This window comes from Barbatula barbatula (assembly GCF_947034865.1).
Source record: "Barbatula barbatula genome assembly, chromosome: 3".
Lineage (NCBI taxonomy): Eukaryota > Metazoa > Chordata > Actinopteri > Cypriniformes > Nemacheilidae > Barbatula > Barbatula barbatula.
In genome coordinates, this window is record NC_136764.1 from 23,581,466 (window position 1) to 23,869,258 (window position 287,793).

At 38.8% G+C, this 287,793-nt stretch overlaps 18 protein-coding genes and 1 long non-coding RNA gene across 69 annotated transcripts; 8 read left to right on the forward strand and 11 right to left on the reverse strand.

Annotated features, from left to right (window-relative positions):
- Window positions 1–4,326: 4,326 nt before the first annotated feature.
- On the reverse strand, window positions 4,327–9,543 carry faim2a (Fas apoptotic inhibitory molecule 2a). The gene is made up of 12 exons (XM_079452512.1): window positions 9,440–9,543; window positions 8,817–8,979; window positions 8,562–8,695; window positions 7,714–7,778; window positions 7,521–7,574; window positions 7,377–7,427; window positions 7,018–7,057; window positions 6,859–6,896; window positions 6,468–6,555; window positions 6,285–6,380; window positions 6,124–6,177; window positions 4,327–6,021 (listed from the first exon to the last, which is right to left on the reverse strand). Exons 2-12 carry the CDS (start codon window positions 8,971–8,973, stop codon window positions 5,875–5,877), a joined length of 924 nt encoding a protein of 307 aa, XP_079308638.1. The 5' UTR covers window positions 8,974–8,979; window positions 9,440–9,543; the 3' UTR covers window positions 4,327–5,874.
- A 5,690-nt stretch (window positions 9,544–15,233) lies between these two features.
- abcf2a (ATP-binding cassette, sub-family F (GCN20), member 2a) lies at window positions 15,234–22,895 on the reverse strand. Its single transcript, XM_079452505.1, has 15 exons — window positions 22,776–22,895; window positions 21,792–21,980; window positions 21,504–21,716; window positions 21,200–21,382; window positions 20,642–20,813; window positions 20,336–20,431; window positions 19,935–20,037; window positions 18,084–18,179; window positions 17,861–17,980; window positions 17,686–17,775; window positions 17,183–17,293; window positions 16,999–17,061; window positions 16,573–16,701; window positions 16,280–16,483; window positions 15,234–16,116 (listed from the first exon to the last, which is right to left on the reverse strand). The coding sequence occupies exons 2-15, from the start codon at window positions 21,940–21,942 to the stop codon at window positions 16,003–16,005; spliced, it is 1,845 nt and encodes a 614-aa protein (XP_079308631.1). The 5' UTR covers window positions 21,943–21,980; window positions 22,776–22,895; the 3' UTR covers window positions 15,234–16,002.
- A 1,875-nt stretch (window positions 22,896–24,770) lies between these two features.
- Window positions 24,771–32,375, reverse strand: LOC306891543 (GTPase IMAP family member 8-like). The gene is made up of 6 exons (XM_079451903.1): window positions 32,335–32,375; window positions 32,048–32,083; window positions 30,879–30,911; window positions 29,624–30,274; window positions 28,862–29,548; window positions 24,771–26,849 (listed from the first exon to the last, which is right to left on the reverse strand). The coding sequence occupies exons 1-6, from the start codon at window positions 32,348–32,350 to the stop codon at window positions 24,913–24,915; spliced, it is 3,360 nt and encodes a 1,119-aa protein (XP_079308029.1). The 5' UTR covers window positions 32,351–32,375; the 3' UTR covers window positions 24,771–24,912.
- A 691-nt stretch (window positions 32,376–33,066) lies between these two features.
- smarcd3a (SWI/SNF related BAF chromatin remodeling complex subunit D3a) lies at window positions 33,067–50,179 on the reverse strand. 4 transcript variants are annotated; one of them, XM_079452117.1, is made up of 14 exons: window positions 49,927–50,132; window positions 43,123–43,310; window positions 42,050–42,139; window positions 39,951–39,993; window positions 38,665–38,787; window positions 38,371–38,493; window positions 37,541–37,636; window positions 35,841–35,942; window positions 35,203–35,364; window positions 35,022–35,119; window positions 34,774–34,909; window positions 34,558–34,680; window positions 34,201–34,302; window positions 33,068–34,040 (listed from the first exon to the last, which is right to left on the reverse strand). In XM_079452117.1, exons 1-14 carry the CDS (start codon window positions 49,936–49,938, stop codon window positions 33,987–33,989), a joined length of 1,452 nt encoding a protein of 483 aa, XP_079308243.1. In that variant the 5' UTR covers window positions 49,939–50,132; the 3' UTR covers window positions 33,068–33,986. The 4 variants fall into 4 exon arrangements, with proteins under 4 accessions (XP_079308244.1, XP_079308243.1, XP_079308242.1 ...); XM_079452116.1 differs by lacking the exon at window positions 49,927–50,132 and adding an exon at window positions 47,309–47,518; XM_079452118.1 differs by lacking the exons at window positions 42,050–42,139; window positions 49,927–50,132 and adding an exon at window positions 47,309–47,513 and having other exon boundaries at window positions 33,067–34,040.
- A 3-nt stretch (window positions 50,180–50,182) lies between these two features.
- Window positions 50,183–56,626, reverse strand: tmub1 (transmembrane and ubiquitin-like domain containing 1). The gene is made up of 3 exons (XM_079452120.1): window positions 56,529–56,626; window positions 55,270–55,838; window positions 50,183–51,384 (listed from the first exon to the last, which is right to left on the reverse strand). Exons 2-3 carry the CDS (start codon window positions 55,791–55,793, stop codon window positions 51,033–51,035), a joined length of 876 nt encoding a protein of 291 aa, XP_079308246.1. The 5' UTR covers window positions 55,794–55,838; window positions 56,529–56,626; the 3' UTR covers window positions 50,183–51,032.
- Window positions 56,627–57,484: 858 nt separating this feature from the next.
- fastk (Fas-activated serine/threonine kinase) lies at window positions 57,485–67,727 on the reverse strand. Its single transcript, XM_079452121.1, has 10 exons — window positions 67,119–67,727; window positions 64,776–65,577; window positions 63,842–64,315; window positions 63,590–63,738; window positions 63,272–63,488; window positions 61,741–61,900; window positions 60,968–61,059; window positions 60,198–60,867; window positions 59,836–59,950; window positions 57,485–59,053 (listed from the first exon to the last, which is right to left on the reverse strand). Exons 2-10 carry the CDS (start codon window positions 65,533–65,535, stop codon window positions 58,967–58,969), a joined length of 2,724 nt encoding a protein of 907 aa, XP_079308247.1. The 5' UTR covers window positions 65,536–65,577; window positions 67,119–67,727; the 3' UTR covers window positions 57,485–58,966.
- A 4,260-nt stretch (window positions 67,728–71,987) lies between these two features.
- Window positions 71,988–73,794, reverse strand: LOC306891558. Its single transcript, XR_013786369.1, has 4 exons — window positions 73,402–73,794; window positions 73,112–73,210; window positions 72,934–72,999; window positions 71,988–72,846 (listed from the first exon to the last, which is right to left on the reverse strand). It is a non-coding gene; the product is annotated as an uncharacterized lncRNA (long non-coding RNA).
- Window positions 73,795–74,757: 963 nt separating this feature from the next.
- Window positions 74,758–88,061, reverse strand: puf60a (poly-U binding splicing factor a). 35 transcript variants are annotated; one of them, XM_079451821.1, is made up of 14 exons: window positions 87,824–87,878; window positions 86,884–86,970; window positions 86,007–86,115; window positions 85,398–85,493; window positions 84,850–84,939; window positions 84,382–84,432; window positions 83,935–84,096; window positions 83,753–83,845; window positions 83,451–83,664; window positions 82,951–83,141; window positions 82,599–82,655; window positions 78,259–78,370; window positions 76,829–77,088; window positions 74,758–76,729 (listed from the first exon to the last, which is right to left on the reverse strand). In XM_079451821.1, exons 4-14 carry the CDS (start codon window positions 85,476–85,478, stop codon window positions 76,430–76,432), a joined length of 1,611 nt encoding a protein of 536 aa, XP_079307947.1. In that variant the 5' UTR covers window positions 85,479–85,493; window positions 86,007–86,115; window positions 86,884–86,970; window positions 87,824–87,878; the 3' UTR covers window positions 74,758–76,429. The 35 variants fall into 35 exon arrangements, with proteins under 35 accessions (XP_079307947.1, XP_079307941.1, XP_079307967.1 ...); XM_079451815.1 differs by having other exon boundaries at window positions 84,382–84,450; XM_079451841.1 differs by having other exon boundaries at window positions 82,599–82,688; window positions 84,382–84,450; window positions 87,824–87,872.
- Window positions 88,062–91,631: 3,570 nt separating this feature from the next.
- Window positions 91,632–118,390, reverse strand: nrbp2a (nuclear receptor binding protein 2a). The gene is made up of 18 exons (XM_079451569.1): window positions 117,805–118,390; window positions 97,286–97,408; window positions 96,280–96,381; window positions 96,099–96,188; window positions 95,938–95,978; window positions 95,560–95,654; window positions 95,417–95,440; window positions 94,996–95,079; window positions 94,554–94,609; window positions 94,353–94,448; window positions 94,144–94,276; window positions 93,902–94,004; window positions 93,772–93,822; window positions 93,551–93,686; window positions 93,140–93,193; window positions 93,000–93,063; window positions 92,743–92,798; window positions 91,632–92,587 (listed from the first exon to the last, which is right to left on the reverse strand). Exons 1-18 carry the CDS (start codon window positions 117,922–117,924, stop codon window positions 92,489–92,491), a joined length of 1,527 nt encoding a protein of 508 aa, XP_079307695.1. The 5' UTR covers window positions 117,925–118,390; the 3' UTR covers window positions 91,632–92,488.
- A 1,342-nt stretch (window positions 118,391–119,732) lies between these two features.
- On the forward strand, window positions 119,733–126,904 carry klhl18 (kelch-like family member 18). The gene is made up of 10 exons (XM_079451694.1): window positions 119,733–120,839; window positions 122,567–122,697; window positions 122,786–122,926; window positions 123,019–123,217; window positions 123,307–123,467; window positions 123,594–123,730; window positions 123,806–124,028; window positions 124,144–124,248; window positions 124,891–125,002; window positions 126,383–126,904. Exons 1-10 carry the CDS (start codon window positions 120,705–120,707, stop codon window positions 126,767–126,769), a joined length of 1,731 nt encoding a protein of 576 aa, XP_079307820.1. The 5' UTR covers window positions 119,733–120,704; the 3' UTR covers window positions 126,770–126,904.
- A 2,758-nt stretch (window positions 126,905–129,662) lies between these two features.
- bfsp2 (beaded filament structural protein 2, phakinin) lies at window positions 129,663–134,156 on the reverse strand. Of its 6 annotated transcripts, none has more exons than XM_079451593.1 (9): window positions 133,506–134,095; window positions 132,807–132,891; window positions 132,334–132,358; window positions 132,082–132,238; window positions 131,836–131,997; window positions 131,558–131,683; window positions 131,215–131,450; window positions 130,912–130,997; window positions 129,699–129,879 (listed from the first exon to the last, which is right to left on the reverse strand). In XM_079451593.1, the coding sequence occupies exons 1-9, from the start codon at window positions 133,929–133,931 to the stop codon at window positions 129,833–129,835; spliced, it is 1,350 nt and encodes a 449-aa protein (XP_079307719.1). In that variant the 5' UTR covers window positions 133,932–134,095; the 3' UTR covers window positions 129,699–129,832. The 6 variants fall into 6 exon arrangements, with proteins under 6 accessions (XP_079307721.1, XP_079307719.1, XP_079307722.1 ...); XM_079451594.1 differs by having other exon boundaries at window positions 129,706–129,876; window positions 133,506–134,065; XM_079451595.1 differs by lacking the exon at window positions 132,334–132,358 and having other exon boundaries at window positions 129,663–129,879; window positions 132,809–132,891; window positions 133,506–134,156.
- A 3,356-nt stretch (window positions 134,157–137,512) lies between these two features.
- On the forward strand, window positions 137,513–142,748 carry LOC306892199 (thread biopolymer filament subunit gamma). 2 transcript variants are annotated; one of them, XM_079453101.1, is made up of 9 exons: window positions 137,513–138,240; window positions 138,418–138,478; window positions 138,752–138,847; window positions 138,943–139,122; window positions 139,199–139,324; window positions 139,796–140,016; window positions 140,896–140,933; window positions 142,127–142,159; window positions 142,260–142,748. In XM_079453101.1, the coding sequence occupies exons 1-9, from the start codon at window positions 137,573–137,575 to the stop codon at window positions 142,301–142,303; spliced, it is 1,467 nt and encodes a 488-aa protein (XP_079309227.1). In that variant the 5' UTR covers window positions 137,513–137,572; the 3' UTR covers window positions 142,304–142,748. The 2 variants fall into 2 exon arrangements, 1 of the variants encoding a protein (XP_079309227.1); XR_013786439.1 differs by having other exon boundaries at window positions 137,516–138,240; window positions 141,863–142,159; window positions 142,260–142,404.
- Window positions 142,749–147,026: 4,278 nt separating this feature from the next.
- On the forward strand, window positions 147,027–149,311 carry ccr9a (chemokine (C-C motif) receptor 9a). Its single transcript, XM_079453102.1, has 3 exons — window positions 147,027–147,122; window positions 147,277–147,339; window positions 147,492–149,311. The coding sequence occupies exons 2-3, from the start codon at window positions 147,289–147,291 to the stop codon at window positions 148,563–148,565; spliced, it is 1,125 nt and encodes a 374-aa protein (XP_079309228.1). The 5' UTR covers window positions 147,027–147,122; window positions 147,277–147,288; the 3' UTR covers window positions 148,566–149,311.
- An 8,443-nt stretch (window positions 149,312–157,754) lies between these two features.
- LOC306892571 (uncharacterized protein) lies at window positions 157,755–162,691 on the forward strand. The gene is made up of 6 exons (XM_079453708.1): window positions 157,755–157,966; window positions 159,746–159,807; window positions 159,887–159,915; window positions 160,061–160,132; window positions 160,897–160,976; window positions 161,381–162,691. The coding sequence occupies exons 2-6, from the start codon at window positions 159,771–159,773 to the stop codon at window positions 162,396–162,398; spliced, it is 1,236 nt and encodes a 411-aa protein (XP_079309834.1). The 5' UTR covers window positions 157,755–157,966; window positions 159,746–159,770; the 3' UTR covers window positions 162,399–162,691.
- An 85-nt stretch (window positions 162,692–162,776) lies between these two features.
- prpf4ba (pre-mRNA processing factor 4Ba) lies at window positions 162,777–173,773 on the reverse strand. Of its 8 annotated transcripts, none has more exons than XM_079453184.1 (19): window positions 173,669–173,756; window positions 171,940–173,130; window positions 171,629–171,769; window positions 170,421–170,573; window positions 170,140–170,221; window positions 169,848–170,055; window positions 169,697–169,770; window positions 169,271–169,361; window positions 169,004–169,151; window positions 167,615–167,752; window positions 166,909–167,062; window positions 166,705–166,819; window positions 166,432–166,583; window positions 166,270–166,356; window positions 165,856–166,116; window positions 165,338–165,463; window positions 164,424–164,829; window positions 164,031–164,081; window positions 162,777–163,031 (listed from the first exon to the last, which is right to left on the reverse strand). In XM_079453184.1, exons 1-15 carry the CDS (start codon window positions 173,713–173,715, stop codon window positions 165,913–165,915), a joined length of 2,985 nt encoding a protein of 994 aa, XP_079309310.1. In that variant the 5' UTR covers window positions 173,716–173,756; the 3' UTR covers window positions 162,777–163,031; window positions 164,031–164,081; window positions 164,424–164,829; window positions 165,338–165,463; window positions 165,856–165,912. The 8 variants fall into 8 exon arrangements, with proteins under 8 accessions (XP_079309310.1, XP_079309313.1, XP_079309311.1 ...); XM_079453185.1 differs by having other exon boundaries at window positions 162,779–163,031; window positions 164,437–164,520; window positions 164,788–164,829; window positions 165,338–166,116; XM_079453183.1 differs by having other exon boundaries at window positions 162,783–163,031; window positions 164,424–164,520; window positions 164,788–164,829; window positions 165,338–166,116; window positions 173,669–173,773.
- Window positions 173,774–174,005: 232 nt separating this feature from the next.
- LOC306892568 (uncharacterized protein) lies at window positions 174,006–178,587 on the forward strand. Its single transcript, XM_079453706.1, has 8 exons — window positions 174,006–174,291; window positions 174,675–175,198; window positions 175,272–175,965; window positions 176,426–176,513; window positions 176,608–176,841; window positions 177,555–177,688; window positions 178,020–178,143; window positions 178,228–178,587. The coding sequence occupies exons 2-8, from the start codon at window positions 174,683–174,685 to the stop codon at window positions 178,442–178,444; spliced, it is 2,007 nt and encodes a 668-aa protein (XP_079309832.1). The 5' UTR covers window positions 174,006–174,291; window positions 174,675–174,682; the 3' UTR covers window positions 178,445–178,587.
- A 372-nt stretch (window positions 178,588–178,959) lies between these two features.
- pxdc1a (PX domain containing 1a) lies at window positions 178,960–181,194 on the forward strand. The gene is made up of 5 exons (XM_079451906.1): window positions 178,960–179,598; window positions 179,681–179,763; window positions 179,845–179,959; window positions 180,032–180,143; window positions 180,245–181,194. The coding sequence occupies exons 1-5, from the start codon at window positions 179,358–179,360 to the stop codon at window positions 180,408–180,410; spliced, it is 717 nt and encodes a 238-aa protein (XP_079308032.1). The 5' UTR covers window positions 178,960–179,357; the 3' UTR covers window positions 180,411–181,194.
- A 1,052-nt stretch (window positions 181,195–182,246) lies between these two features.
- Window positions 182,247–184,202, forward strand: opn4.1 (opsin 4.1). The gene has a single exon (XM_079453737.1). The coding sequence runs from the start codon at window positions 182,359–182,361 to the stop codon at window positions 183,874–183,876; it is 1,518 nt and encodes a 505-aa protein (XP_079309863.1). The 5' UTR covers window positions 182,247–182,358; the 3' UTR covers window positions 183,877–184,202.
- Window positions 184,203–184,558: 356 nt separating this feature from the next.
- tmem53 (transmembrane protein 53) lies at window positions 184,559–189,026 on the forward strand. Its single transcript, XM_079451902.1, has 3 exons — window positions 184,559–184,840; window positions 185,071–185,174; window positions 188,045–189,026. Exons 1-3 carry the CDS (start codon window positions 184,786–184,788, stop codon window positions 188,741–188,743), a joined length of 858 nt encoding a protein of 285 aa, XP_079308028.1. The 5' UTR covers window positions 184,559–184,785; the 3' UTR covers window positions 188,744–189,026.
- The last annotated feature ends 98,767 nt before the right edge of the window (window positions 189,027–287,793 follow it).

Below are 287,793 nucleotides of genomic sequence, written 5' to 3' on the forward strand. Positions count from 1 at the left end.
TCAACAGGTAATGGTATTTATGTTCCAAAAAAGTTCTTTTAAAAGGTAGTGCAACATTCAAAGTATGTGAATTGAAAACATTGTTAAAACATTCCATTCCATACTGTTCTTTAAAAAATGTCTTTAGGTTGTTTTATTTTTAAATCTATTTTTATTCCCCGAACGTTATCTTTTAAGGTAGGGTAACATTATTTTCTAAATGTTTAGTGACAACATAATTCACTAACATTATTTTAATATTTTCAACAGCTAGTTCTATTTATGTTCCCAGGGTGTTATTTTAAAAGGTAGAGCAACATTCAAAGTATGTGAAGTGAAAGGATGGGTTAACATTTAATAAAAACATAAAAAATATTTAGTGAAAACTAGTTTGACCGTTATTATTTGTAACCTTTTATCTTTTGGGTAACATCGCATGCCCTCCAGACTTTTTTTTAAATGTACATGCTTTAATAACGTACACAAATATGTTTACACAAATAATGCTTTAATAACAGAAATGTATTCACTTCAACAGAACAATGAGGTAATCTCAAATTATAAAAGCCATTTTTTTCTTTTTGTGAAAATTATTATATTGAACATTTTTATTGGTAAACTGTAGGAATAAAACAATACAAAAATAAAATAAAACAGCATAGAAAAACTATGAAAAAGTATTAACTATTATAAACAACATTCTGGAGGGATTCCTCGGAGGCAGCCGGTTCAAACATGGCACTCTCCTCTGGTGCATCTTCATTATCCTCTGGTGCACCTTCAATGTTCACCTGCACAGACAATAATATAATTTAAAATCGGAATTATTTGTATTAATGCTCTGTGGTCGAATTTTTAAAAAATGCAAGAAGGGTGGTGTGGTATAATGTGAGTGTATTATAATTTGTTTAAGTTAACCGGACTTTACTCATTTGGTATCGGGCAGATACCAATACTGGTACGATGCATTCCTAATATATATATATATATATATATATATATATATATATATATATACACACACATTACATACCAAAGAAGAATAATTTTCTCAAGTCTTCCCTTGTTTCATAAATTCTGGATACTGCCTTTATCTAAATAAGGAAAATCTATTTGTGGCAGTCTTTGTTAATATGAACTAACAAATTAATTAATGCAGTGGTTCCCAACCCTGGTCCTCGCCCAAATCCCAACGCATCATACTTTAGTTGCTGAGCAAGTATGACGAGTTGCATCAGGTGTTCTAAATAGGCGGACATCTAAAACATTCTGTCAGGGGGGCCAAAGACCATGGTTGGAAAACACTGAATTAATGTATAGAAAACACCTCATGAAAACAGTAGTTATACACTGTCAAATCTCTGTCAAGGTTAAGAAAGTGAGAAATGTGGAGTTTACTTGGGTGAGTTGTACTTGCACAACTTATGTCAGTTTTAAATGGAGCTAGATGAGTTAGAAATGTTTTAGCAAACATATATTATTGTACATATGGCTGAAAGATGACCAGCACTTAATAAGAAACACAAGCTGTGACGTGTTGAAATATAAGATTAATCCTGTAAAGGTGTTATAAAACTTGAGTTGATGGACAGGACCTAGATTATGTCAGATAAAGTGGCAAGGAAGGTGTGGTGTGAGCCAGTCAACCAGTCAACCAGCCACACTCTTTTCTGACACTTGTTCTAAAAACATTGTTCTTGGAACGTTTTCTCTTAATATTATGAAAACCTTCATCAAGTGAAAAAAAAACATCCAATCAATGTTACAAGAACGTTGTAGTAAGAACGTTTTACTGTAACATTACCAGAACATTTATCAACTACAAATGACATCAAAACAACGTTCTGAAAACATTGTTCTTGGAACGTTTTCTCTTAATATTATGAAAACGTTCATCAAGTGCAAAAAAACATCAAAACAATGTTAGAAGAACGTTGTTCTAAGAACATTTTCCTTTAACATTACAAGAACATTCGTTGAGTAAAAATAGCATAAATAGAACGTTTCTAGAATGTTGTTCAAAGGACGTTTTTCTTAACATTAAAGGAACGTTAATCATACTTTGAAAACCTTATAAAAACGTCCCATAAAGATTATTTTAAGAATGTTTTCCCCTAACCTTTAAATACCTTCAAAACAACGTTAGTGAAAGTTGTGGGAACGTTCCCTGTTAGCTGGGTAATAACTATGCCTTTCAACCTGTTTTGCCCAAAAACATGCCGCATGAAGAGCAGCAAATACACAACAGTAAACAAAATGCAGAGAATATTAAAGCATTTGTATGCGTCACTCTGTTTACTGTTTGCTACATGTCTCCAACCTTTTAATCAGATTAGTGATATTTTATTAACCATAACGTTTTTATCTACGTTAAGTAGTAGCATTATTAGTCATTTTGTAAACATATGTGATCCTGTGAAAACCCAGGCTAACATCTCATAATCGAAATTGATTAATATAACAAGCATCAAATATTAAGATTTTGATATTATTCAGTCAGTATTGAAAATATTGTTATATTTTCACAGAATATTCCACTGGATTACTTGCTGGATTTTCACAAGCAGGTTCACATTTTGTAATGAACAACGTTTTAATTGTGGAAACTATTTAAAAATATAAGGTATGAAAGTGAAAAGGTGACAACAGCATGGAAAGGCTAATTTAGTCAGTAACTCTGTTTTCTGTTCATGATTTTTATTGTTGTATAGCGTTTTAATTGTTATATTACATTTGCTGTTTGCATGTTGTCAGTAGTTTTTTTTTATTAAAAAATCAGACCTCTATTAAGGGGGCATTCCCCTAAAACCCCAGCCTATACATATATCAAAATATAAATAAATGGCTTGATAAAAGATCATATCTTTTATACAGTATATCCAACTGTGATACATTTATTAAATATTTATTTACTTTCAAAAATACATATTGTCCAGACTTGCGTTTGGAAGAAAAACTAAAGACTACCTCTTGTAACTTGAAAGGGGGGGGCAGCCCTGGTACCTTTGGAGGGAAATTGATAGAGCTTGGGAAAGAAACAGAGGGTAAGAGAGTGATGAGTGAGCTGTTACTGAAAGCAGAGGCAACCCCACGGTTCCACTCAGAAAAGACCTCGCCATGGTCGACCAAAGAAGTTGAGTGCCCATGATCCGTGTCATATCCAGAGGTTGCCTATACACAAAGTCAGGGTGATCAGCGGTTTGAGCCCTGCTCTGAGCAGATTTGAGTTCAATGGCTGCACGCCTGACCTAATTGTTTATTACCTTTATCACTTCATTTCTGCATTTATGTCTGTATTTATTAATTTCTCTATTAATGCACTTTATTTAAACACTTAATAATTTCTTATGCTCTGATGTAATACATGCACAATGGCTGATGTTATTAATGTAATGATGGACGATATTTTTTATGCATCTAATTCTCTGTAAAGAAAAATTGTGGACAAAATTCCACTTGGATCCAATATTGCTCTCCTGAAATCAAAGTACTTCCCGATGAATTAAACCAGGAGTCCTAGAGCTCTTTTAAAGAAACGGCACTTCTGTTTTCTTGACAAACTAAAAAGATGTAAAGCTGTTAAATTGAATATGTATACATTCAGAATGGATATAAAATCCACTGCATGTTGCCTGCTTGCTTTGATCAAAAACTTGATGCATGTTAGTCTACATGTCGTAATAATAATGAACGATTCTTCTTACCACAGCTCTAGACCTGTAGTTCCAAATACGCAAATTTACGATGCTGTTTGCGATTGATCGCTGGTACAATGATGAAACATTTAAATCGTTGAACTATGCTGGAACGACGTATCTTGCGATCACAGTTGGTTAACTATGCTTTTGGGAAATCGCACCCCAGGTTAGGTTTACAGAGAAAGTTACTATGGTTACTGACTCTGAGTATAAGTTACCTCTCTTCATAAACGGGCTTGAGTTACCCAGCTTTTTTCGGGGTTTGACATATATCACATTCTGAAACGAAAAACCTAGCGTTTCCCTCTTTCAGTGTTCAAATACTCAGTTTTCCTTAACCTCCTTCCTGAAACGGCCCCTGAGCTATCATCCCTTGCTCAGCCAACCAGCCAGTGTTCAGAAATTATCAGTTGCCTACTGTACAACATATAATCTCTTTCAAGGAGACGTTGAGAAAGCGAATATATCCAACATCTGCTTTTGATAAATGAATTAATCAAACAAATATCAGTTATTGATTCACTCTTCCATTTATTAATTGTTAAGCACTGATGAGGTTTCAAAACACAGCATCCTGTTGTTATCCACTATCAGTTTTTTACAGGAATCTTACCACACAGTCAGTGACATTACAATAAGAATCTCTGTATCACAGATCATGCAGTGTTTATTGGTTAGACACATAAGTGCACACAGAGAGAGAAAAGGCAAAGGGTGGTCCACATACAGAATAAAAACACTTACACTAAATATGCACATTATCAACACAAACATAGATCAGCTAATGTAAAATCAAAGTCCTCTGCCTAAAAGGTTATTAAAATCAAACTTTACTGACAGAACTGAACTTTTTGAACTTAAGGTAAACCTGTGCACATTTAATACCAAAAATTCACATTCAATTCCCAAACCGCCACTTCTGTTTTGTTGACGCTAAACCAAGAGATGAAGTGTTTTGGTATGTTTTACTATTTCGGGAATAAATGATCTACCCAGAAGAATGGTTATCTTACAGATGCATTACAAAAACACAAGCAGAAAGGAATGTCAATAGAGGTAAACATTACAGACAAAACAATCATTCTATATACCTGTAAGTTCTTAAGAGACAAAATATTTGTTTTATCTTAAAGCCAATGGAAATTTAGCCCTGTGTGCATTGGAGAACATAATCCCATGTAATAAAGTATGCCCATCTTCTTTCTTCTCCTTCTAAATAAATCAGCACCAACTATTTCTGTATTTAAAACATTTAACTCAAATGTGGAAATTAAGTCTTGAAAATGAGCATAAACACCCAAGCATCACACAACTCAGGCAATCCAGATACATACAGTATATTGCAGACCTCACCACTGACCTGTTGGACAATGTGCCACAATTAAAAACTCTGTCCTCATCACGTGACGGGGTTACATTTGGCACACAGCATATTTTTTTATAGATTAGGCTGCACATGTAAAGCAACCCTAAAACTGTGCATACGACAATACCTCATTATTAACCAGCATTCAAAGGAGGCACAAAATACAGACGGCAACAACTTTCTGTAGGTACAGCTGCTGTCCTCCAGTAAAGAGCAGGTTATTACACAAGGAAGAGAAATGTTCACAAATGGACCTGGCTTGGCTATTCACCAACATATTTTACTTGTTGACGAAACTGATTAAAAGCCTATGACTGTTATAAATTCAATAATCATCAGCAAAGAGCTGCCTGTCCGGAGTAAGATTAATTTCAACTATACAACGTGCAAACGAAGATTTAATACCATTGACGAATACTGTCACTTTATTCCCCACTGAATCACACACATTACTTTTTGACTGTACTGGAATTCTAACCACGATTTTAGGCTGATGCATTTCAAATCACGTCAACTGAGGACAGAAAAGTTATGTTTCATTGATCGCCTTCCTCACTGGTCGTTTGCAGGTGATTGTCTATCCTAAACAGCATGTGTTTGTCTGATTGGTAGTGTCGTTTTCTTGCAACCAGGGTGCATTACAGGTCTGCAAAGAGCCGCCTGACCACGACCAAGACAAAAAAACAATATCACACATCTAAATGCCACACAGAATGAAGGAAGACTGCTCGCTCCTCACCAAACCTTGGAGTAACTGAGAAGGGGGGGTGTGTGAAAGTATGTTTAATAGGGGATATGGCTGATCTCCAGCCTGGGTGCCGCATGGACACCTCACTCACGGCTTCCAAAAAGCTGAAGGAAAAAGAGGAATATGTAGATGACGTCCATGTAGAGGCAGATTGCTCCGAACACGTGCTCCTCTGGATTCAGAGAGTACCGCCTGTTCCCAATCAACAGCTGCATGTCAAACGCCAAAAACTAAAGAGAAATAAAATCAGATCTCCTTCTAAGAACATAAACATGACAATCTATCACAATCCACTGTAGTTTTGTCGTGCGCTTATCATTACAAATACTAACCAGGGTGAACACCAAAGCACCAAATCCCGCATAAGCAGTGTGCAGCCAAGGTATCTGGAAAGGCGGCAGATTTTTGAGTTAGTCAGAGCATGACACAGCTTTAAAGTAATGATCCCAAGTCCACATAAATAATATCTATTCGAGGTTTGCATGTAGCTTACATATCCGAACGGAGCTGTGAAGAAAAGCAGAAGGCCAGTTATCATTAGCACCATCATGAGGGAGAAGAGTAATCCATGACAGGTGGTGAAGTCGACCTAGATGACAGAACACAAGGCTAGAGTAAACAGACTACAGATGTCTCATTTGGAAGAAGCAGTTTATTAACTACGAAGTGAGCTCACCCTGGACTGAAAACAGAAGAGCGTAATAGCCAGACACACCAGGGCTGTGATGCCCACACACATCATCACCACTTTGGTATTATGATAGCTGAAAATAGAAAGTGTGAGTTATAGATTGATGTAAGGACTTAAAGGGATCGTTCAAACAAAAATTCTGTCATTGTTTACTAATCCTCATGATTTCAAATCTTGTAATCTGTATGACTTCTGCAGAACATAAAAGACGATATTTAGAAGAATGATGGTAACCGGACAATGGCCATAACCATTGACTTGCATTGGTTTTGTGTCCATACAAAAGAAGTGAATGGGTACCGCCCTGTGTTTATCTCCCCATGAAATTGATGTCCGTGTATTTTTTTTCTGCATAAATGTGAGTAAAACATCTTACCTCGCAAGCATGCCGGCCATATAGGACATTGCCAAAGTCTGCAAATAAGGAAAAAAAATTATAGATATAAAACACACACTTAAGATGAATAAAACAGTAAACCTTTCTTTTTTAAACCCAAAAAAATATTTTTTTATGACTAAAAGAAGCAATACTTACAAAAATGCCAAGGAGACACATGTTGGTAGGGTATCTGCGCCTGTACATAGGAAACACACACATTCAAACATGCAAAATAACACTACACCCTTTTATTTGGTGTTTTAAAACACAAGATTGCACTTATTTGGTGTTTGTTCTTTAGTTTGATCAATGAATCCCACTCAAAATACGAGTCTAGGGAGGCAGAGAGAGAGTTTGTGACCTCTTTTTTTAAACAGGTGCTAAATTATTGTAAAGTAAACACAATATAGATAATCGTGGTTTTTAATATCAAAGTTGCTGTCAACAAAGATATACTGTGACACCCCTAATATGCTCCTATGAATGCTGTGAGACAGACTTTAATATCTGGTTACCGTGCATTTGTGCTGCATACAAGCATCAGGTAGGTTCCCATGAAAGTCATGCTGTTCAAAAAAATACATTAACAGATTAAGAGACATATCTGACCAGAAGCAGTCATGAATTATTTTAAGTACAGTAGTATAGACATCTCTTACTATGAGGTCAGATAAAACACCCGATTGAACTGGACAAACTTCCGGACTGGCTCACTGGGATTTAAAGTAATACAGCAATGAATGACAGTACACTTCTTATAGGAACTTAAGAATAAATGGCCTAAAGCATGAATCCTAAGGTTGAATGAAAGTCTATTGTCATCTGTTGTGATGTAGCCTATGCATTACCAACCAAAATGTGAAGAGTGACACCACACCAAATGTGACCATCAGCTGAACCATGAGGATACAGAAGACCTGACAACAGAAATACATTTTGACATTTTTATTTAGCTATGGTACACGTGGGCAATTCCATGCAAATGTCAACCTCAAAGCCACCATATGTATATTTGGACCGCTAGACGGTGCACTTTCCAAACAACAAAAAAAGGCGAAACAAAATGATGTTATGTAGGAGAGTGGAATTATGGGAAATGTCGTTTTCACCAACTAGAGGCATATGGAGATAGCCTGTCATGTTCACAGACGAGGGAATGAATTAATTAATTTTATTTTATGTCAACGTAATGAGTTCACTTGCCAGAAACGTTTAGTGTAATGCCACGTTAGTCCGTCGTAATGCTACACAGTTTTACGTGTTTAAAACATTCATAGTTTAGAAAGGTAACTAGGTTTACGCTTTTTGTGGTTTACTCGCCCAAGAGTAAACGTGATCCATAATAACATAACAACAGCTGCTGCATCACAGATGCTGTATAACCACTTCTGCATTTGTGTGTTGCAGTAGTTTCTACAACCAGAAACTTAGGGCATTGCGGAGCACCGGATATTAAGTCACTGGTATGCGAGAAATACAAGGGAGACAAGGGATCGGCCATTATTTTATTTGGGATAATGTAAGTGTATGTAAATCAACTTCAAAATATTATTCCATATTGTGGCTTTAAGATGAGCAAGTGAAATGTCACATCAAAAGAAGCGTTTCCAAACTTATATCAGTACACTATATTAACAATGCTTAAATGGCAGACCTTTGAGACAGAAAACACGGAAAAAACAGCATCAACACATTTTCACCTTTCTGATGAACATGCGACGGATATTCTTGTCCTCCCAGTTGCTCCCATTCAAGCCATCAAAGCTACTGCTGGAGCTGGGATCAGAGAAGGGCGAGGACATGTCCGTAGCGTAAGGATTTGAATATCCCGGACCTCGAAGAGTACACAGAGAGAGAAGAACAACTCACTTGCGACTCATATCTCTAAAATAAACACGCTGCACTTGAAAGAACCGTTTGCATCTGTATACAAACTGCAGTATAATGTGACTTACTGGGGCCAGGATGCACATAAGCCCAGCTGGGATGCATGGGCATGGACAGAGGGGGCAATGGGGGCGGCTGACTGGCATAATTTAGGTTTGCAGTTCCGTGTTCTTTATCTCCTGCCGTGGCTTCGGCATAGCTGGGTGGTGCAGCTGGCAGACTCATGGTCCTCTGTAAAAGTAAAACGGTAAGATAAACAGTCCGACACGTTATTATGGAAGACGGCTGGAGCTATGCTCCGAGTACAATGATGTATTGACAAACACGGATGAAACCCCTAAAGCATTCCATTCTGGGTTTGAATGTAAGATAGTGTGAGAAGTGTTGTGAAGTAAGTTAGTAAACAGCGAACATCGCTTTAGGTCTGTGCAACTGACTGGAGAGCTGTCAAATGCACAGAACACGGTGTCACTATGACATAAACACGTGTTACGCTGACGTAAACCTGTCACACTTGAATCAACATCAGCATTATTCATACAGCAGCGCTATACATGCTGACAGCGCTTAGCTTAGCTAGCTCGTCGATTATACTTTCAACGCGCATTCTAGCGTGTATTTGTTCACACAAGAATTCACATTAAAACTCGACCAAGAATAAACTTTGAGACCGATCTCTGATACAATTCACCTTCCTGTTAAAGTAACGGATAAAAGCCGGATTAGCGCTCTCAAGGAATAAACATTGAACTCCGCCGCGTACTGACGTACATCCGGTGTTTCCGGAAACGACGACGCCGAATCATAAAAATGGAAATTAAACAATAAATGAAGAAAAAACATTTCTGTAACATTAATCATATAAAATAACCAATGTGCTTAGATATTTAATATATCATGTCAAGTAGTTTAATTCAACAAGTTTTTCGTTCGCTTTTCTTCTCCAGAAAGAAGCGTTTGGTCTCTTGTGGGGAAGGGAACCTTGAAACTATAGTTAATTTAAGCTAAAAAAATTAATGTACAAAACGCAGAACGTTTTCTGTGAATGTTAGGTTTAGGGAATACAACATGTTCGTACAGTATAAAAGTAATTATTTTAATTTAAACCTGAGCGGGTGTGTGTGTGGACTACAGTAGGCCTACACGTGTAAATGAACAGTAAAAGATCTATGCGTTATATTAGACAGCAAACTGTCATTTCAAAGTCACAAAAACAGATTTTTCCACCTTAGAAATGTTGTCAAATTACGAAATATTATATTTGTTGCTGATGCAGAGAAGCTTATTCGTGCATTTGTGACCTATGGTAATGTGATAAACAACTTCCCAGCTAGAATTATTTTGTTCTAAAAACGTTCTGAGAATATTACCAAGCAATGTTGCATTACTGTTTTCAGCAGGTAGTTTTATTTTAGTTCCCAGAACGTTCACTTGAATGATAGGAAAACGTTTTTAAAAAACATTGTAAACATGTTTAGTGTTAACATTGTTGGAACATTATACTTTAACATTCTTACAACGTTTTCAGCGGGTAGTTTTATTTTAGTTCCCAGAACATTCTCTTTTTAAGTAGGTTAACATTCTCTAAAAACATTACAAAAATGTTTAGTGACAACATTGTTATAATATACTTTGCTAACGTTATTTTAATGTTTTCAACAGGTAATGGTATTTATGTTCCAAAAAAGTTCTTTTAAAAGGTAGTGCAACATTCAAAGTATGTGAATTGAAAACATTGTTAAAACATTCCATTATCTTTTAAGGTAGGGTAATTTTTTTTCTAAATGTTTAGTGACAACATAATTCACTAACATTATTTTAATATTTTCAACAGCTAGTTCTATTTATGTTCCCAGGGTGTTATTTTAAAAGGTAGAGCAACATTCAAAGTATGTGAAGTGAAAGGATGGGTTAACATTTAATAAAAACATAAAAAATATTTAGTGAAAACTAGTTTGACCGTTATTATTTGTAACCTTTTATCTTTTGGGTAACATTGCATGCCCTCCAGACTTTTTTTTAAATGTACATGCTTTAATAACGTACACAAATATGTTTACACAAATAATGCTTTAACAACAGAAATGTATTCACTTCAACAGAACAATGAGGTAATCTCAAATTATAAAAGCCATTTTTTTCTTTTTGTGAAAATTATTAGCTTTAATAACAGAAATGTATTCACTTCAACAGAACAATGAGGTAATCTCAAATTATAAAAGCCATTTTTTTCTTTTTGTGAAAATTATTAGCTTTAATAACAGAAATGTATTCACTTCAACAGAACAATGAGGTAATCTCAAATTATAAAAGCCATTTTTTTTCTTTTTGTGAAAATGATTATATTGAACATTTTTATTGGTAAACTGTAGGAATAAAACAATACAACAATAAAATAAAACAGCATAGAAAAACTATGAAAAAGTATTAACTATTATAAACAACATTCTGGAGGGATTCATCGGAGGCAGCCGGTTCAAACATGGCACTCTCCTCTGGTGCATCTTCATTATCCTGACACATGGCAAGACATGTGACTTCATTGTTCACCTGCACAGACAATAATATAATTTAAAATCGGAATTAATTGAGTTAAGATGTATTTGTTTTGGGAAGTTATTTATTCCTTCATGTCCTCAAATTATTACATTTATTTTGATTCTGAAGGTTAGGTATTTTATAAACATAAAAAAAGACAAATAATTGGGCAAAATAACCGATGCCTATATAATGTTCAATTATGTACATTTTCTTTTTTTGCTGGTGTTTTTAGGTCTACTTAAATTGAAGTACTATTTTTTATTATGTTCTATTTTTTTATGATAAGTAGCACAATTTTACTAGCACATTTACTTCAGTTTACTAAAGTAAAAAATATGCTCTGTGGTCGAATTTTTAAAAAATGCAAGAAGGGTGGTGTGGTATAATGTGAGTGTATTATAATTTGTTTAAGTTAACCGCACTTTAGTCATTTGGTATCGGGCAGATACCAATACTGGTATGATGCATTCCTAATATATATATACACACACATTACATACCAAAGAAGAAGAATTTTCTCAAGTCTTCCCTTGTTTCATAAATTCTGGATACTGCCTTTTTAAATAAGGAAAATCTATTTGTGGCAGTCTTTGTTAATATGAATTAACAAATTAATTAATGCAGTGGTTCCCAACCCTGGTCCTCGCCCAAATCCCAACGCATCATACTTTAGTTGCTGAGCAAGTATGACGAGTTGCATCAGGTGTTCTAAATAGGCGGACATCTAAAACATTCTGTCAGGGGGGCCAAAGACCATGGTTGGAAAACACTGAATTAATGTATAGAAAACACCTCATGAAAACAGTAGTTATACACTGTCAAATCTCTGTCAAGGTTAAGAAAGTGAGAAATGTGGAGTTTACTTGGGTGAGTTGTACTTGCACAACTTATGTCAGTTTTAAATGGAGCTAGATGAGTTAAAAATGTTTTAGCAAACATATATTATTGTACATATGGCTGAAAGATGACCAGCACTTAATAAGAAACACAAGCTGTGACGTGTTGAAATATAAGATTAATCCTGTAAAGGTGTTATAAAACTTGAGTTGAGGGACAGGACCTAGATTATGTCAGATAAAGTGGCAAGGAAGGTGTGGTGTGAGCCACGTAACCAGTCAACCAGCCAACCAGCCACACTCTTTTCTGACACTTGTTCAATTCAGCATCCATTATCGAGGAACATGCTTGTACATTGTATAATCTATACCTAAACAACATTCTAAACATCCTTAAATGTTGAAGGCAGAATGTTCTATCCTTGTTATAGGTCAAATAAAAATAAATCAAAATTTCCATCACCTCAGTCATATAACGTTTTCCTAATATGAATGTCATAGTATTCTTTTTTGTTTGTTTTATTACAACAGTGTGCCAATGAGAACAGTGCTATAAAAACAACTGTCAAATTTATTTTCTAAAGTTCACAGGACAACTGTGTAGTGTCCAATACAATGGAGGAAAAAATGCTTTACAAAATTCCAAAAAAAACAACATAACAATTAACTCAGAGTCCATCCACATGGAAAGTCCAACACTATGTTCAGTTTGTACATCCATTGAACTCAATAGCATGAGTAGGGCAACAGATGGGTCACACACACACTCAAACCCCAAGCACAAAACAAAGGAAACAGAGAGCTTAAATACACTCTGCATAAACAGGACACAGTTGAAACTGATGCCATTAATGACACCAGTGAAGGGCAAAAGAAAACACACAATGGGACCCCTAGTGGCCAATAAGAGAACACCGGGTAAACCCTGACAACAACATTTACAAAACATGTGCTTCACAAGTAATTTTCTAGCTTGTTAATACATCACATCACAACAATATTTTATGAAAACATTAAATCAACTCAAACCTAAACGATGTTCTTATAATGTTTATTTAATGTTGCTGTTAAAATGTTCTACCTTTGATATCTAGAAACATTTTGGAAATGTTTTATGGAGATCATTATATAATCTGCTTCATCAACAACATCCACAAAACATTCTAAAAATATTGCACATAAAATGTTCTAGCTTTGTAAATACAGCACATTACAAGAACATTAACTTACATTTTAAACATTCTTAAAACATTATTTAAACATTCGATTTAAAAGTTTCCTATAAAACATTAATAAACTTTAAGGGAATGTTAGCCAAAGTTCTGAGAACATTCCCTGCTAACTGGGTGGTTCCTGGTGGAACATTTTTCCTAACTCGGTCGACCGCATCTCTCACAACTTCAAAACACTATTTAAAACACATCTCTTCTCTGAATAATTGTCAAATGTCTATCTTCTCTCAACAGGTAGTGGTCTAGCTTTTGTTGAAACTAGTACGTTTGTGTTAGCACCTACAGGTGCTGGTCATATAATTAGAATATCATCAAAAAGTTGATTTATTTCACTAATTCCATTCAAAAAGTAAAACTTGTATATTATATTCATTCATTACATACAGACTGATATACTTCAAATGTTTATTTCTTTTCATTTTGATGATTATAACTGACAATTAAGGAAAATCCCAAATTCAGTATCTCAGAAAATTACAATATTACTTAAGACCAATACAAAGAAAGGATTTTGAGAAATCTTGGCCAACTGAAAGTATGAACATTAAAAGTATGAGCATGTACAGCACTCAATACTTAGTTGGGGCTCCTTTTGCCTGAATTACTGCAGCAATGCGGCGTGGCATGGAGTCGATCAGTCACTGCTCAGGTGTTATGAGAGCTCAGGTTGCTTTGATAGTGGCCTTCAGCTCTCCTGCATTGTTGGGTCTGGCATATAGCATCTTCCTCTTCACAATACTTGTGAACACAAGGAATGCGACAGCTGAAACCCATGTCTTGCAAACGTCTGTGCGTAGTGGTTCTTGAAGCACTGACTCCACAGCTGCAGTCCACTCTTTGTGAATCTCCCCCACATTTTTGAATGGGTTTTGTTTCACATCTTTTCCTTCCCTTTGCCTCTCTATTCATGTGCTTGGACACAGAGCTCTGTGAACAGCCATCCTCTTTTGAAATGACCTTTTGTGTCTTGCCCTCCTTGTGCAAGGTGTCAATAGTCATCTTTTGGACAACTGTCAAGTCAGCAGTCTTCTCCATGATTGTGTAGCCTACAGAACTAGACTGATAGACCATTTAAAGACCTTTGCAGGTTTTTTTAGTTAAATAGCTGATTAGAGTGTGGGACAATGTGTTTTCAATATTTAACCTTTTCACAATATTCTAATATTCTGAGATACTTATTTTGGGATTTTCCTTAGTTGTCAGTTATAATCATCAAAATTGAAAGAAATAAACATTTGAAATATTTCATTCTATGTGTAATGAATGAATATAATATACAAGTTTCACTTTTTGATGATATTCACATTATATGACTAGCACATGTATATTGTATTATTGCTCTTTTATGACATATCGCTTATTGCTCCATGTACTCTTTGTAAGTCGCTTTGGATAAAAGCGTCTGCTAAATGACTAAATGTAAATGTGGTGGTTGTCCTGCATCATCAATAAACAAACTACAGTTAGTTCAGAATGCAGCTGCCAGAGTTCTAACCAGGACCAGAAAACACCATCACATAACCCCAATGTTATCAACCCTTCACTGGCTACCCATAAAGTATCGTATTGACTTTAAAGAGCTTCTATCACAATACAAACCATCATGCTCTCCAAGATCTCAAAACTCAGGACTTTTGATAACACCTAGAATAACTAAATCCACCAAAGGGGTCGAGCTTTCTCATACGTAGCACCTAAACTTTGGAATTGCCTTCCCGACGCTATTCGAGGATCGGACACACTCGCCCAGTTTAAATCTAGATTAAAGACACGCGTTTTCAGCCAAGCATTCACTTAATGCAAAATATGCTAAATAAACCACCAATTTGACCTTATTCTGTTTTTCTTATTTTCTCAGGTAAAGCTGCTTTGAAACAACACATTGTAAATTTAAATCAGATAAATATGTTTATGATTAAAACAGTTATCCATAGGCAAAAATGCTTTATATTATTGTGAACTCCACTCATGAACTTTGGACCCCAATGTCTTCCAGTGGATGGGCACAAAACATCTCAATATATTTTGTGTTTGATGGAAGAAAGTCACATACAAGTTTAGAACTTATTAATTAAATAAAATAGTATTCAACTTATTAATGACTAAATGATTGTTTAAATATTTATAATTACGAATACATTACTTTTAATACAGAATATACACTAAACCATACATTCGACGTGCTGCAAAAAAGCTAATGTTGAAGGCAGAGAAAAATGCATATACCTTGTCAACAATGTACCTTTTAATCAGACATCATTGCAAATACAGCTTTAAACAATATTTGATTAAATAAAATTCATCAAGAGTCCTTGATGTTTACTTTCATATTTTATCCTCTGTCCAACATATGCCCCATCTCAAAACAGGGTTCTAATAAAAAATATGAAGTGCACAAACCATGATTTGAATAGGTTCCTCAAAAGAATAGTCCAAATACTGTAATGCATATTGACATATAAAGAAAACAAGACAGCTACCTCCCCTGGAAACCCCGATAATCGAGACGAGTGTAAAAGATGACACTCTGAAAGGTGGTGCATTGACTGCAGTCTAACTAGCATGCTTGTTTTTACTTGTACATCGATATTCTGCCTAGCGGGGAGGGGGGGGTTGGAACTGCCCTTTTATCAGACTATCAGATATTACTCATGCATCTGTTTGTCAATTTTAGATTTCAGATGTTCCTTGTAGGCTAGAATGTCCCGTTTCCACTTAGTGATGGTCTGGTTTTCACAAACCCAGATCTCCTGAGCCACCTAAAATAAAACAAACCAGTCATGAATAAAACAATCATGGTCAACTGCATTCATTTTCGATTGATTCAGCTGATATTAAGGAACTTAAAAACATCATGCATGATTTTCCTGAATGTTCTACACAAATGAGAAGTACAGGTGCGGAGTATAAACTACACATTACCTGCTGAATGAGCCTAAAGTCGTGGCTGACCAGCATCATTCCACCCTCAAAGTCATTGATCGCGTCAGCCAGAGCGTCAATGGTTTCAATGTCAAGATGATTGGTCGGCTCGTCAAGAAAGAGCATGTGCGGATTTTGCCAGGCCAGCCAGGCAAAGCAGACTCTGCACTTCTGCCCATCAGACAGATTCCTAATGGGGCTCACCTGGTATAAGCAAACAAGTGAGCATAATATTGTACTTAAGTCTTTAGTTAAATCTATTTTATGACATACAATGAACAACAATAACAAACCTGCTGTTTGCCCGTGAGCCCATAACGGCCAATGATCTTCCTCATTTCCTCCTTCTCCTTAATCTCAGGGTAACACTTCATCATGTACTCCATAGGTGAAAGGTCAAACTCCAATTGCTCTGTCAGATGCTATGGGGGGAAAAAACGAAATAAAGATACAAAATACAAAAAAGAAATAATCGTAATATGGTCACCCCATTCCATTGTGTGCCACTCAATCTCATGGTTTCTTATGCCCCATTTTATAGATTTTGCCACAACTAATGATGAGACACCAATAATATTAGATATATCACCCTATTTAAATGCAGGATTAACACTTTTGGGTGTTACTTAATGTTGTGTTACTTTGGAAAAATTACATTTATTAGCAAAAAACCCATCAAACCCAAATAAAATAATATTCAAGCAGCAAGGTCAACACACCTGATGATATCTGCCAATCTTGACATGGGAGTTTTTTCTAATCATACCATCCGAAGGCAGGAGCTGAAAGAAGATCATTCCATAAATTATGAAAATGTAAACGATGGCAAAACACCTAAGTTTAACATGAACGACACTTGGCTCTTGAAGTTTTCTAGTTCACGTTTTATGTAGAGTGCATTACCTCTCCCGTAAGAAGCTTGAGCAAAGTAGACTTTCCAGCGCCATTGGGCCCCACAAGGGCCACCCGTGTATCCAAGTCAATTCCAAACTCCAGGTTCTTATAAATAAATGGCTATGAAAATAAAGGAGAAAATAAATAGCTGAAAGTAACCAGTATGTTGAAGTCACCAGTTAAATAATGCACCCCAATATACCTGGAATGATAAACTGGATAAGTGCATAAACATTAAAAAGCAAAATGGGTTGTGTTGATGGATCAGCTAAACGCTTCGGTCTAGTTTTTGTCAATGCTCTATCCGTACTGAGACGGAAGAACTACAATTCGGCCTTTTGTTAACATCATGTCATCAGCAGCAACCCACAATAAACATTGTGTTCACAAACAGGCGTTGTGCTAAAAATAAAAACTGAAAACAAAAGTCATGAACATCTGACAATGTAAATTCAGAAAAGGATGCCTCCAAATATGCATAAAAGAGGTACAGGAGTGGAGATGGTTCATACCGTATCTTCTGAATATCTGAAGCTGACATTCTGAACCATAATGACAGGGGGGGGGATCTTCCCACAGGGATGAAAATAAAATGACAGGGTCTGAAAGAAATACAATTAAGGCAAGGTTTGAGATTTTCTTTTTTTTTAAATCAAGCATTGATTAATCTATTGCATTCTTCCTTACTTTGTCATTCACAACACGCTCAGTCAGACCTGAGGCGACCATTTTCTGTAGAGTCTTTTCTTTGCTCTGGGCCTGTCTGGCTAGCTTAGCAGAGCCATGACCAAACCGAGCAATGTAGTTCTGAGGATGAACAAGCCAAGGTTAAATGACCACACGATGTCACTTGGTGAGAAATTTGGACAATGCACATAAGAATATTGTGTAATGCTTAGAAAAGACTTGCCTTCATATGCGTGATCTGGTCCTGCTCCCAATTAAACCGTTTCATCTGGTTCTCTTCTAGTTCTTCTCTAGTCTTCACATATTGGTCATAATTACCCTTCATAAGAAAACAAGATATACAAAATTAAAACTAGGGAGGCTCCGATTTTTATACCGGTATCCGTGTCGATAGTGAATAAAATTCTAGATCGGTATTGGTGACAACTGGCCGATCTGATATCAAATTTCTGCTAGGCGATGTTAATGTTTACGGAGATTCTAGATCGTAAAACTCTTTTGCGCAGCAATGCTACGCTGTGTGTGACATTACACGCTAGCAACGGGCTCTGTATGCAGGTGAACAAGCTAACATATGGAGCATAGAGCAGCGAACAGCATGGAGCCAGCAACAACATCTGCAATTTAGAGGTATTTTACAACAGCTATGCCAACAAGTTCCACTGTTGTTTGCAATATATGTCGAGTAAATTTTCCGAGGGGTGGTGATAAAACTTAATTATACTAGATATTTAACTGTGATTTCATCCCAAAGATCACGTTATAAACTAAACCGTTATAAAGAGATTTTGTTTCAATTTATTTCAGGGATGTGCAAGACTAGTCGTTTAAATGGTACAGCTCCTAGTACACACTGAAATCAACAATCGATTACATGAAATAAATTACACAAAATGTTATAATTCAAATGACATTCATTTTACTGTTTTGTTTTAAAAGATTTTAAACATACTAAAACACTGTTTGAACAAATACAATTATAAAAACAATTAATAATGCTGAGGAATTAAATATTTTAATTTTATGCCAGATCTAGCATGTGTTTCCTTTGTGCCAATTGCAGCGTGCTCAGAAATGACATCTTGAAAGACAAGTTGTGGGATGTTTTGAATGAGGAAAATGTTAGGTTTTACGCAAACGGTCACATCAAAGTGGTATAATAATAATAATAATTCACTGGAGCAATGCTTAACTATACAGCATTGGTTTCTTATTGCCGCAATGTGGAAAATACAGACGGAAGTGCAGAAGGCAGCTATAAAATGCAAAGGTAGATAATGATCTAAAGCTACATACAGTAATGTTAACCATTACTTCATCTTGATGCTGTAATTTCTTTGATTATAATGTTCATCACAAAAAACGCTTTGATAAACGTGATCACTTAGCATGTTATCTGTGTGTCCTTGCAGAGCTGGCACAGATTCCTCAGATGGATTTATTGTTTACAAATATTGAACAGACTTTCCTAAGAGCGTAATGCATGCATTTCCTCAACAAAAACATGTGAAATAATCGTAACATCATAATCACAGGAGTGTTCATCCTGTGTAGGTTCTATAAATAGCTAATGTGGGCAGTCTGCTTTATTAGCGGCTTGTTTATTCGCTCTGCGCAAGATCAAATGCATTCTTCAGTAGCCTACTCGTTCTGTAATACTTTGTCCATTGCTTTCTATTTCGCTTTTCCAAACGCTATTCATGCTTCCACACATATCTTTGCTTTATAAATAAAAAAACATGCATGATGAATGCTTATCTTTTTTGTTGATAGGCTATAATAATAACTTACTGCTTTTTTAAATTGTCGCAATTTAAGAACTTTTTTCGTTCAACATCATTTAATTAAACAAATAACGTGTTATTTCTTTTACAAGGTTAGGAAATTATTCACCAAGTAAACGTTACGCTATTTTACCTCAGTATCGGATCGGTACTCTGTATCAGCCAATACTAAATCTCAGGTAGCGGAAGCAAAAATGGTGGATCGGAACATCCCTTAATAAAACTCAAATTTGTGGCGAAAGATAACATCAAAAAGCACAGCGTAACTGTAAAAGTTTTGGTGTCCATACCGTGTAATATTTCAGCTTGCGTTGGTGCAGATTAATAATGTTGGTACAAACGCCGTTGAGGAAGTCCTGGGAGTGGGATATCAAAACCAGAATTCTTTTGAACCTAAGAAAATGAAAAGAAACAGCAGAAAGCGACCGGTACATTAAAGTCACTTTAGTAAAACACAGCATTCCAAAATACCTGGAATGATAAACTGAATAAGTGCATAAACATTTAAAAAGCAAAATGGGTTGTGTTGATGGATCAGCTAAACGCTTCGGTCTAGTTTTTGTCAATGCTCTATCCGTACTGAGACAGAAGAGCTACAATTCGGCCTTTTGTTTACATCATGTCATCAGCAGCAACCCACAATAAACATTCGGTGTTCACAAACAGGCGTTGTGCTAAAAATAAAACTTACTCTCGGAGTTCCTCTTCAAGCCACACACAAGCATCCAAGTCCAGGTGGTTAGTTGGCTCATCCAATAGCAACATGAAAGGTTTGAGAAACAGTGCACTGATAGACAAACAAAAACAAGTGATGAAACGCAAACCTCTTCATTAACAAACACAAAAAATACACAGACACAAAGTTTTAAGAGGGATCAGAAAAACGCTTCGGACAGTTTTTGTCATTGCACAGTTAGCACAAGGCAACTGTGCTTCATTCGGCCTTTTGTTACATCATCTCCCTGAATCTAAAAAAAAATGCTACGTTTCTGTTTACCGAGCGAGAGCGACGCGCATCCTCCAGCCACCGCTGAAGTCTTTGAGTTTCTTATGCTGCATGGCGGTCGTGAAGCCCAAGCCGTTGAGGATCCGTGCGGCCCTCATCTGAGCTTTATCAGCATCCAGCTCCTCCAAACGCTCATACAGCTCCATCAGCTTCTCGCAATTGGCTAAAAAGAGAGTGGATGCTAACTTATGAGCTGTACGTTTTTCTATCATCAAACTAATTAAAAACGTGTACGTTATTTGTGCCTTAGTCCAGAGATTCCTTAAACTGTACAGAATTAAGGAGCCTTATCAAGCTAAGATGCTTCATGTACCACGCCTAGGAAAGGAAGCTGTTACAAAAGCAGTTCCTATGAAAACGTGGAAAGTTTCAAGTAGACCTGACAATTACAATTCTATTTTTACCCATGTTCCTCCCGACCTGAATATTACTGGAAAATTTGGAACATGTTGTTCATACAGGTAAACTATGAAATGTCATTGTAAAAAAATGACCGCATGCTTAAATGTATTACAGAAAGAAATTGGCATCAACATAGCTGAAACTCACAATCTTCATGAGCAAGTCTCTCAGCCTCTCTCTCCAGCCTAATCCTCTCCTCGTCGACCTCCATCACACACTGCAGCGCAGTCTTTTCACTGGGTGCCATCTCACGGGTAAGGTGGTAAATATCAATGTGCTCTGGAATGGGCACCTCTCTGTGGCCAATCGCCGACAACAGCATTGACTTTCCTGCACAAAAATGAAAGTTTGTTGCAAGTCAGCATCAACCAATAGAAAACCCTGCCATGCAGCATTACCCTGCAACAACCATAAATCAAATCCTTAATACGGCCATCCAAAAGCACATTACCAGTTCCGTTGAGCCCGATAAGACCATAGCGACGACCAGAGTTGAGCTCCAAACTAGTGTCCGTGAGCAGCTCCTGTCCGTGAAATGTGAGAGACAAACTGTTGATGTGCACATCTGTGCTGTTGGGATGAGATGCCAGCACACCGGTCACTGCCCTTGCCTCCACTTTCTTCAGCTCAAACTCATCCAACTCCCTTGTCAAACTGGCAACCCCTGTAAATCAGAAAAAGATTCGTGAGATAATTTCAAGTATCAAACAATAGATCAAGAGTGACCTGAATATCTTACCGTTGAAGTCGGCTGCTCCATTCTGCTGAACTTCAGGTTTTCCCCCATCCCCGTCAACTTCATCTCCTTTCTTTGCGCCGGGCTTTTGTTGGCGGGCTTTGGCTGCTTCTTTCTTCTTTGCTGCCTTCTTTTTCGCTAGATCTGACGGCATTTCTGAACGGATCCCAGGAACACCACGCTTACGAAAATCTAAAGCACAAACAGATTGGAGTTAGGCAGTTGGTTAGAATTACTCATTCACCTTATAGTTTACAGGACAGTTAGTTCAACGATCGTGTGTAACGTTACTTGCGTTTATTCACGTGCACAACTAAGTGCATGCCGTTTATGACTATTATTAAGTAGGTTTATGGGATGCGTTATGATCCATCCATCTTTAGGCAGCAGAGGGCAGTGGAACGGCTCACGTGGAGTTCTGTACTTTTCCTTGACGCATTTAGTAATATCAGCAACGATGGCGGTGGCACACAAACATCCTTCAACTATTTTTTATCAATATCGCTATTAAAGGGAACACGTGAAAAGCAGATTGTTTAGTTATAAAGAAAAAGCGATACTGCTGCTATTCGTGAAATAATTCGCGTCGGTGTTTGAGGCCCCGACCGATGTGCCGGTTAACCAATGCTAACGCTAACCATCCTCACCACACTAACGGGTCGCAGATCTCAAGTAAATCTTGTTATTTTGGCACACAATGACCGTGTCTAACAGACAAACTGCTATCGAGTAATCGCGTTCAAACTCAAACTGCTAAACGAGGAACAACGTAGTTAACGCTATTAAGCGGGCGCGGGGTTCATTGTGTTCCCACGAGCTAGCTCACAAGCTAACGACCGGCAAAACTAGACTCCATCCAAAAAAGATGTCCGAAAAACACGACTAAACGTGTAAACTAAGAAAGCATTTTTTACCGACATCGATATTCACTGAATAGTACAAAGTAAAGTAAACCACGAAGTTTGTGAGATGAGGTCATTGTCTTACCTTGTTTCTCTTCCTGGTGATGGCTGGAAGGCTAGCAGCGGAGAACCAAGCTCATGGCTGACGCTACAAGCGGCACTGAGCGCGTGTCGCCAATACCGGTTCCCCAGCCAATCAGATGGCGAGACGCAATGACGCCCCGCCTATTTATGTTAATGCGGCGTGTTGAACGGGTTTCTCATCAGGACGTGTTTTATTTCTCGTTTTAGTCCATCTATGTCCGAACTAACATATCTGACACCGACCGCGCAGTAAGGCTGATACAGGGGCTATGTTGTCGTTTAATATTTCTATATTTCACAATTGATTTATTTTCATACGTATTAATACGTATTTACCTGTAGCATTAATTAACTAGAAGAAAAAATCATTGTTTTGTTAGCAGGCAATACTCTTTTTGTTCTGAAGTGAACCAGAATTGGATGGATCATTATATAATGCAAGCAGCCTTTTTAGGAATCATTTTGATGCAACAGAAGTAACGATGAGGCCTATGAATTGGACTTATTTCTTATACTTGTGTGAAGGTGTTTTAAATGTAGGCCTATATATTTTTAATATCTCTAGCAAACACACCTTCATTTCCAGCTTTGTTTAAATAAAATACATAAAAACAGAATGAGCAGTTGAGTGCGGCAGAGATGACGTAACGTTATTTATCTAGTCTCTGTGCGATCACACTCCCGCGGTCCAGAGCGTCAAAGTGACCGGAAGTCATTCGTTTTCGGAGTTCAAATCAGGGGCCGGTTGCATAAACTGCTTAGACTAGTCTTAGTAATTAGTCTTCTTATGTTTTTCTTTAAGACTGGTCATAACTTCTTTAAATCAGTTACATGATAATGTGACCAGTGCTTCGTTTTTAAAACGGAAATGGTGGCGCACCCTGTTTTGATGACGCAAGAGTTGAACTATGGCAGCTTAGAAGGCCATTCTTTGTGTACTTTTTGAAGAATGTTTTGAGCCTTATGAAATCTGTATAAATACGCGTTGAACGCTGCAAAACACATCTCTTCTAATATATTCAATTGTTGCGTAAAGCGAGAGGCAGCGGACACATTCAAACGACTTTACTTGGACCCGTTGTGCGAGCTGTTTTTAATACCGCGTGGGTTATATACATGTTGCTGCTGATTGGCTGACATTGTTGACACACCCGAAAAATAAGAAAAACCGTATCTCAAACCGTTTCCAGGAAAACGTTTCAAATTGCTCACCGGTATGAGCTTAATCTGAGAAAGACTGCGCATGTAAACGCACTTAATGTTCCAGCTCTTCATTGAATTGAACCGTGTCGCTTTTTTAAAGCATCAAAGTACAGCGAGAGCGATTTGAGAAATTATAAACGTTTGCTTTCATGATGCATCAAGTCGAACAAGCCTGGCAAAAAAACTGCGCGTGGCCCACGATAAAATACATGTATGATTTATTAATTAAGTTAACAAGTTCTTGCACTAAATTGTTTTCTCTCTCTCTCTTTCTCTGCCTATATTTATTCAGAATATCAACTCTGTTGTGAGTCAACATCTCAGATCAACCTTGAGGCAGATGCAGAGATGAGCGAAGCATATTCAACAAGTATTATTATACCAACATAGACAGTGGAAAATGACGACAATTTCTCTCATGACGTTAACCTTGAGAATAAGACCACCGATAATCACATCTGCTTGTGAAGACAATAGAAATACAGCATCCAACATAAGATTAAACAAACAGAATTTCATAATTTCTCAGAAAACTCACATCCCTATCAAACATTTCTGAGGACATTCAAACAAAGACACTGGATTGGAATCGTCACACGAAAAAATGATGATTTAAGACAAAACTGGAGTGATCCCTTCTAATCAACTGAATCTTTTATTGTTTGTTTGACTTTTTATTCCCGTCATCTCTTTTTGGTCAGCAAGTTCTTCGGGAATCTTTAAGTAACAGCCTCCATTTTCCTCCACCATCTTCTCGACTCTCTCCAGAAGTTTTCACACCTGTGACTTGTTTCCTCTTCTCTTTGTGATGCTGTGGTCACGTACAGGTGTGACACAGAGACTCTACTTCCACTTCATCACCATCTGTTGAGTCTATAACAATCACAAAAGAAGCATTCAAAGAATTCTTAGAAATCTTTTAAGCTTTCACATAATCACATAACGACACATCTTGACTTGTTTCTCAGTTTTTCAACTTGCGTTCGTAGCTCCTTAATTTTTTCTCCTTTCTGTTGTTTTAAGTGTTCATATAGCTTTTCCAGTAATTCATGCTGTTTTTGACGTTCTTCCAGTATTTGTTTGAGCTCTTGAACATGTTGCTCATTTTTCTCTCTGAACTCATTTAATTCTTCCGCTTGTTTTCTGGCTTCATCTTCATGTTTCTTCTTCATCTCTTTTATCCTCAGCTCATGTTCCTGCTTTATTTTTTGTCTCTCTTTCTCTTCTCCTTTTTTTCTTTCTCTCTCCTGGGTTTCTCTTCCCTTGATCTCTTCTTCTTGCTGTCTTTTAAGGTCATCAATCATTATCTCCATCTCTTCTTTTCTTCTCTCATCATATTCTCGACATTTTGTCTCCCACAACGCTTTTCTCTCTCGTTCCAGCTGCTCATAACATTTGATTATGTCATTTTTCTTCTCTTCATACTCTCTCTTTTTCTCTTCTTTCTCTTGCCTCTGTTTCTGTCTCTCGTCTTCTCTCTGTTGTCTCTCTTCTTCTCTCTCTCTCTCAAATGTCTGTCTCATTTTCTCCAGTTCTTCTTGTTTTTCCCCCAGTTGCTCCTCATGTCTATCTTTTCTCTTTCTCTCATCTTCCTCACGTTCTCTCATCTGTTGTTTCATTTTCTCTTCCCATTCTCTCTGTTGTCGTTTAATTTCTTCTTGAATGTCTCTTCTGTCGTTTTCAGCTTCACTTATTTTTCTGGTCCATTCTTCTCTTTCTTTCTCTTCTTGTACACGCCTCTTTTTCTCCTCGGATTCTCTCATTTTAATCTCGTTCTCTTGTTTCATCTGTAAGTGTTTGATGAGACTTCCTTTATATTTCATTTTTTCTAGGTCAAGTCTGAATTTATCTTCTCTCTCTCTATACACATCTTCTCTCGCTCTTTTCTGTTGTTCATACAGTGATCTCTGACGTTCGATCTCTCTCTTCATCTCTTCTATCTTCTGATGATATTCAGCTTTTTGTTGTTTTTCTTCCTCAAATTGGTTCTGCTTTTCTTTCTCTCGTTTCAGCCATTCTGATTTCTCTTTCTCCTCAAACTCTTTTCTCAGAGTTTCCTTCTGTTCCCTGAACTTTCTTTCCATTTTCATTCTTTCCTCTTCTGTTCTTCTTTTCTCTTCGTTTAGTCTCTTATTCATGTTTTCAATTTCAATCTCATGTTTGGCTTTTAATTCCTCATGTTGAGCCTGAATTTCTCTCTCTCTCTCCTTCAGTATTTTCTCCATTTTGTTTTTGATGCTGATCTCTGCTTCTTCAAACATGCTGTTCGTAAAATATCGACCCCGATTAGTTGTTTTCATCTCTTCTATGGTGTTTAACAGTTGATTCACTTGAGATCTGTCTCCTGTATCATTGTTATTAAATGCCAGGAATCTGTTTCCACATTCCCGCAGAAGCTTTTGGAGGTCTTTATTGTTACTTCTCTTCACAAAATCCTCTATGGATTCATTACGAAGTTTATCTCCATTAGTAAACAAAACAATGCTGAACTGTGCAACTTTAGGACCAAAGAATGTTCTTATCAGTTCTACAGTGTCCGACTCCTCCCGAGTGAATCTTCCAACACATAACACAATGATGAAGACATGAGGTCCAGGTGCTGACAGGGACACACATTTCACTATTTCCTCCATTATTTTTTCACTTGTCATTGTTGTGTCAAACACTCCTGGAGTGTCAACAATAGCAACTGATCGACCATCAACCTCACCAACTCTCTTCTCACAAACAGTCGTCACCGAGTCTGTACTCGCAAGGCTTTTAAAATAATCTTCCCCCAGAATTGTGTTTCCTGTTGCACTTTTTCCATTTCCTGTCTTCCCAATCAACACAATTCTCAAATGCTTCAGATCCTCCTGTTTATCTTCAGCACCTGAAAGTCAAGTTGAGAAGTCACACATTTAAGTTACTAATACACGTGTCTGTATTTAAAAAGACAATTTACCCAAAAATGAAAATTCTGTCATTAATAATTCATCCAAAAGTAGTGCCACATCTATCCATCCATTGAACACAAATAAAGATATTTAAAGAGTGTTAGCAACTGAGATTTCTGGGAAAGTCAAAAGCGGTGCCACAGAACTGTTTGTTTTCCATAATTCCTCAAAATATCTTTGTAACAAAGTTAAAAGGGAAAGAACATTGTTAACATTTAACAAAACTTTAATTAAATAAACAAACAAGGAAGGAAGTAAAAGACCGGCAGCCACCACACGGTAGACGGGCCCGGCCCTCTCTCACTGACGGTCCGGTCGCTCGTCCTCTTATGCTCCTCAATCTCCTCTGTGATACAAGACCGGTGCGCGTACAGCTGCGCAGAGGCCTCGAATCCCGGCTCTCGTCCCGCCTACCTCACTATTATCTTCTTTTGAACAGAAAAATATACAGTACAGTTCTTTCTACTATGGTAGTCAATGGTGCCACAGAAATCTGAGTTGCTAACTTTCAACAGAACAAAGAAATGTATAAAGATTTGGAACAACTTGATGGTGAGTAAATGAAGGCAGAATTTACATTTTTGGGTGAACTCTCCCTTTAATAGCAAAGCACATTTCAATAAGCCACAAAACGATTGCTCAAGATCACGGTTATCTCTACATTTGTAACCTTCCAGGTAATCCGTTTTGAAATGTGTGACCAATTTGTGATCCCGGATCACAAAAGCAGTCTTAAGTAGCACAGGAACAATTTTAGTAAAAGGCAAAAATAGGTGGTATGGTTCAAAATAATCGATCTTTCTTTTATGCCAAAAATTATTGGGATATAATAATCATGTTCCATGGAGATATTTAGTAAATTCCCTACCCTATATAAAAACGTTCTTCTTGTGAGTGGATGGCCTGCTACAGTGCCTCTGATTAACAATGATTTTCTCAATATTTCAATTTCAGTTTTAAACGGTTGTATCTCCGCCTCATATTGTCCTATCCTAACAACCCAAGTTGAACAGCGATGTATGTAGATAGAACTAGCTCATTTTAAGGAAAATAAAAACACAACCTATCCTCCAACCCATATGACTGTGCCGTTTGTCCCTTCCTCAAATATGACAAACACGAGCGTTTACTTTTGCAGCGATAGTATGTGTTGTGAAATGTTGTGATAATTGTATTTACATTTCACATACACATTTATTAATTCAATAACATGAAACACACGATACGGATACCAAACTGTTAAAATATTTATGTACCTGTCACAGTTGTAGTCTGTTTTTGGTTTTGTATTGTGTGTCCCATATGAGTTCATGAATTCCAAGCCTTTCTGTTCAGCCTAATATGTTCTTCATGTATTTAAACCCCACGTTTTTCTCAGTTCCCTGTCGGTTATTGTTTATGTGCTTCTGTTTCTTGGTTCTTATTGATTTATTAAAAGATACCCTTTGGAATATACTCCTTGTCGTGCGCCTTTTAAATTATTGCCAACACGTTACAGTACTGAGGTCAAACAATCCATTTGTATGAGGAACAGACACGAACGCGATCTCCATCTACTGTCTTCCAGTTTCTGCTTTGTTTCCGGACGTTCAAATCTGGCGCCACGTTACGTCAGCCTTAATAGTGAAATATCACATTTATTTTGTCAGTCTTGTGACACACAGTATCATTACGTCAGCATTGAATGAGAAATCCTTTTTTCTCTCGTTACCGATTACGTCATGCTAATGTTTTGGTTTGTTTGAAGATGTGTTGATGGAGTTCCTCGTATAAAGTTATAGCCAAGCTAAATGCACAAATGAACTTTTGAGTTGTTTTAGAGGACAAGCTCAAACATAACACTTCATTATGTAAGGTCTTTATACACCTCTGAACACATAGTTCTGTATATAATATTTGATTTCTGTCAATAGAGAGGCCAGAAGTTACCGTTTCAAATAACACTCACCATATGAGCTGATCTTTAGCTGTAACTCTTCGATTTTATTCTTCATTTCACTCAGTTGGACTTCATATTCCTCCTCAGTTTCATGTCTCGCTCTCTTCTCTTGAGACCTCACATACACCTGAAGAGAATATGGTTCAGACTTCATATTATTTATATAATCCAGCAGCTCTAATGATATTGGTTTCAACTCTTCACGTTCTTTTAACCCCATCACTCTGTATCGTCCTCCACAAAGACTGATGAATCTCTGACATTCGGCATATGATTCCACAAAATTTGTCACATTTCTGTCAACATCGACATCAGTTGTGAAAATCATCATGAAATGTTCACTGGAGTAAAATGTCTTCTGGATCTTCTCCATTTCTCCTTTGTCTTCATCAGTCAATGGACCGACAGGAACAATGATGAGGAACACATGGACTCCAGGATAACAGAGAGACAAACAGTTGAAAGTTTCTTGTATCAACTCCTCATCTGAGAGTCGAGTGAGAGCAGGTAGCTCCACAACCGAAACGTGATGTCCACGTACTTTCTCTTCTTTCTTCACACACACCGAGGAGCTGATTACTTTCTGACTCAAAGGTTTTTTCATTTTTCCTCGTAGAAGTTTGGATAGGGTGACCTTCAGTGTTGCATCAGTTCCACACAACACCAAATTCAGCTTAGATTGCACAACTTCTGATGCTGAAAAACACATTTTAAGTATGAAAACAATGAAATTGTAACGACATTCATAAGAACACAATCTTAAATACTTACAATATGAACTTTTAACATTTCCTTCATCTCGTCCCTTTTTATGGCTCTCTGTACGTTTTCCATCGTCTGATCTTCCCACCGGCTCTGGATCAACAGATGTTCCTGATACCTTACATTTAAGATATTCATCAGGTTCTTTCTTCAGTATCCCATCTATCCTTCTTAACATCATCTGAAAGAGCCATGCTGGTTGTTCTTCATCAAACTGAAGATGTCCTCCTCCACACTCTTCTCTTAAATCAGTAATCCGTTCATTCTTTAGCACAGATGTACTCATGTAGCTTTGTGTTTCTTCATCAGTAGTCAGCACTATTGTGCGATTTACCGCCTGATCGCTGAATTCTTTCAACACACTCTTGACTCTGTGTTTGTCCTCTTCGCTGAAGTCATAATGCTGCAGTATGAGAAGGATGACATGAGGTCCTGGAGCACACATACTGATACATTCTTTCACTCCTTCCGTGATCTGAGAGTACAAGAGGTTGGGATAGAGTAAATGAGGACAGTTGATGAGCGTCATGCCTTTTCCTCTGACTCTCTCACTGTGATGATCGTCTGGAAGAGATTGCCTCTCAAACGCTGATCTTCCGAACATTAAGTTTCCCACTCGACTGTTTGCTGACCCATCTTTACCCAGCAGAACAATCCTCACTGCAAGGGATGTAACAATATTATTCGATAATGTGATAGTAAAATTGTCTCAATGTTATCGTGGTCACATGACTGTGTGAAACGATGGTTCTTCAGGGCCTAACATAGAGAATGTTAGAAAAATAATAGAAGTAACCTTTGGCAAGGTCCATCTGGTGCAATGGCTTTATTTCATTTGACAGATCCCATACTATAACTCATACGTCTATGCAACAGTTATGATTAGAGGATAATGAAAAGAGAATGCTTATGGCAGTATCATTTAAAATATTGCAATAAATACCGTACTGCAGACTTTACACCGAGGTATTTCCATAGTGTGATTCCATATGGTTATTGTTACATCCCTTATATTTACGCATCATTACACAAACACACATTACCTGTGAACTGTAAATGAGTTGTCCAGTTTGACAGTTATGCGATGATAACTATTATAAAATAATGTTTTGCTGTTGTTTGCAACAATATTGAATTTTTGTAAGGGCATCACAACATATGTATTGCTTTATATTTGGTAAATATTTTTTATGAATACACTTGCAGAATCATATATTCAACATATGTGACGTCATATTTTAGAAAGTTTGTAAAATGGACATACGAGTGGGAGGTAGGAACAGACTGTGTCTGCGCCCTGCAAAACACAGAAACACAAACTGTTAGTGGAAGAAGATAACTTGTGCATGAGCTTCAGATACAGCTACATAACGATAAACTTATTAAAAAATAACTTCTCTAATTTAAATATAAAAACAACACGGACCCTAAAAAGACTTAGGTTAGTGAAGTGCAGGTTAATGAATACACATAAATAAATCATCTATCTTTCTTGTTATAGAATGAGCAAATATCAGAGAGTATGCTGAAAAAACTCAAATATCAGTGTTAACATAACATAACATTTACATAAAGAAAACAGCTTGTAAACAATGTGTCTAACACACTGTAACGTTTCATTTACTGTTACTTTAAATATCTGGGACTCTTTGGTCATTTAAAAAGAATCGTAGCTTCATCAGAATGAGATGACACTTGAATACCTCTGTCACATTAGCTCTTTGAACACACACAAATTATGGACGTGATTTGAATGTTAAAGGGTCGGAGAAAAGGGTAAAAATAATCACACTTGACTCCTTCGAGGTAAAAAATGACCAACGTGAGACATGAAAGGGGAAATATAAAAAATATGAAAACTCAGAAAATCTTTGGGTGGTACAAACTACAAATATATAAGAATATGTTAAATAAAATCAATAAATGAAATAAAAATACAAAAGAGTCTCACACCTGCTGTTCCTGTGACACGAACCGAACCAGAACATTTTTATTTTATTTGAGAAGTATGACACGTATGTAGATTAAAACAATAACCACTCTTAGAAATGTAAAACACAATAATGTACTAATAATGTTAATGAACAACGTCATGTTGTATACTATTAAAACACTGACAGGGACCATTTTTGCTCATTACATACTTTTATTTTTAGTTTCATGCTGACAAATCCATCGCCTTTGAAGCAGCCTTCAAATCGGGAGAGCGTTACGCAATCGGTGTTAAAATGCAGCCTTCAAAGGACGCAGCCCCCGAATTGGGACACAAGAGAAAAATACGTGTTTGCTTATAGTTTTATACTCTTATCTTATAGAAAACCTATTATTATAGCATATACTTATAGAGCGGCCTTATATAACTTATAGAACACCATTAAGAAATAACAGATCTGAAAATGAAAAGAGAAAAGACATGACTATTGGGAAACTTACGTGGCTTATTCAAGGTTGAAATGTTTTGTGTTGAATCTGAAAAAGACAAAAAAAAACTGAAAATAAATAATCGATACCAACAGATGAGTGGTGAGTCTTATTATTTATATTTAGGGTGTGTCATAAATGTAGCACCCTAAACACACGCTGAGTGTTACAAAAACGTGCACGGACTTTTCAACACGTATAACTTCATAGAAATACACTAAACGTATTAAGCGACACGACCAGTTGCCTTTAGTATTAGATCCTGATCAATGAAGAAAGTTTAAACACACCACACTTACCCGAACTCTGCGCCATGTCGATTATAAAGTCAGCTGTCCTGAAAACTGAAACCTGTGACTCACCTGCGCCACCCCGTGGACGTTTAAGAAACATTCCCGATGTATAATAAAGGCCCATTCAACAACATTTGTATTGTGACTTAATGCATTCATCAGTCAGTGGTTCTTATTTCTAAGCGTTCTTATGTATATGTGTTATGAATAATCACATTTTAATATCAATTTATCCTCCATCAATACACCTGTCAGTCTCTTGCTCTTTTACAAAACCTAGTAGGCTGCCTCACGCTCTACTGTCTACATATTTACTTTTAGTCATTTAGCAGACGCTTTTATCCAAAGCGATTTACAGAGAGTTCAGGGAGCAGTACGCGATATTTCATAAAAGAGCAATAGTAGGCTACAATAGATGCTAATACAAAGTTACTAGTATCAACAAAAGCTAGACCCCTACCTGTTGAGAGAAGATAGAGGGTTTGTCTACTTTTTTCTCTTTTCTTTTTCATTTGTCTGTCAAGTATTCACAGAAGAGATGGGTTTTAAGTCGTTTTTTTGAAGGTTGTACATATGAAGCTCACTTTAAGACATTCATAAAACATTACGTCTTTGTAATGTACTGGTCAAAGGACAAATATTCCTAAATGTAAATGATACCACCCGACATATGTCTACCCATCAAGCACACCTCAGGGCAAGTATATGCAAATGTGATCAACGGATGAAATGAAAAATTAATTTAAACAAAGTCATTTATTTGCATTCAAAAAGCAACTGTATTTCACCTTTGGTTAATTCTTCCTCGGCATCCTCAGTGATTTCTTTGTTAAGGCAACAAAGTTTAAAACATGCTGAAAACTTTATAAAAACACAAGTTAAAAACAGAATAATTATCGTGCAACATGCGTTATTGTCTGTCACAGACAGATTTTTTCAGCACACCGTATATTTAGATCACATTTCGTTTTACTTAGCAGAAGAATGTCTAAAAAAGACACCTTCAAAGCTCATTTATAGCGTTCAGAATGTATCAAAATGATGACAATAGATGTCATTTATATTGCAAATAAAGGTATTCTGACAGATTTGACTCCAGTGGATTTCTGGGCGACCTTTTTTTCACAGTGTAAGTTCACAAGCAAAACACACGAAATAAATCTTTAAGCAAAACGTCACGTAATATTAAAATGTAGAAAAACAACATGTTATCCACAAATACATATTAACATTTATCAGGTCAAGTCCAAGTCATAAAAAGGTTCAGTTATTACCTTTCCGAGAGTTTAATAATCATTGAATGGGAATCAGTAGCATGATGCCCTTTGTGTGCATCAAATCAGATCATAAAACAATTACATCGGCTGCTGTATCTGTGTACATATTTTAAGACAAAACTCCATAAGATTCTTTTAAAGCCACATTCTTAAGTTCATTGTATTGTGACAATATATACATTCAAATGTACATTACACATACATTTAAAAAAGAATAATGACAACTTTCATTGTCTCACAACCAGTCCATAGTTCAGAATAAAGGAGGGCTGCTCTAATACTTTCATGTCCGAGTAGAATAGTCCAGCAGCATAAGATAAATATTGCCCAAATCACATGATGGAATTCAATTGTCAATCCATTCTTGAAACTGTGAAGTGTTTAAGTGGTTCGCATCGCCAAAGCTTGTTCAAGCTCTTGTCTTCGTTGTTGAATCTACATAAAAAAAACACAAGTAAAAATCTCCCTTCAATTTGTTCTGTACATTTTATACATTTATGCGTTTTCTGATAATCCAACTCCCGGCCTTTGCATTGCCAGTGCCATGCCTTTGACTTCAAGTAGAAAAAGAGGAACATTTATGTTTATATCTCACCTTGCTATAAAAGTAGCGACTGACAGCTTCCTGAGACCAGGACTGGTTAAAAAACTCTGATCTCCTCTCTTCCTCTGGATTCCCAGCTGTATCCGTCATCACCTGTACCCACAGAATAAAAATAAACCAATCATAGCAATAAAAAAGATGGCATTTTCATTTAAGAACCTTTAATGGCAATAGTAGTTCCAGTATTTGACTTTTCCAAACCTATTTTGGCCGATATTATGGCTTGATGCCAGCGACCAAATGCAATATATAATAACGTATCGTGAGTTAAAAAAAACTTTAAAGATTTGGTCAAGATTATACATGACTGTTTATGACTATGACTTAAAACGGTATGATTAAAGGCACCTTAAGATCTCGGTTTTGGGAACAGATCCAGTCTTGGATGTAGCCCTTAGGATCCCTGGAGAAGCTGAGCATGAAGTCTCTTTGAATCTTTAGCTGGTTGATGGACTCAATGGTTTCATGGATCTAAAGAATAAGATCAGTGCGTGTGGTTTATATGTGGTTGGTTAAAACAAGAAGCTCTCTTTCACAGATGAATGATGATGCTGCGTATCTGACCTTGTTGTCAAGAGATGCGATCTCTTGCTGATTGGCTGTGGACAGGAGGAATCCACTCATTTGACTCTTGAGAGGATCATCGACTTCAACATCAATGTCGTAGCAGGCGGTCTTCTTCTGGTCATTTGGATCAACACTGATCAATTAGAAAAAGTAAGAATTCAAAGAAAGAAAAAGCTGACGTAAAATGTTAAAGAATATTCCCATGTTTGGAGCCCGCTGTCCATTATGAATTGATGACTTAATACCTGATAATATGATTGATCACAATAGGATCAGGCGGCAGGAGCAGGTTGGTCAGTCGCTGGGGAATCTCAGAGAACTTCAGTCGAGGACAGTCAAAGATCTGGTACAGGAAAGTAACTTACAGTACATTTGCTATAAAGTGACACATGAAATTAAAGTATTTAACAGGACAGATGCCAGTACCTGCTGGAAATATTTATCACAGTTGATGTACTCCTTCTCGTGAGAGTCCTGCAGCTTGTTGGTCTTGACGTACTGCCATAATGCTTGGATGATGCACGAGCGGGTCTGAGTGTGGATGCCCAGGAGACGAGCAAGGCGTGGGTCCAATTTAAACTGAGGAGGCTAATGATATGCATATGCAATTCATATAAAATAAAAATAAACACACAAAATAAAACAAACACATCCAAGCATAACTGTAATGTCTGTCCCATTATTTGTAAAGATAAATATTGCCACATGTACATATTCAGTGCATGCACCTAATACGTCGTATTTTTGGTATAACAAAGATGATCTCATCTCTCAATATTTTTTTTCACATGTTCCTTGTAGTCTTTCAGTAAATAAGACCAGAACCCGAGCTGGTAATACTTATAGATTTGTGAAAAAAAAGTTAAAATCACGTCACATGGCACGGCACAGATAAACCATTTCAGTACAAACTAGTACACAATTTCAGACTATTTGTGAGAAGCTTTTTTTGCATTATTATAATTTATAAAGATTTTCGCCAGTACTAACAATTCATTATACAAACAATGTAAGTGAAGTCGAATACCAGAAACCTGACGATAATACAGAAAATTCGCACACACCTGATAATCCAGCATGAGCAGCAGAGTACAGCGCACATTCACATCACCAGGCCTCTTCACCTGAAAGCCATCTGTCTCCTGGGTCGTCTGTGTGCGGTGCCACTGTAAGGACAAAACCAAACTCATTCAAAATGAAGAACGTATAATATACAGCCGCAGAAGAAAACGAGAGAGCATTTCACAGGAATGGCCACTGGAATGACCACAATACAGTACATCTAAAAATGTTGATTTGTAATGAAAATTTGGAGTGGTCTCTTCATTTTTTCCGCGTCTGTATATAATGTCTAATACACCATTTCAAATTTGCCATGTTTGTCTTTACTCTGCGTTTCTAGATGTAATATGTTTATCCCAATCCAGTGTCTGTTGAATCTCAACAAAATCAAACCTCAGTGACATAAAGTCATCCAACAGCAATGTGAAAGACTGACGGCATTACAAGACACATGAAAACATACAAGTATAACGTGAATATGACATTGTTTTCTTTGCAGTATTTGAGGTCGAAACACATTCAATATTTGTTATTATTTTCTTAAAATAACTACAAATAATATACAATAATATATGTATTTAATAACAATATTTTAATTTGGAAGAAATGCTGTCGGTAGTATACAAAATAAAACAAAAATTATGCTTCTAACTAAGCAAACTATATAATCTTTAAATGGTTAATTCAGAAAAAACTTTATAAGCTGCCAAGATACTTTATAACTCAACAAAAAGACGTTTTAACCGGGCTGCTTATGTGCTTTTTATGCAGTGCAAAATCATTTAAGTGGGAGACTGAATAAATAGAGGATCTCTTTAAATGCTTTCCCAAACCGCCGCATGTTTCTGAGTGGTCACACCACTACTTCAAAGAAACAACATAATGGCAATGACTCACAGCTCAACTCAATTAGCTTTCCTTGACACTGGAGGCTTTTATCAATGCTGTTTTTCCACACAGGTAAATCATTCTTTTATCACATGCTACAATCTGGTGTGCCGTGCTGAAAACCCACAGCCACCAAGGACGGTTTAAAGAGCTGGCGAATGAATAAACCCGAGTGTGCTGCGCACGCTGCCTCGTGCCCATTCCGTGCCAGGAGGACAACGGGCGTCTAATGAATGGGACGAAGACACGAGGGTCCCTCCTTGAGATTCGAGGGCAGCTGCGGTCAATCTGCCTTCTCTAGACATGAACGTCCCAAACAAAGCCCATAAATATTAAGTGTGAGAGACAGCTGGAAAGGTTCCCTTGTGTATTGTAAATGCCTGAGTATGTGTGAATAGCACATGTGCACAAAAGCTTCTTCACGAAAACAGAGAGCACAGAACCGAGAGTCTTTGTACTCGGAGAGTGCATTTTACTCTAAGAGGTGTACGCTTAGTGTTTGTCTTCATCAATGCATTTCTTTTCTCTTGCAATCCTGCAATGTCATCATCATTCCACAGTGTCATGGGCAACGTCCTTTTGCAGCACATTGCTATGGCGACCATAAAGACACATTGGACATGTAGTGTGATTATCCAAACTTTTCACTTTGACATTGACTTTTGCATTTCACTGCCGTTGGACTACACTTGTCTCTTACCGACACGGCTGGAAGTGTGTCGCATCTTTCAAAATAGCATGTTAAACGCTTTCAGCTTTTCTGTACGGCAAATATCAACCATTTTCTTTTAATCGCTGCTTTAATAATTCTCACCTCCACTAAGTGGTTGTCGGGGCCGTACAGATCCTTGTCCAGCTCAATAACCAGGCTCTTGAAGAACGAAGAAAACTTCCTCTTTTGTTTCCCAGGCTAAATGTACACAGTGAGTAACAGACAAAGCATAAAAATGATCTTAATATACATACATGCAGCACAGACCTGTGTGGTAGAGGATAGCATAATAGAATATAGTATGTACACTCAATTGTAGTATAGTACACTCAGAAAAAAACATGAATTATACATGAATACATGAATTAAATTAAGGCAAATGTTTAGTCTTTTCATGAAAAAAAGTTTGAATGGATTTGTACAAGAAGCAAAAAAAAAGAAAATAACTCGAACTTCGGTCACACACACACACACACACACACACACACACATCCACTATGATGTCGCTCAAAATTGAAATAATTTTTGTTTTGACTGTCCCTTTAACACAGTATTAAATATGTTACTACTGATAACATGTTATGTATTATGTGTGTGTGCGCGTGTGGCCTTGTTTTTATATCCCGGTGGGGAATGCATGCCGACTCATTAAAATTGAGGTCCTGATGGGCAAAACAGCTCATAAATCGTACGGAACAATATATTTTCTAAATATATAATATTCTAAGTGTTTTCTATGATCTTTAGGTTAAGGGGTAGGGTTAGGGGATACAATGTTCAGTTTGTACAGTATAAAAATCATTACGCCTATGGATTGTCCCGGCGGAGATAATAAACCAGACAATAAAACAATAATACTAATCACAGCACATGAAAATAAGACTGAATAAAAGAACAGATGGTAAGATTATGAATGCAAACTCAATGCTTACATCATCCAACAATTTGCCCTCTACACGCAACTCCCAGGATGCAATGCTGCCCTCTGAGTCCTCTGCTTCAGGTTTGGCAGGATTGAATGTGTTTGAAATGTACAACCGTAGTTTGCGCTTTTGCTAGAACAAAAGACATAATTTTCTCTTTTCTCTTTGACTGTCAATAACGTACTATCATTTGACTGAACAAGTTACCATTTCCTGACAACAGGCTACAAGTAAAAAAAATGAAAAGTCAGTTTTTTAATACTCTGACAGCATGCATGTATAGCCATAAACACAGACACATACCTTCATTGGTCTTTTGAGGGCTTCCTGTATATCCACTCTCTTCCTCATGATGGTTTGATCAAGCTTGCGTTCAAACGCCAGGAGGTCCATGTACGCCTGCGACTCTGGCACCAATTCACGGATCTAATAAAAGAGTATTGTACACTGTGAACTTGAAGACATATTTTTTTAGTAGGAGTCGATGTTTTATTTTCTATGTACTGAATAACATTAGTCCTTAACATGACCCTCACAAAAAAGTGCTTTCACCACAAACTTTAATGTTATTAAAATTTATATTTTAATAACACAAATGAAGTGACACACAATAAGACATTGCTAAAATGACTTTATTCATGTATTTTGCACACCACTTCATTTAAATTCACCATACCTTTTCTGCTTATAATATAATGTTACATTGGAATGATATGGTTCTATCTGACACTTTTGTCAAAACTAAGTTATTTACTTATTCTGTGCCAATTTATTGACATTATGTGATGTTTTTCTTCAAATTGTGTTCATTTTGGGATTATTTTTCAGAAAACCAAAAGGTTTTCTAGTCAAATGGAATGCAAAAACTTTGAAGCCCAGTATCGCAGATAGAACCTTATACTTTCAATGTGGCGAAATGTAAAATCTAAATTCAGATCCCTTACAGATTTCATAGACGTCTGGGTCACTTGAAAGACGCTGTTCTTATGTTAATGACTCTTTAACATTATGCTTTGTGTTTATGACTTGTTACTGAAACAAATCATGTTTGTCCTTGTGTGACGCACAGAAAAACTGTATCCTGACATGCTGCTGATTTTCACTGTATTGCATCATTCTCTATTTCCCATGTGACTTTCAGCATTAACAAACCTCATTTACAAACCCCATCGCAATAAATGAACATTTTCCCTTTCGCCTGTTAAAAATACACTGGGAGGATATTGGCCATGTGTGTTGTATCCTTGGTATTCTAGAAACCACTATCAGATACACACACCAATTCCGGTCTGTAATTTCTCTGTGCATGGCGTATAACTCTGTGTCACATCCCGACGGAGGCGCATTACCAAATCAGTCAACTCACGTCTCTCTTCTCCATGCAACCACACGGCAATACACGCCCTTGGAATCAACCTCTTTTACAACCACAAATACATGAGATCTTTCTGACTGCCCTGCTGATCGCCCTTTCACTTTCTGCCCCCACCTTCTAGCATAATTACCTGCACCATGCAATCATACATAAAATAAACACATGCAAGAACAAACCGAGACAAACAGATAAAAGACTTAGTGATGGACCTCACCCTTTGAGGGAGAATCTTGTCTGCCATTTTTCTTCTCTTGGCACTACGAATAGATAAAGAAAGAAAAGAGAGAGAGAGAGAGAGAGAGAGAGAAGGAAGGCATGTTACTATGGTGACTGATAGCAGAGTCCACAGGCCATCTGCTGCATAACTGGGATCCATCCAGACGTTTTTCCAGCTGTGTGTGTGTGTGTGTGTGTGTGCGTGCGATAAAAGAGAGGGAGTTTAAAGGGGTCATATGTCGTGAATACGTGTTTTTCTGTGTCTTTGGTGTGTTATAAGTTGCCCATGCACGTATTAGACCTATAAAATTCCAATATTAAAGTGTCGGAACGAAAGATGCATTCTATCTAATAGCGAATGCTCACCCAGACCTGCCTGAAACGCCTCGTGTAACCACACCCCCACAAATCTACGTCAGTTCGTGGTATGATTTGACTATGATCATCCATATGTATACGCATGTACAATTGCTTTGGTGTGGTAAGAGGCGTTACATTTACGTCACACGCCAAGGCCCGCCCAAGAGACCATATGACTGACAGGTCATGAGTCATGTTTAGAGGTGTTTAAATGTCCCGGCAGTAGCAAACCGGTGTACATTCACGTACGAGTCAAAAATTTACAGCATCAACATTATTATAAGTTTATAACATGAACCTCGCATGCTTTTAATAATTAAGCATTTAGCAGTCGATCGTGATCGTTAAATTCCCAAAATGTGCAAAATGTAATTTCCACAACATGAATGAATCACAATACATAAATCAAGATGTAACAGAAATGACAAACAAGTAGAAATGTTTATGATGTTTTCGAAAAACGAAACCTTTTTTAAATTAAAATAGCAAAATAAACACTTTTTACAACTATGTTCTTAGTGTGTTTGGCTGTGTGTGGTGTCCTGCTGTTAAAACATCTGGCTGTCTCATTTATTGTTCCATGTCTCATTGTGACAACCAGATCCATGCGGTGCAAATTTCTCAAAAAACACCTTAATATTTAAATACAAAACTTTGTGACCATGGAACATCCTAACCAGCATCAAAATGAGCTCTCACACAAATGCTTTTCTGTTTCAAAAAGTTGTTTAAACCCATTCCTCCTGCCCCAAAGCATGATGCATGTAATTCATTAGTAAAGAAAATTTTTCCAATCCAAACCAGAACTGAAGAACCCATGAGCCCATCGGAACAGGAAATGTCTGTCCGCGTTCACATCCACACCCCCTCTGGAGTATAAACTTTCTCATGATCCGACTCGTACACCCCAAGCCACACTGTTCCTCGGGGAGAGGTTAAGAGGAACAGACAGAGATGTGGTGGTGGGTATTAGGTTGAAACAGAGAGCAGGCACTCTTCTGTGAACATTTATTGAATTTAGGTGGTAGTTTACAGAGAAAACACATTTTGTGTGAACACACGGGGTGGATCTGGATCCGAAGTCCGAAGTAGATGGATCTATCGACATCTGATGCTCTGTCAGTATAGGGTCATGCAACCTTCACACATCTCTCTGTCTGCAACTCCATGTTGTCTCACATGCACAACACCACACTGATTCAGGTCATGTTGACTTCTACACTGCAAGAAATTACTTTCTTACTTAGTATGTTTGTCTGGAATTCCAGTTCAAATGTCAAAACATTCTTGAAAATTGAAAATAAGATTTGTTTTTAGACAAAAAATATGAAATTTCAGTGAATATTTGCTTGAACAAATAAAAATTCTGCCAATGGGGTAAAACAAATAAGATTTTCTTTTGCTTGTTTTAAGTACAAATTCAATGAAATATCATATTTTTTGTCTTAAAACAAGACTTATTTCTTAGGTCATTTCAGACATCAAGAAAATGCTTCTTGATTAAATCATTTTTAGACATTTGTACTAGAAAACAAGACAAACATACTAAGTTAGAAAGTCATTTTTGCAGTGTACTACCATTCCAGTGAATGTTGGTTTTAATTGTTTATTCTGTTACATTAAGTGCACACATGCATGGGTAAAAAAGGGACCAGTGAGGTTTTATTCTCAAACAGGAACAGGCCAATCAGGCATCGCACACTATCAAGCTAACATGCAGCAGAACAAAGCGCCTACTTGAATGCTACTGGATGATCTGACTGGGCTTCTCTCATGTCCATCTGTCTGGCAGATATCTCATTTGTTGCTGGAAATCCAAGTGGTTTCCTATAGGTTGGTGGGATTTGGGGTATCTCTAGTTAGTCAATCATACAGATGAAACTCTGACCCAGAATGCATTGGAATTAATGATGTACAGTCATAAGCAAAGCCAAAGTACTTTTTACAACAAAGCCTAATGATTTAAATGTTTTAGGATTATCTTTTGGATACAGTGATCTGCCCTCAGTGGTTACAAATGAAACATATGCAGATAAAACAAGATATCATGTGGTGTTACAACAATTGACTACATAAAACTTGAACAATTGTCAGTGACATACAGTATAGCCTCGTATAGGCCAGTGTTACTCACTCCTGCTCCTGGAGTGCCATTTTCCCTAGTGTAGTTCTAACCATGTGCCCAAGGTCCAAACAACATACACTCTAAACAAGTTAGGTTATTTAACCCATCATTGGATCAGAACGGATAAACCCAATTGTCGGGTTAAATTATCCAATAAAAAATGATATTTGACCCAACAATAGGTTAAAACAACCCAACATTTTTCAGAGTGTAGTCAGTTGATTCAGAGTAAGTAAGAGTAAGTCGCAATAGGGGGCACCAAACATATGAGACAGTAAAGATTATTCCCTTCAAATTCTCTGAACTCCACTTCTTACATTTGAAGAGAATTTGCTCTTATGGAAAGTTTAAAGAGGTTTACTAAATGAAAGGGACCTATTTCAGGTACCCAATTACTGGTGAGTGGCACTATTAATATCTACTAAAGAGCAATTTTGGCATTTTATAGAAATCAAATGAATCCAATTATGCCAAACATAAACTATTCCAGTCAATGGAGGGTGCTATATATAGAGTTTCAACCTTGGTACAGGTTTTAGAAAACGCAGAAGAACTTAAATATCAATAGTTAAAGCTCTTGGAAACTAAAATGCAGTATGTACTTTATTTTCTATTGCATATCTTTATTTCATTGCATATACAGCATGTTGTGTGCATTGGATCTAAAGTAACAATCTAAACTCACTTTCTGGGACGGTTCTGGATGGGAGGAGGTTGCACAGGCTGGGTCGGGGCAGGCCGTTTTCGGTTGGGGTCCAAAGCTGGGTTAGGCATCCCTGGGCGAATCGGTGGTGTTCCTCCATACGGAGGTCCAGGAGGCCCCATGGGAGCTCCATGATGGGGCATTCGTGCCCCTGAAGTCATCCCTGGACGCTGTGGGCACAAGAGAAATGTCACAGTGGGCTGAAGGTCAGATTCTTTGTTGAACCCATTTATTATAGAAGGTATACCTCGTAAATATCTCTTACACCATATATAGGATTGCAAAATAATAGTTTTGCATCATTACACATTAAACATAGATCATCAAAGGGTCATTGTATCGCCAAATTCATCAGTCCGTACCGCGTTACCAAGGTACTTAACCCAGTAACGGTTCGCCACAAAGTGCCCCCTCTACTCAATCGCATCCACCCGTTTTTTCGCTCCGCTCCCCTCTCCAACCCCAGCTCCTACACCTCCCAGCCTCATTGAGGGGTCGACCACCTACACGGTATGCCGACTCCTTGATGTCAGAAGACGGGGTAGGGGTCATCAGCATTTGGTAGACTGGGAGGGCTACGGTCCAGAAGAGAGATGCTGGGTTTCAGCTTGCGACATACTGGACTGCGCTCTCATAACCCATTTCGACCATACCCGTGGGGATTCCCTCGGAGATGCCAAGAGGCATCCTTAAGGGAGCAGATACTGTCACATTCTCTGACTTTTTACACTTATTGTTTTGTTTTCTTTCTTCACTTTGTTTTGGCCATTAGCCCTCCCTGCTGCGCAACCAGCCTTATTTGCGGCGCTGCATGTCTCATCTGCCCACACCGGCTACCTATTTCCCCCTTTTTTTAATCCTGTTCCCGGCCTTCGTTCTGTGTGGGTTCGTATTGTGTTTGTGTATACCTTCCGCCTATGTTCCTGTCTTTTTAACTTTCTGTAACTCTGTCCAGGATTCGCAGGCAGGAATTTAGCAATTGCTGCCAGGATTATAGCTAGCTCGGGTCCGGAGAGTGTGGCTAGACATATAGCGCTGTCCTTTCTCAACCCCTCGTCCCACTGCCAACACAGCCGACTGCATTCTTTTCGGACTTCCACTGACTTTTTGGCTCAGCCGTGTTTTTGGTTTATTTTGCTTTACTTCTAATGATTTGTTTGTTAATAAACCCTTTTGATTCACTACCCCTGCATTTGAGTCCTTTTGTCTCCTGACATTAGAAGTCTTTTCATGCTTGTCTCCTTCAGTATGTGAAGCTGAACCGGGCCATGCAGGGCTTCTCACACCTGTGCCTGTCACTTCAGAACTGACAGCTGCTTTTCCCTTTACTCAAACATAGACGTGCTGGACAAGACAAATGCAAGATGACAGCTCTGATTCCAACTGTGATGTTAAACCGTCTTTTAGTCCACCAATAACACCATGCTTTTACCACTGACTTACAGAAAAGTCTCAAATCTATTCTTTATAAAATCACTAAATTGGACTATAATGATAGATTACAATGGAAATCAGAAAGGAATGAATCAAGGAAGGAATCATTCCACCTAGATAGGGATATATATATACAGTATAATATATAAATGTAATGGATGTTAGATAGTAGAAAAGGAAGCCATAAACAAAAAGGACATTTTTTCCTCCACATTTGCAAGGGGTATTTTTCCCAGATCTTGATTTCTTGCTCAATACCGCTATATTCCTCAAAGCGTAAAATGTTTCTGATTTTGAAATGTATCTATTAATAGACATGTGTTTACCTAAAATGATAAATTTTGTTCCTTTCTGTGAAATAAAAAAAAAATTCCCCCAAATTTAAAATAGTGTTTGTGTTCAAATCTGTTTGTTTTGACATCCCTGGTCTAGAGTTACATTATGTAATCATGCTCTCATTCTTATTAAACCACCTTTGATTTGAAACAGTTGCCTTGACACGCTCAATGAAGATTGTCTAGCATTTTCTTAAGCACAGACTTCAAAGTGTAAAGTAAAATCGTAAATGAATGCAAAGAGTTGTGAAAATGGGAGTGCGGTGACAGTCAGATCTGCGTACAGAGACAGCTCTTAAAGGGGCCACGTTCTTAAACACGCTGCTGTGACTCCTGTCACTAATGTTAATCAAAGAACAAAATAAAAGAAGAAATCAATGTGATTTTGTAGCTTTAACTAGAATTCTTCGACATTTAATTTAGAATTTAGCATTAAAGACTGTTAAGTGTTTGAGAACTTCCTTAAATTTCTGTACATCAATTACAAGTACTAATATCAGAATGTTTGCTGTCATTGATAAAATGACACTTTAAGAAATATGTTATTTCTACATCAATTCGAAGATTAAATGTAAAATTATTCAAATGTAAAAGTATATTTTAAAATATGATTATGTGTGATTAATCGTGATTAATCACATAAAAAATGTGTGATCCATCCGATATTTTTTTTTAATCGATTGAAAGCACTATTATTAATATAAACATGTTAACAGTTACCGCTGATTCTCATACTGTTCCAGACACGAAAGGAGAAATAATGTTGAAGCAGAGGTTTTTACCAAACTAAAAGGTGAACGTGAACTAAATCTAATTCATCATATTATTTTTTCAGTTATTATTTCGCAGGTAGTTCAGAGGAAATTTGAGGTCTGTCGTCCGTGACTCATAATGACAGTCACAAAGTCACTGTGACTCTTTGGATGTTCACTGAATTTCCAGAATCTGAGCCAAGGTCCCCAGCTCCATTCCTACCTGCAGTGTGAGCACATCACACCTCTGCCAGAGATGCTCCCGTATTGTTCTCTGACCCTCATGACCCTATCATCACTTCTCAAAGTAGGCCAGGCTCCAGGGGTGTCCGGAGCCGGTCCAATCTCACAACATCTAAGCTTTGAGGCAGTGGGGCAGGAACATGTAGACGCAGCTGGACATGGGAAGCAGTGTATATACTGTATGTCTTTGTAAGCCTCTGCCAATCCCTGGCTCTCAAGGTCACATTGGATGCTTTAGGGTTTGGGGGAGGTCTGTTTGGGGATGCTGCACTGCACATCATAGAGGACAAGTTATAGAAAAAGCACTTTTGTAGCATTTGCGTTGAGGTGTGTTTTGAAACTGATTGTCTACCAGGTTAGCTAAAGACCACTTGAAAGCAGCTACCTACAAAGAAATATATTTTTCAGCAAGGTTATTTGAAAAATACTTTCTTCTTTTGCAAAACAATGTAAGTATTTTATAAGAAATAGCCCAATATTTATGTCATTACTTTTGATAAATAAACTTCCCCTCCAGTGAGCTGTAAACTCAAAACGGTTTCTCAAACTACAGCCCTACATTTTATTTCAAATTTCAGAAGCCGTTTCAATTGGATATACATTTCCGTTTGATGCTGACTTTTAACCCAAACTAAACCCAACAGAAGGCTCAGAACATATTTACGTTAACATTATTTGAAATGTATTTATTTAGTATTTGTTATTCTGACATTCAAGGAATGACGTCAGACTGGACGCCCCTAAAAGTTCTCAAAAATTTACATACGTTTATATTTAACAGATTAATCTCAATGTTTTATTAAAAATGTTGTATTATTGTATTATATATGTAACTGTGCGAGTTTCTAGATTTTTTAAATATAATGTCTTAATTTCTGTACAGCACTTTGGTCAGCTTTGGCTGTGTAAAGCGCTCAATCAAATAAAGTTGGATTGGATACAGTAAATGTCTTGATACATACTGTGTACCACATAAGCAACTACAGCCAAGCATTGGTCCACAGCATGCTCACTCGTGAATAAAATAACTGCTACATTTTAATGTGCGATGCACCCTCAGGGTGCTCCTCACACACTTCTGCAACACACCCTCCTTTGCCTGCAAACACACAAACCAAAAGCATCTTCTAGCAGTTCTCCACCTCTCTCCCACCATAGTCCTCTCATACCTTCACAAGGTGACGATCCACCACCGACTGTCCTGTTTCATGTTATCCTTCTTAATACAAAAATAACCCAATAACCTCTCAACACTTCACTCCTTCACATACTCAGTCATTCTCCTTCAAAGCTGCTGCTATTCTTTATAAAACTGAAATGAAAATCAGCACCCGCTACATCCAGCTTTGCCTTGTGGACACAACCGCACGCTTCCACATGCACACACAAACTTAACTCACTCACCACTCCATGGACGAGAAACTCAAACAGTTTACTCTTGGTGGCTTTGCGAGCTCCTCCGGCAGAATCCTCCATGTCCATTTATGAAACAACCTTTTCCAAATCTCTCTCTGATGGCTTTATTCCAGCAGCCAATAGCTCTCTCTATGCTACTTTCCCTCTCCTCACCAAAAGAGAGTGCTCCCTCCCTCCTTCTCGGCACTCTGGCATTCCCTTTCTCCACTCTCTCTCTTTTTGTCAGCGTTTGGCCAGAGAGTCAAATCTCTCTCTCTCTCTCTCTCTCTCTCTCTCTCTCTCTCTCGTGGCGTTTTCTCTTGCAGAGTCTGGGTTGGGAAGGATGGGGGTCTATGAAGGCGGCTGTCGCTGGACCAACAGTGTGTAGTGGAATTCCACTGGAAGTCGAATGGAATAGCGCAAATATGCAGAATTATCTTGGTTATTAAAAATGATATTACAGTGAAGGTTAAATTATTAAATTATTAAAATGGTTGTTCAACTCTTACCGTCACAATGAACCCACCTTCACAAAATATGCGGGCCGCAAAATAAATGAATTATTATATTGGATTCCACTGAATGGAATGTCAATGACGGCTGCACACAACATGTGAAGTATTTATAAATTATATTCATATTCTTAGCAAAACAAAATATAGAACAGAAGGAGTCATTTCGGATCTAATTTCTGTTGTAGAAAACCCCCTTTAAGGACCCCCATAAAGGCTAATACTGGAGGGTGACAAATGTCTCATTCAATCAGAGTAAAAGGGTGCTGGGGGGGAACACAGGTTTCGGTGTTTCAGTTATCCCTGTGAAAAAGCAAAAGAGTCACCAGGTCTTCAAATCTAATAAGCTATTTTTCAGAAATACTCAAATAAACATGTTTTATAACAAATGTTAGTAATTAATTTCAATTTACATGTTGAAATTTTTTTCGTTATGTAAAATACACAATGGAAGAAACTTTATATAACGCAATTATTCAAAGCCGTATGTTGAGGATTTACAAGGCTGGTTTCCCCAAACCTTCACATCACTCGTTCTTAAGAATATATTATAGGTATATATAAAGGTATAACTTCATCGCGTGTCTGTGTGTGTTGGTTCGTGTAAGTGTGTCTGCGTGTTGTGTGTAAGTGTGTGTCTGCGTGCGAGTTTGTGTGTGTTGGTTCGTGTAAGTGTGTCTGCGTGTGTTAGTGCGTGTTGTGTGTAAGTGTGTGTCTGCGTGCGAGTTTGTGTGTGTGTGTGTTGGTGCGTGTAAGTGTGTGTTAGCATGCAAGTTTGTATGGGTGTCTGTGTGTGTTGGTGCGTGTGTAAGTGTGTGTCTGCATGCGCGTTTGTGTGTGTGTGAGTGTTGTGTGGATTGTGTGCGCGTTTGTTTGTGTGCGTGAGTGTTGTGTGTGAGTGAGTGTTGTGTGGATTGTGTGTGTGTGTGTCTGCATGTCTCTCTATGTGCATGTCAGTGTTGTGTGTGTGTGTGTTTCTGTGTGTGAGTGAGAGTTGTGTGGATTGTGTTTGTGTCTGCATGTCTGTCTATGTGTGAGTGAGTGTTGTGTGTGTGTGTGTGTGTGTGTGTGTGTGTGTGTGTGTGTGTGTGTGAGAGAGTGAGTGAGTGTTGTGTGGATTGTGTGTGTGTGTGTCTGTCTGCATGTCTGTCTATGTGCGTTTGTATGTGTGTGTGAGTGTTGTGTGCGTGTGTCTGCGTGTCTGCGTGTCTGTCTATGTGCGTTTGTATGTGTGTGTGGGTGTTGTGTGCGCGTGCGCGTGTGTCTGCGTGTCTGTATGTCTGTCTGCATGCGTTTGTATGTGTGTGTGAGTGTGTGTCTGCGTGTCTGTATGTCTGTCTATGTGCGTTTGTATGTGTGTGTGAGTGTTGTGTGTGTGTTGGTGCGTGTTAGTGTTGTGTGGAGGGTGTAAGTGTGTAAGTGTGGAGGGTGTAAGTGTGTGTGTGCGTGTGCGTGTGCGTAAAAATGTTAAAAAGCGCTATATAAATAAAGTTGACATGACTTAAGAAACACGCAGCGCTAAGAAGGTTTTGGGAGACCAAACCCAGGTTTGTAAACGGGCAAAATGACATGCACACATTGTCTCATGTGGATGGGCCTCCACTGGAATGACAAACTTCAGTATTACAAACAACACGATCTGTCCAGTGCCACACTGTCTGCAGCACAAATAGACAGAATGCAGAACAGATATGGTGTTAAACAGGGATGCTCATCACCAGTTGCACGTGGACTCATAAAGGATAAGAAATTCATTAGCAAAGCGGTATTCACCATAACATTGTATTTCTGAACGGAAGCACACAGACGACTATGAATAATACGAGAAGTAGACAATCGGAGGTGTTTTCCTCTCAAAATAACACTGGAGTATAGGTGCATTTGACAGGTGTCAATCAAAAGCAGCGTTGTTTGCGGTCACGTTAGAACATTAGTAACATTGTATAAAAATGGCCAAACTATACGAGTCGTTGAATATGGCGTTTGCGGCAAGCCTGTTTCCGTTATAACAACAGTGTTTAGACAGAAATCCATTGAAATGTTATTTCGCTGGAAACGCGTTTGCTAGATGGGAAGCGGATAACGAGCGATGCGATGCAGGCGTTGCTCTCCTACCTTTCTTTCCATCGCTGCAAGTTTGCCGCTCACAGTTCAGTTTACGAGGTAAAACAACACCGGAATTATTGGCGCACAGTGTCCACCAACTTCTCCGTTGTTGCAGACAGATTCTCGGATACTCCCCCCTCCCCGGGTGCAGGAGCTGGATGGAGGGATGCTGGCGAGGAAGGCCCGTGTCGGGCTCGAGCTGCGGAGAGTGCGGCAGACACACCGGCGCACGCGCGGGTTGTCAATGAGGACTTAAGGGAATATCGTCAAACTACATCTGGAGATGCCCTTTTCAATTTTTTTACCACGAAATAAGACATTTTGTGTATTTATTTAATGGAATAAAACGCCCACTGCAGCTGCTTTCCTTGACAAAATTGGTTGAAGTCTCAAATATAAGGGCAACACGAAGCTGAAACGATACTGGACTAACCATTTATTTACTCGTATATACATTTGGCAAAACACATATGTACATCATTTATGTGGCGTTTTTTACATTTTGTTTTACAAAAACGTATAGTCCAATTATTGAAAACACATGATCAGTAACAACAGAGACCAGTAAATAAAAGAATGATTTAATAGATTATTTCTCTGTTTCAAAAGCCATATTGTACACAAATTATTGTAAATGTCCAAACATATAAGAGCAGTTGTGCCTGCCTTGCTTTACTACAGTTGAAGTCCGACAGACACTCAGAGGAGCCCCTGCTTGAAACTTGGACAGCCACAACACTATTTCACACACCCTCTTATAGGCAAGCCCCAGTTTCACACTGGCAGCATGCACATGAAAACAAATAAGCAAACAAGGACAGGCATATTAAGCAAATCTATTTAAAAATAAAAAATATAGCACATTTCTATCTGTGACAAGCTTGGTGCAGCTGAAAATGGCAAAGTGATGAACAAAACAATAAGACAAAACCTCAATCAAACAAACACAAATCTCAGAGATGCATCTCTGAAATCACAGCCTTCAGCAAACCTGCAGAGTTCAGAAATCCCAGAAGATTTGCCACTGGCACTGGTGAGCAAGTGCAAAGAATGTGTGTCTGTGTGTGTGCAAACATGTACAGTATGTGCTGAAAGTGAGTGAACAGAATCGGCCATCAACGGCGGTACACCCCAAATGCAACAAAACTAAAAAAGATGGTAATGCCCACGAGTGAGGCCGTGGCAGGTGCGGTGAAGAACTGCCGGTACTGAATTTGAAAATACCAAAGCACAGAGAGCATAAAAACAAACAGAGGCACCATGAGGCTGCCAACGTTAAGTGCCACATGCACCTGATCGGCAGCACGTGCCCCTGCGGGCATCGCTCGTGTGGCATGCTGCGAGATGTGGCAGTGCAGAACACTGTTGTCAGCCAGGTTAAGAGCCGCCAGCGTCAGCGCATCGTCCTGAAGGAGCTGGCCCTGGTAAATCAGACGTACCTGGTGCTCCTGTCCAGCAAAATAAGTCCTGAAATGCAATCAGACGCATGTTTGGAATATAAACATACACACAGATTGATCTGCCACCATCTGTTAACCCTGTTAACTCACATAGCCTCTACATGGGCTCTGTTTAGGTCTCACCATAACAAAATGCAAGACATACATATAAAATGGCTGTATGGGTAAATTTGCTTTTACCTCCCTGGGCAAACATAACATTTGTGGGAAATCAAGAATTGTTTCCTTGCCCTGAAAGGACTTTCTTGCAAACAGTCCTTCAAAATACAAAAGCGTCAGAAACATCTGAGATATTTTTAAAAATGAAAAGCTTACGACAAATCATTGAATAGTTTGTGCAATATTTTGACTCAAACAAACGAAAAGCCGTCTTCCCATTGCATTTTTTTCAAAGATTGAAACTTTTCCGTGACCTTTTTCTGTACGCAAAGCTGCATTCATTGACACCCACATAAACACATCATATTTCCAGCAGATGTCAGAGAACCCTTTTTCCATTATTTTCTCTGATTCTCTAGAATGGTTTACTAGGGATGGGGATTTTGTTGTTTTTTTGTAATCCCTTTCATGAGCGATAAATCAACTACAATGATTGCAGACACCGAAGTGTGTATTGTAAATAATGACAAGAAATTTAAATATATTTTAATTATATATATTTTATTTTTTATGATAAATATCCTAACACAATTCAAATTCAAACATTTCACCCGCTCTAGTTTGAGTCTAATAATAAATAGCAATGCATAATAAAGTGCAGCAGGGCATTAAATTATAAAAAATTAGGGGCCATATTTGATGCTTTGGGTGGATTTGTCCACCTAGAGTACTGCAGGGATGACGTATTTCTGTAGGAGAACCTGCGGGGCCTCATTTATCAACAGTGCGTACGAACAAATGTGTGGGTAGTGAGTGTGTAAGAACTTTTTCACGCAAAGTGTGGGATCTACCAACTTGTACTTATACGTAGAATTGTGTGTAAATATGAGCAGACCTCGGAGCATGCTTAAACAGAACATTTAGTGGTAGAACAGTGATACTACAAAAGAAAGTGCCACCGTGTCCTTTATTTGAAAATAGTCAATTAGTAAATTCATAGTTCAAGCTACACATTTGTATAATCGGTTTATGAAGCTACAAACGACATATGGGAAATAATTTGAAACTTAGTTATAGTGTCATGGCTGATCTCCCTTTGCCGGATGATTTGGCACCGTCTTTTATTGAATGCACAATGTAAAGACACGCTAAATATATGAAAAAATTAAGAAAAGAAAAAAAAACACTACAAACAAACTGAAAAACAACAAATAGAGGTTTGTTTATTAATCATTATTACTAAAAAATATAAAAACATTTTAACATCTTATTGTTTTTCTATTACTATATCGCTTAAGAAAATCATAATAACATTGAAATTACACCAAAAAAGAACTGCAAATTCCGTTTCTTTTCTGAACACTTTCATTTATGCAAAACATAATCCTATAAATAATTAAGAAATTAACAATTAAAACCAAATTGAGCAAAACATGCATTGCGCAAAGAATGCGTTTTCAAAGACCGCTGTGATCTGTTTAGTGAGAGCTAAAGAGATTTATAAAGTCACCAAATATGGTTCACTGGGGGATTTCCAAATGCAAATCACCATGAACGGTGCTTAAAGCGCCAAGAAAAACTATTTTATTTAACACTACATTTATTTAGATTGTTTTCTATGATGTGCAACACAACCATGTTAGCAACTGTAAGTTATAACAGTGGATAAAACGAGTTAATTTTGAGCCATTTTGCCCAATTATTTCCTTCCGGGTTTAAAATTCTCATCTGGCCAACGTCAAAGGATGTGATGGCGATGTACGATAGTACATTGATGACGAATCGGTGTCTCATAATTATTCATGAGACTATGTTGCCTTGACCAATGAGAAGACTTTTCTCCTAATTATTCAGGACAGCTTCCAAATGCAAAAACCATATGTAGAATCAGCTCATGTTTTATTTATAAAGAAATTATTTAAGGAAAAGCCCACACTTGTGAATAAAACAGCTTTTGAAGCAACTGTCCAATTACTTTTGGTCCCTTGAAAAAGGGGGGAGCTTCATATTAAAGAGCTGTAATTCCTAAATCCTTCAACGAATCTGGATGTGAATACACTCTAAATAAAGCTGAGTGTGTGAACTTTAAGACAATACCCATTATAAAACGAACTCAAATACAATTTGATACACAGCTAAAATAACAAAGAATGTGCTTTTCTGTGCAAATATGTATGGACCTAAATATTTGTGGGGGAAAGGCTTCTCCACTGAAAGTGATAAATACATGACAGTTGTTGAAATTGTGGCGCACAGAAACAGGCGCGGATGGCCATTTGAATTTCTTGGTGGGCCGTAGCTCATGTGGACCAGTACAGCTCAATGTGTCACATTTGGAACTCAAACCTGACCAGGCAAACAAACGGTAGGTAACACTGACAAATGCTAGTTACCTATTTAGAGCGCCAGTCTCACATGCCGAACTGATCACTGCTGTGAAGTCCGCTTGTCATGAATGCATGTAAGGCCAGAACAGTAGCAACCTGTTTTTAATCGGAAATGTTTTTAGACAAAAAGTGGACTTTTAGACTCGCTCATGAAGGCAGTCTGTGTCAGGGATGCGGTACCCTGACCTGAGGACTTTTCCATCAAATGGGGTAGTAACCGTCATATGGTGGTTTCTGTAATAGCTTTAAAGTATGATTCGTGTAATGTCCATAGACTGTATAAAACAGGTAATGACTAATATATTTTAAGATATGGAATCTTGCCCCGCCCACTTCTCAGTGTTCACGCCCATTTTAGTTGCATTTTCAAAACGACAGTGAGGTAGATTGTAGCTGAAAAGGAGGGGGGGTTCATGACCCTTCAAGAACATGTGGGATTTATCAACAATGATTACTTACTGGTGTGCGTAAGAACTGTGTACGCACGTTTGATAAATACAGATTTTTTGCACTTAGACACATTCTGAAGTTAATTTGTAGGACAAATTATAGAACCTTTTCTACGCACTGTTGATAAATGTGGCCCCTGGAAGTTAGTGGCGCAATAAATGAGGCTATAAACAGACTACACCACAGTTGCTTGATATCAATGTCATAACCACCAAGTCTCAAACAACTCTTTCAAACTTTATTAAAAACATGTTTCCTGGTAAGTAACTGCTTTGTGAATAAATCTTGTTAGCAACCATCATTTAAAGAAAAGCCCTTTAAAAAGATCACGAGTGGTAATACGAGTTATGTCTGAATTGGAACCCAATAAAATAGGTTTTTGTTAAACACAGACCTCATTTCGGGGCGATAATCAAAAGCTTATTTTCTATTTTTGTTAGGGTCTTGCATATAAAAATACATAATTCCTGCACTCTATAGTGGTCATCATGGCCCTGTGGCAAACTACCCAATGAACTGCAAAATAGCAAGAAGTTCCTGTACTAGTGTATATGGATGTTTTCATAATCGATCTTTGTTGTTACCTCAGAGTATCATTGTACTCGGTTTCACCTTTGTGATTGAAAAAATAGTGGCACGCATTGCATCAGAGGAAGAATTGAAGTAGGAACAAAAGGTCTCTGGATGGCAACAGTGTGTGGGCTGCTGTTACAGACATTTTCTTTGCACTAGCTTTTTTTATTGATTGACAAAAATGTGTATGTTGCCTAGTGACATTTAATTCACCAAGGATGAATATACCCATATACATATATCATATAAAATGTCTTTTTAAGACAGAAGCTGTTTTCCTTGACCAATTCTCGGACATAATTTTCTTTTTATTTACCAACATTTAACCATTTAAAAGAAACATTTGTCATGAAAATGTTAACACTTAGTTTTAAACAGCTTACCGTTTAATGTAACCGATTGTGTCTTGAGGATTCACTTCCGCCGTCCTCTCCGTGTCATTCAAGAACTTCAGCCTGAGCACCATGTTTCTTTGGGTGTCGTTCGTTGCCTCTTCGGCCGAAGGCTGCGCGGCACTTGAGGTGCCGGCTGGAGTCAAAAAAGAGGGTCCCGCTGCCTCTCGATGTCTCAACCCATCCCTCCCAATCTGCGCTTCCTCCAGAAGCTCTCCCTCGCCTCCTCCTGCCGTACTGCCATCTGGGCTCTGCCCCTGCGCTCCCGCTTCAGTTCCAGGCTCACTTTTATCGTTTTCCCTGACATGGCCGGGCGACGTGTCCGTGTTCCCCGGGGGGAGTGGCTCCTGGCTGTCGGTCTCTGTGGAGGGGGCGGTCCCCGGGCTAGTTGAGAGCAGGTGCTCAGGGGGTTCGACAGTGTGAGTGGAGGCCCAGGCCAGAACCAGGATGAGCACCAGGAACACCACTCCAAAGAGCAGGGTGACCTCATCACCCACCCCCTCTATTAGAGCCATCCTGGTCTGCTGTGTCCTGGACTAAGGCAACTTCAAACTAGGCACCTATAGCACATGTTCACAATTACTGGTTTTATCGTAGAGAAGATCATATGTCGCGTAAAACACAAATACCGTGAATGTAAACACACATTAACTGCGTAAGCAAAACGAGTTTCGGTGTAATCCTCTACACGGTTACGTGCATAAGCTGCAACCTTTGAACGCGAACGCGCGCCCGTGCACGCACACACAGTGAGGTGGTCTCACAGACACTTTCCCCAGTTCAAGTGTCAGCATGTTTCGAGCCATATGACAACTACTTTAAAGGAGAAGCCCAAAATACACTTCCTCTGCAACGACTTTACACAGTTTTAATGGGACACACCAACAACAGGTGAATTTAATCGCGAAAATCATAAAACATGATGTAAAGATCCAAGCAACAGCAGGAAGCGAAAAAACAAGTTACAGCCACGTACACAGTATGTATAGAAAAGTTATAATCGACAAAAGTACATTCACTTAAATAGCTAAACAACCCTTAACTTTAGCACGTTGTGTAATAAGTGTGTGTTGACGAACATCAAGTGTTGTTTGCAGATTATTATGTGTGTGTGTGGTTGTAAAGCGCATTGCTCACTGCTACATCTCGAGCGCAGCTAACACGAGCTAAGCATCTTTCTATCTCAACACGTCTACGAGGTAAACACGTTAAGACTCTATAAGAGCTGTGAGGGGTCAAAATCGACTTACCGTTGACATATCACATCGTATGATGGTCCATGATTTGCACCGTTTTACGTCTGCGCTTCCTGATCTCTGGCAGAACCGAGCGACGCAAAAAAGGCCACTTCCGGTTAAATATGAGACGTGAAAATAAAAGTCCATTGTCCTAAATTCGCGGACACATAATAACCTATCTATGGAGCACGTTTTGAAGTGAACTAGTCATACTAATGACTGGATTTAAATACGTTCTCCCTGAAATAGTAATTACGCTTCGAGTATATGCATTACATAGGCTATATGCTTTCAACCAGTCTTTATGAAACCACATACAACTATAATAAATAAAGAATAGGTTAGAAATGTGTTCATTTTGTTTGTAGAGCTTTCTCTTTGCTGTGTCAAAATATTGTATTATTAAGGCTTATGGAGACGGAAGTTATTGATAAGGCATTTTATTAATTGCATGCATTTTTGTTTTAAGAAATCTTTTAATAACTCGATGTTTAATTTGGTAAAATTAATAAAGAGTTTCACTTCTATTGTCTGCATGGTCATGGTTGAAAAGACTAAGTAACGTTTAATAATAATAAATAATACATTTCATCCACAATGAAATTACTGAGTAATTTAAATATATTGCCCAATACATTACTCATGACTTCTTTAAAGTACAGCTCTGGAGTGTCTCAATGGTGCCTCTATATTATTTTGCTACTAGACCTCATCTTAATGGTCTTTTGTGTCTGTCCTTCACATACAGATGTCTAGTTTTGCCGGACGCAAAAAAGTCAGAGCTGCCACTAGCACCTGTTCAGACTCTGTTAGACAGAAGACCGAATGAAGGTCTCCTATTGTGAGTGACCAGACAGCATTACTAATACTCTTCTAATCAGAGCTCAATGAGTTCTCACAGCCTCAATAAAGTTGCTCTTCTAAAGTGATGAGGAAAAACTGAAGACAAACAAGTTATATTTGCTTTTGAATTTTTAATAATCTTTTTTATATAGATATTTTAATATGTATATATAAACAGACACAGACATTCACTCACACAATCCACTTACACTCACTTCCCATAATAAATGATGTTCCCCTCTAAAGAAAGAGCAAAGCAAATGCACACAGAGAAAGTGGCATATGAATGACTCACACAAAATAAGTATTTCATATGAATAAAATCTCGTATTACTAGATCTTTTTGCTTTTCATACTTGGATTAAAGCAAGGCCTGAAGAAATTGAATAAACCATCACTGTTTTAGTTGAAAACAACTATGCATGTTTTGTAAACTTTAATATCTGGATAGACGGTTGGTTGCCTTTCATAGTCACTAAAACAAAAATAACACATTATTGTCAGCCCAGACAAACCCAATGGATTAAGGCCTTTCGACGAATGAAATTACCATTGTTTTAAAACTGAAGTTAAATCCGACTTGTTTTATAACACAACAATTGAATTGACGATTACAATGACAGCAACTCCGTAATCTAAAGGCACAGTCTAAAAATTCAACATTCTCCATCACAGGAGAGATGAAATGATTTAATAATTATCCTTCAGTCAACTGGGTGCATTGCTTTTCTCTCATGACACCAACTTTCTGAGAAAATAAAATGCATTACTATAACCCTTCCCTCCATATAAGAATTTCTGTACATTCCTTTTTCCATTCTGTAACTTTAGATAGTTCACATCCAATAGAATCATAAGACTTAACGGTCCCAACTATTTTTAATATACATCCATAGTTCTTTCAGGTCTTAAATCTTTATGGCTGCATCTGAAATAAAGGAATACAAACAGCTCATCACCAGACCACCCCACACTTGCAAGTGCACTTGCACAAAATATATTATATTCCATACTTCCCCCAAAAGACACTCCCAAACCTGCAGATGAACACTCCAAAAAAAAGTGTGGACCTAGAGATGTGCGAATACAAAAGAAACCGCTGGGGAACATATAATAATGAACAACAAACCGCTCTCATCCCTTAGTGATCATACCAATGACCAAATCTACCAAAACACTCGCTCTGGACAAAACAAAGCATTTCAGAAGTGCTACTGTATTTTTTTGATATAAGTATATTGAGAAGGCTAAATATTTCCCTCAAAGTGACAGAAATGGCGCTTCATAATTGGCTGCGGGAAGTATAGTATGCTTGATGATGAAAGTCATCCTGGCACATACTACATAATATGATATACCTTTGAAATTTGCCCAGCGATCTCACTCTATAGTTAAATAACTAATATAACACCCACCCAGATTCCTCGTGTCCACAGATGTTGTCCTGAAAACAAGGACTGTTCACATCCCGTGCGTAACAAACACGCATACAGACTCTAACATACACACACGTACACAAAAGTCTTTCTGAAAGCAACAAAACCTCTTGAAACTGTTGCACATGCTCTCTGAATGAACACAAACGCACTCTCTCTCCGTTGATGATGTCATAAAGGAACTTCCAGCAGCTTTTTGTGTAGGTACTGCTTTACTTCCTCTATCCCATTCAGCTTCTCCAGCTCCAGATAGGGCAGCTGCACAGAACAGCACAATAACATAAGAAACAGACAAAAAAAAATTTAACCTCTCTGACAAACATTACCATGTTACTACACAGATTTTAGTAGCAATATTATGTTATTTTTGTCTTTGAATCCCATGTAAAAACAAACAAATACAGCCGTTGAAAAATTAAAAGACAACTCTAAATGTTCATGTAATCATAGTTTATATGTGTATTTAGTCCATACCAGTCCAGTGTCTGTTGAATTTCAACAAAATCAAACCGCAGGAGTGACAAAGTCATCCAACAGCATTGTGAAAGACTGACAGCATGACAAGACGCATGAAAACTGTCATAAAATCAAGGTTGTCACATGAATTGTTTTTTTGAACTTTTCCTAAATACATGTACAAATATGTTTGTTGTTTTCTTTATAGTATTTAAGGCCTGAAAAAATACAGAGCATCTTTTCTGTTATTTTAAACAGTCGCTCCAGTTTAAATTTTCTGCAAATAAATGCAAATAGAAACAATATTGTTACTTGAATATTGTTGGTAGTTCAGAGAATGAAACCTGTAAATAGTGAAATAACTTGAAATGGTCTCTTATTTTTTTTCAGCGACTGTAAATATATTCATATCTTATACTATTACGGTACCACAACATATGTACTTTAATATGCTTGTCATCTTCTACATAAATCAAAAGTCAGAAATATAGATCTTTATAGAAAACCTTTTGGAGTACAAATGAGCGGTTTCCTTTGTATATCATGAAAGAGTGCCTATGAAACTTATGAATATTTGTGTTCACCTGCAGTATCACGTAGCCCAGTAACTGCAGGTGTCGGTCTCTCATTGCCCTGGATCCCACCAGCACATCAGAATTATGGCAATAATGCCATTTATCATTCACAGACATTATAACCCTGCACATGAGAAAGGGCAGAAAATATGTTCAAGACAAAAAGCAAACAACTAACCACTTTCATTCCTTAATATTCCTCAAACCTGTATGACTTTATTTCTTTTGCAGAACACAAAGGAAGATATTTTGAAGAACGCTGGCAACCAAACAAGATTTGTATGGCCACAAAACCAGAGACATTTCTTCAAATATCTTCTTTTCTGTTCTTCTTTTGTGCGACACAGTCATACACATATACACAGACTTACCTCTTCACTTGTTCTCCTGTAGTCCGCTCAGCTTCTGGGCTGTCTGCGTTGTGAAGCTGCAGTGGAGAACTGGCCACTATGTCGCTCTCACCATCCTTCGGGTACGCCACACCATCATAAAACGTTGTGATCTCACGGTCCATCCCTGGGTTTGATCCTGTCGTGATGGCAGCACCCCCCTCATCCTCCAGGATTTTTCCAATGGAGAACTGAAAGAGGGAGTCTTGCGGAGCGACCGTCCCTGGAACAGAAGGTCCTGCTTGGGTCAGGCAGTCTGATGGGCTACTAAGAGTAGAGCTGTCCTGGCTCTCTAGAGAGTGCTCCTTGGCCAGGTTAGAGTAATAATCAGAAGTTGTGTAATATGGGTTGTAGTCGAGCTCTACTGTTCCATTAGGGCCGACCTTTGGAGCGCCAGCTGTTGCCGCCGATGGCCGTATGTGAGCCGAGAGGAAGACGGGCTCCTCACCCGCTTGTTTGTCTCCACCTTCCTCGAATGACGGAGCGAAGGGAGAAAACTTCTGGAAGTCAGTAGTGAGAGAAGAGACAGAGGCAGAACCTTCAGGAGATTTGAGGTTCAGCACTACACACGGGGTTGAACCTGCAGTTAGCGATGCTGCCGGTGTTCTGATGGAAAGAACGCGACCCGTGCTATCAATCCACAGCAGGAAGTCTGGAGTAGATAAGAAAGTAAATGACTTTTAGATGCATGCATAGATCTTGACGATAGACATTTTTTTATGTGTGGCGGCACATTATAAAAAGAAAATAACCTGTGTAATATCCTGGTGCGAGAACCTCATCTTGTTTGTAGCCGTGCTCGCCGACAAGCTGCCGGAGCGCCTCTGCAACCAGACCTTTATAACTGAAATACAAACATAACGCTCTCAGCTCTTTTCCAATACATTTTATAAATACAAGTCATTTTTTACACTTTAAATACTTAAATGTGTGGAATATTTCATACAAATGTCACTTGAGCAAAAGAAAGAAAATACAAGATTTTAAGGTAATAAAACACCTCAAATTAATGGTGTGGAGTGTGATGTATGATTTATAATGTAGTGAAGTAAAATGTTCCATAGTAAAAACTAGAGATGCACCGGTACACAAGCTATATATTGGTAAACTTTTATTCAGAGTGATATCTGCCGATTCTGAAGATTTCTTAACTTTCTGAATGTTATTAATTAATATAATGACTATTGAACATATCGAACATCAAACTGGTGATGTTTCTTAACCTTTCCTATACACAGAGCACAAATTGATTGCATTTTCCTGTCCTCTTTTGATTGACAGGATACATCAGTCCTGCTCACTGTTTTTAAACTATCGCCCGATATTCAATAGTGCGAATATTTGCTTTTATCAACGAATAACAATTATTGGCCAATAAATCTGTTAATTTCTTGTAAAAACACTTGAAAAGACCTTGAAAAATTAGAAGAGAAGATTTAAAAAGTACTTTGTCTACAACAAGCTTACAAATGACCTGAATGCTGTATTTCTGACCGAGAGAGGATGGATGTATACAGTTTCTCACCTGTATTTGCGGTTCACCTCATCTGCAGTTAATGCATGGTCAAACATGAGCACTTTATGGGTGTCCTGAAGGCGAGGTCCAGTGTAGTCCCTGTACTCTAACTCTACAGCTGCATCCAGCAGTGAAAGATAGCGACGTACAATCAGGGCATAAGGGCTGTCTACACAGCAACACAAAACACAAATTGAATCAGAAATTTTAAAAACTTTTACCAATGATGTTTGTACTGTATTAAAAACAGTACAAAAACGGTACATAACATACTGTTATGCCCATGCTTCATTTACATTTATTCATTTGGCAGACGCTTTTATCCAAAGCGACTTACAAGTAGTTTTTATACAGTGGCACATTACTGCAGAGCAATCAGGGGTAAGGTGTCTTGCTCAAGAGCACTTCAGTCATGACCTGCTGGCACTGAGATTCCAACCGGCAACCTTCTGATCACAAGCCCAACGCTCTAACCATTAGGCCACAGCTGACCCCCTATGCGGTAAGCTACGCTTCAAAATGCGGTATACTATGGACAGTAAGAAACTTATATAATGCAGTGTTTTCCAAACTGTGAGGTGCACCCGGTGGCCTTTAGTGTCAGGGCAGGGTGCCATGGCTCAGGGTAAACCAAAATGTTCAAATCTAGACTTGTGAACTGTCAGACATAAACACACATGTCCACATAATCTAATGTGGACTTAAAATGTGTGTGTTTAAAAGGAATGTTAACATACTCTTATGTTACTTTCACCAGATTTATTTTTACAGATTTTTTGGTAGTGGAATAATTCACAAAAAAAAACTTTATGGCAAACTGGTAATAAATGTTGATCATTTTCTGCAATGAGAAAACTTACTGTGGGTAGTTGACATTTATCCAATGGTGGGACATAGCAATAACTTGGAAAATAAACTGTTATTATATTATTTGATGTAATACATTTTTATTTTCATTTTTTTGCTGAAGCACCAAAGAACACATTTATGGTTCATTTATCCGAATTCTTTTCATATTTTTTAATACAACTCTGAAGTTTGGGAAGCTCTGATACAATGTAATGCCGAGTTCAGATTGCCCGATTTTCAAAGTGGTTGCATCACTGTTCTTTTCACAATGCATGACTATCTGGGGTAGTATTCAGTTGCTGCAGAATTAACCTTGAACGATGGATCGTTGATAGGAGATTACACACTGCATGACGAGAAGTGATACGCGATATCATAGTTCTGGCACTACATGGGAGGGTTTGACTGCTCTGCATAAAATAAATAAATCAGCCAACAGAGGTCACTGTTGCTCTCGCTTTCTGATGATGTGCTTGCATGAGATCCTGCAAGACCATGGAAGTTTCACTGTTTACTTATGGGTAACAAGGACATTATACTGTAAATAAAGCTCAGTAAACATTGAAACTGTGAACTATGAACCATCTGGAGACATTTTAGGGCATAAATATTCAAAGAGATAAGCACTCACAAGCGTCCCACAAATGCACCTGTAATATAGTTTGTATTGAAAACAGGTATTAAGACTCACTAGTGACGTTGCTGATGAATGATGGAGAGAAGACGCGGTGCAGTACGAGTCCGGGAAAATGACCTAGCTGGAACAGGGACATGAGGATGTTAACGGTAGCCAGCGGAGAGCTCAAAGCTTTTAACTCCAGAACCATCTCCAGCTTGGAGAAAAACTGAGCCTCGTTGGCAGGCCGATAACTCATACGACTGAATGGGAAAACAAGCTTTTGGATCACCTGGAGAGAGAAACAGATGCTGAATACAATACACTGCACATGTGATATGTGTAAAATGCCCCCAAAAGTATAAAATGGTCTAATAGCACATCATGTCTAACCTTGCTATCCAGGTATTCACCCTTCTTGACTAAAAAGTCAGCGATGGTGTCCAGGAGGCGTGTCTCCCGGAGACGGTGGCGAGCGATGTATTTGGCTATGAGGGCCATGGTGTAAGGTGTTATACTATCAGCCTTTTTAGGCAACTCCTCTGAAAAAAATATATAGTTTAGCTCCAGGAGACTTGGAACAGAGACACATGGAATACCACCATTAATAATGACTAAAATTGAAGATTGTTTTCATCAACTTACCTGCAAGGCTGCTCACAAACTTCTCCTGTCTGTTCTGGTAGAAGAGGTGAGAGCTGAAGATAAGCTCAAGGCTCTTGTTGCTGGCCTCTCTGGCACATGCTGACAGCATCTCATCCAGCAGAGCCATCTCATGGTCCCTCACGCTGCTGACGCTGGCCAGCGTGTGCTTAACCAACCGCAGGATCTTCCGGTTCACCACCAGCTGCTCCGGAGAGGCTCCGTCAGCCACCCGCAGCGCTCTCCATTTGGTGCGGTAAAAGGAGAGCAGGAGGAAGAGAGTCTGGGGATGACGCTCCCGCTCAATGTTCTTTTCCAACCCAGCTAGACAAGACTCGATCAAAGGGTGCTGGCTGGACGGATGAAGCTTCATACTGCTGCTGAATACCATGGAAATGTCCTTTTGGTTAAACTGAGACAGGCGGCCTTGGGACTCTTCCTCCAGAACCTGCACGATCTGAGAGTCACTGGGCAGCCCTGAGCAACACAAAGGATTTAAGAAGAAAGAGAAGAAAGTTTGATGATTCAGAAAATTACAGTAACTATGTAGTTGATGTTGCATGGTAACAGCATTGTCCTGCCTTGCGACATGCTTAAAGGATGCTCAAAGTTCACAGAAAAGAAAGATATTCTCGTTTTAAAGACTACGATAAATGGCTCGTTGGGACTAAAACAAACTTTTTGTTGGGTTACTGTCATCATGAATCCCAAAATTCACATTAAGCCTGAAATAATTTTTGGATCAATCCTTTAAAATTATATTGAATAAGATTACATAGCAAAGTGGCAACCTCCTTTACTTCTGGGTTTAAATGACATTATAAAAATATTTTGTGGTACAAACTACACTGTGTATATTTTAATCACAATTATAATCTCAATTAAAAAATTATCTCAATATTATCCTCAGGTGCTGATCGAAACCTCAAGTACTCACCAAGGGCAGCTACAGCATAAAGGCAGTTTACAATGCTGAAGTTATCAAACTTGGAGCAGTCATTGACGATAGCATCACACAGTGTCTGAAAATCCTGATTGTCCAGAATCTGTCGTATGGCGTTCTCCCCTGAGCCTCCACCAGAAGATGCTGGCATAGCTCCTTTACCTGCTCCACTCCCAGCCACCTGACCGCCAGACTGCTGCAGAACCAGAAGCTGACCTATCTTCTGCAGAGCGATGGGGTAATGATTGTGCGAGATCTTCCCTGGATTCTGCGTGACCCAGCGAAGAACTTCATCCACGGTGCGTGAGCGATCGATCAGCCGCTTCATGGTGAAGAAGGTGTCGTAGCTCATCTTCTCGTGGATGAAGTTCCACGTCTTCTTCTTGCTGGGGTGCAAATGCGCATGGGGTTGATAATGGGGAGGAGGGAGGTGGGCGACCTGCGGGTGCGTGTGGTAATGTTGGTGGGTCTGGTAATGTGCCCGGTGGGCATCTAGACGGGCTTGATAAACAGGTGGGTAATTTGGAGGCTGATGGACATGAGGATGATGGGGAGGGATGGGATGAGGGTTCTCCAGCATGGGCGGCCCGCCTATCAGGCCGATGCGGCGGGCTGGTTTGCCTCCTCCACCACTGTACATGCGTGCGGTGTACATATTAGCGAGGGCAACTGGAATCAGTAGGCGTGAAGGATTGTGGAGCAAGGAGAATCTCCTGCAGGTTAAGACGCCGAAGCTAACTGGCAGCCCCAGCATGATATATGGGGTGGTCCGACTGTGAAGCTCAAGAGAACACTCCTACAAAAAGAAACATTTTCTTTGTTAATAACACCAAATTGCTGACTGTTTTTCAATTTATTGTCTACCGTATATATCAACTGTGGCTTTAGGTGTTTAACTGTTGAGATGCAACACTTAAGCCCTTAAAGAAACTCATCTCCACACTAATGAATCAGGCAAGAGGTGCTCTAGAAATAGACGGTAACTTGAGAATTGTCAGGCTGATGTGCCCTTTCCATCACGAGCTGTGATGAAGGTTTTCCTAACCTCACATCTGAATCAGACCTCATTTCTGAATTAAAGGGATACTTCAGGCTTGAATAAAAATTTGCCCATGTTTTACTCAAGCCATCCTAGGTGGATGTGACTTTCTTCTTGGCAGTCGGAGTTATAATACCACAAATACTTTTACTGAATAAGGGGGAGCACCAAAAAGTGCATCATTTGACTAAAGAACTGCTCGACACGGCTCCGTGGTCTTAACAAAGGTCTTCTGAAACCAATCTATGCGTTTGTTTAAGATAAATATCCATATTTACAACGCTTTTAATGATAATGTCTAACATCTGCTGCAGCCGAACGAGTGGCTTGTTTTTCCAGCAGATGACGTTCCTTTGACAAACACAGCATTTTTCATTTTCAGCCAATAGAAACAACGCCTCATCTGGGAGGGTGCTTTCGTCAGGAACATTTAGCAGCCTTTAGACCTAAGACCATGGAGCCGTGTCAAGCCGTTCTTAGATCGATGGATGCACTTTTTGGAGCTTCGAAAAATTGCCCCCCATTCACTCCCATTCTACCACCTGGAAGTAAAAGTATACGTGGTATTATAACTCTGACTGCATTATTCTTCAAGACGAAAGTCACATTCACTTATATCTGCCTTGAGGGCGAATAAAACATGGGAACATTTTTACTCAAGCCTAAGCACTTCTCATTACACATCAACATATAGTCCGATTCTTCAGACTTTTTATAACACAGGGACTCGTACAAGTGCATCTGCTGCCGGTAGCGAGTCAATGGCTGGACTCATCACTATGGAAACACCGTAACACTTTCATTATCTAATCACCATTTCCAAAGCAAAATGTAAAAATGACAAGTCTGTGATTTCATATCATTTATTCACCCTCATGATGTTGCGTCCCCTGAATAACCCGAAACCATTTATTTAAAGCACCATGTCAAGGCTGTTATTTTCCATAGATTGAAAGTCAAAGATACAATACTGTATGACTTCTGAAATAAGAGAATAAAGAGCACAAGTTTGATCAGTTCTTTCAGTGTATAGAAGAGAGAAGCTCTGAAATGTTGGCATACAATACTACGCGTTATGATGTTGCATGAAAGCAAACAGTCAGACAGGTTTGGAGCAATGATGACGGATTGAACAATATGGTATGAGCCTTCCCTTTAAATGTAAGACTTGAACAATGACAACTAGGACCTTAACTTTGAGGAGCAGATGTAACAGACACTCCAAACACAGCAAATGCATAGTAAACATTGCATACCACTGCCGTATTCATCTTATATAGAATATTATGCAGGCTTACATGTTTATCTCAGAAGATGACGCATGGATGCATGTGCAGGGTCAGGAGGATGAATTCAGTGGCATTGGATCTATTATATATCGATTCGGAAAGTTGTGCTGAACAGGGGTGTTGAATTAAAAAGTCGTCTTTATTAAGGCTTTTACGAAGTGTGACATGTCACGAAAGAATTAAGAGAGCATCCAGTGAGGCCCCGGAAGAAGAGCTTTAGCTAACAAGCTACAGCACCGATGACTTTACAGTAAGTTTCGTGTCTGCTGAAGCCGCCTCTCTGTCACAAAACTGTCAACGTAATACAATCCAGCTAATATCTTCCGTGAAAAATGTGCGATCCGTACAGAAGCCAGCACGACATGGTTTGATCGACACGTAACACGTTACGTCTCTTTCCCCAGCTTGCTAAAGTCAGACAGCGCTTAGCAACGTTTCTCAAGCTGGCTGATCGGAACTATATCAGTCTACGGTCGGGATACAGATTCATTCATGACACTCGTCTTCTGTCAAACGTCTGTCATGGCCTGTAACCTCTGTCCGCACTACACTCCCCTCACATTCCGCCAGTGGTCGTCCGCCGCCCCGGTGTCCACCATGTTCCCGGAAGTCAACAGAAGCAGACCGGAAACACGTGTTGAATTCTTGGCAGTTAAAGGCGCAGTTTTTGATTTACAGCGGCCACTAGCGCTGTATTATAGATTTGCAACCAACGTCTCACGACGGTGGCCAACACAGTACAAAAATATGTCGTCGGCTGCGACACAGCCTGTGTTTTCATGTTGACGCAGGGAAGAGATCATGCGGGTATTAGAAAGACTGTAGAAAGAGCGATGTTTTATTTTTTACATCAGATAAAAGGTCTGTGGATTTTAAGTATGAAAAGAAGGATAAAAGTCAGGCGGCGCTAGGACCTGCGTTAATAATTTAAAGACTTTCCAGTGGAGAGACGTCTAAAAATGCTTTGATTCGGATCAGAATGTGAGTAACATTGGTTCCCTTTCGAGAAAGAGGTCTCTCGACATTGCGTGAAACGCTAGGGGACTCCCCTTCTCTAAACCTTACTGAAACCTTATTGAATAACTCCAGTAGAAATGAAAATGTAACCGGCCAATGTGGTCAAGACTCGGGCGTGGTAGCCATCCCCTATATATTACACCATCTGGACCACATTACCTCAGAATCTTTCTTCTTCACTTACCTTCGCAAAAACTAGGATCCTTCTACTTGTGTGTTTCAGCATGCCCGTGTGTGTTATGTTCCGGGCCCATCAACCAACTGGACACGCATGCTCACTGCCTACTCTGCCAGGGTCTGGCCAATGCGGAGATCTGAGATTTTGTTAGACAGCATCCCACCGCCGCCAGCTGGCCGCTGTCGGAACTGCCGCCCCTCCCCCGGGGAAATGGAGTGCTTCTTCGCTGATTAGTGTCCTGTTTGGCGCGTCAGGTCTGAGTCCGAGAGGGAGCGAGCAGAGTGGGATGCCCCCATGCGCTTCACGTAGAGCTCTTCTGTCTCACCTAGGCTTTACGAGACCTCGGCTTCGAGAGACTCCCCCGAGGAGTCGGCTGGCCACCTGGATTCTGCAGCAGCCATGTTGCCCTAAAGAAACGCGTGCCCTTTTCTTGATGTTCATGAGGAGGTCGTAACGTGCTTCAGGATCGGCCATATACGCCTTGGTGGGTGGGGCGGAAGCCCACAGCTATGCACGCATTCCTCCCGTCGAGCAGGCGATCTGCACCTGTGCCGTCCTCGTCGAGCTAGCCGTGCTGGTTTCTGCCCTTAGCGCTGTGGCTGAGCGGCTTCAACCGTTTCCCACATACAGGCTTACCCCTTGTTAATGGCGTCTGCCTTGTTCAAGCGGTCGCGTTGTGTTACTACTAGACAGTTGTCTCTGTCTTCTTTGTGTGCCCTTATCATGTGCGCCATTATAGCACTGGTCGAGTGCCGTTTGCTTGATTTTGAGCTCCCTGTGATGTCGATTGGCCCATTAGTGTAATGTGCTAAGCAGCCCCAAGTGTAGCGTCTTGCTGTGGGAAGCATAAAGCATGTTTGTTTACAAGGGTGTAAAAATATGATCACGCTCTTCAGACTCAGTCTCGGTTCGAGCTCATCTGTGAAGGTTCACAAGGGCTACTGAGGTCTGCTCGCGACGGAGGAGATTGCAAGGCCACCTGTATGGGATGTGCTAATAGTACTCTAGCCGAGCGCCAGCTAGCCATTTTCCGGTTATACAAAATGGTTCCCTCTATTGGAGCCGTTCCTATCGAGTCGACAGATTCGATTGAACACCCCAACTCTGAGTTGTACACTGGCATATGTGGATAGTGTGTGGGAACAAGGACTGGTCGCATTTTATAGTGCGGGGCCTCAACCAGGGGTGCACAGAAGAGGTGGAGTCCACCAAGGGGAGGTCACAGGTTCGCCGACACAATGGAGCATTATCCCCCTCTAGGAGATGTTTTCATGCTCTTAATTTGTGCTCTTGAGTTCGTGTATGGTACTTTATGAATGGCTACGACCCGGTGCACTGTCCCGTGTCGGACATTTAACGTTAGACCTTATGACTGCGGTGGCGAGAGGGCTGAAGCATACCGTTTCCAATATGGATGCTGTCGTGACTATCGCTGCTATTTTTATGTTCAGTAAGAACATAGTGATCTGGGATTCAGATCTGTGAGGGTATCAGAACGGCAGAGACCCTTCGCCCTCTGTTCTCTTCTCCGGCCTAAGATTTAGCTTTGAGAGTACTGGCTCTTCCTATGGTCGATCATATGCACGCGATCTGTTGACGAGGCTTTCGTGTAAAAACCCTGCCTGTTTTTGTGAATTTTTTTATTTACAGCGCTCTCCGTGCAGGAGGTTGAATGTATTAGTATGTCACACATGATTATGTTCCCATCACTTTAAATGCCATTTTGTGCACAAATGGTCTTTACTGCTTGGGGATGCAAACATACCAGGTTGCGCCCGGTGTTACTTATTCTATATCGCTGGCTGCACACCAGTACTTAATATACAGGGTTTGTTTGTCTGATTTTATACTTGGTATTCTTCTTTGTGTATTGCTACCCTGCTCAGTGTAGTGGCATAGTATTCCTGCAAACTATGGTGGTATGGTATCCCCAGAGTTCTGAGTGTTTTGATTGGATCCCGTAGCAGAATGTGGCATCCAATTGTGTTAGAGCCTGAGTAAGGTGTGCCTTGTCAGTGGGAGTTGTGCTGTGTGCTACTGCCAAGGGTTATGTAGTGCACATTATGTAATAGCTCCGCTAAAGTCGGGCTGTTTTTCGCTGTCCTCATGGTGTGATTGAACACATTGCCCACTGCGTCACCGGAAATAATGGATTTTGCCTGAACATAGAACCATTTCTGATGGTTCCCGGTTGCAATGGGGTTAATGGTCGTGGTTGCAGCTACGCTGATTGGCTGAGGGGGGTTTCCCTGAAACTTGCCTTGTGATTATGTTGGGAGAGCGATGGATTCCGCTCTTTCCTCTAGAGTTTCACGCAATCTTGAGAGACTTCTCTTGAACGTCTCCGGTTACTGTCGTAACCTCGGTTCTCTGAGAGGAGGGAACGAGACATTGCGCAAACTGCCGTGTTTGCATGCTCAGATCGTCGCACTGTAATGTTCAGTCGTAAGATTCTGAGGTAATGTGGTCCAGACGGTGTAATATATAGGGGAGGCTACCACGCCCCTAAGCGCCGTCTTAGACCACATTGGCTCTGTAGGACATTCTAAATGTGTCCCTGCGTGTTCAAAATTGGAGGGAGGCCAGTCAAAGTAAATCTTGAAGTTTATTGATCAGAAGATTCAAAAAATACAACAGCTGTTGAGTCAGTTGCCTCAGAACAAAGGCTCAACCAACGCCCAGTTTTACAATTCTGGATATATTTATATTATTTGTCGCCGGTCTCTCTTCGTGCCTTTGAGTGACGTGTTGTCTGGTATTCGTCCAATCAGCTCTTAGTCCGTTGTTCTCTTGAGTTTCTGCAAAACATCAAATGACAACCCACACACCCCAATTCTACCCAGCAACAACATAGTTTAAAAGGTCAGACAATCCAATATGTGTGTGTGTACATTTTCTCCTTTTTTGGCGTTTCAGTTGCATGCATATATTCTGAGACCTCAGCAGTCTCCTGCCACTTCCTCTTATCTTTTGCATGCTCTTGACACCCACGCCCCACTTCCTCTTTCTTGGTTAACTTCAACACATTATTTGAGGTTAAGGGTTATTGTACGCAAGTGATAGAATAATAAAATACTTCTAAAAGTAATAATGCATATGGAATAATACTGCATAGGAAGCATATGAATGAATAAAAGTAATAATGCATATGAAACATATTAAATGTAATAGCACTTCTAAAACACATTAAAATCCCCACACCAGTTACATTTTCATTTCTACTGGTGTTATTCAATAAGGTTTCAGCTCACATCAGTTTCCCCAGTGTAATTGTGCAAATGACTAAATAAATTCCACTTTTTTATTTTTGGCCTTATATCAGACAACCTCTAAATTAGCTTAACTTCTATTAGATTTATTTAAGTGAAGAATAAGATATCCTTATAGGTGGTATTAACCATACTTATTTAATTACCAAAAAAACAAGAAATGGTTGGTTCAGTGTTTACACATTTTCTCATATTCTCTCTTTTAAACAAGCTATTTCAATAATAGGACTATGATTGCTTGATCAAAGATTTAAAGAGACCAAACTCTAGTTTGTACTTCTCAACTTTTGCAAGAAAAAGCATGAGTTAAAAATGCAAGATGTGATAAATGATAATAAAAACAATACTGCCATGTTCTATTTATAAAGGTGCTCCATAAAAAGTCTTTAAACAATGCACAAAAGAAAAGCCACAAATGATCGGTAACGTTTATTTATCATGCCTAAGCTATGGTTTTAATGCAAAGAACATACATTAAGATTGAACCCCAAAACATATTTGTTTGATTCTTCAAAAAGAAGCATTGACATAAACAAATATTAATCATACATTGAAATTACATTACATAAAGATATATATTTGTTTACCCATTGGAATGTTTGGTATGGTATTTCTGAGATTAAAAATCATGTATGACATATATCGGAAACAGGCTCCTGTGACAAATGATATTAGGGCTGCTCGATTATGACAAAAAACATAATCGTGATGATTTTGGCCAATATTGAGATCCCGATTATTTAACACGATTAACCCTTAAAACAACATAGAAGATAGAAAAAAAGGCTTTTAAACTCTGAATTTAACTGAAATGCAAAGAAATAGCACCGCTGAAACACTGTTAAGGTGTGCGCTGAGGATTTATACTACAAGAAAAAAGAGGATACTTGCAAAATGGAATGCGGCACAATTATCGTTTGCCTCGATTATTTTGTTTTTGTAATTGATGAAGGCCAAAACTGACGTTTACAATTAATTTTCTATTAATTGCAAAGCCCAAACAGATATTGCATTACATTTGAACTAACTTCAGATATAAGAAAGCCTTTCCTATTATTGTTCTTAGCTGTTTAAACACAACACAAAATTGTAGAAACTTTTATTTGCAAATGCTTCCGCCTCTGTTAACAAGTTAGAAATATCCATTTACTTCTCAGATGCATCCAAGACATCCAAATTCTTGCTCAATGGATCTTGTTTGGGCAAGGATATTGTGTTCTCCATGAAGAAAAGAACGTTGTCGAGCTGTACAATCATCTTTAATTTGAATCATCTGCAACGAGATTAGTTACAACACTTTAGTACAGAAATACCTGATGAATTTATGTACCTGTAGAAGGGTTAGTAAATAATGACATACCTTGTTTAACTCTTTGAACAGCTTACATGTCATGACTTCACCGCAAGCAACGCAGGAAACCCAAGGCTGTGATAAACATAAAGAAAGCTGTGTGAAACTGTACGCTTCAAGAAGATTTTACAAAGATTTCCGAAGGCATTTGGACTAGAACAATCTTGCAAAGAGAACCAGTCCTTACGATCCCTCTTGAAACTTCACAATCCTTCCGATGGCCACTGCTTGTCTTGTCACATGTGGTGGATTTTAATAACACATGGATCATCTTCTTCGTGTTATCCTGTCACATATGTAAAGCGGTAAGCAATGTTATTTAGCATGTCATGTGGGTAAATATGATATTTAAATATACATGCAACGGCTGTTTAAATACTCTTGTGCAACAGTACAGAATACAAATAGTAATCATACAAATAAACTGACACAAAGTTACATGGCAAATGTTTCTCTTGAGTAGAAAGATATGCTCACTTCATCCAAGATTGAATAAAAATCAATGTGCGTCTTTCCATATTTCTTGTTGGCTTCCACTATTGCATCGTTTATAATTGTTCTCGTATGTTCATGCAGTTTTTCATATATCATGCGATCCCCATGTCTTCCATCTGTTGACCCCAGCAGCAATACTGCACTGAGAAACCACAGTAAACCTCTCATCTTGCCCAGACAAACTTTCATAAAAGTCGCTGAGAAAAGCGGGAGTTAAGGTCCAGAAGCAGACTCGAAGGAACTGAACTAATCGGTCAGGCTTAAGTGGGTTTCATAAAACGCAGCTTAAGTTCACGCGATCCTGCTCGTTCGAACGAGGCTCAGTAAGTAGACTCAAGAGAACAGCGCGCGCACGATATTATTCAGCAGCCCTACAAGTCAAGCGTTGATCAAATCGATCGGCTATGATGCGATGATATTACTGATGTAATATTGTATCGCTTTATTCAACTTTATAAAACATAATTTAAAGAAATCAATTAAATTAATTGTGGACCACAATAATAAAGGAATGCACTGTGTGTTGACATACATCTGTGTTAGATTGTATCAAATAGATACAAATGTTTCAATTTGAATTAAAAAATAAATTGATAACAGCGATAAACGGAACAATTTTACTGGCCAAAAAGATCTAGTATGTAAATCCACATCATTTATTATGATCTACAGTTTCCAAAAATGTCAAGGTAAAATGGGATGCCTTTTTTGTGTTGTGTCTGCCAGATGGTTGTAGAGAAGGACTGACGGGGCAACAAAGTGATTTCTGATGACAGGCATTATTTTTTGAAGCTTTAATTTGGTCACTTTTCCTTCAGTTTAATACAATTATTTTATTTTAGGTTGATGCTGCTTACTGGGAGAGAAAGCATTCTACTAAAAAGTGTGTTGAATAGGGTTTAAATCAAAAATATATATGACACATGTTTTTCATATGTGTTTGCTTGAACATCCAATACTATACATGTATATGTGTCTATGCACGCTTTTACATATGTATTCATAAGCGCAGTTTGATTTAAACCCTATACTGCGCCTCATATCATACTTTATCACGTACTTCGGCGTTTGTGTCTTGCTTCATTTTCAGCTTTATTCTTTTTTCTTCACTTTTATATTGCATGTCTACATTCCGAGCATCCCTTTGTGTAAGAAGGTAGAGCTTGTGCACAGTCATTGTCTTCTTGGCATTATTCTGTAGAAGCATAAATAATTATTTGATGGGATGCTCTTGGTATTTTGTTGTCATGACTTAATATTACTTTTTTCACAGTTTAAGAGGTGCTGTTAGGTGTCCTGATGACTATAATAATTAGAAAATACACAACGTGAGCACCTCACAACACAAGTGGGCCTTTAATCTAATATGAACAAAGCGATAACTGTACCGTACAACTCTGTGAACATATATACAGACATAAACCTAAATTCGAACTCTGTTTATTGACAATAAATCAGAGCTTTGAACTCTTATACCCACAGGGTTTCTGGTTGTTTTTTGAGGCAAATAACATTATATATGCACATTATACCATTGCTGAAATCTAATGGTAACCTAAGACAATGACACAGCACTGTTTTGTAATACATTTTATAAAAAATAAGTAATGTAGCTTTAACATTTTTGTACAAGATATTTTAATAACCCCTTTCCAAGACCAGGCTAGTTTCTCAGCAAAAGTTGCCATAGTAAAGGAGTTCAATCTATTTTAAATTAGCTTTATGAAACCAAATCGACAAAAAATTAATCTGATTTACCAAAATAAGACTGGCTTATTTCGTAATGTTGTTTGATGAAATTGCCCTCTGATCCCGTCTGCTTATTGACCCTAGTGAGATCTGAGACCATGTTGATCCCATCCCACATGAATTGATCATTAAATCAATGGTCTGGCAAGTATTCACATAAGGAATATATTTGATCTTTTACTTAAAAATAAAACAGATTTTCACATAACCATAATATTTGCACTACAAATTTAAAACGTCCAAAAAAAACATGTTAATGTTTTGCGATTTAGTGTCACAATTGTAGATATCCCAAGAATTCATTTGGCCTCAAATGTAAATTTGCCACAAAATAGAGAACAAGATATAATCTCACCACCAGACAACTGAATAATTATATTTAGAGCACTCTCTTGCTGAACCTGCTGAAGACACTTTCCCTAGTAGGGCCAGACTTGTTTGGTTACCAACTTTCTTCATAATATATGTTAAATTCTCTAAAGGAAAGTCACACAAGAAGAAGTAACATGAAGGTGAGTGAACCGAAAACAAGCATGAACTAGCATCATGCGTGATAAATCTTTGCTGCGTGTTTTTTTTCAGGCTCAAAGGTACAAATAAAATAAAGTTTGACCTGAACAAACATTGACACACCAAGGTTACCCCTGGCTTTTTATTGGTTGCATATGCTTTCACTGCCTGCACTTTCCTTGTAAAAAAATACAGCTACTTAATATGCTTTCAACCTTTCAGTATGTTTACAGAGATCTCTTGACACCAGTCGTCAGTGAATATTTTCATTGTTTCAATGCATTTCAATAAAATGAATCCACAGACAATCACTTGAATCTGGGATTTCTTAAAAATAAAAGTGCACAGGACACAAATGTCATACTTTAATTTATTGTTCTGGCTTCTGAAACCAAAAGCATCATATCAGGCTGTGAGAATACTTTGAGGGATAAAAGGGCAAAAGATAAAGCAACTGAACTTTATCTGATGGGAGGGAGCTGCTTTGGAGAGGTTGAACCAATAACCAAAAAGGGAGGGGAATCCAGTCATTCACATTGAGGAACAGCAACAATAAAAAAAATATTCATGAGCGTTTTCTTGCCTCGGTCCCAGGAAGGGATCATTAATAACATTAATATCAACATCAATAAAAAATAATTACAAGTTATAAAGAGAAGCCAATGCCACAGGGATTGGCAGCTGTGTCTGTATAAGTGAGAGAGAGACGTGGAGAGAAAGGTGACGACGGGCAGGATGCACTGTTGACAGTTTATGCAGAGAGGTCACTGTTGTCGAATCGCTCCTGATCATACACCTCGGCGATAACCTTCCGACCTCCGAACCAGCGATTGTTAAGGGCCTGAATGCCCTTGTTCATCTCTGATACCACTGAAAACTCCACAAAGATCTTGACGATGACTTCAGCATCCTCCTCCTCACCCTGCTTCTCTTGGTAGATAATCACTCTATTAACAACGCCAAACTTCCCGCATTCCTCCGTGACTTCTCCTTCCAGATCATCATCTATGTCCTCAGGGCCCACCATGTTCCTGAGCACCATAACCGTAGACTGTGGAAAGAAAGCGCAGCGTTATTTTAACCAAATTATTTTAACGCTCTAACACCAAATACAAGTTCTATACACACACTTTTATGCTACATAACTAACCTCTTGTTTTCTCAGCAGTTTCTGCATGACCATATGCCTTGCACTGCTCCCCGAGATGCTCATGTGCTCCTGTTCACTAAGCATCTCCTGTCCCATGCCGTCTTGGGCAGATTCCTCCTCTTCCTTCTCCTTCTCCTTCTTGGCCTCTTGAGCCGCAGCCGCAGCCACAGCAGCTGAGAGTGACGGCGGAGAGGCTAGCACCGGGTTCACTAGACCCACCTGGGGCACAACAGGCAGAGCCGGCCGGGCTGGTGTCACCCCTGCACAAAAACACAGAGGTCATTATATCCTCTGTGGTCTCTGATGCAAGGAGCCCTACTAAACCCTCAAAAAAAACCTACTATGAAAGTGAGACGGACGTTTGATCATACAGAACCGTTTAATGTTTCCCAAAACAACATCCAACTCAACTTAAATCAGACACTGTTCTTTAACTGTTATGTAAATGATTCCTTAAGTAAAAAGGGAAAGGAACAGGAAAGGGGAAACAATGGAAAGTTACATGAAAAAAGCCAGACTGATTAAACATTTGTCCAACCTTCTCTGTAAGTGTTTGTTACTTGCCTCTGTGATCACAATGCTGAGGATTTACTGAAACTACATAGCAGAAAAATGTTAATATATTGGGGCCACCCCATCCTCCCTTATCTCGACTTCCTCAGCCCCCTCGCGCACATTAAGATGAATTCCACAAAAATCTGAGACTCACTGGCCAATAGGTATGAGAGATATGTTTATGAGGGGAGGGGCTAGAAACAATCCTCTTCAAACTTGGTTGATCAGTGTGCAGCAAAGGGGAAGGGTTATGAGGCCACGGTCAGGGCGAATGTGGAGAATCAAGACAGGGAGGGGAAGAGAAGAGAGAGAAAAGAGAGAGACAAGGAGAGAAGAGAAAATAAAAGAGAAATCTATTAGTGGACAGAATCCCACGACAGGCCATGTTAAACTGAGAACTGTGTAGGAGACAACAGAAACCTGAGGAAGAGAAACTGTACATATAACAGCTAACCCTGAGACATTGAAACTGGAGATAAGCAGAATGAGAAAAAACAAAACCTGTTCGGAGCACAAGCACTTAAACCTGTACTCCCGAGCAATGTGTTCTGGGTATTAAAGTAAACATAATGGCTGTGTGTTGCGTGTATTGTATGGATGGTCATTCGTGAAAATAAGCAAGTTCTGCATGTAGCTAGTGCATAAGTCATCTTTGAATCACAGATCTGTATTCATATACATTACAACCAATGGAATAATTGCCACCCATTTACGACACACAACCATGTCAACCACATGCCGAACAAACACTACATACATACAGCATGTCAGGGATTCAAAAGCATAAAAACTGTTTGTAGGGGGGCATAATACTAATAGGAAATAAACAATACTGCTAGCATGAACCTCCAAGAAGCACATCTGCGTGCACCTACCTGTAATGACCCCTGGGGCCTGAGCTGCCATGACGGCCTGAGGGAGCTGGGGCATGTTCAAGCCCGTCCCCGCGGACATCGCTCCCAGGATCGATGCTCCTGCCACTGCTTCCTGGAAGAACAGAGTGGGATATATAGGAACACCGCCTGGACAGCGCCCGTTAAAAGCACAAACAACACTAACACAAGTGGACAAACACGAGACGGACAGACAACACAAGACCAACACAAACCTTCACACACGGACAAGCCTTGGGCCAGCTGCATAAAAATGGGCGGTCTGAGTTTATGGGCTTTTGAAAATCGACTTTGTGTGCACTAATATGTATGTACAAGAATGTATATTTAGCAAAGGATTAGGAAAACATCATCAAGAAAATATCAAATTCAAATATGGCACACATCGAGAACTCTGAATCTCATAGATTAATGTGCGTCATGTGATGAGACCCCCAACAACTGGACTCTGGGACCATTGAGATTTGAAGATATTGACTATGGGCATTGCTGAATTTACTGCACTGATCCACGCGTTTCCATGGATACTTAAGGTCATTTAATAAACTCAACATATTTTATTATTTTAAGATGTAAACCCACCAGAGTCGTCTGGATTAAAATAACTCTTTCCCGCCATAGACGAGTCATTTAAAAAATCAACCATTCCTGCCAAAGACGAGTTATTACAGCAGTCGTTTTTTGTACAGTTGTACAGCAGGTGGCGCTGTTACATACCTTTGGAAAGAGTGCAGAATCTCTGGTATATATTGTATCGGAGTCTAATCTGGGCGGAGTATTTGGAAAAGAATTATAATAATCTGTTTAATCAATGTGATACATTTTTGAAGAAACCTACCCAGATCTAAGGGTGATAAAAAAAACAAATGAAGATAGAATAATAAGGTTTCTTTTGATTAAAAGCAGAGACTCTGTATTTTAATTTGATATATTATTTGTCCATATATTCATTACAAAAAATTTACTGTGAGCAATTACATTTTAGAAAAAAATCCCGATCTCAATTCATACATAAATGCAGGGCTGTACAATGCAACATATGTCCCACATGCTACGAAAAAAAAAAACCTCTGTCTGTGCCAAGAGTAAATTTGTCAGTGTACCATGCGTGCGATACGGTTTTACACGTGATTTAGAGATGCTTATTTGTGTGAGGTGTGTTTTCTGCGGTTTTAGTTGTTTTTGCATTTGAAACGCACAGAGTCCATATTTAGAGCCCTTCGATTTCCGTGATGTGGAAACAGGCAAGTAATAGCGGAGGTGCTATCCGTCTCTTTAAATATGTAATCTGCTTGTTTTGCATGAATGTATGACTACAGCCGTGTGAGGCTTGTGCATTTGTCTGTGTCGCTGTATGAGTGACTTAATCTCCAGAGCTGCTCTTGAGAAAAAAGTCTGGTTGACTTGAACATCCAGATTAAAAACACTGTATTGTATATATTATAATATCTACTATAGTAAATTGTAGTATTCTAGCAGTAAATTGATATATTTACTCAACTAATATTTAATATAAATATATCTGCAAAAGGAGGAACTTTACTGCAGTTTACCATAGTAAACAGTATAATACAGTATGTGGACAAATATATAATTATTGTATAGTGAAAATGGAAAACACAGAACTAAATAATATTAAAGCTGCAAGCAGCATTTAGCGGGTTTCGAGGTTTCCAAATATAACACAGACTGTCACAGTCGGGATGTACACCCCCAAAAATGCATTTACCCGACAATGTACTAGGCTAGCCAGCCATGCACAGCCAAATCATCAGAAGTTCTGCAGGTATTGTGAACAGGGTTGGGTGATGTAATTGGCATCGGACGATGTCTACAATAAAACCTTGCGATTGACGATGACATTGTTGTCGTCTTTAAACAAGCTGCGATGTCATGAAGTGAGGCGCATCTAGGTGCGAGCTGCACAGACACACATCTTTTTACAGCACGAGCTGGGCAGTTATCAAGTCAAGCATGTCTCACGTGTACAGTGCAAGCTTCTCAGTTATAAACTCATGCACCTCTTCTTTAAACAGCACGAACTGCAATTATAAAGTCAGACACATCTTATCTGTATCATTAAAGTTTATATGTTTATATTTGTTTACGATGCCGCACAGAGCATTTACTTCATTTCATCATTTACTTACCCTGAGATTGTTTGAAACCTACATTTATTTGTTCTGTTGAACACAAGGAAATGACATATTTTGAAGAATTTAGGAAAACAAAAAGTTCTGGGACACCTTCAACTACCATTTAATTTTTCCTAACTATGGTAGTCAATGATTTCACAGAACTGAAAAATGCTAACATTCTTCCAAATATCTTTGTTTTCAACAGAACAATAATTATACAGGTATGAAATTACAGCAGGGTGAGTAAAATGTCATTTGTGGGTGAACTATATCACTTTAAGCATCTTTATTTCTACGAGTGCAGACCCTTCCTCAGACTAATTAAATATATATTGTACTATTCAGGTTAAAAAGCTAACAGGTGAGAGAAACAGAAAGCTGCTAGACATTGTTTAACAGAATTCAATGTAATAAAAGTATATGTTTAAAGTTTCATGCAACTGGGCCCAAGACCAGAAAATACAGCTCAAGAACATGTAACAAACAAATTGATCATGACAAAAAATAGTCTGTGAATTGATTTAACAACTTCATTTTTAAGACAATGCTGCATAAGTTATGCATTTATCATTTTACTGTTAAATTATCTACGAATGACAAGCATGAGACAACATATGACAATAACATAACTAAACAGGTGGCAGTAATTCTATAAGGTTAAAGATTGCAATCTACAACTTATGAATACTATGCAGTAGCATAGATTTGTAAAATTTCAATTAAGTAGAGATAATCCACAATTAAAAAGGAAAAGTTTGTCTAGAATTACATCACACCTTTTAATAAAGTACAGGAAATGTCCACTTAAATACAACATTATATAGGCCAATGCAACAGAAGCATAATGTAGAAATAATATTGAAAGGTGCTACTTAAAGTGAAAATGAAACATCCAGTCAAGTTAACTTTATTTACTAAAGGGGTATCCACTCAAATCAAAAATGTAATAATAAACCAGATCAATGTTACCATTTAAACGCCCTGTTACTTTACAGTTTCCTGCATTATTTGTCCTCCACTGTCCTGTATTTAAAAGTGTCTCTACGAGTAAAGTCAAATATTGGTTACTTAATTTATTTATAAATGAAGAAAATGTATAATTAAAAAATGTTGTCATTGTCTGTTTTAAGGCTGACAATATAACTGGTAATTATTCACAATTATTTAATAGACAATTCATCGGCAGCCAAATTTCATAATACTTGCCACAAAACTTTCAAGGCACCATTTTTCTTTTAAATGGTAACATTAATCAGATTTATTATATCATTATTGATTTGAGTGGAAAACCCTTTGGCAAATAAAGTTGATTTGACTGGATAATTAATTTCCACTTCAAAGCCACCTGAAAATAAGAGTACGTTTACACGATGAAAAACGGAAAAGTTTCACGTACACACGACAGCGTTATCAAAACGATCTGCATTTACATGGATGTGGGAAAACGCTTAATGCTGTAATATGCATGCCAGGCCAGTGGATGGCGCAGTTGCGCTTAAAAGAAACCCTATGTGTCTGCACATATACGCATACACTTTTTAAGCTACAAGCCCTGAACTACAGTTTGTCAGTGTGTATGGGCGTTTATAGTTTGTGCATATAAATACTATGTCTCGCTGGTTGTAGTGGTGCAGTAAAAAAATCTAAAGGTGGTGCAGTAAGTAAATCTACTTTTTGCTAGATAAATGATAATGTGTAAGTCACTCAGCACAACCGAGCAGCATGGAGGCTGCCATTATTGTTTGCAGAAAAAAAAAAATCACGCATGCCCACAGACTAAACGCGGAATAAGCATGTGTATGACGTCGTCATTTTTGGAAAACGCAGCCTTCACTTTTTTGAAAACGACGGCATTATCGTTTTAGTGTAAACTCTGTACTTTGAGACCCGTTTTCAAAAGTTTGCGCTTTCAGTTCCCCAAAACGCCATTGTCGTGTAAATGAACAGCCATAACGCACAAAACGTTTTCCGTTTTTAGTAGAAAACGGTCTCGTGTAAACGGCCTCTAAGAATGCAATCATCATTCAGGTGTAATGTTCCTGTCCAATAAACATTCTCTGCCTAACACACAAGAGCATCACTGTTACTGGGAGGTCCCGAAGACAAGACTCTCCCCACACTCATATTCTACACAAAACAAAAAGGCACCAGCGTGCTTTAAACAGAATTTCCTGAATTATTTACCAGACAGTTGAGGAATTCTTCTGTCCGATTCTCCGGCTGGGACAGATTCCATGCCATCTGTTTTTGGAGTTTACACGCTATGTTATCTTTCTGCATGTAAAAGCTCTGTCTCAAAGAAGTAATGCTGTATCATAACTAGAGTCTTCATGCCAGTCAAAGCCTAAGCTGAGTCAAATCAAGCCCTCACATACAGCACCAAGTGTCTGCACTAGCCTTGCTAAGCCAATTAAATCACTCTGGCATTAAATTCCTTCTATTGTAAAGTATGGCAAAGGAAGTAAGGCAACCGCTCACACGCACTCGCACACACTCCCTGACTAACAATCATTGGTAAAAGTGTGAATGTGCTCACCTGAGCAGTGATTTTGGCTGTGGCGGCCGCTGCCGCTACGGCTGCGGCGGGAGGAAGGCCGCCTGGCGTCGTTGGCGTCAGAAGGGGCATTGGAGGCGTGACAGCTTTGCCCACTCGCAGGTACTGGCCCCCAAGGTCGAAGAGGTTCATGGAGGACACGGCATCCTGCGAGGACTGGGCCTTGTCATATTCTAAATAGGAAACAGGAAAGACTAAGACTCAACAGCTTCCAAGAAGACTCAGCATAAATCTACCAGAGCTCTGAGACAGTTACTGTGTAATTACCAGCGGGCACTTATGGCACAAATGTCCGTAACAGAGCCTAAGAAAACAACGACAACAGAAATAAAAAACTTACTATGAAAGCATGTGAGGAACCTGCCCCCACCCTTTTGCTATCCCCTGTGAGACATGTAGAGAACAGCATTCTGCCATGACTGACCGCTCTCAGTCAGATACATTTATATTCAACCGATGTGCTGAAGTAACCGTCTGCTCACCTATAAAACCATAGCCTTTGTGTTTTCCCGTGGTGGGATCCCGTGCCAGCATACAGGACTTGATTCTTCCGAAGGCTTCGAACACGCTCTTTATGTCATCGTCTGACAGGTCTGGATGCACCGACGCCACGTAAATCCGGTTGAAGGCGCGTGCTTCCTCGGCTAACTGGTCTATGATTGGTTGAGCCTGACCGATGTTTGATGGTCGCCCCACCTACAACATACAAAAGAAGCTGACTTTTATTCCTGAATACATCTGCAGGCATATGGAATGCCAAGGAATTATAGTTTCCATCACTCACTTTTATGTTTCTACCGCCCAGCATGACAGAGTTCATCTGTTCTAATGCAAGCTGTGCTGCTTCTGGTATTTCATACTCTACAAAGGCGAAACCCTGCAAAGAAATCAAATAAGATGCATTAACAACAAAAACTTAATTTACCATAACAATCATCTTAAAATAGTCAAGAAAATTATTCTGACCTTGTGCTTTAATGTAACAGAGTCCCAAGACATGTCAATGCTTTTGATGGGACCAAATGGAGCAAAGGCCTGTCTTATCGTGTCTTCTCCTAGCTCGTAATAGATAGATCCGACATAAACCCGGCACATTATGGCTAATGCCCGTTGCCTCTGGGCTGCTACCTGTGACGGACAATATAATGCGTCAGATAGGTTCCTACAACACACACCTAACCAAATTTAACCAGTCATACAATTGTCCCAACGATTGAGGATAGAACCAGCAGACAATGAACATGCTGGCACCGAAGACATTACACTGGATTCTATTTACCTCCGTACATTACACACATGAGTACCGAACAACTACATGTATGCCAAGAAATGGAGGGAGCATCTAATTTTGACTAATAATGTTTACAATTAGTACAGCAATTAAAGTTACTGAGAACAATGAGTTGCACTTACAGACTGTAGTGGTGAGAGGGGGTCTCCAAAACCCATGGTTAATGAGGCCATCTGAAGGGAATTAGGGAGCTGTCAGGAAAAGCATCATCGTGGTAAGCCTATCACTGTCATTCAAGATGCTAAGTAGTAAAGCAGAACACTACTATGTACATTTAACACTATAAATCACAGATGTGCTGCTACAGACCAAGAACTGATGCATTGAAACAAACTGTGTTTCAAAAGGGATAAGGTACATTAGATCACTTACAAAAGTGGGTTTGAGTGACATCTGTGTAACAATACTGCAATGTATATGCAGTAGGCAACATTTGAAGTGGATCAAAAAGGTTCAAAGGCTTCCTAAGATGAGAACAATACCGATTCTTGCCTTAGGACAACTTTGATTGACTTTTTTGATCAACTTCAAATGTTGACTACTGCATATATACATATATTGTAATGTATATAACTTTTGAGCAGTTTCACCTGTAGGTTAGTGAGTTGTTGCTGTTGATGAGCGAGCGTCTGCTTGACCAGAACGCTCTTGATGCTTTGTTCCATGGCATACTTCTTAGCCTGAAACCCAGAACAGAACACGTTAACCTAAGATCCCTATAGTGACATAACATTATTTCAAGCCCAGGAGATTCAAAATAAACAACAGAAATGTTTTTCAGCTTCCAACTTTTAAGACTAAAGATCCCATTTAACAAATCGGAATAGCTTGTATACCAGATAATTCACAACAATTGCATGCAATGCACTGAGAATGATCTTCCACTTTGTCCCAGCGATTGAGAATAGTACTAGCAGAAAGGTAACGCCACTAGTACCGAAGGCATAGCGCTGGCACTGTTCTCGTCCACTGCTTATATACATGTGCACGGAGCAAACACATGCTTATAAAGCTTAGCGGACATTAAAAATAAAATCAAGCAAGACCTAAGGAAAACACGCAAATAATGCACCACATTATATACTTTTTTTGTATCCCCCCCCCCTTGTGTAATAAAGGGGTTTGAGGAAAGTCTCACCTTTTGCAGTGCCTCCTGCTGTTCAGGGGTAAGGGGCGGCAGGCCGAGCTTCGAGGCCGTGCTCTGTCCATTCTCCATCATCAGAGCCTCGCCTCCCTACACAAAACACAAGCAGCTGTCAGAGCTGACACATTGAGCTGCAGTAAAACTACACATCTGCTCAACACACACAAACACGCACTGCACAGATTTCTTAAAGCGTTCATCTCTCATTTTAACAACAAACTGAGTCTATGGTTGAGGCATTATTCTAATGTACATGTATTACAAAATAAAAACTAATTCCAACAACAAAACACTTATGTTATGGCTGGAAAGAGCTGATTTCTGTTAAATGTTTACATGATTTTGAGCTTGCTCTCAGATATGTCAGGACGTTTGTAACGCCTTCAGTCAACATTACACACTGAACAGAAAGGCTGTAATCCTGTGCAGCCCATAATGAAAAGCCTTCTTTATACATTTATGAGGGGAACCGTGGCAAATATTTCCCTAAGTGGAAACAAATACATGACAGTGTCGGTAACTGGAGGACCATACGTCCATGTAGTGCATATGCTGAAGTATGTGAGCCCTCTCATTTAATACTACACAAGAGAAAACTTGTACCTTTTCTCAAATGAACTCCAGAGTGGTGCACGGTCCCCCCTTAAGGAGGTTTGTACCCAAAAAGTTCTGCCATTGGCTTTGGAAATATAGTACAGTCAAGAGATACGTTCTACAGCACAGACGACACATAGAGAGAAACAACAAAAAGGAAAAAAAGGAAAAGAAAAAACAAACCTACTTAGAACAAGAGAACTGGATAGGGAGATAACAATTTGAGATCACTGACATCCAAATCCAGGGAAACAGTGCTGACTTTGGTTTGAAATATATATATATATATATATATATATATATATGAAGAGTTTGCTTCCAAAATGAGAGGACTTGTTTTTATCGAGTTAGTTAGATGTATTTCTTTGATTTATTCCATAATAACTCAAAGCAAACCAACTGCAGTTTGATTGATATTCATTGGCAAGAACAACAAAAAAACATAGATTTTGGGAAGTTTTTACATTTTGGAACCAAACTCTTCATACATACTTATATATTGCCTACCTACAGTAAAGCCAACCAAAGTTTAGACATGTTGATTATCAATGCATGGGCTGACAGAAAATGTATTGCAATTGTATTGATATTAGCACACAAAAATGCACACTGCCCAAACTCATCTGGGAACATCAGGATGCGTGTCAAGCTTTCACATCACATAATGAGATTTAATAATAAAAATCAGACCACTTACTATCTAGGTGCCCTAACACGGAATAGCTCAGACAAATCTAACGTTGCTTAAAACTTTCTGCATTTCAGTCCTGATTCAGAATAAAAGAGTGGTTGTCTGGTAGCATATGGAATACAATTTCGTCTGACACATTAAAACTCTCTTGCACCGCCTTTTTAAAAGGAGTATTGCCGTGTCAGGTCCCCTTACCTAGCACCTGCACTCCGCTGGGGTGTCTTGTTGTGGGGGTACTCGTGAGATTATATAGGGGGGAGCGTTTACTGTTCAAAACACAGTCTATAAGGAAAGAAAGAGGTTTCAGTAAACTCCCGAGTAAACTTTTGTGTAATGAATATCACAAATTCTATCCAATGTGTTAGGCTTGGCTTTGAGAGGTCTGCAAGATGTTTCATCAGGCACCACCCATAACTGTCTCCAGACCTAATAAAGGTTGGTCTCCTTTGATTTGTATGAATTCTCTTAACCTACCGGTTTGACTGGCACTTTAATATTCGCACTGGTCGCGGTTCTACCCATCATCACTCGGTGGAAAAGGCCCATGCTCGTGTTTGTGTATAACGTCAACGTTGCCCCCTCCCCGTGTGTTTGCGTCACCGGCCATAACTCTTAACCGAGTAACGTCAAACACAACAGCAAAGGCTAAAAGAAACCCAAAATGGCAATTGCAACCCATTTGACTTACACGCACATCCTACAAACACACTAACCTGAAGCGCTCAGATTCTCTGGTGTCAAGAAGCTGCAGTAAAGTTGACTCGGCTCACGGAGAACAATGTGACTGGATTACCGCGTTAGCTCGTATAACGTCAACAAAACCGGGAAACCGCGAGCTTTTAAATTGATACGCTCAAGAGAATATCTTTAAAATCGTGACATTAATCGTTCAACGACGTTATCGTTGTAACCCCGTTACCAAGAGCTGGCAATTCTGAATAGAAACGCAAGCAGGCCGTGAGAAAAATCCCGCTCATCGTGGGCTAGGCTAACTAGCCAAACCTATGCTCATCTGCATGGAGCGATTTAAAACGACACCTTTCTACTGAAACGTAAACGTATATAGCAAAAACATGTCATTGTGTGTATATCGTGCGAAACGTTACAGAAAAAACGTAACATGTATTACATTTACCGCTGAAACAGCCACCGCCATAGAGCACACCTTCCAGCACCAACGTCCTCACGGCGAGGAAGACTACGAAATCTCGCGATATAGCGCGAGGGTTGCGCAGCGGCTGCAGTGTCTGGCCCTGGTTGGAGGAGAGCGCGGTCGAGGTTTGCGGTGTGACATCAGGGTACCTCGAGAGCAGTGCTGGACTGCTAATCTGGCATACCGGGCAAATGCCCGGTGGGCCGACGCACTTGGGGGCCGATATAATATAATATTATATTTTTTTAATCGCCCAACGACCGGCCCATAAAGCAGGGACAGCGGCCCATTGGTTCATTTTCCATACTGACACTGGGCTGGCCCAATCATCTCTTAACAGACTACAAGTCTAACAGTTTTTCCCTACAGAAGACAAAGGAAATCAGGATGAAATGCATAATATTTTTTTATTATTATCTTTAATAGTGTACAAGTAAACGGTAGTGTTTTGCATCGATACTTTGAAGAACTGCACAAATGTATAGACTCTATACTATAGAGCAGGGGTGTCAAACTCATTTTAGGGTAAGGGCCGGATGGAGAGAAAAGTGACAATGTGCGGGCCGAATCACCTTTTTTAAACCATATTGCACCAAATTACAAATGAATTAGCAAAAAAACTAGAAAGACATACTGTTCTGTAAAAGGTGCATTTAATAAATCCTCAGAACGGTTCAATAACACTCTTATTCCTCTTTGAAAAAACTATTTTGTTTAGGTAAAGGCAATCAAAACCCTTTCCTTTGAATATGAATATTTTTTGTCAGATACTTTTTAAACTAGTAATGACAAAAATGCAACAGACTCTATTTGTGTACAGACGGTCACATTAAATATGAACCATACAAGCTATACAATATAATTCACTAATAGGAAAAACTGCCTTAACATATTTAACAATTAGTACAGTAGTACAACTTCACTTTGGATATGAACATTAAATATATACTAGAAATTCCCTTTAACAACAAAAGATCTAGATCGCATCTGCATTATGATTTTAATTCCTGACATCTCTTTTCTTCAACCACATCAATCTCATGATGTCATTTAGCTGTCTGTTTGTGAGTCGAGAGCGCAGGTTGGACTTGTTAATGTTCATTACCGATTCTTGATGAATTCTCCCTCTGAAAACGGCTTTGATCCCGCTGCGATTTCGTTGGCAATCAAATAGCGTTACAGCTTCATCAGTCTCTGTTCTTTTTGTGAACATTGACTGCTTTTTTCAGAGGCTAAAGTTAAATTATTGACTTTTCGAAGTTGTCCAGTGTATTTATCATATTTCTCTGCGTATATCATAGTGCCGTTTAATATTGTACTCGTTTTGCACAGCCACGGCTTGTGAGCAGATTAAACATACCGGCCTACCGTTGAATTCACAGAAGAAATACGTCTTCTTCCGTCAGTTTTCTTTATTTGGACATTTTAAAATCACTAGTCCTTGCCGCACAACTTAGCCGACTTTGTTTTCGAAATGTAGGCGGCGCTTTAGAATGCGCATGCTTGTTAGGGGTTCCGGCAGAAGCCCAATTAAATGATCAATGATAAAATAAAAAATTTAATAAAACAAAACATAATATGGCAGCGAAAACCTGATTGTATTAATAAACTTTAAATTAATTAAAATAATAATAAACTTTTATTTCATATTTGTATTATTTTTCAAATCTTCCCTCGGGCCGTATTGGACGCCTTATCGGGCCGGATACGGCCCGCGGGCCGTATGTTTGACACCCCTGCTATAGAGGCTACGGAAAGACCTGTACAAAGCAGAAACTTCAATGACTTCCAATATCGTAGTCTTGAGGAGCACGCCAACCTCCTGGAAATTGTATAGGACAGTTTACATGTTCAGGTAATTAATTTTATTATTGTAGTACGTTTTACGCCTAGCCATTTTACCTCAACTATTAATGTTAATAATAGCAGAGGTTTATGGGTAAAATGTAAATGAGTGGCGCCAAATGAACATTGTATATGTTTTAATTGGTCAGTGCAGCGGATTGGTTGGTGCCACGCTGCCCATCGGTTGGTGATAGGAAATTGAATCGCGCAGATGACACGTCGGCGCGGCGCGAGCTCTGTAATACCCCGCTGTCTCATCCCACTATTGGATTGTTTGGCTTCCCTTACTAACGCTCAATTTGCGCGAATCACACCACAAGTAGGTATAGGTCTATCACCAGGGAGTCAGTCAAGAGAGAGTGAGTACACTGGTCCACTTGCACTGGTACACTGGTCCATGGCACTTAGTTCTCAGCTTTGTAGGTTTTTGGGGGAATGGAACAGTAGATGTGCATATCTACAGGGACCGCAAGGATGGTGTACTGGTTGGTTGTGTCCGACCCATTGTGGTGGGCCGGTCTGAGTAAAAATGCCAGGGCCCTTTTTTTACCCTAGTCCAGCCCTGCTCGAGAGTACCGGGTTATCGACGACATATCGGGGTACTTTGCTGTCATACTTGAGATCGGTCTGCGCATAGCCTCATTGAGGCTGACATTAAAATCGTATGCTAACAGTACGAAATAATTTAAGTTATATAGTAGATTTCTACTACAAAAAGGGTCAAATAATGGTTGAATGGCTATTAAAGCTCCAGTATAACGTTAATGGTTGTACACAGATACCAGAAACAAGACCAGGCATATTAAAGTATTTATTAGATGTTTTAAAGATATAGAATTTAATGTCACAGTATACTAGTTCAACACAAATAAAAAGAAAAGAAAACTGCCCGAAGCAAAAGTCCTGATTTAGAGGACAAGGACACCAGGAATGAAGATGAATACATTTTTAAAGAGTTTTTCACTGCACATTCACATTTCTTCCTTGTATTTACATAAAAGTGTCTCACGATAACACTGAGAGGACGTCGACTGTTTTCATGACATTTAAAATAGCTGGAATAAGTGAAGATTAATAGTTTCCAGAAGCTGCAACACATCCACCATAAAAAACATGCCAATATAACAACATGAGAAATTCTGTAAACGCATTATTTTTGACATGCATGTGTTTCTGTTATTGGAGCGATATTGTGACGTCAAAGCCACTGGCAAAGAACAGTACAGAAAACATCCCTAAGAAACGATTGCTTTGGCCGGCATTGCAAATTATGCTTTTTACAATTTTACAGAAAACGGTTTTAAATATGCGAGTGTCAATCAAATACATGATATTATAGTTACAATGTAGTTTCAGTAAAGTTAAGAAAAATCAACATCTTAGTAGCCAGCGTTGAACCCAGATACATATTTGGCCTTTGACATTGATCCGTTATATAATATTCATGAAATAAAGTACACACGGTGGTAACATGCAGATCCCAAGAAAGAACAGGCCTTCCTCCCCTTAAAAAGCATTTATTCAAGTGCAGTTGTTTTTTCTTTTAATTGCATCACAGGTAAGATTATTTAGATTTGTCTGTACGCATTATTTCATGTAAGGGGTATGAGGCTTGAATTTGTACAACAATTATCTCACATTAAAAAACACATGAAAAAAGTAAACTGAGCACATATATTATGTTAAACATCTCTGAGCAGTCAGCTGATCAAGTATAAGCACTCACATTAACGTAAAACGGAAATCCCATGTCAACACAGCTGCATTTAGACATTGGATGGGCAGAAGCTGTAGTGTGAACTTCTGTTAGTAATAGGAAGCATTATTTAGCTGCTCAAGATGCTCTTATGATCAATTGCTCGAGTTTCACAATTGGTGCTTTTGGTGAAAAGCATCTTTTTCAATTTTTCAAACCTCTTTCTTGGTCCGATAACTCAATATGAAGTGCTGTTCTGCTTTATTGCTTAAAACAGCAAACGACTCGCATTACATGTTTAAAAACAAAAGCAACATAAGAGCAACTCTGAACACATTTATTTAGCACAAAGGCATTTTCTGCAAGAATCACCCCAATAAAGAGCAAAATGTAATAACGGGGGTTTGGAGAGAGAAACATTAGTATGACGGAGGCCAAGAGCACTTTTGTCAAAGCACCATACATTCATTTGCTCACTATCAGCTCTTTAAAACATATAGATTAACAAAGAAATGTAGAATTTTTATTAAATTTCTCTATATTTACCTTGCTTAGAGTAATGAACATGTGTCTATATCAAGACCACGTATTAAAAGTTTAAAATAATAAATAATACATTAAGGTCTAGGACACACAGACACATGATCCAGTTATATTGCCTGAAGGGAAGCCATCGTTTCTTGGACTTCTAGCCTCCTCTCTCAGGTTCCGAAACATCATCCGAAAGTTTTGCATTCCCTGGCAAATGGAGGATGGGTGGAGGACGGATGGTGTCATAGGCAGCATGACTGGTAATGATTAAAAATCCCTTCAACTAATTTTCAAAGAATACAACTTAAAAATGTCCCTCCCAAGTGTTTCATAGGACAAAATGTAACCTTCCACAAAGATTTATCTCTCTTTCTCGATTGTGAATGTACCGTGTAGTTTGGTGTGAACTTCTCCAATGCCAATCACTTACACGGAAGCCATCTTGTCATGAAATTGTGGATTTGTCCCCAATTCTCTTGTCAGTTTGGTTCTGTCTCTCTCTCTTTAAAGATCAAGCCCATTCTGCAGGCTCTGTCCGTCTGTTACAGGACTTCAGATCAGACCAGCTGGGCTTTTTAGTACATCACGGCCATGGCAGTAGGAGAGGAAGACGTGCCTGACCAGTGCTTACATAACGCGTCCTCAAGAAAACATGCCAACTTCTCACAGTCTTCCTGCAGGACACAAGAAAAACAAGATTACATGTAATGGTATTGTATTGTAACTTGTTGCCTTCTAACTCGTACATAAAACAAACAAGAAGGAGTTGGTGACCATTATTTAAGTTTCTAAATAATAAAACCTGTTGGTTGTAAGATCTTGTCCTTACCTCACTAATAAAAGCATGATGAACTAATTCACTAGCCAAGTCTTTGGAAGTATCAGCTGAAGAAAATAAATAAATAAAATGTAGTCTTAAATATAATGCATACGGTCAAGACAAATATGACACAATATAAACAACACAGAACAGCTAAATCATCATTTTCATGAAAGTCAAGGATATTGAGTTCGGATTCAAAATGCGTCATAATGTTTGCATAAACAAAGCCAAGAGAACGTAAATGCCATTTAATGTTTACTTACATGGCAGAACATCACAGGTAAGCTGACGGTGAAGCCTGTCATCCATCTTTAAAAAGAGGGAGAGCTACAGAGAAAGAAAAGATGATGAAGAATGTGCACAGCTTTTCTGAGGGTGAAAAAGCCAAACAAAATAAACTCACATGACTCCTTGTGCCTTCCTCATTTGCTTCTAAATTACACTGAATCTGGACAACCTGTGTGGAAACAACAGGATTTAGATCTTAAGTGTTTAACACCTACATGTGTAACGTACTGTTTTATTTTTGTCTGTATTAAATGTAATGTATCACAAAACAACAGAACCTTAAAAAGCGTATAAACCGACGTGACTGATGGAAGGTAAAAATACTAGTTAAAAGTTAGTTTAATTGTTTGTACATGGACAACATGCTTTGATCAGAGAAATTGAGAAATGTTTAAACCGACGTAAGCATTTTAAAAATTGACCCTTGCTCATCGTCATTATGTGTTCCCACTTTCTGTTTACCAATGGAGAAGGATGTAAAAGTCACTCTGAGTATCCCATAATCAAAACCACTCCTGATTCTTACCTTCCTGGTTTCAGTTTCTTGTGGTTCTGGTGTTGGCGTCTTCACTGTCTCCATTTGTTCCTGGGACATTGAAAGAGCGCGGGGGATAGGATGTGGTCGCTGGGAAGCAAAGTTCATCAGGGGGTATATTCCATTCCTGCAAAAGATAAAAGATGTCATTTCAAAATGTACAAGCATGGAAAAGTAAAACCTAACATCAGCAGATCTTATTTATGACTCACTTCACATCCTCAAGGAATTTGTCCAGCTCAAGGGGAGAAACATGAGAATACCTTAAAAAAAACAATACAAAATGAGACTCTACTGAAAAAGAGAAACAATTGGAGATAGATCCCACTTCCAGAAACGCACTTCAGATGAACTCCAGGTCGTTCACGATGATTAATCTCCGCCATGATGCCGTTAGGATCATAAGACTTCGTCGTCTCTTCCACACAGTTCTCAGGAAGGAGATCTAGACAAAAGAAAAATATTTAAGAAGACCTAAATCATAAATAAAGCACAGCAAATGACAATGCAACAGCCATCCATTATCTAAAAATCAGCACTTCTTAGTATGTAAGGTATGAACAATGTTTCCCACATGCACTTACACTGGTTGTTGATAAAGCAGTGCGCAGCAAGCAGTTTTAAGGAGTGGACCTCAAACAACACTCTATGGAACAGCAGGTCATGAGCCGTGGGTCTCGTCTTGGCTTCTGTGCGTACACACGACTGGATGAATTCCTGTCAATGTAAAGCTGGGTTAACCCAAACCACTGAGCTGTATTAGTTATATAGCCATAAAAATGCAGTATTTTACCCTCATGAGAGGGTCCTCAAGTAACTGTCCAGCATAATCTATGGCCTCTTTTGAAACAGCACTGTCTCCATTGGCCTGAATTTCCAACACTGCCATCTAAAGGTGGATGGGGAATTAAACAATGATCATGGTTTAATTCTGATCGGAAGGAGTTTTACATTATAACTATACTCAATTTGATACTTTAAGTAATTCTCAGACCTCCAAGGCACAGATGCCAAATGAAAATATATCAATGGCGTAGTCATCTTCAGCAACTGCGGGAAAGAGATATAAAAAGGTTATGAAAAGAGAAAGGTTATGTACGGTTTTACATAGAGTGGGGTGCAAACCTGTAAGACCACCAATAAAAATGCTTTTATTGCATCAAGAGCACACTTTTATTTAAAAATGTCCAATAATTCATTTTCAATGTCATCTCTTTTGGACACAATTTACCTGAAAAAGTTGTAGTGCAATAGGAACTAAATCAGTAACAGTTTAAAGAAAGTTGAAAAGGACAAAGGAAACAATACAAACAATGGACAAAGAGGACAAGGCAGAAATACTACAAGAAATGGGTGATAAAGCAGATGTTGAGATAAAAGCATATTAGGACAGAATAGAGGCGGACACAAAGGTGGTAAAGCCATCAGAAACTCACGGCTGTATTCTGGAGCAAAAAAGTGCTGATTTCGCACTTCATCTCGATGCTGATGCACATTCCCATGAATAGCCTCAGCAAATACTATAGAAAGAGAGAGACGAGAACATTACTAGCTAACTTTATGCACGCAGTCGTATCAATGGAAGAACTACAACCAGTTAAACCATTTCAGGAAGGACTCCCACACCTGAAGCCCTTTCACATTTAAATCTAAAATAAACTGAAGGGCAAAGTGGTCTTTTTTCTTTTGTGATGTATTTGATTGTGTAAACTGACAATTGTGTGGCGTTTGGCCAATACTGTGTATACAAAGGATTGTTTAAGAGGAAGGAAAGAAAAGGTCTACTATTTGTGGTCTGTGTCATCTTTCTGAGATAACAACATTCCTCGTGGCACACAAAGCTAAGAGTGAACTCACCATTTACAAACAGCCTGTGCCAAACTGGAAAAGCAAAGAAAGACACAAACATCCCGTTAAAAGCTGTTCTGTTAGATCTGTTGTTCTATTTTGAGTTTAAGCTTACACAAATCCCCATCAGCATTAAAAAGACCCTGTCAAACCTGAGCCGATCTTTATGAGGCCGTTGTGCTGGATAAAGATGGTGTCACAGGTTAGGTTACCGTGGATAATGGGCGGATCACATGAATGCAAGTAACTGAGCACAGAAAGAGCAAGCAGTTATCATGAAATAGTCATGCCGCCGATAAAATAACCTTTAAAACATTTTTTTCAAATAAGTGTCTATTTTAAAGTAGTTTTAAAAGATGAAGTGTCAACAGCATTTGGAAATAAATGTGCAAAATAGCTTTTAGTACAATACATACGCTTAGCTTACTAACAACGGTGAGTGCATATTAAGTTTGAACACAATAATGAAATATTGAAACGTCGTCTATAACAGCAGATTAAAGAAAAAGTTAAAAAACAAAACTAAATACCTAAGTGCAGAGAGGATTTGTGTACACCAACGCTTCCATGCCTGAGACACAGAAAGAACAAAACTAACCATCAGTCTGTTGTTGATTTGCTCTATTCCTGCCAGTAGGTGGCGATGTCCACGAGCTTTGGTCAATTTAAATGATAGATTGCAATGTCTAACCTTCACATTCATAGTTTTGTGGTTTTTCTTGGTCTTCTTCAGAAACTGTTTAAGACTTCCAGATGACATGTATTCCGTGATAAAAATCACCTGTGTGACAGGAAATAAAAAAGCTAAACGTGTGAATGCAGCGCAAAGGTCACGGGAGCGCTTGTTATATCAGGTGCGTTTTGTATCTCACCCTTGCTCTGTTCTCTCTCATATCCAGCCAGTACTTGTGAAACTTCACATTGTTTGGATGCTCCACCTGCATCAGGTTCTCAAACATCTCCCTTATCCTTTCCTGCATAAATACATCGACACAGAGATCGGTTTAGTTTGTCCTAAAACCTAGAAAAGAATACACATTTTGTTGGTATGGGATGTGTCATATCACTTTCTTTGTACAGTTGTAGTAATTTGGTATGAACTTAGCCACTACAAAATAAAATAGAAAGTCTGTTTAGGTCTGAAAGTATTAGCTCCACTTCTTTCACTCACAAAACCTCAAAAACATGGTTGGTCAATAAACAAAGTTTGCGTACGGATTGGCATCATGACTTAAAGGAACAGTTCACCCAGAAATAAAAAGTATGTGACTTTTTTTCTTCTTCTGAACACAAAAAATATTGTGCGAAATGTGGTTTTGTGTCAGTTGAGGTGTTTGGTAACCAAGTGTTCTTCAGAAGAAAGCCATACAGGTTAGGAATGACATGAGGCTTAATAAATGATCAAACCAATTCTCATTTTGGGTGAACGGTCCCTTTACCACGTCATTAACACTTGGTTTAACATTTCGAGTGTGGTTTCTGTCAATGCATCATGGCTATCCATCACAGATGTTTCTTAAAGGAGTAGTTCACTTTCAAAATGAAAATTCTGTCATCATTTATACGCACTCTTGTCATTTCAAACCTGTACGACTTTCTAAAAATGTTGCTAACAGAACAGCACAGCCCCCCATTCACTGGCATTGGTTACAATAGAAGTGAATGGGGGGCTGTTAACAACATTCTTCAAAATATCTTCTTTTGTGTTCTGCGTCAGAAAGAAAGTCACACAGGTTTAAAATGACAAGAGGGCGAGTAAATGGCTGACAGAATGAACTACTCCTTTAATGCATCAAAATGAGAGGCCACAAGCAAATTTACAAGAAAGCAGCAGATTAAGTATTGCAGGCAAGATATTTATGCCAAGAGTGGTCTTACCTCAAAGGACTTGAAAACCTTCTTGTCTGAAAACTGCACTTCATTCCACACAACCTCCACCCCCTCCTCGGTGTCCATGGCCAAGTATGCACTCTCAATTCCTGGGACATTGCCCTGACTGACCTAAACCAAGAAAAAATGAGCAAAATGTGGTAAGACATTTTTAGGTGTAACACAGAGAATTCATGTTTACCCTGAGTACCATTTAGCATATGGGGCAATATTTACTTTATTGCACAAGGTTTTACGGTGTTTGGAAACATGGTATTTTTGGTTTTAAATTCTTGGTATTGTTAACACAGGAAATTTCTTTAAGAAGAAGCAGTTGAGACACGCCTCTCCGCCTTCCGCCCCGCCCCCTGCTTCACAACTCTCCGAGAGCACGTTGTGACTTTGGAGTTCGACTGCATAAACTAAGCTTGAAAACCACAGTCTTGTAATGTTTGCCCGTTGTTTCTGTTGTAATGCGGTAAATACAGATCATAATAGGCTATGCAAACGGACGTTCTGCTGTTTGCTCCCAAAACACTCTGCCCCCATATTCTGAACAGAACCAGGTCTTTTTTTATAACAAAAACACCCAACATTTCTTATGTTTTCCTATTTAAAGGCTAAATATTACCTCCTCCCAATGATCAAGATCCATGTTTTGGAAACAGAAACAGCACGATGCAGTCACACTGAGACGCAGCTGCACTATAGAAGGTCTTGGATGGATTAATCTCTCTATTGCTGGATTCCACTATAAATTGTTAATAAATGTTACTCTGAAGTTTTGTTAGAACCACAAATAATGTCTATGACTGATGCAGACACAGGATTGAAAGGTTGATCTTCATAATAAACGCATATAACATTGTTATTTTGGATTATCTAAAAGGCAGATTAATTGTAATTCACTGTGTATAACCCACGTCTGGGATTTTGAAATTGGTAAAAAAAAGACTGAATGATCAGTACAATCAGTACAACAGCAAAATGTAAAACAAGTTGTCACATGTTAACATTATCAACTTTCTGAAAAAGAAGGTGCATTCATATGTGTAAAAATGACTTAAAGAATGAATGCCATTTTTTACTATGTTTATTACATTTACATTTAGTCATTTAACAGACGCTTTTATCCAAAGCGATTTATAGATGAAGTAAACAATGGAAGCAATTGGAATAGCATAAGGACAACAAACTGCTCTCATTATAGCCCACCACAGCATACAGAGCAAAGTAGAAATATACATACATATATATATTTTTTTTTTAAAGATAAAAAAGATACAAATCAGAATTGTACTGACGGACTTATTAACTATATTATATGATATATAATATTATATATTTAGTTACTTTGGCTTGTCTTGAGAATGCCTCTTTCTGTTTTTCCAAATAGTGTATTAGCAAATATATATAATCTTTATGTATGAAAATAAATTGTAGCACTGTCTACATTTCATTATTTTAGTTAACAACATAATTAAAACGTTATTGGAATATCATAATTTTAAAGTAATACTAATACTACTTTTTTTTAAAACTACCCCGAGAACAAATGTTAAAACCCATAATTACTCTGTAAAACGGTCAACCCTGTTACCTTCCGGGAAGACATAATCCTGTTTTTGTTTTCGCTTGCACAAATGCAGCTTTTTAATAGTTTGAGAAACAGGGCACCCAAAAATACAAATTCTGTCATCTTTTACTTGATGATGTTGTTCCAAATCTGTATAAATATAAAAAAGATATTTGGAAGAATGCTTGTGACCAGACAGATGTTGCTCCCAATTGACTCCCATAGTAGGAAAAATAACATTATCTTTGTTTTTGTTCTGTGTAACACAAAAGACGACATTTTGAAGAATGTACGATAGCAAACAGTTCTGGGGCACTTTTCACTGCCATTGTATTTTTTCCTACAATGGTAGTCAATGGGGGGGCAAAATATGTCTGGTTATAAGCATCCTTGTGTGCTCATCAGAACCAAGAAATGTATACAGATTTGGTACAACTTGAAGGCGAGTAAATTATGACAGAAATTTCATTTTTGGGTGAAGTATCCCTTTAAGTGTATCATTTCTCCATGTTGAATGTTAACAATCATGCAAAATCACTTTTCAGGTGTTTCCATCAAACCGTAAATGGGATCCGCAGAACGACCCCATTGATGCTTGCCGAGCACAGCAAAGCTGGGTTATGCAAGCCAGATAACAAGACCACGGAAAGCATGTTCAATTACATTTAGAGTAAATTAATTCCCCAGATGCTTCACCGACAGACGAGGAATGTCTTTGAAAACAAAATAAACTTTTCCATTTCCTCTGTGAGCCAGTGAGTGTCCTTCTCAACTGGCGTCTCCAAATTACGGCCATTCAAAGACTATTTGTTTGTAGCCAAGTATGGTACCTCAGTGACGCACATGTAAGAGGTTACTAGCATTTCCATATTATGGTCTATTAGTCACAGTGTTTTTTTTGTTATTCAAAAGCATATAAACAACTATAAGCACCTAATGTCAACCGCTAAAAGACACACAGACACAATTGTACACTTATTGGACCCTGGTCTGGGAATAAAATGTTGAACAAATAACAGGGTGCCCTTTAAACCATGTGATATCATCTCAGCTAGCCCCTTGCAACATGAGCCTGTACAAAAAAACCCCAGCAAGAATTTCATTTCCTTCCCCTTTATTCCATTCGCTTGTCACCGACATGTTTTTCTATTATTGCTTACTTTTATCCAGATATAGGCAGCTTTTCAATATCTAGCTATACAGTGCACCAAAAAAGTGCTTTAGCTCAAGATACTAGCCACATCTACACACAGGGCCCCCATAGAAAGGGGCCAGGGCTTAACATCCCGTTTGGCTACAAATACTGAGCCTTTCTCTGCGGGGTGGCTACCTTTGTGATGCAGAAAGGTGACCCGTTTCACCATCGTCACCGGTTTTACTTGACATACGGGAGACACGTACATCAATCCACTGCTGTAATGTTAGAACAAAGCTGGTTGTGTTACTCTATGAAGCTGGACCCCAATCCAGATGTGAAAACAAACAACTCTTGTTAGTGAAAGTGCCAGTGGTCACTTAAGACCACCAAAACAACCCAAGGGCCCTCTACTCTGGGGTGCAGAGGTGAAGTAAACCCAAAGACATGAAAGGCATCTAAACATGCTTGTCCGCATTCCTGTAGGGAAAATTCTAAAAGAAATAAAGCAGATGAGCAGAACAGCTGTTATTCCCATTCGACGTCCACTGCCCAGTTCTTTTAACAGGAAACAAGACACTTCGATGTGGATCTATTTATGGACCAATGAAAAATTTCTCATTTTGTTACAGGGATACTCCACCCAAAAAATTTAATTCTGTCATGAATTACTCACCCTCAAGTTATTCCAAACATGTATACATTTCTTTGTTAGGTTGAACACAAAGAGAGAGATTTTGGAATAATGTTCCCGGCAAAACTCGGGGTGCAAAGATGCACTCACGGTACCCCCAGAATGTTGAAGCAGCAGTGGAAAGTGTTGTAAATGCCCCTGTGATATTTTTCCAGCCCTGTTGCAAGGGGCTAGCTGAGATGATATCACATGGTACTACTCCAGCTTGCGCATAAAAGCATCGATTGCTTCTTTGCACTCAAAGATGTTTGACTCGGAACCCTGCAGTCTCTTGTTGGTCTCATTATAAAGAGTGAATATGTCAGCAAGGTATGCGGATTTGATCCAGAACCCATCAGTCAGCTGCTCCAACAGTGTGTTTTGATTTCGCAGAAATTCCAGGATTTTATCCTGCAGTTCTAGAAAGCGCACAAGCACTTTGCCACGCGAAAGCCAGCGCACCTCCGTGTGTAGCAGTAGAGTTTGGTGCGCTTCATCCTCACACAGTTCTGCAAATCATCTCTGGTTGGTAGGGCGAGCTTTAATGAAGTTTACGACTTTAACAACTGTTGCCAGTGTGTCACCAAGGTCTCTGGACAGTTTTTTACTGGCGAGTGCCTGGCGATGTATCATACCGTGGAAAATTACACAGTCTGGAGCCTTTTCCATCAAACGGCTATTAAATCCCTTGTTTCTACCCATCATCGCGGCAGCTCCATCCGTGCAGCAAGCGACGATATTTGTGTAGGGCAGATTGTACGATGCGAGGTATGAATCAACAGCCATAAAAATATCCTGACCTGTAGTTGTTGTGGGTAAATTGGCAGACATAAGTATGTCCCGTTTCAACTCATCTCCATCCACATACTGTACATATACGATAAGCACAGACTCTCCCGCTACTGTGGTCGTTTCATCCAGCTGTATAGCAAATTGGACTTCTCTAAGCTTTTCGTGGAGCTGTTTTTTTAAGTTTTCTGCCATTTTAGCAATTCTGTCTTTAACAGTGTTGTTAGAAAGTGGGACAGATTTAACCTTTTCAGCTGCATTGTGGGCCACAAAGTCCCTCCACTATTTTAATGCAGGCGGGTGTGATTAACTCCTCTCCAATATTATGCGGCTTTTTTGCCTTGGCAATCAACAGCGAACACTCAAAGGAGACTTTAGTAGCCTTCTTTAAATCACTACCTGCTCTTTCGAATACTTTTCTGATATCTGTCGATCTTTTTGACAGAGCCATCTCTTTTTTTTTCTCTAAGAATTCCTTATCTTTGCCGATTGTCTCTGGATGCGTCGTTTCCTGGTGTCTTTTCATCTTGCTTGGTTTCATGCTGTCGTTTGCCAGTTTTACACCACAAAAGACACATTCTGGACGAGACTTGTCTTGGCCTTCAATAAAACCAAAATTTATGTAGGTTTTGTCATAGTGTCTTAACTTTTTCTTCGCCTCTGATGAAGAATCACCGCATTTACGTTTCTCTGCCATTTTACTTTTGCCGTTACTATGACAACAAGCACATTGAGCAAGTGACGGTATGCGCGCAAAATTTTTATAATTATTTTATATAAGAGATCATTTTTGACTGCCTTATCTTGGCATTGTAAGCATTTTTTTTGACTTTGAATTTTTTTTTTTTAAAATTATTAGTGAAACATTTTATGCATCTTTATTCACCTCAAAGCATATCCGCTCCCGCGCCCCCCCGTGTGAACTCTGGCGCCCCCCTAAGGGGACCCCAGATTGGGAACCAATGCCTTAAGGGACGATCCATGAACAGTCCAGGGGTTTTGAGTAAAAGTTAATCATTGGATTCCAAGCCATTAGCTCGCTATTGATAGTTGGAAAAGCCTCAATTGAGCGTGGAGATCAATACCCTTCAAAGACTAGAGGATTAAACAATACACTCAAAGGCTCCACAGCTCCGGATTTAAAGGGTCCTTAATCTAAAATCAGAGTTATATTTCATTCAAAATTGTTTTTTGTCATCATTCTCATCAATTACTCGCCCTCAATTGTTTCAAACCTGTAAACATTTATTTATTGTTATCCTGAACACAAAGATCGATATTTGGAAGAGCGTTGGTAACCAAACAGGTCACCATTGACTACTAGGAAAAGAAACTACTAAACGAGTCATTGGTACCCCAGAACTGTTTGGTTTCCACATTCTTCAAAATGTCTTGTTTTGTGTTCAACAGAACAAAGAAATGTATACAGGATAAATAATGACATTATTAAAATTTTTGGGTGAACTATCCATTTTAAAGCAATGTTTCACACTTCTAAAAGGGTGTTGTGAAGCCCTTCTCCCGAGCTCCACTTTTACGTTACTATCCTGAATAGAGACGTCAAAAGGTATGATGTGTAAAACAAAAAGCTTACACATATACAGTGTGGAAACCTGTTTACCAAGGATTTTTTAAACTTGGAATTACTAACCAAGGGTAACTGGGATTTCAACACCTGGCAATCGCTCATAGGGAGTACTTAGCGTCAACAAACGCAATAACCTTGGAGTAAACTGTCACACTTGTCAAGCTTTTATTGCATCCTCTACTAGCTTGAGTTGTATTGTGTAACTCGACTGACAAACGGAGCTGAGAGAAGCGACGCACTTTAAGCTCCTGCCTCGAGGGCATCCCTCTCCCAAAGCGATCAAACCTTTTATCTCGTGTTCACATTTGAAAAAAGACTTGGCAATATCAGCAGATACTGATGAATAGAGCTGCTTTCGGGGGAAAACAAAGTAAAGTAGGTGAGCGTTTGTGCAGGAGGATGAAATGTAAGCCAATGTCTATAGTTGCACCGTATTGTAAAGTGCATCCGGAAAGTATTCACAGCGCTTCACTTTTTCCACATTTTGTCATGTTACAGCCTTATTCCAAAATGCTGCAAACAATAACCCATAATGACAGTGTGTAAGAAGTTTGTTTGAAATCTTTGCAAATTTATTAAAAATTTAAAAACGAAAAAAGCACATGTACATAAGTATTCACAACCTTTGCTCAATACTTTGTTGGAGCACCTTTGACACGAATTACAGCCCCAAGTCTTTTTGATTATGATGCTACAAGCTTGTCACACCTATTTTTGGGCAGTTTCTCCTATTTGTCTTTGCAAGATCTCTCAAGCTCCATCAGGTTGGATGGGGAGCGTCGGTGCACAGCCATTTTCAGATCTCTCCAGATATGTTCAATCGTGTTCAAGTCTGGGCTCTGGCTGGGCAACTCAAGGACATTCAAAGAGTTGTCCTGTAGCCACTCCCTTATTATCTTGCCTGTGTGCTTAGAGTCATTGGCTTTTGGAAGATGAACCATCGCCCCAGTCTGAGGTCCAGAGGGTCTGGATCAGGTTTTCATCTCTCTGTACATTGCTCCATTCATCTTTCCATCGATCCTGACTAGTCTCCCAGTTGCTGCCACTGAAAAACATCCCCACAGCATGATGCTGCCACCACCATGCTTCACCTTCAATGCTGCAGAAATTCTTCTGTACCCTTCCCCAGATCTGTGCCTCGATACAATCCTTTCTCAGAGGTCTACAGACAATTCATGGCTCGGTTTGTGCTGTGACATGCACTGTTAACTGTGGGACCTTATATAGACAGGTGTGTGCCTATCCAAATCATGTCCGATCAACTGAATTTACCACAGGTGGACTCCAATCAAGTTGAGCTCAATTTTGAGTGTCATGGCAAAGGATGTTTATACTTACGTACATGTGCTTTTTTTCGTTTTTATTTGTAATAAATTTGCATAGATTTCAAACAAACGTCTTTCACGTTGTCATTATGGAGTATTGTTTGTAATCCATTTTGGAATAAGGCTGTAACGTGACAAAATGTGGAAAAAGTGAAGCTCTGTGAATACTTTCCGGATGCACTGTAGATGCAATGTTTGAGAGCTCTGTTTGCGATCAGTCGAGATCGGCAGAAAGTATTTTTTGTTAACCAGAGGGGCAGCTATTACATAAACCTGAACATCAGGCCAATGCATAACTAGGTTTGAATGTGACTGGTCAAGGCCTGATGTAGTTGTCGCCGCAAACAAAACTTTAGGCGCATGCTTAAATGTTTCACATTTGTAGAAAATATAATTGTGCAAACACACTAGTTTCTTTCAATTAAAAAAAACTAGGGCTGTCAAATGATTAATCGTGATTAATTGCATCCAGAATAAAAGTTTGTGTTTACATACTATATGTCTGTGTAATGTGAATATTATATTTGTATTTATAAAAACATACACATACAAGCATATATTTAAGAGAAATATCAAACATAAACATTTATAAACATTTAAATAAAATTTTAATGATTGGGAAATTTGGATAAATACATCTACAGTAAATATTTCCTAAAAATACAATATATTCATGTATGTGTATGTTTCTGTGTTTATAAATACAAAAATGTACACAGACATATATTATGTCAACACAAACTTTTATTTTGGATGCGATTAATCACGATTAATCATTTGACAGCCCTAAAAAAAACATAATAATTTGTACATGTTAATACAATTTTTGCATTTGGCAGACGCTTTTATCCAAAGCGACTTAGATTGCATGACATTTGTATCCAAGTACGTGCAAACCTGGGATTGAACCAATGACCTTGGCGTTGCTTGCACCATGCTCTAACCACTGACGTACAGGAAAAACTACTTACTAACTTCCTTAACAATAATAGTAATGAGGTATAATAATAATAAGAATCAAAATTATTATAATAATAAGACTTACATTATTATTTAATATTTTGCAAATAGATGACTGAATAACAAAAAGCAGTATATAAGAGCCCAGCATAGAAACAGTAGATAGAAACGTATAGGCAAAGGGTAACTAAACCGTACTAAAAGATGGTAAAATATAATACATTTTTTATATTAAAAAATCATTATAGATTTTTCAGAATTCCCATAGATATAACACATATATCAGTTTTGAGTTCAATATAAACATTCAACACTTAATATTAATAAATGTTAAATATTAATAAATATAGAAAAATAGATTATTAAATAAAAAGATGGATAAATAGATAAGTAAGTGACCACCCACTTTTAAATGGTTGTGAAAATATAGCTTTAACAGTCGTTATATGTAGAAAATGTCGAAATCTTTCTCTCTACATTGTCGAGACACCCTTGGTACAAACCCGGATAGTGCATTTTTGGAAAACCAAGAACAGTGGGCAACTTCAGCACCCAGTAGAGAGCAGAGACTCATGCCACTATAACAAAAGTACATTTACAAGCTTTCATGCGCTGTTCTGAGAGCTCGTTCTTTGAACAAGTGCTTTATACACATTGGATCAATGCTGAGGGAATAGAAATGATCATAAACTGTGGCTGGTACAATATGTATGGTCAACAGACATCATAAAAAAAGAGAGCAGAGAAGAACAATCACGAAAAGTAAACAAAGAGCATTATGGAAAGAAACATCATGATGTGATGTGTTAGTCAGGGCGCTTACGACACATGAATGGCCACCATTGTGACAGTGAAGATGTGGGAAGTCATGGTGTGAATGGACTGATAGCCATGTTCCCCTTAGTGTGATTAAGGGATGTGGACCCACCGGTTAATCGACGTGTAAAAACACTGTAGTACAGGTGACACTGAAGGTGAGGGGTTTGCTGTGAGGTGGTCGAAGATGCGACTGTGCGCAATTGGGGAACGGCAATTGCTTGAATTAATGGTGGGTCAATATCTTTCTTAAAAACACAAAAAAGTACAATGACATTTGCTTATTTGAAACACAGACCTTACAAAACGAATAACCACTGCACACACTATGCAAAAAATAAGAATAAAAAACCTTAACGTCAGATTGCCTTTAATAAACGACGCACATCAAGCTAAAATTTATAAGAAACTAAATAAAAAACCTTTTCGTTAAATAAGTTGCCTATTACAAAACCAGTAACAACAGCACACACTGTGAAAAAACAAATGAATACGAAACGAATAAAAAAGGGCATACGATACAAATTTTTTTTTGATAAATAAATGGCAACTCAATGGCATTTTAAAATTAGATCAAAAAGAATACTAAATTGTAACCGGCTCTTGATGACAGTGCTTACATATTCTAATATGTTCTTTGACAGAAAAGGCTCCGCCATCGTCTTGTCTGTCAGCTCGCTTCACTCTCCTCACATGATGAATGAAATCGAACTACTGCTGCTGATCTTTGCTGCGACACTTGTTCCACTTCCGCTACATACAGCAGCCGCGTTCAGATGCGCAGTCTGGTCTTTAACTAAACCAAGTGATTTATTACTATAATAATTCTCTGTGACGGTGGGGGTTGGTTCCGAGGTGGACAAGTGATGTAATTGTTTGGCTGGTGGACACCATGTGACACAGACTATCGCAACCAACCTACTGTGGTTCTATTTCTGATTTTTATGAATATTATTTCATGTGAAGAGAAAAAGCTGTATTTTTCATCCCTCCGTTAGAAGACTTTAATATGAGAAAGGAAGTAGTTCATAAGTGTTGGACGGTCACCATACGATTCCGACAAAATGATGCTTGCATGTAATAACATGCATATATAATGCATTGAATCCAACTAACCATATAATGGTGCACAGTTAGGTCAAAATATACTTGTCAGCTATTAAAATAGAGTAGAAAAGAGATTTCATACCATTTGTAGTTGACATCAAAGATTCAAAACTCTATGCAAATTCATGGGTTACGCAAATTAGACTACATTGGAGTACAGGTTGACTTGCTGACAGGATAATGTATATGATGGATGATTTCAGGTAGTTATTCAACCCCCTCCAGTAGAAGGAAAGTTCAACGTTGAATGGAATTTCATGTATACACAGTATGCGTGTCATCTGTGAATTCTGACAGTTTCAATGCACTTACAAGTCAGTCACATGAGATTCTATTGAGATGGAGCATGCAATGGTTTGTCAGATTCGTGAACCCATCATGCATTTACTTTTCTGAATAGTAGCATTGTACCAACAGACTAAAGAAGCGTGCAGATTACTCTTGCAGAATAGATCCATCTGACACCAGAAAAGGCTGAATCTTACACAAGCTGCATATTTACATTTACGCATTTGGCAGACGATATTATCCAAAGCGATTTACATTGCATTATACTATGTACATTTGTTTCTTGTTATGTGCAAACCCTGTGATCAAACCCATGGCCTTGGCGTTGCTAGCGCCAAGCTCTAACCACTGAGCTACAGGAAAGCTGTATATAAAGTGGTAAAGTTGTAGTCCCGTAGCAAAGATACAATGTCACCAATAAAACAGAGTTTTGACTGATCTTCTAAAAATCACTTCAATAAAAATTAAAGTTACAGAGCAAGTAGGGTCATGAGATACAACTATGAAGATTATACATTGAGATATTAATGTAATAAGGCTATGAGCGAGGTTGCTGAGATTTCTAGCCAGAGGAGAGCTATACAGAAAGGGTTACATACACATCTTTGTGTAAATGACACATGCAAGTATACAACGACTTTACAACCTACAACTCCATGAATTTGCCTCCAGCATTACTCTTAAATGTCATTTGCACTGCAGCGTATTCAAACTTGCCTTCAGTAAACCTTAAATGCAGCCTGTGTAATTATACCTTCTGGAGCTTAAAAGCCCCTTTCTCCAACATAATGGTCAAAAGACAACATAAACATTCTTTAAATGTCCCAATTTCGGTTTTAAAACTAAAGTCATGGCCTTAGATTCTGAGTTAACTATGTAGGTGAGTAGACTACAGAATTTGTATTTATGGGTGAACGGTTCCTTTAACAGAAAAAACTGTGGTCTAATGTTTCAAAACAAGCCTCTAAACATGAGTACTTTTAACCATAGTGATCCAATCATTAAAACCCTTTATTTTTAACTGCAATGCATGTCATAGTCTAATGCCTTTATTGACTTTTGGAGTCAGAAATACTAAGTGAAAGAGAAATCCTTCCCTAACATTAAAGGGGAAGTTCAACCAAAAACCAACTTTGTGTGATTTCGTCCTTGCATATGATGTTAAACATGTTATTTAGAGAACTTCCGGCATCGTTGGAGCACAAATAAAGATATTTAGGTAACATCCGAGAGATTTTCAGGCCTCATCATAGACATTTTTTCTGGCAATATGGACGAGGCTTGACGCACGGGCACGCTGTGTCTACTCACGCCTGGCTCCGTGTTTCAAACAAATGTAAATTCTATCTAACGGTTTTTCTCATTTCACTTGGATAAATCTAAAATACTTAAACTAACTGACACAATAGAAAACTTTATGGATTAAAGGGTTATAATGAGAGTTGTATTCTATTGGTGTAATGTAATCTGGCAGTTGGGAACCAATAGAACAACAGTACGTCCTATTTGAATAATGTCCAAAACACACTACAAATATGAATTTTGTTATGGTTTTAATGGAAACAATTCTAATTTCTGTTATGGTTTTTATTGTTTTCAAACAAATCGCAATCGCAATCACAATGTCTGTCAAAAAAATTAAAAATCGAAATTCTATATTTTCCCCAAATCGCACAGCCATAGCGTGTAGATGCATTATGTACAAAACACGAAGGGATTCATGTGACAAACTCCAGCCCACTCTCCCCACTAGTCCCACCTCTAACAGCTCGTGTTTTTCCGGATATAATCGTATAGCTGTATCTCTCTTTTATAAATTTGATCAAACTAAATACTCTTTGAAGATACGACGTATGCAATACTACTGCATAGGCACTCAAGATTAATATGAGATTGGCAGAAACTGCCTGTGATCTTTAATAAAGATAAGTGGTCGTCTGAATGAGAATGTCTACGGTCTCAGAAAGTACTTTTGCTTCGTCAAGCTATACAAGACATACGAGTAATATGATATTTAAATGTTTTGCCTCACCTCTGTGTTTAGAAGCAGACAAATAAGCACCAATAAGTCCAATCGTAACATACATGCTTTACGTTCATTCGTTTTCCAAAGAAACTGGACGAAACGTTTCCGTGGCAATTCACCTGGAATTGAAATGGAAAAGGTACAGTACAATCTTATTGATTTCCTAAAACCCGAGAAATACAACAAGCAAATGAGAGAAACACTGCGGATGCTTAATGTATTAAGACAGATGGCGCTTACTGGGTTTTCTTTACACTGGCCATTAGCCAAGGCTACCTCACTGCCAGTCTCTCACAGCGCAATAAGTGTATTCTGCTAATAGGAGGGGAATGTGTGTTTCTTTCCACTGGTTTAATTAGGGCAAATGCACAAATGCATAAAGACCACCTTTTAATAAGTGAGAGTGTCTGATCATGACCACAACAACAACCACCACTTTCACAACACAACAAAGTCGTCTCACGTCACACAATGCCCACAAAGATGGTGCCAACATAGCCATAAATTAGACCGGCACAATGGAAAAAGCTGCTAATAATACTTTCAAAATGTGACCGTTCTGTCAAAGCACAAAAATGTTTGTGCAGTGTGAAGTTTATGCAGTGTGAAGTAGGCCAACAGCCAGGGCTGTGCGATATATAATGTGAAATACACTAATTATACATGTCTAAATCGATTCTGGGTTTTATCCACAGCTCTTTCCTGAACTACGGCCTTCTTTGATCAGAAGGAAGTACCGCTTGATCTAAAATCACTATGAGATGGAGTCGTTTATAACATGCATTTGAAAAAGCAAACCTCGTCAAACATCATCGTAAATATACTTGTTATCATAAAAATACCTGAGAAGGTTTAAAGAACTACGATAGAATATGAACAATGGCATTTCTTGGAACTGTTGTTGCGTCCCAATTCGCCTACTTACCCTTGAAGTATGTACTGTTTTGGTTATGTAAAAGTATATACATTTTAGTGTGTAGCAAAACTGTTTGCACGCACTGGGACATACTAACACGAAACGGAAGTGGCCGTTGTTGTCTAGACGACATAACTGTCACGGACAGCAAAATACATCTCTTCCTTGCATATAAGTATTTATTCATTCATTATTTCACATATGATGTTTACTCTATACTCGCATTCATTCATTTAGCGAAGCATCGTTTATTTAACTTTATTAACGTCACTAAGCTCCGCCCTCTTGTGGCGAGTTGTGGGTTATATCAGCCGTTAAGTGTCCACACTTTGAATTTTCACTGGAAACAGTAGACCGTCAGGGGTACTTTGAGGATACTCATTTCAACATACTATTTGGGACATACTAATTCAATTGTTGAATACTATTTTTGACGGACAGTACGCAAATTGGGACGCAGTATGTGTGTAAATCGTTCTTCTTCTGTGTCCTATATTCAGAGTGTTTCGTGTCACCGTGTCAGCTTTACATGGATCATTGTTTTGTAAATGTTGGACCTGCACAACACTCACTATCAGGGACAAAAAAAGCCACATTCTTTTCTGGGAAATGACAAAAAGACTAACCAACAGTGGAACATGCAAACTACCCACTTACAGGCTTATTTACCTGTGAAACCTCAAGCAGGTTGTTTGCATTTTTCACAAATTGATGTGGAATCTGCTGTCAGTGTGCGGACTGCATAATCGAGACAAGCTAAATGCTTGAAGGGTTAGTTCACTCAAAAATGAAAATACTGTCATCATTTACTCCCCCTTAGGTTGTTTTAAACCTGTATAAATAAATTTTTCTGTTAAACACAATGAGTTATATTTGTAAGAACGTTAGCAATTTTCAGTTCTGTGACATCATCCACAACCATAGTAGGAACAAATATTTTATCATTTTTTTGTTCTGCTGAAATATTTTGAAGAATTTAGGAAAACAAAACATTTTCTTTAAAACCACCATTTAACTTTTCCTACTACGGCAGTCAATGAAAATCGCTTACATTGTTCCGAATATCTTTCTCTGTGTTCATCAGAACAAAGTCATTTATACAGTTAAGAACTGACTTGAGTGTGAGTAAATGATGACAGAATTTTCTTTTTTGGGTGAAAAACCCCAAAATACTAGTAAATGTTATTGGATTGGACAGATATTTGGTGACGTTGTTCACAAAGGCTAAAAGAACCTCTCACAAAAGAATGTACTTTTTCTCCACCTCAAAATGACCCGCCTAACAAAGATAGCTAATAAATCACACGTTATACAATTTCATCACCAAATATTGGATTCAATCTTTTTGTCAACTTGTTTTCTTTCATTAAGGTTTCTTTTTCAAATGGATTAATCGTAGGCTTAGTTAAACCCATGGTGTTCCCGGGTCAAAATGACCCGCCTACCAGAGAGAGCATAGAGGTCACTCAATATGCTTTATTATCACCAAATATTGGATTTGATATCTTTCAGTTATGACTGGTTTTGTGTTTCTTTTTTGAACCGATAAATCGTATGCCTCATTGATCTGAGCTAACGCACCTTAGTTATCCGTGAAAAGTAGGGCTGTCAATAGATGAAAAAAACTAATGTAGAAACAACGCATTTCTTTAACAGAATAATTTTATGAATGACAGCCAAAATTCTAATATTGTTTGCTTTCCAACTGATGTCTATCTTTCCTTTAGAAAATAAAGATAAAGTTCTCAAACACTTTACAGTCTTTACTAATGAATACATGAAATACAGAAGAATCCACAAAATCACATTGATTTGCCAATCTTGTGTTAATCTTAAGTACCTGTAGTGTAGTATTGCGTCTTCGTATCTCTGAAAACTGTTTAGTTCTCTCACATTTACTTAAGACCGATAATAATCGCTGTACGATTATTTCCGAAGAAAGCCAACCTCCTGGGGGAGCTAGAAACGAGTGCGCGCAGTTAGTTCAGAAACACCATCACATAACCCCAATGTTATCAACCCTTCACTGACTACCCATTAAGTATCATATTGACTTTAAAGTTCTTTTAATCACTTATAAAGCCTTAAACGCTTTAGCCCCTACCTACCTAACAGAGCTTCTATCACACTACAACCCATCACGCTCTCTAAGATCTCAAAACTCTTTTGATAACACCTAGAATAACTAAATCCACCAAAGGGGGTCGAGCTTTCTCATACGTAGCACCTAAACTCTAGAATTGCCTTCCTGATACTATTCGAGGATCAGACACACTCGCCCCGTTTAAATCAAGATTAAAGACACATCTTTACAGCCAAGCATTCACTTAATGCAAAATATGCTAAATAAACCACCGGGATACTGCTGCTGACATTAGATATTATTTACTAGAATAATTTAACTTGTTATATTAACACCATGCAATGTGTTTTACCGCTTTGTATTTTTCGTTTTTTCTTATTTTCTCCTGTAAAGCTGCTTAGGAACAATGCACATTGTGAAAAGCGCTATATAAATAAAATTGTATTGAATTGAATTGAGTCTGTAGTAGAACAAGAACCACAGCAGCAACCACTACAGATGGACGTCTCTATATGGTAAACATCGTTATTCCTCATAAGCTTTGCCGCCATTTTAAAATCGTATAAATCACCATTCTTAATGTTTTAATCGTCTTCTGTATTTGGCTCTTTTTTCTCCAAGTAGGTGCCTTACAATGCCAACAGAGGCTGCCAATATTCACAAAGTTTTACTTACCGGCTGTGGTTAAAACCATTCCGAAACTGGTTGTAGTGCTGGCAGACAGTATCAAGCAAAGAAATTCTAAGTCATGCGTCCAACTCGTTTTTTAACAAGTTGACCATGTTAAGATTGAGGACCCGGCACGTTTAACAGTATAAAGAAGGCACAATGGATGTAATAGCATGTTAGGCCTCCTTTAAGAACTGCTGCTCTAAGTAGGTCTAAAATGCACTTGCCCTTTTTTCACTACTCTTTGCCTTCATTTAAGACGAAGTCGTTAAAGACTGTACTTCTGAAAATACTGCTTTGTGTTTCATTTGCTCTCCTGTCTTGAACTGCAGCAAAGGCAATGTTTCCAGAAAATAACACAAATATCTGTATTGTTCTAAATGTTCAATAAATAACCATAAATAGTTTGTATTTCTTTTAATTACTTTAAAATAATATGAGATAAGTCTAATCAGAAAAAAATATATATTTACAGTACAAACCATGTCAGTGAACTATAGTAAATAAAACCTAAGAAACATAAATAAATTACAAAGGCTAAATCATGACCCAGGAACACCACAAGCGTTAAAGGGTATTAAACACACCACAAGGGTTAACTTAAAGAATTAGTTCACCCAAAAAAAAAAAAAAATTCTACTTGTACCAAATCTGTATACATTTCTTTGTTCGGATGAACACAGAGAAAGATATTATGAAGAATGTAGGCAAGCAAACATTTTGACTATACTTTTGTAATTTTTTTCTACTATGGTAGTCAATGGTGGCCAAGAACTGTTTGGTTACAATCCCTCTTCCAAATATTTTTTGTGTTCAGATGTGGAACAACTCGAGGATGAATTGATGACAACATTTTTATTTCTAGGGGATCTGTCCCTTTATTGACTTATATTTACTCAATCTAAACCAAATCAGATCAGCTGTAACAGCAGTGCATTTTGAAGTGGAGGGAAAACAGGGGACATCTTTGACTAAACCTTTGAGTCAATGATACGAGTGTCATTGAAGTATGTTAAAACAGCAATATCCTTTATTTCCCAGTAAAGTGTCATGTCAAAAGACGTGTTTCGTTAGAAAGTATCCAGTAATAATATTAAAAAGCTAAAGAGACAACATGTAGTATGTTCTGAAAATGCTGACTTGTTGATGTGTGTGTCTTTGTGTGAGAGGGAGTTAGACACACTGATGTTCCGCATGCTGCGCAGAATCACTAAACCCATGCAGATGTGTATCTGTGAGCATGCCTGTATCTTTAAGAAGGTTGTAAATGCAGACAGCCATGAAACAGAGTTGCCTTTGGGAATATCTGACAGTCACAGATCGAACATTTTATTAGCGTTGCTCATTAGACACACCAGGTGAACTGTAGTCCTACTGCACAGCTTCAAAGGCGTATTATTCTCCTCCCATTACTCATGCCATGCCCTTAGCAAAGTGATATTGCTCTTCCAACCTTCACATAGTCAGGCTTTTTTAATCTCCGAGGAATGACTCCTATAGCAAGGTGAAGAAATCTGCAATCTGTTGTGTTTACAACAAAGCTGTGCATTTACATGTTTAGTTTTACTAAACCACAATAAATCATATTTCTTTTTTTATAAAGTCAGTCCTGCACTATATGTCACTTTGGGTAAAATTTCAAAGCATGACTAATTTTTGCGTGCTCTCAAAATCGCTTGCAAATCTACAATGAATTAAGCGGTTTTAAATAGTAAAATAAAAATGTAAATGGGAAACATGAAAAATCAATTAATGGCGACCGGCGTTGATAGTGTGGCAGGCCACGACAAATAAGTTAATGTGGAAAACGGATGGTGTTATGAGATGTATTTTTGGTTCATTTTGAAACTATGGAAGAACAAATTAGACTATGGCGAGGAATGAATGGGAAACACTGGAGCGTGAAATAAAGCTGGACCAGAGAGATCTTAGATCACTTTAAGCATATTGCTGTCGCTCCGCTCCACTCAAGTGCTCTGTTCCAGTCTGTGAGTTGCTTGGCTACACACAAAGAATGATGCTTTGGCTTCTTTTCCACCTTTTTTTAATTACCAGAGAAAGAATATATGAATTATCTGACAAAATGTCTGAAACGTAATGACTCAACATTAAAATAAAAGTTCTGCCACCATTTACTCACCCCCTTGTCATTTCAAACCTGTGGACGACTGCTTTTATACGAAAAACATTCACTACAGAAAACAAGGTAACCATTAGTTCTCTTTTCCCCCCCTGAAAATCATGTACCAAGCCAACTTTACACCAGTTTACGATTCTTTAACCTTCAATCTGTTTTTTTATTTAATAAACAAATGAAAGATGTTCTTCCAGAGCAGCCCAGAAAAATAATAGCCACAAGTCTAACAGGTCTCAAGTCGGAAAGCATTCAGAGAGCCGTCTGATTCAAACAAAGTGCTTTTGTTCCTATAACTGACACATTCATAAATACTGTATCTACACTGTACCTACGTCAACAATGTTTTGCTCAGATCAGTAAGTGAATGATCATGACAGGAAGAGAGTACTGTACTGTATTTTAACTGTGAGCAGCGTGCGGCTGAAGAAGTTTAACTCGAGGAAATTATTTATGATTTATCTGCAATAATATATATAAATGTTATTATCGGCCGAAACGATGACATTAAAAATGGCCGTTTATCAGCATCCCTACGTATAAGATGATACAATTATTATGAGCAAAAAAGTCATATACTAGGCGAGTAAATATTTCATTTTGGGGTGAACGATTCCTTTAAATAGCTTCATAATTTAAACCGTAGAGAGGAGACCAGCTGAAAAGTTAGCAAGCATCAATACCTCATATTGATCTAAGAAAAGTGATCAATGTGTTAAATAAAATAAGCAAATATAGGTTTATGAGAGCCTAACGTGGCAAACATGTCTTCTAAGAAACAGCGAAAACGATGGAAAAACAGTTGCATAACATAAGTGTTTAAGAGCTGTGCCAAGCTGGCTGGAATCACACAAGTCTCTCCAATAACGGTTCCATTCGACCGCCTCAATTACAGCATGACTCGAAAATGTGCTAATTCACACTTGCCATTGTATATGTCACAACAGACTACAACAGAGAGGGAATACAAGCGAATTTAAATGAAACTCAATTTGAAACCAAAAACTAGACCTAGTTTTTGGATTAAGTGTTTAATGTTTAAGTGTATTACAGCCATGTGAAAAATCACAAGCGGCTGCCAGACAGCATCATCGGTCTCCCAACTGCCTGCTGACTCATTTTCATCTGGTGTTTTTCATTCACACACATGTGCTCGGTGATAATTGAGTGCTGGGGGCTGAACTATTATACACATGTTTAAACAGGACAACTGGGTTGATGTGATGTCCCAGGGGTCACATTCCTTGATAGTGTGCTTCCATGATTCACCGTTATGATTCCTCAAGTGAATTCATTCACTAAATTCTTTAACATCGTCTTACTCTATAGCCACATGGCATACACTTTCTAAACAGGTTACCGACAGATGACTCGCATAACTCCCAGCATTCATGACGTCTCAGAACAGAGACGCCCGACACATTCCTCTCCCTGTAAATCTAAAAGTAGTGAGTGATGAAATAAAAGAGTCAATGCAAACGTCCATTCTTGCTGTACAAACACATCTGTCTTGGGCCTTGGCACCCTTTCAAAGTCTGACGCAATAAGATCGTGGGCCACACTCTAGTAATAGTCCTACACGGCTATTCATAAAGAGGAAAATGTGCTTCAGCCATTATCCAATTTTGGATCTTTACTGTTACTAAAGTGTCAAGAAAAGTTAACATGCAACTTTAACCACACCCCGTTGAGACTGAACCCTAGAGAAAGGGCTAGATGAATGAATAAATGCAAGATGCACTTGTGTTACATTTCCCTTGCGGTAACATTTAATAAGTAAACCAATACAGTTTCACAGAGAATGCTACAACTAACACGTGGTTGAAAGATGTGTTTCTAACGTTACACTGTCGTGTTATAGATAGGCTGAACGTGTGCTACGACTGATAAGGTTTAAGTATACTGTGGCTTATCTTTTAAACCCGATCTCTTGACGCTTTAACGTGCAAGGTCAAACGCTTATCTCGTGCAACAGCAGCACAACAAACTAATAAAAACCGTCTTGCAACTAGTAGATGTCTCTTTAACTAACTAATGGATACATTGTAGCGCTTTACGTGCGCGTGCATGTACGTGCGCAGAGGGGGAGGGGCTCCAATGTTTACATTACGTTCCTCGAAAAACTCGCTCGAGAACTTCTCCAATGTTTCCTAATGTCGCTTAAAAAGGTTTTGCTTGACATTAAAGTACACGCGTGTCAAAACACGCACTTGCGCTTTTCGAAACAGCGCGTTCAGAACGCAGAAAAGAAAGCACAGCAGCTGCAAATCCCTGTCAACTGCGTCCATGTGTAGCAACCCAACCACTAGACGCACACATCTGGTCTTATTTTACGTCGGCGAAACGCACTGCATTATCAATTCTTACGCGTTTGACACACCGAAACACGTGCCGTCGTGTTTTAAAGAACCTGGCGTGTTGTTGTTGCGTGTGACAGTGTTACCTGCTCCCGTCTCTTCTGCCAGCGGCCACAGGGGCTTTCCTCCAGGATTTCGCTCTCATCTTCACTCTCTTCCTCTTTACCTTCCGACCCCGATATCTTTTCCGGAACGGACATAGTCATTTTGTCCGTGCGTGCTCCCTTTAACGGCTCCTTTAAGACCAACTGTGCACACAGCACCGACTAAGGTTTACAGCGATACTGTAGCTGCAAACGTGTATCATTGACTAATATCGAAGAGCGCTGTCTCCGCAGCAAGGGTGTGTATTGAACCCGCCAAGCACACGAGATAACGCAACATATAGATAAAATGCTACGAGTCGTGAACGCGGAAAAATAGTCAGTGTGAACGTAATCCCATCCCCAAGTGTTCCGGGAAGAAGGAAAGAGCTCCTGTTTGCTGTCTCGTACGTGAGAAACGTGGACGTTTCAATGCCCTGCAAGCATCGTTTCATCTCCCCTCGGCTTTTCCGACTGGCTGGAGCGCTGTGAATTTCCCCTCTTTAATATGCTACCGTAAAGCTTGGACAACATGCCCAGTCATGGCAAATGGGATCCTGTCGCAAAGACAGACGTTTCACTGTTTTGCGCAATCAAGTCATCTCAATGCACGTTAGATTACTCGGACTATGACGCAATGTACACATTAAAAGCGTTCCGGGGTTACATGACGAAAACGATGCGATTATAAACGATCATTTAACACGCAAATCAAGTTCGTATTTGCATTCTGACACGCATCAAATACTCGTTACAGTTATTGCCGTGCATTACAAACACGAGCATTGCAAAGTCTTAAAATATGACTTACAACTGAAGTATAATGAGTCAATTGAACTTCAATGATATTAACTGACTTAAATATCGTAGTTGTTTACAACTCGATTTTTTAAGTCAGTTTAATATAAATAGCTAATTGGATTTAACTGAAAAAATGCAAGGCGGCTGAAATTGGTGGATTTGTGTTTGACAGTGCATGCAATGACATTTATGCGAAGCTGACTGTGTGTCATTTTGTCTTCGTGTCAAGGCTTGCGTAGTTGTTGTAACTAGTATTTAAATGGATCAGTTGTGGTGTGTAGGCATGCTTGCAAACCTTTCACAGCCTCTTTTAACACCCTTTCTCACAGATCACATGTATCTTTCTATTACTATTACACAACCCCCCCAAAACACACACAGACACTTACAGTTTCTTCAATTCACTCTATTGTGAAATGCTATGGGAAGCAAGATGAAAGTGTGTATAAATTCTTAGGTATGGTTTACATCCATCACTGACAGGCAATAAATAAGCAGTGATTTACAATTGATCTGTTTATAGAGATGGCATTCATAGATGCACTGATACTCACTACTGATTTACATATTTTAAAGGTTAAACAATTGCACAGAATGTTGTAAATACCATAACATTGTGCTTTAGTGTATTTCCTCATACTGGGTTAAGCAGAACGCAGAGTTCCCGAAAGCAACTTCTCATATATGATTCCAATAAATCAAAGCAACTTCAGTTCAATAGAATGTAAAACTATATTTTGCATTTAAAGAGTTTTGTTACAAATATTTCCTTAAACAATGATAAAAACTGCTTTTTATTAATATTATTCTACCAAATACGAAAAGCAATTCTACTCTAGGATCTCTGGGGTAATATCTACCAGAACTATTTTTATTTTTTCTACCATTTCTTGCCTACCGAAATGACAGTCTGTTCCCTGATTATTTTTATAAACAGCAATCATTGGAAGGCTCACAAATTGGCTATTTGGTGCCCTCTGCTGGTAAAAAAGTAAATCGTTACAAAGAAAATTGCCGCACTCTATTTGACACGTGCTCTTAGAACAGTGATGTTCCGCAAGGTTCCTAAAATTGACTTATTCTCATAAAAACAAAAAGCATACACTGTTTTCATTTTTTTTATTCAGTAAAAACGAGTAAACATTTCCTTGTACATTGTATTTCCTTCCTAATAATGTTTTTCCCCCTTTCATGTTATTCATTCATTCAAGTTTAAGTAAAAAAAGACTCCCCACATCTTACAAACCTGGATGAGCCTTTATTTCAACCAAATACATGTCAGTTTTAGAACCAGAAAAGACGAGAGTAAATGTACACTCAATAAAAGGTATTACAAAAACACATTAGTGGAATCTCTTGTAAAGACGCATTCATATATAATGTATAAATGTAATAATATGAAGATAACACATTGTTTCCAAAATTAAAACAGTTGGCTGCACTTGTACACGTATATGACCCATTTTAATTCAAATTTGTGGTAGCAAGTTTTATTTTCAGTGTGAAAAAAGGATCTGTCCTGAGAAAAACTCACTAAAAAGATACAAATAGAAACAATTCAGGAATTCATGCAGCAACTAAACATTTAGCAAAAAGCAGATTAGAAATTAAATACGAGCAATGTTCAGTAGACTTTAGCACACTTTGCTATATCTCCTTCCCTTAAATATTCAGACGGCCCCTCGAAATCTGAAAGAGACCCCCGAATCCCCTGGATTAGCATCACAATGTGTTAGGATATTTAAATGTTTCGCAGATAAACATATTTATCTCTACATTTAGACATGTTGCCTGTGAATCGTTTTAACATAGTTGACGATTCAAAGCAAACATATCTATCTGTCTTGACTATCTGACGGGTTAAAGCATTGATGTCTCGTTCGGAAGGGCAAGTGTGTAGCAGCCTACAGTCCTACATCAAAACGAACTGTTCAATCGTTCAGAGAGGCTTATGATCGCCACGCGAATACGACCATCGGTCCATCAATCCGATTCGAGCAGCGTGTGTGACCCCTACATGATCCGCCAGTGGAGGGCACTCGGTTTAACACTCCAGCTACGGCGGCTCCGTCTGGACAAAAAGCGTCGTTTCAAGTCCATCAATGACGATGGGTGACACGATTTTTGAAGAATTGGAAGATTTGATGCATTTTTCTGTCGCCGATTTGCCCGCTCGTGGATATGCCGTGATGGAGGAGATCCGACGACAGGGCAAACTCTGTGATGTGACCTTAAAGGTACCGTTGTTTTCTTTGTTAACTTCCTAGTGACATGCTAACCGTGTAGCACGGGCTGTCAGCATGGGAGAGGCTGCTGAAGTGCACGTTACTGTTAGTAAAGGAGGAGCTGTAATGTTAAACGTTGTCCGTCATATGTTCTTGTTGCATTCGTTTCGCGGACGTATTGTCGACCCGGTGTCAGGCAGTTAGCCACGAGCAGCTAGCATCCTTAGCTGTGCAATATTAACCCACGTTAGTTGAACTAACGTTACAAAAGCACGGAAGAGGATCGCGACATGCTGTTACGGGCGTTAGAGACAATACTGCTCATAAGTTTGTGAGTTGTGAGTGAACATAGCCCCCATCCCCGTGGTTTGCTGAGGTGTCATCTCCAAATTAAAGGGATAGCTCACCCCTAAATGAAACCTGTTACTCGCCCTCGTGTCATTCCAGAACACCTGCTGAACACAAAGAGTTAGTTAGTAACTAAACAACTCTGTCCCCTATTGATTTACAATGTATGCACGCACAACAACAGCGACATTTCTCAAAGTATCTTCTTTTGTGTTCCGCAGAAGAAAGAGTCATATACAGGTTTTAAATGACGCATACATTTAATAGAAACCCCAGTCACCCAACAGATCTTGAGCTGTTGTCTTTAAAAGAATCGTACTGCTACAGATGGTTAATAACCTTTCAGGTTCACATGTACTCTTCACACGGACCTTCCCATTTTGTGCTTTAAACTGATTAATATAGGTTTATATATATCACTTCGCTGTATAAAGCAGCGTTATGATCGGCCTTCTCTCATATTGTATTCTGTATTTATTCTAACTGTATATCCTGCACTTGCTAACTGCACTTCTGGTTAGACCTTTCGTTACACTGGTGTAATGACAATAAAATTGAATCTAATCTAATCTGTAACCTATCTCTGGTCCACTGCTGTGTTTTGGCAGTTGTTTCATCAGCTCTTTATGTGGGTCACAGAGGGGTAATCCACTTTGTTTTGCATGCAACATGCTTACACCAATCGTGCTGAGGATTATGCAATGTTATTTTTATATATCTTGATGGCTCATTGGATTGGTTGAGCTTGAATGCTCATTCATTTATGATAATCTATCACACAGTTATGTGGTTCTCTTGTACCGCGTTACGGCACTTTTGGAAATCGAAGAAGGGATCTAAATCGTGCCTAAAATGCATGATTTGCCATTGGGTGAAATACACTTAAAGGTCCAGTGTATGAAATATAGCCACATTTACATTTAGGCATTTGGCAGACGCTTTTATTCAAAGCACTTACATTGCATTGTACTATACATATGTTTTTAACTATGTGCAATGGGATCGAACCCATGGCCAAACGCCATGCTCTAACCACTGAGCTACAGGAAAGCTTGTGTTAGCCACATCTAGTGGTGAGGTTGTGAATTGCAACCAAAGGCACACTCCAGCCCTCCCTGTAGAAGCACTACACCGGCTGACACAAGAATTTGTCATCGCTTTTTTGCTGAAAGAAATAACGTATTTACGTCACGTGCTCTGTGGAGCAGTTTGTCCGTTTAGGGCTAATGTAGAAACACAACATGGTGAATTCCATGTAAGGGGACCCGCGGTGTATGTAGATAGTAATAGCTCATTCCAAGATAAGAAAACATAACTTAATCATTATGTATTAGGTCGTAATACACGGTCCGTTTATGTATCATTGTTTGTATCTGTTTGTGTGTTCGCAGGTAGGAGAACATAAATTCAGTGCTCATAGGATAGTCCTTGCTGCTTCTATTCCATACTTCCATGCCATGTTTACCAACGATATGGTGGAATGCAAACAGGATGAGATTGTGATGCAAGGCATGGACCCCAGGTAAATTCCAGAGAGACACTTTTTGACCTATTTACTTGCAAGTTGTGACTTCGTGTAATATTGTCATTTTTGTTTTGTCTCTTAACAGTGCACTCGAAGCCCTGATAAACTTCGCCTACAATGGACACATAGCCATAGACCAACAAAATGTCCAGGCTCTGTTGATAGGAGCCAGTTTCCTGCAGCTTCAGAATGTCAAGGATGCCTGCTGTTCTTTCCTACAACAGAGGTACGGACTACACAACACAACAAATACTTGTTTTTCCATTTTGAAGAGCAAATCCCAATTCATGATACACCAGTGCATTGGTGCATTTCCAGGTTGCATCCGAAGAACTGCCTTGGGGTGCGGCAGTTTGCAGAAACCATGATGTGCACGACGCTTTATGACGTCGCTAACAGTTTCGTCCACCAGCACTTTGTGGAGGTGTCCATGTCGGAGGAGTTCCTAGCCCTCCGGCCGGAGGAGGTCCTTGAGCTTGTGGGATGTGATGAGCTCAATGTCCAAGCAGAGGAGCAGGTCAGTTGGGAACATTCGGGGTCATTAACTCGTCTTGTCTATGCAATAGCTCATATTGGTATGAGAAGATATGGCTTTCATTGTTGTAGGTGTTTGAGGCCGTGCTGGCGTGGGTGAGGCACACGCGTGATGAACGAGAGTCGAGATTGCCGGAGTTACTGTCTAAAACTCGGCTGCCTCTGTGCCGACCTCAGTTCCTTGCTGACTGCGTCCAACAAGATGAGCTTGTGCGCTGCTGCCATAAATGCAGGCCAGAAAACCTCTCATAAATAGCTTTCTTTAAAACCTTTCAAAATATGAACGAATCGCTCATTATGGCTAGATTGGGGTCACGTATGAAAATATTGAAGCCGCTTATGACTTCCACTCTAAACAGGGACCTAGTTGATGAGGCGAAAGATTACCATCTTGTGCCGGAGCGCAGACCCCACCTTCCGGCTTTCAAAACGCGGCAGAGGTGTTGCACGTCCATAGCAGGCTTAATCTATGCAGTCGGGGGTCTCAACAGTGCAGGTGAACATACTTTCAGAAACCTCACGTGATAGCTGAAAGATTTCACGAACACTTAAGTGGGTGGTTTCTTCACAGGTGACTCATTAAATGTTGTGGAGGTGTTTGATCCAATTGGAAACTGCTGGGAGAGATGCCAGCCTATGAGCACGGCCCGAAGTCGAGTGGGTGTTGCTGTTGTAAATGGACTTCTTTATGCCATGGGTGGTTATGACGGCCAATCACGGCTTAAAACAGTGGAAGTTTACAACCCAGAAACTGACACGTGGAATAAAGTTGCCAGCATGAATACTCAACGCAGGTGAGAAGTTGTGAGAAATAGACTCGTTCGGATCATTAATCTGTATATTTTATAGATATGAATAAACCAAAATTAACCATCTTGTTATGTATCTCCTCTTTTCCATCTCTGTTAGTGCAATGGGAACAGTTGTGGTTGATGGACATATTTATGTTTGTGGTGGATATGATGGCAAATCCTCTTTGAATTCAGTTGAATGTTATTCCCCAGAGACTGACAGGTAAAATGTAATGCCACTGTTCTGCTGAGATTTTAATAATTCGTTGGGGTGGGGGGAAAGATTGATTCTCATATCAATCGCATTTTCTAGCGATTTGCGTTAATTCACAAATTAGAAAAATGCACAGTATGCTAGTATATATATTCCTGTTGTGGAGAGTGCTTATTGAATTGTGACCTTAAGAATGTATTTTATCCAATCGTGAGGTGCAAATAGATTACCACCCCTACTTCTATGTGTCTGTAGCAGTCACAAAGAAGGCTTTATAACCTGAGGGTGAAAATTTGATCTTTTAATATATGTTTTATCTTTTTTACTCTTTTTTTTTTTTTTTAAGAGTAATTGTAGTTTTGATTTAACATTTTAAATGAATAAAAATAATGTTTAGTTTTCATGTTTATTATAGCAATCTTTTTCCATGCTCTTGTCATTGTTATTTATTTGTATATATTTTCTTGTTGCTATATAATATTTTATTATTTTAGTTTTAGTTTATTATTATAATGTTAGTACCTCAAACTTATTTCAGTGTATTTCTTGGGCAACATCAAAAACATTTTTCTTTTAAGTTTTTCCAGTACTTCAATAAACAGACGTTTTAGTTACAGCATGTAAATCTGTAATTTTGTGTTTTGTTGTTAGATGGACGACAGTTACAGAAATGAGTGCAAGCCGCAGCGCCGCCGGTGTAACTGTATTTGAAGGCAGAATATTCGTATCAGGTGGTCATGATGGTTTACAGATCTTTAACACGGTGAGTTAACAGTATTCATCTCATTCGTTCTTTGGGTGTCTTTTAAAATGATGTGTTTTGGTTTAAGGAGTGACCTGGGGATAATTAAAATGCATCCAGAGTCACAGAGCCAGCGTTTTGCAGTGAAGGAGGAAATATACTGCAAACTCTTTCTTGACCCCAAACACATGTTCTCTTAGAAGCTGAAGTGTATCATTTAAAATGCTCCATCTGTACCTGCGTAAATGTCCCGGCTGAATAAACAATAGAACCCTGCCCAAAATACCATAGAAAATGTCATGGATTATGGTTATTGAATTGGTTTCAATGGAAACTATAATGGTCTATTGCCACGTGATGAATTATGGGAATAATGCCCAAAACAGAATTTTGTAACCGTTTTAATGATTTAAGTTTATGGTTTATGATAGTTTTTTTACTTTCTTTTTTCCGCTGCACACAAATGAAGATATTTAAAAGAGTGTTGAACAGTGGTACTCATGGACTTGCATTGTTTTTGAGTCCGTACAATAGATGTGAATGGGTATCGCCGTTTTTCAGTTACCAACATTCTTTAAAATATCTCTTTTGTGTTCTGCAGAAAAAAGAAAGTCATAGAAGTTTGACAAAATAAGTAAGTGATGAAGAATTAAAATCTTTGGGTGAACTATCCCTTTAAAGGGAAAGTTCTCACAAAAAAAACTTTGTGATATTTTTTTTTACTCACCCACATGACGTTAAACATGTTTAGAGAACTTTGACGTCTTCGGAGCACAAATGAAGATATTTAGGTGACATCCGAGAGATTTCCAGGCCTCCTCTTAGACATCATGGTGTCAGTTGCATTCATTTGTGCTCCGAAGACGCCGAAGTTCTCTAAACATGTTTAACATCATGTGGGTGAGTAAAAAAATCACACAAAGTTGATACATTATTTATCCTATCTCTACATTCTTGCACACAAGGATTTATTTAAAGATGCTAGTTTGAACAGCGTCCATAATCCAGTCTTTAAGCTGAAGTATCCCTTTAAACTTCCCCTTTGAAGGGATACTTCAGAACTGTTGGTTGCTAACATTATTCCAAAATATCTCTCTTTGAGTTCAAGCAAACAAAGAAATATATACATGTTTGGAACAACTAGAGGGTGAGTAATTCATGACAGAATTGTCATTTTTGGGTGGCGTTACCCTTTAAGAGCCACAATGGTTACAAATTCTTTTTTGTGTTCCGATACATGGACCGAAAAAGTGGAAATACTTCATAAAATTTAAGTTGTCACAAAGTATCTTGATTATATCGTCATTGTGAATGATTTTGGCTTCAAGCATGTCAAATATTGTGACAACCCTAATCTGTTGTGAATGTTTCTCATTTGTTGTTTCATGTTTCTGCCACCAGGTGGAGTATTACAACCAGCACACCTCCTTGTGGCACCCTGTCGCTCCCATGATGAACAAGCGTTGTCGGCACGGCGCTGCAGCTTTGGGCAGCAACCTTTATGTGGCGGGAGGTTATGATGGCTGTGCGTTCCTCAGTGGAGCAGAGCTGTATAGCTCCGTCACCGACCAGTGGAGCCATCTGGTGGCCATGAACACTCGGCGCAGCCGCATTTCCTTGGTGGCAAACTGTGGTCGACTCTATGCAGTGGGAGGTTACGACGGACAGTCCAATCTTAGCTCTTTAGAAATGTATGATCCGGAAACTAACCGCTGGATGTTTATGGCACCGATGGTGTGCCATGAAGGTGGGGTAGGGGTGGGCTGTATACCCCTGCAGCCCGCGTAACCCCACAATCTCCCTTAGCCCAAAAGGACGTTTTGCTTATTTAAAAAAGGTTTTGTACCGGGGGATCTTACAACATGCATTCATGATCATGATGTCATGACCGTGTTCACGTGTTTGCATCAGGTACTTTTAAATTTTTGCGAAAAGCAGATATGCCAGTACACCTTTTTGATGGTGACATAATACAATTCTTTTGTTCTTTTGACTACCGAATGTTTTCATTAGATGTTTTTGTTAGATGTTTTTGTGTCAGAGAATTGGGCTGTGTGTGTCTAAACGCATTTGGTAGTAAAAAAGAATATAACAGAATCAAACTAAAATGTGCTAACTGGGCAAAACAAGTTCTCATGTGGTCCTGAAATAAGACGACTCTGTGTTAACACATAACTCTGGCAGCATATAAATGTGGACCTATTTAAGCATTTTTGGGATATTATGGGCTATGTGTTATTCCGCTGAAGAGGAAGCTGTTTTAGATTTATAGACAGGTAAAAGTTAACCACTGTTAACCCATGCCACGATTGGGAGATTATAGTCAAGTTTCATTAATAAGAAATATCGTACTAATTTAGTAATGTTATTATATTTTATCGAGAATGTTTATTAAAGATTAAAATGTCTTAACGTTTGATTTGGGATATTGCTCGTAATGAATGTTGCTTTTTTGCAGAATATTCTGGACATGTATCTGCGAAACATCTGCTAGATGTGCCATGACCCATTTTCACTTTACATGGGACCGTATGTAAATAGGTTTTGATTCAAGACTTGATTCACTTCAACCTTTTAGAGGAAAAATTATTTCTCCATCAGGCTTAGTTAGTAGTGTGATCTTAAACTAGGGGGATCCGTTCTCCAGCTCTATATGGTCCTTGCGTTTGAACTAATTATGAAATGGATGTGTTGAGCTTTTTAAAATGTTCTTTTTTCAGTATTTGTGAGAGTCATGAGCTGACAGTTGGAGAGAACTCTTGTGCTTTCAGGATTACTCATTATTGTGGCATCAGGTCCTCTTGGAATTATGGTTGCGGATTATACGAGATGCACATTTGCACAAGTATTTTTTGTTCAAATTTGTGTTTTACAATAGAAAGGGACTTACTGTATGGAAGTCTGTGTTTTTAAAGATTTGTCTTTAGACGAGACTTTCTTTTCATTTTACATCACACAAATCTGATATTACTGATATTTTCTTTTATCACCTTTTTATTCTATTTCATGATTTCTTTTTGTATTAACTTTGAAATGTGGTGCAGTATTTCCTATTTTATTGTTTTTTATATCTCCGATTATGACTTTAATTTATTGTTTGCTGATTTTTCTTTTCTTTTTTTAGCATTGCACATAGTCGTTCTTTCGTAGAAATGAAAATCAAGTTTACAGAAATCTAATATATATGTGTGTCTGTGTCTGTGTGTATATATATATATATATATATATATATATATATATATATATTTATATATATATATATTTATATATATTTATATATATATATATATGGTTTAGTGAATCTCTTCTGTGTGTGTTGAATATTCTTCTGCTACCTCTGTGTGAGATGGGAGAGCTCAACGGGGACAAAAATGCAGTCGCCCTGTGACATAAAAATAATAATTTCCATTTAACCTGAAGGAACTTTATGGCATTAACTGATTCTTTTGTTTGGGACTAAAATATGCTTTTTCAAGTCATTCTTAATGTCTTAAATAAACATTGACTTTATGGACACGCTGCAGTCTGGTCTCTAAATTGTCCTTGTGACGCCTGTCTGTTGGTCACACCCTTTGTCTGGACGGTGTTGTATTTGAGCAGACCTGCGTCTGTGTGCTGTTAGTGTGCAGGATTGAAGGATGACTGGAAACATGAACACAGCGCTGGTGGTCTTGTTGCTCATCTCTGCGTTGACCTCTTCAGCAGGTCTGCCCATGAAGATCATTCAGAAGGTATGAAAGCAGTTCTTCTGTCTTTGTTCTTATGAATGTCCGTCATTACTTTGTGTCCTTCTGTTTTTATTAAGAGCATCAATGTATTTAATTATACAAACTTTTTGCTTACTGTAGGCATCAGTTCTGTACTTTTGTATTTGTTGTTTATGTTGTAGACATTTCAACTGATCCAGACCTCAGATACGAGCCCTACAGACAGTGTAACGCTTGGAAACTCACAGGTGAGAAGTACAGCATGTTTATATTGTGACGCAATGAGTTTATTTATACGTGGGATATTTCAGCCGTGTTCTGTTGTGCTTATAGGACGTGAGGCTCAACAGCTTTGGGTTTCGTCAGAAAAGAGCCAACACAAGAAAACCAGTCCAATACTGCGCTGGGTGCTTCTCTGTCATTGGTGACCCAACAAAATCACAGCAATAAGGTGTCCTGTATCTCCAAATGTAAAAACTAGTATGCAGGACTGATGATCGGTAATCTTTGTGCACTGGAATTTGTATACTATTGCACTTTTTACCATTTTACTTCTCAATGTTGTATATACGTATCTCCTGCATGTATGCATTAAAGTTGCTATTTGTGGATTTCCTAAACATCTAAGTGCTAGTTCAGCGTAATAACATGTGGGGTTTGAAATGTCTAGGTAACTGTCTCAAGACCTGTCATTATAACCACAAGGTGTCATTATTGTGTTTAGGAGGTACAATTCTGACCATTGTGCCAGATTGTCATTTAAGGTTTTTTTAGGGGGCGTAACACAGAATCGTGGATTTTGTGTATTTAGTACACAAGTTTATTTCTAAATTACGCCATTCATTTTTCTTATTGTTTAGTTTATGAATGTTGTGATATGTTCATGTAACAGGTTTGAGTTTCCTCAAGATGACTTCCGCTTTTTTTATACGATACATGCATTAAAATAAGCTATAAAATAAAGATATTTCTTAGTGTTTGGTTATTTTTATAATGAAAACACATCTTTTCAGTTATGCCAAGCTCAAGAATGTTTTATTGGGTAGAAATTATAAGTGAGGGGGAGGCTTCCAATTTATTTGTTGATCGTGGCCTTGAAGAAAAAAAGTGGACATCCACCCCCATAGAACCAACAATACATCATTCATTCATTCTTATTTTCTTCTGAACCTCCAGGAGCATCACAACCTGCTGGAAGACATCAACATATATTTTTCATAAAGATTCATTTCATAATATTTGAATGATGTTTATAATTACATTTTAACTTTTACAACGAACATTAATGTAAATATACTGTTTGTGTACCGGTCCAACGTTTATGATCACTTGACAAAAATGTTCTTCGTGATTTAAAAAATCTAAAGTTGTATGTTTAAAAGATTGAAATTACTTTGCCTACATGTTATTTTCTTTCATTGGAACTTTTTATTTTAAATATATTTTTTAAATGGATTGCTTAAATGATGAATAAAAAGCAAATAAGAGTTCAGCATTAAACCTTACCATGAAAAAATAAAGTTTTTACTATGGTAACAGCTCAGATATTAACATTTGGTGTTTCAAATACCCATGCGAGATCTCACTTCAGATGTGTAAAGCATTTGTTTTATTTTTAGTGTATTATTTTTCATTGTCAGGTAAGTGCTATTTTCAGGATTGTCACATCCATAACGTTACATACGCTTTCTCATAAATGGACACATGAAATAAAAAGAAAGTATCTATTTTATGTTCTATGAAGAGGCGTCTCTTCTCCATTCATCGGGTATTATTGCTTCAGGATTGTGCATTTTATTTCATCGAAATCCTACAAAGTTTGTCGTCTCCCAAAAAACGCATCCTTTTTTGTCACATCCATAACGCAAGTTATTTCCCTTTTTCAAATAGAACATTTGTTCATAGCCTGACATCTTTGGTGTTTAGACTCTATCAGCAAAGTCAAATATAAACAAATGGTTCAATATATTCATAACAAATTCATTCCCATTACGCAAAATGTCGCGTCCATAATGTTGGAATTGCCCAGTTGTGTTATTCTATAGTTTTGATAGTGTTATTTTAAAATGTGGCAAAATATAAATATGGAATAAGTGATCCCAAACTTTTGACCAGTAGTGTATATTTACTCTAAACATCTTACTTTAACTACCATTAGGCCTAATGTTCTACAAGATATCTAATTTCACTCCATTTAGTAAACACATTACATGGAAACCTTACCCGTAGTCTGTGGAGCGCTCTGTTGTCCACAGGTGGAAATGGTGGGGGCAGTTCGTCCCTCGGGCACTGAGGAACCACCTGGGCACCTAAATGTACATTACATAACACTGTGGTTATAAAGTGCATCTCCTCTGAGAGCCTCATGCGAGTTCAATGACGCTACAGAAACTGAAACTTTAAAAATGATTTCGAAGAATTACAGGCTTCTGTGAAGAAATGAGGAATACATAGTGTCACATCAACTCGAGGACCTTGTTTTATGCACAAACATCAATAACAGAGTCAGTAGCAGATGGCACTCACGCTGAAGAGCCGAATCTCCTCTCCTCTCCGTCCAGGATGCCATGATACGTTCCAATCTCCAGCTCCAGTTTCATCTTGTTATTGAGCAAAGTTTCGTAGTCCCCCCGTTGCTGCTCGATATCCCCGCGGACGTCGGCGAGTTCTGCCTCAAGCTTCCCGATAACAGAGCTCAGATTCTGCAGCTCAATGTCATGCCAGTGCTTGGCATCATTGAGGGCGTTCTCCAGGCCACGTTTCTGCAAGGGGCACGTTGTCACAAGAGTTTGTGATTGTTCTGAGCACACGATTGTTGTGTCTTATAATGTATGTGTGAGATTTTGAGGACATGTAGTTTTTTTCTTACAAGAGCTCGAATAGATTCAATCTCGGCCTGTAGACTTTGAATCTTACACCCGGCATTATTGCACTCCGTCTTTAGGCCCTCAAGCTCTTCCTCTTCTCGACTCAGCTTACTGTTCACACCAGCCTGCTACACACACAAACACATTACAAACCTTTTTAACAGAGTCACAGAGACTCAAAAATCTCAGCCAAGCCAGGAAGACCCAACCTTATATGTCATAATATCATCCTTTGTATTTAAAATCGGCCAATCATTCTTCTGAAAGATCTATGGTGTACCTTGCACTCAAGGTAGGCATCAGTTTCAGCACGGTTCTTCTCGATGACCTTCTCCCAGTGGGAACGAATAAAAGCTAGAATCTGGTCCAGACTGGTCTCAATGGGAGCATCTGGTTCATATAACTCTCGGCCGGCTAACTGCTTATAAAGCACTCTGACATCCTGAAGATCATAACAGGATCCGAATTTAACTTTGGAAGATGATCTTCACTATCTAAATGTTGTTGAGCTGGTGTCTGGTCTCACCTCTGTGTGACTGTGCTCCAGATCCATCAGTTCATTCTTCATGCTTCCCATCTGATTCTCCAGATCTGCCCTGGTGAGGTTTGCATCATCGATGACCTTGTACATTGAATTAATCTCGTCCTCCACCGCCTTACGAAACGGTTGTTCTTTCTCATACCTACAACATCATGCACACAAACCATTTGTGGAGAATTTGTTGAGGGAGTAAAATCAATAGACCCTCTGAATGTTCTTATGCTGTAAAGAGTTCACCCCAAAATCCCATGTGGTTCAAAACCTGAATATGAATTAAAATTCAATGTTTTAGGGTAAAAGCGTATAAATGGCATCAAATTACAATAAAAGCCACAAAACTTTCATCAAAAGGTTTTTAACACAATCTATTTTGGTTTTAAGGGTGGTTTGATATTGATATTATCAACAAAATTAGACTAGTTTAAAAATATATGAGCATAAAGTGTGGTAAATATTTTGGATAGTACATCCTTATAATGTTTATTTATTTAGGTGTATGAATGTTTTCATAAATGTTTTCTCAAACCGGCCCAAGATGGAATGGGGGGGCACCGATTTTGGGGGGGTTAAATATAGAAGCTTATCTTTCATTTTATGCAATCAAACATCAGCCCCCAAACAAAAGAATTGACATTCCAGCATTGTAACTTAATATGTTTTATAATTAAACAAAATTCTAAGTTTCTATGTTAGAAGTGAAACACACTCACACCTCTCCTTAAAGTCCTCTGCGTTTGCTTGAACATTCTCAGTCTGGAGCATAAGTCGAGCATTGTCCAGGATGGTGTCACTCACCTGACAGAGAGCAGGAACAGGTTAGTGTGCACACCAGAAAATATTCAGTTTACCATGTTTTACTTAGTTTTACTAGAGCCAGCCCACCTAGAGCTGCCCTCATATTAACGGAGAACCATTGGGGGCCAATATGGGGCCAGATCTATTTGACTTCCTACACTGTAAAAATCTTTTAGTTTTCAAGTAATATAGAAACATTTTATCTTACTTGAAGGAAATAATCCTGTAAGAATTTTCCTAATATTTTGAATAACGTTTTTTATGTATACACTGTAACTTTAACAGCCAGGGTACCAGAAATATTCAGTAGAATCATTTTATGTTTTTTTGATCGTATTTGAAAATATATGTGAAAAATCGAATCTGTAAATAAAACAACATTTCATAAAATTACAGGTTATTACATTGTACGTGAAAAATCTGAAACGAGAACATAAAAATTATGTAAATTGGTTTGCCAAATGCATAAAATTTTAATGAATATTTCTTCAAAAAAATCCCCAACAAGTTTTATTTTTTAATTTAGATTACTGGAAACCATAAAAAAAATAATGACGTTTTCCTGACTAGCGTTGACATCCCATGTATTACACCAACCCAATATCTTCTCCAACCTGTATATAAACATCCTCCCAGTCTTGCTTTAGGCCACCCCAGGTCCCGGTGCTAGAGGCTTTACAATCCAGGCAGTGTCTGATCTGTTCCTCCAGCTGCTGGTTAAGCTCTTCCAGAGCGTGAACTTTATCCCGGTACTCCAGCAGGGACGTGTTGAGACTTTCAAAGCCAAACTGGTGGCCTCTGTCACCGTGCGGGGTCACCACAGGGACGCTACTCCTGAGGCCCTGCAGGAAGACACTGCTGATGCCCAGAGCTCTGCGGGACACGCGTGCACCCAGGCTGCTGGCTCCGCTGGTGGGCGCCATCCCTACGAACACACCCCGGGGTGCGCAGGTCCCCGCCGCGCCCATGCGGCCCATGCCGCCCGGCCACTCATTAGCAGGCTGGCCCAGGAAGGACGATCGGCGTCGTGGCATAGGCATTTCTCTTCCAACGCCACTACTTGCCCAAAGACATTCTCACAAATCAAGCACGAATATCCACTGACCAGCCCTCGGCTAAACGGCGACAGCTAGCAATGCGTGTCCCTTTATGGTGGTCCGGCCTTCTGGAAAGCAAGGTCTTTGTTTGCAACTCTGTTGTTTCTGTACCATTGTGACAGAAACCTGGTGATGCTGGTCACCGCTCTTTGTTCATCTCTGATAGGCAGTTTCGGCTGCCTCAGCAGTTGTCTTCTCAGGAAAGCTCTATAGAGCCCCTGACCAATCCAGGACCCCCCAGTATGTAAGGCCACGTTGTGCCATTGGCATTTACAATGCAAGAAGGGAAAGTAAACTATGCTACATCATATCACAATGGCTCTTGAGAGCAGAACTGTGTGTGTGGGCGAGAGTGTTTATGAGAGATATGTACTTTTTAAGAGCTTTACAGCATGATTTTGGATTCGATACAATCTTTACCAAAGCCACATGGATGCTAAGATATAAGTAAATATTGCTTTCCCACGAGAAAGTGAGGATTTTTGGTTAGTGTTTTTATGAAAGTCACCTACTGTAGAAACAGCTTGTGGCAGATGTCTCATAGTCATAACTTCCCTGAACAAAGTAAAAAAGTGTTCAGGGTCACTTAACTGAAATGTTTCTCATGATATTAAAAGCCTTTTGATCATTATGCTTTAACATTTTAAATGAATGTTTTAGACAAATATTTACAAACATATTAATTTATTTTACTACAAAAGCAATATTTTTGGTCTCCTTTACTGCTTGATTCTATTTAGATCTACATCTACATCATCCTGTAGAGAGAAACAGGAAATGGAGGGATGAGAAATGGGAATAAGAGCCAACTCGAATGGTCCAATCCATGATACACAGATGCTGACACTAAAACTGTATTTACAATACTTTATTTCGGCTAATTCGTACGATCTCATTCGTGCATTTTTGTCGCTTTGCTTTCGTGACAATGACGCTAGGTTTAGGGGCAGGGTTAGGGGAGGGGCCTCACTATTTTTTGTACTCAGCTTTTTTCTAGTAATCGTACATTTTTGTATGATTCACAGTGTTCGAATTCATATGAATTAGCTAGCTCATAAAATGGCTATGATGTCAGATCAGTGTGAATGAAAGGAGCAATGTTATGTTGAATGATAACATATTTACGAAATGCGCTCTGTAGAGCAGGTTGTCCGTTTAGGGCTACTGTAGAAACAACAACATGATGAATTCCATGTAATGGGACCCACGGTGTATGTAGATAGATATAACTCATTCTAAGGTAATAAAAACACAACGCTTCATTATGCAAGGTCTTTATACACCCCTGAACACATAGTTATGTATATTATATTGCATTTCTGTCAATAGATCCTCAAACAAAAACCTACCTGACCTTTAACCTTTAAACTGCTCAATTCTACTAGTTCTGAGATGATTCTTTTTTGTGTCAATTTATGGTGATAAGTTATCACAGTATTTCTGCCCTGTTCCTCACATGAACAGATCAGCAGAAAACGATTCTGTAGGGTACAGTAAGATGCCTGACTGTATCTGAGGCCTGAGGCTCAAATCTACAGCTGCACCCTTACATAAGACTGTCTTTCTCTCTATCTGTATTGTCGGTTTAATTTTGAATAATGTCTCGATTCTATGGACTTCAGCAGATTGACTTTCATGTGCATTTAGGGGCTTTCTGTACCTACTGCATGAAACTGAAACTAGTACAAATGCATAAAAGACAAAGCAGCAACATTTTTGCAAATAACTATGGTTTTTCATTATTTGTTTCTCAGAACAGAGAGCTCTTAGAATATGTTACTTGAAAGGCCTTTTACTCCATTAAAGTACCTAACAAATTCTGATGTGCTTTTCGTTTTGATTCCCAGTCTAGTTGTGCTGCTTTATGAAACGTATGAAAAAACAATGCTGACGAATTATTTCCAAATAATCAGCCCTGTAAATAACCCCAGATGAAGTGTGAAGTCCACATCAGACATTAATGACGCACATAGCAAAAAAAAATGCACCCTTTTTCCAGTGAACCAGAAACAATTCCTTTTCTGATAGCAGAACAACATGGTGTAATTTTCTTCTGCCTCCCCCCCAAACGTATGGTTTATACAGGGAATTTTTTATCGAATTTGTTAATATTTTCATATTCACAAACTCCTGAAATGCTGGGTTGTTTCATTAAGATCTTTAAGATATTCTTTTAACATTTCGATTGGGTTATAAATGTTGTCTTGGTTGTATTTTGTTCAAATATTAATGTAATGTTAAAACACTGAAACAGGAAGTTCAATCAATTTATGTATAAAGCCCTTTTCACAAAACACAGAAAAGGAAGTGGTGTTTATAGAACAAGCAGGATCATCCTAGCAAATAATATCAAATAAAAGCAGTCTCCGGGTGAGGAACCCAAAACTCCAAGAATAAATAAATGGAGAAAAAACAAAACAGTCTCAGCCGGGAGGGCCAGTTCCCCTCTGACTTTTCACAGCTGGACTTTCATTAAAAGTTACTGAGTAAATGTTTATCAAAAATAGGGAGAGCTTATTAGTTGTGAAGTTCTTCTGTCAGTGTTGGACCAGCATTGTTTACCTCTTCCAAAAGTGGTCTATCTAGGGTATATGTTGAATGTCACAAGACCAAACTGGAAACCAGGTCTCTTTACATCCGCTTGTCGGATAAAGTAGTATGTTGTCACAGCGATATCTATGGATTTTTGAGGAATTCAGCTAGTTCTTTTGAATTTTTTCCGTTTTGTTCTGTTTTAATATTAAAATTTCAATGAGAATAAGAAAATATAAAGAAATAAAAAACTTTTATATGTCAATCTGTATATAGGTTAGACATTGATCATCTTTGGTAGCTCCTTTGAAGGCATTTGGAGCTCTGTATGAACAAGCATAATGACCAGAACTGAATGTGATTAGACCTGTTTTCAAGAAGTGATATTCAAGATGACATTTTAATTCGTCCGAAAGTCATCACAGTCAAGTGAAAATGATAAAACGGACAGAATTCTTTTGAGATGCACCTACTGTATATCCAATGCTGGACGTCACTGTTGGTAGACAATATAAATGAACCACTGTATGAAAACGTCCTTTTACAGAGTCCACATGTTATGAAACACAATAATGCCATGGGCATGTCACGAATTTGAAACAAGCATTAAGGTATGTTTCACCTGCCATCAGAACAGGCACAGACCTATCAGTAGAGTCTGCCCTTGAGGCTTACAAGATCAAGCATAAGGCTGTCAGATTCCACCTTCATTACCCTTCCAGCATTCAGCTCACACAAACTAAGTTTTGCAAGATGAATCTAGCAAACACACAAGTATGGCTGAATAATGCAGTCAGGGTCTTTTGGGTGACGCTCTTACAACATTCAGAAAAATGGTGCCTGCAGGTGAACATATCTTGACATTTTACAGACAACCGACGCCATACCTTTCCACCAAAACAAGTCGTAGCTTATTCACACCCAACAGTGTCTTCTCTCACATCGCCCTCCCTGTAAGTAGACCCTATTTAAACACAAAGCCTTAGACACTCGACCTGCCTGCACTCTCTGGTCTGTTCAGATCCTTCTGCAGAGATCCATAACAATTCACCATGTCTATGTCCCTATCACTGTCCTCTTCCAGGCTGTCTGGTGGATATGGAGGTCTTGGCCTGGCTAGAGCTGGTGGAGGAGCAAGACTGGGTCTGGGGCTAGGGGGTGGAGCTGGCTTAGGTGGAGGGCTCGGCCTGGGAGGGGGACTGAGCTTTGGTTCTGGTGGAGGTTATGGTTCTGGTGGAGGTTACGGTTATGGTTACGGTTTTGGTCTCGGTGGAGGTGCGGGAGCCGGTGCTGGTCTGGCACTGGGAGGTGGTGGAGCGCTGGTTGCCAGTCCAGCCTTCGCAATGGGTCGCGCCACTGCTGCAGGCGGGCTAGGCGCGAGCTCCGCTCTCATGGCCGGTTCGGCATCAGGCGCTGCTTTGGCCCCGACACTGTCCAGGGCTGTGGAGAAGCAGACGCTCTCTGGGCTTAATGACCGCTTTTCTGCGTACATGGGCAAAGTGCGGGCACTTCAGCAAGAGAATGCGGCTCTGGAGGCCAAGCTGTCCCAGTTGACCGGTGGGACAGACATGTCCCAGGAGTCATCCGTCACCACCACCATAGAGTATGAGGCCCAGCTGAGTGAATATCGCAGCACTCTGGAAACGCTCACCATCGACACCATCAAGCTGGAGATCGAGCTGGACAATGTCCGCGGTACCGCCCATGAACTGAAGGCCAAGTGAGTTTTATTTCTGTTTTGTGACATAGGTCATGTGTTTATCTCAAGAGGGTATATTTAAGGATTGTATTACGCAATATTGTACGGTTTACATTGGTGTTTACTCAATGTAAACATTTTAAATATATATAAAATAGTCAATAACTTTTACTAAATGTGCTTGTTGGTTTCAATAAGGCTTGACTTTGAACAAGGAGTGAAGTTCCAGCTAGAGTCAGACATTGCAGCCATGAAAAAGGTAATTTTATTATGTTTCTTTAATAATAAGTAATAATTATTAATAATAACAATAATTATTTATTTAACCAAATTTAATATAAAAAGAATTAACCAAAATATAAAAAATATACTGTATAATAACTACATTAAAAATATTATAATATTGTATTAATTATTTAAAAAATAATGATTATCACAACTATAATCATACATTTTTATTGTTTAAATAATATAATAAAAATGATACATACACATAACAAAACATATATGTACTGTATGTATTCGCTTTAAGGACATTGAAATGGCATCTGACCTAAGAATCGATTTGGATGCCAAATTATCCAGCCTTAAAAATGAACTGGACTTTGTCACCACGACACAGGACGAGGTAAAATCAACACGGCTCATTTATTTCAAACTCTGTAAGATGTGGAAAGTTTTTAATACAAACTTTTGTCCCTCTTTGTTGTGTTGCACTGGTAGGAACTATCTTCATTGCAATCTAAACTGGGCACTACAACAATGGACACTTCAGTTTCAATGATTGAAGTCGACACCGGAAAGTCATTCGACATCGCATCAGCACTCAATAAAATGCGAGTGGAATATGAGAAATCGGTTCAGCAACACAGAGAAGAGGCTGAGGCATACTACAAACTCAAGGTCCGAAATCTACATGTTGTCAGTATTTACATCAATATAGAATTAATGATAGATTATGTTCTGCTTTTCATTCCAGATGGAAGAGATACAAACAGCCAACGTCAAAAACACAGAGGCTGTGTCGTCGACCAAAGCTGAGATCACAACAGCCAGAAAGGAACTGCAGACGCTGAACTTAGAGCTGCAGGGTTTTGTCGCAGCTGTAAGTGACATTTTCAAAGTAGTATGCGTTAAATAATACATGTGAGGTTATGTATAAACATCACAAAACAGCTGTGCAAACAGTGCAGTTTACATGATTTAAATAGGATGGTATCATTTTTTGTGTCTTCGCTTTGCAGAAATAAGGTTTTTACGTGAAATCTGCAGCAGAGGTTCTCAGCTGGCATTCAACGTGTTTTGAATAAATCACAGCCGTCATAGGAAGTGGTTTATTGATCTCAGCCGTTTCATATCTGACGGCATTTACAGTAATTCTTCTCTGAACTCAATATTTCACACGCGTGCTGAAGAACAAGGTGGATTTTTCAGGCACTGTGGAAAAGTGTTTTTTAGGAGGCACACAAAAATTGTTGTCCGATGTCCCAAATCATCATTTGGTTGATTGTTTGGTTGCTTTAACTTTGAAGTTTTTCTAAATCATATAAAACAAGATTTTTCCCAATGTTTTCAGAATGTGACTCTAGAGCAGAGTCTAGCAGAAGCCCAGGCCCAGTCCAGTGTGGGTGTGGCAGAGTACCAGGCACAGATCGCCAGCCTCACATCAGCCATAGAGGTGGCTAAAGGAGATCTCCACAAACAGATCCTGGCATACCAAGAGCTGCTGGACATCAAACTCGCTCTGGATGTGGAAATCTCCACCTACAGAAAACTGCTGGAGGGAGATGACTTTAAGTAAGTATGTCATAAACAAATACATATAACATAAGTTCATGGGTAGCTGATACATGGAGTCTTTTTTTATTAAACGTGAATACAGAAACAAAAAAGACAAACCCAAATCGCTGGGTTGAATTAACCCAGAAAATGTTTATATTGGACCCAACAGTGGGTTAAAACAACCTAGCATAGCTTTTTATTTGTCCCTTTTTGACTCCGGGTCGGGGGTTGAAAGCATAGACTGTATAAAACATGTACGTAGCATCGATGATGTCGCTGTCTCTGAGGAGCTTTTTTGAAGCCTAAAGTGGGAAAAGCCGGCGGTTGCCATCACCCGGATGCGTGTCACTCCCGGATAATCGAAAATGGGCAAAGAGGCAGGACGTGGTTGGCGCTAAGGTGCCTGGTTGCTGAAACCACTTGTCACTCAAGGGGCCACACCCATTTTAAGGCTTAATTTAAGTTAAACGGAGTTATAAAAGGGCCATGAAGGGCAAAGTTAGCTATATAGACAAAAAATTGTTTCTAGTACAAGGCTGTAAACATGTTTTTTTGTGCTGTAAAGTGAGCGATCGGAAGGTTGATACTTCATTGAAAGTAACCCAGCATAATTTTGAGGTTTAGAGTCTGCACACCATTTCAAACAAAGATGGCGCTAGAGAGGCAAACGTTCCCAGAAGTCTGAAATAAATAAAAAAGCACAAGGATAGTCTTTCATATAACCAAAGTGTGCATATTTAATTCTATAAAAACAGCTCTCACACCTTGATCACTGTTAAAACTATCTGGAATGTTATATCTGCCACCCTTATCCTCAAGGAATATTTACGAATAAATCTCACGTTCACGGATCTTCTTCAGTTTCCAACTTTTTTCATGTTTTCTTTTTGACAGAGTGCCAGAGTTTTCAGAGTCCTCCTACACTTTTTCAGGTGAGAACCGTTTTCGTCAGTTTCAATGTATTTGGTTAGTCAGAAACCAGAAGCTGATGTCTCCATAAAACATACCGAAGAATTAAAGCAATGGCAGTATCACAAGCATCATGATCAGTCATCAGGGAGTTTCCTGACTAACTTGGAAAACCTCTATGGTCAGACTGTTGTATCTTATTGAGTGTTATCAACTGTTAATCACAGTTAATCACAAAACTGTCAAACTATACTACATGTGGGTTAGAGTAGTAACTTAAACAAACATGATCTGTAGTTTAGTATAGCTATGAGTGTGATTGTGACACAATACAGAGAAAGATCTAAACAGATCTAAACTTGCCCTTCCAGGCCCTATATAAGTCAAGTCAAGTCATCTTTTTACTATTTTTATTGTTACAAAGCTTTTTTTAAAACATTGACTATAAGCAAAACATATAAAGTTTTGCAAATCAAAACACAGGTCAAATATCAGACAGATTATAAATTCCTATATGCAGTGTTATTTGAATAAAACATCATAAACATCAGTCTTTGGCTGATGTTTATGAAGCTGGTTATTTAGCATCATTGCGTTCTTTCCACATGTTATGCGCATGATTGACATCAGCAGAATTGTTGACATGTGCCTTTCACTAGTTCAGCAAAAGTTAACATCTGTGGTTTTATGAGGAAAACAGTGTTCATAAACATCCAAGGAATCTAAATTTCAATCGATACACTCTTAAAAAGAAAGGTGCTTAAAAGGTTCTTAACAGCAGTGCCTTACAGACACGATTTGGGGTTCTTTAATGGACCATTTAGACCAAAAAGGTGCTACTATGGCATCATGAGGCTTTATTTTTAAGAGTGTAGCTCACAACAAAATGGTGAAAAGTCCAGGGGTGTGGGAAAGGGGTGTCCTTTCTCATCTGCGCTTTTCCATCCTGTAGGGAGGGGTCCACCCCATACCAGCACCCCCCAGGGCCCTTAACCCAACCCAAAAGGACATACAAACTAGAAATGTCCTAACAGGCAAGAGACAAGTTTGACCTATGCAAGGGAAGTGCAGAAGACCAATGCAGGTTTATGAAACGCATATGATAGAGAAGTACACCTTTAGAAGTTATCTTGAAATAAATAAATATGCCCCTAAACAAACTGCTTTATTTTTTCAATCCTGTGTCTGTCGTCTACCCATTGCCCTCCACTGACAGCTGGTCAAATAAAGGTCAAAGAAATCATAACTGGTACGTGCAGTCCCTTCCATCATATGATTTGAATTGCTTTTGTTTGGGTAGACATCTGACTCTTGGCATGTGACTCTTGGCGCTCATGTTTTCTATACAGAAACATCAGTCATCTCTGACGCTGACGATACTGAATCCTCTTGAATGCTGGGAGGCGTGCGGTCAATGCAGACTTCATTAATGTAGCCCATCCCCCTGAATATATAGACCTCCATTCAATAAAGCTGCATTTCTGCTTTCAAACCAAATTTTTATTCTTGTGCATTATTTCTCCATATTGCCCTTCAGAATTTTAACAATAATGCTGTTGCGTTTATAAATGGTCACATTGCTCACTAAATAAAATGACGTATTTTACAAGGACGTATAGTTGGCAGTTTGTTTTTGCAGAAAGAAACACCTAACAAGGGCCCCTGAAACTGGAACAAGTGCACCTGCATCAGACCATATCTGTTACTTCATCTCTGAAATTATCTCTATCTTCGCTTGATGCAGCGATGCTCTCTTAATATCTATTGGTTTTACACGGATTGCTGTTTTTAGGAGATTTTGCTTTTGTGTACTAGCTGGCGAATAAATTGAGGAAGTCACACTCTGGTCATGTCTTTTGTTTTTCTCACTTTTTTTTCCATTTCAAATTTTTTTTACCAAACCACTGTGATGCCACAAGGCTCATGACACTGTTAGAAAACATCATGTGACTTCGAAGGTTATACTGAGTGTAGGCACTCAAATCAACACAAATACATTCTGGTTAAGGAAATGTTCACCAAAAAAGCAATTTCTGTCATCATTCTCAAGTTGTTCAAAATCTGTATAAATGTCTTTGTTCTGATGAACACAGAGAAGAATACTTGGAAGACTGTAGGAAAGCAAACAGTTCTGAGGCACTTTTCACTATGATTGTCATTTTTTTCTATTGTAGTCAATGGTGGCCAAGAACTGTTTGGTTAGCATTCTTCCAAGTAGCCTATCTTTGTCTGTGTTCATCAGAACAAAGACATTTCGGCCTATACAGATTTGGAACAGCTCGAGGGTGAGAACATAAAGACAAGTTTTCATTTTTGGGTGAACTGTTCCTTTAACATTGTTTAAAACAGTACAACCAAAGATAAAAAATTGATGTAAAATAGAACATCAGCTGCATGTTAGCATTAGCACCTACCATGTTGGCATAAGGTTTGCAAACTGAATTAATTCTACAAAAGTCTCCACAATGTGAGAAAGTAAAAACACACGTGTGAGTGAGTTGATATGAAATTTCCCACACAAAGTGACAGTTATGAGGGGGCATATATAAGTTGACTTTATCTGAAGTTTGGTTCCTGTATATAGTCTTGTGGTCAGACTGTCGTGCAAATGCTCACCACAGAATGTTCTGAGTAGTGAATGACAAATGTTTGTCCTCGTGTCTCAGGGTACCATAACGTTGCCAGGCGATGCAGCGCTGTCACGCTAACTAAGTGTGTGGGACGCCACCTAAATCATGCAGAGTTTCATTTCATTTGGCACTGATTTAAAACAAGACATCAGTGCATCTTCTGCTTGGTTAGCACAATGCTAGCACAATAGATGCATGTGCCAACACTAATCATTTAACGTAGCTCTAAGGCGTTTAGTGTGACAAACGTTACCCTTTTTTTCGTCATGTTTAGTTATTGAAAGTGTTGTAGAAGCTGTCTAACATGAATCATGTCCTCCAAAACGGTTTGAGGAAACGCATGCATTAGTGCATTGACCTGGTCAAAAGAAAAAACAAGTCTAAAAAAGGGGAAGATTTTGTGTGGTTTGTTTGCGCAACAGGTACAGAGACCATACAGAGATGGGTTTATATATAAATCAACGCCCACCACTCTTTGTGGCAAACACCTTATTTCCACTTTTCATTTTGACCTTTTATAGTTTATCATTTTGAACACTGTATATATACACATTTTCACACATAAGGATGACTCAGATGTTTATGCCAAATTATAGTTTAATTATACATTTGAGGTTTTTTTCTATGGTGGCCGGAAAGTGCAAAACAAAACAACAAATTGCAAAAATTAAAATCAAATCTAAAAGCAAAAGAAAAACCCCAAAATCAAAATGACAAATCTGAAAACACGATATAAAAATCTAAAAACAAAATAGAAAATTATAAAACACAACAAAAATTCGGGAAAGAAAATAACTCAGAAACCACATCGCGAAGTCAGAAAACACAACGACAAATCAGTCAAACCGGAAAAGGTAGGCATTTTGTTGGAATGGGATCGCTACTGCTGTTTGGATGAAACTCCTGTCAATGAAGATATCCAGGACGCTCAATGTTACTATGAGAAAGGACATGCAGATATGATATGGTCAATCTGGTTTCTGACTTGTTATTTTGTTTTCCGAATTATTGTTGTGTATTAAGAATGGCTATTTTGTTTTTTAGATTTGATATCACGTTTTCAAATGTGTCATTTTGATTTTGGTATCATTTTGGTTTTGTTTTGGACTTTCTCGGCCACGGTACTTTTCCATATAAATGTCCATAGTGCAGTTTAAGGAACTCTCCATTTGTTGGGTATTATTGCTTCTGGTTTCCCCCAAATTCGAAGTATGTCGTCTCTCAAAAACAACATTCATTATGTATGTTTATTTCCCTTTTTGAAATAGAAAACTGGTGCATAGTGTTTTTGTCACATCCAATCCAAAAATGTCACATCCATAACGCTGGAATCCGCTAAATGAAAAAATGCAGAGTACGTTTACAAATTGAGTGTATTGAACATGTGGTCTTCATCTGTTTGTCAGTATTATAATTTTCTTCGCAATTAAACCCGTAAACCGTTTCTGGTGTCATGAACTGCCAGTTGAACCACAGAGGAACACAGAGCAATTTTTGTGACTTTTTACTGTAAATGGTCTCTGAAAGCTAATGATAAGACAACGACGGTTCATTGTGCAATCATTGTTGCAATCAGCGTTGGACGTGTTAGATCTAAGGGCCGGAAATGGGGATGTAGTCCAGGAAGTGAATTACAAAAGAGTGCGCTTTTCCAACTCAAAATGTAGAGGATTTTAACCATGAAATGGCATCCAAATGCTATGCACATTTTAATTACGGTGACATTCTGCAACTACGGTTGAAAAATATTAAGATGTTTCTAACTAGAGTCGCCGCAGTGAATCTCTGCCATTTCCACCACTGAAGATAACACCGACTACATGCCTACATAGATCCCATGCACCAACACTGACTGGCAGGGCTTGCTAAAATGGTACCTTGATAAGCTACGATTATTGATTTGTTGATTGACTCTTGCTCAGTTTTATTAATAATAAAAGAGGGAAGGTGCTGTACTCTGTTTGACGTGTCATAAAGAGGAAACACCTCTTTCGACGGAAGAAGTTGTGTAATGAAGCACGTCTAAATAAATGAAATAAGTGTCTGGTGCGACAAAATTAAAGATAAACAGGATGTCTGGCACACAAGGTTCACGGCTGAGCAAGGAACCAATACAAGCAACAACGACTGTGCTAGGCTTTAATGGACTAGTTTTGATGCACTTATGTATTTTGTTGCCTATGTTGTTATAATTGCTTCCAATGTTTCCTCATCTGTAAGTCGCTTTGGATAAAAGCATCTGCTAAATGACTAAATGTAAATGAGTGTTTTTTTTAAATTGTTTAAAATTGTTCACTTACAGAATGTGTTTTTTTTGGTGTCAGTGGAAACTTAAATTGATAGTTCACCCAAACATTAAAATGCTGTGATCATTTACTCTCACTCTTGCAATTTCAAACCTGTATGACTTTCTATTTTTCCATAAAACAAAAAAAAGACGATATTTTGAAGAATGTGGTTAACCGGCACCCATTGACTTGCATTGGTTTGGTATACAATAGAAGTGCTGTTCGGTTACCAACATTCTTCAAAATATCTTCTTTTGTGTTCTGCAGAAGAAAGAAAGTCACGCAGGTTAAAAATGGTAAATGATGACAGAATTTTCATTTTGGGTGAACAATCCCTTTAAAGTTATCACGGTCAAACGGAGCAAAAGTGACACATAACAATAACTGTCACACAGAACTGTCAGCAGAGCACGATTTTGGATCCTGTCATGTTACTTGCAATTTGACTAGCGACAATAACATTAGAAAAAGGGAAGATAGTGGCAGAGTTACAGGTGCTTGTTTTCGTCGAAGGTGTTGCTTGACTGAGTTAAAAACAAAAGTAATAGCTTGAAAAAACCCAGTGTCTAGTTCTTTACAGTATTAAGAGCTCCCTAACCAGACTAAACCTGGTTGAAGATTACTTCAGGGAATATAAACAAAGATGTTCACTTTTTGAAACAATATTGTAAGATATATATTTGGGTTGAATGGACAGCCACTACATATGTTTTGTAAACTAATACATGGATTAAATGGACTCTAACAGTCAAAATGTGGAGCTGAAACATAAATATCCCTGAAATGTCTTTTCTTATGATTACTACAAGGGTAATACGATTACAAGGTTAATGGTAACAGAAGAAATGAGGACCGTTAATATATGGAAATCTATGTTTGCATAGCCTGGGAAAGTTTAGATGTATGGCACACCTCAACATCAGAAAAAACCCAGCTTCTTGACCTTTACCTTGCAATTTCTCACATAAGAAAACAAGTTGTGTATCATGATCAGATGAAAGTTGCATGATAGTAAAGTTCTATGATGCGCTTTTAAATGGAGGCTCGTGAATATCTGTTGTGGAACCTGTCTGTTGTGTTTGGAGGCAACGCTATAAAAAAAAGACAAAAAAAGGTCTGAGAGTTCACGTTGCGCGTGCGTCACTGTGGTTTACCCACAACCTTAAAAGCTTCTGCTAAACAGAAGTCTTTCAGATGCCGCCAAAAACAACGTGAAAGTGAACTTGGTGATCGTGAGGATACTGTGACAGACTGCTTCTGTTTTACCGTCCAGTTCTTTCTTCAAGAAACTAGAGTAAGTACCTAAAAAATATGTGAGAAGACAAATAAATAAAAAGCTTGCAAACTGGTAACTTCAGAAGCTTAACAAACTTAGATAATTTTGTATTATTAAAAAAAATGTTGTAATACACGAATTGTTGTTAATATGAATAATTTTTTGGGTTTAGGGAAGATCAACAATGAATGTGACTCAGTTGGTGACCGCATTCACTGGATTAACTACAGCATTGGTAAGTGATTTTCAAATCCATAATTGGCATTTAAACCAAGTATTTGCTGTATGCCTGTGAAATATCATTTGGCAATGAGTGTCTATGTTCATGTCTAACTAAGTGCATAACATTTTGAGATTCATAAAGTAATGTTTTGTTTTAATCCACAGGATATAGAGGATTATGGAGAGGATTCTTCCACCCCTACAGGTGATTATGAAGGTGATTATGATGCAGGGATATGTGACAAGGCAGAAGTGAGGCGCTTTCGAATGTACTATGAGCCTGCCCTCTACTGGATCATCGTGATTCTAGGAGCCATTGGCAACTCCATGGTGGTCTGGATATATACACACTTCCAGAACCGTCTGAAGACTATGACGGATGTCTACCTGCTGAACCTGGCTCTGGCTGACCTCTTCTTTCTCTGCACTCTGCCATTCTGGGCAGCCGATTCCATCAACGGCTGGAGCTTTGGCTCCTCCCTCTGCAAGATCGTGTCTGCCATTTACAAAATCAACTTCTTCAGCAGCGTTTTTCTTCTCACCTGCATCAGTGTTGACCGCTACATCGTAATCGTACAGACTACCAAGGCGCAGAACTCCAAGAAGAGTCGACTGTTGTACAGCAAGCTCATCTGTGTTATAGTCTGGATCCTGGCAGTGATAATGGCAATCCCGGAGTTTCTTTTTGCCCGCTCCAAAGACGATAAGGAGGGCAATCATTTTTGTACCATGGTCTACTTGAACAATGAAAAAAACCATATAAAAATTCTGGTGCTGGCTCTCCAGATCTGCATGGGCTTCTGCATTCCCCTCATAGTCATGATGTTCTGCTACACCGTTATCATCCGCACCCTGCTCAAAACCAGGAACTTCCAGAAGCACAAGGCCCTGCGTGTGATTTTGGCAGTTGTTGCCGTGTTTATCTTCTCTCAGCTCCCGTACAACAGCATGTTAGTGTTAGAAGCCACTGAGGCGGCCAATACCACCATCACAAAATGCAAACAACTCCAGCAATTCGATATCACCACCCAAATCACGAAGAGTCTCGCCTACATGCACAGTTGCTTAAACCCGTTCCTGTACGCTTTCGTCGGGGTGCGTTTCCGAAAGGACATCTTTCGTTTACTCCAGAACTATGGTTGCATCCCGTCCCACAAGAAGTCCAAGCTGCTGCAGGGAGGACCACAGCGTTCCTCTGTCATGTCAGACACGGAGACCACTAATGCTCTTTCGTTGTGAGCCATCTCAGGATACTGTCAGTGAGGTTTGCTTAGCATAAGCTTTTGTTTCACTGCAGGTGCGCGGCATCCGAAACAGATGTTCTTGGTCGCCCATGGTTGCAACAATATTATTTATGTTATTTTGCACGCTTGAAACGCGTTGTTTGGAAGGGGGTGAAATAACGCACATTGTGATGCCACGACTGCAGTCCCAAATATAGAACTGTGTTCTCTTTGTTTGAGTGGGCTGTTAAGTATGAATGTCAAATCCAGATCAAGTAATTGTGGACCGTGTGAACGGTGTCGCCAAAGGGAGAGTGCACGGTTACTTATCCATTTAGCTGTAATGGTAGTGTCCATCTCTTGTTCAGCATTAATTTTTTTTGAGTTTATCTACATGTTGTATACCAAGATTGATCATGTATCAGCAGTGAATTTGACAAATATGTTTGGTGAATGCAATTTTTTATGACATTTGTCTTTTTATGGCTGCAAAAGTAAAACTGTGAATGTTTTTTGTCTCATTTGAGCCAATTTTGTACATAAACTGTTTTCTTTGTGATTTTGGCGTGAAAAAAAAACTGTGTTCATAGGTGTTTGCTGCTCATTTTGTATAACTTGTATAACAAATAATAATTAAACAAAAATATTAATAAAAACTGATCAACAGGCTGCACTTATTTTTGTCACTATCGAATAACAATAATCTAAATTGTAGTCTAATTCCACTATTTCAATAAAGACACAAATGGATTAAAACACAGGCAAAGAGGAATGATTGTGTTTTCGTTGTCATTTACAGAGATATTTTATCAACACATGACTATTTATTCATACAGGGGGTAACAGGAAGACTTTTATTTTGTAATATGTGTTATTGAAATCTGTCAGACTGCCAGTACATTGTGGCGAGAGCCGTTGTGTCTATGACGTAGGATATATGTCTGGTTTACGCACTGTGGGTCTTGTGGGGAGACACAGGTACACTCAAAACAAACGTACACGTGTTCACACACATTCATTTTGGGTTTTCATGTTTTATAGGGACTTTCCATTAACTGCATACCCCTTAACATATTTTTTACATAAAAAACAAAATTACTTAACTTGGGTAAAGTTTAACACAAATCAACACTAAAACAGTAATGTGCATTCAAAACGCCTACATGATGGCACACAATGATTAAACATTTGATTTATTTTTTAATAAAAATTTACTTAAAAAAGATAAGAGAATGAAATGTTCAGTTTCTCATGTTTCGAATAAGTTCTGAGATGCAGACAAGGTCAAATAATCACATAGTAAATGTAGTGGAATAAAAATCTCCCTATAACTCCCCCTGGTGGAGAACTGGTAGTATCTACCCAGTAGATTTAGTGGCGTCAGGTAACCGGCTGGTGACGAATTACCATGATTGCGCTCTAAATAAAAAGGCAGTATTCAAATGGCTGGGTATGTGTTACTCTTTGCAGTGAGTGAGTGAGTGAGTGAGTGAGTGAGTGAGTGAGTGAGTGAGTGAGTGAGTGAGTGAGTGAGTGAGTGAGTGAGTGAGTGAGTGAGTGAGTGAGTGAGTGAGTGAGTGAGTGAGTGAGTGAGTGAGTGAGTGAGTGAGTGAGTGAGTGAGTGAGTGAGTGAGTGAGTGAGTGAGTGAGTGAGTGAGTGAGTGAGTGAGTGAGATGTGGTTTGTTTTCATATATTAGTGTATAATTTAAAGTTTGTTTCAGGCAGTCATTACACAGTGCTAGTGCAGCTAGAACCTGTACAGATGTGTTAGACTGGTTGAGAACGCAGTCAGAGGGACATGCATAACAGGCTTGCATCCAGCTGAGCCGTGTAAGCATATCTTCCCATTCATTGTTTGATCTGGTATGTGAATCAGTGTGAATGTGATCTTATGAGTGATATGTAGAATGTGATAATAGTAGTGTATAATGTAAGGTTTGTGTCCTGCAGTCATTACACCTTTCAAGTGCAGCTAGACGGATCGTGAACGCAGTCGGAGGGATGTGTATAACAGGCTTGCATCCAGTTCTGGCAGTGCAAGCGTATCTTTAATGGCAAGACGCACTGCCCCGGATTACGCTGCTGTTTTGTTTCAATTTTGAATGTTTTATTTTCATTAATGTTTTTGTTTTGTGACAATTTCTTTCAGTAAGTGCTATAATTTGGGTGCTTTGGGTTTCGTCCTTGGTTTCCCCCATTTGTGGTTGTAGACGAAGTGCTTCCCATTGAGGAAGTTCACTGACGAACCAGTAACTATTGCTTTATTTAGTTTTGTTTGATTAACTGTACTTATGGTAAGTGCTCGGGGCTCCTCTGGCCAATAGGAGAAAGGGTATTTTACCCACCTCTTGTTGGGGTGCAGTGTTTAACACGAGTGAGTTTCTCATTCCCTGTTGTTCAGGGGGCAACACCAGTGTGTGTGGTTAGTTGTAGTGAGTGATTACTGTTTTAGGTGGGGCAATATTCTTTTTCCTTGTGCCTTTTTATGATCCAAGGCTGCCCGTAGTGTTTACATTGTTTGTTCTTTTACGTACCTTTTCTTGGCCCGTGTTGGTAACTGTATTGGAAGGTACTTTTTAGTGACTGTCATAGGAATTGTATTTTAATAAAGTAAACATTTGTTTTAATTGGCAGAACTGTCTCAGTCCTCTCTGGAAAGAATGAACCTGGGGTTTAGATTTCCTCTGAACACTAGTATATCCTGGGGTGAAAGTCCTTAGTTGGCTACAGTTAAGCCTTTCCGTATCTTAATGTGAGGTTATTTTAGTTATCTTGCTCTCCGCCTCACCAACCCGCCACATAAACAACACTTCAAATCTGTAGCTCTTCTCACAACAGGAAGTGGCAGGCAAGCCAACATATTTTCTTTATAACGTGTGCTGTTTAAAACTACATGTGACTGGGGCAGATTTTATAATCACAAATACAATATTCAGAAGGTATAATGTTTTTGGTAAAAACCATATGGAAAATTAAAAAATATAGTTGTCTATCTTGCGCCTCCTACTGTTTAATGCAGTATTTTATAACATACACCAGACTTTAAAGGGGTCATTTGATGCGGCTAAAATGAATATTATCATTTGCTTTAGATGTAATACAATGTGTAAACACGATTTAAGGTTTAAAAAAAAGCTGCATTTTCCACATTTCGTTCATGTTTGTTTCTCCTCTTTGCTCCGCCTCTAAAAACACGCTGGTATTTGACAAAGCTCATCGCTCTGAAAAGCGAGGTGTGCTATGATTGGCCAGTTGACTACTGCGTTGTGGTTGGTCGAGTACTGCACGGAAATGTTACGCCTCTTACCATTATCGGAACATCAGGTTCCAAAACTACTGACAAGTGATAAAATGGCATCGATCCTTCCTTATCAATTCTAGCCCGAATCGATCCGGAAAATGATCAAGCCGATACAACTTTGCCAGTGCGACTCGAGCAGGATGTAAAGGATCGGTTAAGAGTAATTGACAATAAACAAACAACCATATACATCATACATTGTTTGCAACAAGCTTGCATTACAGCAGGGAATGGTAACATAATAAATACTGCGAGTGCTTCGGCCCTTCTTGATCAACCAGTGTTACGCCATGTCTCGTCGCGACTCAACAAAGACTATAAACTCCATTATAAACACCACATGTGTTGCTTCTAGTTGGAACATAATGATTATTAGGACTTGTGTTGTCTTTTTTCCACATTGCGCACAAAGAAACAACAACATCAAACTCAACTTGCGTTAGTCCATAACAAAGTCTTTTACAATGAAAATATACTTACAGGTTGCGAATCTGAAGCGCCAGACTGTCCTTGCAGAGTATTAAATGTTGGAATTGCCAAACTTTTTAACAAAAGCTTCCGTGCATAGCAGGTCTTGATCTCTCCCAGATTCGTGAAGCAATGGTTGGTGAAATGCGCTGCACAAACCTGAACATTTGGATTGTACTTCTCTGGAACAGTGTTGAAAATAAAATGTAACCATTCATTTTTTGCTGTATCGTCTTTTGGCAGAGCAAACAAAGAGGATTTCTTTTCACAACGAAACACACATGGTCTTTGCGACATGGCTGCAACGGTACAATGAGATTTACAAGACTTACTTGTGTTTAGATTTGGGCGGTCTTATTCAAATCGTGTTACGAACTGACGTAGATTTGTGGGGGTGTGGTTACACGAGGCTTTTCAGGCAGGTCTGGGTTAGCATTTACTTCTAGATAAAATACATCTTTAGTTCCGACACTTACATTTTTCCAATTTTCCGTATCTAACACATGCATGGGCAACTTATAACACACCACAGACAAAGAAAAACACGTATTTCCGGCCAATCACCCCTTTAAAGTTGAGAACTGGGGCGGTTCGATTCTGAATCTGTCGGAGTCCATAAATCGATTCCTAGCTGCTGTTTTCGCTGTTCCCTGTTTAACTACACATTTTTATGTATACATTTTTAATGCATTACAATTTTCTAAGCTGTTTAGTCATTTAGCAGACGCTTTTATCCAAAGTGACTTACAAAGAGTTTGGGGAGCAATAAGCGACATGTCATAAAAGAGCAATAGTAATACAAAGTTTCTTGTTTCATTAAAAGCTAGACCACAACCTTGTTTTCATTTGTCTGTCAAGTATTCACAGAAGGTGTGTTTTAATTAGTTTTTTGAAGGTTGTGAGGGATGTGGTTGACAGGACCGCATTAGGAAGAATGTTCCACCAGGAAGGAGTTGTGAAGGAGAATGAGGGGGAAGGCAATTTTGTGCCCTTATGCCAGCGTTTCTCTGGTGGGGAATAGAGACGTGACAGGTGGGGCGCGCCAAACGGGACCGTTCACCTTTTTATGCCTTATATGGAAACGTGAGATCAAATCTTCCGGAATTTTGTATTCATGGTTACAAATGAAATTGTAGTGAGGTAGGCGAGAGCCGGGATTCGAGGTCTGGTATCACGGAGGAGATTGTGAAGCATAAATGGACGAGGGACCGGACCGTCAGTAAGAGAGGACCGGGCCCGGAAATTGTGTTTGTCTTTAACGTCCTTGTTTATTTGATTTGATTAAAGATGTTAAATGTTCGCCGGTTCCCGCCTCCTTCCTTCCCTTCATGGAACTTTGTTACACTGGTGCCGAAACCCAATAGTAGCCTACGGTGCGCGTACAGCTGACGCTCGTTATCATTCACGCACCGGCCTCGAATCCCGGCTCTCGCCTACCTCGCTACAGAAATTTTTAACCTTTTGAGCGGTATCCGGTTTGGTCCCGTATATGGGATATTATTTCCGTGCCCCTACGGTCCCAGATATGAGATTTAGAATGTTCAGTGACTGCCAGATTCAAATTGTGCTTTCGCGCGTTGGTTTGCGCTGAGCCAGACACGGACGAGCTCAGCGCTGTCATATATCACAACTATGCAGTGTTTTCCACCTAATAATGTTTATTTTAGGTTTCAGCCATTTAAATACACATAAGCACTAGTAGAACAATACATTTGGAGTTTGTAAGATACACACTCATGTCTGTGGACGCAGCAATAACAATCTATTCAAATATAATTTGACGTGTGTAATTCACATCAGACAGACATAGTGGAAGTAACTATAAAGTTTACAAGAGTTAAAGTTCTCGGAGTTCACCGGCCACTTTCTTGCATGTATTTCGGGAGAAACTGATGACAGACAAAACGCTCTGAACTGCGTCGCAAAGAAACATGGTGGCACCCGTCTCACGTATAGATCAAGATTATTTATAAATGACCAAACACATTCAATTACACATTTTTGAGAATCGAATATCAGATAGTTGATGACGTGGTAAGCAAGTTTGTGAATATTTTGAAATAAAAAAGGAAATTAAGGCGATCTGTCATAAAGTCATCGTGGACTTCAGGAAGGCAAAAGGAGGCACACACGACCCCATCCACATTAATGGGATGGCTGTTGAACGTGTTTCCAGTTTTAAGTTCCTGGGGACTCATATTTCGGTGGACCTGTCCTGGACCACCAACACCTCAAGCCTCGTCAAAAGGCTCACCAGCGTCTCTTCTTTCTGAGGACACTGAAGAAGAACCAACTGTCTTCAACTATCCTGGTGAACTTCTATCGCTGCACGATAGAGAGCATCCTGACCAACTGTGTCACAGTCTGGTACGGGATCTGTTCTGTTGCTGAGCGCAAGGCACTGCAGCGGGTGGTGAAAACAGCCCAGCGCATCACAGGGACTACACTTTCTCCCATTGAGGACATCCAGAAGAAACGCTGTCTGCGTCGAGCTCGCAGCATTCTCAAGGACTCCTCTCACCCCGCTCATAGACTGTTTACTCTCCTGCCTTCCGGTAGGCGCTTCCGGTGCCTCCGGACAAGAACCAGCAGACTAAGAAACAGCTTTTTTCCCAGAGCTGTTTCATTATTGAACTCTGCCCCCACTGATTCCACTACCTCTCTTACCTTTAACTCCAATGCTGCTATAACATCGTTTACATTGCACTACAGGGCTGCATGCATGACTGAACTGTACACACACCAGTACTTCATGTTATCTGCTCTACTGGACTGTTTACACACGCACAGCATCATTTGCACTCTATACTGCTCACTTGCACATCTGAAATATGCTCATTTGCACTAATGGACCACTTTCATAACTGCACTAACTTATCTACTGTCTGTAACTCTATTAACTGAATCTACTCATCTATTGCACTGTAACCTCAATAACTGCATTAACTAATCTACTGCACTGTAACCTAATTAACTGCATCAACTCATCTTCTGGACTGCAACTTATTATTAACCCTTATACTGCACCGTAACTTTAATAGCTGCATAACTCATTCACTGCACTGTTACTTCAACAACTGCATTAACTCACCTATTGCATTGCAACTGTAACAGCTAATGTCAATAATCTATGCACACTTAAATCACTTGCACTTTTGTTTAGTCTAAATTATTATCTGCTCATATCCACCTGTACATTAATGTTCATAGTGTTAATGTTCATAGTATATAGTCATCTGTATATATTGTTCATAGAACATACCTACTGTAACATATTTTCATAACTGTATTATATTCTCTCATATTGTATTCTGTATTTATTCTAACTGTATATCCTGCACTTGCTAACTGCACTTCTGGTTTGACCTAAACTACATTTCGTTACACTGTACTTGTATATGTATAATGACAATAAAGTTGAATCTAATCTAATCTAATAAAGTGTGGCTGCGGTGTGTCACGTGACAAATATGACGCGTCACCATGGAAACATTAAGGGGGTAATCATTACTAGTCTACATGGAGTCTATGTTAAAAGAACATTAGATATGAGACCCCGAGAAAAATGTAACCTGGAACCGAAGATCCAAAATAACGTGACATCGGCATATTAATTGTAACGGAACAAACTTTCGCGGCCATATTTAAATGTTTTTTTACAGATTTCAAAATGGCACTTTTATATCTTTTCTATTTTTAAAATTAGTATTTTTTTATTTTCTCTATTTTTTTTATTTCATGAAAGTTATTATGACACAGCTGCACTTTTATTTTCTTTATTTTAGAACTTTCTGTTATTTGATTTATATAGTTTGTATTTTAGATACAACTTGTTACTCTGATACTACTTTTTAGTTCAATAAATTGGAACATGTTAAGCTTGTTGCGCATTTCATTAGCATTGTGTTGGGGCGATGGGGGCAGGTGGGGCTTGAAAATTCCCCCTTGTCTAAAGTGGGGAATGACCAAAAAAGTTTGAGAACCACTGCCTTATGCGAAGGGATTACAAGGCGGCGCTCCCTTGCTAAACGCAGGGCTCTTGATGGTGTGTAGGAGTGTAGGAGGGCGTGAAAGTAATCCATATGTATGTACTGTACATGTGGCAGAATTGAAAATAAACACTTTGACTTTGATAGTTTTTTTACCGTGGTTACAAGAGCAGTTATTCCTGTGGTGGAAGAGGAACTCACCCATTCATCGACCGAAACTCAGAAAAATCTAACTTAAGCCACCGCTAGCTTTAACGGTCTTGCCGCAGTGTAAACCAGGCCATACAAATGAGTTTCAGCCAAAATGTCAAGGTTATTTCGATCAGCAGATGTGAAGATTAGGTACATGGTGTCCCCGAAGTGGTCGCTTTTTGCAATTTGTCAGTATCAGTTAAGACACACTAAGGCTTAAAACAAATCACAAGCTGGTTGTGTGTTTCATGTCATAGAATAAAACGGGAAAATATTTAGAGGTTCTGTTTACCACGGACCTTTTTTCGGGTGATTTACCAAAAACAAAAAACATCGACTTTGGAGCAATGGAAACAGAAGTCCTAAAATACAAACTCTCTTACGGGTTTTGCATACAAAAATACGTCATATCTGAGCTGCATCCTTGTTTCCTCCATAGGTACCATCCTCTAAAGAATGCGGTACACGGTGGATTCTCAACTTAGAATTTAAGGAGACGTCCTTCGTAGGACATTCTGGCAGAAAAGGAAACAGGAAGTATCACGTTGCTATGACAACACATAGCACTCGCACACCTGTCAAATTAATCTAAATGATTTCTATTTGATTTTACTTTCTATTCTAAACAATTGAGTTGTAAAGTGTTAACATATAAACACCAGATATTAGATTGAAGGTGCAGCTGCTGCCGTTTATTCAAATGACAGATGTTGGCCCGACGCAAAGAATTGTGGGTTATCTCCAGCAAATTCGATGTGCAGAATTACGCACACGGTTGATATTACCCACAACTCACCGCTAGCAGGCGGAGTCCACTGAATAAATACATTATAGAACGATGCGTCACTAAACAATTATGTTTTCCTCCAATATGAAAGCACAAAGGACTTGTAAATTTGCACTGATTATAAGCTTTTCAACCTATTTAATTTGTAATTTTTTATTTATTTATATTATTTGTGTAACTCCCTCTCATGTATTTGTTTTTGATCTGTTTTATGGTTATTCTTTATTTTTGTCTTGTCTGTTTCTTGTCTTTTCTTCTCTCTTTTCATTAATCTAAGTGTTTCTTTGTTAAGTTTCTGTTGTAACATTGTTTTGTTATAGCAAAAAGTTCAATAAAGCATTAAAAAAAAAAAAACTTAATAAAAGTAAGTAAACATTAAACATTACATACGAAATAATGAATGAATAAATACTTAAATGGAAAGAAGAGCTGTACGTGTGTGACAGGTATTGGCCACAATGTTGTCTAGGCAACGACGGCTACTTCCGCTTCCTGTTAGTATGTCCCAGTGTGTGCAATCTCTTTGCCGTGCTCTCAAAAGTGCCTACTATTCCAACACAAAAACGATACGTGCTACTATTAGGGCTAGTAGAATTGAAACGCAGGGAATGTGTTTCGAGCAGCTCCCTTGCTTCCGAGATCGCGAATCGGTATATCGTGTACACGGGTTCGGACACCGGTAAGGACCCTGGCCCACACCGTTCACTTGTTTTCCTGTGACGTGAATGCTAAAAGCAATTCTTTATATTTATATATTTATATTTTAAATACTGGTTGAAGTACATAAAAACACTTTCATTATTCTGTTGCATATCAGTGCACAAATTTGGTCGATTATTAAATGTAACTGTTGTGCCTGCCTGGAAACGCATGTTTATATATCGCGTCTCATGAAGTTCATTGACTTGGCTCCTTGGATTTCGGTCAAACCAGTGGCGGAACTTTGTTTTGAAAAGTGGTGGGGAACAAGGCGACAAAACAATACTTTTATAAATTGTTTCTGCAATAACTCGTTGGGAACGAAGAGATTATTTCCAAAATAAGATTTTTCAAAAATTACGTTTTTTATTGTGCATTCCAATTAATATCACGTAGTTTTGTTTTGTTTTGTTTGAAAGAAACCGGAAGTTGCGAATGACTTCTTTTCCGTATCGTGAACAGACAGCTTCTGAAAGTAGAAAATAATGAAGGGCGGGGCTTTATTTTGCCCTTTACTTTTTGATTGGTCAGTATAGTCCTCCCTCTTTTTTGTTCCTGACGTCATGTGGATTAAAGATAACAAGTGCAAATGAATAAAACAAACTAATGGTGTGCCCGGATAAATCATTTATAATAACCGCTGCAACCCTGGTAAAACGCTTAGATGTTTCCTGTTTGATTGCATAGTGACTTTAAGGCACAACAACTTAACAAAATACAGCGAAACTAAGTCAAGTCAAGTCAGCTTTATTTATATAGCGCTTTTTACAATTTTCATTGTTACAAAGCAGCTGTACAAGAAAACATTGACTATAAGTAAAACATAAAAGGTTATGAAAGTCAAAACACAGGTCAAATATCAGACACACAATAAATTCCTATATGCAGTGTTAATTAAATAAGACTACCAAATTCTAGCAGCCCCCTCGACCAGGCAAACAGTGCAAAACATTATATGCAAACGGTGGCGAGGAACCCAAAACTCCATTGGAGGAGAAAAAACCTCAGAGGGAGACCAGGCCTAACCAGGGGATTCCAGTTCCCCTCTGGCAAAAACTGCAGCCTCTGCACAAGCTCGACAGTGCTTGCACAACAAGGCAAAATAACAAAAGTTAGATTTAAAATTATCATTAATAATCTAATAGCGGCTGAAGTTTTGTAGAGTAACACAATAAAAACATGATAACATAATAAAAACATGATTTTTAATTTGTAAAAATAGAAAGTCCTCATTTTGGATACAAACTCCTCATTTATCAAAAATAGTTGGCAGTCTGTCCATTGACTACTCCTCTTTCGACTGCAGCTCTCATAGTAGCCTTTGTGATTTGGGGAAGGTCACGTGTCTGGTGTGGAGCATTACATGTAAAAACAGTTTATTCATATGAGAATAAATGTTCGTCGGTTTACCTGTTTCTGTGCTTGGACACTGGATGCACAAGCAGATTTTGTATACTGATATATAGTGATGGCGAGATGGCGCTTTCCACGAGTTTTAGATGTTAATGGCCCCTAAACAGTGCACACAGCATTCCTTACTGTCATTTCTGCACAGAAAAGTGGTGGGGACATGTCCCACCCGCAAATTACGCCTATGGGTTGGACGGGGTTCAAAATGTGTCACATGGTTTCCGATAAGGTGAAAAGGATCTGATTGAGACACAGCCACAGTCTAAATAATTTCTGTATATTAAATGATTAACAATGAACTCATAGAGATGAATGAAAGGGCATTAATACTGCATCACTGTGATGTAAGGTAGGGAAGCTGTCGGCTCGAGAGAATGACGAGTCGGCCAGATCTTACACCACCACCTGCAGGTGAGTGCATGTCTACATCAGGCTTTATGGTTGTCGGGAACGCCTGATGTTTTACCTTGATGGCTTTTTTCCCACACAGGTGCCTGTTCATCGGCGGAAAGTGACAAGGTATGAGTTCATTTCAGTATGATCTGTTATGGTAGTCAAAAGAAAAGAATTATGCGTGTTTAGACGTGTGTGCGTGGACACTAAAATGTTTATGAGATATTCAATTTTTTTTGTCTATTGATACTTTTGAATTGTGTATTCAAAGGACAGCTACATTGCTCAGTTAATACGCCGACTTGAAACTCTACACATGTCTACAACACTGAACACACCACAGGTATCACATTCACTATGTCTGCAAATGAATTTACCTAATATAACTGTTAGTTTATTTAAGTATTTATAAACTATGCAGTGTGTGTATTATTCATGGTCAGTGTCTATATAAATATATTTGATCCAAAACAACAAGATAAACTGTATTAATGTCGTTGGTTCGATCACAGGGGATTGCACATACTTAGAAACAAATGTATAGTATAATGCAATGTAAGTCGCTTTGGATTAAAGCATTTGCCAAATGCATAAATGTAAATGTAAAATACCAAACCAAGAAACCTTTTTCAGGCAAGACCTTTCACAGAAACACGTAAATGTATGTAGTCTTGTTGGTAAATATGACGAAATTATACAAACGGCGCCCCACAGATATAGACATACATCTCAGAGACGTCTATGTATTTTGTTTGCTCTTCTGCCATTAATGTCAGATGTCATATAGACATTTAGATTTAGAATGTAAAATCACTTTTTCTAAAACGTTTAACAGATGTTTTTACACAGCAGATGTTTTCCAGATCTTTAGCAGACATCTTACAGACGTACCTGTGAAACTGTATGTGGGTATTAACTTACTGAAAATAAACTTCATACATCCAGTAAAAAGGACATTACCTTAAAACCAGCCGGTTAAAAGTAATAAAAAAGTTAATTCTTTAGCTTTTGAGAAAAGGTAGTGGGGTTGCACATATATGTCAATGGCATTCATCACTGTATATTTTGGTACGAATTACAACGATTGCAATTTATTCTATTGTGCAGGCATCTTTACTAGCCAGCATTTCTAATGCACAGGAACAGGAACCACCCGTCTGTTGCAGTCAAACGAAATCATCCAAAGTGTAAGTAGATACTGTCTGCTTTGACTCATCAGATGCTGACAGCCATCACCATTGCATGCAGGGTCATCTAAGTCTACGGAATATGAATCCAATTGAATTTGGTAGTGACATGCAGTCTTACACACATGCAGGTGGTACCATATTCAATTTAAAATGAAATGGATACATTAGGAATACAGATAATATTCAGACCATTCTTTGCACTGGGGACTTGCTGTGTTCTGTAATCTTAACCTTTTGTTGAACTGAATATAGCTTTGTGTAGTCGTGCAACACTAGACATCTCACACTTTGCCAACCTGGAACTGATACTCCATATCCATGTCAGAATACTTGAGGTTAAATAGCATCTGGAAAAAGATTTATCTTACCATTGCTTTGTTTTTTTCAATTATTTTATTTAGCGTGAAGCAACATAATACGACCCAGATGAGGATGCTTTCGCACAGATGGCACAGGCTTGGTCTACAGCCTCCGATCCTCTGGAGCACGCAAGAACACATATCGGATCATTATAAATCTACAGATGACACCAGACCAGCACTGGAAAACAGTCCCTTACAGGTCACTCTCACTCTGTCTTCAAGGAGTAAAAGGACAGGCAAGATGAAGACAATTAGCAATTCACATTGTAGCAGTTTGGACACCTGCAATCGTGGACTTCTTGAAGGTAAAGTAACCGAACAGTGCTCTTTAAAAAACTCCAGCCGGGTGTCAGTTGAATGCGGAGACAGTGACCTCTCCGACCTTGAGAAAGACAATATTCCCATCTTAAAGTGGGCAGCTCCTGTAGAACTGGACCTGAGGCCAGACTCATTTGACAGAGATCTGGAATTGACAGAGGCGGCAGAAGAAGAGCAAGTTTACCCGGACTTCAGTGATTCTTCAGATGCTGGATTGGAGAGTAAGGGTCCTTGTCTCACAGCAATGGTGACACGCTTGCTAGAGCTGGAAAAACTTCAAGCCGCAACTATACAAAAGGAACAAGGAAAAGCAGTCCGATCTTGCCCGGCAACTGCTTTGGTACGGAGTGCCAATCGCCTGAGACGTTTGGAAAGTCCTTGCAGTCAGGTGGAACACTTGAGGACTAGAGGCAGCAATTCAGTATTAGCCGATTTGACAAAACTCACCCTTTCTTCGTCCTCTCGTTCACGGTCAAGGCAACATACTCGCCCCTTATCACATTCTGATAGGGTACGGAAAGGAGTACAGCAAGCACGTAATGTGTGTAAAAAACTTAACTCCAGTACAGTCAAATTAAGAAAGACAGATGGTCTTGCTAACAGTATTTCTAATGTGTCACCAAAATGCAACAGCGTTAAGGCTTCCAAGATATGCAAACCTGCAAAGAACGATATGCCAAAGTCAAAAAAGACCTTGAAAAAGACTTGTGTTCCTCTTAAAATATATAGTAAAACATAATGCAGTGTTCGGTTTAATTCTAAAGTTTTCCTTGATGCTGTTTGTTGTTTTTATTAAATAGCCTATTTAATAATATTGTTTACAACTCTAAGGGGGCAAGAGAATATTGGAGAGTTCAAAGTGGGAACAAATATTTTATATGTATTATATTCTGGATTGAACTTTACGACTAGATTGAAACCTCAGTTATTAACAAAGCATGCATGTCTGTAGCATGTTATCCACTAGGCCACAGCTTTTACTGTAATACTGTATACTTATTTGTATGCAAAAGTATAAAAGACCGCTAACCCAGATGTTTTCTTGTGTTTTTGTCACATGACTTAAAACAGCTTGTTTATAGACTTAATAATAGACAGCATAAAAAAAAGACAATGTGTCATTGTAAAAGTCTCTCTTTATTTTTTGAGTTGACTGCTAAATTGAACAGCATTGGCTATCCAACTGAATACACACAATAAACACATCGTGTACAGTGCATGGCTGCAGTGGGTAATTTCCTCCATTAGTGGATGAGATGAGCACTTGAAAGGCACTTCAATAATACAGTAGGACAGCCGTAGACAGACAGGTTATCTCTCACGCTTAGTGTCACATGATCAAGCAGTCAAGGATGAAGTTTTAGACTTACACCTGCAATAAAATTAAGAAAGGATTAGTTTTAGTTAAACGGCAGGTATCAAATAAAATGTAGAAGACATTGGCAAACAAATGAAAAGTATTACCTTTTGATTGAAAATTGGGCATATATTAGGCCAAATTATAAACTAAAGTATGTTTAAACTACTCCACATTAGTAGTATAGAACTTGAGTTACATCAAGTTGAGCATAAGGTGATGCACCATAACTTTGTGTTTGCTTAACCAAGAATACAAATAATCGGAATCAGTAACTCAAATTGTACAAAGACTATATGAGAAACAACATTAAAGGGGTAGTTCACCCAAAAAAGACAATTCTGTCATTATTTACTCACCCTCAAGTTGTTTCAAAACTATAAAATTATTGGTTTTGTTGTGCATAAAAAGATATTTTAAAGAATGTGGGAAACTAAACAGTTCTGGCCCACCATTGTCTAACATAGTAGTTTTTCCTCTTTAGTCAATAGTGCCCCAGAACTGTTTGGTTACAAACATTATTACAAATATCTTTCCATATTCCTTTTCATTTTTGGGCAAACCATCCCTTTAAAACAAAAACTTAAAGGGGTCGTATGACACTGCTAAAACTAATAGAAGCTTTTGTTTTAGATGTAATGCATACACGATTGGGTTAAAAAAATCTGTATTTTCCACATACTGTTCATGTTTGTATCTCCTCTTTGCCTCGCTTCTCTGAAACACGCAGATTTTTTACAAAGCTCATCGCTCTGAAAAGCGAGGTGTGCTATGATTGGCCATTAAACCAGTGCGTAGTGATTGGTCGAATACTGCAAACGTGTGGTTACACGAAGCGTTTCAGGCAGGTCTGGGTGAGCATTCGCTTTTAGAAAGAATGCATCTTTTGTTCCGACGCTTACATTGTTTGCAATTTTACGTGTCAACTTATAACATACCAAGACACAGAAAAACATGTATTCGCGCCATATGACCCCTTTAATTGTCATTAACAGCTCTCTCTAAAACAGAAACCTTTTCTCCAGATGAGACTTCCTTTTAAGAATCTTCTTTAATGGACAGCACCTAAAATACAGAGAATAAATATACCAGTATCTCGGTACAGCAGTCAGCACACGCTCTTGCAACATCCTGGGGAAATGGACAATAATCAGCTGACATGGTGACTAAATCAATCTATTTATGTTTGGAACATACAGCTGCCCCATTATGAACCTTTGTGGATAAAACCAACGCTGGAACTTCATGAAGATTATATTATACGGACAGAGTCCTGACCAGACAAACTGGCAAAAACATATTCTTGAACTATTCATAAGCTACAATCATATTGTAGTTATAGCAATCATAACTACAACAATGATACTTTGTAACACAAAGCTGATGCTCTGTTCAATCTAAACATGCCTTATGGAGTGACCTGGATAAAGAGCCTTGAAGATGTCTTGTTCCTTTGAAAGCAGAGGCAGACAGGGGGCTGTGTCTCCATTGGCCAGAGATTTAACTCGAACACAAAGAGCAGTGGGAGAAACAGCACAAACAGCAGTTAGTGTTGATGAAAAAAACAAGAACGTTTCCTGTCTTACGACACCACAAACGTCTTTATTTTATATCATTTAAAGATAACAATAATGTGAATTTACAGTAAACTCAAATTATGACATTTTCATGCAGGACTTCTTTGCAAAGATAACAAGCAGAGAATTCTTCCAGCATGACATTTGTCTCTTTTTAATTCCAAACAAAGATATGAAGTAAAGAAGCAAATTACCGCTCGTAACAAGCAGAATCATAGATCAGAGCAGGAAAACCCCTGTATCAAAAGACAACATGATCACAAACATGAGAACAGTCACAAACACCACATCTACATTTCCTATTCACAGCGAAACACCGCAGGGTTTGTACAGTGGTGCATCTGAAGCCGTACGTTTTACATCAGCTCATGCATATTCAAAGAGCACTCAGTAGGTTGTACAAAAACGATGATGTGAAAACATAGCAGAAATTAAGTGTAGTATGTCTAGCAGTACACTGAAGGTGCTTGATACATTACAAATATTCAGACTCCCCTTCACCGTTACCCTCAATGCCAATAGAAAAACCCGGTTTGCCCAGGGGATTCCTTCCGTTTTTGCAAAAGCTTGACAGATTTGTCTCTGTGAGAAACATCGGCACACAGGGTGACAAAGAGTGCATGTCAATTTCTCCAATATACATCTCCAGTAAACATGCAGGAGAAGCCGTAAGGGCGCGACGATGCCGATTGGTTTGGTAGGGTAAGCTTACCTTCAGTGTACTCATAGAAGTGCACAACCTGCCTTTACAGAGGAACTTTTCCCTGCAGACCAGGTCAGGCAGGACCCAAGACCTCAGGTTCAGCAGAAACACACCTGTGGCAAGGGTTTGCCGCGGGCCTGCGCGCCAGGTTTCGCTCTCTCTCACACCTGAGGGAGGGTGGATATAGACAGCATTTATGCTGGCCTGACACTCGCAACTCTAAGTCCTTGGTGACCGAGTAATATTTGTTTGACATCAAGAATGTCAAATGTTCTAGCACAATGGACATTTTACATTCTGATCCATGAGCGTGATATCAAATATGGTTGACATTCATATTATTTTAGCTGCTGTTCTCTACAAGAAGCTGTGTATATGAAGCATGCATCCTGAACAATATAGAATACATTTACGGTGTCTTGTCAATTTAAAAAAAGAAAGTAAAACCTCATTGTGTCCTTCTCTGAAAAGCACTACAAATCTGAACCAATAAAATAGCGTTTGATTTTAAAACGGCAATACGGCCAATAAAATATTAAAATGTCTTTTGTTGTCATACAGTATCTGCAGATACAAAACCATCACGTGCAGGAGTCTCTGACGTATGGTTAGATGCTCATATCCTCTCTTGGATGAACGAATGCTGTAATGCCCGGTTGATAGTGATCCGCTTAACTGGGTCCAGCGTTAGGATATGGTCCATGAGCTCTTTCAGCTGAACGACCTTCTTTCGCTGGTCCTCTGGTAGTGCCTGACGACCCACCATGTCCTTCAGGAGGTCCTTAATGGGGTTAATGGTGCTCATGACTGTGACCTTTTCCTGTAGACATAGAGCCAAAGATTTGGAAAGAAAGAACAGTGGGAAATACAGATAAATTAAGAAAAGAGCAAGTTAGTAGTTCAAACAATCGGCTTAAAAAGGGTCGTATTATAAAAAAAATGAACAGACGTGGATGGAATACATAATGCTTACCCTTTCCGTGACCTTATCAACCTCTGTGTACAAAAAGTTCAAGTTTTGGTCAAAATGCTGGTCCTTGAACAGACCTTTTCTGATCATCTGTGAAAACAATGAATATTTAGAATACTGATTTTTTCATTCTTAAAATCTAATGCCTGGAAAATAAATTCTTACTTTATTAGGCATTTTTCCTTTCAGGTCCATGGCAAGTTTTAGCATGTGATTATTGGTCTTCCCAGGGAAAAGGATTTTTCCTGTGTATAGCTCGTAGAGAGTGCAGCCCACAGACCACATATCGATCCCATAGTCATACGACGTTCCAATGACTATATAAGAAGAAACAAACATTCAAACAAAAGAAACTCTGAACTTATCCAGGCGTACTACATTGCATCAGATACATTTTCCGTGTTCAAACAGCTTTCTCAATGCAGTTCACGGACTTACTGATCTCAGGTGCCCTGTAGAAGCGACTGACCAGATAGGGTGTAATGTCATTATCAGCCACGTGTGATGCGGAGCCAAAGTCACACAGCTTCAAAATGGTCTTGGACTCATTCACCTTTAAGGAAATTGAAAAATTAAATTGCGATCTCTGCAAAAATGTGGGAAGGCACTTTGGTAACTATCAGAAGGTCAGAAGTGACTCACCAGGATGTTGTCGGGTTTGATGTCACCATGCAGTATGTTGCATCGCTTCAGCATTTTCAGGGCCAAGAAAAGCTGTTGGCTGTATGAGCGCACAGCCTTGATGTGCAGCCCCACGTCCTTGCCGTACTTCCTCAGCACCTCCCGTAGGTTCATGCTAATGCCAGCCAAGAATATATTCACAGTGCATAAACACAAATACGTAAGATAACACATAATCTGCATCAGAAACAGGGGCGGTTCTAGGGTGTGTGTATATCCGGGGCTTATGTGTTCAAATACACATTTAGCGTGGACACGCGAGCTGCGCCACTTTATCGGTTTAAATTCAAAGCACTCAGGAATGTTGTTAAAACATCTGCCGTTGCTTAGCAATCATGAGATGGGCTCGTCGTGAAGACGAGAATGTTCCGGCAAAGAACAAATGGATTTTTTTCCCATGTGTTCTGACGTGCCTGGTTAAAAGAGTGTGTAGAACCACAGGGGGGCGTGACCGAGTTGCTCTCTATTTGAGCATGCTTGTAGCACATCTACATATAAAATAACAAACTTGTGCGCACAAAAGATGCAAAATGTGAACGGCCTTTCAGTGGTTCATACAGGACATGGTAATCACAAAATGTGGCCTTTACTGAAAACATTCAGGGCTTCAGCCCCCTTAGCCCGCCCCTAGCTCTGCCCCAATCAGAAAGTGTTGACTGGAATGTACCTGAGTGGTTCAAACACCAAACATAGATGCTGCTTGTGGTAAAAGTGTCTGAAGAGCCTCAAACAATGGAACTTATCATCTGCATCTGCGTTGTTCAGTTTCCTGAGAAACTCCAGCTCCTTGAGCCCTGTTTTTTGCCTGCAAGTACAAACAAAAACACAATCATACCATATCTATACCATAACACCCTAAAGACACATTCTCTGCATGCCATCAAATATTTAATAAGAGAAACCAAAGCCATGTCCATTGTAGACATACCCAAAACAAAACATTTTGGATTTGATGAAAATTAACTGGATAAGACGTTTACGATCAAAGGGTATATGCAGGAATCATAGAGATTAATTTACTACCTTTTACTACCTATTTTACCACCTCCAAAATATTTTTTACTACCAACACGACATCAAGCAGCAGCCCTTTTTTGGGGGGGAGGGGGTATGCAAAGCACCACTTACTACTTACTATAAGGGTGTGTTCACACCAGGGGTCTCCAACCTTTTTGTAAGCGAGAGCTACCAAAATATTGAGGTGCGTTTCACGTGAATAAGGCGGCGTAAATTAAGCATTCGCGTGAGTTGAAATATCTGAACTTTTTTGTTCAGCGTTAACCAATCAGAAGCTTGCACTAGTAGGGCCGTGAGGGAGCGGCAGAAGCCCCTCCCATTACGCGAATTCGCGTCTGTAAGGAAGCGAATTTCATGGCGAATGATGCGAGTAAACTCAAAATGTTCAGGTATGCCCCCTTAAAATGTGGAGCAATGCCGAATCCAAGTATGTACGCCGTTTTATCCTTGCCACACGCGAAACTTTTGGCTATATCAGAGTCAGTGAACATGTTTTGGAACAATTCCCCAATGCCCTGATTCGAATTATATGAATGATGGTTCAGGCACCAGAGAACCTCAGCCCTGAGGTAAGGTCTGCTGTCTGGCTATCGCTGTTGTGGTGGTGCTGGTTTGCTGCTGAGGCGGTGCGACGACAGCTGACCTCGAGTTGGCATGATTTGGTAGAAAATAGAAGCAAGTGGCTAATATCAACTGAGGCAAAAAGGCGGAAAATGTTGTTGGCGTCGCTGATAGCCTATCAACCACGGAACTCTACACAGTTTACCTCTACGTCATTGCTATCAACTCCGACTCACTCAGGGTCCTGTTAGCACCGTATATATTTTTAAACTAGGCTAGATGAAGATAAAACATGGAGACACAAATATTAAGCAAAAAATGGAAACTTCTTATATATTGGGGTGGTGATGAAAAATTTACTACCAAGTCAAATTGCATTTTGTTACCTTTTTCTACCTTTAAAGGGCCATAATTGTGGTAGATTCTTTTTACTACCTATTACTACCGCGCGGACACCCTGGATCATGAAGAGGCTTACATCATCTCATTGTTCCGTATTATTTTCACGGCCACCTCCAGATTGGCTCGGCCCGAGTCTCTGGCTCGGATCACGTTACTGAAAACACCATGTCCCGTGTAGCCGTACACTGCATACCGCTTGTCCAACACCTCACCAATGTTCACACCTGATGAGAAGAAACAAGTTCCTTATCAAAACGACACCCGTTTTCCATCTTGTCATCAAGTTAATGGCTTACGGATTCAAGTGCAGTATTTTCTACAAGATTAGCCGATAATAACTTACGGTAATAGCCCTCTGCATCGGTCCAGTTGTCTTTGAGACTCGGATTCTCCTTAAAGTCCTTTCCAACTCCTGCTGCCCGTAATCTGGCACTCTGTGGGCAGATTACAAAACATGAAAATGTTTGCCATTGTTATCGCGATTGAATTCAGACGGTGGATTGAAATGAGCACTGATAAAAGAGCTCAGTGACAGACACCATTCAAGACTTTGTCTCTGAGAGGCCTCAAGATACAGTGAGCGCGACAGAGTCGGATTACTCGCTTGGTAAAAAGCTTCGAACAAAGTTTCCAAGGGAGAAACAACAGCTTGCACAGGACTATGCAACTCTACCTGTAGAGATCGCCTTACATGGTCAAATTCAATCAAATTCTGGGGCTTGTAAAGCCACTGACCTATGCAATGGAAAGCAGCGACTTGGCTACTCACGTCAAAGTAAGCGGCGAACATGTCATCCGACTCCGCGAACATATCAGGGGCTGGTGGCTTTTTCAGATTAGCACCTGAAGAAAGAAAACGATAATTAAATAAACTTGTTTTGGGTGAACTATCCCTTTAAGTTATTTTGGAGATAACATACCATCCTTTTCCTGAGAGACAAGGTTAAGCTTGGCCTTCACGTTGTCCTCAAACGTGTCCAGGTTCTCTTGCTCGTAGGCTTTAACATCAGCGGCCACACGCTCAAGGATGTCATCAGGTGATGGAGATCGACTGTGTCTGCTGCTCTGAGGACTGCCATGCTCTGAGAGTCCTGACATGTTACTGTCTTCATTCACAGATTTATATTTCTACAGAGGACAAAAACAATGTCAATTACTTATGTCAAAAGCAAAGCAGATGTTGTAACATTGATAACAAAAATATATTCTGACCTGAATAATCGCCAAGCGCTGAAGTCTCCTCTGCTCTATTAAAGCCTCCTCATCCTCTTCATTAACTTCAAAGTCCTCCAGCCTAAAAAACAGATAGATTCACATACTTATTCATTTCCAATATGCCAAGAAACATAAAACCCAATTGGTAGAGCATTACACTAGCAACACAAAGGTTGTGGGTTCGATCAGGGACACATGCTGTTAAAAGACATGTACATGCATGCAGTCGATTTGGATAAAAGCATCTGCCAAATGCGTAAATGCAAAACCAAACTCACACTTCTTCATCGGAATCTTCCTGCTCAGCCTTCATGCCTTCAGACAGACTCCCTTTGAACATGTCTTCTCTTTCCCTGCTTCGTCTCCTCCGCCTTTCCTGGGATCCCGAATGGAACTGCTGTCTGCGATACGTCCTGTCCCACTCCCTGGATCTACATAATAAAAAATGTAATTTAATGCCGCTGCAATCCTCAGAACTAGGCACCACAACATTTTGAAAAAAAATTAAAATATTGAAAACCAAATCATATGTTTATTTAGAAAATATTTCTAAAACAATTTTCGAAAGATTTGTTATTTTGTTAAAGAAGTGACAATATTCATGGTTTAACTGAAGATTCTGTATGTAAATTGATCACAACTTAATAGGTTGAAAAAAAATCAATCTTCAGTACACAAAACTAAAATTAAAACCAAATTCATAAAAGAAAAGATGAAACCCCAAATCAATGAAGCTAAACCCTAAAATAGAAATTAGCAGTAAAAGCACAAAAAAAACCCAATAAAACATTATGGCCCGGTTTCACAGAAAAAGTTTAGCTTAAAGAGTTAGTTCACTCAAAAATGAATATTCTGTCATCATTTACTCACCCTCAGGTTGTTTCAAACCTATATAAGTGTCTTTGTTCTGATAAACACAAAGAAATATATTTATAAGAATGTTAGCAATTTTCAGTTCTGTGACATAATCCACTTCCACATTTCTTTAATTTATTTGTTCTGTTGAACACAAAGTGAGATATTTTGAAGAATTGAGGAACACAAACGTTCTGGGGCAACTTTGACTACCATTACATATTTTCTTTATTATGGCAGACAATGATGACACAAAATTGAAAATTGCTTACATTCTTCCGAATATCTTCCCCTATGTTCACCGGAAAAACTAAAAAAATTATACAGGTATGAAATGACACGAGGGTGAGCAAATGATGACTTCATTTTTGGGTGAACTATCCCTTTAAGCCAGGACTATGACTTTGTTAAATTAAGATTTATTGAATACATAACTTGATATAATCGTGATATGCAATATATCAATATATTGTTACACCCCACAGGTTATTCAGACCTTAGAGGTCAGGATGATCCCCAAATAATGTAAACTTAATTTCACTTATAGTGTGTGTGCAATATAAAATAGGCATCTGGTTATATTCTGATGCCTTTAAGAAATCGTTTGTCCACAAATGCAAACCCCAATCACCTGTGTCTGACCGGAGACCTGCTGGTGCGTCTCCGGGGAGAACGAGATCTCCGTCTAAAAGGTGAATGGTTTAATCTTCGCCTGGAGCTTAGAGACGGGCTTTCCTCTCTACGACCCCCTGCATCATCACGAGATCGCATCCTGTTAGTGAGTATAAAAAACGTGTGACTTCAAGAATCTCGACAGAAGAAAACCAGAATAAAAAAAAGAATTTAATGCTATAAGCATCTTGACTGAACCACAGCCAAGTTGCAAACGAAAGACACGATACAACTAAATCTATCAACGATCTAAATTAAAGGAGCTAGAACCTGTCAGTAGATAGTCTCGGGCGGTCGGCTTCTCTCCGCCTCCTTTCCGCAGACCGAGATCGGCCTCTCCTGGTAGGTGATCTGTTGTGGCATGAAGATCTGTCTTGTCTGGATGCCCTGTCTGTGCTGTGTTCAGGGGACTGGTGACCCCTTGTAAGCACACCGGGGCTGTGATGTTCTGAAACTGGTTTTCCGCTAGGAGATCTATTTTCTTTTCCAGATGAGGTTTCTTTTGAAGTTGTCTTGACTGGTTTCTTTTCTCTGTCACATTCCGGGACGTTTGTATTTCTTTCTTTAGATGTAGATTTGCTCCTTCGTTCTGGTGATTTGGAATTTCTACGGCTTTCAACGTTTTGCTCATCCCGCTTTGCAGGCGACGTTGAAGGACGTCTTCTACCATTATCTGTTTTTCGTTCCATCTCTGTGTCGTGCCTTTTATCACTAGATGACCGCCCCCTGGCCTTCACAGGAGATTTCGCCCTTTGATCTTCATCTTTGGATCTCTCTGCGCCCCAGGATCGTCTCCTCTCCCTTGCTTTGCTTGGATCCCATATATCTAGCTCAGTTTCTTTTTCTGACTTCCGATGCCGGGTTGCCGTCTCACCAGACGCGCTTCTGACTTCTCGCCAGGTAACCTTTTCCTCATGGACTTGATCTTGTCGAGATCCTACAGGATCCAATGCTACCTGATGGTCCCCAATGACATGCTCATTGAGATCCTGTCTCCAACGCTCACAATTTTGCACAGCTTCCTCGATCTCACCGCCATCATCGGAGTCCGAGTTGTAACCCTGCAAGATCAGACCCATACCTGACTGCACAGCTCCTTCCATTAACTCATTATCAAGTTCTGCTTGAATCATGGCTCTCTGTTTCTCAAGATCCTCAAGTGCAGCCAGATCATCCAGCCTGGATCTCTTTGGAGAGATGATTCCACTGTTATAGTCTGTGGAAAACTCTCCGTCATTCCTTAATGAGTCTCTGTGTTTTCGCTTGTGTCTGTGCTTGTGCTTGTGGTCCTTATCATCTGGTGAGGGATGTTTATGTTTTCTGTGTTTACTTCGATGTTTGTGTTTTCTACTCTTGTGTCGTTCCACTCTGGCAATGTCCGAGTCCTTCGTTTTTCTAGCTCCATCTCCACCCGCTGTATATTCATTTTCATCTGGACTGTCGGAGCTTTCCACATCAAACCTGGCACAGAGAAAACAGTAGGAGTTTGTTATTAATATAATTTCCAACGGTCTCAAATAAGCTCTTTAAAGTGAATGTAGTTAGGATGTCTAAAGATAAACATCAACGACACGGTATCACACCTATATTTCTGTGTTGTTCATGAAAAACATACTTTCTTCTTTAATATAGTAAACTAGTATTAATAGTGATTACTGCACTTTGCAAGTGTGTGTATAACGTCCCTACATTAATCGGTATGAACTATAATGAATTGATAACTATAATATACTTTAATATTTACTATTGTAAGCTTAAAAACACTAAAACAACTTACAAAAGTCGATTATAATCAATTCTAAAGTATACTTCAGTATTTTAATGTTGGTTCATTTAAAGTAACATCAAACAGATGTCTTATATTTGGAGTGTCCACAGACATTGGCATAAAACCGCGTTATCAAATCCGAAGTTACGGAATCGTTTAAATTACACAAAATATACAAAGCTTCTATGTGTACATACAAATAATTTTCGACTTAAAATGCGTATGACTTACGTATAATCCTCTGCGATTGTTTTGGTCAACGCGTTCATGTTCGCCATCTTGAGTATTCCTGCCAGGTCGGTTCGGGGTCGAAAAGAGCCGACTCAATTGAATCATTCTGTTCAATCCGTTTCGACTCCAATAAAAGGAAGCTAAAGTACAATAATAATAATAACTGTTACCAAATAAATGTTTTGAATCCTTAAATTCGCTGTTTACATCATTACCGTGAACGAGTAACGCTTTATAAAGATCAGAATTTAATTAACTGAATTTTAAGGAGTCGATTCACTGTAAATCGATTCAAGTCACTGGGTTGAACAAATATGTTAAAACCTTACAAAACCACGCATGCGCATTGTACTCACAGCAGCGAGGGAGGCAAGGAACCGTCTGGATCGGTGCTTCCACCACAGTTATCACGATTTGCCACTATTAGATATTTGCCTCGCGCGTTTCGGGTTAAAACACAATAAGTAATGTTTATACAACCAGACCCGTGCTTATGTTTGTCTGATCGAGGGAAATGTATCATCTTACGCTTGTTATGTGACTTGTAACTATGCTGTGGTCCCTAAACCGCACGTTGGCGTCAGCCATATAATTAAAGACGCCACGAAATCTGTGTTGCTCAGGTAAGAACACAATTTAACACTTTGGAGATTTGTATGGCTGTATTACAATAAAGTAATTTGCAAATTAGTGCACTAGATAGGGTATAAGGAATGACTCCGACAGTGTAAATAAGCTGTCCATTAGGGCGAATAAATGTGTCAAATGTGGCTTTGCCAGGCTGTTAAATAAAAACAATGTTATTGGTTATTAAAAATAAAATGGAGCTATTCAAGCACATGTCCACAGAGATGTCCTGTTTCAGTAAAAATGACATAAACGCATAAAATAGTGCTGTGCTTTCCAATGCACTTCCGTAGGACTTCTTTTTTTTTGGAATTATTGAATGCATAAAGATGTAAGCTTTAAAAGATTGTCTAATGATCTGTTTATCCTTCTATGTTAGTTCCAAGAATGGGCGGGTTTAAAGAAACATTTCAAGATGTCCAACCCGTGATCCTACGGCTCCCCAAAGAGAACGTCACCTCCAGTCTTTACTGCAGCTCTGCAGAGGGAGTTGAAGCTCATGTGGCCACTTTGGTGGAAGCTTTCTTAGTTGAAGTGTACCGATGTAAAATCTGTCAGTTTACCAGCAGCCAAAAAGCCAGGATAAGCCATCATGTTATGGAAAGACATGATCCAGCTTCTCCATGCCCCCATCTGCCATGTCTAGGGAAAGATGATGAAGAGAGTTTGGATGTGGGAATGAGGGTGGATGATGAAGGGGATGTTGAGCAAAATACCTCTCCATACGACTTGGAGAGCGAGCTCCATTCTGGCTCGAAAAGCAACGAGGATCAACTGGACATGGAACGCATGTCTTTCCTTCTTCCGATGTATGGCATGTTTCAGAACATCAGCCCACGGTCATGTGACATCGGCCTGGGCTCCAACTCAGATGGCACCTTGCATGTGGCACAGACTTGTGAGGTGAGTTAAAATCTGCCAGGAATGTCAAACCGGAATGTAAGTGGACTTACATGTAAGCTTTTGTTTTGTCAAGGTGAGCACGCTCTTTGAAGAGGAGCACCATGGTGAGGACATTGAGGAAGAACCTGTGTTTCATCTGGAGGATGCTAGCACCGGTCTGGATGTCCCTCTGAACGGTGGAATCGACACTGATGTCCGGGATGAGGAAATGGCCCAGTCAGCTCATTTGATGACTCTTGGCCTGTGCAGAATTTCCAGCACTAAATGTCATGCGAGTTCAATGAAAGGAGTGTCCCTTCCCGCAGGTGAGCAGAACTTGGATGAAAAACAGCCATTACTCTCGGTTGATAAAACGCAGAAGCAATCTAAGGATGACGGTGGATTGGCCTGCATCCTCTGTCAGACGGTTGCATCAAGTCGTAGCATGCTAGAAGTTCACCTGGAATGTCATAATGGAGACCAAGGCTTCAGGTGCCCACGCTGTGGCTGGGAATCAGAGGAATGGGCCGATATGGAGCGGCACTGGAGGGGGCATGGAAAGAGAAAAAGTTCCAAGCCACATAAATGTAGTATTTGCCCCAGGACTTTCAGGAGAGCAGATTCACGTGATGCTCATGAGAAAAGGCATCATAAACGCCATCACCAGGCTTCACCTCTCGCACAGTGTTCTCTTTGTCTGGAATGGTGTCAGTCAAGGAATGAATGGGAGATACACCATCAATGTCATTTTCAAGGAGGATTTAAATGTCTACACTGTGATTTCACAGGTACAAGTTGATTTAACTTTCTAAACTGAGCTCTGAGGTCATATTTAAGCTAGTGTAGTCCTAAATGGGGACAATTCTGTCATCATTTACTCACCCTAATGTCATTTCAAACCTTCTTTCTTCTGCAGGACACAAAACAAGATATTTTAAATGTCCCCCATTGACTTCCATTATATGGACACAAAACCACTCAGGCATTTCTTAAAATATCTTCCTTTGTTTTTCACAGATGAATGAGTCTACACAGGTTTTGTATGACATGAGGTGAATAAATGATGACAGAATTTTAATTTTGGGGTAAACTAGACCTTTAACTTTGGTTTTCTGTGAAAGCGGAACCAATATTATTAATTTTGTCCAACCATCTGCTCTCTCGAATGAGAATATTCCTCTGCCAGCTGATCTTTCTTTTGAGTTTTGTATTATGCCTGGTCATGTAGTTTCTTTGTCTGTCTTTTAGAGAACTCATGGAAGAAGACCCTAAAGCATATTCGCACTAAACACAGACAGGGTGATGTAAATCAAGAGAAGCAGATTGTCCACAGCATGTAACTATGGCATATATTAATTTAAAATAACTTGCATTACAAATTTGTCATTAAAAATGATTCCAAATGGATATGCTTCCTTGTCTATACGCAGAGAACACCCGCAACTTAGCACACAAACATCCACAAAGTACCCAGAATGCCTCAGAAGAATGAAGCCAGAGTCATGGTGTCAGGTTAAAAAGAAGAGGAAAGTAAAAAACAGGGTTGTGAGAGCAGAAAAGAACAATGAAGGTGAAAAGGACAGAGTGATAAACTTGACGGATGATACTCCAGTGGGACTCACTGCTTTCAGAAGGAGAGAGTTTTGCTGCAACCTCTGTGACAAGTAAATCCGTTGTTGAGCTACTGTATAAATTCACCTGAAACTGTTGTTTACTGGAAGCAACTTAAAAGGATAGTTCAACCAAAATGTAGTTCCTTCATCATTCATTCATCTTCATGTTATTCGAAACCCTTTTGACTTTCTTTGGCAGAATAGAAAAGAAGATATTTTGAAGAATGCTGGTAACCAAACAACATTGACCCCTATTGATTTTCATTGTATGGACACAAAACCACATTTTTTAAAATATCTTCTTTTGTTTCCACATGTTTTGAACTACTTAAATAAATAAATGATAGAAAAAAATTCTTATTGCCATATAGTTTGATAAGTATATACATGCAAGTATAATAAAATACAATATATATATATATATATATATATATATATATATACTGTATATATGAAGAGTCTGGTTCCAAAATGAGAAAAATCATGTTTTTTTATTGTGTATTATAATAAATATAAATTAAACAGCAGTTGGTTTGTTTTGATTTAAGCCATAATAATTAAATAAAACAGCTAACTAACACAATAAAAACATGATTTTTGAAAAGGTTTAAAAAGTGATTTCATTTTGGAACCACCAAACTCTTCATATAAAAAACTTTAAACATGAATATATAGCGTAATGTACTGCAGAAATGTGTCTACTTCTATTATTTATTTTCTCAATAAATGATAACTGTCCATTTTCTGTGATCATCTCAATACAGGAAGTTTTCAACCAAGCTAACTATGCGTCGTCATATGGGGATTCATCAGGGTGAAAAGCCATTTAAGTGTCCACACTGCCATTATTGCACTCGTCTGAAAGCTTCACTAATCCAGCACCTCCGCATCCATACAGGTACATTTACTTTAAAATCTAGAAATGTTGAGTAACATTCTGAAACAATGTTGTCGTAGTTAACCAGATTTCTTTGACCAATAAACATAAATGATGATTCAATCTGGGCCCCTGAGAGACTTTTCCATGGTTCCTAAAGGAGAAGAGTAGCAAATATGTGGAACATCACAGTCCCCCTGCAGTGAAGAGAGATGTAGATTTACATTTCAGTGTTATGGTGACATTCGGAGGCTTTGTGGAAGCCCTTTCAAAGGAATTGTTCTCATGAAGCCATGGTGCTGCGCTGCTTAAGCGTAAGAATTTCAGAGATGTTTTTTTCTGCTTGCTTTAGGTGAGAAGCCTTACAAGTGTTCCCAGTGCTCCTACGCTTCCATTGACGGAAGCTCCCTGCGACGGCACTCAAGGACGCACACACAAGAAAGGCCTTACTGCTGCCAGTACTGTTCGTACAGCAGGTACAAGTACACAACTGTCACCAAGTTGATAAGCTAAACTTGTTTCCTGTAACTAAGGGTAATGCTCTCATCCTTACTTTTTAGCATCCAGAAGAAGAGCTTAGACCTCCACTCACGTCGCCATCACACAGGAGAATCCTTTCCCTGTCACCTGTGCCAGTATTCCACAGCAGACCGCCAGCTGCTGGTACGACACACAAGGAAACATCACAGTACAGAACAGCCTGGTGCACAGGGACAGAGGAAAAGCTCTGGTCCTGCATCACAAACACAATCTCAAAGAGCACGGATGTCCAAATGATCATGAATTATAATAAAATGTTTTTTTCTATTTAAGTCCTGGTGAGTTTTCTTCACATCACCTCAGTTGTTTTAGAATGATAAAACAGGGCTACGTTCCTTAATATTTTTAATGTTTGGGTCTAATAATAAATGTGGCCTTTGAAATATTAGGGGGGTCATTCATTATTCCATTGTTATATACAGCCGTGGAAAATATTAAGAGACCATTCCAAATTTATGTTGTTTACACACTGTGATGGCCATTCCAGTCCAGTGTCTGTTGAATTGCAACAAAATCGAAAAGGTTTGGTTTCAGATGAATACATCCAGAAATCAACTTTCATGAATTCATTTATTTGAAGTAGAATTAAGTTTATGTTAATGTAATTCACTATTTTGGTGGCTGTAAATGCAAGGCCATATAGGGAGTATATCAGATGAGTAAATTACAGCTTCAAAATATTAACCGATTAAAAGGTTGTCACCATGATGCAGTAAGTGCTTAAACTGACAAGCACATCCCACCACCTATCCAATAGAAGCAGGATTTTCCCACCTATCCAATGAGAAGACGTTTAAGTAGAGGAAAACTTCATGAGTTCACTGTTTTCTTGAAGATTTTAAATCGTTTAGGGACTGTTCTGTGTTTACACTGTGCCTTGGGAAAAGACAGAGCAGATCGTCTACACATTTGAGAAATGTATGATACTGGAAAGAGTTCAAACAGAGAATGCGCATCAATGCCGCTATAGATCTCCTTTGATCCGTTTGTACTGCTGAGGCGGGATCATAAGATTTGCGTATTTGTATCAGATAATAACCGCATGACTTCTTTTGTAAATTCGATAGGTTTCCACTTCTTTTTCTTTTTGCGACTAAATGCGTTTATGTTATAATTAATTCCCGAAAAGAACTCTTTTTTTAAAGAGGATATGGCAGGAGTTAACGTGACAAGCTTTTCTGGTCTGACTGTACACGACTGTTCTGTGATCGGACTCGAGCACTTCGCTGTCGGAGAAGAAGAAAAGTTTTTCGAGATCAGGACTGAATGGTCTGATAGATCCATAACGTACTCGCGAAGGCGATACCGCGATCTCGTGAAACTTGCGAATAGTTTGGAGAAGTTATTTCCAGAGGACGACGCGAGTTTGCTTCCATCGTTGATTCTTAAGGGTATGACTTCATATTTATGTGAGTAGATGTAGCATTGTTTTCTGAGTCAAGTGCCGAGTGCTAATTTAATGTATTTTATCAGCACTAGAGGAAAACAATAACATTGAAACCAAGCTGGATGAGGTGGAAAAACTATTAAGAAATATCATTAAAACGCCACCAAAGGTGCTTATGAATTCACAGTAAACCAACTCTTTGTCTTATGAGAAATATGTATGGATGCCCTAATTTACATGCATGTTCCAGTATTCTCACAGTGAAGCAGTTCTTACCTTTTTCAAGCCGTCTCCTCTGGACTACACTTTGAAAACAATGTTTGATCCGATCCAGCCCCTCTACCTGAGTCCTGTCACTGTAGCCGGTTTGTCTTCATTCTTATAGCTAAAATATGCTTAAACATCATCATTTCTAAAGTAACGGTTCTTTCCCACAGATGTCAGGAGGGCCAATGGGTTTTGTTTGGCCAATACAGAAACAGTTCTTTTTGATGCATATTTACTGGAGAAAAGAGCAGAACCATCTCATGAACACTCTTCACAATGCAGGTTAGTATCTGAATACTCTCATATATTGATATCTTTATATTGACATGTTTGATGGTGGTAACAAATGTGGAATCAGCAATGTGTGCATTATCTCATTCCAGCTCTGAGATTGAGGCCCAGATATGGAGAGGAACAAGATTTCCGAATGGGACAAGCCCAGTTCTGCCTGCGGGTGCCCTTGCAATTAAAGAATCAGACTATCATCCTAAAAAATCACAGGAACTCACTGTTCACTTACATGCCTCTGAAACAGACATCCTTGAGTAACTTGAACTGAAGATCCCATAGGAATTATTTTATAACCTACACTGTACATTTTCCGTAAACTGGAAAAACAGAATTATATTGTAAAAAAAATTCTGTAAAATTATAGGATACAAGGATATTTAGAAAATAGTTTTCCCCATTTTTCTTGTAAATGTGTTTCTCTAATTTTATAGTTTTTGACCGTATGTCAAAAATAAAATGTGAATAAAAGGGAACTTTGTAAAAAAACAGAGATTCTCTAGAAATAAACTGTAAAATTACACTTTCCCCTGTTTTCTTATAAATTTGCGGCCTTTTTCTGTAATTTAACGTTTCCTGTAAAAAAACAGTTACATTTCGTTTTTTGTCATTTTACCTGGAAAATTATGTTAAATTAAAGTTTTTTTACAATTTAAATATTATGAACGCTTGCAAAAATGTAAATATAAAAAGTTAAGACTTAACTTTTTTGCTCTTGATTAGATTGTGATTTATAAAAAAATTATTACAATTTATAAAATACACATGATTTATACAATATTTTTAAGTCAACATTTTTATTTTTAAATATACTAATCAAATGTTAACCGAAATGTTTTATTTTGTTTATTTTACATAGCTTACACATTTGAGCTATTTAGCTTTTTACCAAGGTCTGTCTTTAATTTTCTTATGTTAACATGAACAAATCTAAACTGTTAAAGTTTTAATTATTGAGCCTTTTTCTCTTCAATGAAAGTATACGTTTATAATATTTTTGGTTCACTCAATAAACCTTTTTACTTCACTCATAGGTGAATACTATAAACAGCTGAGTTTCAATAATGACTGATTAGACAAATATGTCTATGAAGTAGGCCAAGTTCTGATGATGATACAGACTGTGATAGGTTGATTATTTAACCGGAACAGAGGAACTCATTTCATTCTGTGTTCAGGTCAGTGAGCAGTTCTCATGATGATCAGTCCTTATTGGATCCGACATTCTGCACTTTCACAATGCATACATTGATTCAGCTCACTCAAACAATCCATATACACCCTTTTTTGGGTCAAAACTAGTTTTTTTCCACCAACCTCTGCATTTTGCTGTTCAACAACAAACATTGAAGGCATTTACATAGTTGATGAGTTCTAAAAATCGAAACAGATGTTCATGGTTTACATTTCCTCCTGATGGCCTCTTTTACTTTGACAGGACTGTCCAGCTTTATTTATCCTTTATACCTATTCAATACTTTCGCTTTCACAAATGTCTAATTACAAGGCAATTTTAACATATGATATTCAGTTCATTCAAAACAGTCATCCTCCATAAATGTGCTTGTGTTATATTATTACATTGTTAATGTATTAATCGATAAATATTAACCTAACTGTGAAATTCGGGCCAAGGACTCAGTATCAAATTATGATATTAGGAGCATCAAAGTTGTCATGACTATAAAATTATGAAAAAGATCAAGTGAGTCTTGCTGTAAACGATAGATTAAATGATAGATTTTGAGATCCAGTACTCAACTTTTTATTTATAAAACTGAAAATACAGATTTTATTGATATCACATTTTATGTCGAAAAAGAGTTGGCTAGCTAAGCACTTATTTTTATAATATATTCTTTACTTTATGTACAATGATTTTTTGTAGAAAACTGTAAATCGATCATTTGACTATTCTAAATTTATAAACTACTGCGAAATAGCAAAACGTCCAGAAATAGCAACAGGTAAAAAGAGTGTTAACACTTGACCATTAACACAGACTCCCGATCAATAATAACTTGGTGTTACATTGATCAGTGTATAAAAAGCTAATGCATTGAGCCAACATTCACAACGTGGCAAAGGGGTGCAGAACGTTTCACTGTTTATTTCACATTAGAATTTAAAAACGTCCTTCTTTTTGCAAAATTAACTTGAGTTTTATGTGCAATTGCATATTTTATATTGCATTAACAGCCTGCTCAACATGAGTCATCACTCTTCATGGCGAGAGCACCACTGTGCCCCTGGAGACATCAACTGCACAACAACCGTAAAGGAATCCTTAAACACCAGGGACTACAAGTTACTCCATGTGCCTTTCCATGGACCGACACACAGTCACCACCATGAACTTCCACACCCTTTCCCCACGGTGGATGTTCCAGATCATGCCCACTACATCATCGGCTCTGTCATCCTAATAGTCGGCATCACAGGAGTGATAGGGAATGCATTGGTGATCTACGTGTTTTGCCGAAGCAACAATCTTCGCACGGCTGGGAACATGTTTGTGGTGAACCTGGCGGTGGCTGATTTCTTCATGTCTCTCACGCAATCACCTATGTTCTTTGTGGCCAGCTTGCACAGGCGGTGGGTATTCGGCGAGCATGTTTGTGAGCTCTACGCCTTCTGTGGAGCCCTCTTCGGAATCTGCTCCATGATGACTTTGACCGCTATCGCTGCTGATCGTTGCCTCGCTATAACTCAGCCCCTTGCACTGGTGAGCAAAGTTAGTCGACCTAAAGCTGGTGTGATTCTTTCTGTTGTGTGGCTCTATTCCCTTGGTTGGAGCCTTCCGCCCTTTTTTGGCTGGAGTGCCTATGTCCCGGAGGGTCTCCAGACCTCGTGTTCCTGGGACTACATGACCTTCACTCCGTCGGTGCGTGCGTACACCATCCTCCTCTTCATTTTTGTGTTCTTCGTCCCGTTAGGCATCATTAGTAGCTGCTACTTTGGAATTTTCCAAGCTGTTCGAACAGCAGGGAGGGAGATACGAGAGCTGAATTGTGGAGAAACAAATAAGGTTTATAAACGAATGCAGGACGAATGGAAGATGGCTAAGGTCGCTCTTCTAGTGATTTTGCTTTTTATTATATCCTGGTCACCCTATTCCGTAGTGGCTCTTACCGCAACAGCGGGCTATTCCCACCTCCTCACCCCTTATATGAATTCAGTACCTGCTGTCATTGCCAAAGCCTCCGCCATCCATAATCCCATCATCTATGCTATCACACATCCTAAATACAGGGCAGCTATCGCTCGATACATTCCAATACTCCGTTGTATCCTGTGTGTGAAAGAGAAAGACCTCCGTTCTTCTATTAGTTCCAGCAGCGCACTGTGCTCCCGTCGTCCGACCCTCACCAGTCAATGCTCCACAGGGGTCAGCATCGGAAATGCAGCGCGAGCTAACGGCCGCTGGGGAAAGACACGATTGTCTTCTGCTTCAGATACTGATTCGTACTGGACCGAGAGCGAGGCTGATGGTTCCAGTGTGAATTCCCTAACCTTTGGCCGTCGTGTGTCCACGGAGATCTCTACAGATACAGCCATTCCTCCCGAAGAGTCAAGTACTACCACCAACAGCGGGCAGAAATATCTAAAAACGGCCCGAGTTGTAGGCCTTCCTGTGCCCACGATTGCTTTTGAAACAGATTCATCAGATGGGGAGACTGTTTCTGATGGAAAGATATTCCTCCTCAGAGGGGACCGTAAGGAGTAATATAGTGCTTTAGTTTGGTGTTAGTTACTTAAGTGGTGGTTGCTTTAAATATGGCCAATTATATTGAATTGCTACTCTCCATAACATAATTTTGTCCCATACCCTGATCAGTTTGTAAACTATGTGTGATCATTCAGCCAACCCTGCTTCTGTTCTTTCAAAACGTATACTATAAAGTGAATTAACACAGATGATTAAGTAAATCTAGCTAAATAAATGGCACATTATCTGTAGTAAATTGGTAAATTGTGATGTTTGGTGTAAGATGCATTAAAAGAAAGATCCTCTGCTCTTTTTATTTCCATTTCTTACATCTGTAATGAAGTTAATTCAAACAATAAAATACAAAAAAGGAAAGAAAAAACAATTGCCAAGTGTAAATTACTACAGCATTCAGATGTTTGAGGCACACGACTATTGATTTATTATATTCATAGTTTGATTGGTATTGATAATTTCATTTTCTAATACATTATTATTAATTATTTATGTTGTCTATGTTATACTTGGCGTTTCTGAGACATGAAACTAATATTTTGAACTTTTCTTTAATAAAGACTTTTAATATTTATCACAATTGTTCAAAAATAGTACAGTTAGTAAAATTATCCATATCCATATCCATATCCATACCCATATCCAAATACATAATAAATACATGTAATTAATAATTTTGCTGGTTACCTGCAACAGGTGTCAAAACAATACAGCTCACCGACACTTTTATTTTGCGTGACTTTTAAGTCGTCGCCCGGAAGTTGCGTCAAACAATGGCACGGAGACGTTGCCTAGACGCCCCTGTATCTGTCTGACTGTCTCTTCAGCGGCACAACAAAAGCAGTGCAACGCGAGGCTCATTTCAAGTAAATTATTGATGGCAGTGAGAAGACTGGTATAATAATCTTCAATATGGGGGATGATGGCATCGACTACAACATAGTGTTTCCAGAAGCACTGCTCTCAGGTACTGACAGCACCACCACCTTCCTTGCGTAAACCATTGCAACCGATCTCTCACATTTATTTCATTTACGTAAGCTACGTGTAAATGCACGTCAGCTTGCGAGCTGTCTTTGAATAATATTGTGATGTGCAGACATGTTGTCTACACTGGAGAATTTAAAAGTTTGATGTGGATTTGAGGTATTTTAGTTTAGTTGGTTTTGCTTAAACATGTTAATTTTGTCTTGGCAGAGAAACACTGGCGCGGATCAAAGGAGCCAGTCGTTATTCTGTTAGGATGGGCTGGATCCAGAGACAAACATCTGTCAAAATACAGCTCTATTTACAATGAAAAGGTGAAACATTACGTTTTAGAAAGGATTTCTTTCATTGGAATTACATATAATACAAACAATGGAATTTGTAGTAAAACTATAGTGATCATGAACAAATATTGGAACTACACCACAGTAAAACTGGTTAATTTTTTCTACGGGTTGTGCGAGGACATATACTTACTGTATGTCAAAAATGATGGCATTTTTACATTTACGAATATAAACATTATATCACAAATAACACTACTTTTTGCCATTAAAAAGTAGGGATGCACCGATAGCACTTTTTAAGGATCGAGTACGAGTACCGATATTTTTTCCCTGGTACTCGCCGATACCGACGCCTGTTGTACAGTTAGTTTTTTTTTTTAATGTGGCAATTTTCCAAGAACAACACAATGAGTCTAATGAACATATCAGCATCTTTATTTTCAACAACTTCAACTTATATTATGAAAAAATAAATCATTCTGTGCTTATCACAAATTTTCAAAGCCCAAATTTCACAGTGTGCAATAACCTCCAAAGGGCAAAACCAAAGCATGCAGATTACCATGCGTGGGTCGTCATCATTGATTTTGAAATATTTCCACACTGCTAAGCGCAAATAAAGCGTTAAGAGAGAGTGATTTACATGTTAGGTCAATGCAAAGATGCGATAGACCTACTTGCGGTGCGATTCGCGCGAATCGAGCGTTCGCGTTATTCTCGCGAGTTATCGTTCTTTGGTATCGGGGAATTTTTACGAGTACGAGTACATGAGGTTGGTATCGGGCCCGATACCGATCCTGAAATCGTGCAATAGGTGCATCCCTACTAAAAAGCTTTTGACAAATACAGATAACTACGAGTAGCTGTAGCGAACAACTTATTAAGATTTCAAAAAAGACAATTATTAAGTTATATATATATTTTTTGTTGAAAATATTAAATGAATTCAACCAAACATAAAAAGTTGTTAAAATCAAATGTATGCTTTAATCATTTGTAGCCCACAAGAGCCAACTGAATTTGTCAGCAACACCGTGATCAAAAATGACTCTTTTGAACCGATTCATTTAAACTATTGAAACGAATCATTCAAAGCTCATTGAACCACACAAAAACGGAGGATGTGAATGAGCTTTGAATGATTCGTTTCAATAGTTTAAATGAATCGGTTCAAAAGAGTCATTTTTGATCACGGTGTGCGTTCAGGTGTTCTCAATGTGTACTGTAGCTGTGTCTCGTTTCGGGAAGGCTGCGTCCTCCGGAGGTCTCATTTGAAGCCTGCTACGTCATCGAGGCTGTCTCGTTTCATAAGAGCAGGTTGGACACTCCGTATGCACCCTTCTAATGCGACCTTCTTTCACAAGAATTCGGAGGACACATGAGGTGTATCCTACGTTGCTAGAGATAACCCACAATGCTAATATGTGGTGTTTAAATGTTTAGATTTAACATTTTTAATCTTAGCAGGCAGGTGTAGTTAATAGGTTTACCAGTGTTTAGTGATTTTCAAATGTTTTGAAACAGTACGGTGGACACAAGGACGCAGCCCTACGAAACGAGACACAGCTAGTGTTCGTTGTGTAAACGGGTTCAACCAGACACTTGCACTTATATAATATTACACTGAAGAACACCAGGTTAATTTGAGAATTTTTTTTAAGAAGTTTAATGTACAAGAATGCAAAATAAGCAGTCGCAATTAACAATGACCTGTACAGCCTCAAAATACAGCTAATAGAGCTCAAAATATAGGTGAGGAAAATAGGGATGGGGAGTCGACTCCAAAAAAGTAGATTCCTCGACTCTTAATGTCCCTAAAGACTTTAATGTTGTCATTGGCTCAAATCGGTTAAATTGTGTTTGTGATTGGCTATTTAAGGTAAAAGTCATACCTCCACTCTTTCTCACTGTACACGTTCACATTCGATCCAAAACACTGCGGTAATCAGAGCATGAGCGACGACTACTGGTTCTCTCACAGAAGGGCAAGCAATATTTCCCGCTCAGTCTTCACCTTCAATCCAATCACATGAAAGATCAAATTCTTATGAAAAACTCTCCTATATTTCGTCCGTCCATCTTCAAGCTTGTATTTCTCTAAACAACGGTTAAGTCTTTGTAAGTTGCTTTGAATGAAAGCTTAAGTGCTTAAATGTGACTCTGTGGTGGATAACTGGACACAAATCAAAATCAAATTTGAGGAAACAAATTATAAAGCTTTTCATCCATCTTAGAAACTTAAAGAATCAGCAACAGCCAGGAAGTCTCAAATCATATATAACCTTGTTGTTGCTGGGTTATTATTATAGCATATTTGTTGGATTTAAAATGACATGTTGATAAATACTTTTACGGCCACCTCCAATTTTTATAAACAGTGCAGTTTATAAACCAACACTTATGAAATACATTAGAAAAAATGACATACAGTAATAGTTAGAATTTGTTGATCTATTTGTATATTTATATTTTAGTTGAATTCGAAATATTTCGTATTTATTCGGTGAATTTGAAAGAAATAAAAATGTTTTCTTTGTAAGAGATCAATGACAGCTTATTATTAAAGAGCTAATTCAATCTTTTCATTGAATTAGTTTATTTGCAAAAAGCAGGTAAATCAGTTAAAAATCATTTTTATCATGTTTTTATTGTGTTAGTTTGAGTGATATAAATGGGAATGCACAATAAAAACTTTGTTTTTGCTAAAGAACTCTTAAAATATTTGAGGATTTATTCCCCAAGTCCTGTATAATTTCTGTCCCTGTAAAAGATTCACAACAGTTTATTATTAAACAGCTAATTTACTTTTTTATTGAATTAGAAACACTTAGTATTTATTCCCCAAATATCATTCTGCTCCTGTAAGAGATCAATAACAGCTTCTTGTTTCCATCCAGGGATGTGTGACTCTGCGCTACACAGCTCCTCTCAAGACAGTTTTCATTTCAGAACCTCTTGGCTATAAAGAGCTAAGTAGCACTGCTCACAGATTACTTGAACTCCTTTATGACTATGAGGTCGAGAACAACCCAATATTCTTCCATGTGTTCAGCAACGGAGGCTTCATGCTTTACCGCTACATGGTGGAGTTATTGCACAGTCACCCTCAGTTTAGCACTCTGTGTGTGGTGGGCACAGTTGTGGACAGTGCTCCCGGCAGTCAGAATGTGATCGGAGCCCTCAGAGCTCTCAAAACTACTTTAGGGCCCAAAGTCAACGTCCTGCTGCAGTACCTCCTGCTCGCGCTGTTTGCCGTGGCAGTTGTGCTACTGAGGGTTGTCTTGTATCCTGTGACCAAGTATTTTCACAAGAACCATTACGATGCTATGATGGAGCACCCGGCCCCTTGGCCTCAGATGTACCTTTATTCGAGATCAGACCGCGTGATCAGATACAGGGACGTGGAGAAGATGGTTAACGTGTTGAGGGAGACGGGGCTGACAGTCGAATGCTTCGATTTCATCACCCCTGCCCACGTGAGTTTGTACAGAGACTGCCCTGAAGACTATTCCAGCAGATGCAGGACTTTCCTGACAGGCTGCATGACTGATTCAGGAGAGACGCTGGCTAAGAAACGCTTTAAAAAAAGACTTTAAAGCATCATGTATACATACACACGGTACATTATTATGTGCACAAACCCTTCTGTTTGTGAAAGCACTACTGTTTAATAACTTAAACGGCTCTTAATCTATAAACGAAGTTTTAATAAGGGATTCATTTGCACTCTAATATTCTGTATTTGTCTTAAGATGTGAATTAAATGGTAAATCAGGGCCTGATTTGTTATATTATTGACATTGTGAATGAGTAAATGTGTGCATTTAAACATTGTGTTTGAATAAATGTTTGAATTGAAAAATAAAATGTCTGTTGTCCAAGTGGTCATTACGTTCAGCCTTTCAAATTATAAGCAGTGCAATGGTTACGATGGAAGTCTTGTGACTAGGCACTGGGATGGTACAGCAACAAACACCTCCTTTCATTAACAATGCGTCTTTGTAAATACAAGACACCAAATTAATACAAAAAGAAATAAGGGTGTTGTCAAATAAACCGTAAATGTGTCCTATGGTGTGACACCACAAATGTTGAAAAGATAGAACATAAATCTCTCTTATCCTATTTTAAATCATAAATAAACTAAAATATATTAATAAGATTTAGTTTTCTAAAGTTTTGCTGTCACACCATAGGACACATGTATGATATATTTGTCAACTACTCATAAACTGGTATTGTGTGACCCTTACACATCATCTTATTGGTAAAGTTGTTATAACTGTGCCTGAAAGGCACTTTTCTATACGTTTCATTTTGGTTTCTTCTATTATTTTGCTTTTTCTATTTTTGTATACCATAGGAAAAGACAAGACAGTGAATGTACCTTAGACTAGAGAGATTTATCTAACTTGCAGGCTTGTGAAATTGGCCTTTGCTGTAGCTGACAGTCAGTCAGTTTGTGATCAGAGAGGCTTCTGATTGGTCAGGCAGAGATTCCCATGCCACGTCTCCTTCTGTCACGTTTGACATTTCAGAGCGAGTCACTGGCATTTGTCTTCTCCGGAAAGCCCTCCGTGGCTCTTCATGTATCATTTAGAGCCATTGATAGGGAAAAAGGAAAGAGAGAAGTTTATATATCTGTTCAGACAGATGAACATCGCTTATTGGAGTGGATTCTGCTTTCATCTGGCTGCTCAGATAGCTTGGATTGTTTGCAAGCAAACACTATGGTTTCGGACGACTGAGATAAAAAGTGATACTGTGAGCAAATTTAAATAGTTATTTCCAAAAATACAATATAACCTAATGGTTAACCGATTAAACATATTCTAAGTATAAGCGAGAAAAAACCCATCTATTGCATTTCAAGGAACCAGCTTTGGGTGGTTTTAATAGTTTCTGTTGGTTTTAATCTATTTATTTTAGCTTGCATCACTGAAAAATGAAGCAGCTAAATGCATTATTGTGAGGAACATCTTTACTCTCATTTTTCTTTGTCTTTGCTCTGTTTACTAAAAGGCCAATAGGCACCACTGTCCAGTAGCATCCTGCTATACCACATACATTTCAGTGGGGGGCAGCAGAGATCCAACATCTCTCTTTTGTTCTACTTCAAACACAAACAGTCTTTTTTATAGATATATCAATAGGTTTTGGTTTGCATTTAAGATTTTTTGCTTATTTAGCATTGTGTGACCCACTATAATGTGTGGCTTATAATATGCGCAGCAATGAAGAGCTAGGCAATATTATTCTTCATATTTTATAAACTGCTTGGGACTGTGAGAAGAAAGCTCTCAATTTACGTTTAAGAGGAAAGGATGGTCTTTTGGCTTTCAAAGTACTTTGTCATTGAATTTCCTTTAAACAGCAGCTCACGTAATTGACAGCACACTGTATAATGGCAATGCCCGATAAAAGTCCTGAAATTGCCCCGAGAGTTAATGAAGTCGCACTGTGTGATGAGGGAAGATTGTGGTGGAAAGGGGTCAACAGGCCTCTTCAGCCCTCTCGTCCATGGAAAATGGCTGCTGTCAGCCGATGAACATTATGGGAATCTGAATGCCCACACAGCAAGCTCACTCAGAGATTCATGATTTAAAATAGTGGCATTTGGCAGACCAGACCCATTGTCGCCCATCACTCTTAGGGACGAGAAACGGTGGAAAGGAGAATTAAGCTCTTAACATGGTCAAGTACTTAAAGGGATATTCTATTGAAAAATGAAAATTCTGTCATCTTTTACTCACCCTCAAATTGTATCAAACCTGCATACATTTCTGTATTCTGTTGAACACAAAGAAATATATTTGGCAAACTTTTAGGAACTGAAATTTGACTACATCATTGGGAAATAATTTTACTATTAAGTTAAATTATAATATAATGTTAAATTATATTAAACAGTCAGACCTAATATACACTTTTGTTAACCAAGCTATTTACCTATACAGAACATCCACATATTATGTTGTTATTATTACATTTTAATCCAATTTTGACTTAAGATGTGTCAGTCCAATCAAATAATGAATATTTATTGCATTCTATCTTTCCCTTTTTTATGAATTCATTGCACTGTGTGATACAAAATACAACACAGTAAGATCTGCTGTATTCTGCACCTTTTGGTAAATGTCGTAAATAATCATAAAGTATGTTATACGCGCATATTTTTTACAGTATATATTTTATTTCCCGCAGAAAACAGTACCCTCCTTGCTGTTGGTGTGTAATTTCTTTGTCTTGAACAACAGATGGCAGTGTCCGCTAAAGCAGCTGTAGCTCTAAAGCCTGAAGAATAATATCCATTAGCAAAACAGGGCAGTAAATCACAGAAAAGCTCTAATTTTGTGTCTAACAAAACCCCTTAGAATGCACTTTCTTTAACACACAAAAGTGAAAGTCCTGTGGTTTGACCTTTATCTTTTCCTATACTTTAGTATGAATACGTCTTCAGGCATATCTGTGTAGTTCTTTGCAAGACCACATGTTCCCTATAAAGGAAAATATTGAATAGACTAATGCACAGATTTCAGATGTCTCACATGTTTGTTCTGTTTTATTTTACAGTGTGTTTCTTTCTTTTTTCTTTTTTAGAATTTGAAACTTTAAAAGAAGATAATCTGCAGCGGCATTGGCATTTACGGCCAAACGTAAAGGGGGATGTCTGTGAATTTTCTAAATCTGTTTGAGATTTTCCGTCTGTCACCCTCTTTTACTTTGACTTTAATGTCAAATCGTACATCTGTTTTTACATGCAATGCCTTTCGGATATCTGAGATAGATATACTGCCATACACAATCGGCATCCACTCAGGTAAGTTCATGCTCCATTTCTGAAGAGTAATATCTGATATGATATTGTTGCCCTTATCCGAGGGGAAATGAGTAAATCTGCCATGACTGGAAGTTGTCAGATAATCCCAAAATCCCATGGAGATTTTTATAAATGAATTTTAAACATTGCATTTCAGTATCTGTTGAGTGACATAAAGTCGACCAACATCAATGTGATAGACTGACATAATGGTAGGATGCATTAAGCTGAATGTGTGTCAAACTCTTCTTAAAACACAAAAAATATATAATACAGACAAAAAATCATATTGTTCTGAAATTAAATATGAAACTATTTCTTTTGCAGTATTCATAGGAAAACATTGCATCTTTTGCCCGGTTTTCATTTACTACTGAAAAATGCTAATTAAAAAAAAGATTTATTGTTGAATTTGAATTTGAGAGACATGTTGTCCACAGAATGAAACAAAAAATTATTTTACCTTCATACATACTGATAAATAGTGGATTTAGAAAAACCAAAAAGAATAATATATAAGTTTGCAGCATTTTTAAAGGAATAAATGAAACCTTGAGTCTGAATGATGAGAGTGTTTGTTTACAATTAAAAGTGGTATTACAAAATAAACCTGTGTATTCAACATATATTCAGCTAATGCAATACTATTGAACTCCATTCTACCCCATGACTTTTTGGGTCCAAGATATACTTCCACTTCAGTACATTATAAAGCATTATTGCCCATGCCTGGGTTTTGACCTCTCTTCCTAAAACTAGTGAACCGTGTGTTGTATATTATGTGCTGCAGGGTTAGAGGTCAAACATGAGGTCATGTCACCATTTGCTCCTTCCTCTTCCATTTGCCGCGTTTGTGTCATCTTTTGTCTTCCAGCGTTGAATGTCTGGTGTCAGGAAAGAGTTTCATCACATCAGTCCATGTTTGTCCTTCCGTCTCTTTCACCCGCTGACTTTTTGGCACACAAATCCACAGCGATTACAGTAAGCCTGCAGGGGCCATTCTGCGCCACCGGCCCTTTCCTCCACACCTGTTTCAGAACAGACGTGTTACATTAGAGCTTTAAGTCATTCCCTCTTCGCTAATGAGCAAAGCGTCCCACCGAACCGAACATCGAGCATCGGGCCCCCTCCCACTAGGGATAAAAGCAAGAGAGAGACATGACCAAAGTCGTCTCCTCTTTGACAAACTTGAAAAGCTTCCCTGGTGTGTAAGCTGAGCAATTGGACACTTAGAAAAGAGGGAAGGGCTTTCAGTTGGACTAGCCTCGCAATCTACCACGTCCTCCCCTGCCTCCAACCCCCCTTCCAAGTTTCCACTTATGACACGGAGGAGAAAGGAAGAAGAAAGAGAGAGAGGCCCTCAGCGTGCGAACATCACCTCTCGGAGCGTGGGTTGAGCGGGATTGTTCAAAGTGACTTCGCTTCACATAGCTCCTTCAGGAGAACATCTCCGGCTCTTCACAGCCATCACATCTGACAAGCAGCGGGCTCCTGTTAAAAGCACTGTCGAATTAGATGTACAAAACAAACCGTGTGACATCACACGGGCAACGGTGCCGCGCTAGCGGTGCACTTGCTGGAGGGCGTATGTGTGGTGCTTCGTTTGAAAGATTTGAAAGTGCCACACCGCTGGTCTCCAAGCATGCGTGGGGTGTGTTTAATTTGACTGAGGGGGTAAGGCAAATATAGGGTGCAGCGGAAGGAAGTATGTTTAATGAAGGGGAAAGACGGGCTGTTGTGTGACAGCCCTCCAGAAGCAAGGGCTCACAAAAGCTCTGTAGAGGCGCAGAGACAAAGCAGCAAGCTTTTGATTCTGCCATACAACTGACACTTCTTGTGCGGCAAAAGTGTCTTTGTAAGACATTCTGTGTTATTGGATTAAAATTGTAGTGTATGTTTCTCACAAGAGCACAGAGATATACTTTCGAACGATTGAATTCAATATTTTAGCCGCTACACTAGTGAATGTTTTAATGTGTAGATTCATTTTTGACAGTATAGGCACTATAGTGGTGTCTCAATATGATAGTATTGACAATAACCCTGATACTAATGACCGAGACTATTGCTATATATATATATATATATATATATATATATATATTGTGTTAATACTACATATATGAAAATATAGAAACAATAAAGTCCTTATCAGGTTTAATTATTGATCGGAAATATGCTATTTAATTGTGATTTTTGCCAGCGATTTAAGAAACATCCGCCTTCCACCATTCAAGGAGACAACATGGCCACCGAGTGACACGACTTCTGTAAGCAGACTTTGGTTCTTTCACTGGCATATAGTGATAGCCCTGATAGGCAAATAACTTAAAAGTTAAAAAAGCGAGAGATTCATCCAGGTCCTTAAACACAAATACTGCTAAAGAAATAAAACATTTTTCCTCAACTTGCCCCTGTGACAACTTGCCCTTGTCTCCCCCGGTACTTCTTTACGTTTACATTTATGCATTTGGCAGACGCTTTTGTCCAAAGTGACTTACATTATACTATACATTTGTTTCTAAGTATGTGCAATCTCCCTTGGAATTCGAACCCCCGACCTTGGCATTGCTAGTGCCATGCTCTTACCACTGAGCTACAGGAAAGCTTTAACACAGTTTTAACACAAAAAGCACACCGTATTTTCTATTCTTGGACTTGCTATAGAATTGTCCCTGCATTCATCTGTGATACTTAGAGGCCCTTCAGCATGGCATTAGTGTGAGTGGGCAATGGTCATTTTGACATGATCCCACTATTACAGATCTGAACTGAGCCAAGGTCACAGTTGTGTCAGATGTCTGAGCCAAGAGAAAACCTTGACATTTTGCTCAGGGACTCAGCTGAACCATGGTTTAGTCAGTCTTAGTTTCCTCCCGCTATTTAATTACTATATTAAGGGGTTATTTTTCAACAAACGTGTTTTATTCTCAGGAAAATAATTCACTCCTGCAAAAATCTAAATGAGAATGTGTGTCATTAATACACACTGCAAAAAATGTCATTCTTCCTAAGCGTTTTTCTCTTGTTTTCTGTAAAAAATATTTACAACTTCTTAAATTACGATACATTTACATAACAAGGCAAGTGACCCAAGATATTTGGTCTTGTTTTATGAAAGAATAATATATAAACTAGGTCAAGTTTATGCTTAAAACTAAATTCTACATTAAATATACAGTAAGTTACTGGCAAACCCGCTGCGAAATTACAGCAAAGTTTTACAGTGTATCAATGTATTTCAATTATAGACCTTTTTTTAGACCGAGTGGATATTTTATATTAAAAGTGTGATATTGCTGCAAAATGGCCTCATGTAAATAATAGAGGTTCCTGGGGAGCAACAGCCTTGACACCATTTTAATAATCTCCTTTGTGTGCTTAAGAGGGTGGGATTGTGTTTAGCTTTGGTCCCATTAGTAAAAATCGTATGATTTATGCAGTTGCCGGTAGACTAATATCTTTAAAATTTTGCCTGGGACGACGATTCATCTTTAAGAATGATGAGAGGAGGTTGCTCTCTATGCAAAACGCATTAAGGCTAAATGAGGAGTCTATTACTCAAATCTGGCTGATAATCTGTTAGGCCCCGCCAACTAAGCAGATTTAGATATGTCACCATGATGATGAGCCCCATCTCTTCTGAACATCAAGAAAAAAAGAAACCAAAATTTCCCCTAGACACACATCACTTATCAGCATATCTGTTATCGTCACTGAAATGGTCTGCAGGGTTCAACGTGTGCAAGAAACACTCAGGAGACTGATGACAACAGCCATGTTTGTGTGGGAAAAGCCTGTTTATCATGGGTTAATTTGCACGCGGGGTTTATACCTCTTACCACGCACGTGACTGACCTGTTCATGGTGAGGAAGAGATGATCACGTTTATCTCTCCTGCTCTTTTGTCTCATTCAAATGAAAGTAATTCATGCTAGTGGCTAAAAATAAAGATGGCAAACATATGTATTAAATACATTTTAATTTAATTTGTAAGGGCCTTAATTCTTATTCAAGGTTCATGGTAAACCTTTAATAAAAGGTGCTTTAAACTGGAACTTGACAGCCAGTGATCACCATGCATGTAAATACTATGAAACTGTTTTAGTCCAAATTTAGAATGTGGGTTTTAGTCGCATGGACTGTCTACATACTGTCACACGAAGTATACTATATGAATAAGACGAATATTATTATTAATAAGGTCAAACTCTCTCGCTTCATCTATAAACAAAAGGTAAATGCCGATATATTCAGGGTTGACTGCAAAATGGCGAAACCGTGTTTGAATATGCTCAGAGGCTAAATTTTGCAAAGTTTTGCAGACAGCATGAGGTAATGAGCGATTTCTTGGCATGGAATCCAGACTAATTAAACACACAGAAGCACATCTTTATGATAAAAATGACGTAAGACAGATCAATTTGCCTTTTGTCACGAGAGAAAGTAGAGGTTGGTCGGATGGCCGATATTCATTTGGCTGCTGTCATTATTTTATCTCGTTTAATTGGACAGTTGATGGACGCTTTTCAGAATGGAATGACCATATTTGGACATTTATTTCCGGCGTCCTCATTTCCTGTAGCCGCCACACGAACAGAATTATGTGAGTTTTATCCTCTTTATGAACCATTACTCGAATATCAAATAATTTTGTAGCCTTCAGGTTTGAAGTGAAAACCCGTTGCATTTGCCAGTGGCTCTTTTGACAGCTGTCATTGCGCAAGTGCGAGGTTCTGTATTCAGCAGAAGATTTGCAGATTTTGAACTATTATTCTCATGCAGGTATTCTTGGTTGCCAATGTTCAATTCTCTCAAAATTTGTTTTGTATCTTTAGAAAAGATTGCCGAAAATTGTTATTTCCGGTGTTGTCATCATCATCATCATCATCGTGGTCATCATAGAGTCATAGGTAAGGGTGTTTCTGCTAAAACCCATACAATACTCTAATAAATTGGCCTTTATGTCATGTCTCTGTGCCAGTTTACCCTGAATAATGAGAATTAACCGAATTTCCTGACAGGCTGTTTTTATGTCATTGTGTAATTTGGCAAGTGCTTGTTCACGATTGAATTGAATGACTGAAATTTGATCGAATTACAATTTGATGTTTTGTGCAGATTTTCTACACAGTCAAGGTGTTTGGCAGGCAACGGAGGTAAAAGCGCGGCCTCTCAAACCTTGGAAAATGGGCGACCTGTACAAGGCAGATCTTGTTTTGAACGGCCGTTTGGTACTAATTAATGGACTGCGGCCCATTCCTGGCCTGAAGTTAAACATAAACGGCGTGAATTAAACATGCACATATCTCATCTTGGCACTACTTAAACTCAAGCACACAAAACCCAATGGAATGACTGTGACCGCGACTGCCATTGGGTGCTAAATGCATGCCGATGTGCACTTCACTTCACCCCACCCCCTGCGTGTAAATTGCCACCTTCAGAGGCTGCCAATGGCATTAGCACCCAACAAGATCACCTCGGCTGACAATAGTTAATTTGCGCTAATGACGCTTTATTCCACCCATTACATTAAATCATTTCATTCCGCTGCTCAACCTTTCTGCGTGCCAGTGCGATTCTCTTCCCGGCGCAATGTCATTTAAATAATAGAAACATGATCTGCAAAATATTACAGCCACATTACGTGATCTGAACAGTATTTACCTGACCCCTGGCTGGAGTGATGGGCCCATTAAAACGCGTCAAAGTGGTCATTTCAATCCTGAAACCATCTACGGATGCTTTTGAAGAGTAACGTTTTTCTCAACTTTTGCCAACATGCTTTTCCCTTGGGAAAGAGCGAGGGTTTATTGCGCACAAATTCCAAAATAGTTTCAGACTTTATCTTCGACTTGGTAATAGATTGAGGCCGGTCAGCCCTGCAGCGCTAGGTATCTTTCATTGAAATGACAAGATAGTAATAAATTCTCCAAAGGGATGGGGATTTTCAGCACGGTTACATCACTCTTAATCGGATAGAGGCGTGTAATTGGTACCGTATAAGCATGAATAAGTTTTAAGAATATTACACATATTACACTAGAGGAGAGAGTGTAGTCTAATATTGCTTTAAGATAAAGTACACCAATGGGGAGCATTACCTTTTTAATGCTAATTTGTACCACTTGTCTTTCTGGGAATGATCTCCTTGTACTACTTTTATCCAGTATTTAATTTAGTTAACTAAAAAGAGTAAGGCGAAGAATTTGTGCAAGGTTTCTGCTGTTCAGATGAAGACCTTTCTTTTCTCGGTTCGCTGTGCATTATTTTTGTTTATTGTGTTAGCTGATTGTCTAAATAAAATAGGCCTTGGGTTAAATAAACAACACGGGTAAAAGGTCTCTCCATAACTACTGTACCTTACCTAATGTATAGGATACTGTAAACCACCAGGGCCGTGTTGCTGGAGATGGAAGTGCATTGCTTTTCTTCTGTTTTTGGGGGGGGAATCTTTGTTAAGAAAAATGCGTACGCTGACTTTACGTGGTGTGGGTTTCTTGCCTATACTTGAGTATCAATATGTTAGTATTCGTGTGTTAAAATATTGACTCTTTTACATAGAGCCAAGGTAAATGGAAAAAACCTTTTCTTGGCAAAACTGGCTCTCACAACCTGAGTAAGCAGGACTTCGCCCTGGTCAACAGCGAGGCTTCAATCTCATTAGCAGTTGATTAATGAGCGAGACTGTACCATCATATTAAACATAGCAGCACATTCGCAAAGAGGCAATTTTACAATTGGTCAAGAGTTATGGGTGCATATGTGGAGGGATCAGTTTGAATAAGGCAACGTTCATTCGTTATCTTTAATTGTTCCTGAGGAAGCTTTTAGTCTGGGTGAAATATGATTCTATTAGAAAACGATGCTTTCCCATTTAGAGCAAACAGACATGAATTATCTCATTTGGACCCTTTTCAGGACTGTGCTGCTGTGTGGGGGTTTAAGAGCCTTCGCGGTGTGTGTGGCAGTCTGGCAGAGAGAGGAGATTGCTCCCCTGCAGTTGAAATAGAAGTGAAAGCTGAAGGACAGCAAAAAGTCTTTTTACATTTGTGACCTCTAAAGAGACATATACTCTGTTTTCTCGGTGGTAAAGACAATGTGGTTGCTGCGAGCTAGTAGTATTACAAAAGCAAGGAGTTTGTAGTAATCCACCCGGTGTCTTAAAAGTTTCGTGGTGTCATGTACGATAGACTTTTTTGCAAAACACTGGTTTAGTTTCAGTTTATTACCACTGCACAAACGGTACAGCGAAGAGAAAATTTGCAACTAAATCCAAACGTTAAACAAACATCTTTAAAAACATTAAATTGTTTAGTGATAGTTCACCCCAAAATAAAAACATTGTCATAATTTACTCAACCTTTCCACAGAACACAAAAGAATATATTTAGAAGAAAGTTGGTAACCGAACATCATTGGTCCCCATTCAGATATATTGTGATGACACAAAACCAATGCAAGTCAATGGGGGCCAGTTAACAACATTCTTCAAAATATCTTCTTTTGTGATCTGTGGGAGAAAGAAAGTCGTACATGGTTGAAATGACAAGAGGGCGAGTAAATGATGACACTATTTGGCTCGCTATTAACAAACCATTAACTACGACTTTGGCCTCAATAAACTTGTAATCTGGTGCTTATTAATAGTTAATAGGTAGTTGTGATGTTTAGGTATTGGGTAGGATTAGGGATGTAGAGTATCGCTGCATGAAAATAGGCGTATCTGAAACTCCTATATACACAGGATCATGCAGAATAAGTGCTTTATAAGTACTAATAAACAGCCAATATGATAATAATATGCATTAACAACTAGTTAATAGTGAGAATTGTTCCCTATACTGAAGTGTACCCTGTATTTGTATTTTTGGGTGAACTATCCCTTTTATTGTTTGAACATTTTCTTGAAATTTGGTCATGCAAGTGTTTTTGTTATTTATTAAAAACAATAGGGCATGGCAGTTAAATCCCATATAATATTTTGCTAAAAAAAGCTTTAATCATACATTTAAAATATGAATAATACTAAATTGGACATTAACAGATTATATGTGAATAAAATAAATTATACATGTAAAAATGTTAACCTGAAGAATAAAATGTAATCTGCTACCTATAGTATTTTATCTGAAGAAACACATGCCTGTAGGCTACTTTTCAAGTTAACAATGTGTTTCTTCAATAAACTTAAACTTAATGCAATTGTCTTTATGTGTGTAAAGGGTCCTTTAAAAAATGTGAGGATGAAAATATCACTTGTTTTTTTCTTAATTTTTATTATGCATCAATATTTTGTTAATGATTTTTTTTATCATTTGTTTTCATTGAAGAACATCCAAATTGTTTTTCAGAATGTTTTTTACTCTTAGCAATTGAATTGAATAAATAATTCATACAAATTATGCTTTGTGCAAGGTAGAGAACACATTATGTTTATTACAATATTTTCTTTATTACTGAATTATGTATTATAATTCAAATCTTTACTGCCAAGATGTTTCAGTGGTTTTATAAAAATGACCCAAGTGCAACTTTACAAAAGGGTCTATATGCCAGATACTAGTTTTCAGGAGTTTTTAGGAAGTCTTTTCGCTTTCAAATGATGCCTTTAATTTAAAGAATAATGTGAAATTTTTCTACAATTAGTTTGGAGTCAGGTTATTTCACATAGAGTAGTGTTGCTCTATTTGCGTGGCGACCTGTAATAAAGCACCTATTTGTGAAAGGAGAAGAGACCTTTTAACATTTTCTGTTTATCACTGTTCTCCATTAGGGTGAATTTTCATATCAGGAAGTCCCTGACATAATTGACTCATATTTATAAACAACCGTCAGAATGAAAAACATTGGCCATATTTTGGGTGATTTAGGAAAAAAATGCTAATTTAATGACAAATCCATCATTTTTCCAGAGCTGACATTGGCCAAATGTAAATGTCATACCGAGCCTGACATTTTATTTTTACTGTCATATTTATCTCTGACAATCTTGCATTTATGGATTTGATATAAGCTGAAGCTCTACTTTTCGCAATAATAAAAATGGACACGTACTATGATCAGCCTCTTATTTCGTCATGGGAGGCCTTGTCTTCCAGCCGAGTTACATTAACCATGAATGGCTTCCTCAAATATACTTTAGTAATACACAACATTGAGAGAGGTGTTATTAAATTTGCTTGACCAGAGTGCGAGTCAGAGTACCGCTCGCGTAAAAACCCTGTCGCTTCATTACATTTACCGATATATCAAATGATTTACCCTGAAATGGGACAGTGTTACAGTAACGATTAACCATTAACATTATCGCTTGTAAGACTCTTGACACCCAAGGAGTTAAGCAGCTTTTTGCATGGGTGACATGTGAGTGAAACATAATAAAGGTAATTTACTGCAAGGCAAATTCCATAGCTAAAGGGTTCCCATGTTAAATAGCTCTGTGACCTTTAGCGGCTGATTACATAAAGGAGACACAATCAGATTAGAGCAGGGAGGGAAAGGTCAAGCGCATTCGTAGTGGTGGCCATTTCGGTCTACCTGGAGAAGCATCGTCTCGGTGTGCCGGCCGAAAAAGCAGCCGTCGGCTGGGGGCGAGGAGGTACTTAGCCTTTGTGCCCCGAGAGCCGTTTACGTAAAGGCCAGCATCTGACATGCTCATGCGTCCCATTGCTTTTATGTCCCGACGGACGGGACCAGACGTGAGCAACCTGAATGACCCGCGCTGAGGGACGTTGAAATCGTCGTGGTGAAGTCATGTGAAAATCTGAATGTCAGCCATCTGATTTCAGTAGAGTGATCCTGGATATGTTGTTATCCTTTGTGTGAGCTCCTTTGCCTGTACCATTAGCTGCTAACACAAAGATCCATAAACTAATCAGCACCAATATAGTTACCCGTCTGTACATATAGATTCTACATGCTGCAGGAGACTCATGCTGCCTTACATTGTCTCCATCCAGAACCTTGCATTACAAAAGAAGATATTTGGACGACTGTCGGAAAGCAAAAAGTTCTGGGGCACCTTTGACCACCATTTTAGTTTTGTCTTATGTGGTAGTCAATGGTGGCCAAGAAGTGTTTGGTTACAAGCATTCTTCCAAATATAGAACAAAGAAATGTACACAGATTTGGAAAAACTCTAGGGCAATGGAGAGGGTAAATGAAGACAGAATTTTAGTTTTGGGTAAACTGGTCCTTTAGGGGATTTGCACAATGTAGTCACAGATAAAGTAAAAGAGCTACGGGAACATCCCGTCCTTGATTTGAAGGATTAGCTCACCCAAAAACGTTCATGTCATTTCAACACTGTACGACTTTCTTTCGACTGCAGAGCAAAAAATACATTTTGAAAAATGTTGGTGACCAAACAATATTGACCCCATTGATTTCCGTTGTGTGACAAAACTACAGAGACATTTTTTCGAAATATCTTTTGTGTTCCACAGAAGAAGAGTCATTCATGTATGCCGGTTTTAAATGACATAAGGTTGGATAAATGAATACAGATTTTTTGGTGTGTGTAAACTATCACTTTAGGAGATGTTGTAAATACACAACAATTTAAGTGTTGGTGCATTATAAGTAAGAACTCAGATCTCGTCTCAGATTAGGCTCAATTTCACAAAAAGCACTTGGTGTCATTTTATCCGACGTGTTATCAGTATTTCCACAGAACCAATAAATGAAATGTGTGTTGTGCGAGTCACCTTGCATAACAATCCCCGCCAAGGTACAAGCCACCAATTTGTATAATAACCGCACACTGTATGACTGGTGTCTAGATTTCAGTCATCTAATGCACAGGGCCATTTGATTTTCCTGAACGCTCCTGCGTGCATACCCAAGTGCATATCACTTACATGAAGTGTAAAACAAACAACAAATACTGAGTTAAGGCTCTTAGCATCTCCATTTCGATGGGATAATGACATCAGCTAGCATTCAGCCGGAGAAGCACTATGCAGCCGGCACATTGTTAAAAAAGACAGAAGGAAAAAAGGCACGACAGTGTGTGTGTTCACAAAAAACTGCCTCAGTTTTATAGATATGATAGAGTAATTTTTTTGCAGAGTGCAGTTACAGACCCAGTGGAGGGTCAGTGAATGGTAGAAAAATGGCAGCTTGGAAAGAGCGGCGTTATCAAGTGGCTTTTCTCCACTTGTTGACAGCAGAATGGATCTGGGTGGCCCTGTTATTGTTATTATAATCTCATAGCGCAACCTCCATCGCGCTAGTGAGTCTGGCAGGCTGGGGAGATGGCGAGTGATGAGACACTATCTGTGTGTGTGTGTCTGTGAGCTAACTAGAGTGCGTACGTTTCACCGTGTCTACAGTATGTGTGTGTGGGCATGTGTGCGTGTGGAGGGCGGCAAGGCAGTTTGTCTTAGGCGCGGATCGACGCTGGCTGGCCTGTCAGCTGGTTTTATGGCGGGCCCATTAAGGGGCTGACATGGTTAATGCTGATTGCGGCAGGCGCAGCGAGGACCTGACAGTAACGGTGTGCTGAGTGACGCAGATGATGTTAACAAGCCGGGGGAAGCGACTGGGGCCTGTGTTTACAATGTGGGGGTGCTAAAGCTGTCGCGATAACCACCAGCCTTCTCGACACACACACACACACACACACAGAGGTTGGCACAAAGTACACCAGCGGATAATTAGGCAGCCTACAAACAAAAGAGGCGGGCGTCATTTCTTACCCTTCCAGACCGCGGAGAGCTGCAGTGGCCCGTCACTTACTGAGCGAAGATAGCTCTGTATCGCATGCAATTTCGCCGGCTTTGGGATGCTGTTGAAACACAGACTTTACATCTTGACTACTCTATCCAGTTCGGTTTTGATTCAATTGTCTGTTAACTGTGGCGAGGTAATGCAGTGCACGTTGTGCATTTACAGACACATCATGGTATTATAATGTGTTTTTGACATGCACAAAATTAAAGATTCTTTGCTGGGCTGTATGGTCCCTTAAAGGGACAGTTCAGCCAAAAATATAGATATTTTTTCAGTTATTCACCCTCATGTCATTCAAAACCTGTATTTACATATTTTCACTCAAAAGAAGATCATTTTTAGAAATGTCTCAGTGGTGTTTTGACCATACAATGCAAATCAATGGGGGACAGTGTTTTTTGGTTACCAACGTTTTTCAAAATCTATTTTTCACGTTTTTTAAAGAAAATCATGCAGGTTTGGAATGACGCGAGGATGAGTAAACAATGAAAGAATTTACTTTGTTGGGGGACTATCCCATTAACATCCAAACGACCTTTTATGTTGCACAACAGAATCTTTGTGGTGGAAAACATATATTTTTTCAATGAACCCAATAATGTTCTTCTATGGCCTTTTTAGCGTTTTGATTTTTAAATATTTGTTTTTGGGGGATTGTTTGATGTATAATGTACATACATTGAATAAGAACACCATCAGCACCTTCAATGTACCATGGCCCCACCACAATCCTTTTTCTGTATTGTTTCATTATTTTGCTTTGATTCGACTAACACGCATGTACAGGATAAAACGTGCTCATCGTTTGTCATCTGTTTTTATGCCTTTGCCTCCGCATCTGAATGCCAATTGAATTAAAGAAACACGGCGATATTAGATTTGATATGTGCGGTCTGTATAGCCCGCAGTGTTCCCGCGCAGATGACAAAATGACACAATTTCCTCAATGGTCTAAAGAAACATGCTCAAAAACAATTAGTGTTGAGAACTCACATTTCAAATTAAGCTGTGGGGCCATTGCATATATAAGTCCTCTTGTCAGCTCAGTGAAGTGACAGCTAATGAGCTTCATTAATATGCTAAACAGGCCTTTTTCCCCTGGTTTTGCTCGTGCTCTGTCCACTGCAAAGTGACCAGCTCTGGAATATTTCTAATTGCAAGTCAATTATGTCATTGAGCCCATTTAGAACTTCATTTGTATGCAAATTTCGGGTTACGGGGCTGCGGGAGGGTTCGCCGTTCGACAACAGTAAGTGTATAAATAGTACACGATCTTAGTCTGGGCCGACCGTGCTGATTCGTACGGACACGAAGAGGCTTTACGTCCGGGTGTCCGGACAACTGGGCCCCGCTGAAGCCGAAACCGGGCTTGTTTGCGAAATTCCTGATCACCCTGCTTGCTGGGAATTAATCAGATGCTCTTCGCCTCATGGAATGATCATTAATTGAACTTACAAGGGAGAGTTGCACCCAGTAAATGATTTCTCAATGCATCATCTGTCTTTGATCTCTATGTAGTCAATAGGTTTAGTGGGGTGTAAAACAGCCATCAATAAAAACCTGATGAAGACGTACTGTAAGTAAATGATTAGGGGAAGTCGGAGCCTCCTGTTTTGACAGTTGTGGGTCTGTGGACTTGTGCGTCACCGGCTGTGAACCTAACGGGCTACTGTGTGTTTGTGCATGTCTAGCAAGACGACAGCGAGATGGCTGTCCGCTATGGAAATGACAATGTGCGCCTTTCTCTTCCCAGAGTGCAACCTGCCTTTTCTGCCTGTCAGCTACTGCCACTGTACAGAGTAAACCAACACACACACTGTTACACACCGAGTTGCACACACACGGTAATAGGTGCATATGCTTTTTGTGTACAAGCCTGAGGTGTTAGATTTCTGGACCAACTAAGGTTTGGTGAGTCAACCTGCGGTCCGACAGGCCCCTGAAAGATTATCAAGCTTCATTTTATTAGTGGTGACTACGGTTCCACACAAGAAGTAAGGTTGTAAATTAGCTGCCAGGCCGGCATCAATACTTGGGAGAATCCAGTGACATTGTGAAGTCTGCCACCCATCAGCAGTTAATGAATGGATGAAGTGAAGACCATTTTTAGTAAATTCATTACTGTATTGGACTTGACAGGGCAGATTAATAATTGGTTTGTCACATTTTTACCTCCGAATGATTAATAGGCCTATTGATTAGCGACTTGGGCAGTGTGCGGATGATATGGAGAAAAATGCACGCACAAGCACTTGAGTGCTGAAAGAGTGACCAGCAGTGAAAAACACTGCATCAACTTAATCACATCCTCCTACAGCTATCTGTACAAATGACACTGCAGGAACGGCTATTGCGGCAGTCACCCTACCAACTTTATCAGGACAGGGTGGATGTTATTGTGGTAAAAATTTGATTTTTGCAAACCCTTTATTGGAAGAGCGAGGGACGAGACGGTAATGAGGGATAGGAAATGTCCCAGGAAATTCACACTTGCATTGCCTGGTTGTAATTTTAAATCAAATGCTTAAAGCTGGATATTGTAACTTTACTAACTTAAAGGGAAAGCTCACCCAAAAATCTAAATTCTGTCTTAATTTACTCACTCCCATATCATTTGAATGACTTTCTTTTCCAGAACACGAGATAAGAAGGTATTTTGAAGAATGTTGGTTACTGACATTGGTATAGACACAAAACCAATGCAAGTCAATGGGTACCATCGGTACCCAACATTCTTCAAACTATAAAGAGGGCGAGTAAATATGACAGAATTTGGATCCTTTTAACTCTGTTTGAAACATAAAATGGGAGGTTACTTAAAGGGACACTCCACACCCAGAAATACTGTCATTCCCACCCCCCGAGTTGCAAACTTGTATACATTTCTTTCTTCTGCTGAACACAAAGAAAGATATTTGGAGAAATGTTTGCTATAGACGTTTCAGGGAAAAAAAAATTTAATGGACTTATCTTTACATGGGTTAAAGTCAAGTGACGTCACACTGACATTTACTCTGAAGTCGCACGTGACATCTCAAATTATAAATCATTATTATAAAGCTTACTGTTGCGAATCGTACATGCTTTAACCTAAAAAAGGTCTAAGAATTGCAGTTTTATGTTAAGCAGCCTTTCGTCAGTCAAAATCATTTTGATAGAATAAGTCAATGAAAGATCATGGATGGATTCTACAGAGCAGACGAATAGATGGAGCCAGTTATTAAAACTCAATGTTATTAGTCATGGTCATACAATGAATAGTCTGACATTTACACGTGCATAATACATTTCAAAGATTTACATTTGATAATATTTGCTCTCTTAAATGTATATTGTTGATGGATTTATGAAACACATGAGGCAGAATCAAGAGATAACATATTATCTGTAATCCATGAATGGTGCTTCAAAAACGTTTGTCACACTGGCATGTTTGTTCATTCGTAAGAGATCTGTCATTTTACTAGAATTCAAACTGTAGAAAAAACGTTTTAGTAAAGGATTGAGATATCACAGATTTCCACCGCAAATAATCTGTGTTTTACAAAAGCACGTCCAATTCTGAACACGTGCCACATTGTGGCATCTCCGGTCGCATCGACTTTACACGTGAAAAAGCGCTCGGCTCAATTTCACTGCAGCCGAGATTAAGAAAACCATGCGCTGCTTGTGACAATGGGGCATTACCATATGAATATGACCATAGCATCTCAGTCTCTTTAGCCCATCAATCTCTGCTGGCTCTTGTAGAGGAGTCAGATAACCTCCAGGAGATCCCCTCTTAACCTCAATTCTGCAGGATGGATTAAGAAATACCCGTGAGCGGAGTGTTTGAGAAGAACGGCGGCCGTGCCATTATTCTTCCCCGAAACGAGTTATAATACAATTAATCTTGTCCGGGAGGAAAAATATGGCACCTAAGTGAATTTTACATGAAGCCCCTCCCACTGCTTATCGCCGGGCTGCTTTCCTGGATGTGGAGTAATTGTGTTCTGACAGAAACTATGACTGTAGGTGAACTTCAGTGGAGACAGCTTTGAGAACACTTGTCACGTCTACGGAAAGATACGGGGTGGGGGGTTGTGTACAGCCCAAGGGGAAAATATGAACGGTTGAAATATCGAAAATGTGACTTAAAAGCAAGTCGAGCTTTAATGTTCTTCAAATGCACACGGAGAAAACCTTTAGGTTTGGCAATTTGTCTGGAAATGTTTCACAGCAGTTTTCTTCTTTTTTGTCCATCTAAATTACAGAACAGTACACTGTAAAAATGTTCTTAGTGAATGGCTACGTCAACGTGTTCTGTAAATTTTAAGGAATAGCTTACCTTAAAAATAAAAATCCTGTCATCATTTACTCACCTTCTTGTTATTTTAAACCTGTATGACTTTCTTTCTTCTGTAGAACACCAAAGAAGATATTTTAAAAAATGTTGGCAAGAAAAACCGTCGGTCCCCATTTACTTGCATTGGTTTTGTGTCCATACAATAGAAGTCAATGGAGAACCTTTTTTCAAAATATCTTCTTTTGTGTTCTGCAGAAGAAAGAAAGTCATACAGGTTAAAGTACATTTTCATTTTGAAGGTGAACTATTCCTTTAAGAAGCAATCTGATCCCACAAGTGATCATTTTTTGTGTGCAAATTTTAACATTTAGATGTCACTAGAAAATTTTGCCAAGGCCTGAATATTTATTACAATTTATATTACAATATTGTATCATAATATCTATTATTTTTACAATTTAAATATATGTTGTTTGAATTCCAGTAAAAGCGTTGGTGGTTCTGATTAATAACAGATCAAATACACAAATACACAGTATGTTTTAATTTACAATGTACACTTTGGATTGCTTTACCATGTTTAATAGTTCCTAAGAAATGTAATTTTTTGTGTGTGTTTTGCTTCATAAATTTGGCCAGTTAAAGTCTTGTTTATCAGTTTCTATTTCACACTGGACATCCGCTGTGTGTATTTCTTTGCGAAGCGGAAGTGAGTCACTTCCTGCTGTCCAGGTGCAGAACACACAGCTGTGTAAGCATCTCGCAGTGCTCGTGAAGCTGCGCGTTAAAAACCTTACCACATGTCGTAAACTCTACCCCCGCAAAAACCACAGACAAGGAGAATAATCTGGCTATCATGAGCTCACGCTCCCCAGATAATGTCTGGATATGTGCTGCGAGTGTCTAAATTAACTTTCCCACTGGGAACCAGAATTTCCACTCGTGTGACGCACCGGCGTTATTTATAAACGCTTGCACAGGGGGTTATTTTGTTTATGCAGATTGTGCATAATTTTTTCCAGGTAATCAAATCATACATATTTTTATTGATTTTTGTTTTTGCTTCATTTACTTTCTATATGTGTGCTTGCTGGATTTTTCTCTCTCCTCTACCGTATAAGTTCAGGATTTGCCTAGTAAAAGGACAAAAAGAGGGTTTTTACCCGAGTTAAAATTCCAGAACATGATTTATTTAAATAAGTCTGTTTAATATACTTATATATTGCACGACATTTGTAATCGAGGTGTGTTGGACAGTGTGTGTGACATAAAGCACGGTCTGATCCGGGGGTCCGGGAGAGTAGGGGGACGTCAGCGCTGAGGAAAGAAGGGGGGAGAACACAGGTGAAATTGATTCTCGGTGTCTATATTTCATGTTGAAAATTGGCTCGTACATCCAGCGGTTTGATCTATGGGGGCCGTCGTCCTATGAAAAAACCTTAGTAAATGTGTAATTTCTCCCTTGATGGAACACAGACGAAAGGCGATCCTTCTTATTCCTCTTTCTCTCTCTCTCTCTCTCTCTCTCCCTCCCCTGTTCTTTTGCCTTTTTCTGCAGACAGTTCTCCTCCTGCAGGATTACGGCACATACCCCCCGAACCACCACCCCTCTCTTCCTCTCCTTTTCATGGTCCTTGATGTCTCCATTTCATTACGGCCCCTCCATTTATCAACTCTTTTCGGGTGAGGAGTGACTTTCCCCGATGCCTGTTTTTTGGTATAGGGCTGTGATCGTACGCGTGTATCCTTTGCTGCGGTAGCGGGGGTTCATATCTGTGCGGATGACACGGGAGGCTCTCGGCTGACGGAGCTGTGTAATATTCTCTGCAGGTGTCTTGTTTGTTTGGCACTGGAGAAGTGGCCCCGGGCAGATGGGCCGCCCTGCATACTCACTGATAGATGTGAATAAAGATGGAGTGCTCTAGGTATACATCGAAAAGAAAGGCAAAATAAATGGGGCAGACAGCGGAGCAATGCACGGCCACTGATGTGTAAATGATAAAGAGCCCCCAAGCATCTATCCGAGGCTCGGTTGAAAGCAAGAGATAGAGAGAGTGTGAGATGAAAAAATGGGTGAGTGCATTACAATCAAGGGATGGTAATGTTAATAATAATAATGTGAAATTAGTTCTCTCTATCAGTGGCTGAGTGGGCAGGGCTTTTAATCATGGCGTAAAAGGTGCGAATGCGCTTTATCATCATTGAACTGTGTCCGGGGCTAATTGTGGCCATATTTCACTGTCCGGGAGCCCGGGGTGGCCAACGATCTGGCCTGCTGGAGCTCCGGCGTGATTGAACGCAGATAAAGTCCCAGTCACAGGAGGGCTCAGCTGCGAGCCAACCCGGGAGACAGACACTAAGTGAAACAGAGAGCTCCCTCGTCCTCAACCCCACCCAACAGCTCACTCCCACCCCCCAAACGCACTTTCTGCGTCCCCTCGTACTTCCATCTCTCTCCCTTTGCATTTACTAAACTAGAGGGGAGCCCCGGATCGCCCCTAAAGATGAGCATCGGGGAGGTGGTGCCACGTCCTCAGAGTCTGATTCTCAATTATCATTTGTGAGGGGAAGTGTTACCAGACAGATGCTTGCTGTCTGATAATCATGACTCAGAAGAATGATTTATGATCGGCACTTACATAGTGTTTGAGCACTTACTGATGAAAGAATAGTAGAAATCTGTCCTCGGTAACAGCTTTATATCAACCTATTTCTTCAGAGATAGAACTTTGTCTATCAAGACGTGATTGATGAACAAGTCGAAAAAAGAAAACTTGCGCAAAGAAGGTTTTATCAACATTAAGATTGTATATTGAGGCACAGACTTTGCTGTATCTGACATGCATTGATTCTGGAAGTTTGAGGTAACATTTTGAGGCAAAATGTTGGTGTCCCATAGCCAAAGAAAAAAATGATAATAAATACAAATAAAATAGATTAAACGTATAACATAGAAAACTTACCAAAAATACATTTACACATACAATTTACCTTTTTATGAGCCTTCCCAGCAGTGTTTTGTCAACATCTTTTCAAAATATTTATATTTATTAAACCATCATAAGTGTGGGTAGTTGACAAATAAAAAGTGTCTGTTACAACCAAACTTCAGGAAACAAACCGTAGATAACATATTATTTATTTTTTATTAGTAATATTAATATTTATATTATAAAATAGCATAAGAGATATTTATCTTCATTTTTAGTTTTTTGTAAATGTTGCCTGTCACACCGTGGATAGACGGTTTAGTTGTCAACTACACACATTGCTGCTCTGCTTCTGAAACTTCGTATCTCCATATTTTGTGATTTTTATATTTAGCCATAAATCATTATTATTTATCACACCTTATGTTTGTCACTGGGTTTTGCAAATATTTGACCAATAAAAACTATTAAGAAGTGCTTGGCAACTTCAACAAGAGAGTATTAAATCATTTAAAACGTACAGTGTTTTTTCCAGGGAATGTGGACATTTCAGGTTTTGGAAGGACAGCAGGGATATGAAACAGATTCATTATTATTATTATATAATTATTAGCGAACAGATTAATCCAAATGAATGACTTTTTTTTACTCTTTTCGGTCCCACTCCCTGAGAAACTGTGAATGTTGTTGTCAGATCTGATGTGTAAGCTCTGGTTCTATGGGTGTCATATCTTTCCTCTGTGGCACAATTTTACTTCTGGCTTTTAGCCCCATCACACACTTCCATCATTTATTCCCACTTCTCTTTTTTTAAGCCGGTTCCTACTCTTCCTCAGTCACCTTGAAGTTGGATGTAGGGCACCTACAGGGAAGAAACTTTTAATTAAAGTTAAAGCTTCACCAACAGAGCAGACAGAGACCTGGGGAGGCGGGGTTTCAGTATGCCGGCCCAACCCTGACCTTGCCATCATGGCGTCAAGAAACCATACAAAGAAATTGTACTCAAAATAGACAGGATTTTTTAATAACAAAAACATTTATTAATCGTGAAAGGGCTTTTCTTCCCGCACACATTTTATGTGGAGACATTTTGGTGTACGAAGCTTTCTTCACAATCTCCTTCCCGTTTTTCAAATATGGTCTTAATTCAGAAAAAGATGTTCTTCACAAAATGACTTCTCAGGAATTCAGTATTTCTTTGAAAGTTTCATTAAGGTAGGGTTTTGCATACACTCATAACATTTACATTTATTCATTTGGCAGACACTTTTACATAGCAACTTGCAAATGAAGAAGTGTCTTCATAAAGCACGATGTGCATTCATCATCATGTTAAATTCGCTCATATTGTTCTTTCAAAGGAATGTGCCTGCACTTTTAGTGAGTGATGGGACACATTCAGTATCAAGTCATCATTTCAGATGGCGGGATGCAGGTGTTTGTGTGTCCCCGCGCGCATGTGTTCTGTTTTTACTGCAGCCGCATCCCCGAGGAGGATCTGGTTACACACACAAACTGCAGGAGAGGCACCTGATACGGCAACATGCAGCAAACATTGCATCCCAAAGTAAAACGGATCATCCAAAGAGCCCCTAACACAATTAGGAGTGAGGCCGTCATAGGTGCCGAGCACCAACAAAACACGTCGAGTGGCAGCATAAAATGCTGTTGCTATTTAGGGGGGAAAACAGTTTGGAGAGGGACATCTATCCCTCGGTGGAGTCCAATCTCATTTGGGTGATGGGTGCGTCACTCAAGCAGGAATGGAAGTGCAAATTCTACGATGTAATGGCAAGATTGAATCAGATTGAATTAGATTTTTGTTTGTCCAAAGCAAGTAAACAGACGGCTAACGTTTGACTTGAATCGTATTATTGGTAAGTTAAGTTTAACAACCCTCCATCTAAAAACAAATATTATCGTAAACATTATTCTGTTGTTGTTATTGCAGGGAATTAAAAGTGAAATGGCAGATACATAAAAAAATGGTACAGTAGGAAACATAGATAGATAGTCGTAGAGGAAGAGAGAGAATCGTCTTGCTCTGCTTCTGGAAGCCGTTTATATGGAGATAAATGACGGCACTCTATGTGGAGCATCAACTACCCTATTAAACATGTTCCATAAATGTGCCTCATCAATGCGAGCTGTCATAACTCACTTTACAACATTGATTTTAATCATGCGAAATGTAAACATACATATTATCAATATCAATGCGGAAAATAACGTTGTAATATGCTATTACAGACTGGCATTGATTTTTTTATCCAGCATAATCATACCCAATTGATTTAATAAGGCCGTTATGGGCCGTGCTCTAGGAATATTAGAGACACAATTTTCATAAATTTAATGCACGTTTTATGAGGGAAACAAACGATGAACAAAGAGGGTGAAGTCAAGCTTTGTAAGAACGAATGTGAACAGCCGGTTTGTGTGTTTGATGGCTTATTTAAGTTGATGTAAATTATTGTCAATGGCAGCAAAAAAAATCCTATATTAAAATGTCGAAAAATAAGGGACGCACGCGCCTGGTCCGAAGTAACTTCCGGTCACTATAATTAATTTAGATTCATATTTATTCATATTCATATTTCATTGTATAGTTAATGTATTACATTATGTTGTTTCCACTGAAACAGTCTATATCTTGATCAGTTGATCTAAAAATACTGTATATCAGAGCTCTATATACAGTGTATATATACATACTGTATGTATGCACACATTGTACTAAATATCTGATCATTTCTGATCTGTGTAAATATTTCAGACTCTTTATCGGAACACCTCTGATCCTTGAACGTATAGCTGACTGAATATCTGATTAGTTCTGAAGGAACGAGAGAGATAGAAAGTAAGTAAAAAGAAATAAGAGCAGAAAGATGGAGAGGAAATAAAACACTGCAAAATGTAAGTACTCATAAGATCATCTTAAAGAACGAGGTCATGATGACTTGGAATGATAAACTTAACTGTGGAGCTTCCAATTCATCCACCCTCTTTATTCACTCCGCTGCAATGACAGCGGAGTGTATGTCTGCCTATGCCTTATGTGTTCATATTTAAAGTGTCAGCACATTCCTTGCTCAAAATCATCATCGCTTTAGCTCCAGTGCCAACCACATGACTCATCGGCCCCCTCGCTTAAACCCCACGTTTCCGACCCCTCTCCTCTCGTGCCACGGAAGCCATCTCTCCTCACGGTTCCCCTCGTCACGCTGACAACGGATTGATTTTCCCCGCTCCTGTGCCGTGTTATCAGATTGTGTCGGACACACGCCCGTGCCGCGCTCCCATTCAGAGCCGCACTAATGAGGACAAACTACCCCCTGAGCCACCATGGATCCACACGGCACGAAACAAAATGGCCGCATTGAAATGAGAGGACAGAAAGGTCATCTCGCCGTGTCCATTCTCATATTACAGCGGTGTCTCCAAATGACTTTTTTGCTATTGTAATTGTGTGGTGTGGCCCACCGGCACATAAAAGTCGCCGCGTGTCTATCTCTCACGCTATTGGGGCTCTAATGTAATCACTTTAATAGCCCGGCCCTGATGGGAAAGAGCTCGATGTATAGCATTATAGAAATATTTATTTGCCAGCAGAAATAACTGGATGCTAACTTGATTAAGATATGCAGTAAGTCATTGGTAGGGGCAGGCTTTATGTCCGCATTAGACGAACTGGGGTCGGCGCTGAGTCTTACTGTGATTCACGCTCTAAACTGCCTCCCGCAACACCAGGAGCTTCTCGGAGGAAACCTAAATTCTTCATTATGCAGGTTAAAATGGGTAAAATGGACCAATAGCTTCATTATTCTTGTTTTGCTGCTATATGTGTGTAAGATGTCTTTAAAAAAACGGGGAAAACAGTTGAGGAAACACATTTTGCTGGCTTTGGTCATGTGGCGATAAAGATGGCAGATGCTGTTTGGAAATAGTAAATAGTGTTGTGTTACTTTTTGTACATAAAAATATATATTTTTTGCGTCTGGGAGACGTATATTTGCACAGGGACAGTATGTAATTTTTTCTCTGTAATGTAAATGTTCTGTGTGAATCACAATATGCATCTATTCATTTGAGGGTTATCCAAACTATACCCCAGGCTATTGGCCTATTGTGAGTAGCTGTGCCATATGAATATCGCTTTATTGTAAAAGCAGTTGTGACCGTAACTATTGTTTGCATATGAACATTCAAATAACACTTCATGATGGAGGATGCATAATGCCAGGAATCAATGATATAAAATAAGGGTGTTTCTCAGGGATGACATAAACATGTTTTTGGTGCTTCAAACAAAAGTTCAAGGTTCTCAATGGTCCAGTGTATTTAATTTAGCGTCATCTAGTGGTGAGGTAGCAAATTGCAACCAACAGCTCATTCCACCCCCCCCCATCCCTTTCGAAACACTACCGCGGCTGACACTGGACTAAGATGTCACGTTTTCGCTTTTTTGCCATAATGTTTATACTAAACGCGCTCTGCAGAGCAGGTTGTCCGTTGAGGGCTACTGTAGAAACAACATGGTGAATTCCATGTAAGGGTACCCGCTGTGTATGTAGATAGTAATAGCTCATAACTTAGGTAATAAAAACATAACGCTTCATTATGCAAGGTCTTCTCTGAAGACACAGTTATGTATATTATACTGCATTTCTGTCAATAAGTCCTCCAAAAATTACACACTGCACCTTTAAAACAATAATTTCTTTCTTATCTTTTCACAGAAAAAGAACACTTTAAGAGATCTTTTTTACACATTCAATATATTTGGTTAATATTTCATTTTGTCCACTGGAAAAAATTCATGGAGAGTTATAGAGAGATTTTGCAAAGAACACGTAGAAAATGCGAGTCAAAGGAGCATGACCGTGTATGCAAACAAATGACTTAACCAGTAAATGCAATGCACTGGTCTTTTTTAGGCTCCGTGATTGTTTTCTCTATCTCTCTCCAGCTGTTGACCTGACAGAAATCATAGAGCTATCAGAGATGCTGGTCACTGGAAATGTGTTCATTTGCGGAGCGATGGTGCAGCACCTGAGCTCTGCTGAAGGGAAGGATGAGAGGATGAAGGCAGCGAGAGAGGGAGAGAGAGAGAGACGGATCGCTAGTCATCTCTGGACCAGCAGGTCCATATTTAAACTGTCCCTTTGTTTTATAGCCATGCATGTGAACCAGTGGCTCGGTGTTTAGGGACCATATATCAGTGTTAAAATGGCAGATTACTGTTAATGAATGGTATTTGTGTTCAGCGGGTATGTCAGAAAGGCGGAGTGACCAGAAAAAACAATGCACCTTCCCCCTCTTGTGCTTTTGTTCACCATCTCTGTCGTCTTATGAGCCCAGATCTTCCCTCTCTTCCTCACATCTCATTTAGTGGCTGATATTTAACTGTCCTTAATTCTTCTTGGGCTGCTTGGGCTTAGGAGAGCTGCATGTGTAATCCACTCCCCACAAGTTCTTATGGAGCCAGACTCCCCTGGCTGCCTCACAGGACGCTACTGCTTACGTTAGGGATTATAACAAATTAGAAAATGTAGTGCCGTTAGTGATGCTGTGATTTTATATGCATGTATTCCGTTCTTTGTAGCCGCTTGGTACTGTATTTGTAAGTGGTAAGTGTAGTTGTTGCGCTTGCATGTGAAGATTGAAGTTTTCGTTATTTCTTCCCGTGATGAATCTCAAGGAAGGATATGATGAAATGGAGTAGACGGTGCCAGGGCATATTTCCTACAATGCTATTTACACTGTTTTTCACAATCAGCGGTTGAGAAACATCAGTTCTGGGCAGAGCTCTTGAAATGAGTCATCTGAAGTGAAATGAGTCATTACGGTGTCAAAGTGAATAGCAGCAAAATGAATAACTTCTAAAGTTACAATTTACCCCAAAACTAAAATGGATTTATTTACCCTCATGTCATTTCAAACCGGTATGACTTTCCTTCTTTTGCAGAACACAAAAAAAAAGATATTTAGAAAAATGTTGGTAACCAAACAAAATTGCCCCATTGACTTCCATTATATAGACACAAAACCACTTTGGCATTTCTTTGAATACCTAATTTGTGTTTAACAGAGAGTTGTATGAATGTTGTAAACAACATGAGGGTAAATAAATGAAGATTTTTCTGTGAACTATCTCTAAGATTTGCTGTGGTGATAAAACCTCAAATATTGCGTATTTCTGCCTTCAACTTGTGCTCTTTTTCTCAATGTGTTGTTTAGTAAAAACATAAAAATATGTAAATATGTTGTGAATTATCCAGTCAAGTGTGGTATCTATGTAAAGCAAAGTATTTCTGCTTTCGGGTTCATCTACTCTGCACAACGTCATTACAGCGGTAAGCCATAGAGAGTGTTAAAACAAACCTCTTTCTTCTTAGCAACGGCCTGCCACAGCGCCTCTTTTTGCACCCTAAGATTCCAGATTTTGAAATAGTTGTAATATTGTCCCATTCTAACAAACCATACATCAATGTAAAGCTTATTCATTCAGCTTTTATATGGTGTGTAAATCTCAATTTTGAAAAATTGACCCTTATGACTGGTTTTATGGTCCAGATTCGTTTGATAAGATTCAACTTTCTCCAGATAAATGTTCTCAAATAATTTGCAAGGATCTGTCAGCAAGAGTCACATGATCATACTCAATGCATTTGGGAACATGGCCTTTTGTTTAAGAATGCATACTACAGTCCGGAACGTCCATTCTAGCCTGCCCTGTCCCGCAGTGCCCTTCAAGGGTGCAAAAGTGCCATTTGGAGACTGAAATGTTCTTCATGGCCTTGTGTTACCTTTGCACAAAGGGCTTGAAGATGCTTTTGATGCATTGCTTAAGATAACCACCAGCAGGTGTCACTCATCCATAACTAAATGTTCCAAGCAATCGAGCAGCTCAGGAAGCACAGCCTCAAAAATAGAGCAGTTGTTGTCAGGGGAGGATCAGAAACCGGATATAAATGAACTCTATTAAATGCGGAACCATAACAAGATAAATATTATTGTTGATATTCACTGTTGCATTAGCTTAGTGTTGATGGAACACATTGTTGTGCATCCTTCGCCTCTGGCCACGTTCCCTAACCCGTTGTTTTTAATCGAGATGACTTGATAAGTGCGATTTACACCATTTTGAATCAAAGTAATGTTCTGTCCCTGCCATTTTCATAATCTATTTTCACTGAGGGGAAATGTTGTGAACTAACTGCGAAGGAATTTCCCATGAGGGCTTTTTTTAATGAGACGAAAGGGAGATAGGAGGATGTTTGTGATTGAGACGTTTTTTGTGTCGCGGTCAAAGATTCAGACAAAACAACCGCTGACGTAGAGCCCCATCCCTACCTGCTGCCCTTTGCCTGCATGTTGGAGGCTGTTGTTGTAGGCATGGGTCCACATGGCCATGTGGGCGGGTCTGTCAGGCAGGACGCACCGGGCCACAGGAAGAGGAAACCCATTACCTAGACTAACTCTGAGTCACCTTGCTGCACTTTCACCCTCTGACATTGGACTAACAATTGACTGGATCCTCCCCCTGTTTTCACTCTCCTGCCAATGAGATCACTCGACCCAGGTGGCTACATTACTTCAGCCAAAATCCCACTGACGGCTTTTTCTTGTCAAAAAAAGGCTTTCCTTTGACCAAGAGTAAACTGGTTTTGCCATGGATTTCCGTACACTTCTTTGTGGAAGCTTTGGCCACGTAACATTTGTTTATGTTGTTGCCACTGAAAACGTCTATAAATGGACAAATATAGGAAAGCTAGACTCAAACAATCACTGTTTGGTATGCAAAAAGAAAGTCACTTTTTTAATATAAAACGTTGTATCCTAATGGGAGTTAATGGAAGATCGTTCAGCTTTAATCTAGGCATGAGACAATATTCATTTTTCACTTCACTACTTTTTTGTAATATTATGGTAGTCAGACATTTTCTATATCAAAACGATATAAGCATGTTTTCTCAAGGCAAGCCTTTAAAAAGGTACATTCTTCTCATAGGCTTTGTTCATTGTTGGGCATGTTACTCTGAAAAAGTAATGAATTACTAGTTATTAATTACATGTTCAATAGTGTAATTAGATTACCGTACAAATGACTCGCTCCAAGAAGTATTAAATGACTAATTACGAATTACTTTCTATATCCTACATCAACCTTGATGAGTTAAGTGATTCAAGGATAGACATGAAACAGCCATTTTAATTCATTCAAATAAATGATATAAAACGAAATAAAGCAGTAATGTTAACTGAACTAAGTGTGACACATACATTAAAGCACGGATTTTAAAGTTCCACTATTGCACACACATATATTACACACAGTTCTTAGTTTAATTACATCATAGTAACTGTAAATTACAGATAAAATAAGAGTAATCCCTTACAAAGTAATTAAATTACAGTAACTTATTACTTAGTAACTAGTTACATCCAACACTGGTTTTGTTTACGTTTGGTCTCCAGTTGTATATGATTACTTTCTTCAGCCGGACACAACTTGAGTCTTGGCAATAGCATTAGATAGTGTCTCGCTTTTGGAAAGCACAAAAAAGCACATCGCAGTATCCGTCATATAAGTAATCAGAACAACCCTTAGAAGTCATTTGAAAGCAAACCGATCCATTTGTGAGTAATATCGGAAATGTATATTTTGATCGTATTTGTAAGGAACTGTGATTTTAGAGAAATCATACCCGTTTGTTTTGTCATTGTTAGTGCCGATAAACTGCATCATCAAATACGATTGCAAAGCTACGTTCATCTTTTTTCTTTAAAATAAGGCACCTTAAATAAGGCTGAAATTACCAGAAATCACATTTCTACATTAGATAAATAAACACATTTAAATCAAGATTAGGCCATCTGATCTAAATGAAAGGGACAGTTCACCGAAAAATACAAATTCCATTATCATTTACATCATTTACGTCCTCATTTCCTGCTGTGGTAGTCAATGGTGACTAAGACCGGTTTGGTCATATGCATTCTTCCAAATACCTTTCTCTGTGCTCATCAGAACAAAGACATTTAGACAGATTTGGAACAACTTGAGGGTGAGTAAATGAAGACAGAATTTTCATTTTTGGGTGAACTATTTAAAGCAAGGAATACCTCTATAGCGCTGACTTGCCTGTAATGAGCTCAAGCAGATACAAAAATGTGATCATTCCGCTGACATCTGACCTGTGTGACCTGACTTAAAGTCAGCTAGTTTGTGCTGGCAGCATGTGGGCGGTTGGCCGTGAGACCCGGATGCATCTGCCTGATGAGCAGCTGATTGGAGGATCCATAGCTCCAAACACCAACAGATACAAACTTACAGCACCTGCTTCCTCTGGAACATGCTTGTTTGTGTTTCTGACTTCCTGCTGTCTTGTGCCGGCCACATCCAACTGACCAGTGCAATTAAACTTCCTCGCCCCTCTTCTCTCATCTTTTCTGCTCTCTCCTCATCTTTTCTCCACTCGTCTCATCACGTCTCGTCTCATCTCACTTCTCCTGTCCTCTCCTCTACTCTCCCCTCCCAGTTGATCGGATAAGCTTGATCGTTTTAATTGAAAGTCAGAGGAGGCCACTCTTGTGGTTTCATTATTAATTTAAACACTCAGGGTAACTTAAAGTGCAATTTTCACCCACATGTGAAACAAAAAAATCAATGGAAACAACAGCAGTAAGCATCAAGGTTAATTACAGTTGCTGGAGACACAAGTGTGCACAATGTTTTTTTCAGTTTCTTTGCTGTCTCACTTTAAGTGTTTTGACAGTGTTTCTCTGTAACCAGATGCAGAGGGTAAACAGTCATAGGGCAGCAACACCAAAGATTAAAGATGAGTGCTGTGCAGTATGACTTTGGGATGTTTTTTTTCTTTTCTTTAGTTGAGATGTATTATTTTATGGTGCAGTCTCTTTGCTGAAGAGAAATGTCAAGCTTGCCCTCTCAGCGAAACATGGACAGGCTTGCTTAGGAGCAATAGCCTGAATTACTTATTTTTTGTTATTGTACTGAAACCCATTTTATTCCAAAAACATAATAAAATAAAAAAATTTAAAAGTTCTTCGATGTCATAAAATAACCTTTTTCTGTCTAAATGAACCATTGACATCCCAAGAAACTTTCTGTTTTACAAAAGGTTCTTTTTGGCGAAAAACAGTTCTTCAGATTATGAAACGATAAGCAAGAGATGGTTCTTTAAAGAACCTTTGACTGAATGGTTCTTCGTGAAGCCAAAATGGTTCTACTATGGCATCGCCAGGAGTGTACATATTATTTTTAAGAGTGTACATATCTGTGACCTTCAGATTAATTGTATTAATACACTATCATACTGTATACAACAAAATACAACGATATAGTATGTTATAGGTTAAGATTAACTGTAGGATCTACTTAGTTAACTAAGAAACTTGTCTTTAAGAAACAGCAAACATATCCGTAAACAACATTTTACAGTAACGTCATTTATTTCTGGACAAAGCTTTTTTTTCACGATTCACATTTTTTCACACTTTTTTTATTTCACATACATTTTATCTGTATAGATTCCAAAGTTACATTAACTGTTGTTTTTGCGTTGCACAAATTTTGTAGTAAATATCACGAGTTTCTTATCATTCAAGGCAGACAGGATGTCAACAGTGTGATCGGCTGAAAACAGGGATTGACACAGATGTACAAGCATACACACACACACACACACACACACACGTACACGACCAAAAATTAAAAAGATTACATATCAAGTAAATATATCACTGTGGAGTATACAATCGATTGCTTAGAATGGCATTTGGTTTTAAAGTTAAATTATATGAAAAACATTCTAAAACAATTATGTAGATATTTTTATTAGACGCGCGCGACCCTGACCCCCAGATAAATTACAAAGTAGTTCTGGCATAAAACTCTAGATGGCGCAGTCCTAAACTCTAAACCAATCTGACATAATAACTTTATTACACAGTGCAGCTGATTGGGTCCCTCCGTATCAGCAGCCAATGAGATTGCTGCTCGACATTGAAATCTTGGCTAGTGATTGTCATAGCAGTGCAGCGCGTTTCAGAAACCCTCCTCCTTCCCCAGCTCCACCAGTACAGATCTGCTACAAGGTGATCACGTAAGCTATGGGGGTTTATTTATATATACTGCATGTTATATGTGCAGATGCAGCATTCCTTATGCACACCGCAGCAGTTGTGGATGTATTGGCAGTAGCAAGTCTCCGTACTTGCTCCGCCGAAGCAGCAGCAGCAGCAGCATCGTAGCAGATTTATTCCGCCAAGACCAAATACATTTATATATTATATTCACTACCATGCTAAACCCTCCGAGAGTTGTCACGACAGAACTTTCCGTTTGTGTTTGGCTAGTGTCTAATAATATAATTATTTATATTTAATACAATTTTTGTTAATATTAATTTGTATTATTATATGACCGTGTTATAATTGTATTAAATGAACGATTTGTTGAATTTTTTTGTATGTTAATCTGACTAAATAAACAATTTGTTCTGTCGCATTGAAAGAAACCGTATGGTGCTTTATCATCTAGTGGTTGAGCTTGGTATTGCAATCTAAATTTAAAATATTTGAGACACAATTTTAGCCAAGTAACGGTTCTTCTCGTTTTTTTATTGTTATCAGAAATAATCTACAGGCGCTCTATTGTTTGTGAATGTGTACTGGAAGTTCAGTTGGGGTCACAAAAGTGCGCATGCACAGTATCGTTTGTTTATGTTGTTAAGATAAAACCATTTACACAAATCTATTTTGTTATCTATGATTCTCTGATTTCTTTGTACTTTTTTAGCTATGCAAGTTTTTTTTCTGTAGCATGTGCACCGCACAGAATGGCAAGCACTATACTTTTGTGCACTCCTTAAGAGAAGTAGTGTGTTTACATAAGCTGTGGTTGACCACTCTGTTTCTAATTACTGCAGCCTTTCTCCAGTGCTATACCCGTGCTCTCAACCAATTAGTGTGCTTCATCCCATAATAAAATTATGGAAATGGTAGACAATTATTCAAACGGGTTCAGCATTACCATATTTTGAAATTTGACTTAATTATGACCGGCGACTTGGCCAAACAACAGAGCAGCCCAAAATGAAGGGGAGAAAAAACGCAAGACTTTTAAAGCAGCCTCATAAAGTTGTTATTAAGAGGCCGGAGATGGCCCTAATGATGTGTTTGGAAATTAGGCCGATCAAACATTTAATGCAAAGTTCTCCTGTAGGCAAAAGGGCCCTAAATGAGTCAATTAGACCGCCATTATTCCCACTGCCAGGCCACAAGTGGAAGCTGATATGCATAAAGTGTTTATCAAGACGGACGTCTACTTAAAAGGATCCACTAAAGTACAAAGACAGTTAACTACAAGGAGTGCGGCTACTGTGCTCAGTTTTTGTGCTTGTGTGCTTGTGGGGGTAGGGGTTTGCTAGTGGTCCTCAATCAAGAAGTAATTCAGTATTATCTGCATAATGGTGTATCATAAATTAGAATAACCCGATTAACATGCAAAACTCTCAGATTTGCCTAAAATAATGCACACGCATATATTAAGACCTCCGTGCAAATTAGAAGAATTACACGGGTGGAGGATGGAGGAGGTGGTCTTCCAAAATTACAACAACGATTTTCCTTTAGCTCTCCTTATGCGTGTGTTCTCTTTAGTGGGTATCACAGGCAGAATTTTCGAAATCACCAAGACAGTAGCAAAAAAACATTTAGGTAGCGCTGGATGTGGTATAGCGACAGGCAGAGATCAGACCGTGGATGAGGTTATCAAGGCATGCTAGATTTGCTTTAATTAACACACATCCTCATTCCTCCTGTCCGTTCAGCGGCAGCGCACCTATTCGCCCTTCCTCGTGTGTGTGTGTGTCAGAGAAAGAGAGGAAGGTGCTGGAAGATGGAGACAGGAGGGTTGTTACATGCCTGCCATTTGCAAATGGTTATTAATTGTGTGCGGCGATGAGGTGCGGGGTTGCACGCGGGGGCTCGCGGCCGCTGCACGGGGGCGATCGGGCCGGCCGGTGGCGTCGGCCTACTCTTCTATGCACATAGCTCTTCATCAAGCCGTAGCCGTCACCGCTCCACAGACAATTACAGTCCTCTGATTGCTATCAGACAGGGAGGGGATTTTTACAAATTAGGGGATAAATAGAGTTTTCCACATGCCTAATGGCAGAGGCTGGGGAGCAGTAATGAAAAACTATACATCACAATCAGGCAGACAATCCTATTCATGGCAACGCATTATGCTCACTATTCATAATAATGGTATGCTGACAGAGACGGGCCCGACCAGGACAGCACAATAGAGTAATGGGGAAGATGCTGCCAGCCCAGGGCACTAGAACCCCATCCCCTCAACGAGCCCCGTCCCGTCGCCCTATGGAAATGTTACCTCACTGTTTTTTCATTACGCTCATATGGGGATGTTTCTGTTTGATTCAAGGATGATTTATCATTTCGCAGCTGTGTGGCATGTGTATGCTGCTTAATAATTTATGGGAAAACTCCCTGTCACGTGACTCGGCCGCTACTGTACTAAAATTGCGGCTGTTTATCGATGTGACTTAACAGCCTTAAGGTTCGCATGTAATTTTAGTTAGATGACAGCGCAGCGTCACGTTTAATTGGAAATGCGCAGACGTAGTAGCTGTCACTTTTTAGCATGACAATGAAGAAATCAATTAATCAATAACCAAGATGAATGTTTGTGATTTAGTAATGTGCAGGGTTCCAATATGTCTTGAGGAAGGTATTTTAAAAGGACATCCCGTAACTTGATCATAGATTTTGTACATTCATTTCAAAACCTTATATTTGAGGCATTGTATGTGTTCGGAAAGGAATCTGTTTTTTTAGTCAGATGTGTGCACATACACATACACAAAAGTCACAAACGCTTTCATTTACCAACGCAACCAAGCTGGCAAGAACCAATTTTCAAGTGATTTAAACCCATAGCAGGTCTAGGCTCTTTATCTCAGAAGATCCAAAAACCAACACAGGAGCCCTGTCCTACAATTACAGCACAGAATTCACCAGCACTGAAACACCAACAAAGTGTTTTTGGCAATGTAAAGTGTGTGTTAGCTCTTTAAATCAACATTTTTTTGACATCTGCATGAATCCAGTGAATGCTGACTCAGTGTTTTGTATATTTAACATCTTAAATCACCAATTAATGGGTAGTTGACAGACTAATATGCAAATTTGTCCTACGGTGTGACGGCAAAACACTAAACAAAGATGACTCTCTCTAAATGAGACTTTTTTATAATAAATCTAAATAAATAATGTTATATTTAAACAGTTAGGACGAATGTACGATTTTTTTCGTCAACTACCCGAATACATTTTTAAATAGATTTTTGTTATTTTTATTCTACCACACATTCTGTCACTTGAGACGTTATCAGTTTTTCATGGATAGTGATTGGAACTTTTATCATGGTGAATGCGGTATTGTCACGGTATTGAATTTTATTACAAAAATAGATTGAAAAACTTTTTTTAAAAAATATTACAATTATCTTAAAATTATTTAAATGTAAAAAAAAATGTATAGACCATTTTGCATGATACAGAACAAACAAGAACAACAGAACATATGAACACATTTAAGACCTTAGAAATGTGAAATAAAAATATACATTTCATTAGAATGTATATGTGAATAATATACTTAAACAGGAAGTGTTTCTGGACCAGTGTCTTACAAAACGGTCCATAAAGTAACCAGCTGTCAAAGATTGAAACGGTGAAGAATCGTGTAACTGTCAACCAGTATCTTTTTGGGCTGGCATCTTTTAGTCCAGATAAAAATGTGTATTCTTGAAAACGAAACAATTTAGATGATAAGGCATTTCCAATTATTCACAGTATTTTAAGTTTGTACGATAACAATATTATGCATGTTCATTATTTCAATACATCCTCTGCACATTTGCATCCTAACAAGCAAACAGACCCGGACGAAAGTACACCTGGCATTCTGGGTAGTGAGCGAGCGAGCGAGAGAGTTAGTTAGTTAGTTAATGTGTGCTGTGAGAATCTCCACATCAGGTCCATTCTGTGATTAAAACACCATCCTGCTGGGCCCACGATGACTGCGCTAACAAACTTCTGTGGAAGCGTTTCATTACCATCTTTATAATCACTCTCACTGCAGATAAGAACAAGTCAGCGAGCGGCTCCCCCAGGGGAAATGAGGGACCTTCAGCAGCACTAACACGCGTATATACACAATCATGTGTGAACAGGAGTTGTCCGGCGTGTGTCTCTCTCTTTTCTGACACACCCACGCACTCTCACGTATCACTGCCTCATTAGTCCAGATGTGCCAGGATTAACAGCAGCCATGACATTTGGTTGCTTGTAAGGGACCAGTCTATAAAAACAAGCAAACGAGAGGATCTGGAACCCTAACTCCTTCTTCCCCACCTCCTTCTCCCACCTATCATTTTATCTCATTAAATATGTATATCTCATCTCCGGGCCCTCCGTACATCTTGGTTTCATTTGCATGTAGTAAATTCCAGATGATGACATGGCTGAGGAATGTGCGTGAGGGTGGCACTGGCTTGCTAATGGACCCACTTCACCTGAGATCTCGGCACGGGAAACATGCCACCGATAAGACCATAGAATCAGACATTACAGGCTGTTATGCAACCTTTGCGAGAACAAGACTCAGTTTACATCCATTTTTGTTTATAGATGGACAGCGCTACATGTATATGATTGTGAGTCACTCGAATCACATTTGTATGTACAGTTAGGTCCATATATATTTGGACACAGGCACAATTTTCATACTTCTAGCTCTGTATGCCACCAGAATAAAATTAAAATGATACAATCAAGATGAATTTGAAGTGCAGACTTTCAGCTTTAATTCAAGGGGTTGAACAAAAATATCAAATAAACATTTTAGGAACTGCAGCCATTTTTATACACAGTCCCCCCATTTTCAGGGGCTCAAATGTAATTGGACAAATTAATATAATTGTAAATAAAATGTACATTTTCTATATTTTGTTGAGAATCCTTTGCAGGCAATGACTGCCTGAATTCTAGAGCCCATGGACATCACCAAAGACTGGATTTCCTGCTTTGTGATGCTTTGCCAGGCCTTAACTGCAGCTGTCTTCAATTGTTGTTTGTTTGTGGGTCTTTCTGCCTTTAGTTTTGTCTTTAGCAAGTGAAATGCACGCTCGATCGGGTTGAGATCAGGTGATTGACTCGGCCATTGCAGAATATTCCACTTCTTGTCTTTAAAAAACTCCTGGGTTGCTTTTGCAGTGTGTTTTGGATCATTGTCCATCTGTACCGTGAAGCGCCGTCCAATCAACTTTGCTGCATTCGGCTTAATCTGGGCAGACAGTATATTCCTATACACTTCAGAATCCATCCGGCTGCTTCTGTCTTCTGTCACATCATCAATAAACACCAGTGATCCAGTGCCACTGGAAGCCATGCATGCCCATGTCATCACACTGCCTCCACCATGTTTTACAGATGAAGTAGTATGCTTTGGGTCATGAGCTGTCCCAAGCCTTCTCCATACTTTTTTCTTCCCATCATTTTGGTACAGGTTGATCTTAGTTTCATCCGTCCAAAGAATGCTTTTCCAGAACTGGTCAGGCTTTTTCATGTGTTTTTTTGGCAAAGTCTAATCTGGCCTTTCTATTCTTGATGCTTATTAATGGTTTGCACCTTGTGGTGAACCCTCTGTATTTGCTCTCGTGGAGTCTTCTCTTGATTGTAGACTTTGACAATGACACTCCTACCTCCTGGAGGGTCTCCTTCACTTGGCTGGAAGTTGTGAATGGGTTTTTCTTTACCAAGAAGGGAAACCTGCGATCATCAACCACTGTTGTCTTCCGTGGACGTCCAGGCCTTTTTATGTTGCTGAGCTCACCAGTCCATTCTTTTTTTCTCAGAATGTACCAAACAGTTGATTTGGCCACTCCTACTGTTCCGGCTATCTCTCTGATGGATTTGTTTTGTTTTTTAAGCCTAATGATGGCCTGTTTGACCTGCATGTTGAGCTCCTTTGAACGCATGATGAAGGTTCACAGCAATAGATTCAAAATGCAAATACCACACTTAGAATCAACTTCATACCTTTTACCTGCTTAATTGATGAAGAAATAACAAAGGAATAGCCCACAGCTGTCCATAAAACAGCTTTTGATTCAATTGTCCAATTACTTTTGGTCCCTTGAAAAAGGGGGGTAGCTACTCTTAATAGCTGTAATTCCTAAACCCTTCTTCCAATTTGTATGTATGTAAATACGCTCAAATTAAACCTGAGAGTGTGCACTTTCAGCCCATATCCATTATATCACTATAGCTTGAATAGGTTTAGGTAAAAACCTAACAAAAATAAAAATTGTGCCTGTCCAAATATATATGGACCTAACTGTATAATAAAGGGATTGTTTACACAAAAATGAAAATAATTTTATCATTTACTCACCCTAGTTTCATCACTCCTGTATCTTTCATTAGCAGATAACAAAAGAAGATATTTTAAAATAACAACATTGACCCTCATTGACTTCTATTGCATGGACACAAAACCACAAAAATACATTTCTCAAAATATCTTCTTTTTTGTTTCATATCCTGACTTCGAATGACATCAGGTTGAATAAATGGCGCAAGGATTTTTTATTTTTGGGTGAAGGTTTCATCTTAATAACATAAACAAACGCTTTTGTGCCCCAAATGAATTTCCGGCACACATTCACTAACAATAGAGCGCCTGTAGATTTTTTCTGATAACAAGCAAAAGAAACCGAGACCAACCGTTACATGGCTAAACTTGTCTCTCCAATATTTCAACTTACGATACCAAGCTCAACCTCTAGATGTCAATGTACCATATGTTTTGTTTGAATGGACCCATCAGAAAACCACAAAAGTGGTCACAGAAGGCACATGAGATGAAAGTTACTACCAGGTGTAAACAGCGATGTGTCTCGGTTGGCCGTTTGTCATCGGCTCACTCGAGACGAATTTAATTCCAGGTGTAAACAGGGCCAAATACTTTGAGAAATCAGCTGGTCAGATTCACGAGTGAAATCTGCATGATGATATTCACAGCTGACCCCGGGTAGAAGGAAGTTCCAAAGCAAAGGTCTTTAGGTCATCCAGATCAATTCATTGTGTATGTGTCTCGTTTCCCTTTTACACCCTGTTTTCTGTGCTGTTTTTTTCCTTGGCAGGCACAACTAACATAACTGTAATATACTGGACAGAAAAGGTATTCTATCCCCAACACAGATCCCACATTCGTGATCTCTTGTAAGCTGCAGACGTTTGGATGTTCTGGTCTGACAGGTGTTGAAGTGAAGCCAGTAAAGGAGAGAGTTCTTAATGGATTGTGCAGTAAGCTGGCAGGTAACATCAACGCGCCCCCTCTCGAGGTACAATCCCAGCAGTCTGGTCCCAGTTAAAGTACATTAAGCAAAATGGAGTGTGTTAGTCCGATGCGGAGCTGCGGGTAAATTGCCAGCTCTGAGATGCGGCCCGGGTGCGATCCAATAAGGGGCACAGGCAACCCCTGTAATTGAGCCTCTGTTGCTGCGTGGCAAAGTGCATTGTGCCTCTCTGGCAGGCCTACTTGTCTGGCTTTGTTCACTGGACCTGGAGATCAATCACTTTGTATCAAGTTTAAAGGAAGTGTTGGAGGTGAGCACTAAGACACTTGTGCACACACACACTTGCATACTGACACCACACACACCAAGGCGACGAGCATCCAGGCGAAGCATCGATCGATGGCAGACCAGAGAATCAGCAACGGGGAGACGAAAAAAAAACAATCACCTATCAGATTGAAACTGACTTCTCCTTGTATCTTTAAGGTCCTGCTACAATAGATTGGACAGGAAATCCAATGGCAAGCAGAAACAAAAAAAATGTAGAAGAAAAAAGTGATTGCTAATACGCTTCAGCCGGAGCCATTTTAATCTGTGACAGTGGAGGGATCTGGTGAAAGCCATTATCACGTACTCTCTGCCTCAGATAAAAAGCCTCTAATCTGTTTGCTAGAGGTATTGAACAAATGCATTTGTAGAGGGAAGAAACGAAAGGGTGATGGAAGGAGGGCGTGTGTGTGTGTGTGTTTAAAGAATGTGAGGACTGATGAAAAATGAGACGAGGATGTTGGGAAAACTTTACTTAAAAAATAATACTTTGGCTGAAGTTAATTCAATTGGGGACAGTGGTTCTGCACATTGGAAATGGGTTTTCTTAACATTGAAATGAATGTTAGGCTTATCAAACTAGCACGACTTTTACAGTTAGCAAGGAGCTAGAAATAGCACCCTCCAAATAATATGATTAATCAAATATATTCATAATATCAAGATTTTTTCCAACATATGCAATTGAATATACAGTATATATATAGATATATAGTTGCGCAATATGTAGATTTGTTCTTAATATTGCAAATGTGCATAGTGTAAATTCATATCTCATTGGTTTGGATGTATGTTGCATTTTTTTAATTAAATTTATTTTAGTGTAAGTGATTTGACAGACTTAAAACATTATTATACGGCAAGTCATATTGTAGATTACATATATTAATAAGTAATTGCATATTGCATCTTTGTTCAATATCATGCAGCTCTATAGGCAGTAAAGTAAACTTTCAATGTAAAACTTTTCAGTCCATCTCAGAAATTTCTAGTGATGTGTTGAACTGAAATTTTTCAGTTAAAATTTTGTCGTATTCACGTGTTGAAAATAAGCCACAAATGATTTCTGAACATCAGTCAGTTGATAAATGTAGATCAAGTAACTCCACATTTTTTCAGTAGAGCATTGATTTTTTTGTACAGCGTGGCTAAATAAAGGGCTACATACAGAAACTTACAGCATTTTGTAATGAATTCAATAAACATAATTCAACATTTTAAATGGATTGAATGCAGTAAATAATGAAATCTGAAGTTAAGAATGAACTATAATGTCGGATTAATGTTAATACAAATGCTTCGTTGTTCTGTTGAAGCAACTTGTGTAAGCAGGAAAGATTATTTTGTTGAATGTTGTCTCTTGAAAGGGAACAGAGTCAGGAGAAATGAAGAATCCTTCAGATGATGTATTTCAATGAAGACTTTTAACACGGCTGTTAAATGTGCTCAATTTTGTAAAAGGGCAAAACTCCAGGGATTCTTCAAAGGTGCCTCTTTGTATTATTAGGACATTATAAACGAACTAGGAAATGGAGTTTCACATCAGTGCTTTAAACAAATGATTGACACTTAAGGAGACTGTTTAATGTTCAAGCGTCACTGTGTCACTAAACTTATTCCCCAAGTAAAAGCGTTCAGTGCTAAAGCTGTGCAGTCTGTAAACAATGTCGACCGCGGGCACCGAACATCGTAAAAGCCTGACCTCTACTGATTCCCCTCATGGACCCTAACAATCTCCGGCTCTTGACCCCTGACCCTCACCGCGGACGCAAACCCCAAACCTCGATCAAGCCATCACGATCTGATTTATCTGAAGCCCCCCTCGTAACCACAATCACAGATCAGTACACCAGCCCGGTGTAACCCCTCCAACCCCACCCTGCTTGCTTCACTCCCCCATTGCAATTGACTGTTCCATTTGTCACACAGATTTTTTAGCCCCTGGCTACTAGTTAACCTGCACTCTGAAACCCTTCTGTGAAATGCTAAAGATTGCAGAACCGTAAAAGAGGGGCGACATGATGTGCAATATGTCAAACAGAAGGACACTTTCAGTCTTTCTCTCCCTTGCTGCCAGTGCACAGCAAAGGCCCAAGGGCATCATCCACCTCCAGTCGCTAACCCTTGTATAAGTTTCCAATTCCAGCTGCCTGAGATTATGGCGCTTTTTTATTATTTATTTTATTTTATCGTCAAATTATTACAACGCTGATAAGATGGAGATGATGATGTCCCAGTATGTCAGACCTTGACCTCTCTGCTGGTAATGGAGCTCACAGTGGCCACTCTTGCAGTTACATCTGATCTGTGTGTGTCGTACATGGGTGTTTCTCTGGACACTTGGCCCGGTGAACCGTTTGAAAATAGACTCTTAAAATGATTTTACACACTCAATAGCTTATTTAATTTGTCTAATAGCAACAGTGTCTGTGTATGGACACACATCACAAGTGCATTGTCACACAAATGTTTTATGATAAGAGTGTAAATACATTTTATTAGAATTCGTCATGCCAAGTTAATGTAGCATTTTATGTACCCTTTATAAAGTCATGTTAACATTTTATATGTTTTAATAACTTTTCAGCCTGAAATAACCCCATATTCAAATATTTGACTCATATTTATGTAGATTTTTCTTAAATATCACACCTATATATCATGCTTTATCTTAGGCTTCTCACTATTACTATTATATCCTTATGTGTACACCGACTTTGGTAAACTTTTTCAGATAAAAAAAACCCAGTATTTATTCTGCATATTTTTAATTTTCATTGTTGATTTAACTGAATTTTCATTTTTAGTTAAAAAAATTGGGGTCTTGTTTAACATTATACATAAACACATTTTAAAAGTAGCAAACATATGCAGTTAACACTGTAATAGTTTCCAAGACAGTTTTAAACTGACCACCCTGTTGATAAAAAACTGCACATGCTGTTTAGATCCTAAACAACTAGCTCCTAGCTCAGGACCACCTCTTTACTAGCGTAGGACCATCTTAAACCAGCTCACGACCAGCTAAAGACCATCACATGACCAGCCTAAACCAGCTCAAACCAAACCAGCATATGCTGTTTTTTGTTCAACAGTTGCTTTTGAAGAAATGAACAAATTGTTTGTTTATTTTTTACAGGCCTACTATAAAAGATGTTTAGTTTACATTACATTAACATCCACACATACCGATTGGACACTTGTGAGCTTAATCATACCATGTCCACGTTTAAATCTTAAACTACATAAATGTGACAAAATAATGTTCTAAATATCAAACACATTTTCTTCACAATCTCTCTCAATCTCTTTTCCTTAGGGTAGGTGGCAGCGCTCATAGAGATGGAGATTGGGTTTTAGTTAAATGTCATTGGAGGTTAAAGGATAGCTCAGGGCTAGTCCACTCTGCTGCCTGTCACTTCTTCACTTCACAGTCAATATGAAGCTCTTGGGTCGGCGGGAGGGTCCTAATAAGGAAACATCTCTAAAACCAGCTGATCGCCGGAGGCCGTGAGCTCGAGCAGCTCCACCATCCACAACTCAGTGTCAAGTCTTTGATTTTAGGTGTTGAATTCATCTTGTAGGGAATCATCTTTTATAAGATTGCCATGTAAAATCCACCTCCATTTTGTTCAAAACTCTAGCTTGTTTTGCCCATCTGCTGTGTGAGACCGAGACCCAGCTCGCATGCCTGCTCTGACATGTCCATGTAAATGTCCTCACGTATGAATGAATATGAATGACATGGGTTGGCTGTCCATCCCCTGCTGTTCTGCTGTCACTCAGCCTCAGGTGAGACTTCTCCGGCTGGTATCAGGAGCAGCGACGGGCCGCGGGCCCCTTCTGCTATCAGATCACACGGATCACTAATTCAGCACCGCTGACAGATATGCCCCCTGTGAAAGCACTGCCGGCCGGTGGAGGATGGCAGGTGCCATTAAACGCGTGCTGACTGAGGGCTGGGCCGCTGGACAGAGGAAAGGTCAGCGTTTTCCATTCCAAACATCCAGCTGATTCATGGACATGAGAAAGAGTTTAATCCTGGAGGCTTGGAGAAGCTGAATCAAAGTATAATGGAGTTCAAATGGGAGATTGTGGAAAACTCTATTTGATACTTTCTTACGCAACAGCCAAAGATAGCAGAAGAGTTGATTCACCTGTCACAGAGAAAGGCTCTGGGTTTGTCTGGTTAAGGTGGCCCTGTTAGTTCCTGCTTAGATGCTCTAACAATGTCAACTTCTTAAAAGTTTTTCTTAAAGTGAGCTATGTATCATATAACTATGTATGTATAACTTGCAAACAGCACATATAAAACATTTTGCACAGTTGTTGTCAGAAGTGATGTTTGCACAAGATTTGGTTGTAATGCTTCCTTGGGGTTGTTTACATCACCAAAATATGAATTTTAAAATGAACAAAACATTAAACTTATTGTTAAAAGGTATTGGTCAAGATTATGTAGGAAACTACAGCATATCAGGAGATAAAAGTTTTGCACAACAAGCTTGAACGAAACTTCGTGGAATTAATTCTTGGAAACGTCTTTAATGTATCATCATTTGTAATTGATCTTATTTGTATAGAATGTAAAAAGTGCATCTTTAAGGTTTATGCAACATTTCATACTCTTATACAAAGTCTATTAAAAAGTAAGAAAAACAATCATTAGATTTCAAACCCATGTCACAGCCCAAGACAGGGGCCTGATCAGTTACATGGCATTAACAGCCCAGGTTCCTCAGTATCTCTATGGTCCTATGAGCAACCCCGGCAGATGCATTTCTAGAGAGTCCTTTCTGCATTTTTTGCCAGCCCCGTAAATGCTACAGAGACAAATCGCAATGCTAACAGATAGCCGTCTCCAGATATTACAGCCCTCCCTGTCTCTCATTTTGAATGCGGATCCTTGAGGATCTGCAAGTTTACATTAGAAGTTTGCTTGTTAGGTAATACTTATAAAAATCAGAAGTATTTACTAGATAAATGTCCTCCTCAGGTATCACAATCACCTCCACAAGTGGCCTGTTAGAGTAAAAAAAGACAGGAAGAACATACCCACAAGCACACTTTATAGTCTCCGTGCTGTAGCTCTCACCACATGGCAGCGAACACTGGGAGAGATAAATGAATATCCCCGTACACATAAACAACATCACACAGGGCCTGACTCCACTCCTCCCCACTAATTCCTATTCATTTAACCGCCACATGGGCATGCCGCACAGCCAGAGAGACATTCATTATTTAGCTGCTTTTGTTTATGAATAGCTTACTGGTTCAGGCCCAAGCCTGCTCGCAACAGGCCTCGTAAATCACAACCGTCACGTCGTTTTTCCACAAGCGCGTGTTGGTGTGTGTTTACGCGCACCCGTTTGTGTGCTGAGCTCGAGGTTGGTTTGTCGTCAATTTACCTTTGTGCTTCTCTTCCCCCTGTTTAATTAATAATGAGGACAAATATTTGTTTGTTCCGGGGGCGAGAGAAAGAGATCGAGGGAAAGGTGGGGAGAGAGAAGCTTGATCCCCCTCTGGACAAAATTAAAGTCAGTGCTCTCTGTCAGGTTTCTCGCTGGCTGTTTCCTACAACGCCTGCCTCCGCAGGGCCAGAGAGAAGATAAGGAAGACGGAGGGAGGGAGGGAGAGGTGCGATGGAACAGCCGGAGGTTGAGGGTAAACGTGAATGAGCATCAACAACATCCCTGCCGCCGCACGGCAGACCAGCGGTGACTCCCTCTGTCCTTATTTATCACTGCCCGCCCAGAAGAAGATTTAGCCCAGTCGTTTTTTCCAAACGAAGTAAAAGTACACAGAGCAAACCCGGGCTGTTTAACACAGTCGCGGCTATAAATAATATCTCCCCATCTACATTTGTCAACGTGACACTTTTGCCTTTATTGAGTTACACTTGGGGGATTTGTCTTGTTTCCTCCCCCGTTGGCACATTCACACGCTCTCGTCCTGCTGACTAAAGCCAAGTCTCAACAGCCAAGTCGAGAAACTTCATTTGATTGCGTTTGTGTTATTTGGTCGGTCTGTTTCATAACAAAGAAGCTTCTTTCTCCATTCAGCTTTCAATGACTTTTTCTGTGATGTTTATATCCTAACTGCAAACAAATCTCACCTTTCATAGTCTAGTGTGTGGACAGCCAACTGATGTAATTGAATGGATTTAAGTCTAAAAGGGGGTGTTTAAGAGATATGAAAGACTCTATGTGGATGACCGACAGAAATAAGAAGCTGAAAATGATCCGCCTGCGATTATATGAAAACGGTCGCTGTCCTTGGTGCTGAATGATCAGCAACTCTTCTTTAGGAGACTGTCCACCAAAATCCTGTCTTTATCTACATGTTGTTAAAAACCTGTTCATGACACTTTCTTCTGTGGAGCATGAGAGAAGATATTTTGAGAAATGTCCATACAATGGAAGTCAATTAGGATAAATTTTTCGGTAACCAACATTCTTTAAAATATCTTCCTTTGTGTTCTGCACAGAAGGTTATGCAAGTTTAAATATATATGAGGATGAATAAATTATTATTCACTGATTTTAAGTTTTGTGTGAACTACACCCTTAATCTGGAAAAAAATGTATTGTGTCTTATAATAATTTTTTATAAGGGCATATAAACATCTATATTTTAACAGGCCAAAAGTTTTCTATTATTTTAAATCTTTCTCCCTGAAGAAAAAAACCTGCACCCCCCTCCCCGCACACATCTTTGCGTAAACCCTGTTGCCTTTTAATCATACTTTGCACCATAGCTCTTATGCATAACCTATGTGGTATGATGCACAACCCCGGGCCTAACTTCCTGACACAAGTGAAATATAAAAACCACAATTCACGCCTTGCTTTTATTCCTTTCAATTTGTTTTGCTTAAAAAACAAACAGCCTGTGAGCGGGTGAATAAATAAAAGTAGCAGAATGAATGGAGGTGTGTAGGGATCTGGGGGCTCTTAGGAGCAGAGGCATGTAGAGGGGAGGGGGGGCTCTCCCAAGCATGGTTTGTCTCCAGGCATAGTGTTCATCATGGTGTCTACCCTGGATAAGGGACCATCCATCAGACTGTATGTAACATGGGGGTGGAAAGGCCCTGTCAGTGCGCAGCAGGATCGGTGGGGTTGTTGTGTTTTGTTTGACACAGAGATGGACTGATTTATACTGGACTTTGACACTTCTTGGACTATGAGTTCCACTCAATGGTTTCTCACACTGGTTTTGAAGGATGTCTGAGATATAAGCACAGTCTACTGCTTTAAAGGTGCCGTGTGTAATTATTTGGAGGATCTACTGACAGAAATGCAATATAATATCCATAACTGTGTCTTCAAATGTGTATAAAAACCTTACATAATGACGTGTTATGTTTTTATTTTCTTAGAATGAGCTTTTTCTATCTACATACACTGCAGGTGCCATTGCATGGAATTCACCATGTTGTTTCTGAAGTAGCCCTATATGGACAAAACTGCTCTACAGATCTCCTTTGGGAAAGAAGAGAAAACATGACGACATCTTAGCCCTGTGTCAGCCACCGTAGCAATTCGCAACCTCACCACTAGATGCCGCTAAATTTCATACACTGGACCTTTACGTGCACTGAAATAAAATGTCATAAAATGTATATTCTTCATTTAATATAGGCTGTATCTTTAGGAACAGCTTTTTTGACAGGGAAATATTTCCAATAAAAAATGTTTGAATCTCCCAGTATGACAAAGTCATGCATATGGTGAACTGCTGATGCAATTGCTGATTTAGGATTAAATTTAGTATCTACTAAGTATTTGACCTCTGCTTTTCCTCAAAACATGTACAGGGATTATTCTACAAAAATGTAAAAAAATTATAATACAAAAATATTGAAAATGGTTCAATTTTTGTACCCTATGGGGCGGTTTCCCTGACAGGGCTTACACCTAGTCCAGATTTATTCAAATGTTAGAGCCGTTTGGATCGAAAACAACTTGCACTTGCATATCGTCAAATATATATCAGTGCGATTGATTTTTAAATTGATGCACAGTAATGTTTGTTTGTAAATTATGTTTTTAATAACGCCTTAAATAATCTTCATTTAGCTAAAGCCTAGTCCTGGTTTAGGTTTATCCCTATCTGGGAAACCACCCTAAATGCAACAGCAGATCTCAAGTTGAGTTGTGATATACATTACAAGAGAATCCATTCAGTAAATTACAGATAAAGAACTCTGCGTGCTTTTAAAAGTGGGCTATAATGAAACTTTATGAAGTGTTCGATGAGAGGGGTTTACTGACATTCTAGTTTACTGAGACGAATATTCCAGGGTCATGAATTTTCAGAGTGTCAGCGAAAAAATCTGTCATCCTAACACGATGAGATTTCAACCAGATTGTATCCATCTAGTTTGCAATCTTGCCAAGCTTCTTAGAAAACCCAAAGGACATTGAATTATAACAATGGGGAGACTGAAAACCTAAGTTTCATTTTAACAAGACTTTTTTGAAATCCAGCTGAGAAGAGCAGAAATGACCTCTTGCGGGGGAAGTTTGTCTATGGTTCTGGATATCTTTTGACAATTTTTTTGTTCTAAACTATGTTTCTTGTTTAGTAAACAGTTCAATCCAACGTGATTTTGTATTTGATTCTGTATAGTTTTTGTATCCGTCAGTTCTGTCATCCAGTTGTGTGCCTTCTCCTATCACTGCTATCACGGTTGATCCCATTAAATCAAGGATCCACCCTGCGTCTGAAATTGTCGACTTCCATACTATATTGAGTCATGAGTAGCATGTCCGAAACCTCAGCATGCAAAAAACAGTAGGCGAGAACAGTGTTAATGTCGTTGACGAAGACTATGACGAAAAATATTCGTCAACGAACCTTTCTCACGGACGAAAACGAAATAAAAAATGAAATAAAAAGTCAGATATGATGACGAAGACTGTGACGAAATGTAACTGACACTTTAGTCAACTAATAAAAATGAGACAAATGAGAAAATGTTAGGGAGGGACGAATGAAGAAGAGATCCAACCTTTTTTTGTGGGACAAGCTGGGAAGAAATCCAATCAGAGCGAATCTTTGAGGGTAGGTTGATCTATGCAAAAGCAGTAGAGCCATTTTAAAAAGCCGCGGCAAATGCAGGGGCAACAGCTACACAAACGCAGTACCACAAGAGGAGAACAAAGACGAGTTTGCAGAACTTCGAGGCCATTTTCACAACAGTCAGGTTGTTTACACTATATTCAGTGGCACAGTCTTAGTTACACAGCTTTGGCTGATTTATGCATGTAAACCGTGTCGCTGGGAAAAACACTACCAACTTGAAGCCACATTTACAATCGACTCATCCAGAAATACACGCAAAGGATAAAACCCTTTGTTTCCGCTAAACTTGGAATAAAATAAAAGATACCCACCTCTAAACTGTATTGATGAGAGGATTGTCTTGCTGAATTATGAGTATAAATATTCAATGTCCTCAAATTGGCATTACAGCAAATACATATTTTATTCTACATTTGAGAATTGCACTAAAATCTTGTTGACTGCACAGAGTAGAAAGGCATTGTAAGGAATTCTAAGGCATTGTAGCCTAGCAGTTATATAACTTCTCTTGAGGTACGTGAACATTAACAGTAGTGAATTTTCTGTATTTAGATACCTTGTGCAATGACATAACAACTAATAGTTTTATTATTTTTGATAATTGCACTTTATTTTTCTTAGTTGCAGGTAGTTGTTAATAGTCATAGGTCAAAGAACATGCAGTTTAGGTCACATGACAATAAAATATAGTATTCATAATAATATGATGTTTTTGAAAAGACAGGAAACTAGAGATTTGAGATCAATACATGGTAGACTCAAACCAGCGTCCCTATGTGCTAACAGCTGTTATATTGGAAATGTTTGCCATCCATAGCACACATGGCACCACAGCTCAGGCAGCATTGTTTTAGTGTTTCATTTGTATATTTTATTACGTGATTTAACCGTGATACACAACCTTATTCCTAAAACCTTCTTTCTTTTAAATCGCTTGTAAAATCACACCAGCAGAACATTAATGTATGTATAAATTTGTCTTATGTTTGAACAGGCAACATAATTGCAGGCATCACTTCTACAATGAACGCTACAGCCTTTGAAAAAGATGAAGTGTAATGAGAATGAGAGATTTGTAATACACTGTCCACAATACCTCAGATACACGCTGCACAGGCACAGTAACATATCACTGTGAATAAACATATAAAGGCCAATGGCACCGGTCCTTATTATCAGCCGCTCTGACTGATTATTCTCAAAGAATTCTTTTTATAATGCGATCAATTAATTTAGACATCTGTGTATCCTATGCCGCCCGCCACTGCTCAGAAATGCATCTGTAATTCCAATGAGGTGCTTTATCTCCAAACCTCTTAATTTTCTAGTTAGGGCACTTCTCATCCCTGTCCTGTCATAACACTCACACATAAAAATGAATGCTGACTCAGGGGTTATCAGCAGTTTGTTTACAATCAATACCCAACATTTTTCCAACCAAATGAGCGGTAACAGTGTGTGTCTAAGTGCTAAATTCCGACATGGGACTGTATGTTGTACTCAGAAAGCATCTGAGCATGTATGAAAGTCTTTGCGATTCTCTGCACCTTGTACTTTTAACTACACACAGTCTCTCCTGAGATGCATTGATCAGAGGTCTTCTTTACATGGAGACTGTATGGAGACCCAAGAGGGAGCTTTTAGCACTGGATTATAGAGCAGTGGACAGCGCTGGCCTGGAGAGCCATCCCAATAAAGAAGACATGCTTTATGACGGGCTAAACGTGCTGCTGGCACAATTTAACCGCTCAATACCTCATCTCGCACAAATTACTCTGTGTTGACGAGCCGAAGAGAGCAATACCCACACACAACAACACAAATATCTCTCATACTGAAGAGGGCAAATGAGTAAAAGAACAAGACCTTACAAAGAGGTTACAGAAGACAACTATAATCAACTTGTCCAGCAGCTAATTCATTTTCTTTTGTTACAGTATATGTCTTATTCCTACGATTGAACATCCTTATAATGGCTTTACTGAAAATCTCTTTAGTTCATGTCATGAACGGTGCAGGAACGTGAACAAGATGACCCAAGTGCAGACAGCGGGTAAGGGGTTAACAAAAGATTTTATTACAAAAGACAAAATACAAAACAAAAACCCACAAGGGGGTAAAATAACAGGGCAAGGGTAAGGACAGGAAGGGTAACAGGGACTTAGACTAGACTAGACTGCCACTAACCAAGAGAAACGTTACATGACAGTTGAAATCCTATTAATGTCATTAACATAAGTATCATTAATTCCAGAAATGTGTCACTGTCACCATTTACTTTTAAGTAAGTATTTGGAAGAACGTTCGCAATTTTCACTACCAACATTCACTACCATAGTAGAAAATTCAGTTGAACACAAAATTTGATATTTTAAAGAATTAAGCAACGCTAAAAGTTAGGGCACCTTTAACAACCATTTACATTTTTCCTACTTTGGTAGTCTATGGTGTCCCAGAACTGAAAATTGCTAATATTCTCCCAAAGATATTTCTTTTATATATTTATACTTCTTTTGTATTACTGGAACATATTAATGTGTTTATTAGAAGGGGGCGCCTCAATGCTTTTGTCCATGTTGTGTAAATAAGCTCTCACCTTCTTTTTTAAAATTTTATCAATAATATATTTTAAATATTTATGTTGTGTGGTTCTTCTGGCTAAGCATCGTTCTGAAGCGGTCTAAAAAATGAATTTAAAACATTTACACAGATTTTTAAGATCATGAGAAATGTTTTAGCGAAGTAAACCTAAACATTGATTATTGATTATTGATAATTAAATTGCATACATTTTCCTTTACTACAGTATTTTCAATAAAGCTGCTTTCCAGGAATGCACATTGTGAAAATGTAATCGAATGATGCACATTGATAATATACGTTTTGGCAGGTAATAACACGCACAAGCCTTCACTGGATGTGTCTAAACACTCATTCTGCAGGCCACCGCTCTAAACCTTACAGGATGGCTTTATTTGAGCAGAGTTGACAGACTGTACGCCTGACTGTTTAGTCTGTAATTAAACATTACAAAGAGCTGTGGCCCCAGAGACAGGCTCACCAATTAAGAGCTTGAAAAGCATCCCGTTTCTTTCCCTGTCACCTAGATTTAGATTTTACACAACACATCTTAACCACCCTCAATGCCAGGATTATTCCAAATATAATGTGATGATTTTAATGTTACATGCTAGTTGACAGGCTGGAAAACTAACACTGCACGTACAGCTTCCAATGTGGGACTAGTCTGTGATTTTTCAGTATTCAGACACATGTAAAAGCTACAGCCATGAGAAGACATGAAGGCCTTTGCCTCCGCAATTAGGCTGGCGGCGGTGTTGTGGCCTGCCCCGATGGCTCGGCCGTCTAAAACAACATGCTCCAATTAACACCCCCATAACGCGGACGGCGCGGACCCCCTTTCCCTCCCTTGCCCCCTTAGAAGTGCGGAATCAAAGAGCCAGGAGGCGCCCTCGCCAAGGACGTAATTGGGCTGGCCTTTGACCTCCGCACCTTAAATCAGCCCGTTCGGTTCTGCCCGAACACTCCCCCGTGCTAACTAGCTCTCGTTCCAAACCACTCATTAGACATAAATACCCCAAGATGGTGTAAGATGGACACACATGTTGCCGTGTGGAGGGTTCGTCATCATCATCTGCTTCTATCATTTTCAAAATCTAATGGGAAAAATAAGCCAGGAATTGATAACCATAATATGTACATCTGGGGTTTGGTACTATCTCCAAAAGAAATGCGTGGGGTGCGATTAGCGAATCCTTTTCTGACATACGAACAATCGGTCATTAAAATATGAATATATGTGACTGCTGTATGGATGTTTGGAAAGGAACTGCAACCATATCATTATGTCACTGGATTTTCAGAGGATGGGTTATGAAGCGGGACAGGCTGAGAACGTCCCGCTGTATCATTAAATTCCAGGACACAGCGGGCACTTATTGAGCCGCCTTATTTGCATTGACGCCAACTGTGAAAAAAAAATATGATTTTGATTTCTGGTGCAGGCATCTGAATGAAGAATAAAATAGCTAAAACTATGCAACCAAGCATAGCCAGAGGCTTTATTTCCGCTGTGATAAGAACAAGCTTAATTTATCTCCTCACCATGCATAGGAATGGCTCTTCATTTTATGAGAATGACTTCCATAAAAAGGATGTAGGTTGGTCTCATGGGAGACCGTTCGGCACATACGATCATCGTTATGCGCTGGCGGTGAGGACATTCATATCGCTGTCATTTACATATATGATTATTACATCATAGCGCAACACGAACGTAAGAATAAGAGAGTCGTAAAAAGGCTTGGTTATTTTTTGCGTGGCTTGCTTCTCGTTGGTTTATTCTGAATAACCGGTGGAGTGAAAATCTCAGGGGTGCGGCACAGAGCCGAAGATCATTTAGTGTTGTCGTCCACTGCCCGGGAACATGGAATAAAGCCAATGTGTGATGCCACAGGGCCTTTACAGTAGGAGGGATTATTTATGGTGACATTTAATTTCCCTGTCTGGACGTTTTCTTTAAATTTCACAGGGAGATGGGGGTGGATGACAGCATGGGGTTCTCGTGCCCGGTGTGGCGGGACACGAAAGAGGCGGAATTAGCAGAAATGAATTATTCCAAGGCCAGTGAAGTTATCCAAAGTGTAATCGAGCCATGGCGGCTGGGGAAACCGAGGGGGCCATGCGAAAGTGCTCCATCAAACGACTGTGGCAGGTGCTTCACTGCGGCAGGCATGTTAATGAACAGAGCAGCCCTACATTCACCAGCCACTTCTTAACACTGAAGTAGCTCTCTTCAGCCTTAGCCGCCTAGCACGCTCTTGCCAAAATGACCCTAAATGGGCTCAGCCTCTCAGTATGTAGTAGGACCACGTTTAAACCTCCCACAAGTCACACTTCTTCAGCCCCTATGTCCTACTCTCTTGTGCGGCTTCGCCCATGAGGCTATCAGGTGGAGCACCAAAGTCAGAGCGATGGGTTGAACAAGGATCCAAACAGTGGATGTTCTGCCATTCTTTGCTAAAATTATCTAGCCCACTGTCACTCGAGCAGAGGGGCCAGTGCTGTTCCCGTGACATCTACTGTGTATGGAGGTTATGAGGTGACCTGTTGTGGTTTGACATCAGATGTAGGAGCTGGTTACAGTTGAAATGTGCCAGTGGATTGGTGGCAGAACGTCAAACAGTTTTTAAGCCATGTGGGCATTCAATGCAACTTGAATGCAACATTTTTAACTGAGACTAGTTAGAACAAAAGAGAGACCACTCCAGTGTGCCTTCGATTAGTACAATTATGTTTTTCGGCCATTTCAGTCCAGTGTCTGTTAAATTTCAACAAAATCAAACCTCTGGGGTGACATAAAGTCACCCAACAGTAGTCTGAAAGACTAAGAGAATGCAAAGATGCATGAAAGTCATAAAGACAAGGCTTGTTGCATCATGTACTACATTAACCATTTCGCTTAGAAATTCATCACAATACTGAAGTCGACCACAACTTCCGGTTCACTTGACTTAATATCTGCTTTTTAAACGTGACGTGACTCACCACCACACTGTATATGGAAAGTAACAGGCCGTTTTTGGGTCCCGCTCTATCAGATGCCATACACAAACAACAAAAAATGCTGATTTACACTGATGGTTTGCTTTGTTAAAAAAACAGCATATGCTAGTAAGGCAGATTTTGAAAGATGGTAGCTGGTTTGTGCTGGTTTAAGCTGGTCCTGAGCTGGTTTAGGACCATCTTAAACCAGCTCAGGACCAGCTTAAACCAGCACAAACCAGCTTAAACCGGCACAAACAGCTACCATGCTTCAAAACATGCCTACTTTGTTCAACAGGGAAGCTATAGAAAAAAGATCTTCATAAAAACCTAAGATGCCGAGACAGTGGTTCATTTTTACAATGTATGGAAATATTGATCAAAGTTTCCATGAGACTGTTATGTGTGTACACCATGAGTTTATAGAAGTTTCACGTAAATGTGCGGTAAAAAGTGCTCATAAATGGCTGTTTAAGTAGTCGCCTCACTTGAAATGAGTGGAGGCTTGGACCCAGAAACAATATTTCTGGATCCTGACACCTGCCTTTATTATCTGATATATTTAACTATATAACTATAGCGTCTGTTTCCACTTGAAAGACTGGAATGGCAAAAGTGAGATGAAAAAAGTTCACGTCTAAATGATTATGATGAGAAAGAGCAAGAAAACGGTGTCAAACGATTTCTCCCGGCACTGTCACACCAGCAGAGTGTGAGAGCCATGTCAGCTATACCTGAGAGCAGTTAAGTGCAAATACACACACATCATGAAACCTGACCTTCTCATTTGCCTGCCATATTTCCTCCGCAGTTTAGGCCTTTTCAGCCGGAGTGATGCATGAATTTCAAAAGGGCACATCAGAGAAAGATTTGTGCAATGCGGCGGCCATATTCCACTCATTAATGGAGCCATCATCTCCATTTTTTGCCCCAGAACCAACTTAGCAGTGATTTTAATTTGCCTTTTCCATTATTGTCAAATAGCCACAGTCTTTATCTTTCCTTGCTGACTTTCTGCTTAACCTTGAGCCGACCACCTGAGCCACTAATGACTCGAGCTTGTTGAATAGGGAGAGTGGGGTGGGAAAGAGGACATGACACATGTACAAATTAAAAGAGAGGGGGGGGGGGGGCTTTAAACAGGGTTCAATTGTCTTCTATCTTCAGCCTATGTCCTCTTAATCCTCATGCCCAAGCGCAAATGAATCTGGAAACATCACCTTATCAGGCATGCCTTTCAAATACCCCCTCATCGACTGTTTCACACACACAAACGCACACACACTGGAAATAAACAGGTACAAATGCACATGCATACACATACGCACACCCATGCACACAATTATGCCTTGCGCTGGTTTATCCGGATAGAGATTGATTTGCATAATGTGGCCTGAGCTGTGTGTGCGTGAAGCGGGCGGGTCAGGCTATCGGCCCTATTCCTGCCAGTGTTCATGTGACCCGTGCTGTGATCTTTCCTCTTATTTCGCCTGCCATTATGCCTGCTGGGCTCTTGATCATGGGCAGCGAGAGTGAGCGAGTTTTGCCCGTGATGGTGGTTTATACCGATCATAACAGAGTTGTTATGACAACAATATACAATTCCATATAATAGTTACATTTATGTGTTCTGTTCTGATGCTGGATATATTTAGCACATTTTTAACACACAAATAATAAGCAAGAAAAATCACAGATGAGATCTCTCTATTAGAGTTTCTGAATAGATTTAAATAATGTTACAAAGTAAGCTTAGGTTACAATCAAATGTCAATTTGAAGTTTATTTGAAGTCTTTGACTATTTTGATTCTTAAATGCAAACTATCAAAACATTAAAGTGTCGCCTGACCAATGGTGAGGAACATAAGAATAAATTAAATCGTCAAAAATCATGTAATTTTTTCGCATGATTGTTTTGATTATTTGGATGTTTCAATAATTTGTTTTGCTGTTGATGATGATTGTCAGATTATAGGTCTGCTGCAAACACCTTTAGATGTATGATTTCACCTACAACTACATTGGTGCTTCAGACTAATTCTGTGAAATGATAGTTTTGTCACGTAAAAATGAAGTTCTTGTAAATTTGTAGTCTTTTTTGTAATTTGATGGTTTTTAAGTTAAATTCTGTAAAATTACCACGTTTTTACATTATACAATGAAAAATCTGTAAAATAACAGTTTATTTTACAGTGTGTGATCTTGCTGTAATTGTCTTATTGTTAAGTTACCTGGGCTTCCATCTCCTGTTCAGATTCAGGTACACCATGAACATTCAGAGGCAGTAGCCTTCCTTTAGTCAGTTGAGGTAGAGAGTAGCCCCAAGTTTGAAAGGTCCCAAGAACAGCAACAAGCTCAGGCACTATTGGAAAAATATGCCAATGTGTAAAGTCATGATGATGGAGATTTGGGTTGTACTGATTTACTCCAACATACTATGCCTTTATCGGATGATGTATCAGTACGCCAGCGTTACCGCCACCTCCCTCCTTCTCAGTATGACTTAGTTAAGAGTCATATTCGAGAATTGGTGAAGCGTGATATTGTTAAGCCTAGGTGTAGCCCGTTCCATGGACGTGTGGTACTTGGGACATGTGATATCAGCAGCTGGGGTGGCAATGGATCCCGAGAAGATTTGGGTTATGGCTGAGTGGGGTAGGTTTAGCTAGCCAAAAAAGAGCTGCAGCTATAAAGCAGTATTTGTACAATTGGGACGATACTTGTGAAAAATCATTTAAGGATCTAAAGGAGCTGATCATTCAGGCTCCTGTGTTAGGATTGCGGATTTCATGCGTCCATTTATCATGGAAACAGCTGCAGGTCATTTCGGATTAGAGGCAGGCTAGGAGTATTGCAGGCTGTAGACCCATGCATTAAAGCTTTTTTGCAATGGTGAGGCAGGGGAAACACCCTGCACTTGCTGAGCGGAAGATCTTGCCCAAGGATGTTCAGCAGTTGGTAAAGCAGTGGTCTTGGATAAGAGAAGTGGACAAGGTCTTTTATAGGACTGTTCAGGTACCCTCTAGAGACATGGTGTGGCACGATTAAATGGTGTAAGGAGTGTGAACTTTGCACTGTTGTCAATACCTTGCAACCTAAGGTGAGAACATATTCTGGATGCCTTCTAGCTAGTAGACCTTGAGAGATCATTGCAATTGACTTTACCATTTTGGATAGAGCTAGTAATGCACAGGAAAATGTTTAAGTTGTAACGGATGTCTTACTTTGACCGCAATTCCTCCATAACTCAACCTAATACTACGGTTCATCAGTCAACCCAAAACCATTGACCATTAAACATGAGAAGCCAGCTCGTTTAACATTGGAAAAAGGTCAGAATGCATGAAAGAACACTGTGCTAGGCTTTAATGGACTAGTTTTGATGCACTTATGTATTTTGTTGCCCATGTTGTTATAATCGCTTGCAATGTTTCCTCATCTTTAAGCCGCTTTGGATAAAAGCGTCTGTTAAATGACTAAATGTAATGTAAATGTAAGAACTTTAAATCACCCCTTTAAAGGAGCAATTTGTAGATTTAGCGGCATCTAGTGGTGAGGTTGTGAATTGCAAACAACGGCTCACTGCACCCCTCCCTTTAGAAGCACTACACTGGCTGACACCAAACAAATATAATTTGACGGAGATAACGTATTTACGAAACGTGCTCTCTAGAGCTGTTGGTCCGTTTCCTGTAAAAACAACATGGTGAATTCAATGCAAGTGTATGTAGATAGAAATAGCTAATTTTAAGGTAATAAAAACATAATGCTTCATTATGTAAGGTCTTTAAACACATCTTAAGACAGTCATGTATATTAAATTACAATTCTGTCAATAGACCCTCCAAACAAATTACACACCAGGTGTCAGGGATGTGGTAGAGAAGAACCCAATTGCAGGCAGACACGGGGATGACGGGGTTAACAAGAGTTTATTATAAGATAAACACAAAACAAAAACTCACAAGGGGGTAAAACAAGACAAGATAAATAATAATAATCAGGACACGGACTAACTAGACCAGGGGTGGCGAACCTGTTCAGCATGATGAGCCAAAAAAAAATCCCTCATCACTCCAAAGAGCCACACAACAGATGTGTCTCACAATAACATTCAATTACAAAGTATTACTTATTACAATTACAAATTACATAACACATAATGGTTTTAATAGATTTTAATGGTTGTCAATGTTTGTCATATTATCAGGCTATCAGCCTACCTAAATGGTTACATGACTCAGTGGGACACCTGGCACTCCTTGGTTTCCACAATCTTTGTTAAGTCTGGCTTGTATTCAGTTGTGGCTACTCGTAGTAACTCTTTTATGTGCGTGTCAGTCAGGACAGAGCGATGCTTTGATTTCACTTGTTTTAGTGTGGAAAAAAGTGATTCACACACGTAAGTTGACCCAAACATTGACAATAGTTTGACTGCAGCCTGTTTGACATTGGGATATTTCTCATTCGGCATAATCTTCCAAAACTCCACGGTTCCTTCCCTCAGAACACTTTTCAGTCTGTCATCCTCAGAAAGTTCAATCATTTCAAGCTGAGATGCTGCTTCATCTTCCACTAAAGGGGCTTTTAAACAGTCTGATTCAGCAGTGAATGGGTTGATAAGAAATTACATTTGTGGTCTTCTTTGGCGTAGGCCAGAGAATCTGTCCTCAAAACTCTGTTCGAGATTTTCAAGCAGTGTTGCATACCGTGCAGTACTCACATATACAACTTCTGCTGCATGTCCACTTGCCTTCAACAAGGATGGAAAATGTGTTAACTGCCTCTTTCGTAGATGAGTCTTGAACAGCTTGAGTTTGTTGACAAATGTGAAAATACTCTGCACCAGGTCAGACACCATCTTTGACTTTCCTTGCAGATCCACATTGAGGCCATTCAGATAATGCAGCATGTCGACCAAAAAAGCCAAGTCCGAAATCCACTGGGGATCACGTAGCTCAGGATAGTCCTTATGTTTCTCTGCGAGGAACAGCTTCACTGGATTTAAAAGCTCAAAAAAAACGAGAATGCACATTACCTCTTGAAAGCCATCTTACAGAACAGTGAAGAAGCAGATCAGATGGAAGATCTTCATCAAGCTCAGCAATGAGATTTTTGAACTGCCTGTGATTGAGAGCATGTGTGCGTATAAAATTGACAATTTCCAGCACAGGTTTCATGATGAGGCTTATCTTGAACATCGCAAGACTCATCCAAAGCAATGCTGAAATACCGGCACTTCTTAATATAAATGGGTTTCAACTGAGTCGTTAATGTCCGATATTCCCTCTTCAACTGTGTGCCGTGACAGCTGAAGGTCCTTTACTGAACGTTTAACATTTTCATTTTCGGGACAAAGAATAGCAACAACATCATTAAGGCACTTTTTAAGAAACTCTCCTTCACGATATGGTTTTTTTTGCACGAGCAATGTTCCATGCCAGCTGATAAGTGTCACTGTCTCTGAATGCTTGGTAAATTTCCGAAAAAGCTGACTTTGCTTCTCTGACTGACGTTTCAAAGTGTTTACCTTGTGCTTGCGAAGTTTACTGCCTTTGGGAAATTCCCGGGCCACCGTAGAATGGAGTGATGTGTAATGGCGCTCAAGATTTGAAGCCTTAAAATGCGACAACGACGTCTGGCATATCAAGCAGAATGGTTTTCCATTTCGTTCTACAAAAAAATATAAATCCTCCCATTCAGATAAAAATGTTCTGTGCTCATCTTCATATTTGCGCTTAGCTGTATGCTTCTTTGATTCTGCCATGATAATTCCTACTAACGTACTTCACTTAACAGACAGCGGCAGCTCCTGTCAGTCAATAATAGGCTAGACACGTTAAATTGCGCCTTCATTACGCGAGAGTTGAGGTTCTGTTAATTATTACAAACAATTATACGAATAATATATTATTTAAAAAAAGTACAATTACATTCAGAAAATACGTTTAAATGAATTCCTATTTATTTTTAAATAAAATTCAAAAAAAGTTGAATGAATTGTGAAATTCAGTTGGGCCAGATTTCCAAGAAGGTTAGGGCCAGTCATTTCAGCGGTGAAGCAGCTAGTAAAGACAAATCAAAATGTCTTATTGCAATTTTTTACACATTCATAATCATTACTTTTGCTGGTTCTTTGGGGCAGCTTTTTAGGTTTATCGCGTTTTGGAAAAGAGCTCTTTACGTAGCCTACAAACACCGTTTCACCAAGGCACAGCGGCCCCTCAGCACATAAGAAATAAAGAGAAAAACCACGAACTTACTAATTACGAAACTTTGATGTGAAACAGTCACAAATTCTTCTGCAATCAAACCTTTTCAGTACGAGTTATGAAGGAAGAGAACAGCAATGACAGTTTTCAGCTCGTCCTCCTCTTTGCTGTGTTGTGACTGAAATAGTGCGTGCAGGAGCACACACGCATACAAATAAAAATGATCATATATCATTTTACCAAACGGTTTTGCGCATGCAGCTTCTGCGCGCACAATTTCGATTTTTACGTGTGAATGTGCGTTTTTGACGGGACCATGGGCTGGGCCAATTGAATAGTACTGGCCTACACAGAACATGTGGAGACTGAACCGAGCCGCAAAAAAGCAGTCAAAGAGCCGCACAATCAAGACGGCTTTACAAGTCATCTCAAGTCAACAGTTTTACATTTTGGCTATTGGTCAGTTGCTGGGCTGAAGTAATGTAAATCCTTTAAGTTTAAAATAGTCATAGAGAACAGACATTTTGGCTGTACTTAAAATGTAAGAATGCAAATCAAGTTGAACAAACTAACTTGACATCCAAGAGAGACTTTCCTTTTTAACAATTGTCTTACCTGCTGCATTTTGTGGAAATGAAAGCATTTATGTGAGCGAGGTGGCGTGTGTGTGGGTGTTTGCCCCGTCTGCCTGATGCAGTGACACAGCACTAGCTGGTTAATTAGAATTGTGTCACTGAGTAAATGCTCTGTGACCTGCACCCCTCACATGCAATCGCCAGGCGTCCCCTTGACCCTTTCAGCTTCACAAGCAGAGACCCCTGACAGACCTGCCAGTCTCCACGGGCGCATGCGCTTGTGTGTCTGTTGTGGGGGTCAAAGTCAAAGATGAAGATGGGACCACGGAGAGAGAGACAGCGAGAGGGAGTGAGGGAAAGAGCCCTTGTTAGCTATCTTCCTGGAGGGCCCTCGAGCTCAGCTTCTGGTGCTTCGGCCAGCCAGGTGTCAGCATCCCACTCCTGAGCTATGGTAATGGGGCCTGGATGAACTCTTCAAGGGCCTAAAAAGCCTCTTGTTCAGGAAGCATTTTACTGTGGAGAGCGCGGGAGACAAGGCCCACTCGTGCCGCTGCCCTATCTGGAGGTACAGGTGATTCAGGGCATTCCCTGGAGCTTCACTCATCACTGCCTCCAGTTATTACTGCCCTCTTTCATGTCTGCGAGGTTGCTTGAAGTGCTCTTAACTGCTGGGTTTACAGCTTTACAGGTTTCTCAGGAGGAGTACGTTTACGGCAGCGTTTGGACCACTGGTATTATTATTATTTATCGGGAGATGTTATGTTCACATTTCTAGCTATTGTATGTCCCAGCCACTCATTCATTTATCAGTTGTTTAAATGACTTCATTTGTCTTATTGTCCATTTTATTGTTTTATTCATAGTGGAGAACTAATCGGTAATTGGATCAGAATATGAGGTGACCAGATGCAAACCAAAATCTCAGGTGAGCCCCCTTTGCATCACTTCATTTATGATATTAGACACTTTTATCCAATTTGGTTTATAGGTCATTTAACATAAGCTGTACATCTTTCGTTTGTGTGTTCTTCAAATAAATAAACTTAACTGGTTAATTTTTATTTTTCTTATTTCTTCTAAACTATGTTATTTTATTTTTTATTCTTAACTGGTTACTTTTATTTTTCTTATTTCTTAACTGTTTTATCAAATGGATATTTTTAATTTCTTCTATGTAAAGCACTTTGAATTGCCATTGTGTATGAAATGTGCTATACAAATAAACTTGCCTTGCCTTGCCTAAATGAACAAAGAGCATTGACTGAGAAACAAACATTGAACTTACAAAAAGCACAGGTTTTGATAAATATATATTAATAATAATAATAATAATAATGTTAATTAAAAGAAAGTTGTATACAAATTCAGGCCTGTTAGGAAAAACACTTAAATAAGTAAGAAGATAAAGTAAATGCATTCAATGATATCAACTCAATCAATACATTTATAATATGTTGTATAATAAAAGGAAAAAACGGTCTTTTCACATTAGATATACTTTTTAAAAAGTCGCGTTGGATAAAAGTGTCCAAATTAGTTATTAAAAATATTTTCTAAAATGACTCCTAGTTATTGTATTTATTTATTTGTCCTGTAAATATTGTGAAATGACACATGATTATAAGATATTTACTGGTAAGCAGATTTGATGTTAAGGATTCATTAATGCAGTTATTACTATCACTGTTTATTAGCAGAGATCAAGTTAGACATTTGCAGAGAGAACGCTTTTTGTTGTTAATGTTTGTATGAAGGTTTGGACCACAGTCATAAGTAGCACTGGTATATTTGTACCAATTGATAACAAAACATTGTATGGGTCAAACTGTTCGATTTTGCTTTTATGCCCAAAATCATTAAGGTATTAGGAAAGATCATGTTCCTTGAAGATATTTCATAAATTTCCTCCTGTAAATATAGAACTTTATTTTTGTGAGTGTGTTTTCAATCTTTGACATGTTCTTTCTCAGTAAATATTAAAGATATCAAGATGATGCACATAATACCACAGAACGTTCTTTACACTTTGTGGGATGATTTTATGGTAATTCACCAAAAATGACCTTAGCTGGGTTTTCACATGCTGGGTCATATTTGATCCCCCACGTGTGCAAAAAATGCTGTCTGTCGGTAAAACACAGTGTTAAACATGCTCGCTGTGATTGAAATATAAAGCTAACAACACTTATTGCAAGAGTTTTGAGCTCTGTATTGATGTGCTGGATTCAACCTGTGAGCCATCTGCTGACTCTCTCTGTGTGTGTCCTATCTAAAGCTTTGTCTGATCGTATAGCAGCTCTCGAATTAGACTCTCTAATTTAGTCCCGAGAGCACAAACGGCCACAATTTTTGAATGTTGTGGCGTGTTTGCAACCCACGCTCCGTTACTCCATCCTATTCCTTCTTTATCCTCTCAAACCGACTCTCCCCTCCCTCCCTCTCCCTCACTCGCTCTCCATCTCGCCTCTTCTCAGTCTAGTGACACCACCTTGCCGACTAATTAGAATTCTGTCACTAAGTAAATGCATTGTGACCAGTGGGTGACAGCTGTGCCTCCCTGCCATTTGGTTTGGGAGAGAGAGAGAGAGAGAGAGAGAGAGAGAGAGAAAGAGAGAAAGAGAGGGGGAGACAATCAGCCGCATGGCAGGCTTGCGAAGGCAATGGCAGCCTTCCTTTTAGTGGAAGAGGTGCAGCTCTCGCCACTGACCTGACAGTCATTTAAATTACAGCCAGTGAAGGGAAGCCCAGCCAAGCCGCTGGAATAATGCACTGACTGACTGACTACTGTTTGCCCTGACAACGATGCGCAGTCTCTTCCTTTTCAATTAAGAAAGCAAGTCGGGACGAGGGGAGCTCGGGGGTCCGTGTCTCCCCCTGCTCAACCTTCACTCATCCTCAGAACAGCGTGTCCCGTTCTCGCTCGCTCCTGCCCCGGTCCCGTGTCTTCGCGTCTCTCCGCACTTCTGTCTTGCTGTGTCTCTGTCTCTCCTCCACTCGGAGCAGGAAGTTGTTGATCCAGTGATACACAAATGAGGGTTCATCTGACAGGCGCATTACCTGCAGACTGCTGCGCCGACGCTGAGCCCATATACGCCTTATTAGCTTACAACGGGGAACCGGGATGTTGTCGTCTTGATGTTCTCCTCTTACTAACAGCAAAAAGAATTGGTAGAAAACAAGAAGGAAAAGCCAACAACATTTTATCGGTGTATAATTTGTACATACAGTACATAATCTGTGCAGCCTACAGTAACTAAACACTGAATGAATCATTCTATTGATTTTTTTCATTTATTAATGAGTCTCTAGAACATGATTTTAAGAAACATTATATCACTATCTTGAATATTTAGTTCAGAAAAACATTTAGCTGGTAGGGTAGCATCTATCCAAAAACATATAAACAATACTAAATATTTTAGAAAACACAATGACAAACTGTTTGCTAAATTTAATCTGAATAGCAGTAGTCATATTCTTGTGTGGTCTAGTTATCATAAGCATGTCCATTATTGGCAAATTGGCTGTTTATTAGTATTTATTAAGCATGACCATACTCTACATCTCTAATCCTAACCAATACCTAAACCTAACAACTACCTTACTTCCTATTAATAAGTAACAAATTAACAGTTTATTGGGGAAAAAGCGAGAATTTCGACCTATATTGAAGTGTGACCGATTTATTTCATTCGATGTCATTAATTATGGCTACAGGCCACGGAATAGCTTCGGCACATGAAATAGGTAAAAAGAAATAAATAGCAATGAATGCATTGTACTAATAATGCACCGTTTTGTGAGAAGTCAGAAGAGTGGTGTATTATCTGCGTTCCTCCGCATGTATTCCTGCTGCTGTAGGCCTGGTTCATTATTCAGAGCTGGCGGGTGTAGAGATCGCCCTAATGCCGGCTGATTGGCCCAGTGGTGGTCTGTGCCAGGGTTTGGCATGGCTGACAGCTTGCGACATGGCAGTGGATTACAGAGTGTCAGTGTCTGGCTGCCATGCAGATGTCCCCACTAAAACCTGTCATTAGGATGGAGGGGTTTACACAGTCTTGGGGACACAGAGGATGTGGCCACTTTTCCTGACCGGACAGGGAGAGTGAGAGAGAACACGAGTAAGGATGTGCATATTGTTGAACATATATCAAATTGAGCCATAATAATTTAAATTATGATCATTGAATGGAATGGCTTATATTAAAAGCAGTAACATTAGATCAAATGTTTCTAGTTTGAATAGTATATTGCAAAATCATGTCATGATAAAACATGTTACATTTTTACATGAACGTAAACAAAAGAACATTAATAAAAAACAAGCAAAAAACAAAAGGTTTATAGTATTTCTTAAAGGGATACACTGAAAAAGCAATCCTGTATAAACTGAACATTTCCGGGAGCTAGTGCAGCAGTAAAAGCAGTAAAATAACGTTTTTCTTGAAATGTAAAAAAACAGTCAAATTCACTAAGATTACATGTATGAATCGTGCAGATTACCCAATAATAACCAGTCTTTCATCATTTATTCACACTCTCGTCATTTCAAACCTGTATGACTTTCTTTCTTTTGCAGAACACAACAGATGTTTTAAAGAACGTTCGGACATTGGACACCATTGACTTCCATTAAATGGACACAAAAACACTCAAAATATATTTTGCTTTCCACAGAAGAAAGAATCCTAAAGGTTTCGAACAACATGAGGGTGATTAAATGATGACTTCATTTTTTATCTTTGTGCAAAGAAAGCGTATTGGTCGTCATCTATAACATAAAAATATATTTTTCAGTTATAAGTATCAGCCACATTTTCTATATTGATGTAGTTGTCTAGAAGCATCATGAGTGCAACTCAATAGATTTTGTTTAGCATAGCTCAGATTTTTTTTTATCAGGCTTAACATTAATATACAGCGGCGTGTGCTTTGAGCACCTCAGATGTTAGCTGTATGCATGTTTGCCACTGAGCGCAGTGTGCTGACCAGAGAGTACAAGACATGCGAGATAAGACGTGAACAGGACTGCACCTGAGTGACAAACAGCGGGAGGCTCGTCCCTCTGAAATATTCATGGCTATTTCAGGGGAGATGGGAGTTAATTTAGGCCTCTTGGTACACTGGGGGTAATTAAAAGAGATGATCAATAGTCTGCCCTCCCACCACCTCTTGTGTCTGATAACAACTGCCTCCCAAACAAAGGATGGAAGAGATGTTAAGAAACACACTGAAGAGGAAAAAACTGAGAGAGAGAGAGATAAATGGCAATACGGTTTTTGTTTAAGGCTCTAAGGAGTATCTGCACCGAAATGGTTATTATCTGGACTAGACACGTGCCATTTATCATCAAGGGAGCTTTGTTGTAATCAAGTTTATGAATAAGGAGGCTTTCAACAGGCCAGAGATTCGATCATCCCCATCATCACAGCAGATTATATTTATATATAATTTTTTCCATGCAGTATATATTAATGCATCGATGTTTATATTTTACTAGATGGATCAATACAAGGATTTTGTATCGTGCATGCAACTCCACTCCATGTTTAATATTGTTATTCATACGTTTCCTAACGCTAAGGCCTTCTGGAGAGCCAGATGGTTTTTGCATCTAAATCTTCATATTAAGGGCATTCTTAATAATCACTTATCCACATCTGATCCTCTGTGATGGTGTGAAGAAATTGAGTACTAAGCAGGAGTCAGAACAAGTACCTGCCGTTCTTGTAAACTGGACTCCATCATCAATATTGTAGAGGAATCTATAGCACGGGAATAGCTAACTAATTAGAGTTGGCTTTAAATAATTTATCTCCTTAACTTTTATTGATTTGTCAGGTCTGTGGAAGGAGTTGAGCTGTAAAATTGACTACCCTCAAACAGACATGGCCGTCTGTGGCTTTACAGGCACGTCTCTCTATCTCTCCCTGTGTCTGTTTCTTATACACATGCTTACACACTTACAGTATCTTTATCCTTTAAACAACACCAAGATGATGCTTCACCATATATATATATATATATATTTCATTGATCATTATAATTTGGGATCAGAATACTTCTAATCGTTTATATAGATTAGATACGGCTCTGATTCATCACAACAGGATTGTCCTTGACAAATCCCTGTCCATTTTACTTTATGTAAATAAATTATTTCAACACATTTTTTTATTTGTCACAACAGGATATTTCCATGTCGAAACATGAAGTATGTAAGTCCATTTAAGCTGTGTTAAAATATAATTGTTGTAACTGGGTAACTGGATCCCAGCATGCTTTGCGTGAGACTGCATTTTTTTAATTAAGTGTTATTTTCCAGTAAAGAGAAACAAATCAGGTGAAAAAGACTTTTTGAGGTACCATTTAGATTTATTTTTTGTGTTTATGCTGTCTGACACATTTATAACTGAAATTTTTGTTTACTTAATGTCCTGAAACAGATCAATTCAAATCTTAAGTCACATTAACTGAAAACCGTAAATCTATGGGCTTGTTAAGCCTGACATCACACACCACCATATATGGAAGGTCATCTACTTTTTTAGGGTCCAAATGCTCAGTAAGATGCTATAGACAAACAACAAAATAATTAAATAATATACGTTCATGGCGAGCTGTAAAATATTGGAAAACCGCGATCCTAACCTTTATCTTCATAACGAAATCCCACATTGCCAGTCTGCGATTTATTTATCATAATTGATGCAAATATTAATGTCAAAGATTCAGTGATCCTGGAGAATGCGTATACTGTGAGTTAATACATGTTTCGCTTAAATATGCAATATGAGTAAACAGAGCTGAACAGCTATTAGCCTCGCTTGAAATGAACAGATGCTTGGTCACCACTCAACAAACGAATGCAAAAATCATATTCCGCTAACAAACCTAAAAATGCCAACTTGAACATCGATCTAAAATGCTGAGTAAGTTTAATATGTGCAACCTATATAATTAATTTATTAATATTAATATTAATCTAACATATTTTTTTCAATGTAGGTCAAAATTATGGCACGTCTCTCTGCTAGCGTGTTGTGAATTCCGTTGCCATTGGATATGATCAGTTATGAGAACGTGCCAATAATTCTGTCTGATCTGAGCAGTTGACCGGATAATCTGATATTTGGTTTAAAGGAAATTGTTTAATTGTTTAATCGTGGCTGAATTATTTGCAGATGAGTGGAAGTCATCCAGCTGTACAAGGTTTAGTTAGCAGACAGGAAAGCTAATGATGCCTATGGGGAGAGGTTTGTATGATTGTTTATTTGATCAGTTTTGTCCGATACAAAATGTACTCAAATTTATTTTCATTTATAAAACAAAATCAGTATGACACGCGTCCTGTGACCTATGACTTAACCTGGATTTGTTGAGACGTGCATGTTATTGCATAGGTTTTCAACTAAGGTTTAAGGGGACCAAGTAAAGAGTAGATTTTTGTTCTAGCCAAGAGGTTCTTTAAACATTTTCATTGCCTGGACAGGTTTAATCTAGTATTTTTCTCAATATAAAATGGGAAAAAATATCAAATTGTATTCTCTTTGCAGAAGACATTTATATTTCCACATTTTCCAAAGGCTTTTACTAGAGCAACTTACGATGCATTTAAGGCCCATGACCTGTGAGGTGTTAACACCAATTGACAAACACAGCAGACAAGACAAAGAACTTGTGAAAAAAAATTGCTCAAATTGACTCGGATGAGACACAATCCCACATTTTTAAACAAGAAAATCACATCTCTAAAATTCTGTGACGGAGACTTGAGCATGTATGGCCTCTCCAGACATGAGCCGGAGAGGGAGGCTGAGAGCTGCATGCGGGGACGGCCATCGATGTTGGTTTGTGAAACTGTTCCTGTGATGTGTTCAATATGTGTACATTTCCAGAGATATTGAATGGTGCAGCTGTCTGGCCAGGCCTGGTATGGTGTGGAATAAGAATGGCCTGACCTATGGCACTTCAAATGAAATTGCCTCACAATGAGTGCTGGCCTACATTGATTATACCCTTAGTGTTTACTGCCACACTGGCCACTCTGGCTTTAAACAAGTGGAAGTGTCTGACTCTGGACTGGACCGGCTACTGATAGCTGCCCCCATTATGACGGCCACTGCTCAAAAGAAATTGAGCAATTGACATGTCATGTCAGAGCACTGACAGCGTGGCAGGCTATAATTCATCCAATACTAGCTAAAACAAAATTTACAATTATATATATATATATATATATATATATATATATATATATATATAGCCTATATAAACTGTATACACAGTATATGCAATCTCCAATAAAACAAATATATCCTTATACCCTGCACTGTAAGTTGTTGTCAAGTTCATAAATGAATTGCATGTTATTGAAAGACTATAGTGGAATATCTGTACTGCGATCTTAATGAAATTCTCAAAAGAAAAAGTTGAAAAACTGAACATAACCATCAAAAAAAGTTGAACAAATCAATGTACAAAAGCTTCAAATTGAAAAAAAAAACACAAAAAACTCTAAGAGCATGAAACCAAAGCTGTAACTCACAGTGTGGTCACCACATACAATAAATGGTTTTGAACAGTATACATACACTTAAAAACTAATGTGGTGAGTGACATAGACAAAATACATCTATTATAAGAGGAATCAAAGGTAAAATGACAAGGCAAGAAATAAAACTCCAAAACAAATGGCTTGTCAAAACCAAGCAAGATCAGCTTTTTTATAATGAATAATTTTTATTTTGTGAAATTTTGTGTGAAAGAAATAGCAATGCTATAAGCGATTTGTCTGTAGTTGTCATCAATTTTAGATTAAAATACTTTTGAAAAAAGAAGAAAACCCAAATCATACACCAAGAAAGGCAATTTCTTTATTTGATTCAGCTTCTACTTTACTTTACGAACAGTTGGATGTTATAGACAAAGATAAGCAATGCAGTGTAAAATGAATCAGTATAAATTGACCCACCGTACTGTTCACAAATTTTCATGAAACGAGTAAATAATGACACCTGCAACACTACAAATTAACCTGCACACAAAAACATGTCCGTGATCACCTCGACCCAAAAGGAATCAAAAACAAAGAGCCGCAACCAAACAATTCCATCAAAGCTCCATGTCAATCAAGCATGATGGAAACACTGCACTTTATGTTATTTTTCAAGAGGCCATGGTCAGGGTTCGATAAGCTCATATTAGTGTTGGCGTGGCAGACCGGAGCGGAATGTGACTGCAGACGTTCTCTGTCCTCTCTGTCTCTCTCTCTTTCTCACTGCATGTCAGGTGACGTGGGGCCGGCAGACACAATAGATGTGTTGGGGGCATCCAGGCTGAAGAGATGCTAAGAAAAGCTGATAAATGGCAGCTTGAACCTCTCGAGCTGCACCCATGCAGCACTTCGGTTCACAGCGGGAGAACACGCCAGCCTGAACGGACACCCTGTTGCTTCAGCTTAGCCTGGAGAGAGAGAGCGAGGGCGATAGATAGATAGAGAGAGAGAGAGAGAGAGAGAGAGAGAGAGATCCACGCCGTTTACACCCACACATGCAAGAATGCACACAGCACACACATAAACACACATCACATAGTCTGTTGTCCATCTGATGTACAACAGCAGCAGCTCAATGAAAGAGAACTTATTGAATTGTGCTCTGCATGATCAGTGTCATCAAAGACGCTTATATTTATATTTATTAATTTCGGATCAATTGTCTGAAACTATCACATAAATCTTTATGGCTTCATAGGTTATTTATTAGATTAATATAAGAGTTTTATAGATTGTTTTACAGAATTAATTAATGTGATCCAAATTAATGAATTATTATTATTTTTAACATTTATTCAAATGGAGAATTGGGATTTTTTAAACATTACAATGATCCCAGGTGGACATTTTAAAGAATCTCAAATCTAGGATCACGGATTTTGCTGATTTTTTTTATTGTTATTTTTATTGTATTTTAATGAATGAATTGGGATGTTTTAAATATTACAATTATCCCAGTGTCTGAAATCTAAGAATTACTTAATAATGTTAATGACTTTTATTCTAAAATGTGGACAAGTAGTAATACATAATAAGCAACCTTTTGACTGGTACTCTGTTCATATACTGTTCAATGACACGAGATCAAAAGGTTTGACCTGGGCAAGCCTTTTGTGCAAACTCGATCTAAACATTCTGTATTGACTGCACATTCTAATTACAAACCATTGGCTAAAGAACACGCATTAGACATATAGTTTTTGCATAATTGATCTGTTGATAATGAAAGAGTTTCATGTTGAGTCTGGGCTCACATGTGCAGACAGAGAGTAAAGCCAAGCTCTTAATATTTAACACACATCTCTCTCTCCACCAATAATTAGCATGTCATCTGTAAGCACCAAAGACATCCGCGACCGGCGTGGTATACACGAGACACGCTCTGCTAATGTGACAAAATGACAAATAAACACAGTAAAAGCTGATCGAGCATCATGTTACATCAGGAGAGATTTAATACCACTGTGGTGGAAACAGGAAGTCCACATATGGTCGTAAAACAGCATTTCCACTGAAGCGTGTAAAAAAGAACACCGGGACTTGCCTTGTGGTGCCGCTCGCATGAGAAATGAAGTTACCTGGCTTTCCCCGAGCTTTGAAGGTCAAGGAGAAGCTCCTGCATATTCATGGCTCGGACCGGTGCAGGATCGATGGGTTTTAATTGTTTTTTCCTGGCCGGGGAAGGAAGTGCCACCAGCCATCGATCGCCTGGAGACGGGGCCACTTACATGTCAGTCGAGCGCGGGGGGCGGTCGCCCAGCTGTGTGGCAGACAAGAGGGAAATGTGACAAGACATTGTGAAGACATGAAGCAGACCAGCCATGTTTTCTCGTACGGCTGCGGATCGGAGTGTGTGCGTGTGCCGAGCACCCTTATCTGATGTCATGAGGGTGATGGAGGAGAGGGGTGGGATGGGATGGGTGCATTATGGAGTGTGCCTGGTTCATTATGTGATGTGTGTGGTAGTGTATTATCACACTGCCTTCTTCAGTGGGCCTCAATGCATCCGAACTTACCAGGGAGGGATACAGCCCCTTCAAGCTCTTGCACTTCTTCATATGGAAAGGAGCCCTATGTCATTGGATAAACTAAATAGGTATGAAGTATAAGCATTTAGCATACACAACGTTGAGAATTAAGAGGTAATTGTAATTATTTTGAAATGCCACAGAATGACTTTTATATTCACAGTGGCATTCAAATTTTTTTATGGAAATTCACATTGAAAGCTATGTTAAGGTTTGCCTCTGTATTGTAATGTCTGTTGGATACATACAATTCCACGTTACTTTACGTGATTTGAAGACCAAGTGAAATTTACAGTGAAATCATACTCGGCAGCTTAAAATAAAAATCACTATAAGCGTACCGTTGTGAATTAGTTTTTGCGATCTTTCAAAGATTTTTTACAAAACCAAAGGTAAATAGGACAAACAATGTTAAAACGATTCGACATAGAACACCAGAAGCCATTGCCGCCCTTGGGGAGGATTTAAAGAAACATAATTGGAGTGAGGGTTATGTTAATGAAGATCCTAATAGAGCCTATGATGCTTTCTTAACCATACTGATTGAAAAATATGAAAAACATTGTTTTTTCAAGAAGTTTGTAAGGAAGCGCAAAAATCTGGATAAACCATGGATTACAAATGGAATAGAGAAGGCGTGTAAAAGGAAGAATGCATTATATAGGAAATTTATTGCAACAAGGAGAAAACAAGCTGAAAATAATTATAAAATATACAAAAATAAATTAGAAAGTATTATAAGATTTAGTAAAAAGGACTATTATCACACATTATTGAACAAGTATAAGAGTAATACTAAAAAAAACATGGTAAGTACTTAACAGTATAATTAAAAAGAATAGAGGAAAAGTAGATTACCCAAATTATTTTGTAAATGAAGATTCAGGAATTATAAATAAAGTGAATGACATTGTCAATACATTTAATGAGTATTTTGTAAATGTTGGTTATAAGTTAGCACAAGAGATTGTGGAGCAAAGAAATGAGGACAAGCCAGATGAAGTAAATATCTCTAGTAATAAACATTCAATATTTATTAAGGGAACTCATGAAATGGAAATACTTGATATTGTTAATAATTGTAAGAATAAAAATTCAACTGATTGTAATGATATTGACATGTCTTTAGTAAAACATATTATAGAATATATAGCAAAACCATTTACACATATTTGTAATCAATCATTTTTAACAGGTATATTTCCAAATAATATGAAAACAGCTAAAATGATTCCTATTTTTAAAAGTGGTGATAGACATCTTTTCTCCAATTACAGACCCATTTCTCTGCTTTCCCAGTTCTCTAAAATGTTAGAGAAACTTTTTGTGCGTAGGCTTGATAACTTCATAGACAAACATAAACTATTGAGTGAACATCAGTATGGCTTTAGAGCAAATAGGTCAACCTCAATGGCAGTGATGGAAATGGTGGAAGAGATTTCCACTTCAATGGATAGTAATGAATATAATGTGGGGGTGTTCCTGGATTAAAAAAAAGGTTTTGACACCATTGACCATGGTCTATTAATGAGGAAACTGGAAAGATATGGTATAAGAGGCAAAGCCTATTCTTGGTTAAAAAGTAACCTTGATGAGAGATATCAATTTTTACAAATAAATGATGTTAGATCAGATTTAATGAAAGTCATTTGTGGAGATCCACAGGGTTCGGTGTTAGGCCCTTTAATGTTTGTACTGTATATAAATGATATTTGTAAAGTGTCGAAAATATAAAAAATGGTTTTGTTTGCTGATGACACAAACTTATATTGTTCAGGAAAAAATTTGGAACAGCTTCCGAATACAGTGGAACTTGAACTGATGATCTTAAAAAATGGTTGAATGATAATAGATTGTCACTGATTTTAAGTAAAACAAAGTTCATAATATTTGGTAATCGAAAGAGTAATAATAAAGTTAAAATTAGGATTAACAATGAGGAAATAGATAGAGTATATGAAAATACATTTCTAGGCGTTATAATAGATCATAAATTATGTTGGAAACCACATATTATTCATGTAAAAAGAAAAATGTCACAATCCATTGCAATATTACATAAAACTAAACATATTCTGAATTAAAATTCAATATATATTTTGTATTGTGCCCTCATAGTTCCATACATGACCTATTGTGTGGAGGTTTGGGGACACACATATAAAACCAATATAAATCCAATATATATGTTACAAAAAAGAGCAATAAGGATTATAAAACACGTTGACTATCACAAACCAACAAATCAATTGTTTAGTAATTTAAAAGCTTTAAACCTTTTTAAAAGGTTTATTATAATTTGTTTCCAAACTGTATCCAGAGGCTGTTTGAAATAAGAGAAAGCCAGTATAAACTAAGAGGAATGCATATGTTTAAAAAAATAAGGGCAAGAACTTATACAAAAAAATAGATGCATAACTGTCAAAGGGGTAAATCTATGGAATAATTTGCATAAGGATCTAAAATTGTGTAATTCATTTTATAAATTCAAGAAAATGTTTAAAAATAAGGTGGTAAATAATTATTTATTATACTCAATGTGTATAAAGTTTTTTCTTTATGCACTTATTATGGTATCTGAAATGTGTACCATGTTGTTTTATTCATTTTTAAAAAAAATGTTTTAAAATGTTATGTTATGTTATGTTATGTTATGTTATGTTATGTTATGTTATGTTATGTTATGTTATGTTATGTTATGTTATGTTATGTTATGTTATGTTATGTTATGTTAATTAGGGTAAAAAAGGAGACAGTTTTGAACACTGAAAAGTGAAGTTTGAATGAGTATAAAAAAATGTGCAAAGATAAATCACTTATAAAAAACACTAAAATATTATATCAAAAAAATGATTTTTCAATTCATGCTGTCATTAAACTTGTGTGTCAGCTTTAAACCTATTCAACTTCAGTGCTGGGGCAGTATTCGCCAGACCTTTCAGAATGGCGTATCACTCCCAAAGATAAACATCCTTCTGTGCATCATATCCACAGGTTTTTCACAGGATTACAATAACACAGAGTATGCTAAATAAAAATATATCGTAATATATTAAAACCATGCAAAACGTTTAAAAAACAATTGTGTTTTTCCCTATTGTGATGTCTATCCGAATGAAAAAGCTTCTGGAATAAAGAACTCCATCAAGAACTGATTGTTGAACGTTGAATCTTTCAGTGACATGTTGTTGGAGGGAGCGGCAGAAACGAGTCCCCGAATGCATTGCCTTTACGCCATAACTTGGGACGGTAAGAACATTTTTTTGAGGGGGCGAGGTTTAAGTTTTTAATTGAAGATTATGAGGGCACATGAATAAAAAAAGTATAAAGTGCACAGATAAATAATTTATATAAACAATATTCTACAATATTCTATAAAACAATAAGAATAGTACATTTAGATTTCATAGTGACTTGAACTTTATTTAAAATATAACATATGTATACTAAACAAGTAACTTTATAGAACAAGATACATTTTAATTTTAGGTGAACTTTGTACCAAGTGTTGAGAACCCATTTAAAGAAACGTGCAGTCGAGGAAAAAATGTCTTGCTTATATTAGCAGAAAATGCTAACTGGAGAAAAAAAGTAAAATAACCGAAAATATGTATTTTGCTGTATCTTTTCAGACCTCAAATACTGCAAAGAAAACAAGATCATATTCATTTTTAAGCAATACAACAGTAATACATCTACATGTAGGCTATTAATGAAAAGTTATAACAGTTTTATAACAGTGTCGTCATGTTGTCAGTTCCTCACATTTCTGTTGGAGGACGTAATGTCACTCCTGAGGTTTGATTTTGTGGGAAATGAGTTGTAATACATCTTGAAATGCTGATCAGAAATGAACATTTGCAGTGGTGTCTTCATTTTTTCTGAGGCTGTAGTTGCCAAGACAGCCAGACAAGTCCATTTTCAATGAGCCAGTTGTAGGAAGTTCAATAACAGTTCCCCCTGAATATTTTGAGCAAAGGTGAGTGAGTGTTTTAATGCATTTCTACAGAGGCCAAGCACCATGCTTTCAAGGTGGATTGTAGGATTGACAGTGGAAGGGTAAAAGTGATTCATATGCCTCAAAACGGTGGTGCTCTGGTGTTGTATATTGATATTTGACTTTGACATTTATGCATTTGGCAGCTTGCATTATACTAAACATTTTTCTAGTATGTACCATTCCTGGGATTAAACCCTGACCTTGGCGTTGCTAGCGCCTTGCTCTTACCACTGAGCCCCAGGATGTCTTATATTGCACAAATACATAGAAAAACATCTCCAGAAATCAGAAGAGTTCTTCTTATATTTTGTAATCATTTAAACAGTATTTGTATAACTTGTGTGTTTGCATGAATTACACTAATAAACTGGGATTTCATTTTTATTTAAATGACAAAAAGCTTTTTCCTTTTGATTTACTCCTGTCAAAACCTTTTGGCTGTCAAAACCGACAGCATTTTATCTAGAGAGGTCCATGTAGATTAAAGGATAAATTGAAGCGGTTGACATTATTCAACTTCAGAGCTTGAAGGGGCAATGGCTATTTGGCGTGAAGTCACACCTGCAATCTGTAGAACACTGCTCTCATTTTGTCAGGGTAAAGGTTGGCCGTAAGCTTACAGTATATCAATCTCGTGCCAGACTTGGGCCTGGTCTCAATCAGGTCCAGGTTAAAAGGGAAATGCAATGTTTTGCTTGCTGCCAGAGGTCATAAGGAACTGGAGACCAAAATATTTGACATTAGATCTAACATTTGATGCAATTGAAAGCTGTTTTAACTTTGTATACGTTATTTCTACAGGGTCAAATCCAGTCTAATGCAAATATTCATATTCTTCAAGTTGCACTCTGTAATATTCAGGTTGCATCATAGGGGCTGATATGTGATCACCTGACCAGCCGCATATGTTTCACTTTATCAGGTTGCTCCTCTGTTGTTTCACACTTTCACTCGCAGAATAAATCATGTTTGAGTGCAAATAGAGCATAATAAAGGCATCATTGTGCAAGAGCAAAATATTATCGATTGCAGATTTAATAATAAATTAAATAAAGTTCCAAAGGAAAGGACCTCAAGTTGAATTCTACAATTTCTCAGCCTTCTTCTCGTCTCATACAATCCCGCTTCACCCGCGAAAGTGATAATCAGCATCTAGTCAAGCAAGGCAGAGAAACTTTAAAGTGAAGAGAGGAGAAGGAGATTGCTGGAGCTACTGAGGAATAACATACCAGGCCGCTGTGCTGCTGTCAAATCACAGCAGATTTTCACTAATAGATTCTCCCCCAGACACTCAATACCGTTCAAAGGCGATCCTCCTTTATCCCAAAGCATCAAATATTTAAACACTCGTATTAGTGCTGGTGTCATCTCCTCAACCTGGAGCTTATGGCACCAATCTCTTTAGCACCTTTTCTCTCTCGCGCTCGCACGATCTCTCTTTCTCCTTCCCATTCCGCTTATGATATCCACAATGTTATCTCCAGCAGCCTCCACATATCCCTCTTATCATTTTATATTTGCAATACTTAAATCGTTTCTCCCCCCTCCTCTTTTTTGAGGGGGCTATGCCTTTTTTCCCCTGCCTTCTATTTTCTTTTCATTCTTTTTGTCAGCCACTGGGCCTTTCAATTTTGGAGGCGAGGCTTACAGATTGCCAGGGAAAAAGAGGAGAGCCGGCAGGAGAGGGGAGGGCGACGGAGGGAGAGAAAAGCCAGGGCGACAGCGCCGCGCTTGACTGATGCCTTTCAAGAGGGGCAGTCTAGCTTGTCAAATCGCTGGCTGTGTGAAAATAAATGAATTGGCATATCTATTCAGCTTACCGCAAGATGTCATGCAACACAGTTTCATATTCCTCGATAAGATGCAGTAAAGCAATTGTCAGAGAGAGTGCCGGCTTTTTTGTACATAGATATTTTGTTTGCTTGCTGAGGAGAGGGGCTCGGATGAGAGGAATCGACCAGAGGTGGAGGAAGAGTTGTTGTCGTGGGCTGACTGTGACACTTTTGTGACTGTTGTTGGATGTGAGAGTCCGGCGGGGATAGAATGCCCTCTTTTGTTACCTTTGATGAATTTCTGAGGTGCTGTGTTGGTTTTCGACTTTGTATGGCTGGCAGGATCTCTCAGGTGCAGACAGGGGAGAGCAGAAGTGCGATCTGTAATGGACACAGCCACCTATGCGGCTACCTCCTACAGGCTTGAGAAAAGATGCCCAGGATTGATAAAAGGGGTTTAGTTGTCGCCATGACGACGGCAAAACCCGCAAAACATCCTCGCTGTGATCTCCGTGGAATGCACATTGAACGAATTATGTCATCAAAATAAATAAACCTAATAGAATCATAGGTACGTTGCATATATTCTGTGCATTTAGTTTTTGTTTGCGAATTTATGTAGACATCAGAACAGGGCTTTGATGATCCGACTGCATCCCGTGACGGAATGCCGGAATGCCTCTGCTCCGTTTCAAAGGAAAGTCACACATGTGCTTTTCCAAGCTGCTGATTTGACAGGGTTCGGTTGACATCCTCTTGGTTGCATTCACCTGGAACAAGTTGGACAAACTTTCGCTATTTACATGTGTCCACATTTGGACACGTGGCGTCCTCTTTGGCACATATTGCAAAACAAAATACATATTTACATGCCGAGATGAGAGCGGGGATGGTAATGTCTCGCTGTACCCATCGGCTGGCCCGCTTGTCTGGTTTCCAGTGCCATGTGATGGTGTCAGGAGCTGCCACCCGGTGAAGGCCCGTGTGTCTTTTTCCCTCGGGGGGATGGCTTGTTTTCTCCCAGATTGGAGGAAGAGGTGGCAGGCGTGCATTCTGACTGGGCGTCCCTGCCAACATGGCATAATGCTCATCATGGCCGCGCCACGTCACTCACAACTAATAATGAGTCTTTCTCTCTCTCTCTCTCTCTCTCTCTCTCTCTCTCTCTCTCTCTCTCTCTCTCTCTCTCTCTTTCTCTCCTTCTCTCTTTCTCGCTCTGGCTCTCGTCATGCTTATCTCCCCATGACACTCTTCGGCTTTCCTAATTTGAATGCTGTTTCTATCTTTGCCGTACTTCTTCACCGTTAGCCTCTTCGTCTCCTCAATCAGGCTCTTTCATACAAAAACTATTTTCTGCTGCTCTCACCCGGTCTCTTTGTTGCTGCACCATTAGTTTAGTGTCCAGCCAAGTGTGACAGGCTGAAGTAATGCTGCTCTCATATGAACATTGCAGGTTGACTGTATACGCGTGTATGTGCAGGGGAGCTTTCCATTAGCACATCTAATGTTCTGACAAGCAGGCACAGCCTCCTAAAACATTCACTCTGATCGGCGTCCCCCAAATCGCACAAGGGAGTGAAACGGTGTCATAATCAGCCCGGTCCATGCACTGTCACTCCTGCCTCTGATGGGCCCGCCACATGCGGGCAGACACGCCGCCCTCCCCGCTCACTACTATTGCTCACTGATGGGGAAGGGCCAGCTGATGATGAATTGGCCATTTTGACCGGACTGTGAAACACTGAGCTATGAGTGTCTATTTGTCATAAGCGTCACCTCTCTTTGTGTTTCTCTGTGCTTGAAATCTACAGAAATACTCACGTGATATCGGGAGCATCAGGGAATGCAGACCTTGTGTTACAATAAAAAACATTTTTGTTGAAGTATTAGTTTTTAGTTACTTTTGCATGACTTATGCTTTAAAATGTTGCCATTTTTTTCACCAGTCTCTCTCTCTCTCTCTCTCTTTGAATTATTCACTCATAGATTGACACAAAAAATAAAACACATTAAGAGTTTATTTGCAAAAACAGATCCACACTTCTGTGTGGGTGTGTGTGTTATGATGTTTTATTGTAGTGTATTGTGTTAGTTAGGTGTATTTTTTAAGTTGTTTTCACTGAATGAGAACAACACAACTGCAGTTTCATTGATAATAACTGAAATGCACAGTAAAAAACATGATTTTACAAAATATTCAAATCTGCTAATGAACAATAAATTTTTTACTATAATAGTTATAATAATTTTAACAAAGAAGAATCTTCTGGAGGCTTTCAACTATAATTGCACTGTAAAACAAATGTGTCTCCTTGATTCAACCAAGTAAGCTTAACTGAACTTTCTTAGGTAAATTTTAAGTTGAACTAACTAAAATAATACAATTTAACTAAAGTTTCCTGTACCTTTTCCGTCTAAAACTTACTTAAACAAATTAGGTTTAAATTACTAAATTTATATCTGTAATTTTTTGTAATTTTATCTAAACTCAATATTTATTTATTTCATCAGTCTTTTTGTTGTCATACATAAATTAAATATCGACTTAATCCACTTACGTCAAAACACAATAAGCAGATAATGCGAGACATCTCAGTTAATGATCATTGAATGATGCAATAAACAACACGGCAGGACTTCCACAGCCTAAGCACATGCACCACTCTTCTTAACAATGTTAACCCCAAAACTCAAAAGTACACCAAACTCTTTTAAATCCCAAAGATAAATGAACATTAAACACTTTCCTGAAAAACCCATAAGATAACACTAAATTTCAAAATTTACTGCGTTCTTTTCTGAGTGTAAGCTACTTGATAAATCGAATATGTAGCTTAAATCAATCGAGTTCTACAAATCTAAAACCGTATTCAGATAGAGTTCTGCGTACTATTAAGTTTAACATTATATATAAAGTGAACTTAACTTTTTTCTAATTAAGTTAAATGAACTTATTTACATAAAGTGAAATTCACTAAATATAAAAATAGACACTATTTGAAAACCAGTACTTATTTAAAAATAAATCACAGCTTGTAAAACAACCATGTGAAAATATGCTACATGTAACACGTTACTCTCAACGTTAATATCAGAGGTGGAGCGTTATCTTTTTTAATCAGGTTTTCTGAACACCAAGAAAACAGAGGCAAATCAGTGTTCAAACATTTGGGAGCGAAACGTAAGGCACATTTGATCAGTGTTAGTTCAAGCAGCTACCTTTGAAACCGGATCAAATAACGCCTTGTTTGCTGTGATCAGAGGCCACGTTCAGGATTTCTCTTCTTCTTTTTTTCCTTACGGTGAGCGCTGTCTTTAATTTGACACAGAGAATGCTTGTTAGGTAAGATCACAGCGGTCGATTCCGAGGTTGTCAGCATCGCTCAGACTAGGTGCTCCAGGATGCGGCGTGCAAAAGAAATCAGTCCCAGAGACTGTTAATGGACAATGTGACGGATACGCAGTGTATAAAATAACTTTTTTGCCAGTGAAATATTACCTACTTAATGAAATGGCCAGCCACTTCCAGAGATAGTGCTTTCACCGTGATGGAGCGCAGGTCATGGATAAAACAGCATGACACCTTAAGTCCCGAACAGCCCAATTTCTCAAAATAATTATTATGCCCCAGTTACTTAAAAAGCATCAGCACATTGGTGGCCTCCCATTTCAATAGCGGAACAGAAAGACATATTGCGTCTTAAGTAAGAGGCGAATCAGATAAATGTACATCAGGCCAGCCGGAGGCACAAACACATGGAGCCAAAAGGTAAAATATTACCAACACAGCTCTGCAGAATATGGTGGAGATGAGCAGGAAGAGTACACAGGGAATGATACAGTCTCTGAGCTGTCTGTGTGATCCAAAGCTCTCCGGTTAGCATTTCAGCCTCTTGGTGAAAGCAACGGATTTATTATTATACACTGTGCACTTTTAAAAATAGTGGCGCATGCTAGATGTTTTTGAGCAAAAAAAGACAGATGTATGGGAACATATGATAACCCCTTGCAAAGCTGTGAATGAACGAAAGAATGAATCCCATTCTAAACTGGCTGATTTTGTAGTTCAGAGAGCAAAGAAATCAAGTTTTTAAGGCACGTGATTTGAAGTTCACCTGCATTTATCCTTTGGTGTCATGCGATCTGCCCGGTTGTGATGTATGATGTGATGTTTCTCTGCTCTAGGGTTTGGCGTTAAAAAAACTCCCCCCACGGCCCTAATGAGTATTTTTCAATTACATCTGTCATGAGGCAATAATACTATGATATATAGTGTGATATTAAATTCATGCTAATCTATTATTGTTTCCAGAGTAGAGAGAGGTAATGATTCGTACTGTATTGTTTTTTATCTTACCGTTGTAGTTAATTACAGTGCTGGTCAGCTGACCTCACGGTCATATGCAAAAATCGCGCAAACATTTGCTCGGTACATTTTTACAGACACATTTTTTTGTATCGCTAAAGAAACATGAAAATAAGTGGGAGGTTTTTAAACACAAATCATTGTGATCAAGTCAAATTGTTTTGGGTGTGTGTGTGTAAATACAGTATAGCATCTTGAGTTGATAAGGTTCGGGTAGGTGATATTGTGGTCCTGTAGACAGGAAAAGAAGCGAGACGTGGTCGTAGCTCTCCACAGACATGACACTTAGAGTAATAGAGCTGGCTTGATTGGCTTTTTGCTTTGTCAGAGCTGTCACGACAGTGCGTTTAAAAGGGCAGGTTGTGAAACCATCACGTTCCCTCCTGCTGAAAATACACCAAGTGGCTTCACGTCAATGCAGCCCAGTTTTGACAATAAGATTCCAATGCAAACACATTGAACACTCTGAAAGATCCCTGCATAGATATTATTGCCCTGTGCTATTTCCTTGCTGTCTTGCTGTCCGACACATTAATACAAATTTACATAATTTCTGGTTTCGTGGTCTGTTTTGCTTTTACTTTTTGTCAATGTGATTTGCATAATTGTTCATGTTTTGATTATGCTGATGGCTTATGCTTAATAGTGCCGGAGCCCAAAGAACACATTTAAATGGCGTCTTTATTATTTTAAACTGTTAAATCATCTAGTTTCAATTTCATGTAAAATGTTTTGGTAAATAACACAGAAGCTTGTTTGTTTAATGTAAAAGTTACGATCCGTTTTGAGTTTAAGAGAACCGATTTCACGTTGAAAGCATTTTTGTTTTTGAAGCGATGCACCGATATATTTCGGAATTGGTTGATAAAAGCTATTTTTTTCACTCTATAGGACGATAGTTTAAACACAATATTAATAATCAATATTATTAGTCATTATGTGAACTAATAACATTCAGAAAGTTAAGAAACACGAACTTAATGTTCTGAATATCGGCAGAAATCACTCTGATCTTAGTATCGGTGCATCTCTAACCAAAATAAAGCAGTTTGAGCCCTTTCTACATACAGCAGTGCACATTTATATCATAACCTTGAGCCTTTGGTTTGAGTAAAATCTTTATCTATTTCTCCTGTTTTCCTGATATTTCTTTTGTTCACCCACATTCATAAAACTCAGGGGAACTTAAAGAATGATTGATAAATGGGAAATCAAGGGCATGGTTTACATGTGATGTTCATTATTTACAAACAAGTGTATAACACCCAACAAACTCATTTCAAACATCGACACATGAGGAAGAAAGATATTCATCTGTTTCCATTGTATAAATTAGACTTTAGTACGTCTGTAGGTGCTGCATGCACATGTTTACGGCTTCCCCTCGTCCCAATGCAGATCTTTAAAAGAGTGGCAGGTGGGTGGGTGGGGGTTCGGCACGGCCCAGCGGCCCGCCACCCAGCTTCAGTCGCTCTGCCCCTGCTCCCCATTCATCAAGCCCTCACAGACCACTGGCCAAGCACGTCTTCCTATCATTACCCCTTTCACAATGCGATCCATGCCGCTAACCCTGCCTTCATTCCCCAGGATTAATAATATCTCTTTCAACCTTCACACAGTGATAAATAGGCACAACGAGAACAAAAGGAGCCAAAGGAGTGTGAGAGAAAAGAGAGAGACAGAGTGAGACGGAAGATGGAAAAGTGAAATTTTCTAACAGAATAATTAAAGGTTGTTGAAGTGCGGCCAGGTAGTGGTCTGGAGTAACTTACCGAGTCAGTCATCATGCGCAAGGCACACCGCACAACTCTGCAGCTAAAGTGTTGCGAATATCAAGAAAATGGCTATTTAAAGAAATATGAAATAATTGTTTGATTCCTCGTCCGGCCATTGTGATGATACGTATTTAATTCATAGGCTGTATAATGATAAATATTGCTTCCTTGAAATGTCATTTACCGGAACAGAGTTCACCAGTTTAGTGACTGTGGCCTTTTTAATTGAATAAAATACACATGAAATAAAAGACAATATCATGTGATTTATTAGCGTGGCAGGAACTGAACAGTATGGTATTATGAAATCATTATGCTAATTCATAGAATATCAATGTACGAGTTTGATATTTGTGTAATTAAAAACTGTCAAATGTATTTTGGCCTTGTACATTAGTGGAGTGTGTGATGATTTATTAAAAATGTTTTTATCCTCCTTTCTGTTTCATAGTTGCATGGTTTCTATTATCTCAAATTGTTATTTGCTTCGTATAATATTGAAATTTGAATGTTGGGCATTCTGTTAAACTCCCCCAAACTGTAACGTTTCTCCTTCGCGTGCTTACATAAAACAATCATGTGAGCGAATTACATATTTAATGAGTGAAGTTAATTGACACTAAAGCATGTTTACTAATTAAAATTGCTTATATTGACCCATTGCACTAATCAGAACTGCCTGTTGATTTGTGGGAGGTGTGAATTTGTCAACGTGAAAACGGGCGCTTAACACCATTCGGTTGCATGTGCAATTTGGTACGTTTGAGAAATGAAATAGAAGAAGAATGCGCTACAGCCAGACCGTGATGACAAGAGGGTGTGGCTATTAAAACAAAGGCACGCGAGCGCGCTAATGAAAGTTTGAGCGAAAGAGCAACGGTGGGCGCCTTTGGCCTGACGGTGTCTCCTCACCCACCTCTTTCTGCTTCTCTCCCTCGGCGTGATTTAAGAGTTGCTCTCTTGACTGTGACAGTGCGGTATTTCTGTCACCCGGATTATAACTCGCTGTGATTATTCAACTCCAATAGCGCTGGCCCCCCAACTGCATTTAGCCCAAACGTAATATCCCTCTTGCATACATTATCCATCTTCCTTATTATCCCAAATCATTTCAGAATTAAATTCCAGCCCTTCCAATATGGGCACTGGGAGTTGACTGCTTTATAGTGTAGTCAAAGGTTAAGATAGCAATCAAAGTAACCTCAGCCATGTACCCAGACACTTTAATATTTGCAATGCTGATAATTGTGAAAGGACATAATATTTTTCCGTTTGCCCTTATTACCCCAAAGGCAACACACATTTCGACAACAGGGAGAGAAGAGCCAGTACATTGCAGATATATTGAACATCTTGGCAAAATGAACACAACCACAAGCTGTTTTATAGCCGAGAATGTGTTGATATTGCTGGGGATAATAATCTCACAGATGGAGACATTTTTCAGCATTTTGAAATCGAGATTCAGAATGGTTACTAGTGCTTGATCACTAACTTCTCTTTTGTGTTGTCCAGACAAAAAACTATATTTGTAAACAACAATTTGGATTGCAACCAAATAAAAGAAATCATGACAACTTGTCCATCTTGTTTCGCAGATGGACCGTTTCAGAATGTTCAGCAAACAAGAAAAAGCCTTCCCATACTTGAGTGATCTCTTGGGAAACTCTTGACAGACAAGCGTGGCAGAGTGCACTGCAAAGTGATGTTTTAACTGAACCCATCATGAAAACTTAACATCACCGGCTTACATTCAAATTAAGATACACCCGGGCTTTAAAAGGAACTGACGTTCCAGATTGTTGGGACTGTGTGTATGCTGGGAGCTGTTATGCATCAATCTATCAGGGGACCTCATTTGTATTCAGATTCGCCTTGAGGCCTCGGGAACTTTGGTGTGAAACAGTTGCATTTGCGACCTTTAAAATTCACCGCGGACACTGCGGCGCGCAATAAATCCGCCGTTTTTTAGTCCTCTTGATATGTAATTCCTGAGCTGTCAGCCGCACTTCAAATCCTTCAAAGGCCGCTGAAATGTATGTAGATTAGGTTTGTTGTTCAGGAAGGAAGGCCCCAGGCTCCAAGACCACGCAAAGACACAGAGGATGACCGAGCTAAATGAAAATCAAATGTAGAGTCTCATAAGCAAAATGTTATTGATTGAAGATTTCATAATAAACTTTTTAACGTTCACGTTTTAATCCCAGGCTACACCGTGTGTCTACACCATTTCGGATCGTTGTCTCCACGATCCTGTCTGATCTTAGCCTACAAAGTTAAAATCGAATAAATGTATACAATATATCAGGAACCTCTGGAGGCTTTAATCTTTTCTTGTTTCATAATTTTAAGACAAAAAAAATCTAACGCGTTAGATATAAATACCCAAATATTTGATGAAGGATAAATAACTTAGGACCCTTTACGGTGAGTTTTAAGAAATGCTCTTTGCAGGAGCCAACATCCTTTTTTTTAAATGCTCTGATCAATAAACATCCTAAAACAATAACTTTATGTATTTTCATGTTCACGTTTACAGCTCTCAGCGTGCTGCCAGAAAACTTCCCCCTGTCATAACACACCGCTGTGATTTCTCAGAGGGGATATGAGCCTCTGATTATCAGACAAAGCAGAAAACACTCCCTCCGCTGATCTCCAGTGGCTGCTCCCTCACGCGTGTAAATACAGCTTTGCTTAATTACTCACACCATTAGTTTATTGCTTTTATATATTTGTTGGCTATTAGCTGGCGAGGCTGAGTTGAAGTCCATCCAGTGAGTGCCTCATTACAATCAACACACAAACACACCGACACGCGCAAGCACAGGGACGTGGTAATAGCAGCGCTCAGCACATATACAGCTGTGACAGTCAACGGCCCTGATAATGTATTTACAAGCTCATAAAACTACGGCAAGTTTACTGTCAGCCTGCTCTGATAGGGTTGCTACGAATAATGATTTGTTGGGGGATTTTTTGGAGGATGTCAGTGACTAATGGGCCTGTGGCACGAGGTGTAATTCGACATGTAGTTATTAGAAGAATGCTGAGGACTGTTTAATATGGGACAGAACGTGAAATATGGTTGTGAACGCTTGGACTGAAGTGTTTATGAAAAATACAATATACCAACTTGCGGATGCTGTGTGGAATTGACATTTTGAAATTGATATGTACATCCCGTACATATGTTGCATTGAAACTAGCTTGAGGTTGATAATGTTCAGTTTTATATGCTTGTAGAAATCATTATGTGGGTTTACGTTTAACATGCTGATTATTACTGTAAATATCCACGATGTTCAATGGTAAACATTAATCGAACATTCCAAATTTTAAATTTTTCAGCATTTCTAGATGTATTTCAACAAAATCAAATCTGATAAGAAGTGATATAAAGTCATCCAGCAGCAATGTAAAAGACTGACATCATGACAAGACGACGCATAAAAACTGTAATAAAATCCAACTTTTCCTAAATACATGTACAAATATGACTCTTGTGTTGCTTAAAAGTGAAATATGAACTTGTTTTCTTTGCAGTATTTGAGTTCTGAAAAAAGGCAGAGCAACTTTTCTGTTAATTTGACCTCTTTCTCTAGTTTTCTGCAAATATATTTTTATACTAAACATGGGTGTTACGTCCCCATTAAATAAACAGGAAACTGGCATAACATGGGTGACACAAATACGATCTATTTTACACAATGACCCCTCAGTAGTCGACAGTGTGTGTGTCACGGTGTGTTTCTCTGGCTGTTCTTTGAGTGTGTGGGAGTGTGTGTGTGGGCTGTGGAGTGGTCACCCCGCGCTGTGACCTTCCTGTATGTGTGTGATGTTATCGTATATTGAGGAGCTGTGCGGCAGTCTTTTCGCTTGTTAAGTGGATTGTCCAGCCTCTGTGTTGATCAGCAGAATGCTAATATGTCACTGGGCTCAATTGAATTTCTCCTGGAAGCTGTGGAGGAAGCAAACAGGGTCATATAGTGAGAGACTTACTCTCAGACTCGGTCCACTGCCGACTGAACTTACACTACCAACACCAAGACGCATGCGTGTGTACACGTTTGCTTGTTTCAAATTTGTTACAGTATACTTTTACTGTACGACTGATAGAGCTTACTTGATGTGTTTGCTTAAAATGTCTAACAGTGGATATGTATTATATGAAAATGATAGCCCCCCCTGAACCATCATCAATTTCATTTACAACATGCACACTTCACATAAATAAATTCACTGTGATCCCTTCTTTTGCGTTTTATTGTTAGCTACATTTAACAGGCCCATACGCTTATGTAATGTAAAGAACATCCTGTGACAATATAACATTGCGCAAAATTAATGGTTGAACTTAAATGTTCCCAATCTTATAATTCGATTTTGAGATTTATAATTATTTTTTTCAGATATTCTAGACATATGTGATATTTCATGAAGTTTTTTTCTTTGCACATAACATTTATCGAAAAGTGCCATTTAATAAGTTGTCTGTGTAACTAAATTTAAAATGTATTATAGGGTAAAACAACAAATATCAAAGTGTCTTATTTTCATTTCACACCCTGATTAAATGATCACCATCAAAAAAAAACACATTCATATTTTTATCATGCTCATATTTTTACATTTAAAGTCTGGGTCTGGTAAAACAATAAAAATCTACACATCAGACATTTGAAAAGTTGGAATTATAAATGACGTAAACATGGTGAAAAGTTTCCAAGACAGTTTTAAATTGTGACCTTCATATTACAAAAAGAAAAAAGTTGAAACCATGTTAGTTTTAATCAAAATCACCCCTTGGGACATAAATGTGCTCATAGCTGAAGATACACCATTACGTTTCTGTCATTTTGGAAAATGGGGGGCATGTAAGACTAGTCAGAACAGTCGATTGGAGACCACACAAAAAAATTACTTAACCTGCTTTTCCTACTGTACGTGTGTGTTCAAAAAGTATTTTTAAGACATGCAACATTTTCCCAAAAGCATCTAAACCCCCCCATGCCTGCTCTCTGGGTATGATTTGTTTTAAATGGGCTTTTGTGCATTTATTAGCATAATTGATCTCTTCTTAAAACAGTCTGTGCATTTAAATAACCATTATGTGTAATTAATTGGCAATCTTATGAGTGTGTCAGTGTTTGCACTTGCAACTAAACTCAGCCTCACGCAAGCTGCATATTCAGAAATAAATTCAGCCGTACACATTATAGTGGCACTGCGGGCAAAGGTAGAATGCAGACTATGATAGATTGAGCTTAAAAATGGATGAAAGCAGTATGACAGAGTTTTGTGATATGACTGAGAATGTCATTGTCTTACTATTCCCAAATGTAATGGTTCTGTGCATAACCTTTCACAGTTATCAACATCATGATGTCTTGATCACACTGTAGGTCTGAGCTCCAGCATGAATGGTACTGCATATCAGTTCTTTGCAGGTGCTTGGGAGAGGTCCGTGACCACAGAGACTCCAGGCATCAGTGTGAAATATGAGGCGTAGGGGAGAGCTGATAAGAACACAATCAGTACATTTATACCAGATTCGTAGCGTTTAGCCTAACCATTAGCCCTCATTTAACCCTTCATGACATCCAGATAAAGTGACTGTGGCCCAAGAGATACTGTCGGTCGTGTAGATGTATTGGTTTATCGTGAATAACGTCAAGGTACGTCCTGTTTTATTGTGCAATAGAACAAAAAGTACTTTATATATGCATTTTTATGTGAATATATATGAATTCTCCCTTTTGCATGGTGCTTTCATTTAAAACGGTGTAATGTCAGGTTAGCTGTAGCTTGCGCAGATAATGCATGTTGAATCCTCTGGCAATCCAGAAATTGCAAAACCTTTTTTAAGCAATTAAACAATGATTTCTCATAGAAGTTTACTTTAGCTCACCACTGTTAAATTATAGATAGTTTTTGCTAAAAAGTAGATACATTTTTACAGTTTAAGGTTATACTTCAGTGTAGGGGGCAATTCTCACTATTTAGTTGTTATTAGCGTCCATATTATTGGCTGTTTATTAATACTTATAAAGCACTGTCCATACGGTACATCCCTAATCCTACACAATACTTAATCCTAACAACTACCTTACTAACTATTAATAAGCAACAAATGAACAGTTTATTGGTGTAAAAGTCGTAGTTAATGGTTTGTTAATAGCGAGAATTGTCCCCTATACTGAAGTGTGACCCAGTTTAAATCTCCTAAAATAAAGTCGGAGAACATGGTTAATGCCTGCTGGCTGGCACTGACTGGCGAATTTAACCTGTCTCTTAAAACACGTCTCAGCTATTTTTCATTTACATTTTTACTATTATTCAGACAACAGAGCCTACTCAGTAAATCAAAAAGTATTTATAATGATTTTAAACAATGACTAATGAATAATGATTCTTATACTGTTAAAGGTAACCTTCCGTTTTACTTAGAAGGCTTACAATGGGTACAGGGTTTAAGACTAGACTAAAATATTGTCTGGACATGACTGAAATATACTGTCTGAACGTGAAATCGAATTCAGGAAACATTGCAATTTTGGAAAAAAGAAAAATCATCAGTACCAGGTCTCCTCCTGCCCTTTTTCTACCATGTGTGTATCCAATAAAGAGGCAAAAGGGCCTTAAACATTTATTTCATTTAGACATTTAGAACACTGTGTAAAGAACTGCCTGGTTTAAATCCTATTGGAATATCTGTTCACAAGCAGAGCCAACACCACCAGTCCTCTCAATTCATTTTAAGCTAATTAAAAAGTACAGTATATTAACAGTATATTAACCATACAGCCATGCATCAATGCAACATACAGCACTTCATTGCAAGTTCCTGAGAGAGACAGATCAAGAGACTAAAGGAACAGAAGATGAGCTTTGAGTGTGGTGACTATCAGCACGTGCACATATGAAACACACACACATTGATGTCAGAAAGAAGGTATGGTACCGACTGCACAGAACACACACACTGGAAATGGGAGTGTGTTCCAGTTAATTGGGTGACCCCTGGGGCCAGGCTAGTGATTCTCCCTCGTGGACATTAATATTGCATGAACCTTTCAAAGCTATGGTGACACTGCGTGTCTCTCTCTCCGTGCCACCCTTCAACCAACTGCCCTGCCCACTGCTCCCCCCAACTGCTACAGACAGCAAAGTATACACACACCCTATGTACACGGACTCTGGCCTTCATTTTCAAAGCTTGTCCCACATGCTAGTCTAGACAAGTCTGGCGTACAATAAAATCTTTGTACGGCTCATCACAGCGCCATGTATCCGATAGTAACAACGATGTACCAAGTTCACGTCAAGGTATTACCATGGTTTTATTTTTAAGAAGATGTGGTATACCATAGGTCTTTTTGCCTATTTAGCGTAACCTTAAAATCATGAATAAAAAGAACGCAGAGAAAGATAATAAAATGTTTTGGGATGCCTATTTGTTTGACGCTCTATAAAGTGTTTTTGTGTCTCTCAGACGTTTTGTAGCTCTTTGAATGTCCCAGCTCTATAAATCCGGCGTTTTTCCAGCTCTGGACGGTGAGTGTTTCATGGTTGATCATCCTAGATTTATTTCCAAATATACTGAGGTGAAATGTACTGTCCCCTCAGACGGCAAGTTGTTTTAGTGGGATTTACTCTCTGTTAAGAAGAGTTATGTACATTCAGCGTTTTATACCGCAAGTCGTGGAAACAAAGCTGCTTTCTTCAGAGTTCTGAAGGGCTTTCTGAATCCACCTATCAATCTAAGTGCCATCGAACAAATTCACTCTGGCTGTAGAGATGCCACACGCTTTTTTAAAACGGCCGGTTCTCCTTCTTCAAAGAGCCTGATGGATTTCACCTTCTCCCGTAGGGAAAACAAAGCCAAATAGGATCACCTTAATGTCTCCATTTTTTCTCCTTGACAACAAGGTTGAGGTCGTCTCAGATTTGTCTTCTGACAAAAAGAACACATTAATGGAGAAACATGACTGAGATCTATAATAGATCTCTTGATATCATAACTCTAAGCTGGAACAATTACCAGCCTAATTTTCATCACACTTTAACTTGCTTGTTTGACAGTCCACGTTTCCAATCTCACGGCCTGCTCCTGTTTCTCTTTTCCTGACGCGCACACACACATACACACAAATGTACGTAGTGACCTTTGGCATTTAACAGGCAAAGGCCAGGAACCACATATTACCCTGAGATGCTGCTGGTGCTGATCGGTGGTGGCCTGAAGCAAGGCATATGTCTTCTAACAGCGGACGACAGATACAGGTGTCAGTATCCAGGGTTTATTCCCTATGGCCGTGGGCTACAACTGGAGCATCAAACCCACCTCCCCCCAACCACACATACACACCCGTATATCGCACATTCCTTTTACCAGCTCTGTTCGTTTTTACAGTTCATTCCTCTCTGGTTAATTGTTGCATTTTCACTTAGATATTTTCTTTGTCCATCTTGATGCTCTATTCCACCCCCTCCTTCATCCCTCACCACCCCCCCACTCTTCCCTCTGCCTGCAGGCTGCTGTGTGGATGCCAGGACCCATGCTAATCATGGGTGACACATCATTGAGGGGAGAGGGCTGTTTGCTGTCAGCAGTGTTTTTGGTTCATAATTATTTCACGAGTGTCACGTCAGTGTCAGGCTCTGGGCGAGCGTAGAGAGACAGCCGGCCTGCGGAGAGGAGGAGTGGGTGGGGGGGGGCGAGTGTCACAAGACCTCACTGTTAGCCACTTTCTGCCCAACACCTCCACTGCTCTACTGCCTGGACTGAAAGAATAAAAGCACGATGAGAGAAAAAGAGACATGAGAGATGCCTTTTATGAGGTTAAAACTTTGAGGTTAATAATACAATGTCATTTACCTGGTCACATGTGGCTTAAAACACTTATTTTTTTAGAAATTGTTTTCTGTTTCGTTGCAATTATTATACTGCTTATGCCAGACTTGACTTTTTGTTCCATTGACTTCCATTCATACGCATGCAAATGCGTCAGACCGGAAACGCAAGCCCGTCCGACGATATTTCGCTGCGTAGCAAAGGTTACGTTTGGAGAACTCTGACATGCGAATTCGCGTCATGAGTGCGTGAGACCAATGGAACATCAAAACATTGTGACCATCGTGAAAAGTTAACGTTTATGTTTACATTTGTTCATTTATCAGACACTTTCAACCAAGCAACTTACAAATGAATGAGCATAAAAAATAGTCATAGTCGTGCGTCTATTGGTGCATATGTCGACGACCTATTTGCCATTGTCTTTTGCGGTAAACTGCATGAACATGAGGAATGTATCGAGGGCTTTTAGGCTGATGCTGTGTTGCTGTCAGATCAAAAACCTTTAACAGCGTTGCTATGTACTGTTAGCTAGCTCTGCCTTTAAACGTGCTATGCATTGCAAGCATGACATAGCAAGCTTTATCATAGCTTAGACCACACAAATAATAATGCTAATTAATAAAATTATTTAAGTACATATAAGCAGCACAATGGCTCCAGATAAACAATGGCGCTCAAAACTGCTCCGTTACAAAGCTAATATTACAACAACAAAATATCTTGGATGTAAAAAAACAGCAAAACCAATGTTACTAACATACTGATCTGAATCAAAGCAACCTCCTCGGGGCAATTTTTAGACAATCTTTCTCTCTCTCTCTGCTGGAAAGTATCTCCATAGATATCTATGACTATCTCCGCTAAAAGCCTTAGTAATGCGGGTCCTAACACGTCTCTGCTAAAAAAGATTTTATAATATGAAAGCAGGTCCTGACTTTTATCCTTTTTTATCCTTAAAATCTGCAGACCCTTTATTTTATGTAATAAACAAGACATCGCTCTTTATACTGTCTTTCTAATGCCCGCATGATCTCTTCCCTGCATCAACATGAGTAGACACGCTGTCACAGCCAATGACATCTTTTGTACGGTTGTGGCCACAGTCATGTTTCGAAAGGGAGGGGTGAGAGGAGGACTGAGAGATTAGTTGCAATTCTCAAACTAACAGCTAGTTGCCGGCTGCTATAAATCCCACTCTAAAACTTAATTTTTATTGCTACATTTTAACTTAACATCCTTGAAATGTTAGTTTGAAGTATGATTCACAGTGTTTTTAACACTATATGAAAATAACGCAAATTTTTACATTTTATAGTTATTTGTCATGATTCTGGCGCATCTTGGCAGGTTTCTCTTTGTCTAGTGGCAGGATCATGACAGAACCTCATGTTTAATGTGTAGAGAGTGATTCTTGGCCCTTATGGCTTGCCATACACTCTCCGCTCTCGGCTCTGTTTCCGTCCTCTCCTTTCCTCATTATCGCTTGTTAATTAGTTCATGTGCCCCTTGTATTTTCTGTCCTGTGCTGGTTCATTGTGGTTGTTTGGTGAGTTCGTGTGTCTAGTCTAGTCGTTCATGTTAAAAGTTAGTCTTTGTAGTCTTGTTTAAGTGTAGTTAGTATGAAATTGTCTTGTTATTATTTTCTCCTGCTTTGTTATGTTAACCCTCGTGGGTTTTGTTTTGTTTTTTTATTAAAATCTTGTGTTAACCCCTTACCCGCTGTCTGCGTCTGGGTAAACAAAACAAGAGGCTGAAGTGGGAGGAGCCAGAGTGGCGGTAATGGATGATCTTTCGTTATAGAAAAAGAGCAGCAGTAATTTTTCACTATAGTTCTTAATTCTCTATCAATAATATGGAGCTTGACATTTAATATATATACGGTATGATATAAAGCTATGTTACCAATCCTTTTTCAAATTTCATATTTGACTTCCGATTCTTGTATGGATGGTAACACTTCAGAATATAGTTATTAACATGCCTATTATTGGCATATTGGCTGTTTATAAGAACTTATAAAGCACGTATTCTGCATCCTTAATCCTACCCAATCCCTAAACCTAACAACTACCTTACTAAATATTAATAAGCAACAAAGTAAGAGTTTTTTTGGGGAAAAGTCGTAGTTAATTGTTGGTGAATATGGTTTAGCAAAAGATCCTGGCGCCATGCGATTTTGCAACTGCCACATTTCTACCGCCAAAATTATTTTGTGAAATTATTATTTTATTATTTATATTACATATTATATATTCTTTTTATTATATCTCAATTTGCGTGAAACTATAGGAAATTGCCTGTATTAAACGGAACACATTCCCCTAGACTTCCGGAAGTCTTCTCCAGTGGACGCTGACGAGTTGGTCATGAAGGCATGTGATGACGTGGGAGACCGGTGCTTTGGATGTTGCTGCGGTGGGTAAAACAGTATCTATCTGTATTTTTTGTTGTACCACGCTGATGGTACCAGATGATAGAAAAGTCTATTCAAATATAATGTAAATAAGAAAATTGTATTGTGTGGACAAACAATTTAGCATATATTGCACTTGGCATTCAGTTTTCGCAATTCATTTGTATACAAGTCAAATAACCCTATCTGCTTTCATGTTATTGTAACTGCGTTACTATAACATACCTTAATAGTGCATTTTTAATATTTAGGCTTCTTTAAATCCTCAGATGTAGCTGCAGTGTATTTTATGGATCATTTATTCAGGGTGCTTTTATATATTGTTCACTTAACAGCTCACTTATATGCTGTTGTTGTTGTTTTGAAGAATCTTTATGCAACTTATTTCCATAAAAAAATAGTTTAGGGAGTACAGGCTGTCAAAGCCAATAAGCCAAAATATAAGAACCATTAAAGTAGCTAACATGGAATCATGCACTAAATTCCACTTCTTTATTTGACGAACAACATTTAAGATGGCCCAAATTTTATTCATTATTCACTCTTAGGTCAAATAATTATGCATGTCAGAAATCTAATATGCCACCAACAGAGCTTGAGCTACTGGGGTTAATGATGTGAAATATTTTGAGGACCCAAGATGTAGCCGGACCCACACCAATACAGTAGTATTGATGTAACAGACCCAGAGTTCTTAGGCGGATTACACGTTTCCTTTAAAAACGCATAACATTTGTTGCGGTTACGCCTGGTATTTACACTACTCCAGAGTTTTCAACCACCGAAAACTTAGACTTTTAACATGGATTACCTCATCTAACATTATCCACGCAAATATGTCCATGCTTTTCCTCGCCATCATATTCATTTTGTACTGGTCGGTCTGCAACTAGTTACTTCCTGTCATCAACAGCCAACTGTTTTTGCATTTGTTTGCGCATACCCAGCGTGGCTGAATGGACATGTGACAACGGACTAATGTAAACACCACCTTAGCTTTTGGACGTCAGTCACATCAAACGTGTCATGTGACAGAGCATCAATGTGTCATACTGGATATGTGTATTCTTTTTGGACCTTGACAGCCTGCGGTCACTGTAAACTGTTATTGTGTGAAGAAAGATTCTTCAAAATCTTGTCTAAAAAAACAACCGCAAACAGGTTTACACCAACACAAGCGTGAGTAAATAATGACAGAATTTTCTGAACCAGGTGAATGTGATTCAAAAAGCAATGGAATGGTAAAAGAGATGCAAAAAAGAAAAAACGAAAGACGACAAACCCATACTGATGGACAAAGACGGCAGGTATATGGTGCATCCAGTGGAAATGAGGAAGAACAAAGGGGAAGAGGAGGAGATGTTGCACCCTGTTTTTTCACTTTTCTCTCTGGTGTCAAAGACGTCAGTGGCTGAGGAGGAGGGAAGCAATCAATGATTTAAACAATAATGCAGCTCTCTGTATTCCCTGTCACACTCTCGCCTGCTTGCCGCTTCGAGGACTGTCACACACTGTCTCCGCCTCGACAGCTTATCTCCCGCATGCTGCTACTCCATCTTGTAGCTGTCGCCAGTGCCCTCACTCACTCTCTCCAATCCCCCCTTTCTCTCCACCGTTCTCCCTATCTCACTTTCTCTCTCCCATGCAGACTCTGTTACTCACATGATGCCTTCAGTCCTGGTTAATACACTGTGTCCCTTTCTCGCACTGTCTCTCCATTCCCTCTTCTGCTCCTCGTGGAGTGGCAGGACCAACAGCCCAGCACAGTTTTAATGGATTGTTTTCAGAAGGTAAATGTTGAATCGCTGTGGCTGATGCAGCTAGCCTTCCGTGTAAACAAGGAGGTCTCTAATACTAGGCTGTCCTTTACCTTTTTCAGAAACAGTTATCCCCTTGATTTAAATTCAGTCCATCAGATCAGACTGAATGAAAGAAGTGTTTATATACACCATTCTATGGTATTTTGGCTGTTATTTGGGAGCTTAAACAAATTGTAACCATTTTATTTCTTTTGGTGTCCAAAAAAACCAATGATCATAGCATTGGATAAAAACATCTGCTAAATGTAATAATTTCCAAGCCTAAATGTCTTACATGAAAAGCCATGTATACTACTTGGTATGTCAGGAATTATGATTGTTGGCCTCATATGAATGAGTAGATATTTAGACTCATTTCCACATGATTTTGAGTCTCAGCATCAGCATACAAATTGTTATATAACTAGCCCATTCATTTTACAAAAAGTTTACATTTTAAGACATGGTTGAAACTGAGGCCTCAATTACACGCATAAAAAGACCAAGGATATTATTTATTATCCTATGTCATGATAGAAAAGTGAAAATTTGTAGCATTTTAGCTGGGTATAGCGCAATGTTTTACTAATCTTAAGGCACAGTGACATTAACT

What these genes read in the sequence shown, in the direction of transcription:
- faim2a (XM_079452512.1), bottom strand. Translation starts at nt 8,973, where the DNA reads ATGAGTCTGCCAGCTGCACCACCCAGCTATGCCGAAGCCACGGCAGGA. An exon ending in TCTTCTGTTTTCAGTCCAGG is followed by an intron (nt 6,381 to 6,467) that starts GTGAGCTCACTT and finishes TCTGTCATCTAG; the next exon opens with GTCGACTTCACCACCTGTCA. An exon ending in GTGCTTTGGTGTTCACCCTG is followed by an intron (nt 6,022 to 6,123) that starts GTTAGTATTTGT and finishes ATTTCTCTTTAG; the next exon opens with TTTTTGGCGTTTGACATGCA.
- abcf2a (XM_079452505.1), bottom strand. Translation starts at nt 21,942, where the DNA reads ATGCCGTCAGATCTAGCGAAAAAGAAGGCAGCAAAGAAGAAAGAAGCA. An exon ending in TATCGGGCTCAACGGAACTG is followed by an intron (nt 21,383 to 21,503) that starts GTAATGTGCTTT and finishes ATTTTTGTGCAG; the next exon opens with GAAAGTCAATGCTGTTGTCG. An exon ending in ACCAGATCACGCATATGAAG is followed by an intron (nt 17,981 to 18,083) that starts GCAAGTCTTTTC and finishes GTTCATCCTCAG; the next exon opens with AACTACATTGCTCGGTTTGG.
- LOC306891543 (XM_079451903.1), bottom strand. An exon ending in TTCAACCTTGAATAAGCCAC is followed by an intron (nt 30,912 to 32,047) that starts GTAAGTTTCCCA and finishes TGTGTTTTGCAG; the next exon opens with GGCGCAGACACAGTCTGTTC. An exon ending in GCTAAAGATCAGCTCATATG is followed by an intron (nt 26,850 to 28,861) that starts GTGAGTGTTATT and finishes CTTGACTTTCAG; the next exon opens with GTGCTGAAGATAAACAGGAG.
- smarcd3a (XM_079452116.1), bottom strand. Translation starts at nt 47,386, where the DNA reads ATGGACATGGAGGATTCTGCCGGAGGAGCTCGCAAAGCCACCAAGAGT. An exon ending in ATCCAGAACCGTCCCAGAAA is followed by an intron (nt 42,140 to 43,122) that starts GTGAGTTTAGAT and finishes ACCAACCTATAG; the next exon opens with GAAACCACTTGGATTTCCAG. An exon ending in CCCAAAACCGAGATCTTAAG is followed by an intron (nt 34,303 to 34,557) that starts GTGCCTTTAATC and finishes CTGTGGGTACAG; the next exon opens with GTGATGACGGATACAGCTGG.
- tmub1 (XM_079452120.1), bottom strand. Translation starts at nt 55,793, where the DNA reads ATGGCTCTAATAGAGGGGGTGGGTGATGAGGTCACCCTGCTCTTTGGA. An exon ending in ACAATCGGTTACATTAAACG is followed by an intron (nt 51,385 to 55,269) that starts GTAAGCTGTTTA and finishes ATTGCATTTCAG; the next exon opens with GACTTATTTTGCTGGACAGG.
- fastk (XM_079452121.1), bottom strand. Translation starts at nt 65,535, where the DNA reads ATGCTGGGGCTGCCAGTTAGCTTCGGCGTCTTAACCTGCAGGAGATTC. An exon ending in TTATGCTGTAGCTGCCCTTG is followed by an intron (nt 64,316 to 64,775) that starts GTGAGTACTTGA and finishes TGTGTTGCTCAG; the next exon opens with GGCTGCCCAGTGACTCTCAG. An exon ending in CGCACCAGGATATTACACAG is followed by an intron (nt 60,868 to 60,967) that starts GTTATTTTCTTT and finishes TATCTACTCCAG; the next exon opens with ACTTCCTGCTGTGGATTGAT.
- puf60a (XM_079451808.1), bottom strand. Translation starts at nt 87,844, where the DNA reads ATGGCGGTGGCTGTTTCAGCGGTAAAT. An exon ending in CCCTCTCACCACTACAGTCT is followed by an intron (nt 84,097 to 84,381) that starts GTAAGTGCAACT and finishes TGTCCGTCACAG; the next exon opens with GTAGCAGCCCAGAGGCAACG. An exon ending in TGGGCGGTAGAAACATAAAA is followed by an intron (nt 83,665 to 83,752) that starts GTGAGTGATGGA and finishes TGTATGTTGTAG; the next exon opens with GTGGGGCGACCATCAAACAT.
- nrbp2a (XM_079451569.1), bottom strand. Translation starts at nt 117,924, where the DNA reads ATGACTATGTCCGTTCCGGAAAAGATATCGGGGTCGGAAGGTAAAGAG. An exon ending in CTGCTTTATCAACAACCAGT is followed by an intron (nt 94,005 to 94,143) that starts GTAAGTGCATGT and finishes TCTTTTGTCTAG; the next exon opens with ATCTCCTTCCTGAGAACTGT. An exon ending in CGACCTGGAGTTCATCTGAA is followed by an intron (nt 93,823 to 93,901) that starts GTGCGTTTCTGG and finishes GTTTTTTTTAAG; the next exon opens with GTATTCTCATGTTTCTCCCC.
- klhl18 (XM_079451694.1), top strand. Translation starts at nt 120,705, where the DNA reads ATGACGATGGGTGACACGATTTTTGAAGAATTGGAAGATTTGATGCAT. An exon ending in ATGCAAGGCATGGACCCCAG is followed by an intron (nt 122,698 to 122,785) that starts GTAAATTCCAGA and finishes GTCTCTTAACAG; the next exon opens with TGCACTCGAAGCCCTGATAA. An exon ending in TGTTCTTTCCTACAACAGAG is followed by an intron (nt 122,927 to 123,018) that starts GTACGGACTACA and finishes GTGCATTTCCAG; the next exon opens with GTTGCATCCGAAGAACTGCC.
- bfsp2 (XM_079451593.1), bottom strand. Translation starts at nt 133,931, where the DNA reads ATGCCTATGCCACGACGCCGATCGTCCTTCCTGGGCCAGCCTGCTAAT. An exon ending in AGAGGACTTTAAGGAGAGGT is followed by an intron (nt 132,359 to 132,806) that starts GTGAGTGTGTTT and finishes ATTCATATTCAG; the next exon opens with GTTTTGAACCACATGGGATT. An exon ending in GAGCGCTCCACAGACTACGG is followed by an intron (nt 129,880 to 130,911) that starts GTAAGGTTTCCA and finishes GATGTCTTCCAG; the next exon opens with CAGGTTGTGATGCTCCTGGA.
- LOC306892199 (XM_079453101.1), top strand. Translation starts at nt 137,573, where the DNA reads ATGTCTATGTCCCTATCACTGTCCTCTTCCAGGCTGTCTGGTGGATAT. An exon ending in GCCCATGAACTGAAGGCCAA is followed by an intron (nt 138,241 to 138,417) that starts GTGAGTTTTATT and finishes GGTTTCAATAAG; the next exon opens with GCTTGACTTTGAACAAGGAG. An exon ending in ACATTGCAGCCATGAAAAAG is followed by an intron (nt 138,479 to 138,751) that starts GTAATTTTATTA and finishes ATTCGCTTTAAG; the next exon opens with GACATTGAAATGGCATCTGA.
- ccr9a (XM_079453102.1), top strand. Translation starts at nt 147,289, where the DNA reads ATGAATGTGACTCAGTTGGTGACCGCATTCACTGGATTAACTACAGCA. An exon ending in CTGGATTAACTACAGCATTG is followed by an intron (nt 147,340 to 147,491) that starts GTAAGTGATTTT and finishes TTTAATCCACAG; the next exon opens with GATATAGAGGATTATGGAGA.
- LOC306892571 (XM_079453708.1), top strand. Translation starts at nt 159,771, where the DNA reads ATGACGAGTCGGCCAGATCTTACACCACCACCTGCAG. An exon ending in TCTTACACCACCACCTGCAG is followed by an intron (nt 159,808 to 159,886) that starts GTGAGTGCATGT and finishes TTTCCCACACAG; the next exon opens with GTGCCTGTTCATCGGCGGAA. An exon ending in CAACACTGAACACACCACAG is followed by an intron (nt 160,133 to 160,896) that starts GTATCACATTCA and finishes TCTATTGTGCAG; the next exon opens with GCATCTTTACTAGCCAGCAT.
- prpf4ba (XM_079453184.1), bottom strand. Translation starts at nt 173,715, where the DNA reads ATGGCGAACATGAACGCGTTGACCAAAACAATCGCAGAGGATTATAC. An exon ending in CCGAGACTATCTACTGACAG is followed by an intron (nt 171,770 to 171,939) that starts GTTCTAGCTCCT and finishes ACTCACTAACAG; the next exon opens with GATGCGATCTCGTGATGATG. An exon ending in AAGGAAAAATGCCTAATAAA is followed by an intron (nt 166,357 to 166,431) that starts GTAAGAATTTAT and finishes TTGTTTTCACAG; the next exon opens with ATGATCAGAAAAGGTCTGTT.
- LOC306892568 (XM_079453706.1), top strand. Translation starts at nt 174,683, where the DNA reads ATGGGCGGGTTTAAAGAAACATTTCAAGATGTCCAACCCGTGATCCTA. An exon ending in ATGTGGCACAGACTTGTGAG is followed by an intron (nt 175,199 to 175,271) that starts GTGAGTTAAAAT and finishes TGTTTTGTCAAG; the next exon opens with GTGAGCACGCTCTTTGAAGA. An exon ending in CAGTACTGTTCGTACAGCAG is followed by an intron (nt 178,144 to 178,227) that starts GTACAAGTACAC and finishes CTTACTTTTTAG; the next exon opens with CATCCAGAAGAAGAGCTTAG.
- pxdc1a (XM_079451906.1), top strand. Translation starts at nt 179,358, where the DNA reads ATGGCAGGAGTTAACGTGACAAGCTTTTCTGGTCTGACTGTACACGAC. An exon ending in GAGTCCTGTCACTGTAGCCG is followed by an intron (nt 179,960 to 180,031) that starts GTTTGTCTTCAT and finishes TCTTTCCCACAG; the next exon opens with ATGTCAGGAGGGCCAATGGG. An exon ending in GAACACTCTTCACAATGCAG is followed by an intron (nt 180,144 to 180,244) that starts GTTAGTATCTGA and finishes ATCTCATTCCAG; the next exon opens with CTCTGAGATTGAGGCCCAGA.
- opn4.1 (XM_079453737.1), top strand. Translation starts at nt 182,359, where the DNA reads ATGAGTCATCACTCTTCATGGCGAGAGCACCACTGTGCCCCTGGAGAC.
- tmem53 (XM_079451902.1), top strand. Translation starts at nt 184,786, where the DNA reads ATGGGGGATGATGGCATCGACTACAACATAGTGTTTCCAGAAGCACTG. An exon ending in TCCAGAAGCACTGCTCTCAG is followed by an intron (nt 184,841 to 185,070) that starts GTACTGACAGCA and finishes TTGTCTTGGCAG; the next exon opens with AGAAACACTGGCGCGGATCA. An exon ending in GCTCTATTTACAATGAAAAG is followed by an intron (nt 185,175 to 188,044) that starts GTGAAACATTAC and finishes GTTTCCATCCAG; the next exon opens with GGATGTGTGACTCTGCGCTA.